This window comes from Nomascus leucogenys, chromosome 11 (assembly GCF_006542625.1).
Source record: "Nomascus leucogenys isolate Asia chromosome 11, Asia_NLE_v1, whole genome shotgun sequence".
Classification (NCBI taxonomy): domain Eukaryota; kingdom Metazoa; phylum Chordata; class Mammalia; order Primates; family Hylobatidae; genus Nomascus; species Nomascus leucogenys.
Window position 1 is genome coordinate 110,279,493 of NC_044391.1, and position 288,358 is coordinate 110,567,850.

Genomic DNA, 288,358 nt, shown 5'->3' on the forward strand with positions numbered 1-288,358 from the left:
ATGCTAAGTGGAATGTGCCAAGCACAGAAAGACAAATACTACCTGATTTCACTTATGTGTAAAATCTAAAAAAATTGAACTCATAGAAGCAGAGTGTAGAATTTGGTTAGCAGGAGTTGGAGGGTGAGGGAAATGCGGAGATGTTATCAGAGAACAAAGTTTTAGTTACACAGGATGAATAAGTTTGGAGATCTCATGTACGGCATGGTGACTATAGCTAATAATACTGTATTGTACACTTGAAATTTGCTAAGAGAGTAGATGGTAAATAGTCTTATCACAAAACGAAAAGTAACTATGAGAAGTGATGGTATGTTAATTAGCTTGACTGTGGTAATCATTTCACAATGCATAACTATATGAAAACATCACATTGTACATCTTAAATATATACAATATTTATTTATCAATTGTAACTCAACAAAGCTGGAAAAGAAAAAAGAGAGAAGGTGATGTGAAGATGGAGGAAACAGAGACAGAAGAGGTGCTGTGCTTGCTTCTGGCTTTGATGACTGAAGAAGGAGCCAGGAGCCAAAGAATGTAGTCAGCTTCTAGAAGCCAAAAAAGTCAAACAAAAGGTTTTTCTCTTAGATCCTCCAGAAGGAATACAGCGCTACAGATGCCTGACCTCCAGAACTATAAGATAAAATTATGTTGTGTGAAGCCCCTGTGTTTGGAGTGATTTGTACAGCAGCAAAAGGAAACAAATACATGGGTTTTGGAGTTAGAGCTGGTGATGTTTACCCATGGATGAGACGCAGAGAGGGTCAGGGATAACGTTACAAGTTTGTGAAGAGCAACTGGAAGGATGGAGTGCCTTTTACTAGGGAAGACTTGTTTGGGGTGAATTTAAGTCCAAGCCCCTGGCGATACCCTTTCTGCTCTGGCTATGCTAAGAGGATAAACCAGGACAAAATTCACGGGAGATGCACCAGCTTGGCTGGTCAGTTGGCTATGTCCACTGTCATCATCCTTCCCCTAATTTTACACCCTCTTTGCAGCCTCTATCTATCAGTATTTCCTCGTTGTTCTTTGATGGTAGCAGGCAGCACAGAGCTCGATGAAATTAGACATATATTTCTTATTTTAAGGCACAGCTGAGAAAATGTCTAGGAAATAAAAGTTGTTTTGATGTAAGCTGTATTATCTGGAGGCTTGTTAATGGTCTGTCACTGGGGTCCTCAGGCTGAGGAATGGATTCCTTAAATTGATAATCACTGAAACAGTCACCAACGACAATAGTACTGTTTTGGTTATCCTCAGCCAGTGACAAAAGTCATACTATTGTAGTCAAAGAAGCTATGCCAGGGAGTTGGAGCACCTGATTTTGACTGGCTTTGACATTCAGCTACTGTCACTCTCTCTTTTTGAGCCTCAGCTTCCCCATCTGTAAATTGAGAGTGCTACAGCCAATGTTTTCAAAGAGCCTTTGTGGGGTTGCTTCGCCTTGCTATTTGTTATGCGTCTTAGAGAGAAGCTTGATCGAGCATTAAGCCATCCAGGTCTCAGCATTGTTCTGTCTCAGGTCCTGAGGAGCAGGCACTGACCTACTTCTCCTGCCTTTTTTCCCTGCTGTCCTATTGGTCTTTATTCTGACCCCAGACCTGTCATTGCTCAGGATGCAGTTAGAGGCCTTACTTCTATTCCAAGTGGCCAATGACTCACATGTCCACGGGACTGAGCAGAGAGGGCAGGCTCCATTCGACAGAGTCCAAGGCAGATGGTCATGCTTCCTTTCCAGACTGAACATCAAATGCCAGGAACTCAGTGAGGGGCACTCTCCTTCTGACTTGGAGCTCTGTGAGGCAGACACACAGGCCAGGTTCCGGCCACCTTCTGTTCTGGTTTGCCTAATGATGCTTTTGGCGAAAGACAAGGAAGAACAGCAAAAGCAAAGAAGGAAGCGATTAATCTGTTAAGGGAGCATAGCAAGCATCCTTGACCCTCCCGAAGGAAGTTTCCATGAAAATAAAACACAAAACAGAACACCACGCTGTTGCCTCCCAGGAGGATGACAAATTTGTGGTGTGAATGCCCTTCCTGTCCTCCTTCCTAGGCCACACTGATGAGTTGGGACCTGCAGGATCCATGTGACAGGAGTTATTATGACTCCCTCCATTTCTTCTCCTTCTGGCTGTGGCAAATATGGCCTGTCTGATAGCACAAGACTGAATGACTGGTGCTAAGTATTATACAATGTATGTTGTAGAGACTAATGAAGACTTAAATAAATAAGCAAGTGCATTTAGCAAGTGCATCCTTTTAGGATGTTATTTACTGTGGGACTTTATATATGTTGCATCATTCTTTTGCTTCTCAGGGGGGGCACATTTATCAAACAAAGATTCTGGCCAAATCTTTTATGGTCAAAAAGATATTGAATGTCAACATCACAGTCATTTACCATTGGAGGGTCCCTTTAACCACTTAAGACAGGAAATAGAAACCATCGTTATTTCCTGGCTTTCAAACTGCTCTTACCCTGTTTCACTTACTTAGCGCACCACACAGTCCTGTGGACTAGGTTTCACTATTATTCTCTTTATGCAGCTGGGGGAACTGAGTGGTTGAAGGATCTAAAGCATTTTAAAAACTTGCAATGGGGCTGGGCGCAGTGGCTCACACTTGTAATACCAGCAATTTGGGAGGCCAAGGCAGGCAGATCACCTGAGGTCAGGAGTTCGAGTCCAGCCTTGCCAACATGGTGAAACCCCATCTGTACTAAAAATACAAAAATTCACCAGGCGTGCTGGCTTGTGGCTGTAATCCTAGCTACCCAGGAGGTTGAGGCAGAAGAATTGCTGGAACCTGGGAGGCTGAGGCTGCAGTGAGCTAAGATTGTGCCACTGCACTCCAGCCTGGGTGACAAAGTAATACTCCATCTCCAAAAACAAAAAACAAAACAAAACAAAAAACAACTTGTAACGGGAAGAGCAAACATCACTATTTTTTTTTTTTTTTTTTTTTGAGAGGGAGTCTCATTCTGTCCCCCAGGCTGGAGTGCAGTGGCGCGATCTCTGCTCACTGCAAGCTCCGCCCCCTGGGTTCACGCCATTCTCCTGCCTCAACCTCCCGAGTATCTGGGACTACAGGCGCCCGCCACCACACCCGGCTAATTTTTTGCATATTTAGCAGAGACGAGGTTTCACCATGTTAGCCAGGATGGTCTAGATCTCCTGACCTTGTGATCCACCTGCCTCGGCCTCCCAAAGTGCTGGGATTACAGGCTTGAGCCACTATGCCCGGCCCAAACATCACTATTCTTGAAATGTGCTTCAGCCTTTCCATGACTGTGGAGTTTCACCATTCCCAGCCCATCTCGTTCAGTTTGTCTCCATCTTGGGTTCTGTCTCCCTCCTTCACTTCATAGCTCTGCCGTTTTCCTTTTGCACTCCCTCATCCGAGGTCTAAAATAAAATTGCTTTCATTTCACCACAGTTGTTTTGCCCACTTGTCTGAAGCTGTCCTCAAAAGTATCTTTTCTATCCAAAAAGCTCATCGTTTTTTTTGTTTTGTTTTGTTTTTTTGTCTTTTTGCCCCAGACAAAGGCAATTTTCCTCTTAAGAGGAATTATTCTGAAAGCTGTTAAAAAAGTGACATTTGCTGTCTCCAGGACTTTCTTTGGAGTAGCAGGCAGTTGTTCCTGTGATCATGAAGATGTGCTCCTCTCATACCACATGTACACCCTGCTGCCCTGGGTTTGTGCCATTTTGTTTTCACAACTTTTTGTTTCAATGTTAAATCATCATAAACTTGTAAAAAGTTTAACATGATAATTCATTTGAGCCATACACATAAAAAAAAGACAGTTATTTTTTTCAGGTTTTAAAATGAAGAGAAATGCAAGAGCAGACCCAACTGTGGGAAATATGACAGGTTTCATAAGGAAGGGGTCTCAGGTGTGTGGCATATCCTATCAAGCGGAGGTGGCATTTCAGGTAGAGGGAATGAGATAGGCAATGGCAAAGATGCATAAACTAGCATGGTATGTCAAGATAATGGAGACAGAGAATTGAGGCGAAGGTGAGAGATGATTCTGGAGGAGTAGGTTGGGAAGAGGGAAGGACAGAGTCATATCCCCTGTCCTTATGATCTCGTACAACTCCTACATAAACTATAGAGTACAGCACTATCTAAGGCAGCAATGTTTGCTCACACTGATATTGTTATTTTTGTGTTCTTGTTATTACTAGCAATCTGAAGTCAGCTATGAGTCCCAAACTGGAACGATCTGATTTCAGTGGCTGGTGTGGTTTAATTCTCTGGCATGTTGTTCTTGGTATTAGAAGTGCAGTGTGGAATGGGAAATGAGAAATTGGGCACCTGTTTCCAATTTCAGGCACTGCAGATTCATACGCACAGTCCTGGGGTAAAGGTTTTTGAGGTAGATGATGCTTTGATGGAGTGTTTGTGTGTGTGTGTGTGTGTGTGTGTGTGTGTGTGTGTGTGGCGGCGGGGGTAAGGGTTCATGAGCTGCAAAGATCCACTGTCGTCAGTTTTCACGAGCATTTCAAAGAAGTATGTGTGTGAGGGGTTGGCTTTCTCAGAGAGTGTCACTCTATGATTAATCTCATAGTAAATCCTAAAATTCAATTTCCAAAGGAAGGCCTGTATGGTGGATGGTGTGTGGGTGGTCGGGGGGGTCAACTGAATGCTAAAGAGGAAGTGGGCAGAGCTGTTAGCCTGAGCTGAGATGGGCTGCAGCCCTCTTCGAAGCTTAAGGATGTCAGCACCTCTGGGAGAATGGGTCATGAGTTGACTGTTCTGAAGGACAAACATGGAATGAATGAAAAGATCCCAGTCAATTGACAGGTTGACTAGAGATTTGATTGGGTGATTTCTTCTTCACAGTGGGAAGATGATCTCACATGGCAGTGAGGAGGGAAGAACCCTGTGCAAGTGATTTAGATGATTTAAGATACTTTTTGGCTGGGGAAAGATGTGATAAAATTTGGTGCTCAGTAAATCCCTCCTCCACTTTAATTAGAAGTCTTGGGATCAGTCATCTATTTTGTGCTGTTGTAATTTTCTTTACTTCCATTTAGGTTTTTCTCCGCATTTAGTAAATTTCATTTTGAATGTATCAGCCTGTCTCAGTTGTGCAAAGGAAAACAAGGACAAAGATTATGTTTACCTTGAGCTGAGAAGGAAAGAGGGATAGTGTTTCTCTCTCATCCTCCCCAACCCAACTCCCCAACCCAGGGAGATGGGGACTAGTCTTGGTGGTGGCAACAGGAATCACAATAAAAGAACTCCAGGGAAAGGCAAAAGCTCAGAGGGAAGTGTTGGAATGCTGGCCTTGCCCCACCCTGTTTACCTTCCAGACCTGTTTCCAAGGATACTCTTCTCTGGAGGATGAAAATTTAGATCATCACACAGAAAATATTTATCGTGTTCTTCATCTTCAAGGTAGTAATGAATTCCTTATTTATTTTTATTTTTTTTTTTGTCGTTGTTGTTGCTGTTGAGAATCTCTTAGTATGCCACTCATGGCTAGAATCTGTGGAGAGGAGGCAATGAGGCAGAATTTAAAAGGTGCCTCATAATGGCCTGGATTGGATTTTTGGCTTTGCCCTGTGGCATGGCCTGGACACAGAACTTCATTGTATTCCTTCCCTGTAATAAGATTGGTGATGGCCGCCTCCTGGGATGATCAGGAGAATTTAGGATAATGTGTTCAAAGTACCTGTTAATTCACTGGTATGTGATAGGCATTTAGGAAGTGTTAGCATATGTTGTTTATTGTCTTTTATTACATACAACTGTAGAGGTAATCGAGTATAGAATTATCATGGGATTACGGCTGGAGGGAACAGGCAAGGCCTCTCTTATTTTTCTTTTGTTATGGAAGCAGTATATCATGGAAAGGAGCTTCAGAACTGGACTATCTCTGTGGCCTTGGGGCAAGTTATTCACTTGTTTCTTCTCAGTTTCTTCTGCCATAAATGGAGAAATATTGTAAAAACCAAAAGATTCAAATATATTACAAGCATATTAGATTGCTTATTGCCTCCTAGCTTAATAGGTAGTAGGTTCTTTTTTTTTATTCTTCTTGTCCACATTGCCTTATGTTTCTCAGCAACTATCTTTTCTGGGTGCAAAAACTGTACAAAATATACCGTCCCTCAGGCCCAAAAGCCTGGCAGTAGGGTCTAAAGAAAATAATTGTGCCTACACCTTTATCCATTTTTTCACTCTTTATCCACTTCATTTTATATCATTCTCTGAAATGTTTATTAAATATCTATTATATGCCAGCAATAATGGTAGTTTCAGTGACTAATGTGACAGCTCTTGCTGTCAAAGAGCTCTCAGATTAATCAGGGAATGACAATAGTCTAGAAATAATTATATTGTAAGGCAGATACTGCATGTGCTGTGAAAAAGGTAAAAGGATATGGAAGGTCAAGGTGAAGGCAGGTAGCTTCTGAATAGTGGAGGTGTGAAGAGAAATGGAGAGAGCTTCATGGAGGAGGTAACTTTAGAACGGAATCTTTGAGGCTGTGAAAACTTTCTCTATGTGGAGGTGATAGGGAAGGACTATAGGAAGAGGGACCATTCTTTTTTTTTTAAAACAGAGTCTCACTCTATCCACCCAGGCTGGAGTGCAGTTGCGTGATCTTGGCTCATTGCAACCTCTGCTGCCTGGGTTCAAGTGATTCTCCTGCCTTAGCCTCTTGAGTAGCTGGGATTACAGGCACCAGCCACCATGCCTGGCTAGTTTTTTTGTAGTTTTTAATAGACCTAGAGGGTTTCGCCATCTTGGCCAGGCTGGTCTTGAACTCCTGACCTTGTGATCCACCCACCTCGGCCTCCCAAAGTGCTGGGATTACAGGCGTGAGCCACCGCGCCCAGCCGAAGAAGGACCATTCTAAGAAAAGCAGGGGGGTAGCAGCTTGTGAGACATATTTGGGAAATGCTGACAGTTTAGTTTGGCTGGAGTATATGATATGCAAAAAGAAACAATGGGGAATAAGGGTGAAGCATTGTTGTTATGAGTCTTTAATGACAGGATAATAATTTTGTACTCAGTTTGATTTGCAATGAGGAAACATTGAAAGCTTTTTTGAGCAGGAGGGTAAGTAATATGACAACGAAGATACAATGAGTTGCTATCAGAATTTGGAAGTCGAGTGGTGGGGTTTACATCTGGCTCTAGCAACAGCCAGATAATAACATTTGGGTCTTTGATGGCCGATACGGTAGAGAGAGAAAGACAGCATTTCATGTTCCAAATCAAAAGGACAGTAAAGCTAAAGACAGAGGTAGAAAACCCTAGGGGGTCATTCAAAAACAGATTAATCCAGGTTGCTCTAGACATAAGATACATGTGGGGAAATTTGGAGAGAGAACCAGATCTCTCTCTCTGCCTAATTTTCCCACCTATAAAATTTCAATAATATATAGTACCTTCATTAGAGAGTTGTTGTAGAAACTAAGTAATTAATATTAGTAAGGTGTTTATGGCAGTTTCTGGCACATGATAAGCACTACATAAGTATTTGTTAAATAATTAGAAATAAATTTAAGATGCAAGTTGATTTAACATGGGGTTCTTAGGCTGGGTGCGGTGACTTATGCCTCTAATCCCAGCACTTTGGGAGGCCCAGACAGGTGGATGACCTGAGGTCAGGAGTTCAAGACAAGCCTGGCCAATATGGTGAAACCCCGTCTCTACTAAAAATACAAAAAATTAGCCCGGCATGGTGGCAGGTACCTGTAATCTCAGCTACTTGGGAGGCTGAGGCAGGAGAATCGCTTGAACCCAGGAGGTGGAAGTTGTAGTGAGCCAAGATGGCACCATTGCACTGCAGCCCGGGCAACAATAGTGAAACTCCATCTCAAAGAGCGAAACAAAACAAAAAAACCTGGGGTTCTTAATTTTTTCTCTGACTATTTCTCTTTGAGGCATTGAATCATCTTGATAACACCTTGCTTTAGTTGGTATTTTGAATAAAATTTTGATATGTGTTAGCTCAAGTTATCTGTGTTATGGTTCAAGACAGAACTGTGATCAACTCTGACATGGGCCAACTAATCTGAAAACATTTAAAAATGTCAAGTTTTTATAGCCAATTGTTTTGGTTATTGTGATGATTTACCAGTTTTAGGCTTAAAACCCTAACATTTGTAGGAGATAAACCTGCTTCTTTAATCAAATGATGGCTTTTATGGGGCAACAATTTCCAGTGAAAAGGAAATACCGGACTGAAGTTAAAATTCAAGATATGACTTTACAGCCGTCACATTTCTCTGTGCCTTAGTTTCCCAGAATGTAAAATTAAGGTATTAGGCTTCTATGTGTACCATTAGGGCTTCTCCACAACTTTACAGGTGCCTCCAATATATTCCTGAATAGCAGTGGAGTTGCCGGGGTTGGGCTGGAGTGGGCACCCTTTGGCTCTACCCTCTTGGCTCTGCTTGTCTAGCAGGGCAGTCCCTGAGGCACGTTGGAATCCCCTCTGAGACTCATTCTGAAAACAATTGGATAAGATGATACTTTTAGCTAATCGTCTTTGGTTCTCAAAAAATATGCATTTTTTTTCAAATAAGGTAAATTTTTGAGTAATAAACAAATAAATAAGACATATATACCTGCATGCATTTACTTGTATTTTACATGAAGTTGGGAACTTTGCTACTTAAATGGAACTCATGGTAAAAGAGAAGATTCTTTTATAATGTGAACAATTGTTTCTTCATGTCTTTTTTTTCTAGATTCTGAGTTTTACTCTTTTTCTTTTTCTTTTTTTTTTTTTGAGACAGAGTCTCACTCTGTCGCCCAGGCTGGAGTGCAGTGGCGCATTCTCCACTCACCGCAACCTCCGCCTTACAGGTTCAAACGATTCTCCTGCCTCAGCCTCCTGAGCAGCTGGGACTACAGGTGCCCACCACCATGCCTGGCTAATTTTTGTATTTTTGTAGAGACGGGGTTTCACCATGTTGGCCAGTGTAGTCTTGAACTCCTGATCTCAGGTGATCCACCCGCCTCGGCCTCCCAAAGTGCTGGGATTACAGGCGTGAGCCACCAAGCCTGGCCCCTACTTTTTTTCTTAAAGTGGGACATTTTTGGCTCAAAACACAATTGTGAAAACCTAGGATACTAGCTTCTTTGTTCATTATCTACTTTTCTAGTCATTGCTTTTGTTATTCTTTTTACCTCTTTTCAAAATTGAAATCAGCTAAAAAAAATAAAAGCTTCCCTTTTTTTGAAAAAAAGGTATCTGAAATTTCACAAAGTATGCTGGCATCGCAGCATTCCATGAATATTTAATCATCATCATCAAGACAGGAGGTTGGAGAAAAAAATCAGGTTGTGATATTTGGGAACAGCAGGTGTGGGAAGGAGGGTGTTGACACCCTCTGAAAACGGATATGGCATGTTGTGTGGCAGGTTCCCTCCACAGCTCCCATGTCCCCTGGGGTCCCAAACGTGCTTTAAGAAAACTCTGAGGAGCTGGAGCTTGTCCTCAGCCTTCATGTGGCAGAGTATCCCTGGAAATGGGGATGGGCTTTGCTGAACTCCTTTCCTTCACAAAAGCCTTCAGGATTCCTCTTTTCTGGGCCTTTGTACAATGTAGCTAGCTCCAGCCCCCATCTCTGTGCATTTTTACCCTTATTACTGTTGTTAAGCATGAACCTCTTTTATGTGTAGTAAGTCAGCAAGAGTACAGATATCCAGCTATGAGGATTTGGGATGGAGGGTATTGAAACTTAGAGTTTACCTAGGAACGTTTATATCATACAGTGAGGAGCAACGTAAAAATGAAAGAATCGTGGGTCATTCATGTACAAATTACTTGCCTTCTAACCTTACCACACCCTCCACTTTGCCTGCCACCCAGTGTTCCAGACACACAGGTTTTACTGCTGTTTCCTTACAGCAAGACTGATTCACCCTACAGGTTCTTACCCCTGAGCTTTTGTACAGTCTATTCTGGGTTGGAGTTTTCTAAATGACTGTCACGGTAGATGGAGAAACTGTAGCACTCTGGTTCTCAAACTTTTATGTGCATAACAGCCATGTAGCAAGGCTTGCTGATGTGGAGATTTCTAGGCCTACCCCCAGAGATTCTAATCCAGTAAATCAAGGGGCCTGGGCATGTGCATTTTTAATATGAGGTTCTCAGGCAGGTGTCCAGGGACCTGCACATCAAATGCTGTCTTTGGGGTGAAAGGCTCTTTCTGGACACTAAAGGCTGCCCTGGCATGAAGATCCAGGCTGATACTGGAGTCATAAGCCCTGGACTCTGGGCCTGTCTTTGATTCAGGCTGGTCACTGCATCTGGGGTGGGACTATTATTTGTGTGACAGTGGAGTAAGTTTTTCCCCTGTGGCCCCCAAAGATGCAGAAAGGGAGAAATAATCCAAAATTACTGCCAAGAGGTGGAAACTGCTCACCGTGTGATTCAGGTGGCCACTGAGTGTTGCCAGTGTGGAAAATCCCTTAGGCTACAGGAACAGAAGCAGGGCTGTAACTGGTCAGGGACTAAGACAGACAAAAGGAAGATTCTCTCCCTCTGCCCAGGTGATCTGGGCTGTCTGGAAACCCAGAGAGCAGTCGCAGTTCAAAAGAAATCATCTAATGTCAAGACAGAATCACTGAGTAGAGTCCCCAACAACATAATAAAGATGAAAATTCAACATAAACTTCTTGGCTAAGCATTCCAGACCCTCAATAATATGGCCTTGGCCTTAGAGGCCACCATTTCCCTTTAAACTTCAGACATTCCAAGAGAGCAGAGCATTCAGTGTCTTCAAATGGGAATTCAAGGGACTGTGTTGATGGGTGAGTGCCATAGGAGCTTCCTCTCTGGTTCAACACCTATGGTCAAAACTCAAGTTTTTGAATTGAACTCTTTGGTTGTTTTCATTACGTTGCCATGCCAACTTAGGTTCTAGAGTGTAATCTTACTTTAAAAATCAGTCCTTAAGCCGGGACACTGACATGAAGGTGATAACAGTTTGATATTTAGTAGCATAGAATGACAACCTAGAAGAGACCTCACTTTGAGCATGTCCAAACTGCTTTAATTTGTTGACAAGGAAGCCAAAGGATACCGAGGGAAACTTGCCTAAGGGTATACTTGCCCAAGCACACCCAGGGAGTCAGTCAGCTAGGGAAGTAACTCTCCATGCCTACACAGAAATGCATAATGCCTTTTATCCTAACTAGTATCCCTGATACTTTCTTTGGTGTCTCAGCATTTCAAAAGCCTATCTTATTTGCATTGTAATTTATCACCAGTTCTTCATTTATGTGTTTAAATTTTGTCAAGGTTCTTCTTCCTTCTTTAATTTCTTCCCTGATGAGACTTGTAAAATGCCTCAAGCTGTTAGGAGAAGAACTTTAGGTAGGAAGAAAAAAAATAATCCAATGGTAATAGTTTCATCTTACTGAGGTTTTAAAATATCAGAGTCATTTTCAATTTAATTCGACCATATATTGGGCATCTGAGTCTGCTGGTGACTGAACTGGGGGTGGGACCCTTATTTGTGTGACAGAGGAGTAACTTCTTCCCCTGTGGACCCCAAAGATGCAGAAAGGGGGAGATAATCCAAAATTAATGCCAAGAAGAGATGGGAGCTGCTCACAGTGTGAGCTGGCATCAGCCCATTCTCCAGTCAGAAGCAGTGTTTTTTCTCTGATGAAGGTGGGCTGTGATGGTTGCCTGAGTCTGCTCTGAGATTCCATCTAGCTCTGTGACATTGAGAGGTGACTGGATGGTTTCCACATCCACTCCAGGGTAACCCACACTTCCTCCTGAGCCCTGTGAACAGGGAGGAGCCCAGGTGCTTAGCAGGAATTGTGAGCCACACCCCAGGCATGAGTCAGACCTCCCATCCAGCAAGATGGGGAAGGGTGATGGGGTGGAGACTGTGGCAAGTGTCACATTCTCCCCCGCCTTGTCTTTTCTTTGATTTATGTTTGTAAGGAAGGGCGTTTCAAAGTGAAGCTCTGACTTATGGGGAGCCCTTCTCCCTGCCATGAATGGCTGGCAAAGTACACCCTTGCTTTCCTTTTCCTGGTTCTTTCTTAGTTCTCTGTTGCTTTGGGGGAGTGCAAGTGTAAGAGTAGGGGCAGGACTGGTTCGTGAGGCCATGTGCAAAGTGAAAATCCAGGCTCCTTGTTCAAGAACTATTAAGAATTTCAACATGACAACAGCAGAACAAAACCAAGCACAAGGCCCTTCTACCTGCAGGCCTGTGTAACTGCATGAGTTGCATGTCCATGAAGCCATTCTCAGTGGGAGTGGATCAGAAAGTCAGGTGAGGATCTGGAGTGGAGGACCCTCACTGGGTCTCAAACCAAAGCCAAAAACGTACAAGAATTCTTCCCCATCTGTAATGAGTGTGAAAAATGGTGCAACATTAGCAGATTGGTGTCCAGAGAGTCTCGAAGTATTGCACTTAGATTCTGTGGCTGTCAAGAGCAGACCTTATTTTGCAAAGGAGAAATAGAGGCCAAGATAGAAGAGGGGATTCTCTGAAGGTCACATTGCTTGTTAGTGGCAGGATGGGAACTAAATCTTAGGCTTTCTAACTTCCATGCCAGTGCCCTTTTTAGCCCTCAGTGAACCCGTGCAACAATGAAATTGTTCTCTTTCATTGCGGATAAAATTGGAACTTGGAAATAAGAGTGAGATGCAGGGAAGGAAATGAGATCAATGATAAATGAGTGGAGAAAACAAAACAGTTTAGGAAGCCAAAGCAGTTTGTCTGAGTCCTATCTGATACACAACATACAGCAAAGCAGACAAATGTCTATGTGGCAAAACAAAACTGGAGGAAGCAGATATTTTCAAATAAAATATGCATATTTCCAACCAGCCTTGAGCTCATCTGATAAGGGACAGATTGTCCGGAGTAAATAGAGAGAGAAAAAAAGATGCTTTGGGCTGAATTTAGTCCCTTGTCAAAAGCAGAAGGGGCTTTTTGTTTCTCCTTCTCTGAAATGTCACCTCTCTAGCTGCGAGGCCTTGTAGGGCTGTGAAGGAAAACAGAGGAGTTTATATATTTGTTCGTTTACTCATCCACCCATCCATCAAAGTAGGTATCTTTTGAGTACCTACTGTTGGTTTTTGTACCGTGCTAGATCCTAAAAAGAATGTCTTGTTTGAGACATAGTCCTTATCTTTAAAGAGGGTAGACAGATGCATATCGGGGAAGAAAACTAACTATAAGAGGGCAGTACTAGTGACGTGTGCTGTGTACTATTGGAACGCAAGAGAAGGGGAAATTCATACTGCTTAGTACCTGTTCACTTCAAAAACTGCTGCCAGTGTCTATTCATTGTCATTGAACTCCTCTTTCCCAAAAGACTCCTGGGACAAGGGTGTATCTGGGGAGTTGGGATATGGGATTCTTGTAGACAGCACCTATTTACTCCCAGTGATGCATGTTTATGTACCAATTTTTATCTGCATGATCCACTATGAGGGAGACCTGGACATGAGGTGATTCTGGTTCATACCTGACCAGGATCCATGCCACCCGTACTTCCTCCTGCCCATCTGCTGCCCCAGGCAGTGTGTAAGAGAACAGCCCTGTGGAGTCCAGGGAGGAGGCTAGCCTGTGTGATCATCAGGATGTCACTCCATCCCCATCTGAAAAATGGCAGAAGAGGGGTTCTAACATACCGGTGTTCCCTAACCTAAATAAGTAACAACATACGTTATTTCTCACAGACACTAGAGCTGAACGAGAAGAGGAAGAACAATAATTTGTAAAAGCTATTATTATTATTATTAATTATTATTTGAGATGGAGTCTCACTCTGTTGCCCAGTCTGGAGTGCAGTGGAGCGATCTTGGCTCACTGCAACCTCTGCCTCCTGGGTTCAAGCGATTCTCCTGCCTCAGCCTCCCATGTAGCTGGGATTACAGGGGCCCACCACTGTGCCCGGCTAATTTTTGTATTTTTGGTAAAGACAGGGTTTCACCATGTTGGCGAGGCTGGTCTTGAACTCCTGACCTCAGATGATCCGCTCGCCTCAGCCTCCCAAAGTGCTGGGATTACAGGCATGAGCCACCAGGCCCGGCCTGTAAAGCCTATTATAGAAGAGAGAGAAGAGACAGGACACAGAGAGAAATGATCTCTGAAGGCCAATCTGGTAAAAATTATTCTGTGCTTCACTGCTCCTTGGCTGTTGAGAGTGTTGTCCACCGGGAGATCTGTACATAGCCTTTGCTAAGCCTGAAAATACAGACATGAAGTGAATCCTTATATATAGCCGTATGTTCTGTAATAGTATTGCTTCACATTCATACCAATACTTTGAATTTTACAAAGCTCTTATCACCTCCAGGAGCTCATTTGCTCCCTCAACTGCCCAGGGAGGTTGGTGGGATCTGCACTGTAATTCTCATTGCACAGAAGAGGCAACCAAGGCTTGGGGAAAACTAAGCTACTTGCCTCTGATCCCAGTGAGCAGCTGAACAGGGACCAGAGCTGAGGTTCTCCATGTGGCATTACTCCTACTGCTTGTGCCCCTCCTGGATGTATTATGTTTCCTGCCCCAGTTACTGCAGGCTGCAGTATGGCGGAGCTCAGCATGAGCTGGGAGGAGTGTTCAGTGGCCACTGGAAACCTAATGATAATTAGATGGATGCCGTGTGAACAACTGATGTCTTTTCACAGAGTGTCTTGCCCTTTAAAATAGCATACTTCAAACAGCAGTGCATTGCTTAGTCCTTCTCTTAAGAGACCAGGCTGGGATCCAGCATGTCTCCGCTCCTCCTGCCTTTTGTGCCCCCACCCTGAGCCATCATAAAGACATTTGGAGCTGAGTGGGAACAGTATTTGCCTTGCAATTATTTCTAATTGCCCTGTAGTTTTGTGGCGTCTAAGTGATGTGACCTAGATACCAGTTCTGTAAAACTCTCTTTTCAGCCTGGGGTCTGTATTAGGGAGGGGGCATAAATCAGTTTGATCAGGTAACTGTGGCTGAGTCCATCTCACCAATAACATTTATACCCAACTCTACCATCTGTGCTTGTTGAAATCCTAGCTCTTCTTAACAGCCTGGATCTAATGCTGCCTCCTCCGCTGCGCAGCCTTCCTGGAGTTGCTCCCTCCTCTGGATTACCACAGTACTTGTTATGATGCTGTCTGTGGTACTCGTCGTCTTCTATACCGCGCAATGCTAATTCACTTACAAATTTTATCTTCTTGAGCTCCTAATGCCAGAGAATGTGTTTGGTTCATTTTCATATCCTTGTCTATGTGGATAACTGAGAAAGCTCAAGGTAGTTGCTCAGTTAACTACTGTTGAGTTAGTATACGTGATGTCCACGACACGGTGGAAGCAGGTAAAAGGACTGTTTATTCATTGTGACCTCTCCTGGGGGGTGAGTTTGTTCATTGTGACCTCTCCTGAGTGGCGAGTTGCCAGTTTGCACTTCATTTCCTATGGAATCTCTTCATGACCTCAGTATTCCTGGAACTTTGAACAACATTTTTTGAAGGGTGAATGTTAGTTATTTTTCTTTTAAAAGAATGGAATTCAACCAGTCTAGTTTGTCAGTGCGCCCCCGTTCCTCCAGCCGTCACACAGATACAATCTGATTTGGCCAGAGTCTGCTGAATGAAGTAGAGAATTTAGGATAGAAGATTGAAATTCAATCATACACATACAGCATTTTGTTTTCTGTGCTCTCCTTTCTTCCAGAAATCCACCTACTTGTGCAGTTCATACTTTATTTTCTACCAACTCTGTATGTAGAACACACTTGCTTAGGTTTCAGAATGTGTTCATTAAGATTCTATTTCATTTTTTTAGCACCGTTGCTATGTCAAATCTTATCCTAGGTTTATTCTCATATGCTTCCTTTCAAATTCTATCTGCGTTTCTGAAGGAGAAATGATGCTCTCAACTTACAGATGACCAAAATTAAAAGACCTCAGAAAGATAAATTATGACTTGCTATAGGCTGCAAAGCCATTAAGTGACAGATCAGGATTCACTAAATAGATATTAATAGATCATCATTAATTCAATGTGTATTTATTTATTACCTACTATCTGCTGGGTGTTTTGAGGAGTATATGAGAGAAAAAGATGTAGCATTGCCCTCAAGGGGCTCCCCATCTAGGGAGGGGGATACACACTTTACATAGAGACAATATCATGTGGTACATTTCCTAATAGGAATACTGACCAGAGATTCTGTGTGTACATGTGTTTGTTTTCAGAGATACACTGCTCTTCATGTCTTCTACATTTTTGACAAGAGTGGTAGTGATGCTTAAAGTCACAAATATCCAATAAATCAAGCCATCATAAAGAACATTAATGATAGGAGTGTAGGCCTCAGGCTTAAGCTTTATTATAGCTACTTGGAGGCATACAGAAGCCATAGAGGAATGGCTGATAGGCTGCTCCTGCTCCCCCAGCTGGATGTGTATTAGAGGGAGTTGGCAGAAAGATGCAGGACTTCTTGAGGGAGAGGACAGGAGGTAAAAGTGTGTCATTGCAGAACAAGAAAGGCCCCACCCACAAACCCAATTCTCTGCCTCTGACAGGTTGAGTTCCACCCTGTAAACTTCCTCAGTCCTTTCATTTGACTATTTGAGGGTGAGAATGTAACTCTCAGCCTACTTGGTGAAGTGAGATTCAGACTGAGTGGGGTCACAGCACAGGGCACTGTCTTGCCTGGCTTTATCTGAACCAATCATACCTCTCCTGGCCACTATCTGTGGTCTAGCCCCCTTTGTGCAGGAAGAGAAAGAAGAGCCTTGAGGACCAGCCTAGCCAGGTAAGATCAAGTGGCTTGTCACCGGTTCTGCAGAGATGGGTTATTTCTCTATGAACCAATTGCTTCTGTCCCATAAGCTGAGTTTCTGGTCACCTCCCCCACTGACTTGCAGTTTGGTTTAGGTTTGTAGTTTTGCATTACCGTATGAAAATCCCTTATTCTTCCTTGCTGTCCAGGGTTGGTGAGGTTTGTAGACTAGCATTTTTTAGCCTATAAAGCCACTTGACATACTTATCTATATATTGACTTTGATCTTAACTGCCCTATAGTGCAGTAGGATGGGTATAATTTTCTCCATTTGGTGGCTTAGTGAACTGAAGCTTGGTCAATTGAAGCGATTTGTTCCAATTGGATCAGCAGGCTAAGGCCACGATTAGATTTGATTCCTTCTTCCCTCTTCCTCTATTGTAGAACCCAGCAGGTTGTACCTTATCCCCAAAAGCCAAAAGAAGTGAAAAGCCTTTTGGAACCGTTAAATGGCAAACAAAAGGCGATTATTTCTTTGCAGGCATGTTGAGAGGGTTATTTTTGAAATCATCTGAGGGAAATTTGGTAATGATATATAGGTCCCATCAAACAGGGCTGCTTTTAGAGAACAAACGAGGGCATGTATGTAAAGGGGAGTTGTAAACTGAAAGGTGATAGGCAAATGAGACAGCGATGACTACTTGGCACCTGAGACATCCTCCAGGTCTCTGTATAAGCAGGTTTTAATTCGGGGCTAAATGACACTCTCCAAATGTCAGAGGCAGCGTAGTGAGGCACAGATCATACAGGCCCTGGGGAAGTATTTTAGCTTTTCAGTCACACTGTGGTATGTAGAAAAGCAAATCTCAATGGGGGGAAAACACCCCCAAATCCTTTCAAATAGACTCATGCAATTTCCTCTCTTGTGACAGCTATCATAGTATCTCATTGTTCTGCAGTTTTAAGGAAATCTCATCTTCAGTTATTATGTAGTTTACTTTTTAAGATGCTAATTTTAGCTATCACTTTTCATGCTCAAAAGGTTATATCATTCTTAGTTGTGGAAGCAAATGTTTCCTCTGTGTGTGTGCATGTGTGTGTATGTGTGTGTGTGTCTGTTTGAGTTTATTATGGCAATACTAATAGTCATCCCTTGGGACCACCACAAATGCAGTGGGTTATAATGCTATATAATCTTTGGCAGACTTCTATATATTCTTTTCCTTTCTTTTTTCTTTTCTTTTTTTTTTTTTTTGAGACAGAGCCTTGCTCTGTCGCCCAGGCTGGAGTGCAGTGGCACAATCTTGGCTCACTGCAGCCTCCGTCTCCTGAGTTCAAGTGATTCTCCTGCCTCAGCCTCCTGAGTAGCTGGGATTACAGGCACACACCACCACACCTGGCTAATTTTTGTATTTTTAGTGGAGACGGGGTTTCACCATGTTGGTCAGACTGGAACTTCTATATATTCTTAGTGTCTTTCTGGCTGTAAGGATCCTGAAGAAATCATTTAATTGATTATTCAAAACAGAGAAACGGAGGCCCAGAAAGATGAAGTGATATGCACAGGTCACACAGCCAGTATCATTGGAGCTGCAAGTCACATATGGGTCTCTTATTCTTTCATTGCCCACAGTATGTAGTGAATGGTGCTAGAAGTCCCAAGCAGAAGCATTAGCCATGTCATTTTGGAGACTGTAACTAGATGTCCTTTAAGATTTCTTCCAATTAAGAGTTTTAGGGCACTTTGACTTTGCTTAACATCTACTGGAGATGGTATCATGCCCTTTAGAGTAGGGAAATCTGTCAGAGAAGCCTCTCTTTTTATTGACTTGGTTCTTCTGGAATATTTGCTTCAGCCAAATGTTGGAGCTGCTCCTTAGGTATAAGATGGGGAGATGGGCAAGAAGTGGTGGCATCTTCATTTTCTTCAGCCTGTCTGGATTTTTATATTTTCTGGGATCTTTCTAAATAAGTGTCACTCAGTTTAATACTTTTAAAACTTGAAGTGATAGTTGATATTTTACTCAACATTGTTTAATCTAATGGCAGCGTCAAGTCCGAGAATTCATTTACTCCAGAGTTTGCAGAGCAGCAGCCACAGGTGAATCCAGCATGCAGATGTGCTTTGTTTGTGCTGCCATGTTAAACAAGATAAAACTAGTTCCAAAGTATTTGCTATCTAGGAAATTTCCCGTAAAAAATCCAGATATCTTGTTTTCAGGAAGATCAAGAGATCTGATCATAATGGACCCACATCCCCTCATGGATCACACCTGTGCTGGGGCCAGGCAGCATCTTCTTCCTGTAGATAGAACATGTTTTCCCCCATCCTCTACAGCTGCCATTGTACCTGATTTAGGCTACCAAGTGTTTGAATTTTCCACTTCTGATCTCTTCCGATCTCTTAGTTATTAGGATTCCTTTCAATCATTCTCTTTCAAGGGATACTTAGTTCTACATAATGACAGACCAGGCTACAGGTTAATGGCACCAGGGAAGAGGTGAAGTTAATTATTTGTCCCTAACCTCTCACTATGTAAGAGGTATAGGATGTATGATGACTTCAGCAGAACATACCATTGGCTCTGATATCTACCCAGGATATTTTCTTCAGCTAACTATCAAAACTCAGTGACTTGAATGCTAAAGTATTAAGCAAGATGATACTGCTGCAGCATAATATTTAGGTGCCTATAAGAGAATAGGAAGGACAGTTGATACTTGCAGGGTAATCCTCTTTACTCAATGGATCAATGGCATAAAAACAAGAAAAGAAATTATGATGTATGATAGCACATAGATAGCAATATAATACCCTGTTTCCAAAGAATCCAAATTGCTGAAATCCTGGAGGCTAGCTTAATGATATATTTTCTCTTATTCACCCACTAATATAATAATCACCTTTTGATCACCTATGGTGTATACAACCCTAAGCTTAGGGATTTAAGGGTAAAGAGTAGAGACCCTTTCTCAAAGGGGCTTACCATCTAGTATTGAAAATGTGTACACAAATAACTATAATGCAAGACAATATGATAAATATTTCAAGACGAAGAAGAAAGCAAATGTTGAGGTCTCACGAAGAAGAGATTTATGGCAGCTAGGTAGGTTGCCATCAGAGATAATCGTAAGGATGAAATGGCACTCGAACTGGGCTTTGGATTGATAGATGTGAGAAGAGTTTTCAACAAGAGAAGAGTTTAAGTAAACTCCCAAGTCAATACTATCTGAAGTGTATTTGAAGGGTAGGAAGCATTTACTACAGCTCAATATAGGGCCAGTGGAACTGAAGTGGAATGAGGCCGGAAGTCTGGGTCTTCACCAGATCCTGGGTGCTGGCAGGCTCAGGGTTTCAGATCAGGCACAACGTGGTGTCTTTGATGGGCATTATGGCTATTGACCAGACATTAGTTCATGATTATTAGCTCATTGTTATCCAAGTTTGTAAGTCAGCAGCGAGAGAATGTCTGTGGAGGCACACCTTAGCTGTAATTTAGGATTTTCAGAAGTAACAGAAAAAAGAGAACAGGATTAAGTTGAGCACTTACATGGATGCAATATCACGTGAAGTGAGTAAGGCAAGGTGGTGCTGTACAGTGGAATTAGAAAGATGGATAAAAATATTTTTAAAATACATTAAGCAACCTATAAGACTCATATAAAAATATGGAAAAGATTTCTGTCTCTCAAGAAAGTCTATTCCTCTGGGTTATCTGAATGTTAGAGAAATGATGATGCACAAGTTGAGTTCTTAACTTGTGTGATGTGGGGAGATTTTTTAGTACGTAACCTTTGTCCTTTGGTCTGGGAAGCAGTCACTCTATAAGGAACAGGCATAGAAGGTTCTTGATGTCCTGACCCTGGATTCCTTCATAATAAACATTACTGAAAAAATCATAAATATATGCATGCTCCACTGTGTTTCACAGCATTCCTGGTGGGTGAAGGGAAAGTTTTTGTTTTGCAAAGGGCTACACTGTCACCAGAGCAATATTTAATATTTACACAACTCCAAACCCCAAGGTATTTTATAAATAACCAAACTTTTCTCATTTTCATGTGTATGATTATGTGTGGGATTGGCTTAGAGTTGTACTTATATCTCAGAGTTCTGTGCCTCAAGAGAGGTATGTAGGTGATGTGACACAGAGTAAAATGAGGTATTTGAACAAGATTCATTCATTTTAAATTATTTATTGAACAATGGTTCAATTCAAACATCTATTCAAGTGTCATTCATTGAAAGCTATTGAATATCTGTTTTAAGTTTTTGGAAAGAAAATTGTGTCTTTTCTACAACCTCATAAGTAGTTCTGGTAATAGCAGCAGTGAACAAAAATAATAATATCTTTATTCAAGGAGCTTATATTTATAGTGATACAGAAAATAAACAAAACCATTCAGTAAAATATATAATATATGAGATATGGAGAACAAATGAACAGAGAAAGAGGATAGAAAGTTATGGAGAGCTGGATTTTGGACAGGGTGCTTAGGGTGGAATGAGGCATTATTTGGGTAAAGAACTTAAGGATATGAAGGAGTCAGCGAGGCACTAATTGGTGAAAGAGTGTTCCAGGCAGCTGGAACAGGAAGTGCAAAGGCCTTGAAGCAAGAGCTTGCCAGCCTGGCATCTTTGAAGAATAAGGCGTGGAACGAACTGAGTGGAAAGATCTTTGGATTTTGGGAGATGAAGTTAGAAGTTAGGTGATTGTGGAGTGAGAACAGGGAAAAGTGATAATGCAGGACCCTGTAAGACACAATAAGGACTTCGGCTTTCACTCTGATTGAAATAGGAGCTATTTGCAGATTTGAGCAGATGAATGACATGGTCTGACTTATGTTTCAAAGGTATCCTTCTGTCTGTGTGTTGAGAACAGATGAGGGTGAAGTGGGGAGAGAGGTGGCAGAAGAAGAGAGATTCTTAGGGAGTTATTGCAATAATCCAGATGAATGACGTGGAAGCTTGGATGAGGATGTAGCTGGTTTTGCAGGAATGAGAATGTTTTGATTCTAGTGGCTGATATATAGAATGAGGGATAATGAGACAGGTAAGTCAAGTATAACACCACAGTTTTGCCTGAGCAACAGGTAGAAAAGAGTGGCCTTTATTTGAGATGGAGAAGATGGTGAGATGAATAAGTTTTGAAGGAGTATTAGGAGCTTACTATGGACAGGTTAAGTTTGAAATGTTAAGTGGGGAGTAAATGTGTAAATCTGGTATTCAGAGAGGATATCAGAGCCGAAGATAAAAAATGGGAATCATATAGGTATGTATGCGTATGCATATATATACGTATACATATATATGTCTGTTTATATATGCATATACTTATATATGTATATACATATATATATGGTATTCACAGCAATGAAATCAAATGAGGTAATCAAAGGAGTTAGTATAGATAGAAAAGAGAAGAGGTTTATGGACTGACTTCTGGGATGCTGAATGTTTGAGTTTAGAGAGGTGTAGTGAACCCAGTCAGTGGTGTACCAAATGGGAAGAGGGGTGGTGAGAGTGGTCCCACACCAGCAGAGAGGGGTATTGTATCACCGAAATCACTTACAATCTCTATCATATGGTAATAATAATTCTTTTCACTTACATTTTCTATAGACAATGTACCCCTTTATTATCAACATGTTAGAACAGAATATTCTTATTACTTCCTCTTTCCTCCACTTCTCTCAGGTTCTATTCGAACCCAGAAAGGAGATGGAGGAGGAGCAGCCAGCATGCTGGGTGGACACTAGGTGAATGTGGTGTGTCCTGGGAGTCAGGCAAAGGAGTCTTCCAAGGAGGAGAAAGTGATCAGATGGTACAGATGCTGCTGAGAGGTGGAGTTGGATGATGCCTGAGAACTGAGCATGCAGCAGTGTGCTGGCACAGGCTCAAGACAATGGGAAGAAAGGAATTGGAGACTGTGAATATAGATGTTCCTTTCAAGGAGCTTATTTATAAAAGAAAACGGAGAAAATGGGCACCAGCTGTGAGGAAAAGGACGGGTTTTTTATTGAGGTGGAGGAAAGATAATAGAAGTATGCTTTCATGGGCTGGACACATTTGCTCATGTCTTGTAATCCCAGCACTTTGGGAGGCCAAGGCGGGCAGATCACTTGAGGCCAGGAGTTCCAGACCAGACTGGCCAACATGACAAAACCCCGTCTCTACTAAAAATACACAAATTAGCTAGGCATGGTGGTGGGCATCTGTAGTCCCAGCTACTCGCAAGCCTGAGAAACTAGAATTACTTGAACCCAGGAGGCAGAAGTTGCAGTGAGCTGAGATCGTGCCACTGCACTCCAGCCTAGGCGACAGAGTGAGACTCCATCTCAAAGAAAAAAAAAAAAAAGAAATATGCTTTGTAGAGTTTGTAATTTGATTGATGTACATAGACAGAACATTTTATTTTATCCTTCTACAGCCCTGTAAAGTAGTTCTGGTAAGAGTTATCATTTTTTCAGGCTCCAGGGGTTGAAGTCAACTGCCCAGAATCAGACAGCAAATTAATAGCAGATGGTATTTAAATCTGGTTTCTAAAAGTTGAGTTCATTGTTCTCTTCACTGCCTTACTCTACTCATAATTTTGGAGATAACTTATAGCTTTAGAACTTTCTATAACAGTTTTACTTAGCCATGGTTTAAGGACATTTTATAAATCTCAGGAAACTCACACTTCTGAGCAATGCCTCCTAAACTGACGGTGATTTTACATCAAATGGAAGATGTTTGGAGCTCTAAAAAGGAATTAGAACTCAGTGTCTGCATCAATGAAAACTTGCAGTATTTGGAAAGATTCTCCCAAGTAGTGTCAACATAAGACTCCAGGTTGAACCATCTGCGTGGCTGGAGGATGGGAATACAGTTTTTTATACCTTTACTCATGGACTGATTATCACGTTAATGTCCTCCTCTAGCAGTGCATTTGTGTCAACTTACCAACATCTATGATATATCCTTATGCTGTCTGATGCTTTCTGTCGACTTGAAGGTCATGCACAGTTAAGATTCTTTCTTTTTACATGGAGCTGCAACCATACATTTCTGGGTCTCCAATTCTACCTGGTGCTCAAATGGGACATTGTTACTCTTTGTAAGCAGGCACAGACATATTATTTTGATTCAGAATGGAAAGCTTTGCACACCATTTGTCACTTCCCCAGTGGTGGCTCTCCTCACCCATCACTGAGATCACCAAAAGGTAACTTCCTAGAGTGACATATAAACCTTGTCTTTCAGCCACAGATTGTACTGAATACTTGGTGTGTCTCTAGTGGTTTGCCTTGTGGAAGAGCTCCTAGATCCATAGGTATCCAGACAGCTCAGTGTGACTTTCTGCAGTTGCACTGAGAGTGCCCCTATTGCACACTATACAGATTATTGCCTAATGCTTTATCTAGACATCTTGTAATTATCTGTTTGTAGATCTGACTCTTTCACAGACAATTACTCCTTAGGAAAGAAATTGTATTTGCCGGTTGCTTTCTACTCTCCACCTCTCTCTTTTCCCCAGCACAGTACTTGGCCCAGAGAAGTTTCCCCCAAAATGTGTTTGAATTAATCAATTAAATGGAGCACTCTTTTATGCCATTTAGAGTTGCACTAGGGAGGTTAATGTATGTCACATAGGAAAAAGGGGAAGTACCCAAGTTCAAGACATTCTTATATGCAGAATTAATTAATTATGCAAATCAAATCTACAACTGTATTAGTCCTTTTTCACACTGCTGGTAAAGTCACACATGAGACTGGGCAATTTATGAAAGAAAGAGGTTTAGTGGACTTACAGTTCCACGTATCTGGGGAAGCCTCACAATCATGAGGAAAGGCAAGGAGGAGCAAGTCACATCTTATGTGGATGGCAGCAGACAAAGAGATAGAGCTTTTGCAGGGGAATTCCTTTTTTTAAAACCATCAGATCTCACGAGACTTATTCACTATCATGAGAACAGCATGGGAAAGACTTGTCCCATGATTCGTTACCTCTCACTGGGTCCCTCCCATAACACACGGGAATTCAAGATGAGATTTGTGTGGGGACAGAGCCAAACCATGTCATTCCACCTCTGGTCCCTCCCAAATCTCATGTTCTCACATTTCAAAACCAATCATGCCTTCCCAACAGTCCCCCAAAGTCTTAACTAATTCCAGTATTAACCCAAAAGTCCACAGTCCAAAGTGTCATCTGAGACAAGGCAAGTCCCTTCCACCTATGAGCCTGTAAAATCAAAAGCAGGTTAGTTACTTCCTAGATACAGTGGGGGTACAGGTATTGGGTAAATACAGCCATTCCAAATGGGAGAAATTGGCCAAAACAAAAGGGCTACAGGCCCTATCCATGTCCAAAATCAAGCAGGGCAGTCAACTCTTAAAGTTCCAAAATGATCTCCTTTGACTTCATGTCTCACATCCAGGTCACACTGATGCAAGAGGTGGGTTCCGACGGTTTATACAGCTCCATCCCTATGGCTTTGCAGGGTACAGCCTCCCTGCCAGCTGCTTTCACAGACTCACATTGAGTATCTATGCCTTTTCCAGGTGCACAGTGCAAATTGTCAGCGCATCTACCATTCTGGGGTCTGGGGGAGTGACCCTCTTCTCACAGCTCCACTAGGTGGTGCTCTAGTAGGGACTCTGTGTGTGGACTCTGGCCCCACATTTCCCTTCCACACTGCCCTAGCAGAGTTTCTCCATGAGAGCCCTACCCCTGCAGCAGACTTCTGCCTGGACATCTAGGCATTTCCATACATCTTCTGAAATCTAGGCAGAGGTTCCCAAACCCCAGTTCTTGACTTCTGTGTACTGGCAGGCTCAACTCCAAGTAGAAGCTGCCAAGGCTTGAGGCTTTCACCCTCTGAAGCCATGGCCTGAGCTGTATGTCGGCCCCTTTCAGCCATGGCTGGAGTGGCTGGGACACAGGGCACGAAGTCCCTAGGCTGCGCAAGGATGGGGACCCTGGGCCTGGCCCACAAAACCACTTTTTCCTCTTAGGCCTCCCAGCCTATGATGGGAGGGGCTGCTATGAAGACCTCTGACATGCCTTGGAGACATTTTCCCCATTTTCTTGGGGATTAAGATTTGGCTTCTCATTACTTATCCAAATTTCTGCAGCCAGCTTGAATTTCTCCTGAGAAAATGGGATTTTCTTTTCTATCGCAGTCAGCCTGCAAATTTCCCAAACTTTCATGCTCTACTTCCCTTATAAAACTGAATACATTTAACAGCAGCCAAGTCACCTCTTGAATGCTTTGCTGCTTAGAAATTTCTTCTGCCAGATACCCTAAATCATCTCTCTCAAGTTCAAAGTTCCACAAATATCTAGGGCGGGGGCAAAATGCAACCAGTCTCTTTGCTAAAACATAACAACAGTCACCTTCGCTCTAGTTCCCAACAAATTCCTCATCTCCATCTGAGACCACCTCAGCCTGGACCTTATTGTTCATATTATTATCAGCATTTTAGTCAAGACCATTCCACAAGTCTCTAGGAAGTCTCAAACTTTCCCATATTTTCCTGTCTTCTTTTGAGCCCTCTAAACTGTTCCAACCTCTGCCTGTTACCCAGTTCGAAAGTTGCTTCCACATTTTTGGGTATCTTTTCAGCAGCACCCCACTCTACTGCTACCAATTTACTGTATTCATCCATTTTCACACTGCTGATAAAGACACACCTGAGACTGGGCAATTTACAAAAGAAAGAGTTTTAATGGACTTAGAGTTCCATGTGGCTGGGGAAGCCTCACAATCATGATGGAAGGAAAGGAGCAAGTCATGTCTTACATGGATGGCAGCAGACAAAAAGAGAACTTTTGCAGGGGAACTCCTCTTTTTAAAACCATCAGATCTCCTGAGACTTATTCATTATCATGAGAAAGATTTACCCCCATGATTCAATTACCTCCCACTGGGTTGCTCCCACAACACATGGGAATTCAAGATGAGATTTGAGTAGAGACACAGCCAAACCATGTCAACAACTTTGGAAGCCAACTAGTATGGTTTATTTTACTCTTTAGTTAGGAATTCATAAGGTTGCATAATTGGTGTGTCCATTTTGAAAATTTTGTGTCATTATTCTTACCTATTAATCCTCAATAGTACCTGCAATGAAGAACTCTTGCTGAGCAGTAAGACAAAGAAGATGAAACTAATAAAAGTGTCTGCTTATACATGCACACCCCAACTTTCCAATCTCATAACTAAAAAAAGTAGTCCACATTAAAACAAATATCTGACTAACATGTTTTAAACAGTTAATTTAGGATTAAATTTTAAAGCCCTCTGCTAATCTGTGGGAAAATGGACCTTCATGTATTCTACGAAACTTAAATTGATATAACATTAGGTTGGGGGAGGAATTTGGCCATGTATACCAAGATTCATAAATCTGCATACTCTTTGATCCAGCACTCCCACTTCTGGAAATTTATACTGAAAAAGAAATTAAGGCTTATAAAAAGTTTTATCTACAAGAACCCTCAGTGCATAGTCATTATAAAAGTAAGTAAAAAAGGAGCGACATGAATAATTAACAATAGAAAGTAGGCCGGGCGCGGTGGCTCACGCTTGTAATCCCAGCACTTTGGGAGTCTGAGGCGGGCGGATCACGAGGTCAGGAGATCGAGACCACGGTGAAACCCCATTACTAAAAAAAAATACAAAAAATTAGCCGGGCGTGGTGGCGGGCGCCTGTAGTCCCAGCTACTTGGAGAGGCTGAGGCAGGAGAATGGCGTGAACCTGGGAGGCGGAGCTTACAGGGAGCCGAGATCGCGCCACTGCACTCCAGCTTGGGTGACAGAGCAAGACTCCATCTCATAAAAAAAAAAAAAAAACAATAGAAAGTAAATAATAGAACCTTATACAGCCACTATTATGTCATTATAGAAATTTATTTATTTATTTCCAGCTTTATTGAGGTATAATTGACAAATAATAATTATATATCTTTATCGTGTACAATGTGATGTTTTGACGTATGTATACATTGCAAAATGATTACCGCAATCCAGCTAATTAACATACCCATCACCTCAGTTATAATTTTTTGTGTGTGGTGAGAACATGTAAGATATATTCTCTTAGTAATTTTCAAGTATAAGAAAATTATTAACTAAGTAGAGTAGCAACTACTGCTACTAGTGGAAAACGGGCTTGGAAACAGAGTGACTTTTGATGAACTTAGAGCTCTATCAGTTACTAACTGTGTGACCCTGGGCAAGCTCCTTAAACCTCTGAGCTTCAGTCTCTTGATCTGTAAAATGAGGATAATTAGAGTACCTGAACCATGAGGCTATGATGAGTTTGAAATGAGCCAATGCAGATAAAACCATGTGCATAGCACGTGTAAGTGCTTCATAAGTATTGCCACCATTGTCAATATTGGTATCCTTTTATGTATCAAGTGTAAAAGGCAGTTTATGAAACAACACTGACAGCATAACTCCATTGTTTAAGTAGAAAAATGATATTATGTACAGATAAATATAGAAAAAGTCTACAAGTATATACAGAAAAATTATTTACTTTCATTTTCCCTGCATAGTGGGCTTAAGGGAAGATTTCTTTTTCCTTCTTTTGCTCTTATGTATGGTCTACAACATAATAAGAAAAATTAAATGAGGCCAAATAATTATTAAGATCAATCTCTCTAAGGGAACATTTAGCAAAGCAGTAGCTCTCTGCCTGTGTTATCACTGTTGTCCTCATTAAAATCTTCCCGTACTGTCATCATCAAGGCCACGTATCCTGCAGTTGGCAATGTTAGACTGATTACCTCTATGTTCTTCTTATTCCTCTGCCCTTGTGCTTCTGCCATCCCCTGCATGGTGTACATCATACACATTTATTAAGTATCTATTTTGTTCAGAACACTCAGTGTTAGCACTGGGGGTGAGATTCGCAACAGCAGAGCAGATGGGATCTTACCTAGTGGAGCTTATAGTTCCCTTGGAGATAAAAGGCACTTACCTTGGTGTGAGTGTATTGTTTCATCTTGTTGAGGAAGTCTGTCTGTCCAGTGGGTTTGGTGGTTAGGGAAAGCTTATTAAGGAGGTAGAAATGAGTTGGCTCAATATCCTTATTTGGTGGACTTTAAAAACTAAGTGCGTTTTCATGTCCTACACATACAGTGATCTCTGACCTGGATGTAGCCCTTCTAAGAACCTTGTGTCACTATTATCTTTGATGGGTTTTTCTTCTATGATTACTTGCTTATCTGTCACCTTTGAAGGTGCCAGCTTGGGTAATCTTTTTTTTTTTTTTTTGATACCTGATCTCACTCAGTTACCCAGGCTGGCTGGCAGGAGTGCAGTAGCAGAATCACGGCTCACTGCAGCCTTAACCTCCCAGGCTCAAGCAGTCCTCCCACGTCAGCCTCCCAAGTAGCTGGGACCATGGGAATATGCTACTCCAGCTGTGTATGTTTTTGAAATATTTGTAGATATGGGGTTTTGCCATGTTTTGTAGATATGGAGTTTTGCCAGGCTGGTCTCAGACTCCTGGGCTCAAGTGATCCCCCAACCCCAGCCTCCCAAAGCGTTGGGATTACTGACGTAAGCCACTGCACCCAGCCTGGCTCAGTTATTTGAAACTATTTCAGACATTTTTTTTTCCTTTCAGTTCTAAGGATTATCTATTCCCAAAGCAAAGAACACTAGAAAATGTAGAAAGTTATAAAAAAGAGAGTAAGAATAATCCAGGAGCCAGTAAGCCAGAGATAATATTCGTAACATTTTGCAGCATGTGTTTCCAATGCAAATGTGCATTGGATGAATTATTCTACCTCTTGTAAACCTTCTCCTTCCAGAGATAAGCCCCCTTTAACATTTTAATATGTTACTTTCTAACATTTTTCTTTGCTTATTTGTATATTTTTCAGGATTTGAAAAACCATATGGTATGTATAGCTTAGGACCCTACTTTTTCACATAGCATTATTCTGTAGATTTTTATTTGTCATTTAATTGTCTTTAAAAATATGATTTCCAAGGATTGTATTTTACTCCATGATAGATGTGCATACCTCATGTGATACAATAAGAACGTTTAATTTTAAATATTTCCAATTTAAATTTGATACTTAAGTCATTAATGCTTCTACTAGGCTCTAAGCTTTAGGTAGCAAGTTATTTTTTAAAAATTTATCTTTGAATTGTAGTCGTATAGTCAATAGACAAAGATAGAATCTTTGTTCTATGTGAGATAAACACTAAATGGAAGTTTTCACTATGTAAAAAAACTCAGAAAGCTACAATTGGGTTATTTCATAAACTGGAGAAAAGTCAATGATGACCCAAAGTGTTGTGATTGGTGAGGGTGAGAGGGGAATTTTTCTTGGATTGACCAGGTCTAGCTGGAAATTTTCCCAGGCTAGGAAGGCTGGTCCTCTCTGAAGTGCTGATCTCATTGCTGGGAGGGAACAGCTAATGAAACCAGACAGAAGGTCCCTACCATTCAATGTTTTTTTCCTTGTTGAATTAAAACAAAACAAAACAAAAAACCTAGTAACGTATTCTTTCTAATTTCCTACCCTTGGTACTCTTAAATATGCAATTTCCTGCAAACATTTAACCATTAACTTAGCACCTTTTGACTTATAGTAGGATAAAGATGATAAAAATAAATATATTCCAGCTCTTTTAGTCCTACTGATTTGGTATTTCACTTGTTTTATAAATGACCTGTAAGAGCTCCATCTTGTATTAGAATGAGGGCTCCACACCAGACCTGAGTAGAGTCCTAGACCAGGATAATTAGAGAGAAAATTGAGGTGGGGGGCAAGTAGTTCAGTATTCTCCTAGTACATATGAAAAAAAAAAAGCTAGAGAAGAAATGGATTAATGGATTATACTTGAACCTGGATTTCCTGATGCCTACTTCTTCAGGAATTCCCCACTATCACTAGATTTCATATATTCTGCTCACAATTGTTCAGATTCCTCTAGCATAGATTGAGTCAATTATTAAACTTCAAACTGTTTTGAAATCCTATCATATTTTCTAGGCCTTTAGATTCATTTGTTCATCTAAAGTTTTTTTTTTTTTTTTTTGAGATGGAGTCTCACTGTCACCCAGCCTGAATCACAGTGGCACCATTTCGGTTCACTGCAACACTTGCCTCTCAGGCCCAAGTGATCCTCCTACCTCAGCCTCCCGAGTAGCTGGGATCACAGATTCGCACCACCACACTTGGCTAATTTTTTGTACTTTTGGTAGAGACGGGTTTTTGCCATGTTGCCCAGGCTAGTCTCAAACCAATGGGCTCTAGTGAGCCTCCTATCTCAGCCTCCCAAAGTGCTGGGATTACAGGCATGAGCCACCCTGGCCAAGTTCATCTAATTTTTTTTTTTTTTTTTTTTTTTTTTTGAGATGGAGTCTTACCCTGTCGCTCAGGCTGGAGTGCAGTGGCACGATATTGGCTCACTGCAACCTCTGCCTCCTGGGTTCAAGCGATTCTCCTGCCTCAGCATCCTGAGTAGCTGGGATTACAGACGCTGCCACCAAGCTCAGCTGATTTTTTTTTTTGTATTTTTAGTAGAGACCAGGTTTCACCATGTTGGTCAGGCTAGTCTCAAACTCCTGACCTCGTGATCCGCCTGCCTCGGCCTCCCAAAGTGCTGGGATTACAGGCGTGAGCCACTGTGCCCAGCCTCATCTAATTCTTATACTGTCCTGTAAGATGTGTGGATCTACTTGACATTTGAGAAAACTGAGGCTGAGGGGTTTAAATTGCCACCCAAACTCAGGTAGCTGGTAAGTTGCAGAGCCCAGATTCAAGCTCGAGTCTTTCTGACTCCAAGGCTTTCTCTAATATGCTGGTCTATCTTCTGATAAAGGTATTGATTGCATGAAATGAATCAATTTTTATCTGAATTGCTCCTTACCCATTATCTTCTGAAAGGGTTGACATAATTAATTCTCTAAACATTTGTGTCTTTGAGTTGTAGTGAATAATCTTGATATATCACCCACAATGTTGTATTTAAATCAAAAGTAAAGACATATTTTAGGCTCCAATGGAGGAAGTTATAATAAGTTGTCTGGTTCAGCAACTGATTGGCTGAACTCCCAAATGGAGTGAAAGCTCAAAAACTGAAAACAAGCAAGAATTGAACTTCTGCAGAAGTCAAACAAATAAAAAGAAAAGATAATTGAAAAAAGAAAACTTGTTCAATGCAATATAAGTAGTGTTACCTCTACTAGAGAACAGATGCATTTCAAGAAACACTGACATCAGAAAATTCATTCGAGAGTTAACAGACGTGAGGACCTTTAGGGATGTGTGCTGGGACATGGATTCCCTTCGGCCAGGCATTTTCTTTTGACCTCTTCTCAGAGAAAGGTGAGTTGTGCTATGACTTCTAGCCCATTTGGCACAATGAAAGAGTAAAGGTGGAAAATATCTTACTCTGTTTTGTTTCAGACCAGCATTTTTGAGCCTGGCTTGTGTTGGGGCCTAAGCTCTAGGTCCAATGGGTGTGGAATCACTCGTCTGGATAGCCTGCCTTTACTATCCTGTCTCCCAGCCCTATGTTTAAAACAGTCACTGCCATCCTTCCCTTTTCCTCCTCCACATCACTTGCTGTAGTCTTTTGCTGTAAGACTAGAACTTCTGCCAAGCCCTGTGCAGTCCATCTATAACTAAGGGCTTTGTTCTCAGAAGATCTGTTCATTGGAAGTGCACTGGGCTTATCTCTAAGCAAACATTCCTCCCTCCCTTTTCCCTCATATAATTTACATAACAGGTTTGTAACTTCTTGGCCTGTATAGCACTTTCATAACTTCTTGTAAGATAAGCCTTGCCCAAGAGACACTGTCTGTCTCCATTCCTCAGAACTTCTTTTGACTTTTTTTCCTGTATGCAGCCTTTGCATATCAGTGGGCAGATAAAAGTCATTGACCAATAACCCAATTATCTGTGTACAGGAAATAGTCTCTATTAGGGCATTAATTTTCATCTTCTTCTGACTTTTACTTTTGGAGATTTTCTGAAGGCCAAACTTTAATACATTTCCTTTACAAAATAGAATAGTTTTTTCCTTGATGGTGAAAGAGAAATCTGTAATGAAAATGTAGGCACTTTTAGATTTTTGTGTATTTTTATTGGAACAAATGCTGTTTTTTTCTCATTTGTTACTTTTTATAACATTTTCATTGTAAAAAATTAGAAAATATAATTTTAAAAAAAACCTATAATCCCATTACCCAGAGAAAACTAATGTGAACATTTTTGTGGATAACCTTGTAAATGTTCTTTTATACATATCTGTATTTTATTTTTGTAAAAACTACAATCATACTATGTCCTTTTTATAGCTTGATTTAAAAAAAAATGCCATAGATATCTTTCTATTGTATTTGTACAACGCTAGTTATAATGGTTATATAATATTCTACCTAAACTACATTTAGATAGTTGTCAATTTTCTGATATTATAAATAAAATAGAATTGTTATTTTAAAAAAATTGGAATAAGGGATATACTTGGATTTACCCCTAGGAGATGATGAGTAAAAAAAAAATCTAGCTGGAAAGGTCACTTATTTCAAATGATTCCTCTCTTTTCACATGTTCGAGTATACCAGAATAGCTTGTGATAATATGCTGGCTTGCCCCATCTATGTCATGGGACATAAATCTACAGTTAGGTAACATTATTAGTTATCCAAAGGAACGTTCTTCAAGATACCTATCCCAGATGGGGTGTTGAACTGGCACATGAGGCCTCTCCTAAATTGAAGATTCTATATTCTGTCACTTCCAAATGGAGAGTTAGTTTTAGCTACTCTCTATAGCACTTTCGAATAAGTATACCCACTGATTATGCTTTAGTGGGAGAATTAAAGAGATTCACAGTCAAACACTAAAGGCATTTGAAGCCTGACATTACCTATTTTAGGTGGGATGCAGGAGAAGAAACAAGGAATAATATTAAGTAGAAATAGATCTGATTATTATAGATTGGCTATAGCCCATTTAAAAGGGAAGATAGAGCTTCTCTCATAGTTAACAGGGAATACATTTTAGAGTCACATCATTTAGGTGATCTCTTTAAGCACTATACGATGTCATCGATGAAGTTCTTAGATACAGAGATACTGCCAAACACTAATGCTCTGAACTAACCCACTTCTGGTGAAAACTATATCAAAAGAAAAGCTCTAAGGAATAGTGAGACATCCATTCACTTGAATTTCTCTATTGACAAATAGGACATATTATATAAGCCACAGATGTTCTTTCACTGCCTTTATGTTCTGCAAAAATTCTCTAGAGGCAAGAATTGACATAGTAAGCGTGTTCACAGGTGATGTGGGCAGCATCAAATTCTGGCCCTGTGAGCTTCAGTTTCTATCTGGTTTCCTTGGCCTTCTGGGAAGAATTGACACATCCCTGGTCTAAACACATTGCCTCTCCTCCCTGTCACCCCCCACATCTTGCCAATAATGTTAACTTCATCAAGATAGATAAAAGCTTTCCCTCAAATCTCTGGGCAGCCTCACTTTCTCTTTGGCATCCTTCAGGAACTGCCAGCAGCCTCTGCACAGATATTATTCTATTTTATTGCCTCCTACTTCTATTATAAGAATGCTAATAGCTCTTCAAAAGATGAAAGATCAAGGCACTTCATCATCTACAGAGTACTTTCACAACTTTTTTCATCTAATCTTCACAAAAACTGTGTAGAGTAAGCAGGCCTGGCATCAATGTGCATATTTTTAGATAAAGAAGTTGAGAGGTATCATTACAACATACATGTACATTTAATATATAAAGATGGCATTACCAACCACTCTTCACAATGAGTGCTTTCATTAATCTTTCCCTGATCCATATTCCTACTCTGCTCTTAGCTGCTTTGTGATTGAGTCATACATTTACAGAAAGCCTGATCAAAACCAAACATCATCCCTTTGCAATGAGCCAGCTTTGAGATAAATATTCACAGAAGCAAGGAAATGCGAATATCACAGGTAGGTCTTTTGCTTTTCTCAGGACATTTTTACTGTCTATTCTGGCTAATTTTGGTCATTGCTTTTTCAGCAGTTGTAGCAGTTCACATGTAAATATACATGTATTCTTACTTTCAAATATTATGACCACATTTATACACATATGGTTGTATATAATTATATTTTCATATGTGCACATATTTTTATTGTTTTGTTATTTTATGGAAATATAGAAAAAGAAAAGGCTATTTGTGACAGATGTTATCGTTCTTCATCAGTCTTTTATCTAACTGCCTTCAGCAAGAAAATATGAAAGTATTTTTTAGTTTTCATTCTTTAGCATTCTGAACTGTCCACTTTTATTAAATCATCTTAGAATTAATCTGAATGTTGTTTTTAAAACTACTTTCCTCTTTCCACACTTGTGCTCTGACCTTTATTACTTTAATGAGAGCTACTCCTATTGTTCTAGCTCTCTTGTCTTTTGTCTCTCCCTGGGTGGAGCTCTCTGGATCTATTTAAATCTTCCTGGCATCTTGCAGAACAGGCTGAATTCTAGGTGGTAACATCCTAACACAGGTGGAGTGGAAATGGGTCAAAGTAGCTTTAGAATGATATTATTTGGATGCCTTCTTGCATCTAATTATTTTCTCAGATTTGGTGTCTTGTTTAGCATTCAGTATTTTAGGAGCTTAATGTATATTTCATCATTAAAACACAAATTATCCTTCAGTTACAGCCCTACAAGATGAGAAGTTAGCCACGTCTATTTTTAAGACCTAGGCTCTCCTTCCTGGTCTTGTTCTGCCCCTTTTGAATGCCTACTCCTGAATATTGCCCATTGGTTTAGGATAAGCCTCTTCTCTAGTTCCTGTATACCTAGATCCTCTTTCAGGGAAGACTCTGATATTCATCACTTACCCCTCAGGGTGGTTTCAGGCAGAAGCAAGTGATTCCTTCTTCTGTCTGTCTCTAGTGATGCAAACATCTTCTGTGAAAGACATTATAACTGAACACACTGGGCTGCACAAAGGCTTACAGATTTTGTGGGGATCCAGGAGGGACAAATCAGGGCACAAGAAGCTCACCAAGCTCACAATTTACTCATGGAGCCCAATCACAGGCAATAACTAAAGAACGGGTTGACAGAAGATCATGATGCCTGAGAGCATAGAAAAATTGCATTTCTAAATTGCCATTCTTGTTACATTTCTGAGAACTGTTAACTTTGAAGCCAGGTTTAGAAGGAAGGATTTCAAATCTTCTCTTGTCAGTTCCAGTTTCATAATACCTGAAGAGAGAGACTCTTAGCTAAATTTCCTTTGCATTTTCTGTCATGGGTGCTCCATGTAGTAAAGATATTTATTACTGATTCATTTGTTCAGCTAATACATAATGAATGCTTTCTATGTGCTCTACTTGGTGCTATGGATACCATAGTAAATAAAACCTGGTCCCTATCATCAAGGAGCTCATATACTAGTGAACAGGATGTGAAAGTTAAGGCAAGCTAACAGATATTTGTAATACAGTGTGATTAATACTCAGTAGGCAAAAATTGAAAAGAGTAAAACTTAAGGGACATGAATTGGAAGGTCTTTATAATGATCCTCAAGAGATAAACAATTTATGGTTATTGATAAATGAGAATTTACTCCTGTCATTCTGTGAATTGCTTTCTGGTTGTTTTGTGTATCCTTTGTTTCTTCCTTTCTCTTTTATTGTCTATCATTGTAGTTTGATGGTTTTCTGTCATTTTAAGGTTTGCTTCTTTTTTTCCTTCTCCTTTGAGTATCTGTTCTACCAGTGAATTTCAAACTTTTGATGTTTTCTTAATAGTGAATATTAACTTTTTGCCTCCAGTTGCAGGATTTCCTTAAACATTTCTCATAATGCCAATCTAGTGGTGCTGAACTCCCCCAGTTTTAGTTTGTCTGGGAAATACTTTATTTTCACTTCATTTCTGAATGATAATTTTGCTGGGTATGGTATTCCTGGTTGTCAATAATTTCCTTTTAGCACTTTGAGCATATCATCTTCTTTTCTACCTGCCTGTAAGGTTTCTGCAGAGAAATCTGCTGTTTAGTCTTACAAGGATTCTCTTATATGTGACTTGATGTTTTTATCTTGCTGTTTTTAGAATTCTCTCTTTGTTTTTGACTTTTAATTTTTTTTTTTTTTTGAGATGAGGTCTTGCTTTGTCACTCAGATTGGAGTGCAGTGGCATAATTCCATTTCACTGCAAATTTGAACTTCTGGGCTCAAGCAATTCTTCCACCTCAGCCTCCTGAGTAGCTGGAACTATAGGTACATGATACCATGCTCAACTAATTTTTAATATTTTGTGGAATTGGAGCCTTGTTGCATTGCCCAGATTCCTTTGACTTTTGACAGTTTGACTATACTGTGCTTCACAAAGAACCTTTTGGGTTTAATCTTTTTGGGTACTTTTTTGCTTCCCAGATTTAAATATGCGTATCTCTCCCCAGACTTGGGAAGCTTTCAGCTATTATTTTATTAGACAGGTTTTCCATACACTTTCCCTTCTCTTTTCTTTCTGGAACTTCCATGATACAAATATTTGTTCACTTAATAGTGTCCATAAATCTTGTAAGCTTTTCTCACTCCTTTTCATTCTTACTTCTTTTTTTTTTTTTTTTCTCTGACTGGGTAATTTCAGATTATCTATCTTCAAATTCAGAGATTCTTCTGCTTGATCAAGTCTGTTGTTGAAGCTGTCTCTTTTATTAATCAACTTATTCAGAATACTGCAGGATTTCTATTTGCTGCTTTATGTATGTCTACTATCTCTGTGCAATTTCTCATTCATACCATGAGTTGGTTTCCTGATTTTGTTGAATCATCTGTTTGTATGTTTTTGGTTGTTTGTTTCTTGTTCCTTAAGAGGATTATTTTGAATTCCTTTTTCTGGCAATTCATTTATTTCTCTATTTATTGAGATCTGCTACTAGATAATTATTATAATTTGTTGGTGGCATCATATTTTCTTGCTTTTTCATGTTTCTTATTCATGTGTTGCTGTCTGTGCATCTGGTCAATCATCTCTTGCAAACTTTCTAGAATAGCTTTCATAAAGAAAGATTTTCACCTGCTGTTGTCTTTTTTTGCCTGCTGGTTGTGAAGGGTGTAGTGACTGTTTTTCTGCATAGGTGCAATGGTATGATATCTGTGCAGCTTCTTTAGCTGTATTCAACATCAGTAGTAAGTGTGGGTACCTCAGTGGCCTAGGCTGTAGAAGCCTGTGGCCATGACAGAATAGGTTGTTAATGTTCTAGGTGTCAAGGGCTTTGGGGTTCTCCTCTCCTTACTTTTCCTACAGTGGAGAGACTTAGCCAAGGAGATCCCTTTTGTTATCAGGTCTGACACAGCCTACAAGTAGCTGCAGTGGTGCTGGGTTCCAGGTACAGGTAATCATAGCAGCTGTGGTGCGAAGGTCCTGGGCTCAGTGATACATGAACCTATTGTGACCCCTAGGTCTTTGTCTGCAAGTTTTCTCTCTTTAGCTAGTTGAATATAGGTTGCCCGCAGAGCCAGGATCTGTGACTCTGAGGCATCTCCTAGCAGCTCGGGCTCAGGGGTCTGTGTCATGGTTGTGATTCTACCCATGGGTGGGAGCTCACAGTACTGGCACATCTGTGGGGAAAAGGGAGTGTTCTAGAGGTTTGGACCTGCAGAGCAGAGTATGGCTGCAATTTGGAAACCTGTGCCAACAGGGCTCAGTATCTACCTCAGTCCCAGGGAATGAGATACTGTGTAGTAGTAGCTATAGACCCTGGGATTTCAGGGCTCAGCGGTATCTCAGCCTCTGTGAGGCCAGGTGCAGTGGCAACAGTACCCCAGAATGGTGGATCATGGCTATTATTTGAGCCCTGGTGCTGGGCAGGGGACAGCACAGTGATGACTTCACTCCCCAGGAAGTGGGGTGTCTCAGCAGCTAAGACATCCAGCTCCAAGGGTACTAGACTTATTTGGCTTATAGGGTGAGGTATCTCAGCTCAGCCACTGCTCTGTTTCCTTGGAGCATGGGGTACTATGTAAGCCCAACCCTGAGATGCAAAGCTGCTCAGCTTAACCAGGGCACTGATTCCCTAGGGTGTGATGTGTTGTATCAGCTCAGGCCTGAGGGTATGGTGACTGTTCTGGGCCACCCAGGCACTGTTTTCCTGGGATGCAGGGTGCTGCTTCAGCTTAGGTACTGGGGTGCATGACCACTCTTGGTGTTCAAGGCTCTGTTTCCTGGGATGAAGGGAACTGCTTCAATTTAGATACTAGGGAGGTGTGACTTCTTTTAGTGGCTAAAGTACTATTTCCCAAGAGGCAGAGTCCTGCTTCAGCTCTAGCTGAAAAGGCAGAGGGAGCGGTAGGTGAAGTGGCTTCACCTCTGCTCGACCCAACAGAGAAAGCTGTAACAGCTGATTGTGGCTTGGCTTGAGGATATTTGGCCACTAGTCTGGGGTGGTTTGGCAGTAGCTTAGCCTCAATGATAAAGGAGAGCCGTGACTACTCACCGCTAGAGCAAGACACACTCTAGCCATAGTTCTAATTCAAGACAGTGTATTGCAGTAGCTGTGTGGGCCACAGGAGGCAGGGCACAGTGTCAGCTTCTCCTCTGGAGGGAGCACAGCTATGTGGACTCCAGTCAGCTCCCACAGCTGGGCTTAGTGCCTGTGAGCACTGCAGGGGATCCCAGGGTTGAAATCTGTTGGTGTCCAAGGTGTTGATGGGGATTCCTAGGATCCTCTTGCTTTCTTCGTTGTTGTAGACAGAAGTTCCTCCTAGTTCCGAAGTGATCCTGATTAAGGGATGGAGTGGTGGAGGCCTGCCATTTCCTTCCCATCTCTACATAACAATCCCAAGTTTCTGTGTTCACCAGGGTTTCTGTTACTCCCCTGATGCACTTTGGTGCCCTTCCTTGGTTATTTTCATTAAAATGTAGTTGTTTATTTATTGTTCTGACTGTCTTTGTGAAGAGTAGAGTGCTAGGGGGCTTCTAGCCGGCCACCTTGCTGACATCACCTCTCTCAGAGAGCAGGTTTCTCTTGCTTCATAGGCCAACAAAGCCTTCTCAGGGATTTGAGGCAGTTTAAGCAGAAAAGAGGAGCCTGAAACCCTACTGCTTCCATTAATTTACTTTGTGACCTGAAGTAAGTCACTTCCTTACTCCCATCTGAGGATCTAATTCTTATTTGTAAAATGAAGATGTTGAGTTAGATAATATCTAAAATGTTTGGCAGCCCTGTTGGATTTTATCATGTGAAACTAACTGAAGAGTCACTTTTAGAAAAATAATCCTGTCACAGTGCTGGTAGTGTGCTATTTCTTGACCTCAGTGATTGTTTGCATGGTGTATTAATATCTGTTATCATGCTACTAATAAAGATATACCAGAGACCGGGTAATTTATAAAGGAGAGAGGTTTAATTGACTCACAGTTCCACATGGCTGGGGAGGCTTCAAAATCATGGCAGAAGGTGAAGGGGAAGCAAGACACATCTTACATGGCAGCAGGCAGGAGGGTGCATGTGCAGGGAAACTCCCCTTTATAAATCCATCAGATCTCGTGATACTTATTCACTATCGTGAGAACAGCATGGAAAAGACCGGCCCCCTGAGTTACCTCCCACTGGGTCCCTCCCATGACACTGTGGGAATTATGGGAGCTACAATTCAAAATGAGATTTGGGTGGGGACACAGCCAAACCATATCACACTGGTATTCTTATTTTATGATAATTCATTGTTCTGCATATTTATGATTTTTTGAGTGCATGTCATAGTTCAATAAAATGTTTATTAATAAAAACCATTAGAATAATAAAGGCTGGAGTTTTTATTTTGAGGGAAAAATACTATTTTCAGAACTTAGATGAATACTTCCCATGAATTTTATAAAATCTAGGTGTAAAAAGTCACAGTTGGTCTAACAAGAAACTGAGGTTTTGGGGTGACTTCCTTAAACAAAACTCCCAGGCAGGAACATCTGGTTGTGGAATGTTTGTTCTCACTGCTGCTTGGCACCAAGATTAATGCTGGGAAGGTAGTAATCTCTGGTAGGCATTAATCTACACACTCCTCTGGGATGTCTCAATAACTGGGACAGAGGCTTGTTTTAATGTGTAGGCATTGACACCACCAAGCTTCTGAATCAGCAGATTCAAAATCAGAGATTCTATTTAGTTTGTAGAGAAAATAACAAAGGCTACTGCAGGTCTCAGCTGTTGGCATTGGTTGATTTTTTTTATCTCTCTTCTTCTTTCTTGTTCATCTGTATATGGAGAAAACATCTGAGTCTTTACAGGCTCTCCGAGTGCATTATCAGGACCAGCATCTTTAGCCTTGCGTGTTGCTCTTTCCTCTCTTTCTGTATTTTTCTCTCTCTTTTGTATGTGCGTTTGGTTGGGGTTGGGGGACTGGTGATTTAGTCTTATTTATTCTACTCCCCAGAATGCGACCACTTTTCTGCCCCCTTTCTGTCCCACAGTCTTCAGGGTCAGGCCAGTTGCAAAGTAGGACACTTTTGCTATTGCCTGAGATAAGTCACTCAATTCAATATTTGGCTTACAGAGTGGTTTTGTTTTACTTTTTCAGATGCTTCTCCTGCCAACTCTCTTCTAATTCACAAATCCTTATATAGATTTATATTAATAGCTAGCTATAGAATTTATTCCTGTAGGGGAATTTCAGTATTGGACAGGGGCTGTGAAGGGGAGAACCCAAGAGATCTGGATATGTAGATTAAGTAGATATGTTTCTAACCAAACACATAAACAAGAAAGAATTTGTTATTCTGAAAAGAGAGAAGTGAGAAATAGATGAATGATATAATATTGGACCATATACAATGTGACACACCTCTCCATGACCTCTCTAAATCTTTGATAAAGTTGTTAACCCCAGGAAATACTTAAGGCAAGTGGAATATTTACACTGCCAAGGCCAGAATGTGTAAGTGGGTTGACTGTGAGAAAATTCTCAGCAGGTGTGGAGGGGATGGCAGAGAGAAGGGAATACAGGGAAAGTGTGAGAAGAATTTCAAATTCTCCTCCCATGGCGAAATGTTAGTTTTCACCAACTGTAACCAGATCTTCAAGGGATTGGGTTTGAGGGTGGGCGTCTGACATCTCAATTGCACACACCATATTACCTGCCACTTTTGGAACACACTCCTCTCACACCTCACACATTTGCCTGGAACGTCCTCCACCTACCCTCTAGTGTACAGTCAGCTCTGAGGTGCCTTACTCCACACCTCTAACTTCCCACACTCGCATTCCCCTCTTCCCACTAACCATCTTCTGTCTCTATGGTGTTTTGTGCACATACTCCTATCATGGCTCTATCACAAAAGGCTGCCATTATCTGCTCGTGTTTCTGTCACCTCCACTAGACTATGAGCTTCTGTAGATTAAAGACTGTGGTATGAGTTCCTATATGTGTCTGTGAGAGAAGATGCTTTTGTTCATGCTTTAGCACACAACTTCATTACTCGGTCCACAAACATTTACTGAGCACTCGCTGTGTATGAGGTAATGTGCACAGATAAAACAAATATAAGTCTTGTCCTTCCAATCTGAAGTAGTGCCAAGAAACAAGGCAGGGTATCCATTCATCCATCCAAGAAATGTAAACTTAATGGCTGCTCTATATCATGCCTATACTAAGTGCTGGATTGTGAAGATTAGTGCAGCACAGTTCCTGCTCTGGAATTGCTCATGGCCCACTAGTGAAGACAGGAAAGTAAATGGTGATTACAGAATAGTAGGATCAATGCCCCGGGAGTCAAGAACTCAAGTGCTATCATAACCCAGACTGGATGAGTGGTAGAAGCATGCACTCAAACGTCTAAGGAAATTCATCTCAAGGGATCTGTAATCTCAAAAAATTCTCTAGTCAGTATCTTTGTCTTTATCACTTTCTTCTTTATGTATTTTTGAGAAAATCTCTCTAAAAATAAATACATGCTGTGAGAAGCTCAACAGAACTTTAAATTATTTCCTTCTTAAGTACAAGAATAGTTACTGAGGCTCGAGCATGTCTTTGGCCCTCACCACTGGACTGGGTGAGATGCCCAGCTCTCCACTCTGCATGTCCCAAGCAGCTCTGGTCTATATGGATTTTTATTTGAGTCAGAGGGAAGTCATAAAACAACACCCTATAATCTCCACAATAGGCACCCAAATTCGTGACCGTTATCACAATCTTATTCCTGTGACCTTACAGCTTTTTAATCACAAGAGAACCAGTTTGCTCAGTTGGAGTCACATGATGAAGATGAGATGGGGAAAACCATTTATGAACAATCTCTATAGGCTTCCATCTAAAGCATTCCGGACACTGAAGAAAAATTAATCAAATCTTGTAGACTCATTGAACTGGAAACTTATGAATAATTTAGTCCAACAGTTTTCAAATTTGAACATTTTCCCCCCAAATAAAAGCTTCAGAAGAAATCCAGTAAGAGATAAATGGATCTTTTTTGACTGAAATAAGTTTGATGACCGGGAAAATCCACCCATGAACCCCTCAGGTAACCTCAAGAGTAGTATCCAGGGCTGGGCGTGATGGCTCACGCCTGTAATCCCAGCACTTTGGGAAGCCGAGGCAGGCGAATCACGAGGTCAGGAGTTCGAGACCAGTCTGGCCAAAATGGTGAAACCCCGTCTCTACTAAAAACACACAAAAAATTAGCTGGGTTTGGTGGAGGTCACCTGTAATCCCAGCTACTCAGGAGGCTGAGGCAGGAGAATCACTTGAACCCTGGAGGCAGAGGTTGCAGTGAGCTGAGATCGCGTCACTGCACTGCAGCCCGGGCAACAGTGCGAGACTCCATCTCAAAACAGAAACAAAAACAAACAAACAAACAAACAAACAAAAAAACAATGAATAGTATCCAGGAGCACAACTTGCAAACAATCAAGTCTCACCTTTATTTTGTGGAGAGGAACCTGCAGTGCAGAGAAGGGAAGCAAGAAAGTGACCTACCCAGGGTTACTCTGAGGGGACAGCAAAAGAGTGAGGACCCACATTTCTTGGCCTAGCCCTGTATTCTTCCCCACAGCCCTCTTTCCATCTGCTGCTGAGTCAAAGCACTCTATAGCGGAGCAGAGGACTCTGCCTGGCGCAGGTGGAGCTGGGAGGGGAGAAAGCCTCCGTCAACTCAACTTTCCCCCAGGACACAGAGCAACCCTGCTGGCATGTTATCACTAATATACAAAATGTGAAATTGTAAGGAATTGTTTGCCAATTTTCTTATCTCAACTGGCACAGAAGCAGGCTTGTTGGAGAGTTATGAGGTGTTAGAGTATTGTTGTTTATCCACTGCACATCCCTCGGCTGTTCTCACAGACAGACTCAGGGAAGGCTGCACACATAAATTCACATAAATTACCTTTACAAAATGTCAAAATTAAAAGTAGATTTTTATTTTGGGTATATGCCTTGAGACTGTTAACCCCTTCATGGGGGTAGAGGTGTCAGCGTGAGAAAACACAGTTGACATCTTTGACTGCACACAGGCCACAGGGACGAATTCCTGATCTTCCTTCCTATTCCCATCGCTATCCCATCTGCAACAGCGTCATCGTTCTTGTTAACAAGCCATAGACTTTTCTAAGTTCCCTGTCTGTGCACAAATATGGCTCTAGATACAAGATTTTTTAATTCTGTGGTTACTGTAATTTCATTCTTTATTTAACTAAGTTGTAATTAACTAAGAGTTCAGAAGAGACACACAACCATTCTGGGCCTCAGTTTCCTTACTTGTAAAAGGTGGATGCTATGGTTTGAAGGTCTGTGTCTTCTTTAAGATTTATGTTGAAACATAATCCCCTAAACAGTGATATTAAGAGGTGAGGCCTGTGGGAGGTGATTAGGCTATAAGGGCTCTGTTCTCACGAATGGGATTAGTGCCTTATAAAAAATCTGGAGGAAACTAGCTAGGCCCTTTTTACCATTTTCATTTCTCCCATCATGTGAGGACACAGCATTTGTCCCCTTCGAGAGGTACAATGTTAAAAGCACCATCTTGAAAGCAGAGACCCGCACCAGACACCGATCTGCTGGTGCCTCGATCTTGGAATAATCAGACTCCAGAATTGTGAGAAATAAATTTCTGTGGTTTATAAATTATTCAGCCCCATGTGTTTGGTTATAGCAGCTGCAATGGACTAAGGCAGTGGAGATTGGAATAGATGAGTGCTAAACAGCCAGCTTTTCTTCCCAAGGGTTCACAGAGCTAGCAATGGGGATCATCAAGTAGCTATTGATATTTCAAAAGTTTTGTGGATATTATAGATACCTGCAATAGGATTTTTAAAAATCCCGTGTGACTTCTGGAGGTATCAGGAGACAGACAGAACAAGTGAAAAAAGCAAGGGAGTGCCTGGTGTTGCAGCTGGTCCAGCAGGCAGAGAGGGCCGGCAGCCCAGAAGGACTTTCTGAAAACTAGATTTAAAAAGGGGGCAGGTAGTGCTGAAGAAATGGAGAATGACATGGCTCTTGTGAAGAGATTCACCATGAAATAGCCCTGAGAGAAGGCAAGCATCTTTAATGCCAATACTGGTTTCTAAATATGAAGTATGATACTTTTCGTTATAGTCAAATTTTTGTTTTTTTATTTTTTTTGAAATGGAGTCTCACTCTGTCACCCAGGCTGGAGTGCAGTAGTGTGATCTCAGCTCACTGCAACCTCCACCTCCCAGGTTCAAGCAATTCTCCTGCCTCTGCCTCCCAAGTAGCTGGGATTTACAGGGGCCTGCCACCACGTCTGGCTAATTTTTCTATTTTTAGTAGAGATGGGGGTTTCACCATGTTGACCAGGCTGGTCTTGAACTCCTGACCTCAGGTGATCCGCCCACGTTGGCCTCCCAAATTGTTGGGATTACAGGCGTAAGCCACTGCTCCCAGCCTCAAATTGGCCTTTATTGAACTGTTGTGAGAGGGAAAAACATTCCCAAACGTGCCTTTTCTTTGCCTCTGACTCAAGTTCTGGCAACTAAGTGTGGCTGGCTATGCCTTTAAAGCTGATTAGGAGTTTTCAGGGTGCCTTTCATACTGATTAAAAAGTTCTCAGGGTAGTTATTCATCCACTTCTCTGAGAAACATATACTGGGGGCCAACTATGGTGGATCTGTCTTTGCTTTTAAAAAAAGCAAAAAGTATCGTCTAAAGATCGTGCGGTTTTTCTGTAGGACAGAAATCTTTCAGTACGTGGTGGAGCAGAATCATCAATGATGAAGAGACTGGAAAGCTCTGGACCCGGGGTAGGCTAGCTCTGACAGTCTAGGATGGAGCAGCAGAATGAAAAATCAAATGGGAAATGGGAGTAGAAAGAATGTGGATTTGAGCCAGGACCACGTTATGATCTCTATGCCCCAAACCTTTTTGTCTTCTCACTGTGACAATATCAATATTAAAACTTCTGTTTCTATAACTTTAAATTGTTCAATATTATGTGTTTTTTCCCTTTTAGGCAAAATGTAATAGGTTTGGGGTGCCTTACAAATTTTAGTTTTTCTTTTTTCTGATGTGAGAACAATTTAAAACTTTCAAATTTGTGACCCTAAAAGCCATTTTTTTCCTTCTCATTTTAAAAGAAAGTAAAATATTTCAAGGGCTTCTAAAAGTTTTGTGAAACCTCAGGCACTGTGCTTCTTGTGCCTAAAGGATTTGTCAACCTGGTTCTGGGGGAAAGAGAAAGGCTTCATTCAGCCTGCAGTGCTCGCTGTGGGGCTGCCGATGCAGGGGAAGCTGGGGAGTGGTCCTGCTTCATGGAAGCTGTATCTCTGAGCCCAGAACTCACTGGCCTCAGACATTTGGCAAAAGTGCCTCCAGTTTGCCAGTGCATAAGTTTGATGGCCGTTTCTTTGCTTTTCTTCTAAATGCAGCAACTTTGAGAGTAGGATAGAACAGTGAACTGGAGTCCAGAAAACTGGAGGTCTGGTTGCATGTGTTGATTCTACGGAGCTGTGTGGCCATGGACAACCTTCATCTCAGGGGGTCTGTTTCAATATTTGCCAGATAAAAAAGTTGAACTAGACAATAACTTTTCAGCTATAATTTATGCCCTACATGCCTCTATAATATTATTAGAAAAAGTCTCAGAGAGATAGATGAATTCCTTATAAATGGAAGCAGTTATACTTACACCAGGATCTGGAAATAAGTTATTTACTATAATACTATATTAAATTTAGTTCTGAATTTTCTGGCAGCTGAGAAATATAGTATTTCTATTGTCTAATCAAAGGCAAGGTAGTACTTCTTTAAGGCTTTATTTGGGGTTTTTTTAATGCTAAAAAATCTGCACTACTGCCATTTAATTTTTTTAAAAGAGCAAAAATTGATGCACAATCCACTACTTCAATAAATATAAATATTTTCTTTCTAGTCTTTACCAATGTGAAATTATTCAGTGGAACATTGCAAGATAAAATATTTTTGGTTTCCTGCTTTATTTCACTTAAGAAGATACAACTGTTAATCTCGTGCTACTGCAATGTTTGTGTGTTATTCTGAATGTCTGTACAATACCAATTGGATATACTTAGCCATTCCTTGAACATTAGGTGTTTAGTTGGTTTTCAATTTTCATTACTACTCAGAATAAGTAATTAATATTGTAGTGTTTTGCTTCTTAAAGGTAGTTTTTATTACATGAATTCCCTGGAATGAGAAGATTCCATTGAAAAGTAAGAACATTGGCTGGGCAAGGTGGCTCATGCCTATAATCCCAGGACTTTGGGAGACCGAGGCGGGCAGATCACGAGGTCCAGATATCAAGACCATCCTGGCCAACACGGTGAAACTCTGTCTCTACTAAAAATACAAAAAATTAGCTGGGCATGGTGGCACACGCCTGTAGTCCCAGCTGCTCTGGAGGCTGAGGCAGAAGAATTGCATGAACCCAGGAGGCGGAGAATGCAGTGAGCCTAGATCGTGCCACTGCACTTCAGCCTGGCGACAGAGCAAGACTCTGTCTCAAAAAAAAAAAAAAAAACAAAAACAAACAAACAAAAAAAAACTGTGAACATCATTTACTTTTTCTAAGTTTTGACCCTTTGTTTTCCTATGAAATTGTGCTGCCTTTACTCTCTGAATGTGTTGCCTTTACTCTCTAAATGAAGATATAAATTTACTGGGAAATATTACAGAACAGTAAATCTTTTCAGTTCTAAAAGGCTCCCAATGAGTTTGTTGCAGGGGATGATTGATCTATGTGAAAGCAATGGAACATTTGATTTTGATCTGTTACTGGTATTAATGTACCTTTAGCATTTCACGGAATACAGCCTATGCAGGGATAGAAGAGCACTTGCTACTGAATTGGGAATGAACTGGGCCAGAGGTCATGAGAAATAGAGTGGAATGTGTAGATGTGCAACACGCTTCTCCTATTGGGGAAGTTGAGGAAGTTCTATTTATTGTTCTTCTAAGATATTCCTGTGACTGGAACAGAGCTGGAATTACTCTGGATTGGGATAGCTGAGCTCAACTTTCCCACTATTTATGGCAGTGAGAATTTAAACGGAGCTGAGAGTTTCCTTCTTTCCTGGATCTCAAACAGCTTGGTCTCAGAGCGCAGAGCTTCCCCAAGTGTTTCCAGAGAAGACAGCCTGAGGGAGAGGAAGTGGTGCTAATTAAATCCTCCCTCTGTTTTCCAGGCACAGGAGCCTTTCGCAGATGTCTGTTGTTAGGCGTGTGTTCACAGAGTGCACAAATACAGAAGCAGGCTTTCCTTCCCCAGTGACACAAACCTTCCTTCACAGGTTATAGAGAACTTTAGAAATGCATTTCCTTCCAACACCCACTGTGATAAAGGTGGCAGACCTGCATAAATAGAGCATGTAGCTGCCAGGGACAGGGAGGTCAGAGTGCCTCTTTCTTTCTCTGTCTCTGTCTCTATGTCTCTCTATGTCTCTCTCTCTCTCTCACACACACACACACACACACGCACACACTCTCTCTCTTTCTCCTGCTTCTTCATTCCTTGTTTTCTCAGAGACCAATTTCTACCTTTTGCACACCTCACTTTAAAAGATCACCTAAAAGCTCACAGACATCTTTTCTGTCATAAGGCAGATGTTGGGTGTGCTATACTGGGGGCATGGTTGGGAGGCCGTTTGCTGCTACGACTATCAAAGTGTGACCCTGGGTGGTTCCCATCTACTCTGTGTTCCTCAGAAAGATGGGGAAAGAGTAAGTAGCTCTTCTAGGATTGCTGGAAAGATCGGATAAGAAAACATACAAAGCTTAAGAAAACATATAAAACAAACTGCACAAGGCTTTCCACTTGTGAGTTACCTTAACTGTGTTTTCTACATTCAAATCCTCAGGGTGAACATGTATATAGATACACATTTGCTTGAGACCATCCAGTTCACTCCTATCATCCTGACATAATTGCCAATAGCACCCTTTTCATGCCAAAATTTCCAAAATTAGCTAATAAATTATATGATCATACTATTTTTACCTTTTGTGAATAGCCTAGTTAATCCCAATTTCAAAAGTGGAAGTTTGCTGGGGATAGGGGCTTTTTCTCACCTTCCTTTGTTTCACAAGAACCAAGGAAATTGATTAAAAACCACTTTTTGTTTAAGAACAAGGAGGTGACTGTGAGAATAATATGACATTCCTACTTTCATGGTGAAAATGGACACGAAACTTTCCAGGCAGCATTGACAACATGCTCACTGTCAGCTTGAAATGATTTGAGTGCACACGCTAACATGTGCGCTCTATTTTATTTTGCTTTGCTTTATATGTACAAAATAGAAACCAATATATTATTATTTTTATTTATTTTAAACCACGTGTGATCATTACTAGCACCCATAGACATGGAAAGAAACAAAAATAAAATCACCTCTAACACTGTCATCTAGAGAAAACTATTGTTAATATTTTATTTTACTTCTTTTCAAGCCCTCTTTTTAGACATTTTAAAATCCGTTATACCATACGTGTATGCCTGTATATACATATGCAGGTACATTTCCTTCCTCCTTCCTTCCTTCCTTCCTTCCTTCCTTCCTTCCTTCCTTCATTTCCTTCCTTCCTTCCTTCCCTTCCTTTCCTTCCTTCTTCCTTCCTTCCTTCCTTCCTTCCTTCCTTCCTTCCCTTCCTTCCCTTCCTTCCTTCCTTTCCTTCCTTCCTTCGTCTTTCTTTTCTTTCTTTCTCTTTCTTTCTTTCTTTCTTTCTTTCTTTCTTTCTTTCTTTCTTTCTTTCTTTTCTCTTTCTTTTTTCCTTCTTTCTTCCTTTCCTTTCCTTCATCTTTCTTCTCTTTCTAATTTTAAAAAATTGGAATAATATTATTTATAATATTTTGTAACTTACTTTTTTCCATTTATAATATATTTTGGATATTTTCTGTGATAAAAATATACACTCACATTTTCAATGATAACATTGTATTTATGGTACAACATATTTTATTTAGTCAACTTCTTATTGATGGATACTTATTTTATTTTATCTTTTGGCGTTAGACACAATATTGCATGAATGTCTAATGTTTTTATATACAGTGTTCTATTGTTCTATGAGATATAAAGTGGTGTGTTTTTCTTTTATATAACGTGGTATATTTTTCTATTAGATGCGATGTTGTGATGAACAAACTTTTTTTTTTTTTTTTTTTTTTGAGACAGGGTCTTACTCTGTTGCCTAGCCTGGAGTGCAGTGGCATGATCTTGGCTCACTGCAGCTTCCACTTCCTGTGCTCAGGTGACCCTCCCACCTCAGCCTACCGAGTAGCTGGGACTACGGGCACATGCCACCATGTCTGGCTAATTTTTGTGTTTTTTGTAGAGACTGGGTTTCGCCATGTTGCCCAGGCTGGTCTCAAACTCCTGAGCACAAGGGATCTACCAGCCTTGGACTCCTAGAATGCTGGGATTACAGGCATGAGCCACCACGCCCAGCTGAACAACCGTGTGTGTGTGTCTGTGTGTGCATGTATGCATGTGCGTGTGTGTGAGTCTTTGGGTATTCATCTAAATTATTTCCTTAGAATAAATTTTTAGAATTCGAATTTTTCAGTTTAAAAACATGTTCAGTTCTAAGTGCTCTTATGCTCTATTATTACTCAAGAAGCACACAAGAAAATGCATTATCATTGCTTTTAACTCTTAAATAAGCTTGCAGTCTGGTGAATTTTCAACCAAAAATGCTATGCAATTTTGAAGAGAAATTGTCTGGTAATTATTTTATACAGTTCTTCTCTTGTTCAGGTTCCCGTCTCCTGGGATTAAACTCCTTTTCTCTGTCCGGAGAGTCTCTCCTTCACTCCTCTGGTAAATGACCTTGCAGGATTATGGATGGTATTTAGAAGTCTGGTTATGAAGCTGTATCCACCAATGCCTCTGTTTAGTTAACATGAAGGGTGTTTTTAAGTTTCAGGAATTCCATTTGCTCATCATATTCTGTTTTGCCATAGCTAGGACACAGGTACAGAGGTAACATTTTTTCAATGAGATTTTTCTGCCCTTGGTTTAGCCTGAAGAAATGTCAACAATTGGGAGTTTTGAAGGATTCCAGGCTGTGTCTCTGAAGCAAGAGGGAGATGACCAACCCTCTGAGACTGACCACCTATCGATGGAGGAAGAGGACCCGATGCCAAGACAGATTTCAAGACAGTCAAGTGTGACCGAATCAACTCTTTGCCCCAATCCTTATCATCATCCTTATATCTCACGGAAGTACTTTGCTACACGGGTAAATTTATTGGTTCTCTTAAATACTATATAAAAATTCACCATAAGACATCTTAAAATCCTTCTGTGCATCACATATTTACTGAGTGTATTCACATTTGTCTCATGTAATCGTCATAATAATCATGAAGTAGGTATCCTTATCCCCATTTAAAGATGAAGGATCTGAACTTTAGAGAATTTAAAGATCTATTTTTGATTCCACAGATAGTATTAAGGAGAAGAATGTCCTCCAGCTTCCTTCTTTGGTTCCTCAGTTTGTGTTTATGGTAAACCTGATCTCAAAGAACTAATATTCTATAAAGAGAGAACCATAGCAACTAGAATACAAAGCTGTTAATCCAGTGAGGGTATTCATTGTTTGTGTGGAAAAGATATGGATAATGGAGTGGAGAGGGTTGCTAAGAATGCACTGACTCTCTAAGGTTTACAATGGGATGCTCATATTATAACGAGGGAGCAGGTAGCTTTAAATCTCAAACCTATAGCTACCATCTGGAGCTGAGCTCTCTTACCTGTGCAATGGAGCTGGGAAAGTAAATGGATGGGTAAGTAAGCAGGAGGGAGCTTGTATATCTGGATGTTAAAAAAGCAATATTTTTAACTTTTAGCATTTTAATCAAGTGGAGAGTGCTTCATAGGTTTCTAGTACCTTTCCCTCTTGAGCTCTTCTTCCTACTTATAGATCCTTTTTCCAATCCTTCAACATTCTTATTAGCACAGTCATGGTTAGCTTAGAGGTTACAATCAACTGGGGGCAAAATCAGGGAGTTTACACTATGGCAGCAGAGAACATCTCATTTTCATGTGTATGTGGGAGATCTTTTTGGAAAAAAAAATGTAATTCAACTCATTCTCATAAAAAATTGGGGCCAGGGTTTTGTGACATTTACAAAGCTTTAATTAATAAATCCTGATTTGATTGCTTTCAAAATATATCTTTGGTTTAGGTAAAGTTTTAACTAAAGCAACTTAACGAGTGTGTGTGTGTGCCTGTGTCAGTCTGTGTTTAAACACTGCATATACTCTTATGTGCAAGATGCTTTAGTAGGTGCTATACTATATGTGTGTTTGTGTGAGTGTTTCTGCATATGTAGAGCATATGGTTTGTTTTCTGAAGTATGTGAACTTTATTGAATATGCAAAGTTAAGCTGTGTGATATAGCTGCAAAGGAAATCAAAGCATCTCTTGGAGTTGTGCTATCTTTGATATTGATGATGTCAGGGTTTGATGATAGAAGAACACACTGCATATAGAATAAAGATTTATTATTGGGAGCTGATGCAATTATGAGAGCTGGCCGAGACTATGCAAAGTTCTTTTCTCTGAATCTGGTGTTGGGCCTGAAGTTAGAATAGGCCAATCAGTTGGCAGTTGTGAAGAGGAAATAGGGAAAAAGGAATAGGAAAAAATTGCATGGACAAACTGGAATTTCTGGTGACAATGTTTAACTTATGAGGAAAAACTGGAACTTATGTCTGTCTCCCACCAAGTCTAACCTTGATGGTGTGAGGTCACTTTTAGAAGCTAGTGCTTTCATTACTGAGCTACTCACTTAACCAGCCCAGGGAGAGGAAAATCTTAGAAAGAAAAACCTGACTGTGATGGAAGGAGACACAGGTACAGGGGCTACCCCTTGCCATTAAGTAAACCAGGATATCAGTCGCCATGAACATGAGTTGTCACAGTGCATGGTGACCTGCACTGATCTTCAACAGGGAAAACGACTTATGTTTCAATTCTGCCTTTTGAATATTACACAGGTGTCTCTTGTTACCAGCCCTAATTTGGAAACACACACAAAAGCAATTCTGGAAAATGTAGTTTCAGCTTAGCTAAATTGACAGAGTCCAAATCCACTACACATGATGATTGTATTGGTGTTGCACCATGTAGCTTATACAGCAAACTCACATCCTTTATCTGTTTGATTCCCCAGAGCAATACTGGGAGGCAGGCAGGAGAGGGCTTAACATCTGTGTTTTAAAGATGAACATATTGAAGTTTGAGAAAAATGAAGTGACCTGTTCAAGTCATATAATGTTAGTGGAAGGGCTGCAGCTAGATTCCGGGTCTTAATTCTGGAACTTCTTTCTCCAAGTCCAATACTTTCCTGACCACGCACAATAGAATTTATGGCTCCTTTATAAGTGTTTTCAATGACTGATTCTAATCAATGCGAAGAATATCTTTTTCATTAGGTGTATTGAAAACAATCTTAAGTTCTCAAAAGCTTGTGAGGGAAAAATCTTCTAATTATTAGTGAATCTAAAGTAAACCTGAAGACTCTAGGAACCAATAGGGAGATTTTCCCAAGATACTCAGCATTTGCCCTCCTTCAGACCAACAGACATAATATGAAGAGCTCTTATTGCCATGTGAGTAAAATAAACGTGCATTCACACACATGAGAACAATGAAAATACAACTGTTGGCTTAACTGAAGTTTATAATGATAAACTTAAAAAAAAAAGATCCAGCTTTGCTAGCTTATGAACCACAAGTCTGCTAATGGGTGGCAGTTGAAAAAAACTGGAGAGAAATGTGTGTGTGGGCGGGGGGAGGGTATTGTGTGTATATGCATATATTTCCTCATCTACAAAGTATAGATGAAACACCAGTTTTGTATAAAAATTTAAATAAGCTAACTTTGTAAAAGTTCTTAGTAGAGTGCATAACACATCTATCAACATTTTATAAATGACATCTCATTGTTGTTATAATGCTTTCTCTTTTTTCTTGACTTTACATCCATTTTTCTGTAATTGGTAATAGGAAACAACATTAAGATGCCCATGACCTCATCATGACCTTCAGGGTAAGATATAAATGTAGACGTGTAGGGTCTATAGCAGTAAAAAGGAAGCTAACTCATTTTCTCAATGGATAATTCAATAAGATCAAGAGTCTCAAAGATTCAAATCTATGAGAGTCATGATAAAATATGACTTCTTAAAGCTGAAATGAGATCTACAGATGATATAGTCAGATGATTCTCAATCTTTACCATGCAAAACATTGTATCCTAGATTTCCACAAAGTCTCTGGGGATACTGATGCTGTCTGTTCTGAGACCACATTCTGAGCACGAGTGAGCTAATCAACACACTTGTTCTCAAAGGAAAATAAGGCCAAGAGAAGGGGGAGTTGCTTGCTCAATGTCACAGTAGATAGTGATCACTGACTTGCCCAAGAGGCTAGCAAGTGGCAAAGCTAGAGCTTGAACTAGTTTCCCAATTTATAATTAGATTCAATTAAAAAGAAATCAACTTATCATGGAGTTAGAATTTAAAGTATATATGTTGTAAATTCAGAAGGGTAGTCATTGAGTGGAGGAATTACTTGGTTAGGTATTTTCTATTATTAAAATGTTTTAAAATTATGGCACAGGAGGTGGTTTATTCATGAAAAATTAGAAAATGTAAATAAGCAAAGTAAAATAAAGATTATCACTGCCCAAATTTAACTAAAATGTATTAAATCTGCTCTTATATATTTAGGTGCATATTTTTTTCTTTTACTTACATATATATATATATATATATATACACAATTCTTGTGTAAAAATGGGATTATATGCCAACTATTATTTCCCATTTCAATAACATACTTCCATAATATAATTTTTAATAGTTTCATAATATCCAACTATGGGAATATACTACAATTTATTTAACTTTTGTTATATATGTAGGTTTCTTCCTGTTTAAATTTTTTTAACTAGAGAGGAAAGTTACTCATTGGCTCCCTGAGGCAGGATAGTGCTCAGTTTCTCCAGTGCCAGGAGTAAACAGCCAATGCCATAATCAGAAAGCAGATCAATTATATGAATTACAAATTAGATTTACAAAGAGGTGACTGACACATAAATTAATTATTGACTAACAAGTCAATTTTGGCATCATAACCTCATATATTAGACCATATCTCTCAATACTGGATCATAAAAAAAAAGTATATCTGGCCCCTTAAACCTCTTGTATTCTTTATGGGTCACTCTGGGATGTTACTTCCTTTCCTCAGGCTTCCAACCTATTATTTATTTTCTGAAACCGTGTGCCTCTGACTTAGCTTAGGGGCTCCCAGCTAGAAGGGTCTTAGGAATATTGAATCCAACCTTTGTTGCACACAGATGAGGTATGACTTGGGGCCAAGGTCAACTAGCAACCTCTGGGCCACACAAGAACTAGAAGACAGGCCTGGAACTCAGGACTCTCGATGCTTTCCACTACACCCCACTGCCTCTGACCTTGGAAAACGAATGAAAGGTCACAGAAACGAAGATGCAAAATCAGTCTGCTTGGATAACCTTTTCCTTTGGTTTCAGTTCATCTGCTATTATTGCTTAGACATATCTAAAAAAAGGCCTAGTGGCGTCTCTGAACAAAAGTACCCCTCAAGGCTAATAACTAGAGGTATATTATGATAATCTTCTTGGTTGTGGAGACTGATATTCAAAAGCAACTTCTTATGAAAGGAACAATACTTAGTCCACATGGGGAAAGATATTTTTAAACTCTCTGTAGGACTCTATATTTGCAGATACCTTATCAGAAAGTTGAAAGCGATTTGGGATGGGGAATTATCTCTAAATTTATACTTGAGAATGTAAATTACATACAAACTCATGGGACTAAAACTATTTGCTCTTTTAATGTTTAATTAATGGTTCCCCATGGCGTTTTTATAGTCTGTGTTCTATTGTGAGCAATGAGACTTTAATAAGCAGGTTCAGGACTTTCCATTGTGTAGCAAGATGTCGTTGCTTCCATGACACTAATTTGGCTTTCATACTCTCTCTCTTTCCCTCTTCTCTTGCTATAGGGTTCCCTGTGTCTTGCTTTCACCTTGGGAACAAATAAATATATTAGTTGTATTGTTATTGCCTGTGTGGGCTTCTTTCGGGTGTAGAAAATAGTTATCTCACTTGGCAAAAGGTTTCTTGACTCCCTCCAACCCTGAAATCCTGTGAAGATTATAAAAAAGATGATTTTTTTTTCTTTATCAGAGCAGAGGACTAACTGCAATGAGATACGATATATTCCCTTCATTTTCAGTTAAAGACAAATTTGCTTGGACTTTAAAAATCACACCTGATTTAGAGCTGATTTTCTTACTTTATGTGTTCATTGTGAAGTGACTCCAGTCTGGACATGACAAGAGAGACCCAAGTGTCTGAGTCTGCAGAGACATTCTTTTCTATACCGCTCCTGTTTAGCTAATGAGCTCAGTACACGGAGAAAAATTAGCACAGACATGAACATTGTTTGTGTGACAACTGGCCCCAGGCTAGTCTAGCTCAAGGAAATGTAAGGAAACAAACACATATGTTTTCAAAAGTCCCCAGTAGGTTTGCTTTGACTGAAACTATTCAGCGCTAGACTGTAAAAGACAATATTGCCTGTTATGCTGTGTCAGATGATGTGTACATATTATTCCACCGTATTTCCCTGTTTGCCTTAGGCTGCATGATGTCTCAGAGCAGATTATTCAATTACAGTAAATATTTGATCCCCAAATTCCGGTATAACTATTTTCCTTCTATTTAATATCAGCCATAATGAGAATGATGATAAAGATTTTTATTAATCAGTATTTACCATTTTATATATAATAATATATATAGTGTTTCATAGCATGACTCAGTTACAGTTATTATCCATCTAATAAATGAGCAAACTGATGTACAGAATGACAAAATGGTGTATAATGGATCCTCATAAGAAAGGCTGAGATTTAAACCCTGATGTCCCCATCACAAGTCAATGTATTTATGCTTTTATATTATATTTGGCACCAAATGACTAAAGTTAACTTATTACAGTAACTATAATAGTAAGATGGGGGAGAGTACAATTCTGTATCTGGGTATATTTTCCGTCTGTGTTCTATAAGGGCTTGACCTACATTTTTACCAAAGATAAGAACAGCACAGTGAGAAGACTGATAGAACTCCAGAGGCTACCAATTCATTCTGTAAAGAACATGCTTTATTTTTTGTGTCTAACTTTTGAAAAGGTATACAGCAAAACATCACCTTCATCTCCCATCTTCATCACATTCTTTACTACCCATAGGGAACCAATGTTAATAGTTTCTATATATCCTTTAAGAGTTACTTTAGGCATATAGAAGCAAACATAAATATTTGTTTTTATTCCCTCTCCTCCTTTTTATGCAGAAAATGGCATATTTTACCCTCTCTTCTGTTCATTGTTTTCTTTCATTTGATTATACATTTAAAAATCTTTCCATATTAACACAATTTTCTTCACACTTTTTATAACTTCATCATATTGCATTGCATGGATGTATCCTATAATATATATCCCTAGTCCTTTATTGAGAGATGTTTGCAGTTTTTTTCCAGAAATTTTTGCTATCCAAAAACAAGGCTGCAAAGAACACTTTATAGATATGTCATTTTCTATATATGCAAAAATTTCTTTAGTATAATTTCACAGAAGTGAAAATCTGGATCAAAGGATAGATCATTTTTCATTTTGATAGGCTTTGCCAATTATTTTCCATAAGCGAGGCAAATAAGGTTTTAAAAATTCTACATGATTATACTCATCTTCACATATCTTTGGCAAAGTGCCTGGCATAAAAGCATTCAATAAAATGCTTATTTTAGGATTATTTCATTATTCTTTACTTAACAATTTTTTCTTCTGAAAAATATTAGTCTCACTACTAAGTTATATTTGTTGAGACCAAAATTATGAGAATACAGGAAGAGAGACCCAAAAAAATACCCATGTTGAGTCATTAAAGAAAGTATTATTTTTGAGAGGACAAGTGGGACTGGAAGAGTCAGACTGCATCACAGGGAGTGAAGGTTGAGTGTAGGGAAAATTGTCATAGAATCCTAGGCAACTCCCCTCCACAGTCATCTATTCCTACCAGTGGGGTCACTGGAGGTGACTGATGTTGGCACAACCTTCTCTGTCGAAGTACATTTGAGCAGTGGTTCTCTTAGTACAGCTTCCATACCACCAGCAGCGCCCAAGAACTTGTTAGAAATGCAAATTCTCAGGTCCCACCCTGGTCCAGCTGAATAAAAAACTCTGGGTATAGTCCCAGAAATCTATGTTTTAACACATACTTTAGGTGATTCTGATGGGCATTGAAATTTGAGAGTCATCGAGCTAAAGAGTCTATGAACTTACTAGAACAGATGACAATCTTTAAGCTAAGGTTGGGCCTATAAGTAGTAACACCTGTTTGGGGAAGGCTGCAGAAAATGAGGTGAGGAGACTGAAAGAGTTTATCTCCGTGAGTCAGCTAAAATGTATTGTCAGAGCACTGGAAGAAGGCTATTTTGTTTTTTATTGACATGGGCTCTAGGAAGAGAAAAAAGGTTTAATTTAAAAACGTACAGATTCCTAAAGGCTTTGAACTTCATAATGCTTGTTTGGGAAAACTGTTCCTCTGAAAGTGGCTGTCTTCATTTATATAATAAAATCTGAGTAAGATTATAGAAGATGGGGCCTAGACCACTTTTTCTCTACCCACGGAGAAAAGCTTACCAGAGTTCAAGACTAAGTTTTCTGGAAGGCAGTTAGGCATACAGGCATACAGGCAACTGCATAAACTATATCCTTTGTGACCAGCTTTCCGGAGGAGCTGCTGGGATATGCTAACTAATCATAAGCGCAAAGTGGGCTAAGTCTGCTCTAAACTAGGTATTTTCTCCTTTCCACCCAGCCGGGGGCCATTGAGACCGCCATGGAAGACTTGAAAGGTCACGTAGCTGAGACTTCTGGAGAGACCGTTCAAGGCTTCTGGCTCTTGACAAAGTGAGTAGTTACAGCTAAGTGAAGGCCCATGGAAATACAGCATTTTCCTTGACATCACTGTAACAGAATAGGAGATGGACCTGTGGTAGAATTTGTCTGGTTGCTACGTAAGATAAATGATTGAATTATCAGGTTAGTCACATTTTCCAGCATTCCGTGGCTGATGATATGACCAGATAGGACTCCTATACCTGTTCTCTGGGCTGGTCCCCTCACTCAACCATCACTACGTCTACCTTAGGCCAGGCCTGTATCTCCACTCTCAAAGACTGTTATATTGGCTTCCTAATTCTCTCGTTCTAATCTCTCTTATTTAGAAGCACTCCCCCTATAAACACATTGAACTACTAATCATCTCATTCTAGGTGTCATGGAAAGAAAGTCTGGGAAAGAATATAGATAAAATCAACATATATACTTTGAATTTCATCTTATATACAATCATATGAAGAGAAAAACAGGGGAAATCACGAAGATAGCTAGGTCAGGTACATTTCCGGAGTTAGGATAAAAACCACGTTGAACATTCAAGCCCTTGTTGCTTCAGTAACTGCCTGCATTCCCCCCAAAGATTCTTATCCATAAGAGCTTTGCTTGCAAATACCACCACAAAGATGGTTACCTTTCTAGCCTTCCCAGAAATTCTGTTGTTTGTGTGACCATCTCTTTACCCGCCAAGTAAATATTAGTAATACCATGGTCTTTATAATAAGTAAAACATCCCCATAGTAAGAGAAAAGGCAATTTTTTTTTTACTACAGAAGCCTTAATATTAAATAGATAATTTGATTAGACTACCCAGTTCAGATACTTGATTAATTCAGTAAGTTCTGTTTTCTGGCCTGGTAACTTGATCACAAAAGGGTTCAGCAGAGAAGCTCAGTGATTCCTATACCTTGAGTAAATAATCATTAATCTTTAACTCCTGGGCAGGATGTCTTGTTAGAGTAAGTTTCAGGAGAGCAACACTTGAATGCTTTACCATCCAGGCCAGCAGAACAAATTTTTCAATCAATGGAAAGTAGAACCATTATCACCTGTGAGTTCATCTGCTTGCTCACCATTTTATACTATTGTTTCAAATAAATAAAAATGAACTCTTAGACACCAACCTATCTGTCAATTTTGGGTTTTTGTTTCTTCATGCATAAAACTGAGATAATAGTATGTATCTGAAGAATTCTTGAGAGGACCAAATGAGATAACATTGGTAAATTAGCAAGATGCCTAGCACATGGACTTTCAATAGCTGATTGTGCCCCTCTTAGTTCACAAGTGATAACTATTAGTAAGAGACTTTTTTTGTAGCGTCTTCCTTCATTTCTATACTATCCATCCCTGTCATTTCTGCGTTACCTCTAACGAAAAGAAAACTATAATTCAGGCTTTTTCCTGATTCACTTTTACCAACATGCATTTCATTTCCCACCCCCCACTTCCCATCCATTGTGATATTTGACTTCTGCAAATGAATAGTCTGCCTTGATTAGAATAGGTGTCAACATAGATTTTGGAGATCCAATCAGTAGCAAACACTTAACTAATCTGTTTCTACACTGCATCTCCCTTACAAGAAAGAATACACAAATGTGGTATTTCTAAATCTAGTCAAGGCTGTTGTTGAGTTCTCAGATAGTAGAACTGGTAATTTCTTTAATCTTGCACATTGTAATTGGTTTTATTTATATAGAAATATGCTTCTTTTGTTTGCTTGATTATTTTTATTCAGTGATTATAAAGATGTGTAGACATAAATTGTCCAAAGCTAAGTCAGACTGTATGAACTGTATTGAAGCTTAGCACTACGATTCTGCCTGCTTGATTTAACATCAACTACAATGATTGGTAACACCAGTAGTTTTCAGAAAAGTATGAACAGCTGTCCCCCAAAGACCCAAACTTTGAACCCAGCTTGAACCTAACAGGAAGCTCAAAAGTTGGTAAAGCCTATCTAGAAACTCATTTTACATTTCTCTTTTGTTTTGTGGTACCTATTTGAATTAAGTACAATAATGAGGGATGAGTCCTGCATACATGCAATTTCTTACTATCATATTTGCTTGTTTGCTTGCAGACTTTCTTCCTTTGCACTTTGGAACCCATCCATCCCCTTTAAATCATAGTTCCTTGGTGTTCTTTTTGGTCTTCTCTCTGCCAAAATCCTTTACCTCCTCTTCCCCATTAAAACCTACGTTCAGGAAACGTTCTGATTTCAGTCATTTCTGCCATGGTGAGAATTTGACAGTTTATTTTCTTTGCTTGTTAAAAACCTCATCGTGGGTTCCGAGATGCGTTATGCAATGGAAAGGGCTGCTAGTTGTAAAGATGATGGTTCAGGCATCTGGTCCAAATAAATGAGGTTACTAGTCCAGCCACTGTTACTTTTCAAGCAGAAAAATAAGAAAAAATAGTTGTCGAAAAGAGGAGCGTTCATGGAGGATTTAAATGGCCTTTCATATTTAAGCCTTTTTGTTTGTTTGAAAATTCTAGCACACCAAGGTAGGGAAAGGCAAAAACAACAACAATGAGATCACATAAACAAAAATACCAACTCCCCCAACAGCAACCACAAACCAAAAAACTAAAGAAAATAAACAAACATGCAGGCCCAGAAAAGTAAGAGCTTGCAATTACTCCTGGCTTCTCGCTTCCCATTTATATAGTTCTTATGAATTATAGGAGCTGTAATATGGACCAACTGCCCTAGCCTCATGAACCACACAAGATTCTCTCTCTTCCTTTTTTTTTTTTTTTTTTTTTTGACAGAGTCTCATTCTGTCACCCAGGCTGCAGTGCGGTGGCGTGATCTCGGCTCACCGCAAGCTCTGCCTCCCGGGTTCACGCCATTCTCCTGCCTCAGCCTCCCTAGTAGCTGGGACTACAGGTGCCCGCCACCATGCCTGGCTAATTTTTTGTATTTCTTTTTTAGTAGAGATGGGGTTTCACCCTGTTGGCCAGGATGGTCTCAATCTCCTGACCTTGTGATCCGCCCGCCTAGGCCTCCCAAAGTGCTAGGATTATAGGCGTGAGCCACCGTGCCCGGCCGAGATTCTCTTTTATGTATGACAAAAATGACTGAGCTTCATGCACATTAACTTTTAGCTCATTCCATGGAGATGGGACACTCCCGGCTGCTTGTCTAGCAACCTGGCTGCCTGTCTAGCATGCCTGGCTTTGGAACAAGGATTCCCATTTCAGAATGATGAGAGTAAAAGCCCTTTTACTGTGTATAGCACATTACAAATGATTTTCACATCTGTGAACTTACATTAGCTTCACAACAACTTTGTTGGTTTTATGATTCTTATTTTATAAATGAGAAATGTGGGCTGGAGAACATGAAGTGCCCAAATGAAGAACATATAAGTGATAGAGCAAGGAAAATAGACTGCACTCCTGCATTGGTCTTGAGGCTGATTGGGTTCTAATTCTTTCCAAAGATGCAGGTGTGAGTTGACTGATGAACTCAGCTCAGTCTTTAGTCATATTTGATCAGACTCCTAGAAATAGTTTGATGTAGGAGGGCAAGGTGGGAATTGTCAAGAGAAGAGACTGGAGAAGAGCCTAAGGGCCTTTGCATCATGTTAAAGAACTTAGATTCTATCCCATATATGATGGGGAGGCACTGAAGGGTTGAGAAAGTGCAATCAATTCCCATTTTATAAAGATCACTATCGGCCCTCAACCTTTCATCTAAAATTGTTGGGACTAGATGTGAATGAGAAATGAGAATTTTTCAGATTTTAGAAGAATAAAACAATGCACATGTTGTTTATTTTACTGACATTAAGTTGGTAAAGCCATTTTCCAAGGAGTAGTACTCAGATTAATTCAGGTAAGCTGCTTTGTGATTCTCTAAATTGATATGGACACATTATTCAGTAAAATCAGAAAAATAAGTTTGCAGGCACTTGGGAAGAGAAATAAACAAAGAGAATAAACAGAGAGTCCAAGAGGGGCACTGGAGAGATGCAGCCCTAAACCTCAGCGAGATTCCAGTTTAGCTGACACCATTAAGAGAATTCTAATGAATCCCCAATTAGGATTCGGGCCTCCAGGCCGGCTCATCCAGGACTGTTACATACATCTATAAAGACAGGATAGTGTTTATTTCCACCTTGCAGTTTCCTATTATTCTTATTGGCCCTTCTGAAAAAAAAAAAAGATTATTTAAAAAAAATTATGTTATGCTTTTAGAAAGGATCCATTAAACCAGCACCAAGGAGAACATCTTGACACTCTATGGAATCTCAAAAAGTATGATATGATGGCAATAAAGTGGCTCTTCAGCAGAATGTACTTGAGGTGTCTTTGTCTACAATGGTTAAAGAGACAGGAGGAGACAGCATCTTCCCTCCACACATGTTAGTGTGAAGTGGTCGTGGGTGATTGTTGTTTTTATTCTTCTTATTCCTCATTGAGAGTAGTTGCCTAAGGTATCTAAAAACTGGTAATTCTTGTTCTTCATCTTTATAAAAGATACTTAAAATATGTTTCATTATTCCCCCAACTCCACCTGGTGTCTATCCCAGGGCTTCAGTGTAATTAATATGTGAAATCGGACTGTCTATGTGGAACATACAGACAGTAGAATCAAAGTGAAGTTCAAGAGTCAGCCTGGTATCATAGAGAAAGCACTGAATTCACAATCAGAAGGTTTGGCTTTGAATCCTGGATCTACTACTTACTATCAGTAAAGCCGGGTGAACTTGGGTAGGGTTTGACTTTTTAGTTTTTTTAATTGGTGAATTTGTCTTAATATGTCTTTTTTTGTGTTGAGGTTTGCTTTAATATGCCCTTGTTTTAATAGTTTTTCCTCTGTTATGCAAAGATTCCCCATTTAATAGGTCCTTTAGTTCATTAGATATTTACTATTCTTGAAAGAAGCACAACCACTTTTAATTTTTGATATATATAATATATAATTCAAGCTTATTTTTATGTATTCTTGCCAAAAATTGTTACATATTAATAATGACATTTACTGAGCACTTAAAATGCACCAAATGTTTTGATGTCCATGCATTTGTCATTATAAGTACAAATGCATACAATTATTTTTAACTTTTAAGGTCAGGGGTACAAGTGCAGGTTTGTTACACAGGTAAACTTGTGTCATGGGGGTTTGTTGTACAGGTTATTCAATCACCCAGGTACTAAGCCCAGTACTCATTAGTCATTTTTCCTGATCCTTTCCCTCTTCCTACCTTCTACCTTCAGGTAGGCCCCAGTGGGTGTTGTTCCTCTGTATGTGTCCATGTGTTCTCATCATTTAGCTCCTACTTATAAGTGAGAACATGGGGTATTTGGTTTTCTGTTCCTGTATTAGTTTGCTAAGGATAATGACCTCCAAATCCAACTCCATCTATGTCCCTGCAAAGGACATGATCTCATTCTTTTTTATGGCTGCATAGTATTCCATGGTGTATATGTACCACATTTTCTTTATCCAGTCTATTATTAATGGACATTTAGGTTGATTCTATCTCTTTGCTATTGTGAAAAGTGCAAATGTATATAACTTTTATGATCTCTAAATGGAACTTCTCTCAGTTGTTTCCTTATATTTCTCCTGATTACCATATAGTTTTTATAAAGTTAATCATTCACCTATTATCAGACAATTACTCTCCAAACTGTCAATGACACACAAATGTAAGGGTTTATTATGATTCTTTCAAAACTGAATCTCCAAGTAAGAAACATCTTTCAGTGGGGCAGAGTAAGACTTTATGATTGGAAAGATAAATGAAACTATATGAAGCATCCCCATTTATTTTTGGCTATTTCTATAATAATAATATTTCTATAGCACTCTATAGTTTAAAGTCTCTTCTTCATTTAGATTAATCTTCACAGTAACAGTCTGAGGTAGGAAATATTACCTTCAGTTTATAAACGGGAGAAGCCAGGCTCAGAAGAGTAGCACTGCTCTAAAGTTGCAGAAATAAGGATGCAACCTGGTGTGTTGTCCTCACTTTTGCCATAATAGCCCTTCCACTGTTGTGCAAAGATTCCACATGTGCCTCAGTATTATATTGTAACCTTCAATGGACAAGGGTTGCCTCTTTCATATTCGGCATTCCCTGAAGAGCATACTGGATCTCCTCTGGCCAAAACTTATTTGAAAAACAGAGAAATGCTGTCTCTTGGATTTGGTGCAGCAAGTGGAAGTGTGAAGGGCATCTATGCTTAATTTAGAAAGATTCTGCAGAAGAAAGGGCTCTATTAGATCTTTAAATAAAAAGAAGGGCAGCCGGCCGGGCATGGTGGCTCACGCTTGTAATCCCAGCACTTTGGGAGGCTGAGGAGGGCGGATCACGAGGTCAGGAGATTGAGACCACGGTGAAACCCCGTCTCTACTAAAAATACAAAAAAAAAAAAAAAAAATTAGCCTGGCGTGGTGGTGGGTGCCTGTAGTCCCAGCTACTCGGAGAGGCTGAGGCAGGAGAATGGTGTGAACCCGGGAGGCAGAGCTTGCAGTGAGCCGAGATTGCGCCACTGCACTCCAGCCTGGAAGACAGAGCGAGACTCCGTCTCAAAAAAAAAAAAAAAAAAGAAGGGCAGCCTGGGAGACAAAGGAACATTGAAGAATAGGTGATCAGGGACTGTCTTCCAGGCACAGGGTTGCCTCTTTTAAGTATCCTGGTCCCCAAAGTGACACTGTATGTGATCGCTTTCACACCTACTACCCTATGCAACTCTCATACAGACCCATGGGAGAAGGCAGGGAGGAACTATTGGCTTTATTTTATGGATGAAGAAACCTAGAGATTAAATGACCTGTCAAAGGGCAACCACTTATTCAGGGTCACAGGAGGGCTTGACTTCATGACGCCTCTCTCCCAGGCTAGTTGTCTTCTCATTACACTGCTCTTGCTGCCTTTTGTGATTTTTTTTCATCTCCTGATACAGTGATCACTGCAGATCAAATTGGTTAAATAATCTTTGTGCCTGTGTCTGTTTTCTTTGTTGATTGTCTTTTGTTTGCAGGGAAGAGGATCAGGGGTTCATTGGGCAGGCTCAGAGACCTTTTCCTCTCCAGATCTTTCTCTGGTTTTTGCTGTTCATTTGACTTTATTTAGTCTTTGACCGGGAACAACAAAAATGTCAAATGCCTGTAAGGGATGGTGGGCAATGCTGATGGACTAAAGCCAATCACACGTTTACCTTGTCACAGTCTCATTGTTATCAGGATTGCTAATCATATAATAAAAACACTACTACCAATAATTAAAAAGCGAAAAGATAAATAAACTGGAAATCAGGGATTTCTAATCCTTATTAAATCATGAGGAACTGAATGATAAAAGTACCATGGAAACCACCATTTCTGAACTGCATCTTCTACTCAACCCCATGGATTTTTGTACATGCTCATCTAGTCTAGACCCCTGCTACTCAAAGTGTGGTCCTGAATTCAGCAGCACCAGCATCACCTGGGAGCTTGTTAGCAATGCTGACCCTTAGTCCTCACCCCAGCCAGGCCTACTGAATACAAACCTGCACTTTCACAGGATCGCCAGTTGATTCCTATGCACATTAAAATTTGAGAATTATACTGGTCCAGATCACTCTCATGTTCGTGCATAAGAATTTCAGTGGGTTCTCACTGCTTCCATATACATCTGTTGCATCCACAAGCCCTTGTATGTCATGACTGAGTTTCTCGCTCCAGCCTGACTTACCATTATGAGCCTTTACAAATTCTATCAGTCAAATTGAACTGCCTGCTGTTTCCCCAAATTTCCGGTGCTATCCCTTGGCCTCATGATTGCACTCACCCCGTTTCCTCTGTTTTGTATGCCTCTCCCTTCTTTCTGCTGACCCGGCCTTCTCCTGTCATTCAGGGATACCAAGTCCATAGAGCCTTTCTATATTGATTCAACTGGAATAATCTTATCTCCCTTCTTTGTGCTTACATTATACGACAAAGTGTAGTTCATTGTGCACTTTGTGAAGAAGGCACTCCTTGCGGCAGGGCCTCATTCTGAGTCACTTATATTCAGCATATCTCAACCTAGTTCCCAGTGATTAGTACAGTGTGTGGCACATGTCTGGGCTCAGAACTTACCACACACTTGGTTCTGATTTAGTTCTGATCAAGCAATCCACTGTATGAAGCCCTTGGCTGATACTAGCAGGGTCCATCCGTTGTGTCCTGCCTCCGTGTCCATGGGCCTCCAAGCAACTCAAAGCCCAGTAAGACTTGCCTCTGTCTTTGGGTGAAAGTATTCAGGCTAGAAAGTGCCTCAAATCTATCAAGATGTTAATGACCTGTGGCAGGACTCTGGCAGCAACAAAAGCATCTCTCTTGCCAGAATCCATTCATACTGGGTGGGTGTTTTTGACAACCACTTAATTAAACACATTGCTTTTCTCTATAAATTCACCATGGCAGCAACCTTATCCTGATAGCTAATGGTCTCTGAGTGACCTGCATTATAAGACAGTGAGGGCACTTAGTTGCTACAGTCACAAATGTACTTGGAAGTGTTTATTTTCTCATGACTGCTACCAGTTAGGGAGGACTCAGAAAAAGTCAAGAGGTGAATGGAGTCTGATGCAGCGAAATGCCTAGCTCCATCAGTTACAAGCTATTTGGCCATGGTTGTACAAATCTCTTATGTCCTCTGGGCCTCAGTTTTATGATCTATAAAATGGGGATGTTAAGAGGGTTATTTCAATGGTTGCATTACTTAATAATGTACAATGCTTACAACAGTTTTTTGCCATATGTTATGTCATGTAAGAGTTGGCTTTTAATTACTATTAGTAGTAGTAGTATTTATTTATATTGATTAATTCATACATTTGTTTATGTATTTACTGAGCTCCCTCTGTAAACCCAACTCTGCCCTAAGTGATAAAAGTACAGTGATAAGTAAGACACAGTTTCTATCCTCAAGGAGCTTTCAGTCTTGTGAGAAAGAAAGACATGTAAACAAAGTCACAACAGAGTATGATACATGCTGATATATGGCCCTACAAATGATTCCACGGGAACATAAAACTCACTGTATATTGTTACATTAGGTAAAGAAGACATCAAAATTTAAAAAGGAGGAGGGATTTCCAAAGAAATGATGGTATAAAACATTCCTGGAAGGCCAGGCACGGTGGCTCACGCCTGTAATCCCAGCACTTCGGGAGGCCAAGGCAGGCAGATCACGAGGTCAAGAGATTGAGACCATCCTGGCCAACATGGTGAAACCCTGCCTGTACTAAAAATACAAAAACTAGCTGGGCGTGGTGACGCGGCCTGTAGTCCCAGCTACTCAGGAGGCTGAGGCAGGAGAATCGCTTGAACCTGAGAGGCGGAGGTTGCAGTGAACCAAGATCGCACCACTGCACTCCAGCCTGGCTATAGAGCGAGGCTCTGTCTCAAACAGCAGCAACAACAACAACAAAAAAACATTCCCGGAAAAGAGAAGAATATGTACAGAGTAACAGAGACAGGCTCAGGGAATCACAAACAGTTCAACGTGGCTGGATTATAGTGAGCAAGAGTGAGAGAAGTAGAAACAAGCCAGAAAAATAGTAATGAATGAGAAGGTAAGGAATTCTGAATGGTAGCCTAAGGAGTTTGGATCATATTCTCTTCTGGAGTCACAAATTGGGGATCCATAGGCCATTTCCGCTATGCTCCGTGTTTTTTTAAATCTGATTTGGAATGCCTTCAGAAAGGCTGTGTGCTCCCAGCTTTGCCAATACATTGCCACCGCACTGCCTTATGCAGCCCCTCTTTATTCTCTAACACAGTGTGCAGTGGTGTGTGGGAACCAGCTCTTACCCCTTCATGAGAGCCACCTATGGGTGTCTCTTCCTTTTTCTTTTTCCTTTCTTTTTTCCTTTTTTCTTTCTTTTTTTTTTTTTTTTTGAGACGGAGTCTCGCTCTGTCGCTCAGGCTGGAGTGCAGCGGCGCAATCTCGGCTCACTGCAAGCTCCGCCTCCCGGGTTCACGCCGTTCTCCTGCCTCAGCCTCTCCGAGTAGCTGGGACTACAGGCGCCCGCCACCGCGCCCGGCTAATTTTTTTGTATTTTTAGTAGAGACGGGGTTTCACCGTGTTAGCCAGGATGGTCTTGATCTCCTGACCTCGTGATCCGCCCGCCTCAGCCTCCCAGAGTGCTGGGATTACAGGCGTGAGCCATCGCGCCGGGCCATCTCTTCCAACTTCATGTTCAGGAACTTCACTTTGGTGTCTTGAAATCAGTTATGACAGTTATTTATACCAAGGTAATAAAGTCAGGACATTATTATTATGATTATTTTACAACTTGTTTAATATTTACAGCACACCATTGCTTTTATGTTGCATTCATGGCCTCTATAGGCATTCTATCTTAAGTTACTGAAGGATATCAAATAGGGTGTTGACATTGTTAGAAATGCATTAGCCTCTGGAAATAATTGCTCAATAATTTAAACATAGTCTTCATTATTTAGGGGCCTGCCAGTGTGTTTCCTTAAAGCAAACAAACAAGACCTCAGTCTTACTATTGAGGCCATCGACACTTTTAGACCATTTTAACAGCAGTTATACAAATGACTTTTATAGCCTGTTAGGAGCAAACAGTGCGTTGTCTTCTCTCTAAGGGGTTTCCTGGGTTGTGCCAAAATGTCCTGTAGGGAAGGTAGGGTGGGTTAAGAAGAGCACGTAGAGCAAGAAGCGTGAAGAGAAGGAAGCCTGTGCTTCCAATGGTCTGTTCAGTAGACAGAACTTTACAGTCCAAGAGTTGCTGTGGTTTCTGAATTGCTTTGCCATGTGAATTAATTAAAAATGTAGAGTGCTAAGTAAAGAAAATTACCAGGGACAGAGAAGGATATTATCTAATGATAAAAGAGACAATCCACCAAGAAGATATAGCAATTCTAAATGTGAATGTACCAAGCAATAGAGTTGAAAAATATGTAAAATAAAAACTGATAGAACAGAAATGAGAAATAGACAAATCCATAATTATAGTTTGAGACTTCAACACTATTCTCTCAGTAATTGGTATCACCGCTAGACAGAAGACCAGGAAAGATTTAGAAGAACTCAACGCCATGAATCAGCTGGATCTAATTAATATTTATGGAGCACTTCATTCAATAACAGCAGAATGCACGTTCTTTTTAAGCATCTACATTACATATGGATGCTGATGCAATATTTTGCTTATGCAAGAGCTACCATATCCTTAGCCACAGAACAAAACTCAACAAATTTGAAAGAATTAAAATCATACAGAGTATGTTCTCTGACAATGAGTCAAACTAGAAATAAATAATAAAAAAAGAGAAAAATGTCCAAACACTCGGAAATTAAACATACTTCTAAATAATTCAGTGATCAAAGAGGGAATCTCAAAGGAAATAAAAAGTACATTAAACTGAATAAAGAAAAAATACAACTTATCAAAATGTGTGGGATGCAGTGAAAACAGTGCTGAAAGTGAAATTTATAACACTAAAGAAAAAGTGTACATATTAATTGAGAGAAAGTCTCAAATCAACAACCTAAGTCCCTGCTTCAAGGAATTAGAAAAAGAAGAGCAAACAAACTTAACGTGAGTAGAAGAAAGTAAATAACTTAGATAAGAATAGCAATCAGTGAAAAAATTAAACAAACCAAAAGAACTATAGAAAAAATTAACAAAAAGTTGGCTCTCTGAAAGGATCAATAAAATGGAAGGCATCTAGCAAGGCTGACCAAAAAAAGAAAAAGAAAAAAGAGGAGACACAAGTTACCAATATCAGGAATGAAACAGGGGATGTCACAGCATATCACTACAGACGCTGCAAATGTTAAAGAGACAATAAGGGATTATAGCTAACAATTCTACACATATAAATTTGACAACTCAGATGAAATTAACCAATTTCTCAAAACACACAAACTATTGCTACTCACTCAACATGAAAGAAAAAAATTGAATAGCCCTATAACAATTAGGAAACTGACTAACTCAGGAGACTGAAGGCAGGGGGAGAGGAGATCACTGGAGCCCAGGAGTTGGATACTAGCCTAGGCAACATAGCGAGACCCTGTCTTCACCAAAAAAAAAAAAAAAAAAAAATTAGCTAGGCATACAGTGGTTCATGGCTGTGGTCCCAGCTACTCAAGAGGCTAAGGCAGGAGGATTGCCTGAGCCCAGGAGTTTGGGACTGTCTCTCTGTAGCCCTGTCCTGTTCTCAGGCTTCAGTTCCACAGAAGGGTAACTGGTGAGCATCTCGCCCGCCTTTCCTACCAGAGTTCCTGGAGGGGGAAGCAGGACTGCTGTACAGGGAGGGCCACGGCAGCTGCTCTTGTGTCCCTGGCACAGGGCTTTCCTCAGTGTGGGCAGTTTTAGTTCCTGAACTGAATTTTTCTTCTCTCAAAAGTCACGCTGGTTGCTTTGGAGCTGTCATTTTTTTCCCTCTTGCCTTGAGATTGACTCAATTGTAGCCCTCACTGTGAAGAAGTAGAGAGAAGCTTCTTTATCTGCTGTTTTGATACAAGTTGTTACTACACGCTTCTTACGCTGTAACTTAAAAAACGCAGTCAGTGTACATTTGTAACACGTCAGCGTTCTTTCAAATGTTGATTTCAGCGAACTTCTTTGTGTGTGTGATTTGTAGAAAAATAAATAATAAATAAAAGACTGTAAAACTATGGTCACGCCACTGGCCTCCAGCCAGGGTGCCAGAGAGACCCCGGCTCTAAAATTAGGAAATTTAATTTATAATTAAAGATTTCCGGCCAGGCACAGTGGCTCATGCTTGTAATCCCAGCACTCTGAAAGGCCGAGGTGGGCAGATTGCCAGAGCTCAGGAATTCGCGACCAGCCTGGACAGCATGGTGAAACTCCTTCTCTACTAAAATACAAAAATCAGCCAGGCGTGGTGGTGGGCACCTGTAGTCCCAGCTACTCGGGAGGCTGAGGCAGGAGAATCGTTTGAACCTGGGAGGCGGAGGTTGCAGTGAGCCGAGATCACCCCACTGCACTCCAGCCTGGGCAACAGAGCGAGACTCCATCTCAACAACAACAGCAACAGTAACTACAATTCCTCTAAAAGAAAATTTTAGGCTCAGAATTCTGTGAAATATTTACGGAAGAATGAACATTAATTTACGTTTCTTTTTCCAGAAAATAAAGCAGAAGGAAATACTCCCAACTTATTCTATGAAGCCAGTATAACCTGATACCAAAACCAGACAGTACAAAAATAAAACTATAGATCAGTACTCCTCAGTACAAAAATAAAACTATAAATCAGTATTCCTCATGACTATAGATATGAAAATTCTTAAAATAATAGCAAATATAACACAATATTTAAAAAAAATTGGTGTAAACAGAATTATACATCATAACCCAAAGTGTGTATATTCTAGGCATGCAAGGCAGGTTCAATTTGGAAAATCAATCAATATAATCAACCAGATTAACAGGTTAAAGCAGGTAAATCATATCACCATATCAACTGATGCAGAGAAAGTATTTGACAAAACTCAGCACCCACTCATGATAAAAACAAAAAAGAGGAAAACTTTCCTCTATTTAATAGAAAAGTTTGCATAAAATCTATAGGTAACATCATGCTGTTGGGAAATGTCTAGTGGTTCCCCCTAAGATTTGGAACAAGGAAAGGGTATTCATTCTCACTACTACAGTATTCAATGTAATACTGGAAGTTCTAGCCAGCAAAATAAGGCAAAAATAAAATAAAATAAAATGCATACAAATCAGAAAGGAAAAATATTAGCTATCTCTATTTGTATATGACATGAAAATCTATTTAGAAAATTATAAGGAGTCTACCAAAACAAGCTTCCAGAACTAATACATTATTTCAGCAAATTTTCAGAATACAAGATCAGCACCTTAAGTCAGTTATATTTTTATATACTAGCAATAAAGAAGTAAAAGCTGAAATTAAAAATGCAATAACATTTGTAATCATGCAAAATAAAGAAGAATTACTTAGGTACAAATCACACAAACATGTGTAGGACTTGACTACTGAAAGTTACACAATGCTGATAAAAGAAATCACAGCAGATCCAAATAAATGAAGAGGCATATACCACGTTTGTAGATTGGAAGAGTCAACATAGTAAAGATGTCCATTTTCTTCAAATTTGAAATACAAATCAAACACAATTCCTATCAAAATCTAAGCAAGATATTTTTGTAGGTATAGACACATTTATTTTAAAATTTGTGTGGCAAGACCAAAAAAAAAAAAAAAAGAATAGATAAAGCAGTTCTTAAAAAGAATAAGCTGCTCTTAACTGGCAGGCAGTTCCTATTTTCTATAGTGGAACTTCAGCCTTTGGTCATAACTGACTGGACAAAGAGAGGTTAAGTCATTAGACAGTCTGTGACCCAAAGGGAGAGCTTAAAGGAATGATCTGGATGAACAAAATTCTCTATCTTGGGAAACTGAACTGAGAGATACAGGGATACTGCAGTTAGTTTTGTGAGCAGATCTGAAAATTCATGTACAGTCAGGACTAAGTAAACAATTAAAGGTCACAGGCAAGAAGGAATTAAGAGGAATGAATATTTATGGTAGCAGAAGGCGCACACCAGTCAAGAGGAAACATGAGGTGTGTAGAGAGACACAGGAAGCATGACAGAGACCACTCTTAAGAGAGTAGCTTTTGCTCCTTGTGTCTTTCCAGGTACCAGGAAGCCCAGCTGTGCTGTGTGTGGTTCATGCTCTTAGATTTCTGTGGGATTCCTTAGAGTATTTTTACAGCACATCGCCTCATCTTGGGTTTGCCTGATCCGGGCTGTGTCCCCTCTAAGATACAAGCTGTAACGAACATGCTACAGCAGGCAGATCTCTCTCCTGCTTAAAAGAATAAAACAATGGAGGTGGCAAGATGTGTACATTTGTTCTATCTTGTCCCTCTGTTCTTCTCTCCTTGCAGCCTCATTAGAATGGGGTCTTGTTCTCCTGCCAGCTTCCTTGGCTTCTGATCAAGTGAATCTTCTCAAGTGAATTCAGAGGAGAAGAAAGTTGGTCAGGGATCGGCCTCTTGTTAGCTCCTGGTGTGCTGTAGAGTACTTGAGCTATTCAGTGGTCTTGTGGGAAAGAGAAGGATGGGGCTGTGCCCAGATTCTTTTCTTTTGTGTGGCATTTAAAATATCCTTGTACTGATGGTAGTGAAGTAGAGAGAGCAAAATTGCCTGGTCCTGTAAGGAAAATAGATGGGAAAAGTGGCTTAATGGAACATATGTAGCCTGGGATGAGAGTCAGCTAGCTGGATTCTGGCCTTGGCTCTGTCACTTCATCCATGTCACTTTATTCAGGCTTGGTTGTTCCATCTGTAAAGTGGGGGATCGTAACCATTTCGTATGAAAAATAGTCATGAATTGCAAAAAAAAAAAATGTGTTGTGTCCCTGCATGTGATCTGGCTTCTGCCCCAATCTCCCTCCACACTCTTTGCTCTCTTGCTTCAGTCATGCTGGCCTCCTTCCTGTCTCATGGACCTCCATGGATCCCATCTCAGGGCCTTCGCAACAGCGTTTCACTTTACCTAGAATACTATTCTCCCGGGTATTCTCCCATTTCCTTTTTCTCCAGGTCTCTGTATTGATGTGTCTGTCTCCTTTTGTCTGTGTCCCCTCCTAGAATGTAAGCGCCAGAGGAATAGGGGCTTGTTTTGTTCACCATTATACCACTAGTGCCTGGAGTGCAATAGTGGCTTAATTAATATTGATTGGATCAGTAGGGGGATTACTTCTGGCCTGATTACTTGGTATTGGTTTTCTAAAGAAATGCCTTCTTTATGCCACATAGTGAGAAGAAGTTCAATCACAAATCAGTAACTTCACTTTTCAGCTATTAATATCATCCTGAGCTGCTGCCCTGTGTCTTCTGATGGGGGCTCGTATTCACCTCCTCCATTGGCTTCTCTGGCTAGGGTATCTAAATGAATGTAGCATAACTCCTTCAACTGATACTCTCATGAGTTTCCATTTGGATCTTTTTTTCCAACTGTTCCAGGTTCTTACTTATAAGGTGTTCCACAGCAGCCGCCTGCAAAGGGAACTTTACATATAATGCATGGTCTGTATTTTAAGTCAGAGAAACTTAAGTATAACTTCCAGTAACTTGTAGTATAATAAAAATACAACTAGTTACGCCAGAAAAACTGACAGACAGAAACCTTTTTCTCTTTCCTTCTCTCTCTCTCATACACACACCTATAAAACATATATATATATATATATATATATGCACACACACATACATATGGAATTAATGACTTCTCTTTTAATTTTTTTAGGAAATTAAAATGAAAATATTTTGTATATCTGAAAACTATTACAGGCTTGAGGACTTCTCTTTAAGTAGATTTACTTCACTCACCCACATTAACTCATTTGTTATTCAATGAATATATGAAGTGTTTAAGGGATTTAGAAGAATCTTCATCATCATCACCATCATATTAATAACCAACAATATTTGAATATTCTTGTGTGCTTGGTATTGCATTAAATTCTCCGTATCTCATATCTCTTTTATCCTAACAATAGTCCTATGAGAAATACACTATTATTATCTTCATGTTGGAGATGTGAAAACCAAATCTTAGAATGGATAAGTAACTTTTACAAGATTGTACAGCTAGTAGGTGGCAGAGCTACATTTCCAACCCTAGACCTGTGTGATAGCCCGTCACTGCTTAGGAATCTTGTGTTCATCTGTGTTTATCAGGATTGTTGGTGAAGATTAAAAGAGATGATATGTGCATAGCTACTAGCACAATACCTGATCCATAGAAGACCCTCAATATATGGAGGCTTCTGTTGTAATCTAAGAAAAATTCATGGTAGAATTATTCCTCAGTACATGTAAATTTCAGAAGCTTCAAACCTGGGGTGTGTGTGTGTGTGTGTGTGTGTGTGTGTTTGGGTGTATGTCTATCTCTTTCAACTAAAACTTAACGTTTGTGATTTTTATTGTATTTTTAGAACTTACAAAGCCCTTTGTTTTATAAAGAAAAAAATGGCCACTTTTTTTTCTGTAATCAACTGGAACAATATGATGGAACTCATGGTAGGACTTTCCTTACTAAAGAGAAAAAGTAGCTTTTAGGGGAACATAAACGGGTGTTTCCAGGTTTTTCCTACCTGTCTTTTATGGGGATACTCTATCTGTCTTATATTAAGTGCACCTTAAAGAAGTGTTAACAAAATGAATAAATAACTCCTGAGTCCTTTCCTTGTGAACATTTCAAAGAATCATTCATACTTTGCAACTTGTGCTTTTCCAACCTTGAGATTTTTACCAAACAGCAGGAAATGAAGGGTTGATAAGAAAGCCTTCTTCAAGGGCATCAAATAGGTACTTGGAGTAGCAAGCCCTATGGGCAAGAGGCTGGGAATCGGGGGACCTGAGTTCAGCTTCTGTGGGCTTGAGTTACCATTGTCAAGCCTCATTACACCACACTACTCTTCCTTACATATTCCCCCTCACATCTCAGAGGATTGTATATTCCTTAACAGTGATATAATATTCTCTCTGTTCCTGGTAATTAGTACAGAGCCTGGTATGTGACTGTCTGCATGGGATAGTGGGGGGAAAAGTGAACTCCAGGGAGTCAAGTCAGGAAACCTGGGAACAGGGAAGGTTGGTGACCATTGGGTTTCTATTAGTATCCTGTGTTTACTTTGAGAGTCCTGTATTTTAAGCAAATTGGAAAGACCCAGGGAAAGAGTAACCAAATGACTGAAAGAAAAATATGCGAATATGTGGATTAGTTAGCTAAAGGATTTCCAAGACTCCACTTAACTCAAAGGGAGAGAAATTGCTTTCCTTTAGTGCCATGCATTTTTCATCTGTTTGTGTTTGAAGAGCAAAACAAAATTGGATCCTCTTCAGGGCCTGAAACCCAGTGGGTGATCAGGGAATATGTGTGGAATGAATGATTCAGTTTTTTTCTCCTGGGTTGCTGATTCCTGGTTAGCCAAGATACTATCTTTTCAAGGGCTGGGCTAAGGGGTTTGAAGGGTGCATGAAGGCTGATTTGTAAATTAGGAATAGTAACTATTTAATATAAAGGAAGATACCTCTACTGAGTGTGTGTGTGTGGTGTGTGTGTGTGTGTGTGTGTGCAAGAGAGAGGGAGAGAGAGAGAGAAAGAGAGAATAATATTAAAAGAAAATCTTTCTTGGAAGGAAATTATTTCCAAACCACAAAATAATTTGACATAGCTTTAAAAGAGCAACTGAAAGTATTGCTGGGTGTGGGGCTGGGGCCACTGGGAGGGTATCTGTGATGATTTGAGTAACTGGGTGTGGGCACTGGAAGCTCTCGGGTTGCGTCCAGCCTGTGATTCCTAGTTCGCTGTTGCCCTCTGCTGGTGAAACTGTTGTCATCCCAGGAAACTGAAGACTCGCGGAGCTCTCAGGTGCCTTTTTATCTGGGGGGAGAACCTAGGCTCCATCTCCTCAATTGGGGAAGTGATAATGGTGCTGAGGAAAAGTGGCAACTAGATGAGATGCACACACTCCTTCGCCAGGGAAGACGGGCTCTCACAACAGAGGGAATGGAGCTCATGGTTCTATATTTTTCATTCTGTGACCTGCTCATTTGTTGAGCCCTTGCTCTCTCTTTGACTCTTTGCTGAGCACAGTGAGGAGACAAGATAAAAATAAAGCACTGATTCTACATTAGAGGGGCATCCACTTAATATGCGCGGAGGGAGGAATGGGTAGGATAGAAAGCACTGTAATATAAAAAAAACTGTGATTAAGGCCACAACGGAAGCACTGATAGAGGCATGTGCACATTGATTGATTGATCAAAGGAGACAGGGTCTCATTTTGTACCCCAGGCTGGAGTGCAGTGGTGCTATAATAGCTCACTGCAACCTCGAACTCCCAGACTGAAGTGATCCTCTCACCTCGGCCTCCCAGGTAGCTGGGACTACAGCCGCGGACCAACACACCCAGCTAACTTTTTTATTTTTTTATTTTTAGTAGAGACAAGGTCTCCCTGTGTTGCCCAGGCTGGTCTCAAACTCCTGGGCTCAAGTGAGCCTCCCACCTCGACCTCTCAAAGTGTTGAGATTACAGGCCCAAGCCACCACGCCTGGCCTTGTGCGTATTTAAGGGGAGGAAAGATATTAGCCACTTGTGGGTAGGGGAGGTGAGGGTAAGGCTCCATGGAATAGATAGCATTTAAGCTGAAAACCTAAGGATGAGTAATTTATTTAAAAAATACCTCTCGCGTCAAAAAGTTTAATGTGTTTATGGTCAGAAAAACTAAACTCTGGCAAATAAAAGCATAAAAAGTAATAAAAGTCACCTGAAATTCCACCACTCACAAATAATCACTGTTAACATTTTGATATGCGGATTATTTTGTTGTTGATACAAAATTGGAAGGATACGGCAGGTAACATTCTGTATCCTGTTCTTTCTCACTATTTTGGCATGAACATTTCCGCAGTGTTACCGATTGTTTATTGACAGAAAATATGTTCTTTTGTGGGGTACTATTTCAATGTATAAACCTGAAAGTCGGGTTCCCCAAACAGCATGAGCCAAGGCATATAGGATGTGCAGTGCAAGGATAGCTGTGTTTTTAGCAATTCATTTCAGAAGTATGTTTTGGATACTACAACCTTGGAGACACAAGGCTAAGAACTGACTTTGTATTTTCAGAGTTTACAGTATAGGAGGGGAGACAGACATTAATTACGTAATCATAGAAATAACTATACAATAGCATCCAAGATAAGTACCATAAGGGGGAAATATATGTGGTCTGAAAGTGTATATCAGAAAGAAGAGGAGTAGCCACAGAGGTTTGAGAAGGCTTGCTGGAGTAAAGGGTAATGGAGCTCAGCTCTATCGGAGTTAACTAGGTGGAGATTCATGAACAACATTGCCAGCAGGGGGAACAGCATGTACGAAGGCCTTTAAGTTGGAGGGGGCATGGTGAATACAAGGATCTGAAAGAAGATAAAGGAAATGGAGTGGAGAGACTTGGCTTGAGAGGGAATTAAAGAAGTACGCAGAGCTTGACCCTGCAGAAACTTTTAGACCAGGGTAAGGTTTTTGTCATTTCTCAGAAAAGCAGGAACTGTTGAAGTGTTTTGAACCAGCGTAGGGCAGTAAAGATGAGATTTGCTTTTTTTTTTTTTTTCCCCAAAGAATCCCCTTGCTGCAGTAGGGTGAAGGGATTGGAAGGGAGCAAGGGTATATGTAAGTAAATCAGGTTTGGATGACTAGTAACCCAAGCCTAGAGCAAGAGTGACTGCAATCATCTTGGCAGCAGATGATGAAAGACTGAATTAGAGTGGTGAAAAGGAAGATGGAGAGAGGTGGGTGGCGCTGACATTCTTTACCTTAGGAGTAAAATCTGTAGGACTAGGCATGGAATGTGAGGAAATACGGTGAGTCCGAATGACTCCCGAGTCTCTAGCTTGAATACCTGGATGGAGGGAGGGTTCTTCCCCAAGCTAGGGAACACTGTAAGGGGACAAGGGTGGAAAAAGACAGTCTTGATTGTTGTTTTGAAGAAGAAGTTGGCTAGAAGGAAAAATTCTAGGAATGATATGTCTCAACAGCTTCTTGCAGAGGTTGGTTTTACCATGTTTACACACCACACTGAAGGGTCCACTTTTTAAAGGTTGGTAGTACTGAGGAGAAAGCAAACACTATGCCTGGATATGGTGTCTCAGTACCTATGTCAAGTTCCTGCACCACTGTTTGTTGGGTGCAAAGCATTGAACAAGTCATTTTCAGGATCTGTAGACCTTAGTTGCTTTGTCTTCAAAGTGAGGGTAATAACATTTAGACCAAAGGGTTCTTGTGAAGATTAAAGGACAATGTTGATATTCAAGGACCTTGTAAACCTTTCTGAGCTGTACAAACACAATATATTTTTATTCCTATATTTGTTGTTATTGCCACTTAAAGCTCAATGCTATTAATATTTGGAATATGCAATTTAATGTTTTTCCATGAGTTCTTAGGGGAAAAAGTGTGAATGATGTCTAAATAAATAAACACACAACCCAGGAACTTGAGATGGCCCCAAACTATTTATAAGCCTGTATGTTTACTTGAATTTAGATATTCCTGACATGTAAATTATGCAGAGTTTGTGTCAGAGCAGAGCACTCTGTATTCCTAAAAAGAATCCTCCTTTTTTTCTCTGAATCCTTTACCTTTTAAAATACATCTCATTATGGAGTGCTGACATTTTCAGTAAAACCATTCAACCAAAAGCTGCAGTTTTTTTAGACTAAAACAAGTCTGGTTTATTAGGCAGCAGCTTATAACTTACTGCTAAGTAGATGCAATCTATTTAGGGAAGTTTATGTAGATATCTGATAAGAAATTTTAGTCTTCATCTCTTTCTGACTAAGACTGAGAATGTCAAGCAGACTCTCAAGAATTTCCTCTTTCTGTCTAAGTGGAGGAGGAGGAGGTGAGTATCCACTGGATGGAAACTGTTGAACCAAGACTTAAACTTTATGCCATTTCCTTTCACAATACCACTAACTGTACTATGGTATTCTGGCTGAGTACTTTTGGCCATAACCTTCTTCAAAGGGTTGTGGTAAGATATGGAACTAATACTTACGAATACAAAATGGCAGGCATATACTAGGACCTCAATTAATGACCTCATTCTTCTTTTCTTCCTTTTTCTGCTTCTCCTTCTTTCTTTCACTTCTGTCTCCCTTTTTCTGTCCTTTGTATCTTCTCCTGTATGTCCTCCTATTGATTCAACTCCTAACTTCATCTTGCCTGTCTGTCTTTAGATTACACTGCGAAGTGGCAAATAATTGGGTTACCCAAGTGACTTAGTGACACATGCCCTTCCAGCAATAGTAACAGCTAATTTATAAAGCCCTAACAGAGAATCATTTCTTTTAATCTTCTCCCCAAATGGATGATGTGAGTACTAGTATTGTCTTCATTTCACGGACATGGAACCTGAGCCATAGAAAGGTTAAAAGTCCAATATTACAGAGTTAGTAAGTGATAAAGCTGCAGATTTCCACCTCCACCCTCACACCACCAAAAGTCTGCCAAAATGATGATAACTGGAACTTATTTATCCACTCAATAGATAGGTATTTACTGCAGGCTATTTGACTGAAGGGGATGGAGTGAATAGCCCAACAGACACAGTCTCTGCCTTCATGGAACACACACATACACACACACACACGCACACACACACACACACACTCACACACACAGGGTTGATACTCAGCCTACTCAGCTTGTACTTATTAGCATTTCCCTACCTTCAGTATTGTGGTGTATATTCTGATTGGTCAGTGCCCACATGATACCCATTGCCAAGCATTTTATACTTCATTTCTTCTTACAAACTGTGATAAATGCTGCAAAGAGGAAAATATGTCTGCTTTGAGAAAATACAATGAGGCCAGGTTTATACAGGAGATTAGGAAATCCTCTTTGAATGAGACATTTGAACAATGACTTGAACAATTAGTGTTTTCAGCCTACTCTGAGATGACCCTGAGTAGGGGCGGGATTATACAGGCGTGTAGTCCATGTTATGAACCTAAAATCAAGGGGATGCTATTTAATAAAGTGAACGAGGAGTGACATCATTCAGTTTGTATGTTAAGAATTGCACTGTGGTTACTGTGTGGAGAATGGTGAGAATGGGGTGCCCATGCCATTTACACATTAGATTGATTCTGTGTGGTGAGGATTTAGACATGAATTGGTCATTAATCAACCTTTTCAGTTTTTTAGGGAAAAACAAAACATGTACCAAAACAATTCTAGTATAAGTCTCGAAGTGCTGTATCCTAAAGGCTATAGTAGGCAGATAACAAAAGCGCCGTCGGTCTGGGGATTATGAACCATGTTCACTCTCTTTTAACAAGAAGCTATTGTTTTTTATTTCTGTTCTCTCTGTTGGAGAAATTCTGAACTCTCAGTCAGAATGTTCCATGTGTGTCCTGGAAGGCTCTCACGTCTGAGGCCAATTAATTCAGTAAACACTTATCTAGTTTATCTACTTATCTATTTTACTCTGGTTCATAAAAATCTCACTTCACTTGTTTCACTACATTTCTAACACAAGGATATGGTAGGATGAGCTGCAAATAGGAATGAGATAACTTGGAAGACAGCGGACCTGTGTTCCAGTCTCCAACTTACTTCCCGTCAGCAATGCAACCTTTGGAAATTAGCGTAGGCTAGTTCGTAGTGAGTAAATTTGTGGTGCGGATTCAGCTAGAACAAAAAGATATTTTTGGTGTCCATGAAGGAAGATGTCCTCTATGAAGTTTCCTAGAGAACTGGGAAGATGTGGGGAAGTATGAGTCAGTTGACTGCTAACACCACACACACTGGGTATTCCCCTAATAGATTCCATCATAGGTAGGCAACCATCTTTGACCTCTGGGATGATAAAATATTTCTCCATCATCTTCCACCTTTCCTCCTTCTTTAGTCATGAGACCAGACTGAGTGGGGTAGTGGTGTGGTATTAGGTATTTCTCAGCCCCTCTCTCTTCTGAGTTGATCAAACTTCACTGTTTTCTGTGCTAGGAGAGATGTGAATGTCATTGCTTTTGACTTAGGCTGTGCCATCAATTTTTATTTGCTATGATGATTCCTATAGGATAGACCACTGGAACAATGAGAAGGAGAGAATTCTGCTGGTCACAGACAAGACTCTCTTGATCTGCAAATATGACTTCATCATGCTCAGTTGTGTGCAGCTGCAGCGGATTCCTCTGAGCGCTGTCTATCGCATCTGCCTGGGCAAGTTTACCTTCCCTGGGATGTCCCTGGACAAGTGAGTATATATCTTATACTTGAAGAACTGGTGCAACAGGGATGGACATGCAGGGAAAACAAGCCAAAAATTCAGTTTGGCACTGTAAGCTGGGAGAACCCAAGGGAGGATAGTGAAATCATGAAAGTTGAAATCATTAAACTAGAGTTCCTACTCTATGTCAGCCTCCAGGGATACAACTTTAAGTAAATACATTAGTTCGTTTTCACGCTGCTGATAAAGACATACCCCAAACTGGGAATTAAAAAAGGTTTAATTGAACTGACAGTTCCACATGGCTGGGGAGGCCTCAGAATTATGGCGGGAGGGGAAAGGCTCTTCTTATACGGCCGCAGCAAGAGAAAATGAAGAAGAAGGAAAAGCGGAAACCCCTGTTAAACTCATCAAATCTCGTGAGGCTTATTCACTATCACGAGACTGGCATAGGAAAGACCGGCTCCCATGATTCAATTACCTCCCCCTGGTTCCCTCCCACAACACATGTGAATTCTGGGAGATACAACTCAAGTTGATATTTTGGTGGGGACACAGCCAAACCATGTCAGTAAATTTGTATTTTAGTATGAGGACATGACAAATAAATAGTTAATGTAAGGAAGAAAGAGTTGTGGGAACATGGGGAAAATGCACTCAACCTAATTTGTGTGTCAGATAATCAGAGAAAACTTTCAGAAGAAACACTTGAGCCAATATTTAATATTGGGGAGGAGTTAGCCAAAGAAGGAGAACCAAAGGGGAAGAACGTTCCAAAGAGATAGCTAAAAAGTGTAATGCCTCTGGGAATTGAAATTATTCTGTAAATCTCAGTGGATAGAACCAAAATGGGTAGTAGCTCTTCTTATAAAATGTCTCTTGGGATCATTCCTGGAAGCTCAGTGACGTGGGGGTGGTGAGGTGTGTCAACTGTTTCACAGATGTTGACAAATACCAAGAGACTTGGTGAGCTCTACAGGGGAGAACGCTGAATTGGGTAAGTTCCTGTCATGGTCTTCGAGGCATCTGCCTTTACTAAACATTTTTTATCTAAGCCAGAGAAACAACAGTCTGCCTCTAAGACTGAATGTGAGGTCTTCCCATTGAATTGTGAATTCCTTGAGGGAAAATGTTGATTTTGTTGTCCTTTAAGCACCTGGCATTAGGACTGGCATATAGTAGGGTTTGAAATCTTTTCAAGATACAGAAAAAAGCACAAGTTCATCAAGTGATTGGTTTTCCTTACACTATGCATAATACATAAAAAACTTATTTTTGCATATTCTTTTTATGGATACAGGAAGTGATTAATTTATTAAGTTCATTAGCTTTTAAAACTGTTGAATTTTTTCAATAATAATATTACACATTGTAAAATGTATATTTAAATATTACAAAAATGTTCATTTTCAGGAACTCTGTCTTCTACACCAGACCCTCGGTTCTTCAGCCTTCTTTCCATGGGTGATAGTCAGCAGTTTCTTGTTTATTTTAAAATAAATAGTCTATAAATATAAAAGAATAAAAAGGTCTGTATTAGTCCATTTTCACATTGCTGATAAAGATATACCTGAGATTGGGCAATTTACAAAAGAAAAAGGTTTATTGGACTTACAGTTCCACATGGCTGGGAAGTCCTCACAATCATGGCAGAAGGTGAAAGGCACATCTCACATGGTGGCAGACAAGAGAAGAACTTGTGCAGGGAAACTCCTGTTTTTAAAACCATCAGACTTAATGAGACTCATTCACTATCACGAGAACAGCACAGGAAAGACCTGCCCCCATAATTCAATCACCTCCCTCTGGGTTCCTCCCATGACACATGGGAATTGTGGGAGTTACAATTCAAGATGAGATTTGGGTGGGGACATAGTAAAACCATATCAAGGTCTCTCTGTGTATATATGCTTATATACTTTTAAAAGTATATATCTACACACGTATTTATTATGTATTATTTTACCTAATGAAAGCACATGTCAGAAACTGTCCTGCCTCATGCTATAATATCTACCAGTGATATAACTTGGAGATTAATATAATCATCTATAGATCAATCTCAGTGTTTTTTAATAGTGCAGAATATTACCTCTTAAGCTTGATCTATTTAGCCAGTCCCTCACTGATATGTATCTATTTTTACTGTTGCTGCTACAAAGTGCTGCTACAAATATCTTTGCTTACAGGACTTTGCACAAACATGTAATTGTTCCTGTAATGCATTAATGGATTTCTGGAAGTGGAATTTTTAGGTCAAAGTCATGTAAATTTTAACTGATGAGTATTGTCAAATTGCTTTCCAAACAGGTGCTACCAATTAATACTTTCACAAAGTATGAGGGTAATCTTTTCCACACACCCACACCAACATCAAGTATTACAAAACATTTTTACATTGCCAGTGAGATGGCAAAGAAAAGTCTCTTATTTGGGGTTTGAATTGCATCACTAGAATTTGAAGAACGGTATGTGTTTTTATCCTTGGATTAGAAAGCTATTTTATTTATGTTTCTGTGAACTGCCTATTTATGACTATAGCCCATATTTTTTTCTATTGGGATGTTTAATTTTTTTCTTATTGATTTGTAAGAGCTATTTGTGTATTAGAGAACTGAATTCCTTTTCTGTCCTATATGTTGCAAATAAATCTTTCCCAGTTTGTCATATCTCTTTTAACATTATTATGCTATTTTTCATGACCTTTAGTTTTGGGGTATTGATATGGTTTGGTTGTGTCCCCACCAAAATATCAACTTGAACTCTATCGCCCAGAATTCCCACATGTTGTGGGAGGGACCCAGGGGGAGGTAATTGAATCATGGGGGCTGGCTTTCCAGTGCTATTCTTGTGGAAGTGAATAAGTCTCATGAGATTTGATGAGTTTATCGGGGGTTCTGCTTTTGCTTCTTGCTCATTTTCTCTTGCTGCCATCATGTAAGAAGTGCCTTTCACTTCCTGCCATGATTCTGAGGCCTCCCCAGCCGTGTGAAACTGTAAGTCCAATTAAACCTCTTTTTGTTCCCAGTTTGTGGTATGTCTTTATCAGCAGTGTGAAACAAACTAATATAGGTATCAAATTTCTCATTCTTTCAAGTCTTCTAAATTTATGTCTTTTTGAGAAAAGCTTTCTCCATACTATAATTATAAACTAAATTTCTAAGTTTTTGTCTAGTGATTTTATTTTGCTTTTAACAACGGACTTATATTTCATCTAAAACTTGCCTTGAATAAAGAAGAAGGTATGCAATAAACTTTAATTTTTATCCAGATGGCAGGCTAGGTTTCTCGATATCATATATTCGATATTTTATTTTTATTATTTTATAATGTAGTACTTTTCTCTGTGTGTTTCTGTACCTGGATTTTCTATTCCATTCCATTTGTGTTTCTTAAAGCTCAAAATGGTTTTAATTATTATAACCTTATATTATGTATCAATATCTGGTTGGGTTACTCCCCACTTATTAATCTTGTTTTGTAGAATTTGCATATTTATTTATGCATATTTATTTTCTAATCAGCTTGCCTAATTTTTGAAAGTCTTATTTTTATTAAGGTTTTCAAATATTAAGTCAGCTTTTCATTCCTAAGATAAACACATTTGGTTGTGACATATTATTCTTTTTATGCATTGCTCGATTTAGTTTGCTAATATTTTATGGATAATTTTTGTGCCTGTGTTCATGAGGGATATTAGTCTGTTATTTTCATTTTTTAAAATGTTTTTGCTAGGTTTTCATATTTTGGCTATGCTGCCATCATAAAACAAGTTGGAAAATGTTCCCTCCTCTTTTATTTTCTAAAAGATTTTTTATATGAGTGGAGTTATCTTTTCATTGACTGTTTGATGGAGTTAATAAGGGAAATCTTCTTGGGCCTGATCATTTCTTGGTGGGAAATTCTTATAGTAAAGTTAATTTGTTTTATAAATATTCTGTTTATCATAATTTTTTCTCCTTGGGAGGCCCTCCCATCACAGGTCCTGAGGCTAGGGGGACTAATTTTTTTATTTCATATTAATTTTGATAAATTATACTTTTAAAGGAATTTGTTGTTTATTTAAGTTGTTGCAGCTGAAGGCATAAAGTTGTTAATAATATTTCCTTATAATCCCTTTAATATCCATCAGATATTTAGTGATATCTTCTTTCTTTCCTGATATTGGTGATTTTGTCTGTTCTCTCATTGCTATAAAGAAATATTTAAGACCAGGTGATTTATAAAGAAAATAAGTTTAATTGGCTTATAGTTCTGCAGGCTATACAGGAAGCAAAATGGCTTCCACTTCGGTGGAGGCCTTAGGAAATTTCCAACCATGGTAGAAAACAAAGTGAGGGGTGAGGCGTCTTGCATAGTGGGAGCAGGAGAAAGAGGGAGAGGGGAAGGTGCTATATACTTTTAAGTGACCAGTTCTCACTATTGTGAGGACAATACAAAGAGGATGGTACCCATTCCTGCTAAATCTGCCCCCATAATCCAATCACCTCCTATTATGCCCCACTTCTAACACTGGGGATTTAGTCCTCCTAGGCCTCAGGACCTGTGATGGGAGGGCCTCCCAAGGAGGTCTCTAAAATGCCTGTGAGTTGTCTTCCCCACTGTCCTGGCTATGAGCACTTGCTCCTTTTTATTTATGCAAACTTCTGCAGCCTACCTGAATTCTTTCCCTGAAAATTGGCTTTTTTTTTTTCCTACCATATGGCCAGGCTTCAAATTTTCCGACTTTTAATGCTGTTTCCTCTTTAAATATGAGTCCAACTTTAATTCATTTCTTTGCTCATATGTATGAGTATAGGTTCTTAGAAGCAGCCAGGCCACATCTTGAATGTGTTGATGCTTAGAAATTTCTTCCACTAGATAATCCTAAATCATCACTCTCAAGTTGAAAGTTCCACAGACACCTAGGGCAGAGGCACAGTGCAGCCAAGTTCTTTGCTAAGGCTTAACAAAAGTGACCTTTGCTCCGGTTCCAAGTAAGTTTCTCATTTACATTTGAGACTTAATTAGCCTGGCTTTCACTGTCCATATCACTATCAGCATTTTGGTGATAACCATTCAGCCAGTCTCTAGAAAGTTCCAAACTTTTTCTCATCCTCCTGTCTTCTTCTGAACCCTCTAAACTCATTCAACCTCTGCCTGTTACCCAGTTTCAAAGTTGCTTCCATATTTTTAGTTATCTTTATAGTAATGCCCTATTCCTGGTACCAATTTTCTGTATTATTCTATTCTCTCATTGCTATAAAGAAATATCTACGACTGGGTAATTTATTAAAAAAAGAGGTTTGCCATGTGCAATGGCTCACGCCTGTAATCCCAGCACTTTGGGAGGCCAAGGTGGGTGGATCACTTGAGGTCAGGAGTTCGAGACCAGCCTAGCCAACATGGTGAAACCCCGTTTCTACTAAAAATACAAAAATTAGCCAGGCATGGTGGTGCATGCCTGTAATCCCAGCTACTCAGGAGGCTGAGACAGGAGAATTGACTGAAACTGGGAGGCGGAGATTGCAGTGAGCTGAGATCGAGCCACTGCACTCCAGCCTGGGTGACAGAGATGAGACTCCATCTCAAAAAAAGAAGAAGAAAAAAAAGAGATTTAATTGGCTCAGAGTTCTGCAGACTATACAGAAACTTCTGTTTTGGAGGGCCTCAGGAAGCTTCCAATCATGGCAGAAGGAAAAAGGGAACAAGGCATCTCACATGGTAGGGGCAGGAGCAAGAGAGAAAGTGGGGAGATGCTACACACTTTTAAATGACCACATCTTACAAGAACTCACTCACTATCATGAGGAGAGTACCAAGAGGATGGCATTAAACCATTCCTGAGAAATATGCCCCCATGATCCAATCGTCTTGCATTAGGCCCCACCTCCAACACTGGGGATTACAATTCAAGATGAGAATTGGTGGGGACACAGATCCAAACCATATCAGTGATATGTGTCTTCCTTCTTTTTTCTTTTCTGTTGATGATCATACCAATTCTGTTGGTTTTTAACAAGATTATGCTTTTCACTTGGTTAATTTTTACTATTGTTTTGCTAATTACTAATTAGTTGATCTCTATATCTCTATCTCTGCTCTCTTTTTTTTTTTTTTTTTTTTTTTTGAGGCAGAATTTCACTCTTGTTGCCCAAGCTGGAGTGCAATGGTATGATCTTGGCTCAGCACAACCTCCACCTCCCGAGTTCAAGCGATTCTCTTGCCTCAGCCTCCCAAGTAGCTGAGATTACAGGCATGTGCCACCATGCCCAGCTTATTTTTTGTATTTTTAGTAGAGACAGGGTTTCTCCATGTTGGTCAGGCTGGTCTTGAAGTCTCAACCTCAGGTGATACGCCTGCCTTGGCCTCTCAAAGTGCTGGGATTATGGGTGTGAGCCACTGCGCCCGGTCCATTTCTACTCTTATCTTTATTATTTCCTTTATTCTACTTTGGGTTTACTTTTTCTTTTTTTAACTGCTTAAAGTGCAACCCAAGATTATTGATTTTAAACTTTCCTAATATGAACATCTACAGTTATTAATTTCCTTTTAAGTACTACTTTTGCTGCATCCCAAAGATTTTGATATGTTGTGCTTCTATTATCATTTAGAGATATTTTTAAATTTTTCTTGTGATTTTCCTCTTGACCCATGGATACATTGTAAGTTGTATTGGCTAATTTCCAAATACTTCAGGTTTTTATAGATATCTTAATTCTACTTAATTCTAATTTAGAGAGCATACTGTCTTTAATTTCATTCCTTACTGATACTTTCAGATTTGTTTTATGAAGTGCATTATGATATATCTTTGTGAATCTGTCATGTACACTTGAATTTTATTTGTAGTTTTTTACAAATATCAATTGGGATACTGTGTTTGATAATGCTATTTAGATTACATATATTTTTAATGATTTTTTGTGTAGCTTTTTAATAGTTACCGAGAGGAGTGCAAAAATCTATCACTGTGGAATTTTCTAGTTTTCTTTTTAATTTTGTTAACTTTTGCCTCACATATTTTGAGTCTATTATTAGGTGCATACACATGTATGATTGGTGTCTTTCTGGTGAATTCAGCCTTTTTTTCATTATGAAGTATTCTTTATTTCTGGCAAAATTCTATGTTATAAAGTTTATTTTAAAATCTTATATTATTATAACCACTGTGTCATTTTTATACTTACCGTTTGCATAGTGATATGATTTGGCCGTGTCCTCACCCAAATCTCATCTTGAACTGTAGCTTCCATAATCCCCATGTGTTGTGGGAGGGACCTGATGGGAGGTAATAGAATCATGGGGGTAGATTTTTCCCATGTTGTTCTCATGATAGTGAATAAATCTCAATATATCTGATGGTTTTATACGGGGCAGTTCCTCTGCACATGCTCTCTTGCTTGCCACCACGTAAGACGTCCCTTTACTCCTTCACCTTCCACTATGATTGTAAGGCCTCCCCAGCCACTTAGAACCGTTGAGTCCATTAAACTTTTTTCTTTATAAATTACCTAGTCTTGGGTATTTCTTCATAGCAGTATAAAAAGGGAGTAATACACATAGTTTTTTTTTATCCATTTACTTTCTACTTATTTATGTCTTTGTATTTAAAGTGTGTTTGTTGTAGAAATCACAGTTGGCTCATGCTTTTAATCCATAACCTGTGAGATAATGTGATAACTTGTGCTTTGATAAATCATAAGTATTTCAAAGAAATTTAGATAAAATAGTCTTTTATATTTACTTAGATGTTAACATGTATGATATTCTTCATTTCTTCCGTAAGATTCGTTTCCCTTTAACGTCGTTTTTCCTATACATGAAAAATTACATTTTAGCATTCCTTGTAGTATAATCTAGTGGTGATACATTCTCTTAGTTTTTCTTTCTGAAAATACTTTTATTTAGTCTTAATTCTTGAGGAATATTTTCTCTAGTTATAGAATTTGGCTTGACATTGTTACTTCTTTCTTCTTTCAGCACTTTCAAGATGTTGTCCCACTATTGCTTGGCTTCCATCTCTGATGAGAGGTCCACAATGATTTGAACTGGTGTTCCTCTTTATATTCTTTGGCTGCTTTCACATTTTATCTTTATCTTTAGTTTTTAGAAATTTGACATTGATGTGCTACATGTGCTTCTTTTTTATTTATCTTGTTTGAGATTATCTAAGCTTCTCACATCTGTAAATTTATCTTTCAACAAGTTTCAGAGGTTTGGGGCTATTACTTTTTATTTCATTTTTTCTTTCTATTTGTTTTCCTGGTACTTAAATTACATGTATGTTAGAATTTCTGACACTCTCCCACAAGTCTCTGAAGCTCTATTTTTTCCCATTCTTTTCTGTGACTTATCTTCAAATTGGATGATTTTCTTTTATCTATCTTCATGTTCACTGAAATTTTTCTTTGTCATTTAATTCTGCTATTAAATCTATCCAGTATTTTTATTTCAAATATTATACCTTTTTGTTTTAAAATATCCATGTAGTTCTTTAGTATAGGTTTTATTTTCTTAAGAAATTTTATATTTTTATTGTTATGAGCATAGTTTCTTTTACCTAAGTTAGCATAATTACAATAATTGCTTTAAAGTTCTTTCTGATAATTTCAACCTCTTGGTCATCTCAGGATTGCTTCTGTTGACTGTCCCTTTTCTTGAGAGTGGTTCATCTTTTCTTGGTTTTTTTTTTTTTTTTGGTATATAAAATACTGTGGGATTTATTCCTCCTTGAAATTGTGGAGACTACTTACTCTCCAAAGTCTTCAGGTAGTTTTTTTGTTTGTTTTTGTTTTTTTTGGCAAAGTGGGGAGTGGAAGAATGGGTTTTATTCACTTATCAATTGTGTCTGCAGAATTTCAAGTTATTATTTTCAGGAAAAGCAGTCTGCTGGGAATCTATGCCTAGTTACTGAATTTTATCAAACGTTTTTGCTGCATCTTTGAAGATGATCATATATTTACTTTTCTCCTTAGGTTTAATAAAAAATGCTCACACATTTCTTATTATTGAAACATTTTGGCAGGTTCAAGGTATGAATACTACCTGGAATTAGTATATAATTATTAATATGCTATTGAATATTAATTGCAAGTATTAATAGGTTTTTGCATTAATATTCAGAAGTTTAATTGACATACAGTTTTTTTTTTAATTGGGCTATCCTTGTAAGTTTGGTTTCAATGTTAGATAATTTTCTTAAAAACTACTTTCTCTTTATTCTCTATTGACTTTATTAGATAAACAAATGGCTTTATTTGTTACTTAGAATGTTTGGTGTGTTTCACCTATGAAAATGCCTGAACCTGGTGCTTTTAAAGGAAGATAAACACTACAACTTTCTCAATTTTCTCTATAGCACTGGCATGTTTAAATTTTTTTTCTTTCTTTTATGATAAGTTTCAGTCATTTATGTCTTATTAGAAGATCACTTAGTTTTGTTCAGGTTTGTAGATACTCACTCAATTGAGAAAGCCTAAAAGAGGTAATTAAAGTAATAATAAAAGTTTATTTTGCAGATAATTACTTTCTTCCTTGTGTGAGGATTCTATTAGCTAATGGTTGGTTGATAGATTTTAAAGTACCACTTCTTTTGCGTTTACTAGTTCATAATAGAATTCTTTTTTTCTCATTCATTATTTTCTATATTTATCTGCATTATGTATTAATTCTATCTTTGTATATATATCTTGCATTTTATAACTTCACTTGAAATTTTAATTCATTTATGGTTATTTTTGTTAGATATATAAGCTTTCTGACTATTAAATTTTCATTAGTGTGGCTTTTTCAGATACCTAATAGTTTTTATTATTATATTTCATATATCCTAATATTATTGTTTGTTCATTTCCTCTTTGACCTCATAATAGATTGAAGTAACTTTATTTAAAGTTGAATTTTTATGCTTTTAAATTTTGTTATTAATTTATAGTTTTATTACATTGTGTTCAGCGAATTTCTTCTCTTACTATTTCTACTCTCTGGGAATTACTAAATATGTTTACCTTTAAATCGCCAATTTTTTTATCAATTTCTTAAATACTTAAATGTGCTCTCTCTGCTTTCTACTTTCTCTCTCCTCGGAATTAGCATATCACTATTATACTGCTTTCTCTCTTTTTGGAATTAGTATATCATACGTACAGAGTTCTACATACAGTGTAAATAAGTGGTAGTGAGATTAGTGTATCATATATATAGAGTTCTACATATAGAGTTTCATAAGTGGTACTGAGATCTATCATTATGTTATTTAGGTATACTCTATCTTTGTCTATTTAGTAATAAATGTTATATATATTGCTACATTTAGTTATATACATGTAATGTTTATATATATGGCTACTTGATTTGTCATAGATTGAGATAGGATAAATTTTTTTATTACTGTGGTGGATTTATTTTACTCTTGTGACTTTACATGAATGTTGATATTGTATTTTTTATTGTAGAAATATTCATAGATGTTGAATCTTTGCTTTAGATGCAATATTTTTCATTATAGAGTTTAATTACTTTAATAACTTTCCTGATGAATATTGCAACCCTTACATTCTTTTTCTTTGAATTTTCTTGGTATATCTTTGTCTATTTTACTTTAAGCATTTTGAGCCTCTGTTTTTGATGTGCACTTGCATACATCATATGATTAAATTTTACTTTGTGATCCAATCTTGGGGTCTTTTTCTTTTAATGGGTAAGATTAACCTATTTACATATATTAATACGACAGTTACGGCCTTAATTATAACATTTTGATTTTTGTATTATTATTTTTTAAAAATATATTACCATGTTGTCTGTATTTTCTTTGCTTTTCATTGAGTGCATTTTCTTCTAACAGAGTAATCATAGGTTTCTGTTTCTACTAGTGATTGTAAGTGTAACTTAATAGTCTTAGTCTTATCTTTTTTGAATATTATCCATTGACTCCCTGATATAAACAGGGAGTCTCCCTGATGTAAACGTCCCATTTACAAGAACATCCCAATTCCTTCCTCTTATTTTTCTACTTCTACATCATTCTTTCAAGTTGCTTATAATGATCATTATTAGTTACTTTAATGGTTATTTATTTAGAAAATATGCTTCCGGTTTATGTGCCATCTTAGTGTTCATTAAACCTCCACTCTAAAGGATGAAAAATTTTCATATTTGTATCATTCTCATAAAATCTCACCCTTATTCTCCCTTCTTTCATTAGTTTTACCAAAGAAACTCTAATTTTTCATGGAATATTATATTTCCCATGGGACACCCAATTGTGACCACTGGGGGCTGATGTAATTCCAGCCTTCCTAATTAACCTGGGCAGCTTATCCAGATTTGCATCCTGTGGTTAGAGTGGGGAAGTCTGTGCCAACAGCTGGCATCTGTTAAGTGTTAAAGGGCTTTCTCTGGGCACCCTGGGCTAGGAACATACCGTGATGAAGTGATGGTTGTTTATGTACTGCTCAGGGTTTTTTAGCAAATATCCATATTAGAGCACTGGCAGAGGAATCCTGGGTTCTAGTCCCAACTGTTACTTTATTTGTTCATCTATTAAGAGGTGACATTAATCATCATTCTGCTTCATTAACTGTCTTATTGTTAGGTTCTAATGACATAACTTGAAAGCACTTTGTAATATGCCTCATAGATTTCAGGCGTTAACAAGTTCTGATTTTTTTTTTCCCCACCCCCTCCCCCAGATTAAAGCTTTTGTTAACATGGAACTAAGTAGACTAATTTGATTGTTATCTTTACTTCTAACTTACTTGGCCCTTCTCAGGCATTAAGTCACCATTATAAGGTCAAAGGTAAGGCAGCAGCAGGCAGAGAAAAGAGTAGGAGGCAAGGAAAAATCAGCTGCTAAATAATGGCAAGCTGACTCCAAAGGAGAGCCTGGACAGAGTCTGAGCAAATTCCCTCGTTAAAAAAAAAAAAAAAAAAAAAAATGCGATGATTTCATCTTAGTACCCACTCGCTGTAGGTGGTAATGTCGATGCTGTTTTCAAGTGTCTTTACCTCCCTTGTGCTATTTGACCTTCAACACCCAGGAAAAGGCAGAGCTGATTGAATACATCTTACAGGTGAGAAACGCGAGACTTAAAGGTGTTCAGGGATTCATGCATCATCAGCTATTGATCATGGGCCTTAAAATCTGTTCTTCTGACTCTCTGTCCAGTGTTTTTTTCTTTGGATATATAATATTTTATCCTCCTCTCTCTCCTTTACTTGCCTCTCTTCCCCTCTTCGCTTCCCTCCCTCTTCCTCTCTCTCTCTCTTTCCTTACCTACAGTTGTTCTGGTTTTTTGTCCTTTCTCTTCTCCCTTCCTCTCCATGTGCTCCTCTCTGTTACTGTAACTTCTGCTTAAGAGGCCAAGAAGAGCACTATCAGAACTTAGCAGACCAGTGCCAGCATATCCATATACTAGTACTTAATAAAACAGACTTTTGTTTTATGCAGTTTGCCTTTGGCTTAATATGAAGGAAAGGGGTGATGGCAAGAGACAACTAAAGGCTGTGGATGATTTGTGTGAAATGAAGGCAGATTCTCTTTGGATTAGAGCATTCATCAGAGACAGAACCAGGAAATAGTAAAAGGCCTGCTTCATCCTCCAGGGTAACTAGTCGCTAGTACATATCTTTTGTTATTGTTGCTTTTCTGAAATGGGAGCCCTAAATCTTACCTCTATCATAACTGGATTTACTCCAAGATTTTAATTAAAAACCAATTTCCATAATCCTATTGTGTTTATAACCTCCCAGAAAAGTAGAAGAAGTGGGGAAGACTATGGTTCCATGACAATTCACCACAGGTTTAAAGCTATGACTAATCTTAACCACACCATTTTCCTGCTATTTGAATTTGGACAATTTACTTTAATTTGGGGGGGGTGGGTCTCAATTTTCAATCTGTAAAATGTCAATAATATAAATCCTTGCGAGGCCTAACTCATAGGGTCATTTTAGATTTAAATGATGGATTTGACAGTGCTTTCTCATTTTTAAAGTGCTAAAATAAAGTTTTCATTTAAAGAGTTTTAAAAATCTATATTTACTTGTCAGCTCTCCCATTTTTTTATTTTCTAAACAAATTTATTCTCAAAGCAAAATGTGTGGATATTTCATGTTTTAATTAAAAACTGGAGACTATTTTTAGTTTTATTTACGTATTGGAAAACAATACATTGTGATTTGACAGGTACATCTCAGTAAATCCCAGTTTTTGATATTATTTATCATTTCTACTTGTATTTTCTTTTCTTTTTTTTTATTATACTTTAAGTTCTGGGATACATGTGCAGAACGTGCAGGTTTGTTACATAGGTATACATGTACCATGGTGGTTTGCTGCACCCATCAACCCATCATCTACATTAGGTATTTCTCTTAATGCTATCCCTCCTCAGGCCCCTTACCCCCCAACAGGCCCCAGTGTGTGATGTTCCCCTCCCTGTGCCCATATGTTTTCATTATTCAACTCCCACTTATGAGTGAGAACATGTGGTGTTTGGTTTTCTATTCCTGTGTTAGTTTGCTGAGAATGATGGTTTCCAGCTTCATCCATGTCCCTGCAAAGGACATAAACTCTTTCTTTTTCATGGCTGCATGGTATTCCATGGTGTATGTGTGCCACATTTTCTTTAACCAGTCTATCATTGATGGGCATTTGGGTTGGTTCTAAGTCTTTGCTATTGTAAATGGTGCTGCAATAAACATACCTGTGCATGTATCTTTATAGTCGAATGATTGATAATCCTTTGGATATATACCCAGTAATGGGATTTCTGGGTCAAATGCTATTTCTAGTTCTAGATCCTTGAGGAATTGCCACACTGTCTTCCACAATGGTTGAACTAATTTACACTCTCACCGGCAGTGTAAAAGCGTTCCTATTTCTCCACATCCTTTCCGGCCTCTGTTGTTTCCTGACTTTTTAATGATCACAATTCTAACTGGCATGAGATGGTATCTCATTGTAGTTTTGATCTGCATTTCTCTAATGACCAATGATAATGAGCTTTTTTTCATATGTTTGCTGGCTGCATAAATGTCTTCTTTTGAAAAGTGTCTGTTTATATCCTTCACCCACTTTTTGATGGGTTTGTCTTTTTCTTGTAAATTTGTTTAAAGTCTTTGTAGATTCTGGATATTAGCCCTTTGTCAGATGGATACATTGCAAACATTTTCTCCCATTGTGTAGGTTTAGTGTTCACTCTGTTGATAGCTTCTTTTGCTGTGCAGAAGCTCTTTAGTTTAATTAGATCCCATTTGTCAATTTTGGCTTTGTTGCCATTGCTTTTGGTGTTTTAGTTATGAAGTCTTTGCCCATGCCTATATCCTGAATGGTATTGCCTAGGTTTTCTTTTAGGGTTTTTATGGTTTTAGGTCTTATGTTTCATTCTTTAATCCATCTTGAGTTAATTTTTGTATAAAGTGTAAGGAAGGGGTCCAGTTTCAGTCTTCTGCATATGGCTAGCCATTTTTCCCAACACCACTTATTAAATAGGGAATCCTTTCCCCATTGCTTGTTTTTGTTAGGTTTGTCAAAGATTAGATGGCTGTAGATGTGTGGTGTTATTTTTGAGGCCTCTGTGTTATTCCATTGGTCTATATCTTTGTTTTGATACCAGTACCATGCTGTTTTGGTTAATGTAGCCTTGTAGTATAGTTTGAAGTCAGGTAGCATGATGCCTCCAGCTTTGTTCTTTTTGCTTAGGATTGTCTTGGCTATATGGGCTCATTTTTGGTTCCATATGAAACTTAATGTATTTTTTTCTAATTTTCTGAAGAAAGTCAATGGTAGCTTGATGAGGATAGCATTGAATCCATAAATTACTTTGGGCAATACAGCCATTTTCATGATATTGATTCTTCCTATCCATAAGCGTGGAATGTTTTTCCATTTGTTTGTGTCCTCTCTTATTTCCTTGAGCAGTGGTTTGTAGTTCTCCTTGAAGAAGTCCTTCACATCCTTTGTAAGTTGTATTCCTAGGTATTTTATTCTCTTTTGTAGCAATTGTGAATCAGAGTTTGCTCATGATTTGGCTCTCTGTATGTCTGTTATTGGTGTATAGGAATGCTTGTAATTTTTGTACATTGATTTTGTATCCTGAGACTTTGCTGAAGTTGCTTATCAGCTTAAGGAGTTTTTGGGCTGAGACGATGGGGTTTTCTAAATATATAATCATGTAATTTGCAAACAGAGATAATTTGACTTCCTCTCTTCCTATTTGAATACACTTTATTTATTTCTCTTGCCTGATTGCCGTGGCCAGAACTTCTAATACTATGTTGAATAGGAGTGGTGAGAGAGGGCATCCTTGTCTTGTGCTGGGTTTCAAGGAGAACGCTTCCAGCTTTTGCCCATTCAGTGTGATATTGGCTGTGGGTTTCTCATAAATAGCTCTTATTATTTTGAGATATGTTCCATCAATACCTAGTTTATTGAGTGTTTTTAGCATGAAGTGGTGTTGAATTTTATTGAAGGCCTTTTCTGCATCTATTGAGATAATCATGTGGTTTTTGCAACTGGTTGTGTTTATATAATAGATTACGTTTATTGATTTGCATGTGTTGAACCAGACTTGCATGCCAGGGATGAAGCCTACTTGATCATGGTGGATAATTTTTTTGATGTGCTGCTTGATTTGGTTTGCCAGTATTTTACTAAGGATTTTCACATCGATGTTCATCAGGGGTATTGGCCTGAAATTTTCTTTTTTTGTTGTGTCTCTGCCAGGTTTTGGTATCAGGATGATGCTGGTCTCATAAAATGAGTTAGAGAGAAGTCTCTATTATTCTATTGTTTGGAATAGTTTCAGAAGGAATGGTACCAGCTCCTCTTTGTACCTCTGGTAGAATTTGGCTGTGAAGCCATCTGGTCCTGGGCTTTTTTTGGTCGGTAGGTTATTAATTACTGCCTCAATTTCAGAACTTGTTATTGGTCTATTCAGGAATGTAATTTCTTCCTGGTTTAGTCTTGGGAGGGTGTATGTGTCCAATAATTTATCCATTTCTTCTAGATTTTCTAGTTTATTTGCTCAGACGTGTTTATAGTATTCTCTGATGGTAGTTTGTATTTCTGTGGGATCAGTGGTGATCTCCCTTTTATCATTTTTCATTTATTTATATATCATTCTTCATTAGTCTGGCTAGTGGTCTATCTATTATGTTAATCTTTTCAAAAAAACCAGCTCCTGGATTCATTGATGTTTAAAGGGTTTTTCGTGTCTCTATCTCCTTCAGTTCTGCTCTGATCTTAGTTATTTCTTGTCTTCTGCTAGCTTTTGAATTTGTTTGCTCTTGCTTCTCTAGGTCTTTTAATTGTGATGTTAGCGTGTCGATTTTAGATCTTTCTTGCTTTCTGCTGTGGGCATTTAGTGCTATAAATTTCCTTCTACATACTGCTTTAGCTGTGTCCCAGAGATTTTGGTATGTTGTGGCTTTGTTGTCATTGGTTTTAAAGAACTCATTTATTTCTGCCTTAATTTCGTTATTTACCCAGTAGTCATTCAGGAGCAGATTGTTCAGTTTCCATGTAGTTGTGCAGTTTTGAGTGAGTTTATTAATCCCGAGTTCTGATTTGATTGCACTGTGGTCTGAGAGACTGTTATGATTTCCACTCTTTTGCATTTGCTGAGGAGTGTTGTATTTCCAACTATGTGGTCGATTTTAGAATAAATGCTAAGTGGTGCTGAGAAGAATGTATATTCTGTTGATTTGGGGTGGAGAGTTCTGTAGACGTCTATTAGGTCTGCTTGGTCCAGAGCTGAGTTCAAGTCCTGAATATCCTCGTTAATTTTCTGTCTCATTGATCTGTCTAATATTGACAGTGGGGCATTAAAGTCTCCCACTATTATTGTGTGGGAGTCTAAGTCTCTTTGTAGGTCTCTAAGAACTTGCTTTATGAATCTGGGTGCTCCTGTATTGGGTGCATGTATATTTAGGATAGTTAGCTCTTCTTGTTGCGTTGATCCCTTTACCATTATGTAATGTCCTTCTTTGTCTTTTTTGATCTTTGTTGGTTTAAAGTCTGTTTTATCAGAGACTAGGATTGCAACCCTGCTTCCTTTGCTTTCCATTTGCTTGGTAAATATTCCTCCATCCCTTTATTTTGAGCCTATGTGTGTCTTTGCAAGTGAGATGGGTCTCCTGAATACAGCATATTGATGGGTCTTGATTCTTTATCTAATTTGCCAGTCTGTGACTTTTAATTGGGGCATTTAGACTGTTTACATTTAAGGTTAATATTGTTATGTGTGAATTTGATCCTGTCATTATAGTGCTAGCTGGTTATTTTTCCCATTAGTTGATGCGGTTTCTTCATAGTGTCAATGGTCTTTACATTTTGGTTTGTTTTTGCCGTGGCTGTTACCAGTTTTTCCTTTCCATATTTAGTGTTTCCTTCAGGAGCTCTTGTAAGGCAGTTCTGGTGGTGACAAAATCTCTCAGCATTTACTTGCCTGTAAAGGATTTTATTTTTCCTTTACTTATGAAGCTTAGTTTGGCTGGATATGAAATTCTGGGTTGAAAATTCTTTTCTTTAAGAATGTTGAATGTTGGTCCCCATTCTCTTCTGGCTTGTAGGGTCTCTGCAGAGAGATCCGCTGTTAGTCTGACAGGCTTCCCTTTGTGGGTAACATGACCTTTCTCTCTGGCTGCCCTTAACATTTTTTCCTTCATTTCAACCTTGGTGAATCTGACAATTACGTGTCTTGAGGTTGCTCTTCTCAAGGAGTATCTTTGTGCTGTTCTCTGTATTTCCTGAATTTGACTGTTGGCCCGTCTTGCTAGGTTGGGGAAGTTCTCTAGGATGATATCCTGAAGTATGTTTTCCAACTTAGTTTCAATATTCCTGTCACTTTCAGGTACACCAATCAAATGTAGACTTGGTCTTTTCACATAGTCCCATATTTCTTGGAGGCTTTGTTCATTTATTTTAATCCTTTTTTCTCTAATCTTGTCTTCACACTTTATTTCATTAACTTGATCTTCAATATCTATTATCCTGTCTTCTGCGCGATCGATTCGGCTATTGATACTTGTATATGCTTCACAAGGTTCTCGTGCTGTGTTTCTCAGCCCCATCAGGTTATATTCTATAAACTGATTATTCTAGTTAGCAGTTCCCATAGCCTTTTATCGAGGTTCTTAGCTTCTTTGCATTGGGTTAGAACATGCTCCTTTAGCTCGGAGGAGTTTGTTATTTCCCACCTTCTGAAGCCTACTTCTGTCAATTAGTCAAACTCATTCTCAGTCCAGTTTTGTTCTCTCGCTGGTGAGGAGTTGTGATCCTTTGGAGAAGAGGCATTCTGGATTTTGGAATTTTAAGCCTTTTTGCGCTGGTTTTTCCTCGTCTTCATGGATTTATTTACCTTTGGTCTTTGCTGTTGGTGACGTTCAGATGGAGTTTTTGCGTGGTCATCCATTATTTTTTTTTCGATACTGATGTTATTCTTTTCTGTTTGTTAGTTTTCCTTCTAAGTCAGGCCTCTCTTCTGCAGGTCTCCTGGAGTTTGCTGGGGGTCCACTCCAGACCCTGTTTGCCTGGGTATCACCAGCAGAGGGTGCAGAACAGCTAAGATTGATGCCTCCTCCTTCCTCTGGAAGCTTCGTCCCAGAGGGGCACCCACCAGATGCTAGCCAGAGCTCTTGTGTTTGAGGTGTCTGTTGTCCCCTGCTGGGAGGTGTCTTCCCATCAGGAGGCATGGGGGTAAGGGACCCACTTGAGCAGGCAGTCTGTCCCTTGGCAGAGCTCAAGTGCTGTGCTGGGAGATATGCTGCTCTCTTCAGAGCTGGCAGTCAGGAGCGTTTAAGTCTGCTGAAACTGTGCCCATAGCCGCCCCTTCCCCCAGGTGCTCTGTCCCAGGGAGATGGGAGATTTATCTATAAGCCCCTGCCTGGGGCTGCTGCCTTTCTTTCAGAGATGCCCTGCCCAGAGAGGAGGAATCTAGAGAGGCAGTCTGGCTACAGCAGTTTTGTGGCACTGCAGTGGGCTCCATCCAGTCCGAACTTCCCAGTGGCTTTGTTTACACTGTGAAGGGAAAACTGCCTACTCAAGCCTTAGTAATGGTGGACGCCCCTCCCCCCACCAAGCTCAGTATCCCACGTCGACTTCAGACTGCTGTGCTGGCAGCGAGAATTTCAAGCCAGTGGATCATAGCTTGCTGGGCTCCATGCAGGTGGGATCCACTGAGCAAGACCACTTGGCTCCCTGGCTTCAGCCCTCTTTCTAGAGTGAACAATTCTGTCTTGCTGTGTTCCAGGGACCACTGGGGTATGAAAAAAACTCCTGCAGCTAGCTTTGTGTCTGCCCAGATGGCTGCCCAGTTTTGTGCTTGAAACCCAGGGCTCTGGTGGTGTAGGCACCTGAGGGAATCTCCTAGTCTTTCCCGCAAAGATTGTGGGAAAAGCGTAGTGTCTAGGCCGGAATGCACCATCCCTCATGGCACAGTCCTTCATGGCTTCCCTTGGCTAGGGGAGGGAGTTCTTGACCCCTTAGGCTTCCCAGGTGAGGTGACACCCCACCCTGCTTCTGCTTGCCCTCTGTGGGCTGCACCCACTGTCTAATCAGTCCCAATGAGATGAACTGGGTACTTCAGTTGGAAATGCAGAAATCATCTACCTTCTGTGTTGATCTCGCTGGGAGCTGCAGACTAGAGCTCTTCCTATTCGGCCATCTTGCCTGGGAATCTTTTTTTTTTTTTTTTTTTTTTTTTAACGAAGCCTTGCTCTGCTGCCCAGGCTGGAGTGCAGTAGTGTGATCTCGGCTCACTGCAACCCCCACCTCCTGGGTTCAAGTGACTCTCCTGCCTCAGCCTCCCAAGTAGCTGGGATTACAGGTGTCTGCCACCACACCCTGATAATTTTTTGTGTTTTTAGTAGAGATGGGGTTTCACCACATTGACCAGGCTGGTCTCAAACTCCTGATCTCAGGGGATCCACCCACCTGGGCCTCCCAGACTACTGGGATTACAGGTGCGAACCACCATGTCCAGCCTATTTGTTTTTTATGCCCATAAGAAACAACAGTGAAGGAACTGCAATTCTGAGTGGTTGAGTGACTTGTATGTAATTGTGGAAACAGATGACAGTAGCATCTGAAACATGAAATTCTCTGATTTCACCTCCTCCTCTGCCTTGGTCATGTGACTAATTCTTACTTGTTCTCAAATGCATTGTAATTTTTGATGGTCACTAAGCCCCATTTCTTTCCCCATATTCTCATCTGAACTCTAATGAGGAGGTAGAATATAGACAGTTTAAGGCTTAAAGACCTTGTTCTGAAGTCGGGCTGACAGGGAGTCAATCCAGATTTCCCTCTGGGTGACCTGGAGCAAGTTACTTAACAATCCATGCCTCAGTCTTCCCATTTGTAAACTGGAGGGAGGAGGAGAGGGTTGGATAATAGTATCTCTCTTATTGGTCTGTGTTGAGGGTTCAATGAGATAATATGGGTAAAATGCTTAGAAGAATATTTGGTATATAGTAAGCATTTGAATTATGCAAGCATATATAATAGTTTTGGTAGAAAGACCTTGGTTTAGGATTCGGGGACCTGGGTCCTGGTACATTTTCCTGATATAAGTCCCCTCCCCTTGCTGAATCTCCTCTTGCTAAATTTCTAAAATCTCTAATTTTTCTTTGTATTGAATCCTTTACCTTTGTGGTACTCTATTAGTGTAGCAATTTTCCAAAAGCCATTCATCTTAGAGGGCTAAATGATTTTACCTAATCAATTCCTCCTGTGAAAAAATATCTCTAAAGAGGTTTTCTGCTGGAAAATATTGTTGCTGTCACATTGATATGCCAACAAAAGCTGAGCAGGGAGGTCAGGCCAAGAAATATCTCCCTGCAAGAGAAGGCATCGCACATATATCTCTCCATGCTATTTAAATTTGCATTCTGCAAAATAGAAGGGATAGGCCATGCTGCAGAAGCCAGGTCCAGGAAACTGCTTTCTTTGGCCTTTACACATCCTTTTGGAGAGATGCTGGTGAAAGCAGCAACTACCATCTGCCTCCTGTTGACTTAGTGTCAGCAGGTGGAGGGAGGAAGGAGGGCATCGCAGACATCATTCTATTATCTCAGCCTTGCTTTCTTGGATCCAAAGGCCAAGAAGTTGCTGCTCCATGCCCTCAGAGCTCTAATTTGGCACCTTTTCCTGAAATGAGAGCTTGAAAGGGCTTCTGCTCTGGGTGAAACCGGCTCGCGGCCTGGGCCAAATTCTGCTGGCTTCGCGTCTGTCAGTGCGTCCTAATCACTGTTATAAGTGTGGTTCTGCAGAACATCGTGTAAAATATTTTCCTATTGCTCCAGCAACATCTCCTGTCTAGACAATCTAATTATGAACACAGAGCAAACAGCTGAAGTGTATGCCTCCCCTAAGGGTTGCATAACTCCAGGAACGGGGCTAGGAAGACAGGGGAGGAGGTGTGAGTGTTGTTCATTACTTTTTTGTTGACCTGACCAGAAAATTGAGTGCTCCAAAAGAATCTGGCTAACTTTTAATTAAGAAGAAATGATCTGGTGGAAGCTGGCATTTTGTTGTTTTTCCAAAGTCAGTGGAGGATTAAAGGTACTGATGTGTTTCCCTCTAATCACGTCTTTTTCTTGGCTTCAGAGGTGGTTTGTGGTCTTTGCTTAAAAAAAAAAAAAAAAAAGAAAAAAAGAAAAAAGCCACTGACTTAATAATCTGCCCTCCCAGCAGCATTTTGCAAACAGAAGGCAGCTCTTTTAAATGTATGTTCTTTCTAAGCAGTAATTTGATTACATTCAGAAAGTCCTTCCTAGGCTTGGCCATGTGGCAGCCATTGTGTATGACAGAGTGGCAAGACACAGCCTCTGCCACCAAGATGTTCACAGTCTCGCAGGGATGCAAACATATGCACACACATGCTTTAGCCCAAAGCAGGCTTTGGTTAGGGCTCCAGCAGAAAACCAACAGTGTCATGGGCACAGGACAGGGAGAAAGAATTGCTACTGGGAGATATGGGAAGGTCTTAGAAAGAAGGTAGAATCCGAGCAGTTTATTGTGGAATGAGCCAAACATGGGCAGAGAAATAGGGAAAGCAGGACAGGGCAAGCATAAGCTAATGCCCAACTAGTGTGCTCATGTGAAGTCTCCTAGGTGTCTGGGCCTCAACTGTTGGGAAAATATGGTGAAAGTTTCTAAATGTTTTTGAATGATGGTATGAGGAGTTTGGGTTTTAGTCATATTAGGATACGAGATTATTGAAGGTTTTTGGGGAGGAGCCTGAAATAATTGACATTTTGCCTCAAAAAGATAAGAATGGTAACAATATAAGAGAGTTTGGAGAAAACAGAAGCTGGACAAAAGGGCCACCTAAGGGAGAAATTCTGTCATAGTAGAGTTGGGAAATTCTAAGGATTTGAACTGGGCCAGTGGTTGGGAAAAAGTGGGCATGGGTCTGAGAAGACTTGGTAGAAGTATAAGAAGTATAAGTATAAGACTTGGTAGAAGTATATGAAGTATACGTCTTTGAAATGACTGGATTGGGTTTTTCTGGTGTGGGAGAGGAAGAGAAGAGGGACGGATAGTAAGTCTACCAGTGGAGGATGCACTTCATATTCATTATTGCGGGTGCCTGAGAGGCTATGGGAAGAGAGGTCGGTCGAGACAAAACTATTCACTCAAGTGTCATCTATTGAGCACTTGCTTATGTGCCAGGTGCTGGGCTGGGCAGTATGATCCCATTGTGCTCAGAGAGTCAGATTTTCTGTTCTCATGGAGCTGACCGCCATGGGGCAAGCAGACAGTCATAAAATAATCGTGTCTGATAACTGTAAAATTACAAGAGTGGAAAGCGCTTTGAGGGAGAGTTATATGGGGTGTGTGAATTATCAATTGCTATGTTTCAACTTACTTGAACACTTAGTAGTGTAAAATAAACATTTATTACTCTTCAGTTTAGGGGTCAGGAATATGGATATGGCCTAGCTGGGTCCTGCCACAGAGCTTCAGTCAAAGTGTTGGGGGTGGGTGCTGTGGCATCTCAGGGCTTATCTGGGGGGAAGATCACTTTCAAACTCACGCACACAGCTGTTGGCAGGCCCAGGGCCTCGCTGGCAGCTGGCCAGAGGTATCAGTTCCTTGCCATGTGGGCCTTTCCATGAGGCTACTGACAGCATGGCTGTGGACTTCCCTCAGAGGTGGCAAGAGAGAGAGCAAGAGAGAGAATGAGACGTTGAGCAAAATAGAAGCCACAGATTTTGGTAACCTAATCCCAGGAATGACATCTCTGCACTTCTGCCACATTCTGTGTCATAGATGCAAGTCACTAAATCCAGCCCACACTCTTGGGGAGGCTCTTCCAGAAGGGCATGAAGACCGGGAAGTAGGCATTATCAGAGGCTGCCTTAGGGCAAGCCTGCCACTTTCAGGATGTCAGCTTTTATGACAGAATTTTGACCAGAATTGCAGGGGGAAAGTTCCTGAAGGACTTTTCTAAGGAAGAAATTTTGGTATTCTGATCAGAATGATGAGTAGGAGTTAAGGAGATGAAGGGGGTTATGGGGTGAGTGTTTCAGGGAGAGAGAAGAACAGAGAGAGCTTAGTGCCTCCAAGGAACTGTAAATAGGCCAGCACAACTTGGACCTGCTAGATCCCCAGAAACTGAAGGACATCAAAGTGGAGATTAGTTTTGTATTTAGGTGTTGATGAGCTATGGCCATTTTGGAGGGGGTAGAATAATTCTGCTTTTATCTGTTGCTTGCGCTGGCATTCACTACAGTGTAAAGGGATTCACAGTTAAAACTAGTTTGAAAGCACTTACTATAAACTGTGGGGACATCTCTGGAATTGCTGAGAAATGGGTTTGATTCAGTGTATAAAGTAAATAAAATTGCCCACTTATCTCTCAGGATAATTACTTACTATGTAATGAGATAATATCCATGAATCACCCGGGGTTTCTTGGGGAATGGTATTATATAAACACAGGGCTTTATCAGTGATGCTGGAAAGATTTAAAGGATTAAAATCAGAAGTGCATCTTGATGCTATGGCATTTCACTCCAAACTAAGAGATGCGTAAATGTTGCATGACTTCTTGAGAAGTATTTCAGTTTAAGAAATCGAGGCAACAGGGTTATTGGGAGGTAGTTTGCTCAGGTATAGGCGTGGAGAGGCAGGGTAGGGGCTGGGAAGTTCTCTCTTTTTAGCTCATTAGCTCTGATCAAGAATAGCTTCTACCCTTTTAATTCTAGTTAAGTGAGGGCAACTATTTAGAAATGCCATACGAAGTCTCCACCTCAACTGGAAATAAGAAAATTTGAATTCTTATCCCAATTCTCCCTCCAATTTGCTATGTCTTCTTGAGAAAGTTGTTTCCTTTCTCAGAGCCTCAGTTTACTCCTCTGTAACATGAAATGGGTTAAATTTGATGCCCTTTAAGTCTCTGCCCTTTCTTGGGTCAATGGTTAACCAAGATTTTATAATCTTCTTTCTAACTTTGCTCCATGAAACAAAAAAAATAAGAAGCCCTTGTCAGCAAGCAAGAAGTACAATGAGTTTTTGCTTTGGGAAAGTTTACTATTTGTACATGTATTTTATAGACCCAAGGAAAGGATGAAATGGGATATGGGAAGATAGACCAAAGTTGGTGTTTGATCTATTTTTCCAGGTTCAATGGACATATTATTTTTCTTTCTCCTTTTTGTTCTCCTCCTACTCTTTTCCTTAGTTCAAATTTCCTGGATCCACCTATACAGTTCATATTTCCTTTTTTTCCATATCATTCCTCTTTTCACACTTTATTAAAAAGATTCAGCATGGTAGGAAGTAGGTTAAATTATTCTTCATTTAGGTGTGTCTGACTACTAGAGTTTTTTTTCCAATGAAGTGTTTATTTCACCAAAAAGATTTTTTTAAAAAACACAAAGCACAGCAATTTTTATTAGATAGAAGGTAAGGTGAGAAGTTATTGAACAAGGGCCTAGGTTGTGGTCTTCCTAAACGGTAACTCCCTGATTTCTTATCCCTTCCTTCCCCAAATATTCTGTCAGTAAATAATATAAAATGCCACAGTATTTTTCTTCTTCAAATGAATCATTATTTTTAGAAACATTTCTGCAATTCATAACATTCATCATAAGAATCCCTGGGTGCAACTGAAATCCAAGAAAAATTGTAAACAGTGCTAGATCACCCAGCATGAAGATAAGCACAGGGGTAAGACAACAGCAAAACATGGCCAGCAAATAGTGAGAAAAGTTGAATCTTAAAGTACTTCTTCAAAAATTTGAAATGTATGAATCTAGAAAGAAGCTATTTGAATTTTAATATTCATGAAAATATTCTGCTTTGTGGTTTGGTGTGGTTGGTATTTTGATTTGTATACGAATAAGGAGGAAGGCTATAATCTTTCTAGTGTTCGGAGTCACAGGATCTTAGTATGGTTGTCAATGTGAGTTGTGGAACTGGTAGTAAAGGGAGTCCCCTCTTCTGAAGAGTGGCACTGAGCTAGAGTCATCACATGATGGGCCTGTCTTCTCCTTCTACTTAGGGAAGAATCATCAACCCGGACCTTCTCTGTAGAGTGTTTACAGGCATGAATTTTAAAAAACCCAATTTTCTTTTTCTACCTTTCCCCTTCTACATGAGAATCCTGTAAATTCTGTCTCTGCAACTTGAATTTTGTCCTCAAACTAGGAGAAGTGTCTGCTAAATTCTAATGGCATGGTATTGGCTCCCAGTAACATTCTCCCATCTCTCCTTCTCATGGGATCCCTTAGTTATTGGGGGAAGCCACACACCTATCTGAAACACTAAATAGCTCAGGCTGCCTTGAATCTAAGTCTGTCCATTTGACTAAGTTCTGGCAAGTTAAAGGCTAGCAGAATAAATGGGACTCCTTAAAAGACTCCTTAAAAGGCAAGGAAGCACTTTCCTCCATTCCTTCCTACTCCCCCTCCTTCTGTCTGTCATGTGGATGTAATACTCCAGTCACCATTCTGAACTGTGGATCTGAGGACCAAAACTAGGGATGGCAGAGTGGGGAGCGGGAAGGAGTGTGGCTTTCTAGTGACTTTGTGGAGCTCCTTCCACTCCTGTACTGTTCACATTTGGTCTTCTTCTACCAAGAGAAGAGATGCGCAGTTCATCATTAGATGGGACTTTTATTTTATTTGCAGCCAAACCTAGTCCTAACTAGTACATCCATTGAATAGGAGGAGGGTTCCTGCCAACTCCCAAAGACTGAGAATGATAAGGGTTGCAGTTTCATTTGGTGTAATGTTCATGTTGTTTAGAAGTCCACGGGCCATGGTTCCAATCCCAGACTTGTCACTTAATGGCTTTGCTACATAATTATTTTGAGGCTTATATACTAATTTGTAAAATAGAATTAATATCTACCCCACGGAGTTGTGGGATTAAATGAGAACACATGAGAAGTGCCGAACTGGTGACTGCCATAGGTGTTCCAAATGTATTAGCTTCCTTTTACTTTCCAATTTGCTTTGCTTTGCTTTTATTAGGAAGATGTCAGTTACTCTATGTGTATTATTTAAGGTATTACAAAATGTTAATAGGTAGCTATATCCTGAGAAGCTAGTGAGTCAGAGTGGGGCAGTCAGAACTACAGTCTGTGCTGTAAGTTCAACAGAAAAGGAGTGTTCATCATCCACTCAACTCAAGGCCTGTTACTCAGTGACAAACTAACGGAGAGCTGGAGCCAGTTTTCTGATGGGAATAGGGACATGATGAGTTGGTGTAAGAGAGCCAAAGCCTTCATAATGGGAGATAGGGGATCTGTTTTTGTGATCAAGAAAGCACATGTGAAAATGCTCATAGGAACAAGGTGGTATCTCGCAATTCAGGCCAAGCTGAAGGCGTGTATAAGATGGGATGACTCTGCAAGTATACAAAACAGTGAACTTAAACCCAATAAATGGCTCCCTAAGACACCTATGGTTATATTTTGTATTATTATTGACCAGCAGAAGCTGGTTTTAGAACAAAGCATAACTTATAACTAAGAATATTAGGTAATTGATATTCCTTGATCTTTCTAGTTACAAAGTTGTTTCAGCTATATCATGTAGTTACCATCATTATGCATTTTCCTCATGTTTTCTTTTTCCCCTTTATGGTAACTCGGACATTGCTGCACCCAGATCTTGGAAAGGTTAAGTTGAGATAGTTTTAATTTGGTGATTAAACAAATGGAGGACAATGGTCTAGTTGTCTCTATAGGGAAAGAGATAAAATACAGTTATGTGTCACACAAAGTTTTAGTCACAGACCACATATATGATGGTGGTCCCATAAAATTATAATATATTTTACTGTACCCTATGTTTAGATGTATTTAGATATACAAATACTTACCACTGTGTTATAATTGACTTCAATATTCAGTACAGTAACATGCTGTACATGTTTATAGCATAAGAGCAATATACTCTATACTATATAGCCTAGGTTTGTAGTAGGCTATACCATCTAGCCTTGTGTAAGGCATCCAAAAGTAGCCTTGATAAAATAGCCTAATGACATATTTCTAAGATGTATTTCTTTTGTTAAGTGATGCATGACTTTATACATTGGCCTTGCCCTCAAATAGCTTGAGATCTAATTGGGAACTAAGAGAGTAAATATATAGAAAACTAATTTTCATATAAAGCATAATCTGACAAAGCCCAAACTAAAGATGTAAGCAACATATTGTGAGAGCATAGACAAGGCAATCATTTTTAGTGGTGGGAATTGTTGCTAAAGAGACAACAGAATGAAGAATTTTGGTAGAGAGTTATAAAGTGGCTCATAAACTGGAGGAAGAGTATGACAAAAAGAATGATACAAAAGTGTGAAAAGTTGTTTAAGTAATCATGACTAGTCTCCTGGGTGACTGGAAAATAGAGACAGTAGTGGAAGAGAGGAGAACATGTTGATGGACAGTGTTGTATGGTAAGATAGGAGGTTTTATTTATTTTGACTGACCAACTGACATCATAAAGATTTTAGAGCATGAAGGCTTATCTTTGTGTCCTTACAGCCTATAGCACAACATTAGTATGTGGCAGGCACATTGCTGTATGCTTAATGAATGGTGAGTAAATGATTAGAACAGGGAGTGGTATGTGGGATGAATTGGAGCACTGAGAAAAGTGTGATCAGGTCTTGGAGTCAGTCCTGGTAAAAGGTGTTTGATGCCTGATCTTTGTGTGGAAATGAGAGGTTACATATAAGATTTTGAATATCACCCTCTTGTGGACAATACTGATTAATGGTCTTGGAATTCAATGGAGGGAAGTCACTTGGATGGAGATAAATTCTGAAAAGAGAATTGCCTTGGAGCTTATGGACTTACCATCCTCAGCAAGGATCAAGTTACATCACATGCTGTGATGAACAGGGCAGCAGGCAAGGATTTTGTCATGTACACTCTTGACTTCGCTTTTGGGGATCTGTGCCAAGAATGCCCGGGGTTTGATTTTTGGGTGTGGTGCTGTCCACTCACTCTAATGCCCAGGGAGGCATGTTGACAAGGATGGGTGGCTGGTGGGGGATTGCTGAGCTATTTCTTGGCAAATCTCTGTGGGGAGGCGTTCCCCAAATACCACAATCCTGTTATTTTTGAGTAATGGACTGAACCCAGGTGCCTGATTGGGCAAGGCCACTCCCCATTTCTTCCAGATAAATATTTGGTTGCCAGGAGGTTATATTTAAATGAGAAATACCTCCTTAGGAAGTTGTTGCCTAAGAATTCCTGCAGAGGGCAGGATCCCATCCCTGCTGGGGAATGCCTGAGAAGGGCGCCAAAATTTATCCTGTACTCACTATAATACACTTAGTGTGATGGCACCCACTTTGAGGTTCTGTAATAGTTTGTATCTCTGAATGACGAGAAAGCTCATCAATGTTAGAGACGTTGCATTTCTTCTGGGGAAGGGCTCCTGGTCTTTAGTGTCCTAACAGCAAGACCCTGAAACACAGATGGAATGTATGTCAGAGATTTGGCTTTTAGGAAAGGAAGGAATCAGTTCTCCAAAAAAGAGCTGAATCTTTTCTGGAATCTGAAGCACAGAGTACAGAATCTAGGAAGCTAGAGACTTTGGATCTTTCAGGCGTTAGAGTGCTCTTTGTTCTCGCTACTTGTGAACATTGAATGTTGGCTTTTCAAGCCTTGTCAATTTAGAGTGTGTATTTTCTCTATGAGGAGAACGCTGTTATATATTTTCCTCCAGTAAGTGGGATATTAAGACTCAACAATTAAATTTGTAACTGTTTGGGGATCATCTGTCTTTAGAAATATAAGAGTTAACATCCTGAGGTTTTCTTTTTTTTCTTTTTTTCTTTTTAAAAAAGAAAGAACAAAACAAGAGTTAAAGCACACAGAAAAAAAAAAGGCACAGGGCAAAACATAAGCAAAAAAGACTATCACTAACTTTCTTGGTGAAAGTTCAATGTTTTGGATACTCCTGCAAAAATCCATCCTGAACATGCATTTTCCATAACAATGTGTGGTCTCAAGGTCATAAACTGTGACTCTCTGTCTCCATGATTTTCTAAATCTTCTTTTAATCACCAGCCATATATTATTTTGTTTTTGTTTCTCACTTTTTGAATCCTTTTGCATTAGGGGTTGTGATAATATTTGCTGATGTGGATCACTTCATAGAGGGGAGACCTCACTCAGGTGCGCCAGTTTAAATACAAGTGAGAAGAGGCATGTTCAAGAAATTGTATTGAGTCCTGGAGCTGTGCAGGGTGTATTTCCTGAGAACTCATCTGGAGGAATGGCATCTGTGCTGGGGATACTTGGCAGAGGATTTATTTCTTCTGATTTATTGCAGAAAAAAAAAAGCCCTGTTAATTATGATGTGTTTAGAGCCTTCCAAGGTGCTATAAATATAATTCAAGACATAAAAGTAGGTGAGAAGAAATATAAGCTTTTGGAGCTACAAGGGATTTTTGAGCATTTGCTTTAATCTCCCTCATTTTACAGTGGTCTTAGGGGACTGTGGTCAAGAACTCCAATGGCAAAGCTGAGAGTAAGACTTAAAGATGGGTAAACAGCTAAGGAGTTTGTTCATTGACCTAAATTTACAAGTTCTAGCATTTTTTGGTTTTGTTCTTTTTATGTCACCAGGAAAAAGGGAACATGCTCTGTGGAAACATGGAGGAAATGGAGCATTGGTTGAGTAGATATAGAGTTTTGACTTTTCATAAACAGGCTCCCTGACATTGGCTATCTTTTCTCTTCTCTGGATCCTCCTCCTCCTCTTCTTCTTCTTCTTCTTCTTCTTCTTCTTCTTCTTCTTCTTCTTCTTCTTCTTCTTCTTTCTTCTTTCTTCTTTCTTCTTTCTTTTTTGTCTGTAGAGTAATGAGAGCACAGACTAGCTATATTGTTCAAGGTCCGATCTTCATAAATAAAATTTGATAATTTAAAATTGCTTTCTGGCTACTTTTAAGAAAAATAATAATAACATGCTGAAGAGAAAACAAAAAAGTCCAGGTGGTTTTACAGAAATTATACCATAGTGGAGGGAACATGCCTGGATATCCGTGTCAGGAATTTTGAATTAGATCTCATCCGGGCATTGAACTCCTCGTGCCTTTGTAAATTGTTGTGGATGAGGAAAAGGCTTTCAAAAATGGTTTCCTTTCATTGCTTCTTAGATTTTCAAATAAATTCTACTTGTCTGAAATCCATGCAGTTCCCCTGGGCAGTTGCTGGGTGGCAGCAGAAGTGCTCCAGTGGTAGACTGTGGAACATCAGAATGGCAGCGCTGGAGGCTGCAGTGTTCCCAGGCTCAGTCAGCACTGAATGTGGAGCCCAGGTCCCCACGCAAGTGAGACATGCAGCCGGAATGGCTGGTAGGGCTAGGGTTGGCAGGCAGGGGAGATCCTTCCTTTCCCACTGTTTGTCACTGGCCATGTGAAAAAAGTGGCTAATACAGTACCCACTACAATGTATTAAATAGCCACTGTGGATGAGACACTGTATTAGGCTCTTTAAATATGTCATTGTGACTTCAAATATCACCACTATCGGGTGCCATTATGTCTATTTACAGCTGAGGAAACTGAAGCAGAGAAAGATTAACCAACATCCCGAAGGCCACAAAGCTAGCCAGTGCTTTACCTGAGATGAAACACAGATCCGTATGACATCAAAACATTTTTTTTTGCTACCATGAGACTCCTCAAAATAATGATAATAATAATAATAAAGCCAGCAGCAAAAATCTCAATCTCATTTCTATTTTTATGCTCACAATACGTTAGCATCCTGGAATCTGCAAGGCCTTTGCTTGCTCATTATTTGATTGGGTACACACACAAACACACACACACTTTCATAGTGAAGGCAGGAGAGTGGTTGACTTTTAATTTTGAAAAGGAAGAAACTGAGGCCCACTAGAATGTGAAGTCACTTTACTAAAGTCCTTGAGAAATGTTGGTAGAGCTGGGTTTCTTGATTCCTAGATGAGGTAGGGCGTTTTCTACTGTACCACAGTGCCTTGAAGGGATGGGTTGCTTTAGATGAATACATGGGCAATCTTCTAAAATCAGTTGGCTCAAAGGTAGAGAAACAGCCCACCTTAGTGCAGAGTTGAAATGGCCTCTATTCACATGATGGCCTTTGTCTATCAGCACTAGTTGACTCCTGCCTGTGTTTATGATGATGCCTGTCTCATCTGCAGCTGTTTGCAGAGTCTTGCATATAGTATATGTCTAACTTAAGCTTGCCCACATGCACATAAAGGAACTGTGAATATGCTGCTTCTTTACTGAAGGCCCTCAGTGGGTGCCAACATTCAGACAAATCTTGATAAATGTGCCATAGCAGAAAATAGAAAAGAAAGTAATCTGGATATTTTGGGTATTGTGCATGCGTAAGTTTTACATTGTTTATTTCTGGATAGAATTTACACAAGAACTTCTTCTCAAGTCTTGAATATTTGCATCAGAGGAACTTCTAGAACTAGAAAAGACCTTAGAGAGTTTCTAAGACCCAAAGAGAGAAAGTGACTTATGTAAAGTTAAACACATTTACAGAGACATGGATGACTGAGGTATCCTGATCTTTTGGGGAAAAGCATGTGCTTGGGAACCAAACAAATGTGGATTTGAATCCTGATTCTCATTTACTTGTGTACTTGTGGTATGATGACATGTTAACTTCTCCATAGCTCTAAGTCAGATCTCATCTGTAAAAATAGAGATAAAAAGCAACTACTTTGCTTGGTATCTGGTCAGTCTAAAAGAGTGAGTATATCAAAAAGCCTAATGTGCGCACTTTGCCTTTCCTATATGCGCTGATGCCCCAATCCATTCGTTTAGGATTCTAATGAAATCATGAGTTTTATAGTTTACAGCACAGATGTCCCACATGATATAGGAGTACAACTCAGTTCTTGATGGGAAAAACACAGTGCAATCAATCCCTTTATAATTTATTCACGTCATAGTTTAACCATGTTATAGCATGCTTTTCCCATATGTAATGCAAGCATCTATTATTATATTTGGGATCTGCTTTGACTTGTATTCCTGAACCTGTATAATTAAGTGTTATATTATAGTGGGCTTCACAGCATTGGGTAATGAAAAGAATTCTGGCCTTGTAATCAGCAGAATTTTGTGCCAACTCTGCCAGGACTGGCTGTGTGATTCTAGATGAGTTTCCTTTTGAGGCCTCAGTATGATAGTTCAGGTGAGCTATAAGGTTCTGATCAGCTTTCAGATTTAAATTGTGTGTATTTTTTTTTCCTACTAATATACATCGAGACTCTTGTTTATTGTGTCTGTAAAGTGCTTCTCAGGAAATCTGGGCAAGTCTCGTTCTTCAAATCAGCTCAGTAGTAGAAGATTAAGCTGACTTCCCAACCACAGAACTCTTCTGCCAAGTGTCGTCTCGTCTCTTCTCTTCTCTTCTCTTCTCTTCTCTTCTCTTCTCTTCTCTTCTCTTCTCCTCTTTCTTTCTTTCTCTTTCTCTCTTTCTTTCTCTTTCTTTCTTTCTTTCTTTCTTCCTTTCTTCCTTTCTTTTTTTCTCTTTCTTTTCTACAAAGGCTCAATACTACGTAGGATCAGTAGGTCCACTAGGCAGCTCAGACAAAGATAGACATTTACAAAATACTCCAAGCTACAGAAAGGTGGTGCTAGAGACTCTTCCATTTCTGATTGGGTCTGGGGTCTGTAATGGAATAGCCATAGATTACTAAAGAGTAGACCACCCAAAGCAGGCATTTTCTCCTCAGTGATCCTGACAAGTGGTTATCCAGCCTCTGAAGGCTTCTGGTAAAAGAGAATACACTGCTTCCTGCTCGGCCTCTCTGACTCTGGTAGAATCTAGTTAGAATGATCTTTCCTGTGTTGAGGGAAAATCAGCTCCTCTAATCAGCTCCTTTTGAAGCTGTCACTTGTTAGTCCTAGTATTTTATTCTGTAGCTATACAGAATCAAGAATCTATTTATTAATTCAACTACTATTTACTTCCTATTACATGTCAAACACTCCAGAGCTAACATTTTTCTTTTTAAGGGCTTACTGTATGGCTGGAGAGGTCGAAAAGTAAAATCTCAATTCCAGTATGATGTGACAAGTGCTGCTGGAGTTAAACATGGAAAACTGTGGAGATGCAGAGAAACGCACCTGACTCAGATGAGGAGGCAGGGAAAACACTGCACAGAGTCTGAAAATCAAAAGTCTTTATGTCCTTCATTCCCATCCTCACTAGGCTAACTGCGCTTAGAGTATGTAACAGGTAGCGTGACAGGAAGTTGTAGACTCAGGAAACTTGAGTTCTAATCCCAGTTTTGCTGATATTGTCCCTACGTAACATTGGACAAGTTCAATTTATTACCCATAGTAGAGAATGCAAATAGCATCCTGTCATGTTATTTAGTCTCTGGAATTTCCAAACAAGCAGGGAATGCACTCATTTGATAGCTCTGGCCCAGTATTTCCTCCTTTATTTCTACTCATCCCTGGTTGGCCTGGAGTTGAAAATCAGGACTTTATTCTCCTTGTGTCTGGGCTTTATCATGTCTCACTCTACCCCTCTTCCAAGCCACGCACCTATATTGGTCTGTCCCTTAGCTTGTGCCTGAAATGTTCTCAACAATCATTAAATGAAAAGCATGCTTGCAGAAACCCACAGAAATTGTGAATGTACACAGGCACATTGGAAGTTGCCCCAAGGTATGTTTCCATTGACCAGGACAACAAAGATGACTAAGGCAGTGTCTGCCCACTCCTATGTGGAAATAATGTTGTATTTGTCTGGAAGCCAGTGAAAAAAAAAGGATGTTGAAATGGCCTCATGACAGGCTATTTTGTACCCCAACTGCCTTAATACCTCAAATTCTTTATTTTTTAACTTCTCAGACCCCAGATTTTTTTTTTTCACTAATCCATGGAGTGATTTTTAGGAAAAGGCTAATGACCCTGACGTCAGAGTCTGATGAGCCTGTGAGAAACGGGATAGGCATTACTCCCACCTACTTCAGCCAAGCTCTGATAATTTTCTTAGAGCTAAAATGAAATGAAAATTTTGGCTGAGTGGAGTATCTCACCATCGTTGGAGGGAAATCTCTTAATGATGGAATATGCAATCTAGTCTCTAGGTCCAGTTACATAAAATATTATTTTTCCTGGATTGGGAAAAATGTAATTGCCATTTTTTCAGCCCGTTTGGATAAAATTTTACAGTCAAAGCCACTCTTTCTTGGGAGTTTTTATATTGTACAGAACTTAAATAAGAACTTAGACTAAAAGGGATGGTGACTTCCCTGATGTTTGGGATTTGAATGAGTCTTGTGTGTAGTAGGGTGAGTAATAATGGAGGATAGGGCCCAGGTAGTAGCACTGAGACTTCTCTATGACTCCGGTATTATAGAGTTTCTAATATACTTTCAGTAAACTTTGACCACTGATTCAGATTTTTGCAAAAGAATCTCCAGGATTTGCTACCTTCTCTCTTTTCCCTAGATCTACTGAAAAATGTGAGGCTTGTCCCTCAACTTGGAAATAGGTATTTCTTACCAATTTAAAAACATTTGAAGATAATCAATTAATTTTGATAACATTTAAAAACATATGAACAGTTAGTTCCTACCTTAAATTGAATTTTGACCTGTGCTTTTTTTTTCTTACAAAAATAAATCAATAAACGAGAATCACTAAGTTTTCCCAAGGGCATTTCTTGAGAATGTAATGAGTGTGTGTGTGTGTGTGTATGTATGAAGTCATTATTGACTAACAATTGTAATCCACAAAACCATTCATTCATCAAATATTTATTGAGGTTAAGGCACTGCATGTATTTATGTCTTCTGATTGCTCTAAGTAGAAGGGAACAGAATCACCTGCAGTGAAGTCTGAGGCCTTTTTCTTTTTAGCTGAACTTCAAATCAATCTTCTACTTGACAACTTGACTTAAACAACAAACAGCATACGTAAAGTGTTATTTCAATACGGATCCAAACAATCTTAATAGAATAAGCATGCATTGAGCATGCATATGTGTACATCCCTGTTTTAGATGTTTTAGTCATATAGAGCCAAGCAACACAGTTCCTGCTATAAATATTACATGCTCCAGTAGCAAGGATAAGTCAAGTATATAGACAGCTATATTGTAAGGTGCAATAAGGATATGCCAGTGGAGAAGAGTTGACAATAAAGAGAATTCATACAGTTGTGACTGCATTTGGGCAACACAAAGGAAATAGTATAAGACAAGACCTTTGGAAGATAGTACCAGGTGGGAAGTTGGGATGTGAAGAAAGGATTAGAGGGAAAGCTATTCCAGGGAGAAGGTATAGCAAGAATAAAGCCATATGGTCAGGAAAGAAATTCAGAGAACAGTCAGCAGATGTGGTTTTGCTTGAATATAATGAATGTATCGTGGATGTGATAAAGTTAGAGATGGGGGCAAATAAGAGAGGCTTTGAATGCCAGTGTAAAATGTTTGTATTTTCTTGGTGGCAATAAAGCTACCATTGTATTTTAAATAGGGAAGTGCATCCATTTTAAACGAGGAAGGGCATCCAATTGTTATTTCACACACACACACACACACACACACACACACACACACACACACACACATTTTGCCATGCCCTCTATAGATCCATCACTATGTAAACTGTTGAGGATTCAAAGAAAGTAAACAATCTCATACCTCAAAGTCTTCAGTGGGGAAGACAGGCAAATACAATAATTTTCATAAGTATTGTAGGGATATCTTGTTCAGACACCTACGGGAATCATAGAAAGCTTCTTAAAGGAAGTGAACCTTAAGCATTGGTTGGTTAAGGGCTTTCTAGATGGAAAAAAAATGAGAAGTGCTACTCCAATAAGACTCTTGAAACAGTATATATGATGATAACACAAGGAACACTGAAAGGGGAAGGCAAGGTAAGGAGGGTGTGAAGGGAGGCCAGTGAGGAGGCTGCCACGATAGAATTGGTAAGAGGAAATGAAAGGCTGAGCGATGGAAATGGCTGTGAGGATGAAGATGTGGTGGCCCCCATGGATGTGGCACAACAGCAGATCTTGATTTGGTGCTGGAAGTAGGGGGTTGTGGTTGGAATGGCAGAAGTGGAAGAGCATTTTAAAAAAGTTAAAATGGATAAGATTGGAATTCTGAAGGGGGAAGAAGGATGCCATTAGTAGGCATGTGGCAGTCAGGAGAAGCTAGTTTCAAAGGAATTGTGTGAAATTTAGTGTTGAGTGACTACTAGAAAGCAGAATAGGCAAATTCCCATAAAATTGAGTTGTGAACAAAAATTCTTGGGCTCTGATATCATAGTTTTCCTCCTTTTTTTCTCCTGGAAAATTCCAAGTCATAAGACAAGTGCCCAAATATTGCCTCAAGCAATACTTTAAAGTACTGATGTCTAAGGGATTTCATTTTAGGAAAAGCTTAATAGATCATGTGTATTAATCATAAAGTGTAAAAACAAGACATTGTTAACAATCCCTAGTCTCTTCCTTGACTTGGCTCATGGCTGTTCTAAATAATACCTTGGGATTATTTATGATGACAGGTTTGGCATTCTGCTTGGAACATATACGTGCCCCCTTAAGCAAGCTTCTTCCTTGGGAAGAGACCAAGAGAGGCAGGGTTTTTCAAAACACCTAATTTTCATTTCTTCCTCCTTTCTTTTTTTTTAGTTAGTGGGTCAAACGAGTGATTACTGGACAACGTATATATATTTTAATGACTCCAAATGCTTTCGGGATGAATCATAGTAGCCTCCTCTCTTTGCCTCCTTGTTACTTCATTTCTAACTCCATTTCTGTCTCCACTATAATTGCAGCACTGGGTGAGACGCTGCTCGAGGAAGAATTAGCTGAACTGTGGTGGTTTGGCAACAGAAAGATAGAGAGGAAGTAACATGGAACAGGAGGTCTGTGTGAAATGTGCAGCCATGTGGCTTTCTGCCCAACCAAGGCAGCTTTCCCTACAATTCCCAGCCCTCCAAGGGCTTTTAAAGCATTGAGTGTGTGATGGGGGTAAGTCCGTATGCTGCACTTACTCCAAACATAATTATCAAGCTATAAAGGAGACACCTTAAACACACACATACGCACACAACACCTCATACCATAAGATCTCAGGGGAATTTCAAAACCACATACCTATTTCAAAAAACAGTAAATTCAAAATAAAGAGAGGAATTGATTTGGGTGGTCTGATAGTTTGGTGGAAAAAAATGCAGTCAATAGGATTAAGTTAAGAATCAGAATAAATACAGCTCTATGCTATTAGAAAAAAGCTTCATTTTTTAAAATGTGTTTTTTTATTTTTGATCCAAGTCTCACCAAATCAAAATGTGTCACTCATCAGATGTTTGCAGTGAACACATGTTTGGACAGTATATAGAATAGAGAAGACAATCAAAGTTTAATGTCTTAAAGTGCTGAAAGCCAATTAATTAATTAGAAAGATAATTGCTGGAATTATGTATAGGCAACTTAAATTCAAAACAGAAAACTAATATATTAAGGAGCATGAGAAGCATCAATCCATGAATTCAAATGTACTTTACAGCTTTACGAGTCCAATCCCGTATTGTTAGAATCACTATTATGTTAGCTGGCAAGATGGAAACTGGTGTCTGCTTCAACATACTCAAAAATGGGGAACTCACTACCTCCTCAGCCAGCCTATTCTGTTTTTAAATAAGATATAACTGTTACAAACTTCTGTTTTCACAAATCTGATTCATCAGTGCTTCTTGTGCCTCTGAAGCCACATCGAAGCCTATTTCTTTGTATCCATAAGCCCCTTTCAGATTTGTGAGCATTACATCATTTCCTTTCTCAGGCTTTGTGTCTGCAGGCTGATGAACCCTCTTTCCAGAGGACTTCCACTCCTATTCAGGATGTTAAAGACTCTGCCACCATGCTCCTTCCACATGCCCTTTGTTGCTTGATTAGGTTTGGTGGCTTTTCTTTCCACAATATTCTGCCTTTGTAGAGTTAAAATGATGCTTTGACCCCAAGTCTCAGGAGCAGTGAAGGGCCTGGGTAACCTATTGCCTGGATCATCAGGTGAATCTTCTCAAGGTGAGCATTTGGGCAGTGGTTGCTCGAGTCCCCTGGGTGGAGAGAGAGCAGCAGGGGTCTGCAGGTCAGGAGTCTGGATTCTCACAGGCCTGTGTCTTCTAGCCCAGTTCCAAGTGCTGGAAGCTGGTGCTGGAAAGCAGATTGCTTTACCTACTGTGAGCAGATTGTGTAACCAGACCCATAATGTCCCTTGTCAGTAATGGGCTAAATGATGCTATGAACAATGCCAATTTCTATCCATCTCTGTAGTCCATGTGCTTATTAAATAAGGTTAAATGTGGCATCATGGAGGGAAAAAGGTACTTAGGACTTAGGAAACCTAAACCTAAATTCTTGTTCTGGCAAGTGTCAAGATCTAACACAGCCTCAGTTTCTTCCATGTGAAAACATCTCCTATACTTCTGTGTGTCAAGTATTGTGCCAGAGCTCTATAAACTTGGTCTCTCACATTCAAAGCACTGTAATCTAGGTGTCTTCATCACCACTTGATAGCCATGTCCTGGAATTTGAAACCAGGTCTGCCTATCTTTCAAATCTGTGATCTTCTTTTCTCTTCCATCACCCCCTTCCTAAAATGAGGCAGAGGGACTAGAACTCGTATATACCCATGTATAATATGCCATTTCCAGTCCCAAGTACTTATGCTCATATTCCCAAGAAGTGTATGTATTGCATACAAGAGCAAAACTCCATAAATGAAACCTGTTAAAATGTATTTGACATCAGAGATGTTCTAGTGGTGGAGGTAGGCTAACTTTTTCTCTAAAGGACTAGATAGTAAATATAGTAGATTTTATGAACTATACAGTATCTGTTTCAACTACTAACTCTGATGTTGTAGAGTGAAAGCAACCACAGGCGATATATAAATGAATGAATACACCTGTGTTCCAATAAATCTTTATTTACAATAACAGGCAATGGGCTTGATTTGGCCAGCAGACCCTAGTTTGCCCACCTTTTCCTCAGAAAGTGGAGAGTTAGAATAGTGGAGAACAACTTTTGGTGGGCCCTGTTCTATCCTGTTCAACTTTCTATGCATGATTCAGTTGAAGGCAGAGATCACAACTGGTAAATCTGCAAATCCCAGGAAATCAAGAATGTTCTCTAATATATGTTATCACATAATTGGGGTGCAGAAAGAGGCAACAGGAGTAGTCAGGTGGACCTTCATTCAGATTGTAGCTCTATAATTATCTATTTGGAGAAACTAATTTGTGTAAATTATTCAATATCTCTAAACGTTATTTTTTCTCATCTGTAAATGGACATAATTTTACCTTTCTCAAGGATTGTTGTGAGGATTAAAGTAGATGACGTATATAAAGTATTTAGTACAACGCTGAACATAGTGAGCCCTCAGCGAAAGGTAGTATAAAAAACCTCACTGAATTAAGAACAGAAACAAAGGAAAACACCCAGTTTGGAGGAGAAATGGCATACACTAATTTATCAGGAAGAGGCAGAATACCCTGACTACTAATTCAGGTTGTTTCTAGACACTCGTTATCAATGTATAGATTGTGACTTTGGATGAAACAGTACAGGGAGGTAATTCCTTCTCTAATAAAATGTTTATGAAAAGTTATAGGGGTATATGAATGAACGGGAAAACTGAATGTAGTCCTTCAGATAGGCAGAAGAATTAGAGGAAAAGTTAGAATATTTGGTAGATCACGGGTCTTTATCTGGAAAACCTCTGAGCGGGATTGGTAGCCACTTCCCATCATGGTATGGTTGGATAGAATTCCTGCTGTGGAAAATAAGAGGGATTAGTGATATTAGACTACCTCTTTGGTAGCTCAGGGACTTTTCTGTTAACATATATCTCATATCAGCACCTGTTGTTTAGCCCTGTCGTAAACAACAGGACTAGCACCATAGTGGTTAGTGAAGAGCGTAGAGTGAAAGCAGCCACAGGCAATATATAAGTGAACGAATGCACCTGTGGATATATATATAAAGGAATGGAATAATATATATAAATGAATGGATATATATAAATGAATGGAAGACATTTTAGATGATGAACTAGGACTTACTGAACATTGACTTCTTTCCATATAGGATAAAATGTTTTTTGTAAGTATGAGTGTCATGAATGAGAGGAGGCTCAGTTCATATAACGTGTATTAATAATAGGAACTGAAAAACTTAGAGCTTTTTGATGCCCCTCTTTCCTACTTTATCTTGTATCTTTCCACTCCTCTAAGCTGCAGCATTAAGACCCATATCTAAAACCTCTCTACATGCACCTAAACAGGACCAACAGAAACCTATGCACATGGAGGCCAACAAGAAGCTTGGGTCTTCCGCTAAAGGGAAGCTGATTGCCATAACAGAAAGAACACAGGACTCAAAGACAGATGGCCTGGGTTAAAGCTGTAACCCTACCATTGCTATTTCTATTACCTGAGGCAAATTAATTCACCTCTCTGAGTCTTGGATTTGCTCTGTAATATATGAATGATACTATCTGCATCATAGGGTTGTATTAAAGATTAAGGGGTATAATACATGTAGCAGACAGTTTTGATTGCCTACCCAACAATCACTTATGCCCTTCCCCCATCCTAAGCAGGACCAGTTTTAACTACGTATCTATTCTGCTTTGGGAGACCCGTGAGATTCAGGAAAGGTGGTCTGCAGCCCCAGGAGAAGAATGATGGCAGGATCTCCTAAGTGTCAGTTAGTGTCTTAGCCATGACTGTATGACCCAATTCAGGCCCAATAACTGACATGTTATAGGACTTGCTGTGAACCAAATGCTGTTAAAATGTCTTTACATACATTAACTCATTAAACACACTATAAGGTAGATACTATTATTCATTTCATAAATGAGGAAACTAACGAATAGAGAGGTTAAGGAACTGCTTCAAGGAAACACAGCTAATAAATGGTAAAGCAAGGTCCACACCTAGGAGTCTGATCCCACACTCTGTGCCCCTAACCATTGAGCAGTATCACTTCCCACAAATGTGAAAATCTCCTAGTAAACTTAAGGAAAACATGTTCTTTATTGATTAAAAAAATGGGAAGAAGTCCCACACCGTTGGTTGGGTCTGTATGTGAAACCTGGTACACCTTTAGCCATGTTACTACTCTGAGAGGAACTACAGTGAAATGTAGAGCACAGCAAAACAGAAAGATGAAAATATTTTTTGTTTAAAAATGTCATTTATATCCTGAGCCAGTCACCCATTGAACTATGTTATTGTGGATGCATATGTGTGTGTGTGCACGTGAGTATATATAAGAGATATGGAGACATTTTTTATCCTAATTATATGACATAATTTTATAAATATAAAATCATAATATAAGAAGTATTTTTTCATCTTTCTTAATTCATAAATCCAAGCTAAAGCTATGGTAAGCTTGTTTTCACAAAGACTGAGCACTAGTTGAGTAAGTAAATTTGTCCTCAATGACTTTACCTTTCTGGTTTGACACATTTTCCATCTCAAGGCACCTACTGACTTCATCATTTCTTCTTTTACTCCAAGGTCTAAACCAGCTCCCAGAAAAGACCTTGAAAGACACCCACAAGAGGATTTTATTTTTATTTTTTATTTTTTTGGAGACAGAGGAGTCTCTCTCTGCCTCCCAGGCTAGAGTGCAGTGGCATGATCTCAGCTCACTGCAACCTCTGCCTCCCAGGCTCAAGCAATTCTCATGCCTCAGCTTCCTGAGTAGCTGGGACTACAGACGCCCACCACCACGCCTGGCTAATTTTTTGTATTTTGGTAGAGACAAGGTTTCACCATGTTGCCCAAGGTGGTCTCGAACTCACGAGCTCAGGCAATCCGCCCGCCTTGGCTGAGGTTTTTAAATAGTTGCAAATAGACCGAAAAAGTTTCTTAACCCAGGGCAATGTCAGTAGGCATAATAGTCCTTTCCAAAAAAAAAAAAAGGCAGCAGCGTAAGTAGTGGAATCTTAGGCATCACTGGATAACATGGTGTTATTTTGGGCAGTGGGTCAGCCAGGTGCTCCATAAGTCATATCTTGTAGGCGTTTGTTCTTTCAGCAAGCCAGGCCAGCTCTGGTTGCTACTTCTACATAGTCTTCTAACACCTGTATTTGCCTGAACATGCAGTTCAAAAGACAGAGAGAGTGGGGGAGAGGGTATTAAACGTGTATTTTATGCCTCATATTTTGTCCCATTTCCTCTTCCATCTCTCTCCTTTTTGTTAATTCTTTCTTCCTCTCTCCCCCTTTTCTCTCTTCTCTGTCTTCTTCTCTCCCCTTCCTCTATTCCTGTCTGCCTTTCTTTCATTACTGCTTTAATAAAATGATATTTTCTGTGTTTTCTACACAATGCCTTGGGCATTTCAAGAAATGCCTTTCCCATCTCTCTGTTTTGATTACTCTGAACAAGGATACACAGCTGACCCCTTTTCTTTTCGCATAAAACCACAATCCACTAAGCAAATCACTGCTTTTCACTTTGCTGGCTGGAGGGAGAAAGGATCAGATAGGCGAGATGAGGATGGGGAAGGGGGGATGGGAAGATAATGACAGATTTGACGATAATTAATATTTTCTGTGTCTGAATAGTGAAAGTCTCATCCAAGTCCCCAGCCAAGCTCAAGTTAAACTCTTAGTGTGTGGGTTTAAGCGCTCTGCAACCTTGCATGCTGGGGCTGGTTTAGACGAAGTGATGCTGTATATGTGGAATTTTGCGGTTCTTTTTTTATTATCATTACCGAGTAAACCATTCATATCTAAAAAGGAAATTTTAAATCAACCCACTCTCAAGGTGAAATGATGTATTGGGTCTGAGTTACGTAGCCCATAATTTAAATTACCAGAGAGTTTATGTATTAATTATTAAAGGCTTTGGAGTTCCTTGACCACTCATTTTCATGTTTACATAAAACCTCAATTATTTGTGCTTCATATTTGTGCCAGTTTTTTAAAGCAATGGTACATCTCAGATTTGATAGACTGGTAATGGTTTTCAGGTCCATTGACATGACATTCAGCTTCTACCAGAGTTGAGGACTGGAAATGCCTCCTATGTGACTCTCATGTTTTATTCCAGTGTTTCTTTCAAAAAGGCAATGTGTCATTTCTTTTATATCAGTAATAGAAATTAAGAAACAAATCAGATTTTCTCCAATATGATTTGTTGGAAATTTTTGATTCTGTGATATCAGAGTGCTTTAATTTTAATAAATGTGTTTTAATAGAGAGTAACTGAATGCATTTAGGATTTATTTACTATGAAATTAACATTTATAGAGGTTCCCTTAACAATAATATTGGGTGGCTCATGAAAGCCCAGAGAGAAGGCTTTCTTTTGGGGAATAATCAGCAGTGACTGGTCAGTTATTGATTTCATAAACATTTGTTAAAGCTACATGAGCCAAGGGATTATCACCATATCATTTTATTTAATCTTTACGATAATCCTGAAGGTAAAAAATTATTTTCTTCCTTTAAAATCAGAAAAACGTGAGGCACGAGGAGATTGAGAAGTTAGTTACTTGTCTTGCTAGCTAGTAACTAGCAGAGCTAGAGTCCAAACCTGAATCTTGTGTTAAATACATCCAAGATCTGGATACAGACGTTAGCACTTTAAACTTACTTTGTCATTTTTATGTTATTGAACAGATAAGATGACTGGAGACTTCCCTTGGCCTATGACCAGATTGTATGAAAATCAGGGACAGGGCAATGATATTTAACAAAAATGAATGCACCGATGCACCAATATTACAAGGACAGGTATCCTCTGTAGTCTCACCCACATTTCCCAGGTTGGGATAAATGTTTCTCCATTAACATTGGGAAGGACATTTTCTGCTTGCATCCCTCCCTGCATTTTGCTTTTCCCTTTTGAATTCCTCACTTTTCTTAAAAATGAACTTCATTATTCTTCTACAATACTAGTTAACACATTGTTGGCAAAGAAAGGTGTTATAAGAAGTTTGGGAAAGTGCTTGATGTCCTTTCACTTGTGAATCTTTCCTGCCAGGCCTAGGCGAGGGAAGGTGGGCGTAGGCTGCTGTGGAGCTCCCCTCAGTGACAACACTGCACCTGTTCTGTGTGTTTTAGAGCTGGAAGGGCCCTTTGAGGACATCTTTTCTGACTTGTTCCATGGAATCACACACATAAAACAAGGTGTTCAGTGCTCCAAGTAAATGAAGGAATACCAGACTGCATAAAGCTAAGTTGATTTCTTACTGATACCTTTCCAGATTATTAGACTAATGTCCATTGTGAATGTCTGAAAGAGCAAAGTGTTTCCTAACTTTTTTGATCACAGAGCACTTTCTTCATAGAGCCTTTTCCACATCAGTATTACAGACATTGTACATAATTTCTTTCTTTCTCAGAGTAATTCTTTAAGGTGGGTACTAACTCTGTTTTATCTGAGAATCAAAAAGGCTGATTCACTTGCTCAAGGTCCTACAACTCGAATTGTCCAGTTATATTCAAACTCAAGTCATCCTGACTCCAAAGCCCGTGATCTTCCCCTTAGACAATTCTGCCTTGTACTCTCTCCATAGAGACTTCTCTCACTTTCCACACATGCTAATTTGTTTTTTTTCCTGAGTACAACATTTCACTTATATCAGTTTGTAGTAGACACTTTTGAGGGATGTTGTCCCCTGCATGTTAGTCTTGCCTGAGTGGGGTCCCTGCTCTCAAAGATGGAGCTTCAGAAGTCTTGCTCTGACCCTTCTCTTGACTTAATTTGTACAATTTACCTTCAAGCTCACTCTGCTACAAACATGCTGGCTTCCTTGGTGCTTCTTTTAAAATGCCAAAAAAATGCTTCTGGTTTCAGCCTTTACATTTGCTGTCCTCTCTGCTTAGAATGCTATTCCCCAGATACCACATGATCACTCCCTCTTTTTTTTTAGATCTCAGATCAAATGTCACCTTACCAGAACACTGGCCACCCTGTGAAAAACAGTAACTTTCCCATTGCATTGCGCTTGTTGCTTTACTGTTTTATTTTTCTTTGTATCATATCCTTCTGCCACATAGTATATATTCGTTCACTTCCTTCCTGTCTCCATGCCAGAAGGTGAGCTGTATGAGAGCTGAGATTTGGTTTTGTTCCCTGATGCATCCTCTGTGTCTACAACAATGCCGATCCAGAGTAGGAGCTCAACAAATAGTTGTTGAAGGCAATTAAGTGAATGCATGTTTATTTCATATTACCTCCCACTTCCAGGACATAGGGGCAGATATCTCTCTCAAGCAGGATCAATCAGATTCTCCTGCCTAAGTATTTGGAATTGGGACTGAGAGATACTAGTCAGGATTTGAAAATTGAGACTGGGAGAAGGACGGGAAAACACATAACCTCAGATTTGCAGGCCAGCCACATGCATGTGGAAACAGAGGAATGTCTCTGATCTCTTGTCAAAGAGAGAATAAGGTACAGTTAGTTGCACACAGAAAAGTTCAGATATAGGAAACCATATGACCTGAGACAGAGAGAGATGAAATGGCAGCAGGCTTCCTGGGTAGCTTTCTACTTTCTTTTCTTTATCTGTTATGAGGCCAGGCTCCATTTCTCTGTCAGGTGTTGGGAGGCACTCCTGTATCCTTCTAACGAACTCCTCTTTTTCACTTGGGTCAGCTTGGGTGATTTAATTGTAAGGATTATATAGAGCTGTTGAGAGTAACAGAGGCTTATACAGTTGATGATGATGAATTTCAGGACTGATGGCTCACGGAGGGCAGCAGGGCCTCACCCTCCTTTTGTCTTTCCATTTTGCTGTCTTTTGCCTGAAGACCCTGACATTCATCATGCTTGTCACCGCATGGTTGCAAGATAGCACTGCCCCGTGTAGCCTCATTCTGCATTTCAGACAGGAAGAAAGGGAAAAGAGAGGAGGCAAAGAGCTTTCTCCCAGTGAGGCTTTGCCTTTTACAATTGGAGAAAAGGTCTTCCTTGGGGAATTCTCCCCGTCTCATTGTCCAGATGATGTTGCAGGGTAATCTCTTGGCAGAGGAATCAAGTATTTTGGCGTTATAGATTTCTATATGTGGATGGCAAAAGAAAAAAAGGTTGCACACACAGTACCTGTTTCTTTTTTTTTTTTTTTTTGAGACAGAGTCTCGCTCTGTTGCCCAGGCTGGAGTGCAGTGGTGCGATCTCGGCTCACTGCAACTTCTGCCTCTCAGGCTCCTGGGTTCACGCCATTCTCCTGCCTCAGCCTCCCGAGTAGCTGGGACTACAGGCACCCACCACCAGATCCGGCTAATTTTTTGTATTTTTAGTAGAGACGGGGTTTCACCGTGTTAGCCAATATGGTTTCAATCTCCTGACCTCATGATCTGCCAGCCTCAGCCTCCCAAAGTGCTGGGATTACAGGCGTGAGCCACCACGCCCAGCCTGTTTCTTTAAAGATGCCGAGTTAATATTGTCTAGAAGAATCACTGGATTTTTCTAATGATGCTTAAATATCAGCATTTTCAATAAAAAGGCCATTCTTTCAGTAAAACTCAAATGTGTTTATTTTTTGCCTATTTTCCCCCAATTTTAAGGTGTGATTTTTAATGAAAGAACACATTAGGTGGGAATTTGGGAAAAGATTGAGAATTGAGTTCATAATGATGAAATGACTTTATCACCCAACTTTAAAATTGTGAAAATTTTAATTTTTCAATTTAAAAAAAATTTTAAGTTAATAAAATTTAAATTTAAAAAATTTAAATTTTTAACACAAAGTTTATGTCTGAGACAATGAGAGAGAAAAGAGAGAGACAGAGGAAAAAGAGAGAGAGGAGAGAAAATATATGTGTGTATATGGTTGTGTGTGTGTGGTTGTGTGTGTGTACACAACCAAAATTTAGCTAAATAAGAAAACTAGTTTTCAAAGTGTTTAGATTCAGATCAATAATGTTGCTTCACTTTTTAAAAAATGAGTAACATTGTATGTAAAAAGAAGATGCTGCTATTTGTGATAAACTAATATAGCAAAGTCTATATAAATTGTTTAGGATTTTTTTTCTGCAACGTGTAGTGAGATTGTTGTGAGAAGTAAAAACAAAACTTCAAAGGCCAATGTACATTGCAGGAGAAGAGGAATGAATATTATAGCACATAGGATGACTAAGAAAAGCTATATATTAATACTATTCACTGTCTAATTTGGGGATGATATGCTTATTTTTTAAAGGTGCAAACCCAATCAATATCCTGCTCATAAACCAGTAACTGAAGCATATTCAGCTTTGTAAAGGACCTTGGGGCCTTTGCATTCTATCTCTTCTTAACTCCAGCTAAGCTTTGATTCCTCTTTCCAATGTCCCCTTTTGCTTTTATTTTCTCTTCCCACCTCAGCAGGGTCAAAGGTCCTCTAAGCCTAACTCTGGGCAAACAGTATAATTCTGAGCTAAGTTGCAGTTTCAAAACTTTAAATAGACTTCATTATCATGCAGAAGCAAATTAACCTTTGTAAGGGCAGCTAGCTGCAAGGAAGAAAGAAATTACTCAGCTGTTACTGCATCTATCCCAAGCCACTGATTTGTGCCTAATAATGTGAGTTTTGAAAATAATCAGCCTAAGATGGTTTTGCAAGATTCCAGCTTGTTATGAGGTAACTGAGTTTATGGGTGCCTGTATCTGTATATGGGGAGCCTTTCCTCCCCGAAAGCGTTTATGGAAAATTTTATCATATGTCACTCACCGATGTACTGTGTATTAGAGGGTAAGTCTAAGAGAGTAAAAACCTGGGCTGAAAAAAGCTGATTGGACCTTTAGCTTGTCTGGTTGCTGAGTGATGGGAAACACACCGCACCTGCACTTCTTCCCCATGGCTGTCTCCACCTGTATACCCCACAGGCATCTTAGACTCATCATCTTTCCCCTATATCTTGCTTCCTCAAAAACCTGCTTCTCTTCTGTAGGTCTGTATTTATGAGGATGGCCTCATTATCTCCCAATTATGCAGGCTTAAAAAATCAGTCATTTTTGACTTCTTTCTCCCTCCAACCCCAAATCTAATCAGGTTGTCAAATTCAATCAAGTCAACCTTTGCCACATTTCTCAGACCTAACTCTTTCTGTTCCTACTATCATGATCTTATTTTGCGTTTTTTTTTTTTCTCTCTTACTTCAATGATTTTGATGTTTTCCTGACTGTGGTTCTATGTAGTGGTTAAGAGCTGAGATTCTGGAGACCTCCTGCCCCTGCTTAAGTTCAGGTTGAATCACTTGTCAACTACATAGTCTTTGAAATGTCATTTAAATTATCTTTCTTTTGGCTTCTTCACCTGTAAAATGGGGATGATGATAGTTTTTACTTCAGAAAATCGTGAGAATTAATTGAGACTACTTCTTTAACGTGCCTAATACAGCAGCACTAGATAAATATTAAGTACTATGAGAGTATTGTATCACCCTACTTTCAGTCTTACCAGTCTTTCAATCTATTCAACTTAAATCCATCAGATTACCTTATTAAAATACCATGCTGATCAACCTATATCTTTGCTCAGATTTTTGCCCATGATGCCCTATTATCTACTTATGCTTTATAAATGGGATTACAGAAAATCTCAGGTAACAGAGTTGTGATAGCTACTACAAGAAGCCACAGGATAAACATGCCATATCTACCTGAAGCCTAAATTTAATCAATTAAATGGTGTACATTTTCAGATATTGCTTTTATGTTAAAATCAAGCAATGTAAATGAAATGCAATAGGAAACATAATTATATAGTTTTAATGATAAAGCAATTGCAAATAAATTTTGCGTTTATGGTAAGTGGTCATGGTTCTATGGCAGTAGGAGTGTTCTACTGGCAAAATATGAGAAGCAATAATGTGCAGCTTCATAGCCTGACTTATAAGACCTTTGCATTATGGTCCTAATCTACTTTCCTATTCTATCTATTTCTAGATTTCACTTATATAAATCATGACCTTGCCAAATCAGACACGTTGATTTTTCCCATATATGTCCCATCCTTCTCTGCCAGTTAATTAACTTACATGGTTCCCTCCTTTTACCTGTTCTAAACCACTTAACACCTCCTCCCAACACTCACACACTCATGTCTACATTCATCCATGTCTTAAAGCTCACATTTCAGTGATGAATCGATAGAGTGTGGTAAAGTAAAGAGAAATATGGAAGATGACTTGATGATATGTTTCATTGAGCACATTAACATAGAAAGCTTTGTCTTAACCCCTGTTAGGAATAAATAGAACAAACAGATACATTTTCCATCAATGAAATCGGCAATTAAGTGGCAGCTTTTATTAAGGGGCTACTGATTTTCTTTGAAAGGAATAACATTTTATGAAGGAAAAAGTCTCTGAATGTTTCCAGGGCAGAGAAGTTTGGCCTTGTTTTACTGTGGACTATTGCAGGTGTAGAAGAAGACGTTTAGGAGGAGGCCATTTTGAAAAAGCTTTGCAGATGTCTTTTGAATGATGCAGGCTGAGACCCTCTCAAAATAGTGAGTACAGGTGCTGATGCTGATGTTGGGGAGTTATTTGAAAAGTTAACAGGATGGGAAAGTTTTCTAAGATTGTGTGACTCAATCCTGAGACAGTTGTAGTTTAGTTGAAAAATCTCTAGGTAGACCCATTTCTTTTTGTTGTTGTTGTTGAGACGGAGTCTCGCTCTGTCGCCCAGGCTGGAATGCAGTGGCGCAATCTCCGCACACTGCAAGCTCCGCCTTCCAGGTTCAAGCCATTCTCCTGCCTCAGCCTCCCGAGTAGCTGGGACTACAGGGGCCCACCACCACACCCAGCTAATTTTTTGTATTTTTAGTAGAGACGGGGTTTCACCATGTTAGCCAGGATGGTCTCGATCTCCTGACCTCGTGATCCGCTCGCCTCAGCCTCCCAAAATGCTGGGATTACAGGCGTGAGCCACCGCACCCGGCCGGTAGACCCATTTCTAAACCTAGGTCTGGCTTCAACAAATTATGGGACCTTAAGGAAATTGTCTTTCTGAATCATAGTTTCACCCATCCAACCAAACAGAAATAATAATGGGGATATGAGGACCAAATGAGGTGATCTGTTTGTATGTAAAAATACTTTGTATATTTTAATGGAGTTTCTTTTATCTCTGAAATGGAGATAATAATATAGCTCTTCATAGGGTGATTCTGAGGATTAAATGAGAAAGCCATGCAGTGCCTTTACAAGGTGTTTGAAACCATAGTGCCAAAGGGAATAAGTATTAGCCATCATTATTATCATCGTTACTATTTATGTGTCACATCAATAAATGGATATGATATTATTATGTTAGCATTTTGGTTTTAGTTTTGACACTAATTTATGATTTAGGGGACTAAAGAGGTAGTATTGTTATGCTTTTAACCCCATGACAATTCTTAATCTGAGAAGCCAAGTCCTTGTTTTAGTGATCTTGCCAATTATGTTTTATTTGCATAGTGCTTTGTTTATTGCAAAGAGCTTTGACAAATATTTATCTATTAGCTCCTGAAAACAACCCTGATCATTAAGCAGGGCAACACTGACACACCAGTTAGGAGATGAACAAACTGAAGCTGGGAGCATTGTGTTTTGGCCAGAGTCACATAGAAAGTTGATGATGGTTACAGTGGGCTCCACTGGCTGCTGCTGCAGAGACATCCCAGAGCTCTGGGTAGGGTTCTACTTATCAATGGCTGACATTTCAGGTGAGCTCCAGGAGGACAGGTACTAAAACACAAATGTCTTCTAATTCTCCAGATGCCAAGCAGCATTCAAGCACATAGTAGGATTTGATAACTACTTTTTGAATTCACTTTTTAAACAATTTGAAAACATCTTCTGTGTTATTTCTTGATGATTCTAAATATAGCAATAAGATGTAATCTGTTTGAAAACTTTTTTGCAGCATCAGTGTAGGAACTCTATAAAAGGCAGTTAAAACTTCTGCAGTTGCAGAATTTACACAGAATAGTAACAGTGATTATCTCTGGGTGGTGGGATTAAATGTAATTTTCTGAAGTTTTTGCTCTTTTTTTTTTTTTGCTTATCTGTACTTTCTACCTGTTTTTTCCCTCCCATCAAATGTTATGTAAAAATAGTAATTACATTAGGTTATCAACAGTACCACCCTTTGGAGCTAGTGAATGTATTTTCCACATACTATTTTGGTGACCTTGAACAACTGCTTCGCCTCTCTGTTTTCAGTTTCCCTGTCTATGAAATGGAATAATAATAACACACAGCTAATAGGGCTGTGGGGAGATTAACAGAAATAATAGAAGGATCCTGGCATGTGAGAGGTGCTCAATTAATATATGGCTACCACCACTCTTACCTCTTCTTCTCTACCCTTCAAACTTACAGTAATTTGGGGCTAGAAAACAATTTCAGGGGTGGCTTTAACTTCTTTATGGAGTAAGCCATACACACTTGCAGAAAACAACTGAGCAAAAGCTTTAAGGTGACAGGTTATCATAAATCTCAATTCTTTCCCACACATCCCTTAGTGACTGGCTCTTACAAGATTGTGTTATTAAAAACTACCTGGCAACGAGCAGAGATGGCTGGCCAGATTATCCTACAAGGAAGGCCAGGAAGCATTGTTTAAAAAGGTGTCCTTGGAGGTGAGGGGATGGATGAGAGGGGCCTCTGCAGGGTGGATTGGGCTGCTTTCTGAGACAGGCCAAAATTCAGGCATTCTGGGGTCCCACGTGTGCTTGTTTTGGCCCTTGTTCGGATCACTCTGCTTAATAGGAACCGGCAACCTCCGTTTCAGAGCTTGGGCTCAGTTTAGACAGCTCTCTAATTGGTTTATGTCATTCATTAGGCATTTCTTTTCTTTAAAGTTGGCAACTTGATGCCAGATTGTGGGGAGAGATTCCGTACCACCCATGTGTGTTTTGTTGTTCCCCAGGTTATAGATGAGATGATGTGGAGGCTCCTCTGGCAGTGTCCTTAGCTTGGCTCCCAATGTCAACATTGTTAGAGTCCTGCTCTGTTTGGACTGGAGGCTCTCCCCTCCCACTTCCACTGTCACACACCAGGAACTATGCTGGTGCAATGTGCCTGCAGGGCTAGCCACTTTCTTCTTTCCTCCTGCACCAAAAACTGAGGGCTTCCTGATCTGGGACCTGGATAACTAAAGGCTCTCTCACCCCTGAAGAGGGATTGCCAGGGGGAAGATTGGGAAAGGTGTGGCAGGAAAGGGAGCAAAAAAGTGCCAAGGATAGGCTTCCTACCCCACAGATTCCTCAAGCTCAACAGGCTCAGGGATAGACTCATTTCCCCTCCCACCAAACTTGCACTGACTGTTCTGGTTAAGGGCACCAGTGTCTTCTCACTCATCAAGGATGAAAACCTCAGGACCACACAATAGAAAGATACATGGTGCAATTTTTCAAAGATATTCACACCTAAAGATTATGATTCTATTATCTTTGACTCACAAGTCTATCTCCTCCTTTTTATTCTCTTTGTCACTTCCCTGTTTCAGGTCCTCACAGTTCCTCCACACAGAGGCTCCTAACTGTTCTCCCTTACTTTTACTCTCCAAAATCCATCTTGTCTGTCAAGTTCCGACCATTTAATCATCACAAGTCAAAGCCATGGCCCAGTTCGTATCTCTTCCCTTATTAAAAGCTTGCCTCAGTCTACAATTGTTTGCAAGATAAACCCCTGAGCCTAGTTTCCAGTATCTTCTACTACCTGTCTGCAATCTATCTGTCCAACCTTTTGGCCTGTTTCCCTATGAACACTAAATTTGAGCCACACTGGAACATTCAACACGTACCTTTTCTTCTGTATATTCTATATGAAGGGCTAGGAAAAAAGCATAGTTGGATATATAAAAAGTGTGAATGTCTCATTAGTTTACTTTTCTCATCAGATGGTTATGCCCAAAGGAAACTGCCCGGTGATTTTGAAAATCGAAGTTTCAATTTCTGGAGAATGATAAAAGGGAAGAGATTAAGAATCAAGTACTTAGATACCATGTTACCTCTGCAGTGATATGGAAGATCCTATGGGGAAGTGGGGGAGGAAAAGCCAGCTTTTACTTGGAGCCAATTCCAAATTATATAATAACCAGATTTATGGCATAATATTGCCATATAAATCATATATAATGGTATAATTTGTGCTTGGGGCCCACTTTGCTTCTTGAGCGAAAGAAAATGAGCAAAGGTCGAACTGGAATGATCAATTAACTTTACTGAAACACTCATTAGTCTACAAGATTTCTGTGGGAGGCTTACCTGTAAAAAAATGCTACCAGCTCCCCAGCTCCACTGTGTCCCCTTTAGAAAGGTGGTAAGTGGGGTGTGTATCGCACGGGGAAATACACAGGTCTTGATTCAAATAGACCAAAGACAATACTTCAGCAATTTGAAATAGGTTCTTTGAACATTAATTTCCTCACAAATATAGCAAACACTATCTATAAGAGTTCTATAATATTCGAAGACAATGAATATGAAGTGTGTAGACCATGTTCCCTTTTCTGTATCACCTTTAATTTCACAACCCTTACAGTTACACACACACACACACACAGCGAGGAAGCAGGAAGAAACTGGTTCAAATTTTTTTTTTATTACACTTTAAGTTTTAGGGTACATGTGCACAATGTGCAGGTTTGTTACATATGTATACATGTGCCATGTTGGTGTGCTGCACCCATTAACTCCTCATTTACATAAGCTTTAGGACAATACTAATTATTTACCTCACCTAGGGTGAGAAGTAGAAAAACACCAACACCTTCCCACATTCACGCCTTTGTTTTATGTGCTTCTATGTGGAATAATCTTTCCCCAATCTTTGAATGACCATTTCTTATTATACTTTTTCATGCCCTGGTTAAATCGCCACTTCTTTCAAAATTGACTCATCCTCAAATCAGATGTAGAATCTGCCCTCTGTAATGAGAGCGTCTCCCCTCAGTTTTCTCCTATCTTTCTTAGAACCCATATCTTTCCTAGTAGACTGTGAGCAACCTGAATGCAGAGGCATTTCCTTGTTCGTCTTTGATCAACAATGCCAAGGCTGCGTTTTGAACACAGTTCAGCTCAGTACACATTTGTGGAATGAATAATATTGTTGCTAAGTTAGAGTTCAGTACTTTACATCTTTTAAACTACACCATCTCTGTGGCTTTAAATTAGATTCATTTTGTTTAGTATTCATTAGTTAACATAAACTCTATTGGGTACTACTCAGATTGCAAAAAAATAAAAAAAATAAAAAAGGCCTTGGGTCTCTTTGACCCTTAAATTATTATGAAGGAGTCGCTTTAATATTCAGAGACTCATTTCTTCGCTGCTCACTGTAGAAATGTGCGGGGATGTGGTAGTTGAAAGCTTCATTTGTATCCCAAGCATCTTTAGGGGATTGTATGTACGTGCACATTTTAATTTAAATGATTGGAAGTTCCCAAGGGTGCGTGATATTTTACTAGACATAATGCAGGATTAATTAAAGACCGTGCTCAAACTTTGTCTTTCTGGCTCTTACAGTATTTTGAATAATGCTTACAATGCAAATAGAATTAATTAGCTACATAGTGAAATGTTTTGCCACGTCCTAATTATGTTGTGGGGAAAGATGATTTACTTAGTTTCATTTTAAAATGATGCTTCAAAAAAAAACCAAAAACATTTAGACTATTTCTTAAGCTTTGACCAGGATAGGAGTTCGTGTTTTTGTTTCTTGATTTGTTTACCTGTTTGGGGCTTTATCTCCCTTAATTCAAGAACTATTTCTAAAACGGAGGTACACTTCATGATGAGTTGGTAAGTCAATTCTGGTCTTACCAGGATAGAACAAACTCAATTTATTTTGCTTTTGCCTTGAGCATTTAGCCTAAATAAGTCATCAGGAGAGTTTGTTCTCTGCCTTACAGTTTCTGATCAAAATCTTCTTTGTGAAAGATCAGGTGCCAAAGATGGAATTTAACTGCGAGCTGTATTTTCCATGCCTAATTTCTTCAAAAGTTAATTTGAAAAACGAACTCTTCACAATGTAGTTTAGCAGAAGCAGGTAAGAAAAAGCTTAGAAATTAGAAATTATATTTGATGGTGAATTTCAGGTGAGTCAGCAATGTGGTAAATCACCAACACAGCTAATGTTGCTGTTGGCTGCATTGCAGATATACAGACAATTACAATTATATAAAGATATATACAATTATACACAGACATATACAATTATATATAGATCTGTGTATCTGTATATGGATGAACAGAAGGATGGGGTTTCATGGCATATTCCATAGTGATTGGATCACTGTTGTAGTATTGTTTCCCTTTTATGGCCACATACTTTAATAAGGATATTGGAAAACTAGAAATAAGGACATTGGAAAACTAGAACACGTTCAGAGGAAGGTGAAGCAATTGGCTGGTGAAGCAATTTTGACCTTGTCAAAAGAGGAGTGGTTGAAGAACTAGGTGTCTGTTGTAGTTGCTGTTGCTTTTTAAAATAAATAAATAGAGAGTGACAGGGAGATTATATGATAAAAATGTTGTATCACTGTAAACATTTGGATAATCTTCAAACAAACCTTATACTAGTCTGTTTCCTTAATAAAAATATTTTTTGAAGTTAAGTTTTATAACTCCACTAAATGATAGAAACAGTGTCTGAATTGCAGCCTTTGGGTGCCTTTCATCACAATTCACTGATAAACCCTCTTCTTTTTTTCTGAGGCAGGCTTTCACTCCCATAACCCAGGCAGAAGTGCAGTGGTGTCATCTCAGCTCACTGCAACCTCTGCCTCTTGGGTTCAAGTGATTCTCCCACCTCAGCCTCACAAGTAGCTGGGACTACAGGCGTGTGCCACCATGCCCAGCTAATTTTTGTATTTTTAGTAGAGACAGGGTTTCACTATGTCAGCCAGGCTGGTCTCGAACTCCTGACCTCAAGTGATCTGCCTGCCTCAGCATCCCAAAGTGCTGGGATTACAGGCATGAGCCACCATGCTTGGCCACTGATAAACCCTCTTCTGCTTAGATTCCTGTCTTGCAATCAGGTAAAAATGACCATGCCTTTCACTTCTTATTCAATACCCATGCCCTAGGTGCATAGTTTAGATGACCCTTCTTTTGATCCCTTTCTAGCTGTGCCCATCCCCACAGCCTGAGGAGCTGTCAGGGTCAAGGATATTTGCCAGTCCAAATCCCATACTGCTCCTCCCACTCCCTCTGACTACTTGTTCTTAGGTGGGGTTAGGACCACCTGGGAGCTCATCAGATGTACAGAGTCCAGAATTTCAGGCCCACTCCAGACCAGCTGGATCAGATTCTGGATGTTAAGAAAACCCCAGGTGATTCAGATGCTCATTAGAGTTTCTCAAGCATTGCTCTAAACCATGCTTTGAGTGTCTGAAAACCTAAAACGTTTTACCTGATGGTCCTACATCTGCTTGCAGGGCTTGTGCGAGTTTTTCAAATGGGGCTGTCCTTCAAAGAGCATATCGTGCTGCCAGTGGACATAGACATAGGGCTGAGGGGTGACCAAGAACTGACCATTTGGGAAGAGGACTCGTGTATGGAACTTGGGAACACGGGCTGGTTGTTCTCACTCATGTATGCAAAGCCTTCCACACTAAGGGACAGAACACTAGGACTGGGAGAAGTGGAGGGAGGATCCCAGTCTCCGTCTGAACTATTGCTCTGGGCCTGGGTGGAAATGCAAAGCTCTGTGGTAGAAGTAAATCTTAAATAAAAACAAAATCATAAAACCCCAAACTCATATGTATGCAAAGCAATATTATTGCAACACGAAGATAAATCAAAAACTTCAAGTAAAACTTAACTCACCCCAAAGCAAATATACACTGTGGAATGTAGGTGAATCAGCTCTATTTCAGGAAACATTGGAATTTCTTGACTTTGTACATAGCTTAGTATTTTACACCATTTTCCTTCTTTGCCCGCCTAAATTTCTGATTTGACAGGTTGTGATGGGAGCCAAAAAGGCTAGCAGGAATGTAAAATAACTCAGAAAATTATTTTCTTGTGATTTACTTTGCAGGGTTCTGTTAAAGAAGTGCTTTAAACCAGTGATGAGACAGACCCTTTAGGTAACAGTCTTGCACTAGCTCGGCTAAGTATGTCTCCTGTCTCTATTTTTCAGAGGAGGAAATGTACTGAGTGTTAAAGTGACTTCTCCAAGGTCACCTAGTAATGCTGGTGCTGAGATCTGAACTCAGATCTGCATCCTCTGACCTCTAAGACTTCTTTTATTACATCAAAGTACTTCATCAGTAGCATGGGATTTTTGTTGTCTGAGTTTCACCCGTGGTCGGTAGAATAGACTCACTTTGGCAGGGAAGGGGCCACAGAATACCCAACCCTTGCTCAACAGTTTGAATGATTCATGAGGGCCATAAGCTAGAGAGTGTGTGTGTGGAAAACCTAGAGGGTATGTGTGTGGAAGTTTGCTTTGTCACATAACTTATTGTATGAAATATCATAAACTTCTTCAGGAAATATCATGAGCTGAAAGAGAAAACAAATGAGTGTATCACGTATCTTCTCTTGAAATTTGTTCCATTTCAAATTCCTCCAAAAGTGGGGAAAGCAGAGCTTTCTGTACCCACCACCTTCTTGGGCAGACCCGTGGTTTCCTCAAGGGCCATGAGAGCTGGGCCAGAAGTTTGTGTTAACTGGTCTAACTGCCCATTTATGTATTCCAGACCATCTACTCCCAACCTCTCTTGAGAGGAAATGGAAACAGGAGATTTAGAAAAATGTTTTTTTTTTTTCTGAGAATTTTTTTTTTTTTTTTTACTTAGTTACTCTGTGCATGTTGAAACTTGTTTTTTTAGGGTGCTCAAAAGTACTTCCTTTTAAGAGGGGAGACAAAAATCTACACAAACCTGAGGCCAGTGATTTGCCAAATATACCAATTTATAATGAAGGGAGTTGCCTCAAAATGTTTCCTTTATTGTGTAGCATTTTTCTTGGTAGCTTTGTAAGAGAAGCTCTTTCCTCTGTCTACCTGGCAACCTCTTGGCACAGAAAGCCTTCAATATAGATGTGACATGCCAGCATCTGCAGCAAAACACTTTCAAAGCAAGCCATATACTATATGAATGCAAACGTACAACCCTTTCTATCCTGGGCATTTCTCAAAATATCTGTTACATACCCCTCGAAACTGATGAAGGATTTCTCTCATCTCCCTCAAACAAACAGGAAACACTTTAAAATCTCATTTTTAAACAGTACAACTCAGAAATATAGACTAATGAAAAACAAAAGCAGCTGGAGCCAGATCACTCTGCTCTGAGGAATGGGCATTTTTGTTTTATTTTGAGTTGTGTATTTTGTTTTTTTACAGTACAGATCAGGGGTCTACTCATGTCCAACCTATTTGACCATAAACTGCAAAATGGATATCATGGGGGCCATGAACATGATTTAGACATCAACCCTATTCTTGATCAGCTCATAGTTCATTTGATGATGTAACATTAGTATATAGAATAATTTCATATTGATGAAGTTATCACAAATGTTTTAAGACAGGCTCAGCAAGTTGAATGGTTTGGTTGGAGCTGTAAGGGGTTGTGGTTTTGGATATTGGAAACGTATGCTAGAATTCTACTCAAAAGGCCTTGCGTATCTGACTGAGAAAGTGTTTCTGAATTTGGTAGGCAACTAGAAGCCACTTTAGTTTTCTGAGCTGGTTGGAGTGGCACTAGGGAGCAAGGTAGAGAGTAGATTAGTTTAGGTGAAGAGAGACCACACATAAAAAAGTGAACTCTATAATGATTATCTTCGCGTATGCTTACTGCGAAAACAAACAATCGGTTGGTATAAATGCTTCTTTACTTCATTGTCCTGTACGGCCATAGGATACCATGGGATTATCAGGGGATGTGGAATCAAGAGACCTAAAATCTAGTGCCTGATCTAGCACCTACTACTTAATGTCTTTAGACCTCACTTTCCTCATCTGTAAAATAGAGGTTATAAAACTATCTTGTGTGCTCACGGTAAGAACTAGACATAATGTATGTAGACGTCTTAGTGCATTGCCTGGAACATTTAGGCCTCGCTTTTAAGACAGATGATACATCTTAAAGATGCAGGTTATCATTTCTGTGTAAAAATAATACATGCTCATTATGGAAAGTAAGAATTTTTAAAAGAAGAAAAAGAGTTGTGTCAATAGTGTTAAAGTTCTATTGTGTCTTTTTCAATCCTGTTATATGCTTCCCACTCAGGTTTAGTGCCAGGGTAATGAACTGGAAAGAAAGCAGGCTTAATGTTATCCTTCTTAAGATTTTACTCTTCCTCTTGCCAGATTTGCTTTGCTGTTTGTAGGAAGAAGAACCAGAGCTGGACCAGATAAGCTCCAGATCCCTACATCTGGCTTTTCACTTCCATCACTGAAGACATATTCCTGGTCCAGACCTAGAATCTGAGCACTGCTGGGAGTGGGCAACTTCTGCCAGCAATGCCAATAAATGTCCCCTTTGTTAACCAGCCCTCAGCTATCCTCAACATTCCTACTTTACCAGTAGAGCTCATGGCTCTTGACCGGAAATCCAGGTCAGAGTTCTATCTTTGGGTCAGAAATATCTGGTTGTAAATCCTGGCTTTCACAAGCTCTGTGCCTTTAGAATTTTCATAATTCCTTTCTAATTTTCAGGTATCAACAATTTATGAAGAACAATGAGATAATGGATGATAAAATGTTTGCATGCTGGGTGTGGTGGCTCATGCCTGTAATCCCAGCACTTGGGGAGGCTGAGGCGAGTGGATCACGAGGTCAGGAGATTGACACTATCCTGGCTAACACAATGAAACCCTGTCTCTACTAAAAATACAAAAAAAGTAGCCGGACGTGATATCACATGTCTGTAGTCCCAGCTACTCAAGAGGCTGAGGCAGGAGAATCACTTGAACCTGGGAGGGAGAGGTTGCAGTGAGCCAAGATCATGCCACTGCACTCCAGCCTGGGGGACAGAGTGAGACTCCATCTCAAAAAAAAAAAAAAAAAAAAAAAAAAAAAAGTCTGTGTGCTGTAAGACACTTTCCAGCTAGCAAATATTGAATGCCTCATAGGCACTGTTAGAGGCTTCACATTTTAAATTATATTTAACACTTTATAGTATGTTTTTGAGAAAAATACAACTAATTCCACTTAACAGAAAATTAAGGTACAGCAAGATTGGTAAACCTGCTACTCAGTGAAGTGGCAACCATCATTGAATCTGTTGAAGATAAAGGTTATATTTCATATAATGTTTTCTTCCTTTTTTTTTCTTCAGCTATTATCACCATTACCATCCAATCTTTGATTTTATCCCCTTTTGTGTTTGCCTCTAGTCTTCTTAATGACACCCAGCAGGAGGCTGACAGATAGCAATGCCTAGCCCCACTCTTGGCCTGGAGACCAAGGAGGGCATCCAGCTTAGCCACGGGTTCCATTCACCTCTGAACACACGATGCCTCTTCGTTCTCTAGTTTTGCATCTGGCAGTTAGAGACAAATTTTTTCAGTTAATTGAACCACACCCTAACTTACTCCTCAGTGACTCCTCACTAGCTTCCATGTTAGGATCAGACTGCTCCGGACCATGCACTTTGCTGTTTAATCACAGCACCCTCCCCTGCAACCTCTACCAATTTCTGTAGATTTCTTCTGGACTTTATGACTCCACCCTGCTTGCTCACATGTAGCTCAACTGGACATAAATACAATCACCACAAACATAAAAATTGTGGCACATAGCACATATAAAATTTTTCTTACGTGCATCTTTGTTCTTATGATTTCCTGTCTTCAGTGTACTTAATGCTATTTTATTGTCAAAAGCCTTATATCCATCAAACCCCAGCTAAAAGCCCCCTAGTTTATAAAATCATTAGGCTGCTCTGAGTTTCTGGAAGGCTTGTTTTATATCTTTCGAGGTCCTTGCATGCACTAGGTACAAAGTTGAAGATCAGTAAAGATGTATTGAATGAATGAAGCCTTTTTTGTTACCTTTAACTATGAGAGATTGTTCCTTCTTCTGAACCTTCATCACAATTGTATCCAGAGAAATTTCCCTGGACTTTATGGAGGATTTCTATCAGGGATTTACTTAAAATGTTCCCACTTAAAGTAACTGTTCAATATTGAGGGAGTTATACCCTAAAAGGTTTGAAGGATGGATCAGGGTATGAGGCTCCGTGTACAGAATATGACAATGCCAGTGTCTGCCAAAGTATGACTCTAGCAATGACAACATTTCATGTCATCCTCATCAGTGGAAAGAAAGTTATCACTTTTAATCCTAGGATGACATTTGTTTCTTTCTGACAGACATGGAGTCCAAATAGGCCATTTAGATGCTCACAACTTAATGTAGCATCTGGTTTCTTCTCCTTTATTCAAGTTATTTATTGTCAACTTCATTGGATTAGCTTTCCGTTTAAATGGCATCTGAGAAAACACAGCTTTTTCTAATAACTTATTGCATTTTCCTTAGAATAAATGGCCTGAGAAAGAGAATATTTTTATCATTCGCCCATGACCCCAATAATAGCATGTTCCTAGTTTCCCTGTCAATAGAAGTTTCGAAAAAACAAATTAGAAAAAGAGCAGCTAAAGTCAGGAATGTTGATAGCAGCAAGAAATGGCAGCCTGACGGTGATGGAGGAGACAGCTGACATAAGAACCAATAAACTTAGCAGTCAAGAATCTTTTAGAGCTTTAGGCAAATAGTCTGACTCTTCATATACAACAGCTGGCTCTCATAAAGGGAAGCAGTATAGGAAAGTATTATAAGGGTTTTGAGTATTAATTTGGGTAACATTTAGATTTCAGTCTATATTTGGTGAATATGAGGAGTCAAGGACACAGGACATAAATGATGAATAATAAATCCCTTCTAGGTCTTAAAATCTGGGTGTTTTTTTGATAACATTTATTAAGTAATTAAAAATAGCTATTTTTAGTATAATCTGTTTAAGAAAATAAGTATGTAAGTTTGACTTTCATCCAAATTAATTCACTGAGGAAAAATACTTCTCTGTGTTATTTAAGTGAAACCCAAAGGTTGGTAATCCTCTGCTCTGATGGGTCAAACATGTTAGTTTTGTGTAGAGTTGGAGTGTCCTCTAGACACTATCTAATCCAGTGCCTTCTTTATTTTATAAGGAGGGAATTGGCACATCCAGAAAAGTGCCCAGTCTAAACCACAAAGAAAGTGACTATAAATGCAAAGATTTGAACCACATTTTTTTTGACTACCAGTCCAGGGAGCTTACTACCATAACATGTAACATCCTAAAAATGGAATAATATGACATTCAAATTGACAGGCATCCTAACTTGGTCTGTAAACTCATTCATTCACCTGCATTAAACAAAAATTCATTAAGTGGTTTCTATGTACCTGGCACTGTAAGCAGCCATGTTTATTTTAGCATAAATATTTACTGCACAAACACACATATATTCCAGCATTGTGAGTCATGAAATCTTAGGTTGGACCTTTGGTTTGGAAACTTTGTCTTCCTCTCTTCAGCCATGAGCATGACCACCTCTAGGACAAGCACATTTAAAGTTTCCCAAGCAGATAAACATCTCTTTTAAGGACTTTCAGCTTGGGAGATTCCGTGACCATTTTTGGTAACCCATTTTATAATTATTCACTCTCACTTGATCTAAATTCTGCTCTTGATTTAACCTCAAGTCTTTTCTTCTGCAGGTTAAGATCACATTTTTTCACCTTTTAGGAGAGGAACGTTCAGGTCTTAGTATCCTTCTGAGAATTTCTCATATTCATTAAGTTATCCCTTGGGTTAGCTCTTGTTTTTTTTGTCTAACCAGCATAACACAAATTATTCTGGTCTTTAAGCATAGATCTTAATTTATTGGGGGTAGAAAAGGATCTTATAAATGATCTAGTTTTAACTACCTGATATTACAGATGGATCCCCGGAGCCCGGAGAAGTAAAAGGTTCAAATTACCCAGCCGAATAGTGGCAGATCCATCTTTTGAACCCAGGCCTTCTAATTCTCACTCAAGGTTTTTACAGTGGTGCCACAATGCCTCTGAATCTTTTCTTTATGAACATTGCCGATCTGCTTTATTTACTACTTACCTCTGCCTCAAGTAACATAACCCATACAATTTCTTGGTTACCCTTGCCAGTAAGTGGTTAATCTCACTGAGCTAAGGGCCCTGGAAACTTCTGGGAGGGAGCCAGGTGAGCAAAGAGAGCAGATAAAGGCAGCACCTGCCGATGGGTTTGGAACAGCCTGGGGACATGGAGAGAATGTAAACACATTCTGCAAATCTTATTGTCTGACTCTGTGCCAGCGTCTTTTGGGTTCTTGTCATGGAAAATATTTCCTCTGAGGTCATTCAATGAGCAAAGGAGCATTGAATACCCTCCAGGGTGCCAACTCTGTCCCTGCTTTTGTCCAGATTAAATAAGCAAGAGACTAACATTTCATGGGCCTAGAAGGCTGCCTTTCAACAATACATGCTCTAAGGTAGGGGGAAAGGAGACATTAAGAAAATAGATCATGTTGTTCTGAATTGCTCTCTCCCCCTCGCCTGCCCGCCTCCTCCCGCTCACAGCCTCCCTCTGTTTGCTCACCCATACTTAACGAGCACACGCCCTGCGTTTAGAGCAAGAGTTAATGTCTGTGCTTCCTCATAAATCTCAGTTTGGTGCCTCGAGCTATGTTTTTAATTCTGTGGTGGAGCTTTGAGATTTGAGATGAGTAGAAAGGAGGGGCAGCTGATGGAGGTAATAATGAAAGCTGTCATCTCTCCTTCTAGGGAGCTAGGTGTCCTCATTCAGTTTTGCTAACAGGTAGGTTAGTGCCTTAACAGAAACTCTTTGGAGGCCAGGGTAGAAGGAGAGTGAGAAGTCCAGGGAGAGGAAGCCAGCTATGTTGCCCTATGCAAGAGGACATGTGGCTTCTCTCTGAAGAAAGAAGAATGCACGGAATGAGTATATTAACTCAGACTGAGGACTGACTGGCATATTTTCTAGCTCAGCTAAAAATGACTTAGAGGAGTCCTTCCTGTCAAAAATAATTTATTCTCTTACAAAGTTGGTTATCAAAGAATGTTTTTCCTTCTTCCAACCTGCAGCCACTTTTTGTGTTGTTAAGCCAGATTTGTTTTTCATGACTGTGTGCTTTGCCGCTAGTACGAGCAGTTTCTACTGTATAAAACTCACCCCTTCAGCATGTCTTTGCTTTTTTTGTGTGTAGAAAGCAAAACTTCTATTGGTCTGCTATGATGATTTAAAGCAGTAATTGCTCTGGTTTTCTACCCTGCCAACAATGGTGTTTGAGTAGAATTCTGAATCTGAGTCACTGAGTGAAACATGTAATTAACATGACTAAAGTAAGAACTGTGATCTTTGAAAACTCTAGTCTCAGTTACATATCTATAAAACCAAAGAATTGGAAACTGACCTCTCCAAAAGGCCTTCCAACTCAGATAGTTTAGAATCCTAAATATCCATGACTATTACAAACCTTCTTCCACCAAGTCCTTATGGGACCCCTCCCCTGCCTCTGCCTCTTTCTGGGAGGCTTTGGAACTTACTAGAAGTAAAGAGTACATTGTCCTTCTTACTTCCACTACTGTGGGAATGGAGGCCAGATCCAGCTGCTTTCCTTGAGGATAGAAAGTGGGGATAATTGTAATAAGTGATCCTCTATTTCTGAAATGAGACTTGCAAGTTTCTATTTGTGCTTTTTGAGGTCTGGGAACAAATTGATAGTAAAATCGGCTCATAGATTGTCAGGTCATGGGCTTACAGACTTCAGGCACTGAGTCTTATTCATCTCTCTATAGCCTGCATAGAGAATGTGCTAAGAAAATGGTGGAATTGAAAATAGAGAACTTTGGAATGTTTTAGAAGATCAGCTCTGAGGTGATTTAAAAGATTATTTTTAACCCATCAGAAAGTATAATTAAGAAGTTAGGCTTATTCAGACTGAAGAAAAGAGAATTGAAGAGCTTGTTTAAGCTATCTGAATCGAAGTTTTTCCGATGGATTTGGATTCAAGTAGAAATCTTACACACGAAAACATTTATGGAAAGCAGAAGCTGACACATAAGAAGCATCCTTGGACCCAGACACAGGTGGAAGAAGAGGTATCAATAGGTGAAGACAAGCATAAAACATCCCAATACTTCCTCTGTGCTAGGGATTTGCTTCTCTGGTTTTGTTTATGTCCAGTGATTCTGGTGTTTTTCCTCTCCCTGCCCCTTTTTAAAAATTATATTTCACTAGTGGTTCTTGACTTGATGATCTGATTAAATCTGGTCATATTCTTTAACTTATTTCCTGTAGCTACATCTATGTCTTCAAAAGTAGCTCAAAATTACTATATGAGTTAAATAAAATAAAAAATATAAGATCTCTAACAGTACAGAGTAGGTAGTATGGTATATAGTAGACATTCAATATATGCTAGTGGGACAGTGCCTTATAGAAACAAAACTTTTTATCATCCATTATCCTCTTGTTTTTTACAAAAGTATTGTGACCTAAAGATCAGAAAGGTGGTGTGAAATGCCCAAAGACACAGAGCTAGTGAAAGTCATGATTTATACCGAGTATAATTTCAGAAAGAAAACTTCCAAATATTTATTTGCTTGATAATTTGGTGTTGGCAACCTTTACTTAGGACTTTAATTAACCCATCATAGCAGCTCAGTGAGAAAGGCCCGGTCTTCTTCTTCTTCTTTTTTTTTTTTGAGACAGAGTCTTGCTCTGTTGCCCAAGCTGAAGTGCAGTGGCACGATCTTGGCTCACTGCAACTGCTGCCTCCTGGGTTCAAGCGATTCTCCTGCCTTGGCCTCCCAAGTAGCTAGGATTACAGGTTCCCACCACCACACCCGGCTAATTTTTGTATTTTTAGTAGAGACGGGAGTTTCACCAAGTTGGCCAGGCTGGTCTCGGCCTCCTGACCTCAGATGATCCACCCACCTCAGCCTCCCAAAGTGCTGGGATTACAGGCATGAGTCACCGCCCCTGGCCAAAGACCCAGTCTTCTTACCCTGACAACTTAACTTTTTTGTAATTGTTTCCTTCACATCCAGTGCTTCCTTATTTTCCTATAGTCTCAAAATTGCTCATATTGAGTATATTTAAGAATGCATAGTTTGTTTTGAGACAGAGATTTTCTTCTGATAACTGACTGGGATCCCTAGGCAGGCTTTTTTCACCCATGAGTGATGACAGCCACCTCAGAGCAATTCTTTTAACTTTGTGTCTATTGGAAATAAGGCTATCTTATGCAATAGCAGGGCTTTAGTTTTGAATATATTTTGTAGCCTTAGCCCAGAATGGTGAAACGACCCCTGAATGAGGTCTCAGGAAACCAGGACTCTTGCTAGTTCATCCCTGTCTTATAGTGATGCTTTGGGAACATTCTGGTACTTTCTGAGTCTCAGTTTTCTCCATCTACAGAAAAGAAGCACTGGGCTATAGCTGCCAAGAGCCCTTCTAGCTCTGACATTCTACAGTTTATAAACCTTATCTGCATTTCCACCGAGAAATAGCTGATTTGTACTTTTACATGTCTGTAAAATGTTGTGGTAGGTCCTGAAAGTCTCTCGGAATGATAGGATAGTACTTGGTGTGACCTTTGCAGTAGAGGGCTTGTTCTGCTCAGTGGGGCTAATTAGATGCTTCTAAACTAGAGAATTCCTACCCCATGACTGCTTATGGATGTTGTATGTCCCCAACCAGATGATTGTTACTGGCATCATGACGATAGCTGCCTACACTACTCACACAGTGTGACTGAGGTCATGGAATGTCTCGATATGGAGACACTCTAAAGAACAGAAGAGGAAGTCATTTTTTTTCTAAATATGGGAAGACATATTCAGAAGATTCAGAAAGAGAAATGAATCAGATTCAGATTCAGAAAGAAATTCAGAAAGAGAAATAAGCTTGCCCGTAGTCACGCAATGTTAAGTGTCAAAACCAAGACGGTATCCCAGGACTCCCGGACATCCAGCTCACTGCACTTTTACTCCACTCTGTCACCTCCCAGGATTTCTTTCTTGTGAGTATAAGTTACTATTAAATAAAGTATTTCTGGTCATAAAGGCATCTGCAGTCTCCACGATTGTTCTAATGGTGTTTGACAAAAGAGAAGATGATCGTCTTTCAGAGCACTGTGATACTAACAGCTCTGCTGGATGGCCTGAGAAGCCCCACCCTTGGAGAGATAACTTAGCTTCAGATTAATCTTCCTAGTTTTCACCTCTGGAGCTCAGGAAAGAAGGTTGGCTGAACTTGTCTATTTGGAAGTGTACTATATCTCTGAGAAAGATCCTTGTTATACTCAAATTGACTAGTTATTTGGAAATAGGGTCCTTCTTGAATTTCATGCTCGAACTTCATTTGAGGTTTCCCTAAGGTAAAAGAATATAATGTGTACTTATTAAGCAAGCTCTCTTGGCGGATTTTCATCCCCTTTGGATAAAAGCAAAATTGCACCCAGCACATAAATTGACATATGAAGCAGTAAATAATTCCATTGTGCAAGTTGTTTTAATGGACTCAATCCAGAATGCTCCATTAACCAGCACTCATAGAATATTCATTGAGTTTAGAGTTTATTGTCAGGCCAGAAAAAAAAGTGCTGGGGGATAATAAGTGCCAGTATACCAGCTGAGAAGGAGAGGGAGAAAGAAAATTTTAGAGGTATATTTTCCTTCTATTTTTCTATTCTTCTCAATATTTTTCTTTCCTCTGTCTTTTTTTTTCCCTATCTATATTCTTTTTTTTTTTTTTTTTTTTTCATTTTTCTTCTTGGGCAAAGGATTAAGTACAAAAAAAAGTTGGGTGTCAGTTTTCAAATATAATCATCAAAAATCTGAGAACTGGCCAGCAGAATGTTTCAGGGACTTTTCTTACTTTCCTTTTGTGGGAAAAGTTGAGGTATTAACCAGTTGGGGAGTGGAGTGTTATATGCATTTGTGTGAAATTGTGCTTATACAATCTCCACATGGATAAACATTCAGAAACCATAACAGCATTCCCGAAGGAATCCTTCCTTAATACAGGAAGTGACAGTTTTGTGAAGGCACCACAATTAAGCTCTGGTTTTTCATTCCAGAAATCCCAGGATTTAATTTTTAGACAAAATGAGACATCCATGATGTTCCATAGGGCTGTTTAGAATTACAGGTAACTTAGTTTCCAAGCTTGTTGAATGCAAGGCACCTGAGTTTGGCTTAACCTCTGGGCATCTCTTTGCATTCAGAGATATCTAAAATCACAAATCATAAATACTGATGGACACATGCAAAAGAGGCCTCAGAAACATGGTTTTGTTATTCAACGTGGCCACACTCCTCTGCCATGAGTGTTCTCCCTGTTCTCTCAAGCTTACTTTCTCTTGCTCTGCACTTAGGTTTACTAAATGACCAGGCCTGGGCTATGCCAGAGTGGCTTCCTCCCACATCTTGTGGATTAAGACTGTGAACTTAACAGGAAGGGGCAGGCACAGTCTTTCTACAAGCTTTGACATGTTTGTTGCTGCAATTTCACTGAATGGAATGTGTGCAGGGAATAGAGGACAATGAGATTCAGAATCTGAAGTCGCACAGCATTTTGAATTGGTCAGCATCCCCCTCAAAAATCGTGTATGTTCCACCATTTGAGAAGTCCCATGTCTTTTCTCAGTCAGTTATTGCTTCTGTGGAAACTGCTATTGTCATGGCATCCCCTTTCTTTTTGAAACTGTCTCCCACCTGAACTGTTTGTTACTGTTCACCTCTTTGATACCTCTTCTCTTTCTCTTTCAATTCTTACCATCAGAATTTTGGTGTGACATCAATATCCATATTTCCAGCTCTGGCCACTGTTCTGAGTGTCAGACTCACATTTCCAAGTAGGTGTTTCCCATATAGAATTCCTCCAAACACCTTGAATTTCCTATTTTTAAAACCAAATTCACCTTTTTCTTCTCACCCCCTAAAAACCTTTGAACAGTTTAACTAGTTGGTAGTTAATATGAAGGCTGACTGATATATTACATTCTATATTTTGGTTTTGTGCTTTGGAAATGGAAATGACTAATCTAATGGAAAACCCCTTTCTTGTAGGAGACAAGGAGAAGGCCTTAGGATCTACTGGGGGAGTCCGGAGGAGCAGTCCCTTCTGTCCCGCTGGAACCCATGGTCCACTGAAGTTCCTTATGCTACTTTCACCGAGCACCCTATGAAATACACCAGTGAGAAATTCCTTGAAATTTGCAAGGTAGGAGGCATCTTGGGTATTACTCTTAGATTAGCTTTGTTGCTGGAGCTATGTGCTTCTAGGGACAAGTACTCCTAAACAAAACAAAATAAAATAAAATAAAACCAGCAATTTATATAGACAAAAACGGTAATAGGTTTATAGATTTTTTTTAGTAAAGAGTCAAGCTGTTTTTATATGTAAATATACATTGTATTTATATATAACATGCTGCTTTCCCCTTGCTAATTGCATGCATTGCCGACAGGGTGTATATACTTTCCGAAATATAATCACATTCTAATTATTTTATTCAGGGAAGTGTGGAATAGTATAAAGCATAGTTCGATGCGGCTCTATGGTCATGCTTGATTAAGTCACTTCTCTTTCTGAGCCTTGGTAGTCTCACCTCTAAAATGAAGATAATGAACACTCCCTTTCTTCCCAACCTCACTGGACCATTATAAGGTTAAATAGAATGATGTGTGTATAAATACTCCATGAAGCGTAAAGCTATTCACAATTTCTTTGTCTTTAAATTTCATCTCATCAAGCAGATTGTAGACTCATTTCTAAAGGGAACAGTTTTGTATTATTCTCTCACCTGCCCCAGGTATCTTAAGCAGTACGGGGACATTCTAGGTAGTCAAGAAGGAAAACAGTTAGAGCTGAAAATGTAGTGAAAGATCAAACTTTATATTTTCAATAAAACCAAATATACACACGAGTGTGCTTATAGACCTAGAATTTCTTACCTTCTCTGTCCTTTTTATGTTTACTTTTATATTCTGTCACTCATTTCAGAATATTACAATTCTTTATTGGCTGTGAATTCAAAACTTGGCAATCTGCATCTAAAGACTTTCTGTGGTTGATGGCATATATTACGTTTCTTGCATTAAACATACCTATTCATGCAAGTGTAAATATATATGTATGTGTGTGAAAATATTTTAAATTGATAGGTCCTGGGGATTTTAAAAAGAATTTGAGGCAACATATATTTGATTACAGGCTAGATGGAGTCTTCATTCCCCCATAATACATAGATGAAATGACCTTGAATCACATTATTCTCCCATGAAAAGTCAATGTTCCTCTCAATAATTATACAAATGTCCTCAGGGATTTATAGTGTCATGGTTTCCCTCAGGCCCCAAACTATTATTGACACTAAACTAGCTTGGTATGTGGATCATGTTGCCACTCTTCATGGGACACTCCTATTTCACAATTTCTCAACCCACGCGTCAACATCAGCCCCTAGCCTGACTCTTTACCACTGAAAGTCAACAAAACAACCAATAAGAAAAACCTAACACCTATTTGAAGGCAAGAATATGAGAATAGATTCACCGAGGGCTACAAGGGGACGGAGTGGGAGTTTGCATCATGCTCTTGCCCTGAACTTCAAATGCAATATCAGACTTCTCTGTTCCTAGAAGTTCTTATTAATAATAACACATTAATGCATTGTTCCATAATCTTCAAACTCTGTTTCAAAAATTATTATTAACAATGCAGAACACTTTATGTTTCTTTCTTTCTTTTTTTTTTTTGAGACAGAGTCTCACTCTATTGCCCATGCTGGAGTGCAGTGGTGCAATCTTGGCTCACAGCAAGCTCCACCTCCCGGGTTCACATCATTCTCCTGCCTCAGCCTCCCGAGTAGCTGGGACTACAGGCGCCCGAAAACATCTGTTAATCCAAGTTAAAGAGCTTAATAACCTATTTTCCCAAAGACATTTTCCTGCTTTAAAGGACATCTGGTTCCAACCATTAAAATAATATGTATTTTTGAATTAATAGTAATTATACTTTATTGTAAATCAAAATAAATACTAACTGCCTTAGTTGGTACATCCCTCATTTCCTGGGCCAAGTCTTCTCTTATTCCTCATACCTTGTGCATTAGATGGTTATTCCCTGAATGCCCTTTGCAGGAAGAAGTTCAGCGTGAGGAATTAAAGAACAAGTTTTATAAACTGCAGAGAAATAACACTGTCACATTCTAACATCTGATTGTGCTTTATCTTATTCTGTTATATATAAATACAATCAAATAATGCAAAAATAAAGACGAAAAGTAAAATATCAAGGAGGGTATGGAATATTATTTTCCAAATACCCACAAATGGAATTAGTAGACTAGAGCACTGGATTTTGCCCTAACCTTCCCAGTAGCAAAGGCTGAATAGAAAATTGATGTTCATGTAGCTCTTGCTGGATGGAAGTAAGAATAGCAGGTGGGAGGCACGTGCACACACACATGAACATGATAGATGGTTAGTTGATTGGTTGACTTTTAGCCAATCAGACTACTTCGTGGATCTGTTAAATGGATTTCCTTTAAGGCTTTTCTCCTTAAATTATTATTCCAAAGCTTTTTCTCTTTTTTATTCCTTTAGCAATAGTCTGGCACTTTCATTTGCCAAGCCATTTCTTATTCAAAGGCCACCCAAAGTCCCAGCTCTCTAGGAAAACAAATGATCTCCATCTGGAATGTGAGAGGATGAGTACTTTGATCCAGGTTTTTGTGTCTTATTTTCTCTTTTGTTTTTGGTTTTTATGTCACAATATTATTTATGTTTAGGACATTTTCCAAGATTGGCTTTGATTAAGACCCAGCTATATTAATGTAAAAGAATAAATAAGAAAGATAATTTGGGGGATCTAGAATTTTTTTATGTTAACATTTTGGCAAAAACATGAGACTTTAAAAGGGTTTAATAAACTGGTTTTTCCATCTCTCTGATGAATGAAATAGGAAAAAAGTAGAATATGGGGAAAATGCATAACTAAATCAAATACCTGAAACAATTTAATTCAGTTTAAGAAAACTATTGTCTCACGGGGAGGGAATAACGTAGAGCTGAGTTATACAGTCAAAACTTTCATATTATTTACAATCTAATGGAACAAATTATTATTTTAAAATACATGAAAATATTCAAACTTATTCTTACCCAGAGTCATGTCTTCTACTGTATCTAGAATCTCTTTATTCAAGAGATTTTCTAACACCAACAAAATGCAGGTATTATGATTGTTGCTGAGGATACCAACAGAAATGAGACAAGGTTCTTGCCTTTGTGGAAGGCAGTGCTTAACAGACGAGGCAGATAAAAATGCAAATATTTTTAAGAGTTCTAATTAACTGAAACTGAAGTTTGGATCAAGCAAAAAGGAGTACAGGTACATAAGAGTATACAGAAGGTCCTTAGATAAAGAGTAATTTGGTTTAACTGGAGTTTAATGTTACATAGTCCCCACTATCATTATAATGGCTTAGATAATAGATATAAGAGCCTAAGCTAAGTTAGAAGCAGTAGGAAGGGAGAGAAGATGAGGAGATTTTGCGTTATTCAGGAGAGAGAATTAATGAAAGCAAGTAACTGACAGGATATTGAAGATGATGAAGAAGTCAAAGATGACAAGGTTTCAGGATTGGGTAGATGGTGATTTCATTAATTTGATTGAAGAAAACTGGAGAAAGTAGGTTTGGGGACTCAGCTTACGACATGTTGAGTTTGAAACGTGTTTCGTTTCTATAGAACCTGGGGTAGGGCTGGTTGTCAGGCAATTAGACATTTAGATCTGAAGCTCAGTAGAGAAAGCTGAACTGTTGATATAGGTTTGAGATTACACAACTTGGGCCAAAGCTGAGTAGTCATGGGGCTGGTGGGTCAGGAAGGTACCCAAAGAAACAGCATTAATGGATACAATTACGTTCAAATTCAAGTTTACACTATGTCTAAGTCTGTTAACATTTATTGATAAAATTGCTGTAAAGTTTATACAATGCTATGTTAAAATATACTATTCCCATTTCACTAACTCTATACCACTTCCACATCTGGCAGATATGGTGGTCAAGTGGCCTTTTCCCAGACAGTCTTGCTTATCTCCCTGCTTCACCAAACTTTTCCAATCTGTTCATATACATACTTTGTGTTACTCATATAAAACAATTGTGAAAATATAAAATAAAATAGTAGCTTTTTGGCACTGCTTTTAATATTATGAGACATAAACAGTATCTAGTATACTATTATATAATTGTACTTTATATCTATTGATTACAATTTGAATAATATTTTCATGTAATTCAACTAATAAAACTCCTGTAAGATAAGGATAGGTGTCTTTGTTTTAAAAATGAGAACACTTGAGCCACGTGTTGTGGTGGCCTATGCCTGTAATCCCAGTGACTCAGGAGGCTAAGGTGGGAGGATTGCTTGAGGCCAGAAGTTCAAGACCAGCCTAGGCAACAGAGTAAGACCATGTCTTTAAAAAAACTTAATAAAATAAATTAACGAGACATGGTGGCATGTACCTGTATTCCCATTCCAGTTACCTATAATCCCAGTTCCTTGGAAGGCTGAGGCAGGAGGATTGCTTAAGCCCAGCAGTTTGAGTCTGCAGTGCAAGTCTGCAGTGAGCTATGATTATACCACTGCACTCCAACCTGGATGACAAAGCAAGATTTTGTCTCTTTAAAAAAAAAATGAGGACACATATTCAGAGGGATTAAGTGACTGAAATCATATAATAATAGTTCTATGTTATACCCAGTTTCCTAATATTCAGGGAAATGGGTATAAGCCTGAAAGAATTGTGTGTGTGTGTGTGTGTGTGTGTGTGTAAGTGGGGGGGGGGGTGAGAAAGAGACTGTGTGTACATTTGTATTAATTGATGTGATATGGTATAATATTGTATCTCAAAACCTGGCTCAATTATCCTCAATTATTTCATCCACTTTGTATTTGCCACTTGTAGCCTTACCTTTTCTTTTTTAACCATCGCTTTGCTGGGTTCCTAGAGTATACAGAGAGTACTGCTGGGAAGGATGAGTACTGAATCCAGAACTGATGAATAGCAGTGAACGCATTATGAGTGCTCTACAACCATCATGATCTACAGACCAACCATTTGTATTCTTTTCTTGTATTTCTATCCATCTTTTCAAGGGGATCATGCAAATGAACCAATGTTTTAGCAATTCAATTTAACTTTATATTCTTAGCCCTTTGTTTGCCTTTTACAGCAATTCAACAAATATTCATTGAGTACTTACCTGGCAGTGACCATTACATGATGAGCAATATTCTGGATTACCAAGAAGAATAAAACTGATTTTGCCCTACAGATACTTATGGCATAGGGGTAGGAGGCAGGAAAGACTTTCACAAATTATAATTTAAAGTGCTAAGATTGTAAATAGGGGCATTCACAGGGTGTTATAGGAGCCCAAAAACGGGAACAGATGAGTCCAAAAGTTAACAAGTCTGATGACATTTGATATGAAACTCAAGGTATTGGTGATCTAAGCATCAAAGAAGGTGGGAAAAGACATTTTAACTAGAGGAAACATGCTTAAAAGCTGCAAATTACAAAGGTATACAAAATGTTCTCTGATAAAGACTAATTCAGTTTAGGTAAATTTAAAGTGCACTTGTGTGTGTGTGCATACGTGCATGTGTTCAGAGAGGAGGGTTGGGGGATGGGACAGGATGAAGATGGAAATTACGATGGGTAGAAACCTCTCTTGTGCAAGAAAAAAGAAGCTACTGCCTCTTCTTATTTCTCTCTACACACTCGAATTTATAGTCACAGGGTCTCTATAAGGATAATTCCAGGAAAAATGTGCAAGGATGATATATACAGTCTGTCCAGCAGTGTGACTTCTCAAGTGATTTCAAGTACTGGGTATTTGGACGGGTGTGCCCTCTATGACAGGAGACTTCCTTCCATACACAGGGAGGCTGAAACCTGTAGCCTGCAGGCTCGGAAAACCAGCTCAACTGAGGAATGTGGGCCTACAGGCATGAAACCTGGTCTCTTTACCCAGTGTAAACAGGAAGCAAGTGATGGTTGTAATAAGGAAAACTGAGACTCCAGGCAATGAGCTGTTGGCAGACAGCACCTAAAGCAAACCTGTGGACCAGGCACTCAGCTGGTAAATAATTGGTGGAAAGTCAAGAATAATACCTTGTCGCCCCTGCCCCCACCACGCACACTGCTATACTTTATCCTAACCAACACACAGCCCCTGTGTAACTGGAGTTGTTAAAACCTGACCCTCTGTATTTGGGACTGAAATAAAAGAGAGAGCCAGAGGTGGGTGCATAAAAGCTTTTAGGGAAAAGTATGTGGCTGGTGGCATTCATATCAGATGACACAGTGTTCCTGTGACATAGATTTAGTTCAGGTGCTTGAAATGCTCAAGAACCAGCTCGGGGACCAGGCCTTTTGTCTGCCTCTCCATCAGTGCACTGCTTGTCACCCTGTTTGTTTCTCTGTAACCATGCCCTCCTCTGGCTCGAAGGGGCTCCTAGAAATGACTGGAAATGAAGTCCTTCTGACTCCAATAAAACGCCAAATTCATTGAGTATGAAATAGTGCCAACTTTTACTTTCTAGCACTTTGATTTTGGGTCTACAGAGGATTCTCAAGAAATGAAGTTTATGATGAAGCCTGGGGAAGCATTCAATAATCCAACTGGACAAGATTTACTGATCTATGAAAAGGCATCCTGATAATCCAGACTGTTGCAATAGAATTGTTGAGATGAATTATACTTTGATTTTTAAGAGATCATGGTTTGGTAATGATGATGAGGATGACGTCAGTGATGATTAAGCAGTTATTATTTATTGATTCCTGGCAACAAGCTTCCTTTATGGCCTTTGCAATATAACTCCAAATTTCAGGCTCATCTCATTCTGCTTCCCTGATCCTTTATATAATATGTGAGCACACAAGTGCACATATGTGCACACCTCCATTCACAGCGTGTATACAAACACTTTATTTCACTTAATCTTTACAACTACCTGATAAGTTTGATGCTATTAATATTCTTATTTTATGGCAAAGGAACTATAAAATTCAGAGAGGTTGGATAACTTCCCCAAAGTCACACAGCTATGTGAGTATCATAGTTCCAACTTAAGACCAGCTCTGCCTGATCCTATACTTCCTTTAGTTCAGTGGTTCTCAAGAGAGGGTGATTTTGCCCATGGGGGACATATGACAATGTCCCAGTGTCCCAGTGAGAGAGATATTATTGGTTGTCATATCTGGGGTGGAAGCCTGTCTGGTATCTGGTGGGTGGAGCATAGGGAGGCTGCTTAACATCCTAACAGGCAGAAGACATTCTCTCCCAAAGCAAAAGATTGTCTGGCCTGAAATAGCAGTAGTCCCAAGGTGAAGAAACTTTGGTTTAGCTGTACAGACAGCCACATTTGTGACTCTACTTCATAGAAAACCAGATGAAATATTTGAGTGGAGGTGTAGGTACAGGAGAAACATAAGAGAAAAAAAGGTAAACTTTTCCCTTGAGTTTGTGGGAAGGCATTGTGGAAGATACAGGATTGAAGCTTAGTTTTGAGAGATGTGTTGGAGAGTCGGCACTATAGCTCTTTTTGGATTAAATCATTGATTGCCAGAGCTGAAGTTTCCTAGGCAAGTGATTTTCATTTAAAAAGAAGTAAAATCTTACTTGGAACTCAAATATATAAAACTGATGATAAAAATAGAGCAGCTCTGATGTGATTGAAGAGACTAAAATAAGTCACCTGCTTGGCTTTTGGCTTTTTTGTTGACATCCTCTCCTCAAAGCCTCGGGTACCTGTTGTCCCAACATTATTCACAATAGCACTTCCTTTCTTTTCAAAAGAATTTAGATTTGGATGATAAATTATATGTACCCACCCAATCTGTGAAGAGATCTAGTGTTCTAAAGAACATGGTTTAAAAATTAATGAATGTAATATTTTCTCCCTTTTGCAAATGAGGAACATGAATGCTTCCCTAAATATCAGAATTTTAAAACTAAATTTTCTAAAAATTAGAATTTTATAATCCTGCTCATAACAGCAATGTTATAACGAGAGGACTTCAGGAGTTAAGTCAGGAGACCTGAGTCCAAGCCCTTGTTCAATTGTTTACTAGTTATTTGCTATTGGGTAGATCACTGTAACATTTAGATCCTCAGTTTACCTACCAGATTCCCTCTACATTGCCCACAATGCCTAGTATTTTATCCAACAAGAGTTTCCTGAATTTAATTCCTACTCTCTGTCCCATATCCTATCATGTTTAGGCTATTAACTTCGCTTTTTGGATATCATTCTTGACTTCTGGGTCTGTGATTATTATTATGAAAAATTTATAGACATGGACTTTTTATCTGTATATTTCTTCATGGTCCCAGATTCTATATCCAGTTGCCTATTGAAAATCTCTAAGAGGATTTCTGGTGAGATAACTGAAACCACATGTCTGCAACAAAATCCTCCATCCCTGCATCTCACCATTTCCAATCCGTACCTCTCCTAGGCTTTCTCAACTCAATAATAATATCACTATCTACCCAGTTGCTCAGGCCAAAAATCTGGGTGTCATTTTTTATCCTTCTCTTTTCTTCATCCCTAAATTCAATCACACCAACAAATTCTTTGGCTCGACCCCCCTGCCCCCCAAATCCCTAATTTAACCAGTTCTGATGGTCTCCACTGCTACACTGTCCAAGCCACCATCCTATCTTGCCTGGACTCTTGAAGTGAATTCCAAACTCATCTTGTCTTCCTGCTTCCATTCTTAGCCCTAACAGCATTCTATTTTTGACTCCACAGTCGCTAGGATTATTATTATTTTTAAAATAACAGTATACAACATTGAACTCCTTAAAATCACATCAATCCAAAGCCCTTAATATGGCCCTGAAGACTCTTCATGCCTAATGCTTCAACCTCTTTCCTTTGATCCCTAGACTTCTGTCTAACAGGCGTTTTCTGTGTCCCTTGAAGAAGCTAAATTCATGCCTGCCTTACAGCTTTTGCAGGTGCTGTGTGTTCTGCTTGGAATTTCTTCTTCACATAGCTAGCTCTTTTTCATTGCGTGGGTCTCAGTTGAAGTTTTACCTCCTCAGGAAGACTTGCCCTGAATACAGTATGTGAAGTAACTCTAACTTTCATTACGTTTTATCCCTTTACCACATTCTATTTTCCTTCTAGAATTTATCACCCTCAAAATTTTTATTAATATTTTTTGTCTGCAATCACGAGAATGTGAGCTCCATGACAGCAGGTTTTTTTGCCTGTCTGTTCAACTTCATCAATATTTCTTAAGTAATTTCAGATGCCCTTTCATCTATTAGTGACAGAGAGTTAGTTTACAGTACTAATATCGAATGCAAATTATTTGTATACTAACAAATATTAAAGCAGCTAAAACTAAAATGGTACTTGGTAGACTTATGTGGATGATAAACAAACTGAAAAATCACATATTATTTCTGACATTAAGAAGCAAAATTGGGCCTGAGGAAAGTTAGTCTTAATAGAGTTAAGCACAGTTATTAACTGAATTAACTTAATAGAGATAAATTTAACCATTTATGTTTAAGAAGTAAGAATAACTGCAGCCCCAGGAGAGTAGTCACTTCTGTGAAGACTGGCTGGGGAAATGAGTATCTCTCAACTTAATCTATAGTAACTAACTTTGTGCCTTCTTTTTTTCTTCTTCAGTTGTCTGGGTTCATGTCTAAACTTGTTCCAGCTATCCAGAATGCCCACAAGAATTCAACTGGATCTGGAAGAGGAAAGAAACTGATGGTGTTAACTGAACCCATTTTGATTGAGACCTACACAGGGCTGATGTCATTCATTGGAAACCGCAACAAACTTGGCTATTCCCTTGCCCGTGGGAGTATTGGTTTTTGAGAGTCTTTTTGGTACCATAAGTGTATCATCCATAGATATGTCACTTTGAAAATTCCATTATGACCCACCCTATTTTTGGACTGAAACAATTAATTATTTTTAAATAATGCTTCATGATTTTGAAATTTAGTATTTCTGAAAATTTAAAAGCTTGATTGGACTGATAGATACACACTTTAGGCCTCATACAAGAATAACCAAATTTTCTTAAAACTAGAAAACAAATGCTGCTGAGCCTATCAAATACTGTTATTAAATGAGTGCCTGATCATCAACTCAGGAAAGAAGACTCTTTAAGTCCTGTTGCTTCAGCTCTCTAAATGTAGGCTTTTTTTTTTTTTTTTAGGTCTTGGTCTTCAGCCCTCTTATCCTGATTTATTCTCTCATTGGGGTCTCACTGTCTCTAGTATTTTAGCTACCACTTGATAAGGATGACTTCCAAATTTATATTCCCATTCCCAAGATTTATTCCAAGATTCAGTTTTGCATTTCTGACTGCTAATCATCTATATATCAGTGTCCCAGTGGCCTCTTAATTGAGAATTATCAAAATCCTGGATTTCTCTGTGGCATTTATATGGTCCCAGTTATCCATCCCTGAAGTCTGTCAATTTTGATTTCTCTGAATTCCTTGCCATGACATCCTATATACAATCACATCTCTATATGGCTTAGCATTGTATTCCAATGCCCAGATGTCAAACTTGAAGCTCATTCTCTCATCAAAATTGTTCATATATTCCTCCTTTCCATTCTTATAGCTGTATTATTAGATCAGGTTTTAATTCTGCTCAACCAATTATTACCACAGCCTGTTAAATGGAATCCCTATTCCAAGGCTGACTGTTTGAATCTATCCTACACTTGGTTTCTAGCTCACTTACTTGTGCCATCTTTTGTTCAAATATGTATTTTTTAATAACAGACCTTTTTCTTCTAATGAAATCTTTTGTAGAAGCAGAATATACGAAGCAGATAAAAGTAGGATCACTGTGGTTGGAGTGAAGATGAGAATGCCACAGGCATCTTTCTTTCTAGGCCTCAGAGGTGCTGCATATGGAATGTCCATGAATCGCAGAGAGTTTTGAATGTTTTCGAAAACACTGTCTTAACACTCTATTCTCATTGCTCTTTTCCCTCTTATTTCCTCTTTGTCTCTTCCCGACTTAGATCTAATTTTCAACAACCCAGGAAATTATCTCATATGTTTGCATCTCTCAAGTTTCTTTTCTTTTTTCTTTCAGAATCTTATTTTATCTAAATTTATTTAGAAAAAAAAGCTTTGAATGTTGACTACAGAGACATTACTACAATAAGCTTTTTGCCTTTCCCAAGACTCAAAATTGATACATCTTGGTTGATGTTTAAGTTGAAATTCCAGCCAACTTTTTTTTTTACTTTAATGTGAAGTTTAAAGTCTTTTCTTTGAAAAGCTTGCTTCCTCAATTTCGAAGATTTGTCCTCTGGTATATTTATAAACATCAATTTAATGTGGGCATTCAAACCCCAAACCTTGAATAACTCTCATTTTATTTTGTCTTTGCTTACTTCCATTAATTTTTTTTCTTTCCCTCTCTTCCGCCTTTACAGCACCCACTTTTTCTTCCCCCCATGATGGCAAATATTGTTATAGTCCCCAAGGCAGGGAACTTCTATTCAGACTGTAAAAGGAAATGTTGAAATCCATAGCTGTCCTGTCAACAGTAGTGGAATGAAAAGTCGTTGGATTGTTTTGGCACTGGTTCTGAAGCAGGCATAATTGGCAAATTATTATAATACTGCTGCCCGAAAATCCCCATTTGCCTCAAGATAGTGGCATTTATTGGCAGAAGCCTCTGAAATGTCCAGCACATTCTTTTGAGTTACCATTTAAGGATCAGCCTGACAATCGACTTCTCTCTGCACATTTGTCCCCTTTGTAACTTAAGCCAGACTGTTCCCAAATGACCTTCTAAAGGACACAGTGCACCATCATCAATGGAAACAGTTCAGAAAGGATGACAGGAGGGAGATATTTCTTAGTTCTGAGAGCCAGTCTGTAACAATGGGATAAGCATTTAACGGAATCAAAGTTGTTTTGCGTAAAGAGTGAACTCAGAGATGACATGAGGGTCTTTCTGAATTCCCTTCACATTTTGTAAAAACTGTCATATATAGGATATCCCCTTAATTGATAAATGGGATCTAGAAAGCAGTATTATGACCAGAGGGTGAGAAGATTTAGGAATTTTGATAGCAGTTCAAGATAAGAAAGAACTTCTTATAGTTATAAATTTTCAATGATGGAATGGGTTGCTTCTTTAAACAGTGAGCCCACCATCACTTGATATGTTCAAGGAAAGACTAGAGAAAGCAGATATTGTGAGAGGAATTGCTGTATGGTACCATTTGGAGAAATGATTGACATAATCTTTTAAGGCCAGTGACCCTATCATTTTCCAAATAATTGTTGCTAGTACTTAGTTAATTACACCCAGTTTTTCTTAGGAAAGAGTCGGATCAATCATGGGAGACCCTGAAAAATTTCCTTAACTTTCCTAAGGTTTAATTTCTTCTTCTGCAAAACGGAGACAATTATATTACTTTTGCTTATTTCATAAAGATCTTGTGAGTATTCAATGAAATGAGGTTAAATTCTTTTATTAAACAGAAAGTTTTTGAGTATTTGCCTAGAGAGTGATGTGACTTTTGCAGCAGAAAGTGGGAAAACATCCAAGGGAACTAAATTTCCTCCAGAAATTGTTTCTTCGTTACCATGGACCTACTGATTATGGTTTTCTCATTTTACACTTGGTGTTCTTACTTGGGATCTTTGTCCTTAAACTCAATAGGGAGCCACAACCCAGGGGACCTATATGTACACTTGGAGTTTTTTATCAGACTATCATTTGAACTTACCACTACAGTTTAGCAAATGGCATGATGAGTTTGATTGATAATAGGAGTAGACACAAGATACATTAAGTACAGTACAAAGCATTTCATAACCAAAATGTCATGGTTGGAGGTCTTCATTATATGATCTTTATCTCATTCAGGAATTTCCACTTGAAAAATCTCTGATAAGCTTTATTTCAGAAACTGCTTGAACAGCTCCACTGACAAATGCCTCACTATCTTCTGATGTATCGTAGGCAGTTCTGAGGGTGAGAAAGTTCAAAGCAGATAGATGTTTTAACACAACAGGAGGAGTTTTAAACAATCACCAGGACTCACTCCTCGGTGGTCAATTGGGCCTGTTTGGAGGTCTGACCTTTGGTCATCTTAAGGTCATCTAAGGCAGAAAAGAGAAGCTCACTTATAAGTTGGCACTTTTGAGTCATTTGCCTTGAGGTCCATTTTTTATTGAGCCTTTGTTGAAACCTTCTTAGGAAGCCAATTTATAGAGTTCTGGTGATAAGAAGGCAGAAAAACCATGTAAATTCAGTGCTTTTATTTCACAGAAAATGAAGCAAAGGCCTAGAAACTAGAAAGACATTTCTCAAAAAGAAGATGGTGAATTTTTGGAAATACTGAGATTAGACTACATTTTCCAATTTCTATCCCTAGCCCACGGCTCTTTCCAATATAATATCTGTATTCCATGGGAAAGACATGCCATCTGAATTGATGCATCATAGTTGTTGAGATAATTTTGAAGTGAGAAAACAAAAGGGCACAGTCGTTTGGGAAGAATTTCCAGAAATTGCCATCATTTTCTTAAAGGCTAAGGACACTCATAGAGCTCTCCGATTTCCTATCTGATAAAAAAAGCCCAAACAAAGCTGCGGAAGCTGGCAGACCCAGCAGATATTTTGTAAGGCAGCTTCACCTCTGCTGGCATTTTGTGGGGCAGGAGAGGGGGAGGGCAAAAGTATTAAATTTAGGCTTAAAAGCTCCTCAGAAATTCTTTACACACAAGAGACCAAGTTGGAGAAAAGAAGATGACTTGTGCCAAGGGGAAGAAAGAGAGAGACTAATGCCTGTGGTTTTCAAAGGTTAACAACAACATAAAAAAGCCAAGGTATTTGCACAGGGATGAATGCTCATTGGCTCTTGGCCAACAATTATACAAGGGCTTGTGCCCACATCCTGTAGCTGTGGTTTAGGGACGCTGCTCATGAGTGACTTCTTATGCTTAGTGGCAGGAAACTTTAGTCACTGATGTGTAAACTCACCTTTGGTCTGCACCTCCCACAACGTGCTCCGAAAGCAGTTAGGGGACTAGGCCTCTTGATTTCCTTGTAGATACCAGTTCCCCAGAAGCTAAGGAAAAACTCTGTTTGAGGCCTTGGAGTTACTGAGAGTTGACCAATACTTGTCTTATTCTACCTGATTTTGGCAACTGCTTAGGATAATTCTGTATCCACAAAAAGGAATTATGATATCCTCTGCTAAACCCTCTCTTTAGCCTCGAAGCCCAAGACCAAAAACAATGAGCCATATTTCATTGCCGGCCTGCAGCCAATGTGAAATATGAGGAATAAAGTCATGAGACTGCTTCTCAACCTAGATCTCGTATCTTGTGTGCTATTTTACATTCGATTTTAAAAAGTTCTTAGTAAACATCTCAGTCTCCTTTTCAGTGAAGCCAAATGGAAATTTGCAAGCCCAGTTTAATTAACTCCTATGTTTTTAAGGTAGATATGACAGATCATGATGTATTATGGATGCATTGAGATCAAGTGTTCTGAACCACCAACTTGTCTGTCGTGTCCTGCCCATAATGCTTACCCCATGTATCTCAGAAATTCCTTTTCCTTTCTTTAATATTCTAGGAGCACTCTTCATGGAATCTGAGATTAGAAAGGATCTTAAAGGTCATGTAGTTTAGCCTCCTTTGGTTGAGGTTGCAGGAATGCCCTCAACCAGAACATGCACAGCAGATGGAAAATCAGCTTCTGTGTGAATATTCCAAGAGCCCAGAACTCATTGCTTTCTAAAGCAGTTAATTCCACTACTGAGCAACAGCAACAAGTAGAAGGTTTTTCTGGACATTGCACCCAAACCTCTCTCCTTGGAAATTTATAGATTTGATGCTAGATCTTCCTTTGAAGGTATCCCAAATAAATTAATTTTCTAGTTCACATATTCATACTTTCTATAAAGGCAGGTGCTCTCCTAAAAGGTAGTGATAGTAGTTTTATTTTTGTATTTGGAGACAAAACTCCAGTGACCACAATCATTTTTAAATATGATGCATTATCCAGAGTCCTTATCGAGCTTGTCTCTTGCTTGTAGACTATTCCGTTTGGTTAACACTTCTTTTAAAATATTATATTCAACACTTGTCTTGGCAGTTCATATATAGATTAATCAGTGCAAATTAGAATGGAGTTGTTCTTTATTTGCCACTATACTATTATTAATAAAATCCAGGTTTCTTCTATCACACTGTTTGTTCACATGAAATGTATGAATAACTTCATACTATAATATAATATATAACTCTTTTATATATGATTGGGTAAATTCATTGAAGGCACAAATGAGACCACTTTGGCATAGATTACTTTTACTAAAATTGTGTTAGTTCTGAGTAATTACAGTTTTCTTTTCTAACTTTTAAATTTATTTTCTAAATTATTTGTTTAACACTTTACCGTACAATTTTGCCTAAGTCACTGTTAAATTTACTCTTCTCTAGCATCTGGCATCCACCATTGCTTTCAAATGAGTTTTTTTCTGTCTTCAGTCTAGAGGACAAGGTGGGCATGATTATTGTGATGGACAGCAGAGCCAAAGCAGTAAACAGATGGTTTGATCCACAGAGTTCTTTGGAATTAGTTGATCATGGCGTCCCTAGAACAAAAATAGATGGACAGCCTACTTAAGTCTTATTTAACCTGTGGAAACAGAAGTGATTTGAAGTCTGACTTGAATCAGCACCTGCCACTCCAGGATACCCCCATCCTGACTGAATTTAGGGATCTCAATTTAATGGCAGCAGTTTCCACAGTCATGCTTGCCCACAGAGAATGGCCACCATGGAACTATTCAAGAGTAGCAGGATTTCCTTCAGAAATGTGTTTCTGGCCTTGGGGTTGAAAGCATCTTTGGAACTTCTTAGGGGACATAGAGGCTTAAGTGAAAAGATTGTACATAATAAAACCGCTTTTGCATCCGGAGGTCCCCAAACCTTTAGATGCCTTCCTCTGGCATTTTAAGTTCATTGATGTATACTTTCTTTAGGTTGATAGTTTAGTTAACAAAGCAAACTATTAGAGCCACTCTTAGTGTCCCAAATACATTGGATCAAGAATCCTGGCCTGGTCCACTATAATTAATAAATTCTTCATGTTCCATCATTATGCTTCTGATCTGATAACCTTGGAATCAGTGCCCATACACGTTCATCCTCTATAGATGTAAGTTGGCAAAACCTTACAATTACTTTGGAATTTATTTTACTGTCTCATGAATCACACTTGTTCACTTACTTTTTTAGGAGTCAAATCTGTTTATAAGTTTAGAAACAATGCAGAATGAGGATAAATTATCATACATTTAATCAGATGCTGACTCCAACTACAGCTATTGATCTAGATGTAGTTTTGTTGCTTGAGCCAAACAATACATTCCTTGTCACCTGGTATGCAGTTGTTGATCTTCAATTTCTTTTTCTTTTTCTTTTCTTTTCTAATCTATTATTAAGATTATGAAAAGCAGTTTGCTTTCAGCTGGTAGAGCAAGCAATATACTCAGGGTTACTATATCAACCTTCTAACCTTATGTCATATTCTAGTCAACAAGGATATTGATCACCTGTCTGTTCTATAAGACATCATGCTGGTCCATTTCATTGATGATATCATGTTGATTAAACCAGGAAAGCAGGAAGTAGTAACTGTTCTAACACTTGTATAAAGCATATGCAAGGAAATGTATTGCCTCGAAATTCTTTTCTTTGTCACCAAAAAGTCACATCAGTAACTTTTGTAAAGGATCAGTGGTCTGGGGCATGTCAATATACACATCCTAAGGTAAATGGTAAATTGCTGCCCTACATGACTTTCTTAGTTAACCCCTCAATACTTAATGGGGTTCTTTAGATGTGAAGGTAACATATACTTCATTTGGGTCTGCAACTTGAATATATTGACCAAGTAATCCAAAAGTCTGCCAATTTTGAGTGGGGCACAGAATAGGAAAAGAATCTGAAACAGGTTCAGGCTACCACACAATCTGCCTTACCACTTGGGCTGTATACCCCACCAGATCCAAAGGGGCTCAAAGTATCTGTGGCAGATGTAGACAATGCATGGATCCTTTGTTCAGTCCCTCTAAGTGAATCACTGGGTAGACCTCAGAATTTTCAGCACAGATATGCCATCCTCCCAGATATATATATATATATATATATATATATATATATATATATATATATATTTTTTTTTTTTTTTTTTTTTTTTTTGAGAAACAGCTGTTGGCTTGTCACTGGGCTCCATTAGAAACTTAAGACTCTTTGGGAGGCCAAGGCAGGTGGATCACCTGAGGTCAGGAGTTTGAGACCAGCCTGGCCAACATGGCCAAACCCTGTCTCTACTAAAAATACAAAAATTAGCTGGGCATGGTGGCGGGCATCTGTAATCCCAGCTATTAGGAAGGCTGAGACAAAAGAATTGCTTGAATCTGGGAGGCAGAGGTTGTGGTGAACCTAGATCGCACCACTGTACTCCAATCTGGACGACAGAGCAAGACTGTATCAAAAAAAAAAAAAAAAGAAAAGAAAGAAAGAAACTTAACACTTGGCCACTTGGCCATAGGCTGTCAAATTGCCATGCAGCCTAAGAATATACTAGATGTTGTCTGACCCATCAAACTATAAAGTTGGGTATGCACAATGGCATTATATTATATTAGGGATGATATATACAAGATAAGGCTTAAGCAGGTCCTGAAGGCACAAATAAGTTGCATGAGCAAGTGTCCTAGAAGACCATAACACCTGTTCCTACTACATTTTCTTCTCACTCTTTTTTTTTATTTCTTTTTTTTCCTTTATTTCTTCTAAAAAAACAAATGGGATACATGTGCAGAATGTGCAGCTTTGTTAAATAGGTACACGTGTGCCATGATGGTTTGCTGCACCTATTGACCCGTCCTGTAAGTTCCCTCCCTTCACCCCTCACCCCCTAACAGGCCATGGTGTGTGTTGTTCCCCTCCCTGTGTCCATGTGTTCTCAATGTTCAACTCCCACTATGAGTGAGAACATGTGGTGTTTGGTTTTCTGTTCCTGTGTTAGTTTGCTGAGGATGATGGCTTCCAGCTTCATCCATGTTCCTGCAAAGGACATGATCTCATTCCTTTTTATGGCTGCATAGTATTCCATGGTGTATCTGTACCACATTTGGTTTATCCAGTCTATCTTTGATGGGCATTTGGGTTTGTTCCATGTCTTTGCTATTGTAAATAGTGCTGCAATAAACATATATGTGAGTGTTATGAGTTATTGTTAAGCTGATTCTTCTCCCTCCTAACCCACATCTATGGCTTTTCTGGGAAGCTCCTTGTGACCAGTAGACTGAGGAAAAAAATTGGAACCAGATTTATAGATACTTCTGCTGTATCACCTGGAAATGACCTACAGTATTGTACTCCATGGTGATCCTGGAAGACAGCAGTGAGAGAAATTTCTCTTAGTGAGCCAAACAAATTAGCTACCATTTCCATGTTCTGCCTCAGGACTGCCTTCCATTTTATAAGTGAAGAAACAGGGTTCTGAAATAATAATATGACCCAGTTACTGCCATACATACCCAAGAAAGCCACCATAGCTTGCTAGTGGCAGAGACATGACGCTTCTTCTTCCATTTTGCCTATTTCAAATTGGATTCAGTTTCACGTAACATAAACAATTTCACTATTTTAAACATAAAATCTTTTAAAATATGGAATAAAGTACTTACAATATCATTAGAAAAGCTGGAGTCACAAGCTCTAGGGCTGGGATTCCAGAAGTGACTCCAGAACAACACAGCAAATTTGAATTACCAAGGTATTGGTTTTCTCTGCCATATGCAGAAAGCTACGCAACCAGGAACCTGCTATTCTTATTGATTGATTGATTCATTGATTCATTTATTTATTTATTTGAGATGGAGTCTTGCTCTGTTGTCCAGGCTGGAGTGCAGTGGTGCAGTCTCAGCTCACTGCAACCTCCACCTCCCGGGTTCAAGAGATTTTCCTGTCTCAGCCTCCCTAGTAGCTGGGGTTATAGGTGCATGCCACCACTCCCGACTAAGTTTTGTATTTTTTGTACAGATGGAGTTTCACCAGGCTGGTCTTGAACTCCTGATCTCAGGTGATCCTCCTGCCGTGGCCTCCCAAAGTGCCGGGATTATAGGCATGAGCCACCTCACACTTTCAGCTGCTAAAGAAAGTGTGGAATGACATTTTACTATGGGGGGAAAAAACAGTAGACAACGAGCTGAGTGATGTACAGAGTGCCTGGCACAAACTTGTCAGTTTCAGAACAGAGCTCAGTTAGCAGAATCATAGGCCACACATAAAGTAAGCAGAATATGATGACCTGATAGATACTGTGGCCAGAATAGTAGGAAGATCAGGAAGAAGGTCCCAGCCAGAATCTGTTATTCTAAGAGCAGGATCTCATCACCTTAGCTACAACCTAATGAACTGCTGGCTTCTGAACCACAGTGTGTCTGCTAGATTTGCCCCAGCAAAATGGATGTGACACATTCTGACCCCTTCCTTCTTATTTATCCTAAAGCAGAACATGGGGAGGGCATTTCATTTCTACCTTTTAATAATAATTGCAAAAATATTGAGTGTTTAATGTGCCCCAGACAACGTGCTAAAATCTTTACATTAATTACATCAATGAATCTTCAAATAACTTTCTCAAGAATATAATATTAATATCACCACTTCAATTCTGAGATGAGGAAACTGAAGTAGGAAGAGGCTAAGGAACTTGGCAAAGGTTGTGTACTCCTTGGGAGAAGGTCTGGGTTAAATTAGAACTTACTCCTATCCAGAAACTAGCTGTAAAGGAATCTGAAAGTTTTAATATTTAGCTTCTGACCTCTGTAGTACAGAAGACATGCTAGAACAAGGTTGGAACAGATTGAGCTTGTCATTCCACTAGATTCACAAGCTGACTTATATTAAAGATAATTATTAAACTCTTTCTCCCCCAATTGACTGTGAGTCCCTTGAAGATATCTCAGTTTGTTCTCTAGCACAGCACTGTACTTATATTAGGCAATCAATAAGTGGGTCTTATGATGTGGATGCCGTGGATGTTTTGGTTTCAACCCATTGAGGTAGCACATGCTTAAACTTCTGTGAAACCACTGCCTTTTTGTGGTCTGATTTTACAGAGCAGCAGCCCAGGTTAGGACTTCTCCCTAACTTTAGAAAGAAATAGTATTTTGTTTTCACCAAACGCCTTTTTATTCCTCAAATACTTTATTGTGGTTACATCAACAGCACCTAGCAACAGTCAGAATGTGCATAGCTAAAGAAAGTGTGGAATGACATTTTACTATGGGGGAAAAAACATGTAGACAACGAGTTGAGTGATATACAGAGTGCCTGGCACAAGCTTGTCAGTTTCAGAACAGAGCTCGGTTAGCAGAATCATAGGCCACACCTAAAGTAAGCAGAATATGATGATCTGATAGATACTCCAGCCAGAAGAGTAGGAAGATCAGGAAGAAGTAATAAGCCGAGGCTCTCCTGGCCTGCTAACAGCTTTGAGAAGAGTGAGCTGCAAGCAGTAGAGACCAGGCATCTGATTCTAGGGACTTTTAAGATGATGCATCAACAATAGAAGTGGGGAATGTAAAAAAGAAAATAATGACTTTCATGGGAAATATAATGTGTTCAGATTTGGATAAGTTGAGTTTGAAAGGGTAGGGGAGATCAAGTGAGAACAATTAGCAGGTCCATGGAAAGCATGTTGCTCAGGAGATAGGGTCTTTGCTTGGATAGAAAGGTCAGGGATTCATCCAAGAATGAGTGGTAGTTAAAACTGTAAGAGTGGATGAGCTTGCTCAGTGTGAAGGTATAACTATCCAGAAACTTTCTGCAATAATGGAAAATTCTATAATTCGTTATAGAATCATAATTCATTCTATACTATCCGGCACAGTAGCCACTAGCCATGAAATAAGAGAGGTGAATATTAGGAACTGAAATTAATTAATTAAATTTGTATAGCTACGTGTGTCTAGAGGCTATCCTATTGGAAAGCACAGGTGTAGAATGAAGAAAAGAGATGACTGAGAATAAAATCCTTAATAATAGCAATATTGCATATCTGATGTTATTTTGATGCTACCAAAGATAGGAAATAACACATGCCTTATAAGTGGTTTATTTCCTTTTATGTTTTATCAAATGGTAAATAAATTAAAATGATATAGAAGAGCTTATGTTCAAAACCAGCAGCTTCCCAACCCACCTCTTCCTACTTCCAACTTAGTGATAATTCATTTTAAGAATCTTTCTTTCTGGTTCTGCTGCTATAAATCCAAAACTCTAAAAAAAGTTCATATTTCTATGTATTAATAAACATCAGATATTATTTATTAATTTCCATCTATGAAAGACCAAAACTTGAAACCATGCCCCAAAGAGTTAAAGATACCAATGACTAACTGAAATTCTTGAGTTTGCAGGATGGCAGATAAGAAATGAAACAACTTCATTTTTTTGAGACGGAGTCTCCCTCTGTCACCCAGGCTGGAGTGCAATGGTGCGATCTTAGCTCACTGCAACCTCTGCCTCTGCAAGCGATTCTCCTTGCCTCAGCCTCCCGAGTAGCTGGGATTACAGGCACCCGCCACCACGCCTGGCAAATTTTTGTATTTTTAGCAGAGACAGGGTTTTCCTATGTTGGCCAGGCTGGTCTTGAACCCCTGACCTCAGGTGATTCGCCCGTCTCAGCCTCCCGAAGTGCTGGGATTACAGACCTGAGCCACCGTGTCAGCAAAAACAACTTCTTAAGTGCTGAAACTCTCTGCCCTTGTAAGATAACTAAACTGGCTGAAATCAGCTGGAGCCAATATGGCTGGCTGGAGTTTGTGCAGAAGCCTGCTGATGTTACAGCTTGAATTTCCACCCAATGTTTCATACCAATTCCCCAACAATTTGGACATGCAATCAATGAAGTGTCGTGAAAAGATAACTGCATATGCCCTAGGAACTTCCAGACCTCCCCTTTCTTTCCACCCATCACCACCTACTCATCTCAGAATCCACCCCTAAAACTTTTCTAATAAAATTACTGCCTAAAAGCCAGCTCAGGGAGACAGATCTGAGCTGGACTCCGGTCTCCTTGTTCGTTGACTAGCAATAAAAAGCTTTTCTTGGCCGGGCGCAGTGGCTCATGCTTGTAATCCCAGCACTTTGGGAGGCCGAGGTGGGTGGATCACGAGGTCAGGAGTTCAAGACCAGCCTAGACAACACAGTGAAACCCTGTCTCTACTAAAAATACAAAAATTAGCTGTGCATGATGGCAGGTGCCTGTAATCCCAGCTACTCGGGAGACTGAGGCAGGAGAACCACTTGAACCCGGGAGGCAGAGGTTTCAGTGAGCCGAGATCATGCCACAGCACTCCAGCTTGGGAAACAGAGCTAGACTCCATCTCAAAAAAAAAAAAAAAAAAAGCTTTTCTTTTCCTCCAAAACCCCATGTCATAGAATTGGCTTCTAGCAAATAGGGCAGTGAGTCCCTTATGCTTGATGACAGACTTAGTTTATGTACACTATATTCCACATCCTCTTCCCCTTTTTCCTTAAACACTTATTATTTTCACCATTGAGTATACTTGTTACTTAAATAATATGCTTTACTTCTGTTTCTTTCTCTACCACCTTTTAGTTTCTATCTCACCTTTTTTCTGTGAAAATAAAAATATTAGTGAGATAACCGAAGCTTTTTTTCCAGCAAAGTTTATTTTTTGCCTTCTTTCAAATATGCATTTACTTCTGCATGGTTCAGGGTGTAAGCTTTTACATTCTGTTCTGTGACCATATTAAGTGATTCATGCTTGTCTATATCTAGTGGTTCTGAGGGAGTTGGTGGTGGGCTGGTGGAAGGAGGCAGATGAAGTATCAATTATCTACCAGGTAGCTTTAGTTCCCCATCTTATTTTACTGGTGCAAAAACATAACTCATGGCCTATGTGTCTTCAGTTTCAAAGATCTATCATACTTTTTTGAGATTCTCTTTCAAGCCTACACATTGTTAAAATCTTTGGTTTTTTCCAATGACTTATTCAAATCATTCTGTTTCTCTCTGCTTCCAATCAAAACATAGAGAAATAGAATGACTTGACTAAGGCCATATTACTCGGGAGGTGGAAAGTTGAGATCAGTTCTGATGACACATGACTTCACAAATCTGTTCTCACTAACATTTCCTAACGAATAAAGTTTGCAAAAAAATTATGGGTTGGGATTTTTGATTTAGATTTACAATCCACAGTGCAGGCTAGAGCGAAGACATTTGAAGATTGTGTGCTGTGACCACATTTTCTTCCAAGGAACTCCAGAAATGTCTCCAGGCATCTGGGTGCTTCATGAGCCCAAGTCGACAAACGCTTACCTATGGGTAAAGAATCATCTAACATTAAATTAACATTTACCGAGCACTTAGGTGTTGGCATCTAAGCTGGGATATTTCATATACATTATCTTATTTAATTCCTGCAGCAACCTCTGTAAGTAAATAGAGGTGGAATTGAAGAGTTTGAATTTCAACAATTTAGCACTGTGTATTTAGTCCTCTCCATCTCTAAAATGGGGTAGAATAATCTGTGCCTCAGATTTTCAAAGGACAAATTGAATTTGGTAAAATTAAATGAGACTAAGTGGTTTGGTTGCTTGGGAGACAGGCAGTATACAAACATAACACTGATGAGTAATAGTGAAGTATTATAAGGCTTTGTTCTTGTTACCCGTAATGCAATTGACCCAAAGGGATTGGCATTAGGGAACTGTTTCTGGGTACAAAACAAAAGACTCCAAACACTCTTGTAAATTGCTAAATTCCAGTGAAGACAGTGCTGGAGCGACTATACAAAGAGGATGGTTCCTGGTCACCAAGCCCACCCAGGAGGCTTCCTGTCATTCTCAGTAATCCTGTGATTCATATAAAACCACTAAAGAGGTATTCCAGGCAAAGGACAGGTTACAATTTCATGGAAACTGAAGCTTTTATGAATTTGAAGGGGGCTTTGTGTGTGTGTGTGTGTGTGTGTGTGTGTGTGTGTGTTGAGATGCAATTCTAAAATTCCTTGAAAGAAAAGACTCTCAACTCTTGCTCTGTTGCCCTGTCTGGAGTGTAGTGGCACAATCATCGCTCACTACAGCCCAGAACTCCTGGGTTCAAGTGATCCTTCCACCTCAGCCTCCTGAGCAGCTAGGACTACAGGTGCACACCACCATGCCCAGCTAATGTTTATTTACTTTTTGTTGCGGCAAGGTCTCGCTATGTTGCTCAGGCTGGTCTTGAACTCCTGGGCTCAAGCAATCCTCCTGCCTCGGTGTCTCAAAGGGTTGGGATTACAGGCATGAGCCATGGGCCTGGCCAAGAGTAGACTCTTTTTTTTTTTTTTTTTTTTTTTTTTAAGCAAAAAGAGTACAATATTATAAATACAAAATCAAAATCAGACACAAAAATGCATATTTTGAATGAAAAATAAATCTCAACATATTACAAATGTTACAAACCTGACAGATATTTTAAAAAATCAAACATCTGAAAAACCTGATAACTTTATTAATTAACAAATCTCTGTAATTCTTTATTCATACTCATTATTGACTACATATTGCTGGGACACCTCTTCATATAAAAATACAGTTTTAAAATTTTCATTTTCTGTAAAGGGAATAGAAAGATAATTTCATGTTATTTCAGTTGATTGAAATGTATTTTTATAAAATTATTGATAGTTTAGAAAAGTTTTATTCAGCTTCATAATTGATAATGATTTTATATATTTTAAACATGCTTTTCAAATTTAGGAACACATTATGAAGTCTCTTTCACAAATGAGATTTTAGATTTGGAAAAATTTTCACAGACTACCTCCTGGTTTGTATATTTTTAATCTCATTTTATTTTGTTACCCTCGTGCTTCCTGTGCTGTCTACCTTAGGGCGCATTCATTTTTCCATGGGAACTAAACTGTGGCCCTGCCCTTCCTTTGAATCATGGTATTAGCTGGTTGTAGTATTCTTGGAGGCCAGTCCTACATAGTGTAAGCAATAACTTAACTCCTCATGAAAGTGACTGTAAACCACAGAAGTACAACCTACTAAACCCAAGCTGAACGTAAACCTACCTTAGCTGCGTCTAAGTCCGATCTCACAAATGCTGATGGCCATTTTAATGCCCAACAGGAGAGAAAGAGTCATGGAAGGGAAAACAGAATGGAAAGAAACAGGATTCTTAACCGATTGCAGTTAAAATATTTACTTTTTAAAAATTGAAAAAAAATACAGAAAGAAAAATGGCCAAGGAAACACATTGCTAAGGCTTTTCCCAGGGCCTTAGAAGGTACTGTCAAACAGAGATATTCTGAAAACTTTTAAAATTTTTAAAATTGACACAAAACAATTACACATATCTGCAGGGTTCATCGTGATATGGTCATGTATATAATGAAAGTGATCAGATTGGGGTAATTAGCGTATCTATCATCTCAAATATTTGTCATTCGTGTTGGGAACATTCAATATCCTCCTTCTAGCTATTTGAAGCTATGTAATACATTATTGTTAATTATAGTCATCCTTCAGTGCTATAGAACACTAGAACTTATTCTTCCTATCTAACTGTAATTCTATTTCCTTTAACCAATCTCTCCCCAGCCCTTCCTTCCCCCTGCCCTTCTCAGACTGTAGTATCCTCTGTTGTACATTTTACTTTTATGAGATCACCTTTTTTTTTAGCTCCCACATATGGGTGAGCACATACAGTGTTTAACTTTCTGTTCCTGGCTTATTTCACTTAACATAATGTCCTCCAGTTTCATCCATATTGCCAAGGATGACAGGATTTCATTCTTTATGGTCAAATGGTATTCTATTGTGTGTATATACTGCATCTTCTTTATCTATTTGTCTGTTGTTGGACACCTGGGTTGGTTCCGTATCTTGGATATTGTGAATAATGCTGCAATAAACATAGGGGGTGCAGATGTCTTTTCTTTACACTGACTTTCTTTCCTTTGGATAAATGCCCAGTAATGGTATTGCTGGATCATATGGTCCTTCTAATGTTATGTGTTTTTTGTTGTTGTTGTTGTTTGTTTTTTTTTCCAGAAATCTCCATACTGGTTTCCATAATGGCTATACTAGTTTACATTCTCAGCAACACTGTGTTCCCTTTCCTTTATATCTTCACTAGCATTTGATATATTCTTTTTGATAATAGCCATCCTAACTGGGGTGAAGATGATACCTCTTTGTCCTTTTGATTTGCATTTTTCTGATCATTAGTGATGTTGAGCATTTTGGAGTATATTTGTTGGCCATTTGTATGTCTTCTTTCAAAAAACATCTGTTCAGATCACTTGCCTATTTTCTAATTGATCGTTTATTTTATTTTTTATTTTTTGCTGTTGAGATGTTTGAGTTCCATGTATATTCTGGATATTAATCCTTTATTGTATGAATCATTAGTTAATTTTCATTCGCTTCAGAATAAAATCCACTCAGACTCCAGGATTGTGGAAGTAGCAACAAAGTTGTAGTGTAGGACATTGAATCTAGTTTTGGCTCCTCCACTGACTACCCTGGTGGACCTTGGGCAAGTTATTCACAACCTAGCCCTCACTTATTCCTTTAAAAAATGAGAGTTTTGAATAGATAACACCCACACCCCACCCCTCGGAAAAAAAATCTCTTCTATCTCTGACATTGTCATAGCAGACAGAACTGGCTGCAATAGCAAAATACGCACAGATGGGGGCCTCCCCACCTTCATAGGCTCAGGACAGATCTTCTAGGCCTAAATTGAGGAGACAGAGGCAACCCTAGCCATTTCCATTGCGTTTTGGAAGCAGCTGCCTTGTCTTTCAAGAATGCAGTCAGACAGCTTTTTTTTTTAAAGAAAAAGGTGTAGTCTTTCCAGGGACTTTAGTCCCCTTTGCTTCCCAGTGATCTTGTGAGTCACTAAATGATTGATGGGGGGCTTGTTTCCATGGTGACCACTTCTGTCCCACCTAGCAGCTGGAGAGCTTAACCCAACCCTGACAAGCTTCCTCAGTTGGGCTGGGCATCCACTTAACCAAAGCATTCAAGGGCAGGACTTGACAGCTCTGAACTCTGGGCCATGTATAGGATTCCAGAAGAAAGAAGGGTGGGAGCATGGTGAAACCACTCATCTATGCTCTCATTTTTTTCCACGGGTTAAAGTCTCAAGAGTTATGTCCCAGCTAGAAAGGAACCTTGATAGCAAAGGAGTCTTGAAGAGCTCTTGGATACTGAATGAACCATTTCTTAGTGGATGGGGCTGTCCAGTGAGACTTCCCAATGCCATTTGCTTCTGATCTTTATGGAGTAATCTTTTGTCTTCCCTGGCCAATTGGGCTAAGTTTGCTGTACCTCAATCTCAATAACTGCCACTTCTCTGCCGCCAATCAGTTCTCTGTCTGTTTCTGGGTCTGTTCTCCTCATGTTGCCTTTTCTGCAGGCTTGTCAATATAAAAACAAGAGCCATTTGCTTGAATGGAGGGCTGTGCCTAAAAGTTAACAGACAGTCACAGCTGTGTTAGAGGATTCAGGCATGGAGTACATTCTAAAATAGAACTCAGCCGCAGAGGGCATGGAAACATGCCGTGCTCAAGGCTGCCAGGGAATGCAGCCCTGAAGCTTGGGTTTTTCACGCCTCAAACTCATTAAACCCCAGCCTGCATGTCACACATCACATCCTTCCAGAATTTCTGGCTTCCTTCATTCAAATAGAATACTCTTTTCTTCCTCAGGTGGTTTAATTGGTTCTTTACCAATTTGTTATTGATATTACTATTTATCCAAAATTTTCTGAATGCCATGGCTATACCAGTGGGGAGCAGAATGTTCCTATGGAGGGAAGAATTGCTCTGATTATTAGAATTACTGAGTTATTGGCATGTTATTCTGATTATTAGAATTACTGAATTATTGAGCTGGATAAGTTACTAAAAATCATGTTATTTCATCACCATTATCCTACAGTTTGGGCAAAAAGAGGACAAAAGGTTATATGGTGAGCTGGCTCATAGCCAAAAAAATAGAAACTGACTTTCTCCCCTGTTTTTATTTCTACTAAGTTATTTAAAAATTATTATTCTTAACATCAAATAGCTTTGTGAATGTACTGATGTTTTGTAGAAATAGGTATCTAATACAGTCATCTAGCTAATTGACCTTATCTTTTGCTTTCATTTTAGAGTACTGCCTGGCCTAGAAGTGCCAAAGAAATTATTCCCTAATATACATAAACATCCTATATATTTGTTTCTATAATCCAAATATCCATGTACAAACATCGAAGTCCATATCTAAATACATCGACACATACATACTTGTGCAGGTGCAATCTCTGGCATAGTGGGGTACCAAGAAAAGAAATATGACAAATACTCTGCCCAGGTGGGGTTCCCATCATACTGAGAGGGTCAAGCAAGCCCCCTCCCTTTCTATGCATGCTATAACTCTAAGATAAGGCAGATTAGAATACCTGTTTTAAAAAGATTTAAGATTGTAGAGGGAAGGAAGAAGAGAGAATGGTTAATTTAAACTGGGATGTCCAGGGAAGTCTTTAAGGGGAGATAGTATTTGAACTAGTCTTAAAGAATGGGAAGGAATTTTACATGTACACAAGGGCAGGAGAGTAATAACTCAGAGAGATCAGTGTGAACATAGCATGAAGGTGAGGGGGGCATTGAAGGTGTGGGCTCCAAATTGTGAGCAGCTGTATGCCATAGCTGGGTGAAAAGAAGGAAGCACAAAACTCTACTCAGAAAGAGGACATTCTCAATGAGTTACACCTGCATTTCCAGATATGAATTTCCGTAATAGAGGGAAACACACCAAACAGGTAAGGTTTTCAAATTCAGAGACTTCCTCATTTTAGCCATATCCCTATCAAGAAACCTCAAGATCTTTCTGCTTATTGAGTTTTAAATCCTGGCCTTGCCACTTGATAACTCTGGGATGTTAGACAACTGACCTGATCCTCTCCAAGCTTCCCTTTTCTTGTCTATATAGCTTATCTAAGGTGAATGTGAAAATTAAAATGACGTAAAGCATGAAAATTTATCAGTTACAGTACTTGGCACACATAAATATTTAAGTCCTTCCCCACAGCTACTGTCTTCCAAAGGCATGAAAAAAGGCACATTGACTGGACTAGCTGAATCACTTCTTGAGACTTGGGTTTAATTGTTGGCAAATAAAAGAGTCAGCATGGCCATGTGAGGGTAATCAACTGTCCTGGTATTTCTAGGACTGAAGGGTTTCCTGGGACATGAGACTTTCATTACGAAAACTGGGGCAGTCCCAGGGACTCAGGATGATTGGTCCACCTACTTATGTGGTTCAGAGTGGAGCCTCTACAGCCAGACCATCCAGGTTCAAATCTTAGTTTCGCCATTACCACGTGTATAACCTTGAGCAAGTTGCCTAACACCCCGTGCCTCAGTTCCTTCTTCCGAAAAATAAAGATGTTAATAATAGTGCCAACCTTGTACAGTTATATGAGGATTACATAAATTAATACATGTAATGTTAGCTGTCAGTATAGTAGAAGATTCCAGGCTTTGTCTTCACTCACCTACCATTACTTCCTTAGCCAATTATTTAAAAAATAACTTGTTAGAAGGAATTAAATTAATTTCTACTTGTGTGCTTACACATTCTCCTATCTTTACAAGGGACTTCTGGTGGGATGAAACTCTTCTTCGAGTGCCCCTGGAGCCCTTGGCTTTCCCTGTCCTCAAATTCTGTGTGCTGCTTGATGTTTGCACCATTCGGTGCTGTGGAAAGCTGTGTGAGAATGTGGAGGGAAATGTGGCTTCTTACTCAAGTCCTTTCCACCCCTCCTGCAGGGAGCAGTGTAGGAAGAGCCTGGACTGAGAGGACAGACTCTGTCTCATTGACCTTGGCCATGGCCTCTCTGTCTCTGGATCTCAGTTGTCTAATCCTTCAAAATGAGGGGGTTGAGCAACATGATACCCCAAGGCCCTTTGATTCTGGGTGGAAACATCGCACCAGACACATTTTCTTCTTTCTCTCTAGCTCAAGAAATGCAGAAGAGAGAAGCAGAAGCAGTCTCCTTGCAACTCCCCAAATGTTTTACAATCCTAAGGAGAATTCTGAAGTATCACACAAAGGGTTGTTTAGGCTCTGCTCCCTCTAATTACGGCCCATTAAGGCCTCAGATCCCTCCTGTCTGTAGAATGTGCTATTTAGCATTCTCCCTGGCAGGGCCTTCACCAAGGACGCAAGCCATTGCACTCACTTCTGTTGATGTTTATGTTGAGAAAGTAGATAATCCTCACTGCAGTGACAAGTTGATTGAAGCAAGTAAAAACCGAATAGGGTTTAGAATTGTAATTGCTGACAGATTCATAATGGTGTGTGAGGCTTGGTGTCTGCCTGGCTGGCCCTGCTGTTCAGAACAAAGTGTGAAGTTAAAGAGTATATTGTTTCTGATATGAAATTTCTCAACCCCAGAATTGTTTCTTTTCTGAATGAAGGTGTGGGGGAGGGAAAAAGAAAGGTTTCCTAAAAATGAAGTAGAAAAACATCCACAGCACTTAAAATAGGAGGAACAAGATAATCAGGTGGGATTTTCTAGTGAAAAAGTAATGTGCAGATAGATTTTGGGGCAAGATATCTGAGTTATCACCAGGTGGTGACACCATGCCACTCGGGGAAGTCACTTAACTTCTCTGATCCATCTATTAAATGAGTGTGTTAGATTGAAATTGTTTACAATTGTGTTGTCTTACATTGGTTTCGTACTGCATCTTTCTAGGAAGAATAATATATAATCACACAAAATCAGAATACTATTGGTTGAAGGGTCCCTAACGACTGGAACTAGTAGAGAACATTTATTGTCCATTGATATTTATGTGTGTATGTGAAATTATGCAAAATGGACTGCAAGGATTCAGAAAATATGTAGTAGTGGCTGTCCCTGGGTTGATAAGGAAGTGAGACTAGAGATTGAAAGAAGTTCAATTGTATCTGCATAATTTAATTTCGTATATAAAAATGTTGGAAGTAAATATGACAAAATGCGAATAGTTTTTCAGTTATAGGTGGTGGGAAATATGTGTGATAACAGTTAAGTACTTTTTGTACTTCTGTTTCTCTTAATTTAGAATAAAGTTGACTAAATGTTCATTGCCCCTTCAAATTCTGATATTTTGTGATTTTGTAAGATACCGTTTTTGAACCTCAGCTTTCTCATTCATAAGAAGGTAGATATAGGTGACATCTACATTTCTTTGAATTCCCAAGTTCTATTTCTGGTAAGAAAATAAAAACAGGAATGGTTAATTGACAGGGAAGGCAGAACCTATTATTGTAAGCCAGCATGCTGGAAGACTGCGTTGGGACCCTCTTCAAAAGAAATGTGTTGGTTTTGTCTTTCTCCCAATTTCTAGTAATCCCACATAGATACATAGTTCCCAAATGCTAATTTTGAAATTTAATATTTAAGAATCACCTACAGCATTTCTTTGTCTTAGCAGAAACCACCACATTGATTAAGAGGAAAGTGGGAATAGATAACTTCAGGTTTATAATAAATGACCCTTTCACTCACTCACCAACTGTTATTATAGGCTGGAATTAAGTCTTATGTTACACTAAAAGCAAAACATGAAATGCCTATTTTTATAAATAAACTTTAATTCTGAATTATGATTATCTTCTTTGTCTCTTCATATTCCCATCCCACACCAATTTAACTCTTCCAGCCTCATACTCTAAATTTATACTAGCTTTTCTCTGGTAATATGGTGAGAAGATTTAGGCACATTATGGACTAATAAATTGACAGTTTCTAGATTAAAGCAAATGTAGAGACAATGATTAAAGAGCTTCTATACTAGTAAAGTGAATAATAAGCACTCAGAGATTGTCCTTGGATAAAGAAACCCTGTGGGCATATTTCAAAGTCCTTTTAGTGGTCAGGGTTTGGGGAGATTTTTTGAGAAGAACATACCATAAATCAGATGGTCTTCATATTTTTTTATTCTAAGGAGACACAGACTGAAGCCATGACTCAGGCTTGCCAAGTCTTTAAACCTGTGGTTCCAGGAAGTCTAACAATTCTGAAGCTGAGACCACTGAATTATGTTTCCAGTATCAAAAGCCAATCTGAATGTTGATATTCCCCTGGCAACCTGAAGGGAGTAAAATGTGATGGCTCTCTATCCCTGTTTAGCTGTTTTGTATGATGACTTTCATTCTTTCTTATGGACAGCGGTGTCAAATACACGAAAAGGTACCTGTTGGCTACTTCAAATCTAGCAAATGCAATTTAGCCACTTTCCACATTGAATCTTTTTGTTAGCTTTAAGCAGCTACCTTTTTAGATTTGTTTGTTTTTCTTTAATAAAACATCTCAGCCTGATCAGCTTAAAGTGTAATTGATGGGGAGAAAACAGAGCCTGAATTATTGTCACTGTAGATGGACCATAAAGAAGACAAAACCTGATGACAGCAATATGTGGGAGAGAGGTTGCGGTGATAGTGTATGTATTTTCTGATCCATTGACAGTCAACACATGTTTATGGAAATCATCTTCTGTTGCTGGATTTCCATCTCAAGCCTTGGAAAAGAAGATTGAGATGGTAAGGAGAGAAGAGGAGAGATTTGGAATGGTCTCTGAAAGAGATCACATCTTCTATAATGGTTGACTTCACGTAACTCTATCTCTTGCCTTTCAAATATTATGAGTTAAATGACTAAAATGAACCATATTTCTGTCGACATCTTTGAGAACTAAAATATGTCAATATTACACTTGATGAAGGGAATTATGTAGCCCATCGGAAGCATTTAAATACAAGGAAAACTTGAGCCCGTGAAAGCCCATGATCACCCATTCATTGAGAATCAGAGTTGGAAGCTGAATTTGATTTTTCCACTAAGCTCATGCTCAGTTTGACCTCTAGATTCAATCTAGAGTGGATTTAAATTCTAGCTCTTCTTTTTAAGTCTTGTGCATTCTTGGGCGTGCTACTTAACCTCTGTACCTCAGTTTCCGCATCTGTCAGAGATGCTAATATCTACTTAATAGGATAGTGATTAAAGATTCAGTGATATAGGCATAATGCTTAACATAGTGGCAGTAACATGTTAACACAATACTACTGGCTATTATTATCGTTGTTATTATTGTTACACCTGGAAATTATAGCATTGTGGGTCAAAATGTATAGTTTCTAGAGAGGGGGGTATTGTTTTACGGTAACAAGAAAGAAGTACATTCAATCCTATCACACACTGTCATGATTAAGAACCTTTTGAGGTTGTGCATTGCACTCAGGTTAAGACTACATTCCTTATCTTCAGGATATGGCTTAAAAGATGCTCCTTGATTGGTGCTAACAGACATTTCTAGCCTCCTTCTTTGTCGTTTTCCCTCCTGACTTACCTGCCTGCTGCTCCCCTCTCCAAGGTTTGATTAGCCTCATCTTAGTTTTCTGGACAACCTATGTTCTTCCTCATCTCTAAGGCTTCATATGCATCCCCTCTGCCTGACAAGTGCCTTCTCTAACCTCTTCTTCTGGTTAATTCCACTTGTTCTTTAAGTCACTTAGCTCTGCCTATGCAGTCCCCTGAAAATCTGTACTTATTTTTTCACATCCCATAAGACACAAATTTGAGTATCTTATTTTCTTGTCTATCTCCTGGCTTGAGTAGACATACGCCTTTAAAGTCAGGGCCTGTATTCTGTTCACTGCTGTATTTCCAGTTTTGGAATAATGATTGCCGGGTGGTAGCTGCTAAATAAATATTTGATAAATTGAGTGAATGATCCATGGAGTAACTTTCTCCCTACAGAAGGAATCTTGCAGCCTGAGAAAGTAAAAGTTTTTTTTGTTTGTTTTTTTGTTTTGTTTTGTTCTACTCCTAATTGCTGGTAAATGGGAGCCTCTACACCCAGAGCTGCATCTACAGGTCAGTGTCAAAATCACTGAGGCAGCAGTTTCCCAAGAGGGACACATCCAAACGTCTGACTTCACATGATCAGGGTTTAGGACAATACATTGCATTGCCCTGAAAGAGGCTTGGAAAATCAACAATTAGGCCATGGGAAAGAGAGGAGAATGGTGATTAGGTCTCTATACTCAGCAAGGGACCCGAAGAAGTATGATTTCCGTTGTCTCACTGGATAATCCTCCCTTACATTTTCTCATGATTGCCTGCAATAAGATTTCTTAATTGTTCAGGGGGTTTAGAGTATGATCCCTTGAATGTATAATTATCTCCATTATTCAAAACAAAGGAGACACATGCCAGTGGAAAAAAAATAAAAATAAAAATGTAGCCTCTAGCAGAAAACGGAGCTAAACTCCCTCCCCCACCCTCAGATTCCCCTTTTCTGTTTTTTTCTTTAATTTTTATTTTATTTTTTTCCCTAATGTCCTTGATCACATAAAATGTTCCACATTCCTGTTTCTGTGGGCTTTCAAATTGCAGTGGCAAAATAAGAGTAAGTGCAAACGGCAGATGAGCACTCCGATCAAAAGGTGTGCAGTGCTCAGTTCAGACCAGCAGGTTACAGCATCCCATCACACAGTAGGGCATGTGCTGAGATGAAATGAATTTGCCACTCACAACTTCATAATTAGTTTCAGTGTTGTTTTTTTTTTTTTTAACTTATCTCTCCTTAGGAAATAAAATGCATTATTTATTTATGTTCCTGAAGCCCTTTCAACAGTGGCTCTGGTTCTCACAGCCAGAGCCAGTGCTTAGTAACTGCCTCCCACCCTGCCGACAATCCCTGGGAACCTCAGGTGATGTGGTACAATGAGAAAAGACCCGAAATAGGATCACGATGACTAGGTTCTAGAGCTGTCTCTGATGCATACTATCTGTGAGATCTTGAGCTGTTACTTCTCCTTGGGTATTAATTTGCTCATCTTTAAAGAGGGCATTGATTTTCACCAGATATTGATGAGTTTTTTTTTTTCTGTAAAGAGTCAAATAGTAAATATTTCAGGCTTTGCAGGCAAAATGATACTTGATACACCTACTTTTTTTTCTGCTGCTATAGCACGAAAGCAGCCACAGACAGTACGGGTAAGCATGGCTGTGTTTTAATGAAACTTTATTTTATGGACACAAATTTAAAATTTCGTGTAGATTTTACATGTCATGTCTTCTTTGGATTTTTTTCCAACTATTTAAAGACATAAAAACCATTCTTAGCTTCCGAGCCATCAAAACATAGGTGGCATGCCCCATTTTGCTGATCCCTGATCTACACTGTGGTTCTCAAAGGAAGGTCTACAGAAGTTCAAGGGAGACATATCAATACACAGCAACACACTTTGCTCCATTGATCTGCTTTTCCATCTTGTCACAATATTTAATTCACTTTGAATTTCAAATGCAATTTAATGTGGGCGTGTGATTTTTTGTTTATCAAAAGGAGTTTTAAAAGATTTAGGAAGTTTTTTTTTATTATCATCTCCAAGGTTGTCACATTTATACTTTACGAGCCCCTGGAATCCCCTCTAGCTGACCTTCAGCTTCTAGGGTGAGTCTGGGCCACCATGGACCAAACAACATTTGTTAAATTTCATTTATTCATGGCCATGGCAGAGAGTTGAGGCATGAATAATACAAAAGAGTGGATAAAAAAATCATTTATCCTGCATTCAGCTTCAAAATACAGCATGGATAATTTTTTTTCCTCTGAAGATTTACCTTCCTAATCCCTTTTGCTGGTATGAAAATGAGTTTGCATTACCTGAGCTTACAGTGGATTATGGTAGAATTGGGATGCAGAGATGTGCTGGAAATGCAATAAGAGAAACACCTCAGGTTAAAGTTTTCTCCTTTATGCCTCTTGACTCTCCCAGACACTGAGAATTTTCCTTGTCACCAGTTCCATCATTGTACACTCTCACATGCACATCATATTGTCTTTCCCGTTCTGACCTGAATCTGTAGCTCCTGAGACCTCCCTAATGTTCCCCAAGTGGCAACTAGCCACTGTGTGACATCCTAGGGGCAAAGAGCAGTTCTTATGACTTACACATGGTTGTCTCAGGTGATAAGTCATACTGGAATAATGAGTCCTGTGATTTTGCCTGCACAGGAGATTAATAATATAGAATGCTATTTATTAAGATATAAAATTAACACTATAGAGATAGTTCTGTGCATCTGTCTGGCATAGATTGAATTTGGCTTAGAAGTGATAGACATAGAATGATTTTCATATTGACCATGGCTACGTAAAAATATGGAGTTGGGAAACAAGGGTGGATAACCTTGTGAGAAGCTGCTGAAGACTTCTGAGAAACTGACTCTTCCCACTCAGTGACTGATTGACAGGAGTCATGGGGTGAGTGGTTAAGGATAGCATTAAGGATTTGATGATATAATATAGGCATAGTGCTTAACATAGTGCCAGTAACGTGTTAACACAATACTACTGGCTATTATTATCATCGTTATGATTGTTACACCTTCAAATGATGACATTGTGGGTCAAAATGTATAGTTTCGAGAGAGGGAGGTGTTGTTTTACAGTAATGAGAAAGAAGTAAATCCAATCCTAATTACATGTCCCTAACATAGGTGGTCTGAGAGTATCGCTGAGCTGGCCCCTACTTCTTGAGTGGATTCCGGCAGGGTCCTCAGGTAACCCATGCCACGGGGGAGCAGCACTGAACAAGAAATGCTGCTGCATCATGTCTGGGTCAAGAAGACCAAACACTTGTCTCAGAAGCGACTATAGCCCCAGAGTAGCATAGAAGGTGTCCAGAAATTGTCCATGAATCTCTTTAGAAGGCTCAGAGATGGCAGTTTGTGAGCCAGGGAAAGTCTCGCAGTCAGGAAAAGGCAGTGTCAAGGCAGAAAGTGATGTGGAACATATGACAAAACACTCGTGGGATTTCAATGACCAAAAAATACTGAGTGCTGACTACGTGCCAGATACATGACACTAGTCAGTCACAATTCTAGTCACATGAGATACGGTAATGGGAAGAAACAGAGATTTAAAAATCTCTGCCTTTACGAAGCATTTTGCTGATGGAGAGTGGAGAGACAGGAATGAAAACTATACACAATCAAGGAATACTCAAGAAGCTGGTAAGTGGCATGGAAAAAACAGAGGTTGGGAGGAGACTGCTGGAGGAAGGTGGTCAATTTTAAATATGGTAATCAGGGAAGGTCTCACTGAGCAAAGGCTGAAGAGAGTGAAAGAAAGAACCACGGTAATCCCTGGGAACAATCAGTGCAAAGACCCTGAGGCAGGTGTGTGCTTAAAGTGTTGGATAAACTAAGGAAGCTGGTATAGCTGCGATGTGGTGAATTAGGAGTGAGTAGAGGCAGTTGAAGTCAGACAGTTCATATGCATCTAGACCATGCAGAGACATGCCGGTCATTGCAGGCTTTGGCCCTTGTTACGATGAGATGGGAAGCCTTTAACTATTTTGCACAGAAGAGTAACACAGTCTGACTTATTTTTTAGCAGGGCCATTTTAAATGCCCTGAGTAAAATAGCATGTAGGAGTCAAGAGAGAAGCAGAGACAGTAGTCAAGAGGCTAATGCAATAATCCAAATGAGATACAATGGTGGTCTGGATCAGTGAGCTACAGTGTAGATTAATATACATGCTTGGACTCTGAATGATTTTGGAAGCCAAAATGAACATCACTTTATGAGAGAATAAATGGAGGTTATGACAAAAAAGAGAAAAATCAAAGAAAACTTGACAATCTAGACCTGAGCAACTAGAAGAATAGAGTTGCTGTATACAAAGTTTGGAAGACTAAGAAAGGTTCAGGTTTGGGGTTATGGGATATCAGGAATTGATCTGGGACATGCTGAGAGTTGGATGTCTATTTCATTTTCAAGAGGAGGTGGGATCTTATGTATAAGTGAAGGCATTGGAGAGGAAAGAAGGCAGTGGAGCACATGGGCATTGATTTTGGTAAGTAGAAAGGCAAACATCTTGGCAAATATCAGCTTGTATTGATGCAGCCAGGGCCCAGATGTTTTCCCTGCGAGGTAACGTCAGCCTCTCAGAGCTTAAATGTGCTCTTGCAAACAAGAGAGAAGGGAAATCATAAATTGGCAGACTTAAATTTTAAAATGACTAAGGTTACCAAGAAATGCAAAAATTAAGTTATTTTTCTGCCTCCAGATAGAATGAGGCTTAAATAAATATTACATGCAAACGTATTACAATTTTCTTTTTGTATCTGTGTCATGTACTGGAAATATCATATGTGGTATACTTTTTAATAGTACGAGTAATGGAAAGACAGTAAAATGAGTGTATGAGTTTAATGAAAGAATATACTGAAAGATAAATTTGAAAGCAGAATGGAAAATGTGAGATAAAAGAAAGAGATATGGAGCTCATTTCAACTGAGGGGAAGGTATATAATGATCCTGCCCTTATTTGCTGCATCAGAATGCATCTGGATAGCAGCTCTTGGATCCAGAGACCAGAATTTTGAGTGATATTGACAAAGAAATCTGCAGAGGGCCATGGCCCAAGCCACTTTCTCCAAGGGAGTAACTTGGAGCATACTCAACGGTATTATCTTTATCATCTGTATATAACTGAAGAACTGGCATGGAGGAGAGGGTCTACTTCTGTTCTGTGGTCCTAAAGGATAGATTCAGACCAATGTTGCAGAAATTCTAGGAAAAATGATTTCACAAGGTAAAATAGCCAGTATTGTTCAAAGACGGGATGAGCTGCCCCTAGGAGTTAGTGAGCTCTCTGTCAAGGGAGTGTTCAAACAGAAATCCAATAGCCATTTGGCAGGGAACTACATAAAAAGGGTTCAGCGTCAGGCTCCTGCCCAAACCTGTGATTCTATTAGGCAAAAATGGCAGAGTGAAAACACGGATTGAGACAAATGCCATATATAAAGGTTCAGCAGGAAATGGGGAAGACCCAAAATGAAGACAAAACTATGAAGTCATTTTCTGCATTTGGCAAAGAAGAAGAATGACTGCTCACATAACTTAGTCTAGACTTTCATTGGCTGACTCGATAGAAAGATTTTCGGGTTTTTTCTAGATGCAGGGACTTGAATATTGCCTAAATAAATAATGGATAATTTGGCAGCTAGGGGTAGTTTCAGAAGAGAGTTCTTATTCTTACTTTTTTATAAACATACTCAAGGAAAGAAAATAAATGTTCTTAAAGGAGGTTTTAAAGGATCAGAAGCTGGGATTGAAGAAGAGGCCACAAAGCTTCATTTTACTGTGGGGTGTCATTTTTCAAATGGCTCCTAATCACATTGCTGAGTCTGTCTGGAAGGACCAAAATATTAGTGTTCTTACCAGCAAGGCAGTGCAGTGATTACTGTCTCATGCAAATGTATTGGGATTTCAGCTGAGATCCACACAGCAAAATTGCAGTCTCCATGCCTTTAAGTTGGCCTCAGACACTTCTGGACAAACGAGAAAACTATAGTCATGCCATGAAGGTCTATACAGGACTTAGAAACAGGATCCTACCTCAGTTGCATATCACCTTCTTTTGAGTTTGCAACTCAGAGTTTACAATTTGCGCAGTTATTTTTTTCTCCCAGAAATTTAATATTTCATACCCTTTCACGCAGCAAATGCTCTTTTTTTTTTTTTTTTTTTGATATGGAGTCTCGCTCTGTCACCCAGGCTGGAGTGCAGTGGCGTGATCTCGGAGTGGCAAGCTCCATCTCCCAGGTTCACGCCATTCTCCTGCCTCAGCCTCCCGAGTAGCTGGGACTACAGGCACCCACCACCACGCCCGGCTGATTTTTTTGTATTTTTTAGTGGAGATGGGGTTTCACCGTGTTAGACAGGATGGTCTCGGTCTCCTGACCTCGTGATCCTCCCGCCTTGCCCTCCCAAAGTGCTGAGATTACAGGCGTGAGCCACCACGCCCGGCCAGCAAATACTTTTTTACTATTTACTATATATCAGGTGCTATATTAGTCACCATGGGATAATAAGTTAATGAGGACAGTGTCCTGCTTTCAAGGAGCTCCTAGTGGGAGGGAAAATCCAAGACTCCAACAATAAGGATGTTGTGTGTTATATGCTAGAATAGATGTGTGATGGGATATGCTGGTAGTGGTAGATTTCAGGGAGTTGACATAGGCCAAATTTCAGAGGCAATTAGGTATTAGACAAAGAAGTCAAGCTGGAAGACTGTTTCTGGCAGAAAGAGACCATGTATTAAGGTCTAGAACACGAAATAGTAGGAAGAGTTAGTATTTCAGGCTGGCTGGGGGAGAAATTTGTTGGATCTAGGGGGTCAGGGGTTATAGATGGGGCTAGGTAGGTAGGATGGAGCCAGAGCACAAGAAATCTTGGCTAACCCAAGAGATAGAATTCTATCCTGAAAGTTGGGAGGGATATTCAAAGATTTTAAAGCATGGAAGTGACCATTCAGGCTTCAGCTTTTAGAAAAGTGAGAAATAAAAATAATCTAGAAGAAATTGCTGCAAAGTGGGGAAAAAAAACCCACTAGAATCCAGGGTCAGCTGTAATCCAAACCACATTTGAATCCTGGTGATCATGCCCCTGCCCCTCTCATTTTATTCCCCTTTGTTTCAGCTGACTTTATGGACATATAATTGGAGTTTTGAAAAAATACATTTGCTCATGTAACCACCTCCCCAGTCAAGACATAGAACATTTTTATCCCTGTAAATGTTTCCTCATGCTCCTTTGTAGACAGTCTATACTCATTTCCAGCCCAAGATTTCTGTCACCATGAATAGTTTTGTCTCTTCCAGAATTTCCTATGAATGGAATCATACAGTATATACATATTTTTTGTCTGGATTCTTTCACTCTGCATATTTTTTTGAGGTGTATCCATATTGTTGTGTGTATCAGCAATTTTTTTCTGTTATATTGAGGAGTGATAGTCCATCACCAGTTATACCAAAATTTATTGATCCATAACCTGCTGATGAAGGTAGATTATTTCCAATTTGTGTCTTATTCTTTTTTTTAACTATTTTAAGGGAATTTTTTAAAATCTAGTAGACTCCATTGAGTTGGGTGTCAGGTGCCTTATACACAAAGTAGTAAGTGTAACTTGCTGCAGTTCCGAAGGACAATTTGACAACACCTATTAAAGCTTTAAAATGTTTATTCTTTTTTTTTTTTTTTTTTTTTTTTTTGAGATGGAGTGTCGCTCTGTTGCCCAGGCTGGAGTGCAGTGGCGTGATCTTGGCTCACTGCAACCTCTGCCTCCCGGGGTTCAAGCGATTCTCCTGCCTCAGCCTCCTGAGTAGCTGGGACTACAGGTGCCCGCCACCATGCCTGGCTAATTTTTGTATTTTTAGTAGAGACAGGGTTTCACCATGTGGGCCAGGGTGGTTTCGATCTCTTGACTTCGTGATCCTCCCCCTTCGGCCTCCCAAAGTGCTGGGATTACAGGCGTGAGCCACTGTGCCCAGCCTATTCTCTCTTTACTTTGTTATTCTACCCTTTAGGATCTATCATACGAAATACCCCAACAAGTATATAAGAACATTGGTACAAATGTATTTGCTTCAACATGTTTTTATAATTCTCTATATTTTTTCCTCTGAAAAGTTTCGTTTATTCTATACAGGGTTGATCTTCTGTGTCCTTATCTTTTATTATTTTCTGGTGATAAACTTTGTTGGCTGTCCTGTATGAAAATTTAGGAAAGAGTGCATGTTTTCAATATAATAAATTGAATAATCCCCAGTTTATTACCCAAAAAAACTAGTTATCTATATATGTATTCGAATTTACATTGTAATTATCTGAAAGTTTTGATTATTTCAGAGTTGCTAACTTTGGCCTTTCTTTTCCATTTATCATTCCGAATTTGAACAGAATGTAACAAATCACTTGATGGCTCATTTAAAATGTCATTGTTTCTTACAATTCTCTTTGGCATCCTGGGACACCTCATTGTCAAGCGGGGCTTTAGCCAAATGCCTTCTCAGAAAGGGTTTTGGAGACATCTAATGAGTTCACTATTAATGACAATTAAGTGGTCGTTGAAGTTATTTTTGTTTTATATTTGATGGAATTTAGTTATAAATCAAGCAAATGTCCTCCACAGAGAAAGGCTAAGCAATAGCAGAGCACTGAGTCCAAGGATGCTCTGTCCATGTATTGGTGTTTACACTCTCCAGCTGTCCACTGGACCTCACATGGCCAGAACTACAATGTTGGCTGAATCTATAAAATACAAAAGCTTTAAGGCAGATGCCCAGCTCAATGAGATGAATCAAAGTCAAACCGTACTATTAGGAAAGTCTGGATCTGAAATTTGGTATTCTACTTATTCATTCCTTCATACATTCACGTGTTTATAAATTCTACTTTTATGCAAAAGCACTTTTAGATTCTGGGCCATGAGAGTAAAATAGGAATGGATCATTCTTTGACCTTTAGGAATCACCTGTCTAATAAGAGAAACAAAACAGGTGAGTGACAGCAACAGTAATATTGAATCCTTTTATGTATTGGGAATCATGCCAAGTATTTCATACTATTTTTATGATTTAATCCGCACAGCAGGTAATATGATTCTCACTGTTTTATAGAAGAGAAACCCGACGTCTAGAGAAGTCAGTCAACTTACTCAAAGTAACACAACCAGTAAGAGGCAGAGCTAGGACCTAAACCCAGACAAATGGACCCAAGGACCCATGTTTTTAACCTCCCCACTCTGCTGCTCCTGAAAAGAATGTTGGAATTTCGTAGGTGTGCTGGGCAGTTGGAAAGTAGAAGTCTTTCTAGAGGCTTTGGTAAGAGTGTGGCCAGCAATCCAGGATGGTCTCAAATAATTACTTATTGTTTTCCACGTGTATCACAAGTTCTTTCACACTTTTCTGCTTTTGCTGCGTCAACTTTAGCTGAAATGAGTTCACATTGGTAGTCTCCTTATCAAATTCTACTTGTCCATTAAAGTGGAGGTCAACTGATGTTTATTTCATGAAATTCTTCTTGAAACCTGCAGTCAGAATTGTTTGTTTTTTTCTCTGCGTTCTATCACTATCATCAGTTCCTTGTAGCCACAGTTTATTTTGCCAGATATTAGAGTTGACTTTTGACATATTTATTCTTTTTGTGCCTTTCTGAGTGCAAACTGAGTATTGTCCATCTCTTATGAATACAGGGCGTGGTAGTTGCTTGCTGAGTAAGTGAATAAGCTCATTTGTCAGTTTGTGGAGAAGTAGGTGTACTATGACCTGCTAGAATGCTCACTAAGGGTTAAATATTTCCAAGACAGAGTCTGGAATGAAGTAGTTACGTTTTTCTTGAAGAATCATTATCTGTCTTCAGGTAAAGTGCTTCCTCATCCTGACATGTCCTGAAAAAAGAAATGTTTTATTGGATCCAGCTTTCTTCCTTCTCCCTTCTTTATAGGAGAGAAGAGCCAGCTTAAGGCCAGTTGTACAAAAGCAGTTGAGGTGACAAGAACTGATCATAAATGTTACAGACCAATGTTTACCTATTTCTTTTTTTCGAGACAGGGTCTCACTCTGTGACCCATGCTGGAGTGCAGTGGCAGAATCATAGCTCACTGCAGCTTCAACCTCCTGGACTGAAGTGATCCTTCCACCTCAGCCTCCTGAGTAGGTGGGACTATGGGTGTGTGGTGCCACACTTGGCTAATTTTTTATTTGTTGTAGAGATGAGGTCTCCTTGTATTGTCCAGGCTGGTCTTAAGCAATCCTCCCACTTCTGCCTTCCAAAGTGCTGGGATTATAGGCATGAGCCCTGCCTGTTTCCCTATTATAACCTCTCAAAAGCCCAGAAACATCCCCACAGTCTGGTATATAAATACTTCTTTCTCAACAACAATTTTATTCCACCACATTAAGGAATACAACCATTGAGATTTTTCCCAGTGTTCTCTGCCAAGGAGATTGAGAGGATCCCCAGAGCTCATAGAACTGCCTCATTTTATGGGCCCAAATATAGGCTATTGTCATTTCTCTGACTGTTTGCACAGAGTCTTGGGGAGATAAATTGATTGTGCAAGATCATAGGGCTATTTATTAGGACTTTGTTGAATTAACTCCCTCAAATCACATGGAGCTAAATTAAAGTTACTAGGCATTGCTTATTATTTTAGAATTTAAATCATAATCAGTTCCTTCTTTCATACAAGAGCTCAGAGAGAAAATTTTGGAACTAAAAACACAGATGAGTAAGAATGGGTAATTTTTATGAAGCAAGGGGTTAAGACAACAAAAGAAGGCCATCGTTTCTGGCCTCCCTATCACCTAAAGTCCCGTTGCATCAGGCGGTCTCCCATCTCAGCTAGAGTATTAAGTTAACTGCAAGCTACTCAGAAAGCTACATCTATTTCAAGCTTGTAGCCCTGGCTGTGCCTTTTATTTTTTTAAATCTGAAGTGTTGGGAGGAGAGGGGGTTCAGCAGGGTGGGGAGATAGAAGTTAGAGGGGAAGGGGGGTTATTTCAGGCTTTGCTTCTCTAAGCCTTCAACGTCTGAGCTCCAGGACAGACCTTCCTGTTGTGAAATACTGGACCAGTTGTTGCCCTCTGAAGATAAACAACATTCCAGCAGTTCCCCTAGAGCTACCCGAGGCCTTGCGCTTTTTAACATTTCCCTGGCCCTACAGTGATCCAGGAGCTGAGGATTACTGCAGTACCTGCTGCAGCACACACAGCATTAGCTTTGCGGTCTCTGTGCTCTTAAGCTGGGTTTTGGTAATGAATCCAGGGTGAAATCTGGGTGCCTCTGTCTGCTTGTTAAACTGATGAAACACTAACATCTTTTGTGTAGCTTTGGAAGCCCAAGCTGTGCTGATTGGAGGTGGTAAGAACAAGGGCTCTTTGCCCTAATGTGTAAGGTTTCTGTCTTCATTAAAGTTTGAGGCTGAATTAAGACTCACTGGGGTCATGTAAGGGCAATTTTTCAAACCCAAGGCAAGCTGTTAACAAAATCAACCTGGGCTAGTCATCAAAGGGTTGGACCTAAGGTTGCTATACTCAATAGAACAAGCATTTTAAATAAATTTCTCGTAAGTTGTTGGTTTCTTTATGTGGTGGGTGTGGCTTTAAAGAGCACAAAACCACAACAAATCAAAGAGTAGCTCAGGCTTGTCTTTTGCTTTATGGCTGAGGGTTTGAATGATGATTCATGGACTTGTGAATGCCATCCCCAGTCCCTGGCGTAGGTCTACCTGCAAACACCACCAGGGCCAACAAATTCATGCAATAAATTCTCTCATTTTTTACAGTTTATCAGTTGCGCTCATAGTTATTGTCATAATCATTCCCCACAGCAACCTGTAAGGCATATAAAGGAGCTATTTTAATAAGATAAATGATATTTTATATATGTTAATAAGATAAATCTTATCATTTTAAGAAGAAACTGAGGCTCAGAGAGATGAAATGACTTCCCCAGTTGCTACCACTGCATAAGTAAACAATCTTAATTTTTTTTGGCATTGAGTATTATTTCACCTTTTGTATGTGTATATGTCTGATTGCTAATTTAGTGGGTTAAGATGAGTGTCAGGCTGACATCTAAGATAGCCCCTAGTGGTTCCTGCTTCCTTTACTCTCTCTCTCTTCCTCTCCACATATATATATATGGAGAGAGGAATATATATATATATCTCTCTCTATATATATATGTACATATATCTGTGTTATGTTTACTGTCAGGTGCTGGAAGCTGCAGCATGGGATAGCTGGAACAAAAATTCAGATTAAAATATTGAATATAATATTTTCAGTGAAAAACAAAAATTCACAACATAATAGAAAGATGAATAAAAAGAAAAATTGACTTTTTAAATCATTAATAAATTAATACACAATTATAACCGAATCTTCTTAATAAGATTATGGCTCGGCATGCTTAATTGTTGAAACAATGACACAAGAGTAACAAATAACAAGAAACTGAGAAAATAAATAATAATAACAAAAAGATTTTTGTATTCATCGAAGTTAAATAGCCATAGATTTCTTGGTCATAAAAACAGTTAAAGAGAGCGACATCTCTAATACGATGGTAGACTCACATTACATGAAGCAGGAAAATATCAAAAAAAGAAATAACTATAAACATAATAAAAATGCCTGATGTAAAATGCTATACAGTTTTCAAAGCTATTCAATATAAATGATGCCTTTTCATCTTTACAAAAATTATGTGATGTAGTGAAGGAAGCAGGGTTGAGATTATTGTATCCATTGTATTGGCATGGAAACCAAGGACCAGATGTATTAAAAATTAAAAGTTAAAAGCCCAAGGTTATATAAATAGAAAAGGGAAGTTGATAATCAGCTCCTGCATTTTTAGTTTTTGATTAGTGCTTGTGCATTTATATCTTGGCATTTTATGATAGCATGCATGTCCAAGGGTGTGTGTGTGTACATGTGTATAAACACATAAAATATAGAGTTTTGATGGCCAATAAATATGGACATATGAAAAAAAGTAAAAGAATGGATCTTTGACATTTTAAGGCACCAGTGGAATAATTGCAAAATAATTTTGCTTTCTATTGAAAATCGATGCAAACTTTTCAGTTCAACTAGCATTTGAATAATTCAAGAATTGTGTTACTATAAATACTTCCTTTCTCTTTTGGCTATTTAAAAATGTTTTGTTTGTTTTATTATTAAGAATACGAAGTCCCAGCATTTGTAAAATTTGCTTATAAAAAGAGGACTTCTGTCATTACAGAAAAAATCAATGTCCATTAAGGGTTAAATTTAACATAGTTGTTTATATTGTATTTTTGAAATGTATTTTAAAGTGTGACGTGGATGTAATCCCAGCATTTTGGGAGGCTGAGGCAGGTGGATCACTTGAGCCCAAGAGTTCAAGACCAGCTTACGCAACATGGTTAAACCCTGTGTCCACGAAAAATACAAAAAAATTAGCCTGCCATGGTGGCATGCGCCTGTAGTCCCAGCTACCTGGGAGACTGCGGAGGAAGAATCACCTGACCCAGAGAAGTTGAGGTTACACTGAGCAGTGATCATGCCACTGCACTCCAGCCTGGGCAACAGAGTAAGACCCTGTCTCAAAAAAGAAAAAAAAAAACGATGTGGACTCATTAGACCATGAGAAAAAAGTGGTGTGTACTTATGAGACAATGAGTTATACTTTGACAGAAGAATGTGATGAGGACTCATTTCGCATAGACAACTAGGAGGATGGAATGGCGCTTGGTGGTGGGGAATGAGTAGGGAAGGCAGTGATGGCCCCTGTCATTGAGGAGGCTGTAATAAAGGGGAAGTTGAGAGCCCTGACTCCTTTAAAACTGACTGCCCAGGGCCAGTGGAATGAGCAGAAGTCAGTGCTTAGCGATTCCCTGGTCCATTTACAAACAGGAAAAAAAGGAGCCAAAGAAGAAAAAATAATTGCAGATACCAGGATAAACTGCTATCTTCCGTGTTTTGTTCTCCCCTCCTCCCTTATTTGGAAGAATGACTAGGGCCCCACTACCTGTTCCAATCCACCTAGGACTCAAGGGTAAGAGGAGACCACATGAGTGTTATACTACTGCTATGACCCGAGGAACTGTCTCCACCCCTTTTCATCTTTCCCAGAGCAAGCTGAAAATTCTCCTATAGCCTTCTGTCCTATGACATGGACTGAGGCTTTATGACACATCTCTGTGATCCCCGACCTAATATCTACGGTCTGTCATTGTGCTGTAACCCAAAATGCAATGTACTAGAACTCAGAGTTTTGTTTCTGCACTTTCCACCTGTAAGATCCAGACCAGCTCCCTAGTCTCACATAGCCTGAGTTTTTTCATCCCTTACATGGGATGTAACAGTTCTTACCATGACACCTTCTCACATTTTTGTGAGGATTAAATAAGATAGAGGGCACTAAGATTTACAAACTCTGAAGGACAGTATAGGTATTAATTATCACCTTCTGTTCCCAGAGGGAGTAAAGAATGAAGATTAGAAATTCAAGATCCACAATTAAACTAAGCTTACCCTGATTAGGCTGCATTTTCCACTTATAAGCTATTTGAATTCAGGTGTGTTGTATAATATTGCTATGTCTCAGTTTCTTTATTTTTCGATGGCAATAATAATAGTTCCTACCTCCTCACAGTGGATTATTTTGGGGGTTAAATTAAGCAATGTCACAGTGGCTGAGATGCAGTAAGCAACTGACACATTTTACTAATACTATTACTCGGTGTTTACAAACTGGCTGCTGTGATTCTGAAAGTCTGAAAGAGCATGGCCTTTCTGGAAGTTCAAGCAGGAATTCCTTACAGTGGAGTAATTGCTTTGGTAATTTTCTGAGCTACATCTTAATTATCTTGGGGAATTTCATTATTCCCAAGGTTTAAAATGCAGTTATTTTTATAGTGGGCAGTAGAAATAAAAAAATCCAAAGAAGTTTTTTCTTTCAAATGTTTTCCTATTTGTGTATTGTCTTTAAACTTTTCAGGGAGTATAATGAGGCTTTAAGAGAATACATATATATCAGGAAAAGGAGAAAAGCAGATTGGAAAGATCACTAGACTGGGTGTCTGGTCCTACATTTGCTCCTAACTCATGGTGTAATCTGTCACGTTAGGTCTCTTTCTTAAGAATTCTGGTTTTCATTGATGAAATGAGAAGAGCATGACTAGATTTCCCCAATGTAAAAAACTGAAATAAAATGATAGTCATAGTAAAGCATCTAACATAGATTCTGGTACAGAGTTATTGCTAAATACACAATTATTCTCTTTCTCCTATATGACGTTCTGTAATTTAAGAGTTGCGTCCCTTGGCAAAGTAAGACTTGATTTAGATGTGTTGAGATGTTTAACATAAGGGCAGAATGTAGTGGGAAAAGTCCCAGGAAATCAAAAGATGGTTTACTGAACTTAGAAACTCTTTTCTAGTCTACCTCTAAAACAACTTCCTTAATAATAATGTTGTGACTTTTTTTGCAGTTGGAGCCATAACACTATTGGGTACAAAGCAGTAAGGACTGAGTAGTTTTTCCCCAAGTTGGTGATTGATATGTTGGTTCCATGTCATACAGAATGAGCCACCGGAGTCCTTCGGAAACCAGCATGCATGTTTGTAAAAGGAGACTACTGAACCAAGCTCTGCAGACCACGCAGAGAATTGAATTTAGCACTCTCATGCAATTCATTGCTCAAACTGGCTCTACTAACAAGCCAGCTCCCCTACAAAGATATTATCTGTTAGAGCTAAGAAAAAAAAAGACCTTAAGTATCCTCTCTAATCAAGGTCTTCATTTTATGAAGATATGAGAGAGTAAAAGTAACTATCCAGGAGTCAGGGATCAGTAGAAGAGGTGTGATTGGAAGCTGGGTCTCTGGATGCCTAGCTCCTGTATGACCAATGCCTAAAAATAATGTCAAAGGATAGAGAATAAGTGTTTCTTCACGTTAAACTGAATTTCCTTCAAGCCAAAATTTCCACATCTTCTCTAGACACTGATGTGCTCGAGTTCAATAGCTTAACGGTTTGGAAAATGTTTTGCATTCCTTAAATCACAGGCACTGCAGAAGGCGATTTTAAATGGCCTTGAGACTGAGGCCACTGCCCTTACGTGGGGTCAAACTTTGGTCAGCGTTATGTATCGGGCTCATGGGCTTTTGTACTGTAGGTTCAGCTGCTCTGTTGCCCCAGCTATTGGAGACACTGCACAGTCTCTCTTGCCTCTGTTGCCCCTGTTTGGAGACTGGTGCTTGGTAATATCAGGGCATGGATACTGCAGAACCCTGGCAGACCAAGGTATAAAGTTGAACGCAGGCCAGTTGGACTGGGGGTTACAGGTTCATGGAGAATCCTGAGGAACCTAAGCAGTATCATGCACAGAAAGCTGAGGGCCTCCATCGTAAACATGCATCAGAGGCTCCCGAAAGGTTTGTTAAAACAGAATTCAGGCTGGGCACGGTGGCTCACACCTGTAATCCCAGTACTTTGGGAGGCCGAGGCAGGCGGATCACCTGAGGTCAGGAGTTCGAGATCAGACTGGCCAACATGGTGAAACCCTTTCTCTATTAAAAGTACAAAAATTAGCTGGGCCTGGTGGCGGGCGCCTGTAGTCCCAGCTACTCAGGAGGCTGAGGCAGGAGAATCGCTTAAAGCCAGGACGTGGAGGTTGCAGTGAGCCGAGATTGCACCATTGCACTCCAGCCTGGGGAACAAGAGCTAGACTGTGTCTCAAAAAAAAGAAAAAAAAGAAAAAAAAAACCCAACAGATTTCAGGTTCCACCCTCAGGTTTTCTGGTTCATCACACCTGAATGGGGCATGAAAATTTGCATTTCTGTCAAAATTTCCTTGGTGATGCTTATGCTACTGGTCAGGAGATTGCACTTTAAGAGCCACTGGAATACAGCATGGTGTGTTGATGCACACAGCTGATAGCTGGCAACACACAGCTGATATCCAGTAATTTGAATGGAATATAAAGAATTCTGGAAGCTCTCTCTGTAATGGGCTTTCTGGGCAAGGAATTCAGCTTTTTCCTTTGGGTCAACTTGGGTCTTGAATGATCTGGCCAGCATTTAGGAAGGCATTTGATATTCTGGTTTTAATGTAAACACTTCCCACCTGTCCCAAGTATGTGTATCCATTTCCAAGAGCTTCAACATTTCTGACATTGGTGGAACCCTGATCTTTTCTCCCCTCCCCTTCTCACTCTTTCCCTCTCTCCTGGCTGGCATCTGTTCTTTTCACAGCTGTGGCTGTTTCATTCTGTCTGCCTCTCTCTCTTCTCATCCCCAACCTCTCACCCCAGTGCCCCCCCCCACCCCACCATTAGGATCAAAATACTCTGTTTTTATTTATTTACTCCACAGCTGTCAGTGTTGTGTCTGGGTTACTGCAGTGCAGCTTGCAGGGAAATGCGATCCATGGTGAGTCCTTAAAACTGCAGATACTTGTAGTAACCAATGTACAAATAGTCAATAACACAGACACCTTCCTTGGTCCCTGGGTTTGTCTGAAAATGGGAGGCTTGGGGCTGTGTGTCAGGGTGACCCCAGGAGGAATGAAGAAGCCTAATGGTCCTCGGAATTTGCACCAAGCCATTTAAAGGTATTGAACAATTCTGAGTATTTAAAACGTTAGCACTAGCAAAGGAGACAGAATAGTTCAGTGGAAAGAACTCTAAATTCGGAGTCGAGAAACTGAAGTTCTAATTTCAGCTTTGCCACTAATAAGCTGAGTGACCTTGAAGAACATCTTTTCTCTCAATACCTCTCCTTGTCTTTTCCCTTCTCTCTCTCTTCTCACTCACTCTTTCTCCTTTCTCACTTAACTTTAAGTTGAAAATAGTAGACTTGATGATTCCCAATGTCCTATTTTCGGTGGATCTAAGTTATAGATATGTGAAGATTCCATTGAACGTTTGATTCCTATATGGTGGTTTCATATATACATAGTGATCTCAGGCTGGGTTCTAGGGAGTTTTCACTGAAGTAACTGTAAAAACAGAAAGTGTAGGATTTTGTGTCAGAAACTAGGATAATGAAAGCAATATACATTAATAAATCAACCAGTGAGGATGTATTAGGCAAGTAACATGTCTAAAGGAGATTTGAGGGAGGCAGTCTGAAAAAGGATTAGTTTCACCAGTGGTGGAAAAGACACTCAACTGGGAACTGGTACAGGAAAGAGAATCAATATGAAAGAAGAATTAATGTGAAACAGAATGAAAACAGCTAGACCCTATGCTGTCTTCCTTCCTTCATATCCATGTTCTGAGCAAAATCAACCTTCAAGATAAATAGCAGAGAGTCATGCAGATAGCAGTGGGGAAATGACATAATGTGTGAAATTAATGAACTGCTTGGTGAAATTTTCAATTCAATCATACTGATTTCTCACGTTACTAGATAATCTTTCTGGGAAGTGGTTAGTGTCATATTTTGTTGAAGAAAAATTCCTTCTTAATGCCTGAAGTGCACTCCTGTAAGCCTAATTGATTTTTTCTTCGTAGAGCCCTAATATTTTCTGTTACCAAGTTGTAACTACCAAAAAAAAAAAAGATAAAAAATTGCATTAGATAACAATTCACTTTTTAGAGCCAATTACGGTTTATAATACATAATCATACCCTTTATTTCATTTGTCTGCCTCTCTCTCTTCTTGTCCCCAACCTCTCACCCCACTGCCCACCCCCCACCCCGCCATTAGGATCAAAATACTCTGTTTTTATTTATTTACTCCACAACCGTAAGCCTAATTTATTTCATTTCATTTGTTTAAAACAATAACTCTATGAGGTGGCCAATTAATCATTGTTATTTCCATTCTGCATATGAAAATATGAAGTTTGCTAAGCTCACACAGATACTGTGGTAATGTCACCAAAACACAGATTTTCATTTTCATTAATTACAGTTGGTCATTGAACAACACAGGCTTGAACTGCACAGGGCCACTTATATGTGGGCGTTTTTCAATAAAACTTACACAAAGTGTGCTTTCCTCTTCTGCTTCCTCTTCCAGCTCCTCTACCTGTTCCATCTCTGCCAACCCGGGACAGCAAGATGGAGCCCTTCTTTTCCTCCTCCTCCTCATCCTAGTCTACATGACAAACTTTATGATAATCCACTTACACTTAATGAATACTAGATCTATTTTCTTAATAACATTTTCTTTTCTCTAGCTTATTTGAGTATAAGAATACAGTAAATAATACATATAACAGACAAAATATGTGTTAATTGTTTATGTTATCAATAAGGCTTCATTATTAGTTACGTTTTAGGGGAGTCAAAGCCTTGGTCATGGAGTGCCCAGATATTTAGTCAAACATTACTGTGGGTGTTTCTATGAGGGTGTTTTTGGATGAGATTAACATTTAAATTGGTAGAGTGAATAAAGCAAACTGACTTCTCTAATGTGGGTGGGCCTCATCCAATCCATTGAAGGCCTGCATAGAACATGAAGACTGACCCCCCCTACCCCTCCCAAGTAAGGCAGAATTCTTTCTGCCTGGGGGTTCTTGAACTGGGATATGGGCTTTTAGCTTTTTTCTGTCTTCAGACTAAAGAAACTAAACTGAAACATTGGCTCTTACTGGGTTTGAGTCTGCCAGGTTTTGAATTGAAACTACCCCACTGGCTCTCCTGGTCTCCAGCTTGCTGACTCACCCTGCAGATCTTGGGACTTGCCAGCCTCCATAATTGTGTGGGCCAATTTCTTATAATAAATTTCTTTATTATTTATACACACATACACACACACACATATACATCCTCTTGGTTCTGTTTCACATGAGAACCATGGCAAATGCAGAGAGTTTACTTACTTGTTATATTCTTTTTCAAGTCTTCAACTCGTTTAAAACTGAATATGTGCATTTATTATTCTAGAGCATGAGGACATAACCTCACAAAAGTTATATAGAAAATAGTCATTTGTAAAATAAATCAATATGCCTGGTTAACATTTCCTCATTAATTTCTTCCAATGAAAGATGTTCTCTAAATTTAATATGAAAAAATTTTTCAGTGAACATATGTGCAAAATTCCTTCAGTAAATGCTTATTGAGCAACAATAGCTATGCTGAGTAAACTAGTGGAGCTCTCAGAGGGAACTTAGAAATGATTTAATTAAATTTCTTTATTTGAGAGAAGTCCAGTAATGACCATCATTCACCCAACAATTCAGTCAGAGAATTGCACTGAAACATTACAGTGTTGGTTTCTATCTTCAGACGCTGTTTCCCTGTAACTCACTTAAGGTCAATAGTATTTTCAAGCACATAATTTTCTTTTCTTTTTTTTTTTTTTTGAGACGGAGTCTCGCTCTATCACCCAGGCTGGAGTGCAGTGGTGCGATCTTGGCTCACTGCAAGCTCCGCCTCCCGGGTTCACTCATTCTCCTGCCTCAGCCTCCCGAGTAGCTGGGACTACAGGCGTCCGCCACCACGCCCGGAGAATTTTTTGTATTTTTAGTAGAGACGGGGTTTCACCGTGTTAGCCAGGATGGTCTCGATTTCCTGACCTCGTGATCCGTCCACCTCGGCCTCCCAAAGTGCTGGGGGATTACAGGCATGAGCCACTGCACCCAGCCACAAGCCCATAATTTTCTTAATCTCAACTATTTCCCCACAAACAATTCAATCATAGGTTCTTTGGAGACTTATAAATCACCAGATATTGCACCAAATCCTACTGAAACAATTTGGTAACAATGATGCTTGGAAATTTTAATCAGATACTTGTACAGTTCCTAAGCAATTAATTGACAATAGTATCCTAAAGTGCAGAGAGCTTTGGTTTAGGAGTCAGTGAGGAATAAATTTTTACCAATAATTTTCTGGCATTCCTTGAGCAAGCCCCTTAATTTCTCTGGATCTTTATTTTATCATTAGTAAAATTATGAGACCTTTTTAGAGATTTCATTTTTTTTCTGACTTTCAGACAGCATGACTCAAATTTGACTATTTTATAGATATTCAGAATGATAATAACAAGATGAAATCCATTATCTTAAAGGGTGAGTAATCTGTGTCACAGAAATTTTGATTTGTCTCATCATTTATTATGTGCTTCATATCAAATTTTTGTTTTGTTTTAATTTTGAATGTTTATATAGTTTTATCATTATATGGTGGTTTTGGACCTTGTTTACCAAAAGGTTTTTGTCCTGTAAAAGAAAATAACTGCAGAAAGGTAGTTTAATTCATGGAAAGTAATTCATTTAGATCTAACTGTGAATAGACTGTTAAATATCTACTTGGTTTTGTTGGTGAAATTGACAGAATTTTAGCTTTGGGTGAAATCAGCACACAATGAGAGGAATGTAGTGGCCCAAACCACCACTGGAGAGCAGACTAAAAATTCTCAAGTGGCCTTTAGTTGGAATGAATTGCTTTGTAAATTCTTTCCATCTCCAGTTCTCATGATTCTGCAATAACTCTACTTCCTGAATGTAAAAATAGGCTGTAAGTAGAGCAGAGAAATGGTGGCTCTCTTCCACCTTAGGAAAAAAGGTTTTTTCTGTAAGGTAGATGGGTCCAATTCCCAACCAGGCTCACCTTTTTTCAACACAAGGGAAACACCATCTAACTTTCTTTTCTTTTCTTTTCTTTTCTTTTTAAGCCACCTAACTTTTGAGGGCCTTATATGACTAAGAATACTGGGATATAGCAGACACATTCTTGGATGTGAAAAGGTACTCTAAAAATATAGATATCATTGACCTGGCACCAATAGGCTCTTATCCCATCCTTCCCCTCCTCCTACCCCCACCCCTGCAGTGTATCTTCAGTAAAAGTAGCATCCAAATATAAAATAGATGGGTCGTGTCCCATTCCATGGGATCTTGAAATGTCTGCCCTTAAAACAGGATAAAGATAAAGCTGTGTTTGAAGTGACGCAAACTAGGGCACCAAGAGCAGCTGCTCTTACTTCCAGCTGGATCCCTCAGCCTGGCAACGAAGGTGAGAGTTACCTTGACAGATTCTCATTTCCAGGCATCTGGAGATCAACTGTACATATTGCTTAAGGCAAAAGGCTGACAAGTTCAAAGCAGAACAAAACAGAAAACAAGAATCAGAACAATAATAAAAAATATTTCCACCTAATTTTTTTAAAGGAAATAATCCATTTAAAAGTGTGAATAATGCACACAGTGTATTCTGTACTATTTTAAGTGACATATATTTTATATCTTTCTATAGTTTCCTTAACTCAACTGCTTCTGAATGTATTAGTTTTCCAATATTCAGGATGAGGAGACAGGTATCCAAAACTTCGTAGATAGATTTTGACAACTACATTAAGAAAATGAGCTGATTCTATGTAGAGGCTTGGTATGTAACACCAGGCTTAAAGTAATGGCAAATGACTTACCAGTTAGAGAATTCACGTTTGCTTGCTATTATTACCTAACATTTATTGAGACTCTACATTTTATAAGGCATTGTGATATTATTTCATTTAATCCTTACTGCAACATTTTGAAGTAAGACATTATTAGTGTCATAGAAAGGTAGGATGCAAGGTTCAGAGAAATTGTATTAACCTAGTTTATACAACTAGATAGTGGTAGATTAATGATCCAAACTCAATCCACCTAAACTACAGGCCTGTTTTATAAACTACCGCATTCCATGGCAGAAAAAAATAATTGAAATTGTAATTGACATTTTTCTTTTTTAAACCTAGTACTTTCTGTAACACTACTACATTGCCCTGACACATTAGGTAAATCTAGATTTATTAATTAAGAAAGCAGATAATAGAGCAGGATGGTTTTTTAATTTCTATTTTTTATCTTTAGCTTTTGAGTTTCAAAAATGTAGGCCTTGGAGAGGGTCAGAGACTGGCCGATTTTACACTAACCCCATTTCTTCTTCCTCTTGGCACACAGCTAAATGTTACTTCCCAGCTTCTTTTGCAGTTGAGTGTGGCCCAGGAATATGTGTAGAAGTGATATGCTCCCTCCCTATTCAGATCCATATCCAGATCTGGTGTATTAAAAAAAAAATAAACACCTCTCACATGGGATAATTATGATTTATCGTCTCTCTTCCCCTGCTGGCTGACTGGAATGAGAGGACCTGTTTGGTAATCACTAAAAGGCATATATTAGACACAGGGGAGTCAACAAAGGTAAGGATCCTGGGTCCCTGGATCATTGTATGGAAGGGAGTCACAGTTCAGACGATCTGTAACACCGGTTTTAAACTTTCCTGTGAAGAAATATGTTTCTATTGTGTTAAGACAGTCCGAGTTGAGGTTTTGTGTCACACACTATTATAGATGACAATGAAAAGGAATTGGAAAAACTCGGAAGGATATCTGACATGTATGTGTATGTAAGAGTCCACAGTTCAGATGAGGGTTTCCTGAAAATCTACAAGACAAATGACCTGGTGTCTTCAAGAAAAGATCTTAGGGGGTGAGGGTGGAGCACAGAGATTGATAAGAACCTTACCTATTGAAAATAGACTTCAAAGACATATCAATTAATAGCAATAAATCATTCTTATTCAGATCCTAATTCAAGCAAACACATTGTTTTAAAAGCAAAATATTTATTAGACACTCAAAGAAGTGTGAAATATGTGAATACTAAGTAGACATTTGATGATATTAAGGAATTAATGTTTTTTTCTTATAACAGTACTGTGTAATTTTTTTAAAAACCCTATCATTTATAGATTGTTTGATGCTTTCAAATTGAAATAAATAATGTCTGAGATTTGTTTCAAAAGTACATTGACAGGGAATGGGTGGGAGTGTAAATCAAACAAGATTAGCGTTGAGCAGATGATTGCTGAAGCTGGGAGATGGGTACATGGAGTTTATTATATTATACTTTCCCTATATATATTTCCCTATATATTTTCTATAATTAAAATTGAAAAAAAATTCCTAGGTTGAGAAGAGAACTGAGTTCTAAAGCAATGAATATGTAGGATCTTGAAACTGAAAATTTCAAGATCCTGAAAACGTTTCTCTGATGCTTTCTCCACTGTAGACCAAAATTTTGGGGGAGACAATCAAATCCTCAGATAAGTTTAAAAAGTAGGGAGCTGAGAGGCCTGTGCCTTGCTTTCCGGGAAAACCTGAGCAGGAAGCAAAACCCAGTTCAGAAATAACTGCGTGGTTTAACGCAAATCAGGACTTAGCTCAGAGTCTCCTATGGCCCAGTGTGGACCAGGAGATGCAGAAGGAAACAAAGGAGACACAGAGAAAGGGCTCACTGACCATGAGAATGAGGGATGACTGAGCAGTGATTTGCATGGACCTACGATCATCAATCAAATTCGTGGTGATGTTTCGGTGCATAGCAGTAGAGACTCAGATGCTTACTGGTGTCTTGGCGTGAAATAAAGCCTTTGGAGCTTGCATAAAAACCTAGGAAAAGGAGAAGAACCCTAAAGTGATCAAGATGAAATTTCCACCACTTAGTGAAATGGGATTCCAACGTATACATTAGGTTGAATCATATATAAATACAAAAATTTAAAATGTTTTCCCATCTGTGTGTTTGAACTGCAATTCTTACACAATTACAATGCCTCTCAAAAAACCCAGTGATTACTTTCACTACATTTAAGTATCCTAGCTAAAGCTCTAAACACGGTCTTTCTCCCTTTATTTTTCCTCTTCATTACCTTTATCTCAGCATTTTAACTCAGTTAAATATTTAAATTCTGAGTTCATTTAGAAAAGCTCTTCCTGGGAGATGAAAACTCTGGGTTAGTGCCTGGATTCTGCTAGTCGCTATTTGCATGACTTGAGAAAATAATGGACCTCTTTGGACCTCAGTTTCTTTGTCAGTGAAATAAAGGTTTTATTCCCAATCTACACTCAAATTCTTTTGTAGAATGAGTTTTTGTGTGCATGTGTGATTCCAGGAGTATCAGAAAATGTCGGGCTATATTGTGTAGATGTACTAGTTGACCCGGTATATAAGGCTTCATTGATCATCATCTAAAATAGAATTTTCTCAAGCTGGATTTGGAGTTGAGGATTGAAGTAATCTTTACTTCCTGTACATGATATTCGTGGGGAAATCCTAAAATGACAAATCCTAAATTCATAAGGAATCTTACTGATTACCTAGTTCATTCTTCTGTGACCCAGAGACAATATTATTTGTCTGACATTAAGCAATGTTAGTGGTAGAGCCACACTCTGAACTTGAGTTTTTTCTGACTTAGGGTTCTGTTATCTTTTCCTTATTCCTTCCAGCCTCAAACATAAAGCAGTAGATTTCAATATATCTATTATTGTTATTCAATACTGAATACCATTACAAAGCATCTGCTGTATACAGAGCACAGAGAAAGTTTCTGTACAAGCAATGTGAGTCACCACAGAGGGTGGGTAACAGTTGAGAGGGAAGAAGCACTTATGCTAATTAATTGTACCAGGTGATGTAATTCCAGCTGGGCTTCGATGAGGGCTTTCTTGAGGTTTTTTTAAAAAAATGCTTTGAATATCAAATTGAGAAAGAGCACCCTTCTAGGAGAAGTATGTTATTTGAGCTGGGCCCTGCAATTTGTTTACAATTTTGTCAAACTTGTGGTGGGAGAAATGAGGAACAGTATTACAGATAAAAAGAACAGCATTAATAAAACCCGAAAGAAAGATAATGTACAGTGTTTGAGGGAAACCTCCGTTAGACTGATGTGCCTAAATTCATGGTAAGGCTAGAAATTTAGGCCTCAGGTTTGGACTTTCTCAGGCAAGGAGTAGTCGAGGAATCATGAAAGTAGCTAAAAGACACACGCAACAATGAAAGTGTTATGAATACAGACTCTTCTCAATTTCAGAGTTTTGAAGAGGCTTTAGGTTGGCGAGGTTAACTACATCCCTGTTTGGAAAGACACATGTGCATGTCTCAGTACAGCACACCTAGCTGTGAAGAAAAAAAAAAAAAATTAGAGAAATGCTTTCTTTAAGTCCCTAAAGAGGCAGATGAAATTGGGATTAGCTTAATTGAGAACATTAAAGTTTGTGTTCGACCTGGGACTAAATTAGGACCGGGAAGACACTGGCTTCAGGCCAGAGCTGAGAAATACATGGTAATTGAACTTAAAGTGGTTTAAATAGTTTTAAATCAAACTGTTTGCCCTTGAGAGCTTTATGGTTGTGTAAAAGCCTGAAATATTCACAATTTTGCATTTTCACAGTGACAGGAGCAGCTGACATTGTCAACTATGTTTCCCCCAACACCCAACAGAGGGCTTAGTTTAACATTGTCTTACTTTCACAGCATGTGAGTTACAGCTTTTCATAATGAAAACCAATAATCAATTCTAAAAGAAAAAAATGACAACAGGTTCATCAAGTTTCAGGGCTTTTGTCAGTTTTCATCTGTGTTGCCTCTGCCTTTGTGTTGGGATGGTACTTACAAATAACTATTTTCCTGGGGGAATCATTTATGCCAAGGAAATAGAAAAACAAATTAAATGTGTATGCCTTTCCATGATAACAACTGATCTTATAAAACTTTATTCAAGTATGTAGTTACTTGAAATATTGTGTAAGTTTTTAAGAGCTTTGGCTCTGCAATCCAATACCTAAATTTTAATTCCAATTCTACTACTTTCTCTTTCTGAGACTTTGGCAAACTTTTAACTTCTCTGTACTGTAGTTTCTTTGTCTGTAACATGGAGGTAATACTACTAGTTATCTCACAGAGATGTTTTAAGGCTTAAATGAGTTATCATATATAAAGAACATAGAATGGGCTGGGTGCGATGGCTCACACCTGTAATCCTAGCACTTTGGGAGGCCGAAGCAGGTGGATCACCTGAGGTCAGGAGTTCGAGATCAGCCTGGCCAACGTGGCAAAACCCTGTCTCTACTAAAAATACAAAAAATTAGCTGGGTATGGTGGCTTGTGCCTGTAATCCCAGCTACTTGGGAGGCCAAGGCAGAAAAAGTGCTTGAACCTGGGAGGTGGAGGTTGCAGTGAGCCAAGATCAGGCCATTGCATTCTAGCTTGGGTGACAGAGCAAGCAAGCAAGCAAGAAAGGAAGGAAGGAAGGAAAGAGAGAGAGAGAGAGAGAACGAACAGAATGGTACTTGGCAGATCATAAGCATGATAAGAGTGTTGGCTATAATTATTATCACAATAATAATTATTATTGTTCATTAATTATTTGCACCAGCCACTGTTTTTGCCCTGTCACTATTCCAGCTACACTGGACTACCTGTTCTTCCCAATTAAGCAAGGTGCATTCCCACTTCTGCTCACATAGTTCATTCTGATGAAATGAGCTTCCCTTACTAAACCTCTTATTAAAATTGTCTTAGGTTTTAAGTTCGGATCTTGTGATATTTCATTTGTATAGCATTCTCACACCAAGCCCTCTTCTAGAAACCTTTGACAGAGTGAACTAAATTCTCTTCTGTGCTCCCATAACATTTTCAATATTGCATCATCATTATTTGTTTGGCTTCACCACTAAAATGTGAGCTTCCTGAGTGCACAAAATGTTGCCCCTTGGTCTCTCTCTTTCCAGAGATTTAGATAGGATCTTGTTCCAAATAAACAGCATATTTATATTTGTGGAATTAATTAATTATATGGTCACTGTATATATTGATGCCAGAAAAAGAAAAACTATGAAAAATTATGAGAATTCCAATAAAGATAGCACTGAAGTTTGCCCAGCTGTATAAAAACAAGAATTTCAGTAAATTAATAAGCATGCAGAATTGCAATGGAAAGATTTAGCTTTGATAAGAAGGGATATTTCAAGAATAAATGTTACTTTTATGGGTGTTAGTGCCAATACATTTTTGCCGAGTATGAAAATAATTATTTCATGGTTTCCTCCACAACTGTCTCAACTAAGTTTTTCTAAAACTGAATATTTATAGCATGATATTCTCACCATACTTCAAAAGCTTTTAGCCTAACAAGTATTGTTTATCTAGTCTCAAACCCTTTACACTGTCTATATTTACACTCACACACGTTTACACATATACCATCAGCACCACTACTGCTTTCCCACTAATGCAGTGCAATATCTCATTAATTTCCTGAGTTAACTATTTTCATGGATTCGAGATTGCTGAGCAACATAAAACATTTTCTTAACACCCTTGGGAATATGTAAAATAAGAGTACTGCTCTACAAATGAATATACAACCTAAAATATGTTAGATAATTTTGTAGATATATACTATATAAAAATGCAAATTAGTAATTATTTTAGTTCAATGGAATTAAGAAAAACACAAGAATAACATAATAATAAAAATGATACTAGCAAGGACAGATTACAATCATAAACTTGTGGTTACTAAATAATATTGCCTGAAAATATACAATTCTCTAGGCGAATTGAACAAATTCATAATCATGGTGGGAGATTTTTAGCACATGTATTATCTATCAGACAAAATTTAGCTATAAATAGAAAAGATTTGAAAACAAAATTAACTAGTTTAATCTACTTTTTGCAACTAAAAAGGCAATTGGTCACAAAAGAGTTGCACTAAGTTTCAAAAAATGAATATCACATAGAACATGTTTTTGGTAATTCCAAGTTTTGGAAATAATGAATAACACAAAATTGTGAACCAAAGTAGGATTAATTTAAAAATCATCTACATAAGAAAATGCACACCCCTCACTCAACAATAATATATATTTGCAAATGAAAAAATGCATTTTGAGATAAGCCATGAGTTAACAAGCAAACCACATTCAACTCAAGAAATTATAAAAACTACGTAAAACTATAGAAATCTGGAGGAAGTCAATACAAATACAAGAGCCAATAATAATTTAAAACAAGAAGCTAAACAGTAAAATCAAAAGCTGACTCTTTAAAAAAAATGCAAAGAACTAGTATAAAAGACACACTACCTAATCAAGAAAAAAAATGGCATGAAAAATGTTCTAAATATTCAATAATAAATATTGAATATTACTATTAATAAATATTAGGAATTAAAAGAGATTACTATTTTCCAGAAAGAATTATAAATTTTAATAAAAACCTTGAATTAAATGAATAACAATGACAAAAATTTAGTTAATAATTCAAAGTACTCTCTGGGATATACAGAACCCAGGTGTTTCTATTTTGATTTTTATGAAAATTTTGAGGAATATATCATAAATATATTAACTAGTATATTTAGAGAAAACCACTTAACTCATTTTATGAGGTAGCTATTACCTCCGTCTCAATAACAGTTAATTTTGTATGGCACTCTGTTGTGTGTCACATATTATTTTAAGAGTAAGTTGCAAAATGAGAATTCTTTTACACTGCTGATAGAAAAATAATATTATATAACCATTTTAGATATATCTAATAAAGCTGAAGATAAAAATTCCTTGAACCATCAATTCCTCAACAAGAGATGCTTTTGTATTTGTGCCCTAAGTGACAAGTACTGGAATGTTCATTGCAAAACCATATCAATGTAAAGTTGGAAACAAACTAATAGCTACCAAAAGAATGTACAGTTAATACTTATAAACAAAAGCTGCATATATCAATATGGACACATCTCAAGAATAGAGTGTCGAATTTGTGCATTAAAAGTAAGGCAGCTGGTAGAAAATTGATGAATAAAAAGTCAATACAGAGGTTCTGTGGAGGAAGGGGGTGGATTAGAATTTGGAAGAAAACCATAAGTAGCTTGAATCATATCTGTGATGTTTTATCACCTGAAAAAATAAAGACAGAAAAAAATCTGAAGAAAAATAATATAGAAATTGTCCCAGCATCCAAGTAGAGAAAGCAAATCTACAAGGGCCAATATCAGCCACTGCTCCAGTAACATTCAGTTCTGAATTATATGGACCAGTATTGATATAGCTTGGATCTGTGTCCCCACCCAAATCTCATGTTTTATTGTAATCCCCAGTATTGGAGGTAGGACGTGGTGGGAGGTAATTGAATCACGGGGGTAAATCCTTCATGAATTGTATAGTACTATCCCCTTGGTGCTGTTCTAGTTATAGAGTTCTCATGAGATCTGGTCATTTGAAAGTGTGTAGCACCTCCCGCTGCCCTCTCATCCTCCTGTCCCAGCCATGTGAAGTGTTGCTCCCACTTTGCCTTCCACCATGATTGTATATTCTCTGAGGCTTCCCTAGAAGCTGATGCTACCATGCTTCTTGTACAGCCTGCAGAACCATAAACCAATTAAACCTCTTTTCTTTATAAATTATCCAGTCTCAGGTATTTCTTTATAGTGATGTGAAACTGGACTAATACAAGTGTCTTCTAGGTTTCTAAGGAAAGAAGCTGTGACTCAAGAATATCCTGCAAGCCAAGATACCATTCACGTATAAAGACAGCATCAGGCAGACATTCTCACACGTGAAAAAGTCAGGGAATATGTCACACATTGACCCTTTTGCAATGCATTTTCTGTCAAGAAAACCTAACCAATTAAAGGATGAATCAAAATTAAGGAATTAAGGAATACGATTAAAATAGAGCATAGAAAAAGAAGGCTGATAACCAGTAACTTCACTAAGGACAGAACAAATATTAGACAATTTTGTTAATTATGATAACAGAACAAAATGTACATTTTATAAGTGTAATCAACATAAAATGAATAAAAACTAAAAGCTAGGAGTAGGGGCGATGTGTAATTTCTAGAGTAGCCATATATTCATCTTTTTTCATCATTCATCATCTTTTTGGCCAAATGAGTCACAATTTTATCTACATTCAAAAAATGTAGTTAAAACATAATTATTTCACCTCATTTTTTATTATCAACTTTATTTTTTAGAGCAGTTTTGAGTTTACAGCAAAATTAGGCAGAAAGTACTGAATTTCCATATACCCACTACCTCCATGCATAATCTCCCACTATCAACATATCTCACCAGAGTAGCACATTTTTACAGTTAATGAACTTCTTACATTGATACATTTTCACCAAAAGTCCATAGTTTACATTAGGGTTCACTTTTGGTGTAAAATCTTTGGGTTTTGACAAATGTATAATGACATGTATTTACCATTGCAGTGTCATACAGAACAGTTTCACTCTCCTAAAAACCCTCTTTGCTCCATCTATTCATCCCTTTCTCTCTTCTAACTCTTAGCAACCACTGATATGTTTACCATCTCCAGAGTTTTGCCTTTTCCAAAATGTTATAGCATTGAAATCATAAGTATGTAGCCTTTAAGATCAGTTCTTTCCACTTAGTAATATGATTTAAGATTCCTCTATGTCTTTTCATGTGTAGGGGAGGCAAAATTCTACCTTCACCTTCTTAGGGTCCCGGCTGTGTCTGAGAATTAAGTTGGCATAACCTAGATTAATGGGAGAAAAGCATACAGATTTATTTAACATAGGTTTTACATAGCATGAGAAAATGAAGACCCAAAGAAGCAGTTAGAGTCAGATATGTATTTATTTAATTAGACAAAGATAGTAAAGTGTGGAAATATGATAAGGCAAAGGAGCTTAGGCTAGGGTAGTTAATTGAGTAGAGATGTAGCTAGGAAGATAAAGTTAGTTTAACACGGCTTGTTTGTACAGAATTCCTATGGCTTCCTCCGCAGTTTCCTCATCCTTGATGATAAGAATGTTTCTTTTCCTCTAGTGTAGGGAGGACAGCTTCCACATAAAAATTTCATCTTCCGCTTTAAAGAAAGCACCAAAGTCAGAGTGATCTTTTTGCACCTGCTGTTTGTCAAGTGGCTTTAACTTAAATCATCAATATGACAGAGTGGTATATTTTCAAGTTCTTTACTTGCCTTGATCGCTCATTTCTTTCTATCACTGAAATTATTCCTGTGTTTGTATTTACCACTGTTTATTTAGGCACTCACTTACTGAAGGACATCTTAGTTGCTTCCAAGTTTTGGCAATTAGGAATAAACCTTCTATAAACATCCATGTACATAATTGTGTGTGTGGGGCCATAAGTTTTCAATTCCTTTAGGTGAGTACCAAGGAATGTGATTGCAGGATTATATAATAGCAATATGTTTAGTTTTATAAAAAACTGCCACACTGTCTTCCAAAGTGGCTGTACCATTCTGCACTCCTACCAGCAATGAATGAGTTCCTGTTGCTCCACATCCTACCAAACATTTGGTATCATCCATGTTTTGGATTGTGAGCGTTCTAAATAGTGTGTAGTGGTATCCCATTGTGTTAATTTGAAATTCCCTAGTGACATATGATGTTGAACATCTTTTTATATGCTTACTTGCCATCTCTTTATCTTCTTTGGTAAGGTGTCTGTTCAGATTTTTTGTTTTTCTTATTGCTTAGCTTTAAGAGTTATTTGTGTGCTTTGGATAAAAGTTATTTATCTGATGTGTCTTTTGCAAATATTTCTTCTGTCCATGACTTGTCTTCTCATTCTCTTGACATTGTCTTTCTCCGAGCAGAGGTTTTTAATTTTAATGAAGTACATCTTATTGATTATGTCATTCTCAGATCATGCTTTTGATGTTGTTTTCAAAAAGTCATTGATACACTCAAGGTCAGCTAAGCTTTCCCTTATGTTATGTTCTATACATTTTATATTTTTGTGTTTTACATTTAGTTTCCTGATCCATTTTGAGTTAATTTTTGTGAAGGGTATAAGATCTGTATATAAATTCTTTTTTTTTTTTGCATGTGGATGTACAATTTTTCCAGCCCCATTTGTTGAAAAGACTACTAGTTTGCCAAAGATCAGTTTGACTACATTTATATGGGTCTATTTCTGGGCTCTATATTCTGTTCCAGTGATCTATTTGTTTGTTCTTTCACCAATACCATAGTATCTTGATTATTGTAGTTTTATAGTAATACTTGAAGTTAGGTAGTGTCAGCTATCCTATATTGTTCTTTCCCTTTAATACTGAGTTCGTTCTTCTGAGTTTCTGCCTCTCCATATAAACTTTAGAATCAGTTTTAGAATCAGCTTTTTATATCCACAAAATAACTTGCTAGGATTTTGATTAAGTTTGTGTTGAATCCATAGATTAAGTTGGGAAAAACTGATGTCTTGACAATATTGAGTTTTCCTACACATAAACATGGACTATTTCTTTGTTTAGTTCTTCTTTAATTTCTTATATCAGAGTTTTGTAATTTTCCTTATATAGATATTGTACAAATCTTGTTAGGTTTATACCTAAGTTTTTCATTTTAAGTGCTAATGTAAATGGTAATATGTTTTTAATTTCAAATTCCACTTTTTATTGCTTGTATATAAGAAAGTGATTGACTTTTGTATTTTAGCCTTGTATCCTGTAGCCTTGATATAATTGCTTATTTGTGCAAGCAATTTTTTTGGTCAGTTCTTTCAGATTTTCTATATAGCTGATTATGTCATCTGTGAATAAAGAAAATTTGATATCTTCTTTTCCAATTTATATACTCTTTATTTCTTTTTCTTGTCTTATTGCATTATGCACTTCTAGTAAGATGTTGAAAAATAGTGAGAAGGGCTGGGCTTGGTGGCTCATGCCTGTAATCCCAGCACTTTGGGAGACCAAAACGGGTGGATCACTTGAGGTCAGGAGTTTGAGACCAGCTTGGCCAACATAGTGAAACTGCATCACTACTAAAAATACAAAAGTTAGCATGGCATGGTGGTGCGTGCCTGTAATCCCAGATACTTGGGAGGCTGAGGCAGAAGAATTACTGGAACCTGGGAGGTGGAGGTTGCAGGTTGCAGTGAGCTGAGATCACACCACTGCACTCCAGCCTGGGTGACGAAGTGAGACTCTGTCTTAAAGAAAAAAAAAAAAGAAAGAAAAGCAGTAGTGAGGCAGTGAGAGGGAACACCCTTGCTTCATTCCTGATGTTAACAGAAACTTTCTCACCATTAAATACAAAGTTAGCTATAGGATTTTGTAGATTTTTAACAATCAAATTGAGGAAGTTCTACTCTACTCCTAGTTTGAAAATAATTTTTATCATAAATTGGTGTTTGATTTTGCCAAATAATTTATCTGCATCTATTGATATAACATGATTTTTCTTCTTTAGCTTGTTGATGAGATTGATTACATTTATTGATTTTCAAATAATAAACTTGCCTTGCATACCTGGGATAAATCCCACTGGGTCGTGGTATAGAATCCTTTTTATACATTGTCTAATTTGATTTGCTAATATTTTTGAGGGTTTTTGCATTTATGTTCCTGAGAGATATTCGTTTGTAGTTTCATTTTCTTGCAGTATATTTTGTCTGGTTTTGGTACTAGAGTAATACTGGCCTCATGGAATGAGTTAGCAAGTGTTCCTCTGATTCTGTCTTCTGAAAGAGATTGTAGATAACCTATATAATTTATTCTTTAAATGTTTGGTAGAATTCAACAGTGAACTCACCTATTATTGGTGGTTTCTGTGATTGAAGATTATTAATTTTTGATTCAGTTTCTTTAATAGATATGAGCCGGTTCAGATGGTCTATTTTGTCTTGTGTGAGTTTTGGCAGATTGTGTCTTTCAAGAAATTTGGTCCATCTCATTTAGATTATCAAATTTCTGGTCATATAATTATTCATAGTATTTATTTTCTTCTCACTCGGTCGCCCAGGCTGGAGTACAGTGGCACGATCTTGGCTCATTGCAACCTCCGCCTCCCGGGTTCACGCTATTCTCCTGCTTCAGCCTCCCGAGTAGCTGGGACTACAGGTGCCCGCCACCATGCCCAGCTAATTTTTTGTATTTTTTTTAGTAGACACGGGGTTTCACCATGTTAACCAGGATGGTCTCGATCTCCTGACCTCGTGATCCGCCTGCCTCAGCCTCCCAAAGTGCTGGGATTATAGGCGTGAGCCACCATGCCTGGCCTTTATTTTCATTTTAATGTCCATGGAATCTGTATTGATGTCCCTACTTTCATTTCTGATATTAGTATTTTGTGTCTTCTCTCTCTCTTTTTATTTATTATTATTTTGTTGGCTTTGCTAGAAATGTATTCACCTTACTGATCTCTTCAAAGAACTGGCTTTTGGTTTTGTTGATGTCCTCTATTGATTCCCTGTTTGTAACTGTATTGATTTCTACACTAATTTTTAGTATTCATTTTATTCTGCCTGCATTGGATTTAACTTGTACTTATTTTTCTAGTTTCCTAGTGTAGAAGCTTGAATTACTGATTTTGTATATTTCTTTCTTTCTAATATATGCATTCAATGCTATAAATTTTCTCCACAGCACTGCTCTTACTATGTCACACAAATTTTGATAAATTATTTTTAAATTTTATGTGGTTCTAAATGTTTTCTAAATGTTCTTTAAATTTTGTTTTCCACCCATGTGTTACTTAGAAGTGTGTTGTTTAATCCTCAAGTATTTTAGAATTTTCCAGCTATTTTTTGTTATTAATCTCTGGTTTAATTCCATGGTAGTCAGAGCAGACACTGAATAATATGTGTTATTTTAAATTTGTTATGTTGTATTTGGTGGCCCAAAATGTGGTCTATCTTTATGAATGTTTTATGTAAGCTTGAGAAGAATGTGTATTCTGCTGGTGTTAGATGAACTGGGCTATAGCTGTCAATAATATTTAGTTGATCAGTAATACTGTTGAGTAAGGCCATGTCCTTACTGATTTTGAAAGAACAGATTCAACAGGCACAAAATCAATTTGCACCTCACATATTTTCATGTTCTCTTGTTGGGTGTGTATACATTAAGGAATATGTCTTTTTGGAGTATTGAACCCTTTATCATTATGTACGAGTATTTTGTATCCCAAATAATGTTCCCTGATCTAATGTCTTCTTTTGTGCTTTTTAATAGATTAGTGTTAGAATGTATAACACTTTCTCCACCCATTTATTCTTTTAAAATAAATAATAAACTATATTTTAAGAGCAGTTTTAGGTTCACAGTAAAACATCTCTTCACTTTTAATCTATACACGTTTTTAAATTTAAAGTGGGTTTCTTGTGGTCAACATCTTGTTTTATAATCCACTCTATCAAAATCTCTTTTAATTTGTGTATTTAGATCAACAATTAAAGGTAATTATTGACATAGTTGGATTAATATCCACCATATTTCTTACTGGTTTTTATTTCTTGCCCTTGTTCTATGTTTTTTTTTTGGCACATACTTTGTCTGCATGTTATTGTTTTAATTGAACAGTTTATATGATTCTATTTTTCTTTTTTACAATATCAATTGTAATTTTTTTACTGTGTTCAGTGGTTTCCTTGGATTTTGCAATATACATTAACAACTAATCCAAGTACACTTTCAACAACACTATACCACTGTAAGTGGTTGTACAAGAATCTTATAGTAAAAAACTATCTTTACTTCTTCCTTACTGTTCTTTTTATCGTTGGTGTCATTATTTCATGCTTATGTAATACGTATGTATATATGTGTGTGTATATATATATATATATATATATATATATATATATGAGATATGATTTGGCTGTGTCCCAACCCGAATCTCACCTTGAATTGTAGTTCCCATAATCCCCACATGTCATGGGAGGAACCCAGTGGGAGGTAATTGAATCATGGGGGTAGTTACCTCCATGCTGTTCTTGTGATCGTGAGCGAATTCTCACGATCTGATGGTTTCGTAACCCTGTATTGCTCGACACTTCTCCGTCCTGCCGACCCGTGAAGAGGGATGCGTTTGCTTCCCCTTCCACCATGATTGTAAATTTCCTGAGGCCTCCCCAGCTATGCTGAACCATGAGTCAATTAAACCTCTTTCCTTTATAAATTACCCAGTCTTGGGTATGTCTTCATTACCAGTGTGAGAACAGACTAATACAATATATATATGCATATACATATACAAATATGTATATATAATTGAATACATTGTTGATATTATTTTGAACACTATTATCAAATCAATTAAGAATTTAAAAAATGAAAGTTGTAATTTTACCTTCACTTAGTTATGCTTAAGCGCTCTTCCTTTCTTTCTGTAGATTTGAGTTTTGAACCTTTCTTCTTCTTCTCCTCCTTAATGTTAAAAAATGTCTTTTAACATTTCTTGCAAGGCAGATACACTGGTAAAAAATCCCATCAATTTTCGGCTAAGAAAATGTATATATTTCTCCTTCACTTTTGAAGAATAATTTAACAGACAGAATTCTGGTTGGCTGGTTGGCGTTTTTGTTTTTCAAACATATCAACTGTTTAAATATTTAACTCAACTTTATGTTTTCATAGTTTCTGAGAAGAAGTTTAATGTAATTCTTGCCCTCATTTCTCTATAGATAAGGTGATTTTTCTCTGGCTTCTTTAAAGATTTTTTTCTTCATCTCTGATTTTCTAAAATTTGAATACGACATGCCTAGGTATAGTTTTGCCTTCTTTGGGCATTTATGCTACTTGGAATTTTCTGAGCTCCTGCACCTGTGGTTTGGTGTTTGACATTAATTCATGAAAATTATCAGTCATTATTGCTGCAAATACGTATTGCTCCTGTTTCTTTCTCCCTTTTCTCTCCTGGTATTCTTGTTCGTGTATGTCACATCTTTTGTGTTTTTCCCACAGTTCTTGAATGTTCTGTTGTGTTTTGGTTTTGTTTTTTCATTTTTCTTTCTTCTTTTCAGGTTTAGATGTTTCTATTGTCATATCCTCAAGCTCAGAGATTGTTTCCCCAGCTATGTTAATTCCACTAATGAGCCCAGCAATGGGATTCCTCATTTGTTTTAGATTATTTTTTATCTTAAGCATCTTTTTATTCTTTCTAAGAATTTACATCTTTCTGCTTACATTATTCATCTGTTATTTCATACTGTTAGCAGCAGCGAATCTGTATGGGTCTGCAATGACCTCAATTCTTGCCCCCTAAGACGAAAGAATTCGGCTGAGGGGCACAAGGCAGAGGCAGAGACTGAGGCAAATTTTAGAGCAGGAGTGAAAGTTTATTAAAAAGTTTTAGAGCAGGAACAAAAGGAAGTAAAGTTGTTATTTTACCTTTACTTAGAAGAGGGCTAAGGGGGTAACTTGAGACATCCAAGGGCACAGTTTGACTTTTGACTTGGGGTTTTGTTAGCATGCTTCTGGGTTTTGCATCTCTTCTCCCCTGATTCTTCCCTTGGGGTGGGCCGTCTGCATGCACAGTGGCCTGTCAGCACTTGGAAGGGGCAGTGTATTTACTGAAGTTGCACACATGCTCATTTGAATCATTTTTCCCTTACCCGTCAAGTGTTTCTAGAGGAAGGTCATATACCAGTTAAACTTTGCCATTTTGCCTCTTAGGGTACATGCTGGAGCCCAGTTGCCCAACTCCTGAGATATTATCAGGAAGTTGCTGATCACCAGCTTCAGGTGTTTCCTATCTATTGGGAGACGGCCCTTCCCTGGTGCTGGCTGCAACCAATTACTATTTTAGCGAGACAGTTTAACAACCACCTGACCATCATTGCCTGATATTTCTGGTTGGGGAGGGGCCTCACCTGTCCTGCTCATGTCTGCGTAACTATCTACTCTAACAATATTGTCTCCTTTTTTTTTTCCAATACATCCATTAGCATATTAATTACAGTTAATTTTTAAATTTCTTATCTGATAATTCCAACACTCCTGCCATATTTGACTCTGGTTCTGATGCTTGTTCAGTCTCTTCAAACTGTGTTTTTTGTGTTTTGGTGCATCTTGTAATTTTTTGCGGGGAGGCAGATGATGGACTGGGTAAAAGTAACCATGGTAAATAGGCCTTTAGTAATGTAGTGGTCAGGTGTTGGAAGAGGGGAAGCATTCTGTAGTTCTATGATCAAGCCTCAGTCTTTCGGTGAGCCTGTGATCCTGGACTGTGAACGTCACAAGTAAGTCTGTTTTGTTTTGTTTTGGTTTGGTTTCTTCCCCAGCAGATGGGACCGAATGCCTGGAAGGCACTGAAATTATGCATTTCCCTTTGCCCAGGTGAGTCTAGAGAGAGCTGGAGTTGGATATTTCCCTTCCCCCAGGTAGGTTACACCTGTATATAACCTAGCAGGTTAGGCTCTGGTAAAATAATTTCTCCTGAGGACAAGCCTTGTAAGAACAAAATGCTCTAGAGTATTACAAAATAATTCTGTTTGCCCTCTTCCTGCTGGAAGCATGAGAAAAATTTTCTCCATTATTCACTGTGAGGACTCAGTAGAATTTCTCGTGGTAAAACTCACAAAGTTCCCCCTATACATGCCCCCCGCTACAGCTGGGTCTTCCTGGAGCTTTTTTCTCTCAGGCTTTTCCATAATCAGCCTTCGGTGATTCATCAATTACAATTTAGGTTTTCCTACACTGTTACTGGTTTCTACAAAAGTTTCTGTTTCTGAATTTCTGTTTGGGTAAAGTTGTGATTCTCTGCCATTCTCTCTCTCCAATTTTGGGGGCAGTGACGTATTGAGTGACTTCATTTTTCTCATAATCTAAGAAGAGTTATTAATTTTTCAGTTTGTTTAACTTTTTACTTGCTGGGATGGAGTAAAGACTTCTAAGCTCCTTACATGTTGGACAAGAAACTGGAAGTGCACCGCTTTTTTTCATAACTGATGTATACACCCAGAGAAACTTTTATAAAAATAATATTTTTTTGTACCAAAGAAACATTTTCTAAAAATATCAGCAACTTTGGGTTTATTTTACTTTGTGTTGCTGCTGCTAGATTTAAGTACAGTTTGTTACTTAAAATAGTTTATATATATATCAATAGATACAGATGTATAAAATACTTTTTTTCTTAAAAATGCTCTTCTATTTCTCTGTGTTATATACCTCTGGCTCTCTATTTTAGTCAATATATATGATGTCTGAAGTTTTTTTTTTTTTTTTTTGAGACAGAGTCTTTTTTTTTTTTTTTTTTTTTTGAGACAGAGTCTTGCTCTTGTTGCCCAGGCTGGGGTGCAATGTTGTGATTTCAGCTCACTGCAAACTCTGCCTCCCAGGTTCAAGCAATTCTCCTGCCTCAGCCTCCCAAGTAGCTGGGATTACAGGTGCTCCACACCACGCCTGCTAATTTTTTTTTTTTTTTTTTTTGTAGAGGCGGGGTTTCACCATGTTGGCTAGACTGGTCTCCAACTCCTGACCTCATGATCCTCCCACCAGGGCCTCCCAAAGTGCTGGGATTACAGGCTAGAGCCACTGCACCCGGCCTCTGAAGTGATTTTCCTCGATCATTATGTGATGTCATAGGATCTAAGGTAATTATTTTATTATTATTCCACTTTACTGAGTAATAATTAAAATAAAACACCATTAATATTATAGAAATATCATTATTTTTATTAAGAAATGAACTTAATCAGTATCTCTGTTGTCCCCTTGAACTAGTCAAGAACTTTAATTTCATACCACTTTTTCTTCCCCCTACTTCCTAACACATCTCTTATTGAAAAGATCTCAGGCTTTACTTTTAAATATATATTTCTTTTCTATAATACATAATTATTTAGATTCTAAATTGATTGCTGTCTGTGCTCAATATTACTTGTTCCTGCGTCTTTGCTTGTTTCTTCTCTCTGAAGGATTTTAAGATTGTTTCTCTTACTCTGGCTTTTGATGCATTTGGATTGGAGACTACATTCTCCATCTTGCTTGATAATCAGTTTACTTTTTTTTCTTTTTCTTTTTCTTTTTTGTTTTTTTTTTTTTGAGATAACAGTCTCGCTGCAGTGCAGTAGCACAAACAGGGCTGGCTCACTGCAGCCTCGACCTCGCAGGCTCAAGCGACTCTCCTACCTCAGGTTTCTGCGTACCTGGGACTATAGGCATGTGCCACCATGCTAATTTTTTTCGTATTTTTGTAGAGAGGGAGTTTCACCATGTTCTCCAGTTTCACCATGTTCCCCAGGATGGTACTGAATTTCTAAGCTCAAGCAATTCGCCTGCTTTGGCCTTCGAAAGTGCTGAGATTACAGGTGTGAGCCATTGTGCCTGGCCAATAATTGGTAGACTTTTCTTTTTTTTTCTTTTTTTCTTTTCATATTTTTTACTATACTTTAAGGTCTAGGGTACATGTGCACAACGTGCAGGTTTGTTACATATGTATCCATGTGCCATGTTGGTGTGCTGCACCCATTAACTCGTCATTTACATTAGGTATATCTCCTAATGCTATCCCTCCCCCCTTCCCCCACCCCACACCAGGCCCCGGTGTGTGATGTTCCCCTTCCTGTGTCCAGGCGTTCTCATTGGTAGACTTTTCAATGTAAAGAATGATGTCATCAGTTCTGTGTATTTATGTCGTTGGTTGTAGTAGCAATAATAGTATTGTTATTGGGTTATTACCTCTATTACATTATTTTTCTTCCTTTGAAATGAGTATTAAAATTTGGATCAATGTTGTCTTTTAATTTTTCTTATGTACTTTATTTTGTACCTTTCCCCTGCATTTTGGAAAAATTGATGAGATTCATCTTCAGCTGCAGCTATTCTATCTCATTCATTTACTGTGATTTTACTTTTGGCAATCATTTTCAAGATCTCTAGTTGGTAATATTTTTTACAACCGAGTTATTGATTCATGAATATGTTGAACTCTCTTATTATTCTGAAGATACTAATACATTTCAAAGTATCTTTTTGCACTAGGAACTCTAGTTCCTGGGATGATAGCTCGTATGTTTATTGAAGTTGGTGATCTCTCTCTCTCTCTCCCCTGTTACTTGTTTTCTTCAAGTGTTTGGTGAATCCAGCTTGTCTCTTTATCTTTGTATTTAAGAATGATTACCCTTTCTGAGAGTATCATTTTTGTCTTCCTCAGGCTATCTTTAAATTTGTAAAAGAGAAAGAAATGTGATATATGTCAGATTATCCTAATAGCATGGTAAATATGAGGGTTTCTTAATCCTTTTAAAAGTAACCAATTAGCCAAAGCCCACCCTGTGTCTTCAGGCCTAAGCAGTCAGTTTCTGCTTTTTTGTTGGAAAAGAAGCCCATTTTGCCTGACGGTTCATTGTGTGACAACAAAGTAAGACACGTGGAGAGAAGATCTCTCCATAAATTACCCTAAAGGTTGCCCTAGGACACTTCCCTGCTTCAGGCTCTATTACTTTTGAACTTGGCCAACACACCTACAGAGTCATTTCTACCTTTTACAACTGTGCTTCCTTTTATAATTATAATCGGTATAAAATATATTATACTTTTTGAACTTGGCAAACAGGTACAGAGTCATTTCTACCTTTTACATCTGTGCTTCCTTTTATAATTATAGAGCTATGATCACAATAATCAAATTCTGTTTTGTAATATATGTATATATTATAATCATGATCTATTATAACTTCTACTCAACAGAAGTGAAGTTTCCCTGTTTTTCAGCAGTGTAATTCATTCATATTGATTAAAACTTTATATATGTAATAAAGATAAGTACCTTATATATCATATGTTTCTAATTTTACATATATGTGTACATACATGCGTACATATATAGCACGATTTCTTTTTTTTTTTTAATTTTAATTTTTGAGACAGAATCTCACTGTGTCACCCAGGCTGGAGTGCAGTGGCACAATCTCGGCTCCCTGCAACCTCCACCTCCTGGGTTCAAAAGATTCTCCTGCCTCAGATTCTCCTGAGTAGCTAGGACTACAGGTGTGTGCCACCCCTCCCGGCTAATTTTTTTGTATTTCTATTAGGGATGGGGTTTCACCATGTTGGCCAGGCTGGTCTCGAACTCTTGACCTCAAGCAATCTGCCCGCCTCTGCCTCCCAAAGTGCTAGGATTACAGGCGTGAGCCACCACGTCAGCCTATAGTGATTTATAAATGTGTCAAAGGTGAGAAGGAGGTAGATATACACCCTCAGTTCACCATTTGATTTATTCTTACACTCTATCTCTTTTAATTGTGCACCATTCTGAAAAGCATAATAAAATCTTGCTCCATCTTGCTCAGCATATGAATCATTCCTTTGTCCAGTGTATCCACGCTTTATACACTAGCTGCCCATCAGTCACTTAGTAGTTGTCTGGGTTATCAGATAAAAAAAAAAAAAATCCATAGTATATGTGAGCTTTGGTACTATCCATGGTTTCAAGCATCCACTGGCGGTCTTAAAACATATCTCCCATGAATAAGGGGCGACTACTGTATTTGGCAGCTGAGTCTTTCTGAATGCATTTTGACAACGTTTTCAGTGGCAGTGTTTATAGCAAAACCAATCATTATACAACACATAATGATCCAACAGCCTGAAAGCTATAGGGCCACTGTCTACCTAGAAGCAAGTAGGTAATTAAATATACAAGTATTATGTGGGAATGTGGTTGTGAAATGTTTTTATCTATGAGATTGAAACAGATACAACAAAAATAGTTTGAAATGTGCCAGAATCAATGTTTAACCTATTAGATTTAGACTCGGAAAACATAGGTTTCTGCTATTGTTTATTAACTTTGAGGTTTTGGACTTCAGTTTCTTATGTGAAAAAAGGAGATCATCATCATAATAATAACAATAACAAATTTAATTCAAGGAATGATAACATCAAATGAGTTAATGTACATGAGTGTTTTTTAATTAAAAAATTAATAAAAATATTCTCATGTACATTAACTCATTTCTGTGTTTAAAAAAATAGAAATCCACATTAATTAATTTTTAGTGGTATGATCCAAAATTAATAACAAATGAAAAAGTAAACATTATGAAACCAGTTTCACATATAAAACAGAGGGAATAATTCTCCATCCTTAACTCACAGGCCATGTGTGTTAGTAAAGGAAGCGCAAATTTGAAAGTGTTCTGAATTGCTATGTGATGGACCATGTAAAATATCACCTATTTAAAGAAATGAAAACAAGATGATTCATTTAACATTCATTCTGTGAAGAGTACTATTTAAAGCTTTGAGTTTTCGGGGGGATTTTGTTTTTGCTCTCTGGGATTACCCAAAAGAGAAATTGTCTCCCGTGATCATTTGTTTTTAAGTTCTCAACTTATTCCATAGGTCAAACATTTTTGGAGGAAACTCCACACGGCCATCTTTACAGTCTTATGGGCATTGGATTTGGAATCTAAGAAATCTGGGGTCTGTTTACAGCTGTCTCAGTAACTGTGTGGCTTCAGGCAAATCATTTTAACCCATCTGATTTGTGCCAAACCCAGAGTTTTTTGAATAATAAATTTGAAAATGCTCTGTTGACTGTCAGTTTCAATAGCAGTGCAGAGCAGCAGAGTGTCTCTCTGGGGTCAGGCAAATGAGAGGTTCTGGTTCTGCATGTGCCTCTCGCTCCCTTTGTGAACCCGAAAAAAATTCAGATCTCTCTGTGTGCCTCAGTTACCTTATGTGTAAAATCAAAAGGTTTCACTAATCACCTCTGAGATTCCTTCCAGTATTCACACTGAAGTAATCCATGATTCACATTTAATGAACTGTATTTTAAAATGTTTAAGTGGCTAAACATTTTGCGGGAAATGCTAAAGCACAAGATATATATTTGTTGTTATTGTAAGAGCAGGAAGGTAAAGTTGGTGAAAGGACAGTAATAGCAGGGACTGCCATGTGTTTTTTAATTATGTTTTTCTCTCTACTATCCCCTTTTCTACTCCTGAGTACCCAGGATTGTGGTTACAAGAGGCCTCAGGGACTCAGACACAGAAAAGCACCTGCACGCCAACTTTCCCTCACTCTGTTTTTCGTTTTCTGCCTCCTGGGTTCAAGCAGTTCTCCTGCCTCAGATTGAGGAGAGTAACTGGGACTACAGGCACCACCACCATGCCCAGCTAATTTTTGTATTTTTAGTAGAGATGGGGTTTCACCATGTTGACCAGGCTGGTCTCAAACTCCTGACCTTAGGTGATCCGCCTCCCAAAGTGTTGGGATTACAGGCGTGAGCCACCACACCTGGCCAGATATCTTTTTATTCCTTAACTTTTCATAGTTTCTAGTCTTTAATGGAACTTCCAAATTTTTTGGTGCCCGTGTCAGGCAGGCAGGAAGGACCTATGGGACATCAGAGAGGAGAAAAACATAGTCACACATCTTGGGTGGCATCATGGAAGGGTTTTCTGAAGAAAAGAAATGATAAGAAGACAAAAGACTGCAGGCTGCAAGGTATCCCTGGGGAATTTGTCCTAGAAAATATGTTCGGCCCCACACTTTTCAGGTCCCCAGGATCCCATGGTCATGTTCTTCATGCACATTCATCCTCCCTGGTTTCCTGGGCCCTGTCAATCAGGATCTGCAAGTGTCTATCTCCCACTTCGGGAGGGTGAGATTTTTCAAGCTTTCCAAATTGAAACACATTTTCTTATACAAACTTGGTTATATTTGACAGCCAGTTACTGTAATTATTTTTGTAAAGTATTATAGGTACATTATGGACTGAGTTGCTTTGTGCAGGACAAACTTGGATCCTGAACCAACATATATGCCATGGTTTCCATAAGAAAATGGGACTTCAGTTCCAAACTACTCCTTCTTCTCTAAGTTGAGGAAGGCTTGGAGATAATTTTCTTTAAGTATTTTCTTCGGAATTTATAGTATAAAAGTCATTTGAAAAATGAAGATCTGAGCTAATCCTGGTTTGGTGCTTGATATCTTTGGTACTCTTGGGAGAATAGCTGAATCCCCCTTCTGTTTGCTCAGTGGCAAGGTGAAGTGAACTATTTTTACCGGTTAAAAGTGACATGCCAAGCATCTTGTAATAATCCTTACTTTTGATTCCATTCTCTGGCCATATTGAATTACCCATTTTCCAGAACAACCATGCTTTCTCACACCTCTGACATTATTACCGCTTCTGCATCTTTAAAGATTCAGCTCAGACATCACTTCCAGGAAAGCCTTCCTGAACACCACACGCACGCACAATACAAACACACCCAATACAGCCTTCTTCGGGGTTTCTACAGTGCCTCGTGTTCACCACTGTTACAGCACATATCTCACTGCATAAAATCTGGCTTATTTATATATTTATTTTTTATTATTTTTTGAGACGGAGTCTCCCTCTGTCACCCAGGCTGGAGTGCAATGGCGCAATCTCGGTTCACTGCAACCTCTGTCTCCTGAATTCAAGCAATTCTCCTGCCTCAGCCTCCCGTAAAGCTGGGATTACAGGGGCCCACCGCCACGCCTGGCTAATTTTTGTATTTTGGGTAGAGACGGGGTTTCACCATGTTGGCCAGGCTGGTCTCAAACTCCTGACCTCAGGTGATCTGCTCGCCTCAGCCTTCCAAAGTGCTAGGATTACAGGTGTGAGCCACCACGCCCGGCCAAAACCTGGCTCTTTGGTTGCCATCTCTTACGTGTCACCGTAAAATTTTTGAGAATATGGGTCATATTACTTGGTTGTGTAGACTGGAATATTTGTGTAATAAATACCTCTCGCAAAAGTGAATAAATGCATGAATAATAATAAAGCTTTTTCACTCTTTCTGCGCTGTCTCCCTGCTAGTTCACTGCTCTGTTTACCTGTGTTAAACATATCCCAACTTGGCTAAGTAATCAAAGTTGCTCTACGTCCCAGAATCTATTAGCTGGAGCCCTGCAGGATGAGACCATGCTCCTTCCCCCTTACTCAGCCAGTCGTGCTGACACAACTTAGGAGCTATGGGGAAGCGCCCAGAGCCCACACCCTTCTTTAAGGCTGTACCTTGCCCCTTAGGCACAAAGTGTTCCAAAGTCTGAGTCAGCCATCCCTGTCCATTCACATGCCTGGCTGCAGTCCAATACTCAGATAAGAAACCACCCAGGTGCTTGGCCTCAGAAAGCTGGCAATGAGGTGGTCTTGGCCAGTGGAGACCAAATTAAACTAGTGAAGAATAAGGGAGCAAGCAAGCCCTAGATGGGAGTCAGGAAATCTTGCCTGGTTTCTGCCTTGATAAAAGCTGTTTAACCTTTGGCAAGTCACTTTTCCTCTGGGCCTATTTTCATCATCTGGACAGTTAATGGGTTGAGCCAAATGACCTCTAGAGTTTTGTTCAGTTCTCAGGTTCTAGGATCTAAAATCAAAGGCAGGCTAAGCATTTCTCATACCTGAAATGGTAATGATATTTACTTGCCTGTAGCAACCCCATCTTCAGGGGAAGGGGCAGAAGTAACAGCTTAAGTTCACTGACAGTGATGGCTTAAAATGCACACAGGATACTGTCTTAGCCCTCATTTCATTGAGGCTCAGAGCCTAAGAAAGATTAGCCTCTCTGTCTCATAAAGCTTTATGTATTAGCAGTGGGTAATGCTGTACTAGTACAAAGCCAAGGCCATGACCTGGGCTGCACTTATTATTTAAATGAGCAACGTACTACTATACATACATTGTGCAATTGCATCATCTCCTTTGTGCAATCTGTTCTGCAGAGTCTTCCATGACCAGGGCATTTGTATCCTGTAGATAGGCTAGGATCAAACACCAATTGCTTTGCAATGGATCAACAAGAATAATATTGATAATACCTATACTTCTACTGAGAGTACCACCTTTGATTTAACATTTAATACATCCAAGACGTGTGCAACACTCATTTTGTTCTGATAACCACTCTGGTAATGCAATACTTTTATCCTCATAATACAAATGAAGACACCGAAGTTAACTTTAATATAATTAAGACAAAGTATATAAACTGGCTAAGAAAGATTGGATGACAATTTTAATCTCTCACATTTGTATAGCATTTTAAGCTTACAAAGTACATCTTAAAATATAATTCTATTTAGTTTTTACTATGATGTAGCAGCTGAGTAATGACTGTTTCCAATTTAAGAAATAAAAATTTGAGATGAGGTGAGATGGAACAATGGTAGTTCAGATCCCTTGATCTTCAGTCCTGGGCCTTCCCAGTAACCCAGCAATCTGTGCTGAGACTCCTCACAGGTAAAGTGTGGCCCAGGTATAAGAAGCTTTCTGAAAAACAGTGCCTTGAAGTCAAACAAAGGCTATGCAGCTGAATTCTGGAGCTTGGTTGAAATTGTGGATGAAGCAGAAGATAGGTTGGGGTATGAACAAATGTAGAGAAAGAAGGAAGAGCAAAGATCACATTTTAATAAGGTTCTGTACTGTATGTGAATAATGCCAACAGTACACTGTCACATCTGCTTTTAGCTCATTTTCAGCAACAGAGCAAGATCCCAGAGTGTAGCAAGAAGAGAGACCGTTTTGGGTGGAGATATTTCTGTTTCCGCAGGGGCTTTTATGCTCATTCAACTTGAAACTTCTAAAATAACTCATTATGTGTGGAATAGCAGGTGTTCACATTAAACATATTTGCTTGACCTCACTTCATCTATTACATGGTAAATGCTCCTCTTCTCTTTTACACAATCTTGGGTCATTAGTTAGATAGAATGAATTATTCACAGTGTCTAGAAAGAAATTACATATCTGAGTCTTCATGGCAAGGAAAATTGACATATCAGGCCTGAGTCAAACTAGGATTGTCAGAGTTGACAGTGGTCATTCTGTTATTTGGGGAAAGTCAACATTTGGAAAATTCAGAGTTGCTCTTATTTTGTCAAAGCGTAATTCACAAAGGAAGTGTAGATAAAACTTTCATTATGAAACTTCAGTTCCACTTCTCTTATGCTTTGGTATCCCTTAATTTAATTGTATCATTCTGCAATTTCAAGGATGATCAAATCAAAGTTATCCTTTAGCAAGACTTTTCTTCATCAAGCTGCCTCTGCCAAAAGTTTCTCATTGAGCCTCACCTCTCTTCTTCATCAGCCTCTGCACATCCAAATGTTTGCTAATTTCTATTGATTCTGCCTCTTCAATATCCTTAAATTGTCTTTTTAATCTCAATTTTATGCCCTTAGATTTGGCCCACATCATTTTTTTTTTCTGTGAAAGGTTGCAATAGCCTTTTAATTATCATCCTGACCCTAACATGGGCTGGATTAGTGATGCAGTACCAATCAATTACCCCAGTGTATAAAGCCTTCCATGGTTCTGTAACCTCAGGATAAAATTCCAAATCCTGGACATTTTGTCTCCTGAGCCTCATTCCATGTCTGTCTACCATATGCTTCTTTAGCTGTACTAAATTACCTGCCATTCCCCGAACACCCTATGCTCTTCTAAGTCAGTATGTTTCTGCTTATAGTGATCCCTTATTCGGAATGCATTTTCTCTCCTTGCCCTGCTGTTGATTTATCACCTTTTCTTCATAACTTTCTTCTCCTTTCACCCATCTCTGACTGCTGTCTTCCCCAGGCTTCCACGATCCATTTACCCTTTGGCAATTTGTACAATCTTTTCACAGTTCTGGTTTCGCTGTAATTTCAGTTACTGGCATATTTATTTGTTTGTTCATTAAACTGTGAACACAATGATCAAATACTATAATTGTGCTTTTATATTTTTCTATTCCTATAGACTCAACAAATACTATTATAATGAATATTGATATTAAATTGGAACAAATGTAGAGAAGGAAGGAAGACAAGTGTGGTAATAGTATCCTGTATGGTATGCAAATCATGCTAACAGTACCCTGTCATATCTGTGTTTAGCTCATTTTCAGCAGCACAGAGCAAGATCCCAGAGTGTAGCAAGAAGAGAGACTGGGGTGGAGACAGGCAGGACTTTTTTAGATCATTCAGCAAAAAAGAAAAAAAATAAGTACCTTTTCTACTTGCACTAGGCAAAAACAAAAAATATATATTGTTAAATATCCATTCTAATAGTATTCTAATTTAATAGGAATATCTCATGTTACCTTCCCAATTTAATATCAATATCTCTATCAATATCATGTTACCTTTTCAATTTAATATCTAACAATATATCAATATCAATTAAGAGATGATGTTTCATTATAAAGCGACATCTTGCTCTTCAAAATATAGTTAAAAATATCTCCTCCCCAAATCTTTGAAAATGATTGAATGGCCAATAGTTTGATGTGAAGATTAAATGACAATTTAAATCTGGAAATAATATTGAGAGATTCTAGGGCCAGACTGAATCCCAAGTGATTATTCTCAGCAGTTATGCAGTAAAGAGGATAAACATGGACATTCTGAGACTCTTTTTCATTTCATCAGTATGGGGCCCTGAAATAAAGAAATTTGAGAAAAATTTATTATTATACAAAGATTATCTTAAATAATAAAAAAATCAATAGGTGAGACTTTTTCAGATAATTCAGCAAAAAGGAAAAAAATAATGTTTCTAGTTGCACCAGGAAAAAATTTAGAATATATTGTTAAATATTCATTCCCCTAACAGGAATCAGGGATCCTTGAATAAATGTCTACCTCCAGGACTTGGGCAGGGAAAGCACAAGATGATCCCGGAACATTCTGTAATGTCAGAAAGTAAGGAGGTGCTCAAAGAAAGACAGGGACATGTCAAAGGGACAGAGAGGTCAGCTTGGAGGAGCCCCCCACTGGCCAAATCTGTGGCGATTTAAGCATTCACATAAATAATGATAAGACTGGATTTTATTGCGGTAGAATAATAAAACAATCCATGAATACATACAGATATAAATAAATGACCAACTGGAAAATTTAATGAGTCACATAAAGTGTACATTTTAAAACAAAGCAAAATATGCTAAGGCACATAACGAAAGTCCAAATCAAATGCTCTGAAAGATGAGTGTGCACTAGGAAACAGGCAGCAACTTTACGGCAGTGCAGGGAAAGACTGGGAAGCACAGATAGGAGCCCATAGAAATTATTCCAGGAGGCCGGGCGCAGTGGCTCACGGCTGTAATCCCAGCACTTTGGGAGGCTGAGGCGGGTGGATCACGGGGTCAGGAGATCGAGACTGTCCTGGCTAACACGGTGAAACCCCGTCTCTACTAAAAATACAAAAAATTAGCCGGGCGAGGTGGTGGGCGCCTGTAGTCGCAGCTTCTCCGGAGGCTGAGGCAGGAGAATGGCGTGAACCCGGGAGGCGGAGCTTGCAGTGAGCTGAGATTGCGCCACTGCACTCCAGCCTGGGCGACAGAGCGAGACTCCGTCTCAAAACAAAAACAAACAAACAAAAAGAAATTATTCCAGGAGGAGAGGACTGCCATCTACCAGAACTTGTTGGATTTTCTTAGTGACTATTTCCTATGCTCTTGTTTCTCAGTTACTTTAGCTGTTTTGTGGTGCCTGCTCTTTAACTCGAGGTTATCATACTGTGTTTTGGCACCTTCTTATTTCACAGAATCTCCCAGTGACCTCTTCTCAGTAATTGGTTTTTATTTTTACCCCCATTATTGATTTTTCTGTCTTGAAACACATGCTAAATGAGCAGACATCATTTATCATAGTTTTCTTCTTTTGACCCTGTCAATTTCATATTATAATGGGAATACCAGAAGAGAGGAAAAGTCATTATGACTATAATGGCCTGTAAAGGCCTCATAGAAAAGACAGCATTTAAATAAGTCGCCCCCAAATTAGTAGGCGTATTTTCTCTCCACATAGAAATACATATTTTTTTTTAGTTTTTACCGTTTATAATTTCATTAAAATGTTATATATTCATTATGACTCAAGCACTACAGAAAAGTTCAAAGAATAAAGTTTAAAAAGAATCCTTACCACTCAGAAATAACTATTGCTTATACATTATTTACATGTCATTTCAGGTCTCACTAGATAGATAATTAAAATATATATGTAGATGGACATAATAATAATAAAATTACATCACAATTTTTATAGAATACTACTTGAATATAATGAAAGATAAATTTAAGATATTTAAAATGTAAATATTAAATATCAACATAGTATTTGAAATTCAAGGATTTGCTGATATGGGTTTGCTGACATAAATTTCTTTACCACAAACTTTATTAGTGTGTATATTCACAAGATACAATTTTTAAAAATTATTTCTTTGTAGACCTCTATGTGTTTTTCCAGTCTACTTGATTTAAGCTTGCCATTTTAGATAGTATCTATGCTGGATATTCTTTGTGCTTCTCCAAATCCATTCTCCATCATTCTCCACCCTGTACTGTGACCTAGGAGGCTGACCTCTGAATTTCACTGTCCATGCTCCTATGCTCTCTGTGTTCCAAATGGATTTGCCAAAGGGCAGCATCATCAGGAGATCAGAGGGAGAAAATTTGTCCCCCTCAATGCTTTTTTTGGGGCCATGGGTGGACAATGAGTCCCTCTATGGCTACAACTTGTTTCAGCCCCAACTCCTGAGAATGGCATTTCTCCATAGATGTATCATGCCAAGTGCTGGTAATTGCCTCTTTCTTCTGCCCCTTGGTAGAATCTGGGTCCTTCATCATCCTTCATTATTTTACCTAAACATTGTCCACAGCTTTGTAAATTGTTTTTCGTTAAACTGTCTTCAACAACAGTGTGCCATCTGTTTTCTGCTCAGATTCCAGCTGACATAATGTCTAATGATTCCCTTCTACGAAAGTTATACTTCCTCTCAACATCTACTCACAGATTTATAGATCTTAATTTTTTAATTGCCCTGCTAGATACCTTTATAATTCTGCATAATAGACTGTAATTCCTATTTTTTTCATTTATACATTTCAGGTATTCATTGACTTCCCAATAGGAAAGATGAATAATTTAGCAACCCTACTGTGCCTAAGGGAAGAAATTTATCAGCCAAAGAGAAAGAGCTGTGCATGTTTACAATTATTAATAGAAAAACATCTTGTTGGAACTGTGTTTGACCTTCAATCAGTGTATCCTGCATTCCAGCCAGAATTTTATCACTATTATGTGTAAAAATCTATGCCATTTAAAAAATAGTATTTTCAGTATGACTTCTAACACACATCAAAATTTTCCTCTTCAAACATGAAATGCATTCAATAAGAAAATAATCAGGAAATGGAAGTATCACATGAAACTGAGTCTATCATTTAGATGATTGTTACTGCCTTTCTGCAGGTAATCTTAGTTGGAGGTAAAGAACTAGAAATAGGTTCTTTTGATATTGACATATCTTAAACAGCCACACATAGAAATACGTTGCCATGGAGCCCAGTAAATGGCAATTCAGATTTGCTAGGCCTTGGCTAAAAACCGGATTCATAGAGCTCTGACTCCTTCAAATTCCTGGATTTTCACAGTTCAATGTGCTCAGTGAGCTGGGGCACTGTCTGTTGGAAGAATATGTATCTTAGACCTTTTCCCTCCATCGGCTTTCCCAAGTCTATCCTTCCAGTCCCTCAGGCCAAATACCTTGAAGTTATTCCTAATGCCTCTCTTTCTCTTATCTCTATGTCCTATCCTTTAAGAAATTATATTTTCTCTTTATTAAAAATTTATATTAGATGACAGGTGAGTAGATATTACTGTTTCATTTTTATTTTTGAGACTGGAGAGACTCAAGCAGGTTAAGTGATTAAGATCAAATACGCACAGCTAAGGAATGTATTCTAAAAAAGTTAGGAGATGTAAACAGGAAAATAATCAGCCACACAGATTCCTCCTTACCCTACAAATTATTTTTTGTAGTGTCATACCAAAAACATTTGTTATAAAGCATTTGTGCTTCATGCAATGAATTCTTTCTTATTTATTAAAAAATATCCCTTTTTCCTCATTATAAGACAGAACTTATGATCTCAATGAACTGGGTTTACTATGTTTGAACCTGTTTGTGAGTTTCACTGTTGCTATTTTCACTTATTCTTTTACTGTGCCTTTGCTAAGATACTGATACTGAGAGTTTTGTGTTTTTTCTTTAAGTCTGTTTACATGGATTATAAGTGGGTGAGGTTTCATAAAAGAAAAATCTTTTTAAAAATACTCTTTAACATCAGCTTATATTAGCTATTGTTAAGTTGAACATGACTGGACTGAGAAAATATTTCAGTTGTGTCTGTGTTAAAGGCAGTTCTCACTGTCCTTCACATTGTCCTTTATGTTTAACTAGTATTTTTCTGTCTTTGTGATAGGAATTGTTTAGGCAAGATTTCTTTGTTATTCCTGAATCACGCTTGCGTTTATTTATTTTTTCAAGTGTTTAAAGGAAGTCGTGAGAAAATGTATTTCTCTTTTAGTTTAGAAAGAAGTTGACACTCTGGTAAAGCAGCCATTTAAAAAAATCTTAAATGATGATCTGAGCAAATAAAAATGAGCAAATGTCAAGAATGTAGAATCATGAGAATTCAACAAAGCATAACAATGGCCTTAATAATATTTTAAAATAGCACATTTTAGAAAACGTTGGAGATAAGAGAAAGTAACTTATGGAAAAAAAAAGATCTATCAACAAAAAGTTTAAGGCAACTAGATCTGTCTCTTACAATCTATGTTTTGTTGCTGTGAAGTGAGTCTAAAGAGTTCTGTAAGGTAATTTATAATACATCTGACGGATGTTATAAGGTGTAGTATGAAGGCAGAAAAAGAGTCTGGATTACTTTGAAGTTTGATGTGTATGTCTCCCCACTCTTATGTTACAAATAGGGCAGGGATAGTGACATGACCTAGTCTGGATACCTGGGTGTTGGAATCCTAAGCCTAGTTCTACAAGGAACTAATTCTGCCACCTTGGAAAAGTAATTTTCCTCTGTAGAGGTCAGGTTTCTTGTGTGAAAAAGTATATTGGCTATTGAATCTGTCTTATTCTGTCCTTTTTCAACTGACAAGTATTCTTATTGGATGAACTGTCCCAACTAAAAATGTCAGTACATTCTAATTGTAAACGTTTTGGTGTTAGAAACTTAAAATTTTGGAAGAAGTGAATAAATTGAAATTAAAAGCCTTGCCTCTTAAGAGATATACTAGTATCTAGCTAGTAGCTTTTAAATTTTGAAAGCCTTTACTTCATGGGCTAAATAAGATTCATGTGCTCAAAGTCACAATATTTATTTATTATAGCATCTAACTAGTATCTTTCATATACAAATTCATGTGACAATCTGTAATTACATTTATGATATAGAGTTACAGTATAGCAACATACCATAAATCATGGCAATGAATTAGGGAGCATCTACTTTGTGCCAACTATTTAGATACTTAGATACTTCACATAAGGTTTCATTATAACAAGTCTACAAGTATAATATTACTTTACACTTATATACTAAACACAGATAGCCCTTAGAATGTTCAGTAGTTGTCTGTGGTCACACATTCTAGCAAATGGCAGAATCTATACATTTCAAATTCTAATTAAAAATATTTTCAGATAGGAATTTAAATATGGATTTCATTAACATTAAAGTCTATACTCTTCCTTAAACCAAGTTGAGAAGACATCTATTGTGGGCTCAGAATTCCATTCTTTTCCCCAAACTCATACTTTCTTCTTCTGGATCCTGGTTTTCCTCACTGTAATGGAAGAATTAAACCAGGTGATCTCTACTTATTTCTATAGTCTTAAGATAAACTATGAATACACTTATTTGAGCTCATATCTCCTTTTTCTCTCTGTAGTGCATGTACAAGATCTGTCAGATAATATTTTTGAAGCATTAAGGATGTAAATTTTACTTCTGTTGTTTTCTCTTTAACTCCTCCTCCATTTAGGCAGGCAGACATTCTTTATGTTGCCTCAAAAAAGAAAAAACAGATGACATAGCAAAAATAAAAAAGAAGGGGAGAGGCAGTCTGGCTTTTAAATTTTGAAAGCCTTTATTTACTTCATGGGGCTAAATAGGATTCATGTGCTTAAAGTCACAGATTTGAGAGTATATAGGACGGGAGGGGAAAGGGGGTTATTTTCAATTCTGAAAGCTTCAAAAGATCCTTCAGATTATGTAGGAAAAATCCTGTGCTGATGTGATGAACGCAGAACTCACCAGATCCCGGGAAGAGATGAACTGATCTTGAATGATACAGACAGAAGCAGTGTTAGCAGCTGACAACCCTTCTCCCCTAACTTTCTCTCACTTGTGCTCACTCTCAAGTTGGGCTATTGCTGGCTAGGGCTTAAGAGTCACGAGAGGAGCATCAGACTCATAGCCACTCACTCAGTTTCCACTGGAATGAGAAAGATAAATAACCTGGAGTGAAGGGTTTGGTTGCCTTTCGTGCTGGCATCTAGCCAACAAGACAGGAGCCAGCAAGTGGCCCCACTGGCTGTCCAATGGAAGTGTTATTTATCCTGCGCAGTCCCCCTCTGACTTGCCTCATGTAAGGACTCATTTTAATATCCCACAATATTGTTAAGCCCTCTAGATGGAGAGTTACATCAGGGTAACTAGAGGGATAGAAGTGTGTGGAAAACAAATTTCCTACCTTTTCCCATTGAACATCCATGTTTGTATATGGGCAGGACTGAATGCAACCAGCTCTTAATTTCCTACACAAACAAGTTCAGCGATAAAACACACCTTACAAAAAATAAGTCCTGCTTGTTCAATTAGAACATAGGAAGAATTTCAAATACAGAAGATTCTCCTTAAGGAGTAAAACATCATGTTTTGGGCATATCTTCCCATGGAAAAAAATCATTTTAGATTAGAAAACTTTCAAGGCACTGTTGACTATTCCTTGTAGTTACCCCCAAGATTGAAGTTATTTTTTATACTTTTTATTAAGCTTCATGGGATTTCAAAACCCTGAAGTTTATCTACCTCACCTCCAACTCTGCCGTGAACAACGTGTGACAAAAGGTAGAGTTTATTAATTCCTTTTCCCGAAGGAATACAGGATCCGGCAGGAATGTGGGCCTGAGTCTCATTATTGTACCAATGTTTTAAAAAGGGATACCTCCTGGGTAGCTAGGTCTCACTGGTTTTGCCCAAGTACATTTATTAAACAGTGATATGGTTTGGCTGTGTCCCCAGCCAAATCTCATCTTGCACTGTAGCTCCTGTAATTCCTATGTGCTGTGGGAGCGACCCAGTGGAAGATAATTGAATCATGGGGGCGGTTTTCCCCATACTGTTCTCATGGTAGTAAGTATCACGAGATCTAATGTTTTTTGTTTTTTTTTTTTGAGACGGAGTCTCTCTCTGTCACCCAGGCTGGAGTGCAGTGGCGCGATCTCGGCTCACTGCAAGCTCCGCCTCCCGGGTTCACGCCATTCTCCTGCCTCAGCCTCTCCGAGTAGCTGGGACTACAGGCGCCCGCCACCACGCCCGGCTAATTTTTTGTGTTTTTAGTAGAGACGGGGTTTCACCGTGGTCTCGATCTCCTGACCTCGTGATCCGCCCACCTCAGCCTCCCAAAGTGCTGGGATTACAAGCGTGAGCCACCGCGCCCGGCCGATCTAATGGTTTTATAAGGGATTTCCTCTTTCTCTTGGCTCTCATTCTCTCTTTGTCAGCCACCATGTAAGACGTCCCTTTGCTCTTCCTTCATTTTCCACCGTGATTGTGAGGCCTCCCCAGCCATGTGGAACTGTGAGTCAATTAAACCTCTTTTTTAAAAAATAAATTATACAATCTTGGGTATGTCTTTATCAGCAGCATGAAAACGGACTAATACAAACAGCCTTTAATGACTTAAGTGTGTTGTGTGTGTGTGTTTGTGTGTTTTAGAACATTTCCTAGGGTACGCTATTCCTAGATAGCATTTGTTAATAGCCTGACATTCCAGGAAAGTGCAGATATATGCAATTTCAAATGCCATGCATAACCAGCACCAACAAGTATCAGAGAACTTACTATAGTCATAAATGCTTCTTAATTAATGTTTAATTCCTGCTGGTGAGGGGTTAGTGACATTAAATATATATCACATCCTGAAAAGAGCCTGATAGAGATCTTTGCAAAATAGAAAACTCTCTCTTTAAGAACACTATACAATTAGGATATTGGCAGCTAAATTTATCTGGACATCAGCTCTCAGTCCATACAATGTATTTTCTTTTTAGATCACAGTTCAAAGTGGCTAGTTGAGGATTATAACTTTGGCAATAGCCTATGTTAATTTTTATTTGCGAACTTAAGAAATATTATCATTGCATTCTTGTTTCAGCAACCTGTAAACAAGTGGTCTGTACCTTCACCCAAATTGCTACCTACTGCTCCATTATTCATCAAACATTCATTAAATATGTATGAGAGTTTTCTTTCTGTGCAAGAATTGGGAGTGGTGCTATGGGACTCTAAGGTGAATAAGACACAGTCACTGAGCTCAAATTACTCTGAGTGTGTGGGAGAGAGACAAGTACTCTAAGAATCATATGAAACATGACCCAACCCAGCCACTGATTTTATGAGCTTGAACTTTTTTGTGATATTGACCATCTTCAATAATTAAATCTTCCATAAATAGTAAACATATATATATACATTTATTCAAAAAATGTTTTTAATGGTGTGTTTTATATCAAGTATTATGCTAAGTACTGGAGATACAGGCAAAATTAAATATAGACTCAGCCTTAATGAGCTAACAGCTGGACAGCAAAGGCAATCACTAATAATGTGCCATAAAGTATGTATACTGTACCACAGACTAGCGTTAATGCCCCAAAAGAACCCCAAATATGTTTTGAGCAATAGTAGTATTATTAAAATAGTTGTAAACTTCTAAGAGGATTATTTTGAATGGATAAAAATGAATCTGCATTTATTTGGATGCATTTTCTCTGGTCTGGTCTTTCAATATACCCACACATGCACGGTACAGCATGGTGCAAAAGACATTGTACTTGGAATTTTGAGATCTGGCTTCTAGTTCTATACTTTCTATGTTGATCTTGGGTACTCTCTTACTTGCTCTGCTCCTTAATTTTCTGTACTGTAAAATTAACATTGACAAATTAGTCTATAACATCTGGGGCAATCCAATATTGTACAACTGTACGGAAATTGCAGACTTGACTTCTTCAATTGCAAGGTCAATGGTGAAAAAAACTGACTCTGCTGGTTTGAAATGACAGGGCCAACTGTATTAATACCTTCATGAAATGAAATAGAAATGGAACTTAGAAACCACAGGGACTTCCCAGTGAGCTGGTGAAAATCCCTTCTTCTCCAAAGTCTAGTTACTAGCTTCCATTTCAGGTATAAAAGTTTTAATGAAAACAAACCTGCTTAAAATGAAGTTATTTGTGACTGCAAATACTTTCTTTAAGGTCCAGGGCACACTAATACCTTGACCTGAAGTTGTGCTTAATACAGAGGATTAGGGTATTTGATGTGAGAGGTGAGACATCCTGAGGTTAGAGTCTGAAGATGATGATATCACTCACTTGGTTCCTTAGTTATGAGATGTCAAGCAAGATCTATGCCAATGCAAGGGGAATTTTCTCAATTTGTTTGTCATAGGTCCTGAACAAATAACCATTTGTTTGCCTAATATTGTCCCTTGAAACACACTGGGCTATTGCCGAAGAAGGAATAGTGAAAGTACCAAAAAAAAAAAAAAAAAAAAAATGGATGGTGCCATTTCTACCACATTTTTTAGGGAAAGTTATAGTCCTAAAAAGGGAATGTCTTCTCTCTGGCCTATCTTACTTTCCAAGTATACTAAGTCTTCACTTAATGTCATTTATAGGTTCTAACTGTGACATTAAGCAAAAGGACATATAATGCAACCAGTTTTCTTCCTCGTCAATATTATAACAAAACAATGTTGAACAAAATGGCATTATTCAAGGAAATGCCATATACTGCTTCACTTAAAGTTGCAATATCCAACAACCTGTCATAGACATTAAGTGGGGATTTACTGTTAAGTTGATCTTGGCTAACAATTATTATTAATTTCTTTATGAACACAGATTATTGGGCTGAAAGTTTTAATTCCCGATATTTTTCTTTACTTGGCATAAAAAAATCCCAAGACTGTTTCAACCAGAACCAGTTTTGTGGACAATTATACCTAGAATGAATAGATGAGGAATTATTTTGTTGTATATGTGCACTGGAGATTATTCTATGATATGTTGATAGGAGACTTTGACAGATGGTTGGTCTGGTGCATTATAGTAATGGGATGGACTCCTGATTATATGGTTCTTGGACACATTAAAAGTGCGTTTTGAGCTTTAGTTCTCTCAATGCAAAATGGAACACATGATATACTTCTCATCTCCCAAAGATCAGTGGTGACAGAGTGTTCCTTGAATAATCAAAGGTCTAATAAGTTATCTTTTAAATTTATTTTTCAAAACAAATATTCTTGCTCATGTGCCACGGGAGACTTTGCACTACAAGAAGGCTTTAGTCATTAGGGAAAGATGTAATCACAAACTCCCTTTATCAAGTCATAGTCCATGGGACAGATGGAAAGACAAACTAGCCAGCAAATGACATGGCCTCATATCCTGCCAGAAACTGCAGTAGTAAGAGAGATCCAATTGATATCTTATATTAAGTTCTCTCTCTGGTATTCTAATGGCTACTTACCAGAAAACAGCTCATCCATCCAAACCTGCAGGGACATCTCTACTGAAAAACTGGCAGCCTTAAGGGACCATAAGTTCCATTTGTATTTAAGCAAACACCTGTTAGTATTAGATGTCATAGGTTGTTGGAAGACTGAGCTACTTAATAGGATCATGAAATATAAATAGTTTAAAGAATATTTATGGGTTCTATTAAATACCTTTTAAAGAATCAGAGTCTGGAATGTCAGAGGAGGTAGAAAACTTATAGATCATCTAGTCTCCTCCCCTCTACTAGCAGATGAAAAGCCTGAGTCTTAAGAGAAATTTAGGCCAGACATAGTGGCTCATACTTGTAATACCAGCACTTTGGGAGCCTGAAGAGGGAGGACTGCTTGAGGCCAGGAGTTCAAGTTCAGCCTTGGCAACATAGTGAGATCGCTGTCTCAAAAAGAAAATAAAATAAAAATTAAAAAAATTAGCCAGGTATGATGGCATATACCTGTAGTCTTAGCTACTCAGGGGATGAAGCTAGAGGATCCCTTGAGCCCAAGAGTTCAAGGCTGCAGTGAACTATGATCGTGCCACTGTGGCAGAGTGAAACCTGTCTCTTAAAAAAAAAGGAGGAAAGAGGGAGAGAAAGAGAGAGAGAACTTGCCCAAAGACACACACCTAACTACTTGCAGATGTAGAATTTAGGTCTAGGTCTCCTCACTCCTAGTTAAATGTCCATTTCACCATCTTCCATTTCACATTTCCTGAACACCTGTTATTTGGTACTTCCAATTAGTCATAGAAAGATTACTAAGATTTATCTCTGATTTAAAGGAGCTCATAGTTTAATGGAGGAGAGACAGATGTGAATTACAAATATTAGGAAGACTATGTAAGTTTCCACAGTGGAGGAACATATAAAGAGTATGTGGAAACAAAGGAGCTAATAGGTGCTCTTTGTTTGGATTGTATGCATCCCAAATATATAAAGTAAAAGAGAATTTTCATGAAAGTTCCCTCTCCAAACGTTACATGTCTGGGTTCACCAGCCTCATCCATTCCTTCTGTGAATTATTATGGGTTTTTTAAAATATTAAGTGCTACTCAATGAAAAAAGTATGTAAAAATGTAGATTATCATCTCACTTCTATAATCATAAGACGTAGGTATAAAAGCAAATAAAATAAAAATTTTCTGAGGGCTAAAACTATGAATATTTTTGGTCCATTTAAAATGATATTGATTGCTAATCATAAAAGTAATATAAAATATATATTTGTATTATAAAATTAAAATGCAAAACTCAAAACTTTAAAAATTTCAGGAAAAAACATAGGATTATATATTAGTGGAATTAGGAATTAGGAAGGATTCATAAACAAGTTTCCAATATCATAAACCAAAAAATAATATTATTGAAAATTTTGACTTCATTAAAATTTAAAGCTTATTTATAAAAGGACACTGCGAATCTAAAATTAAGTTAAAGAGAGGAAGAAGATTCTTCCTACACAAATTAATAATGAATAATAAAAGTTATGTCTAAAATTTATAATGAACTTCTAAAAATAATGAGAAATTATCAAATAATCTAATATAAACACGTTATATAGAGAAATTTCAAAGAATGAGAAATCTGAGAGACTACATATGAAAATATATGAAATCCCGATAGCAACCAGATACATGTTTATTAAAATCACAAAGAAATACCATTCACATTCATTATATATGCAAATTTAAAACTTGGCAAATATCAAGGGCTGTTGAGGATAGAGTCAAAAGGCTCATATACTGCTAGGGGAAGGGTGAATTAGAAAAGTCACTTGGGAGCTCAATTTGACAATATCAAGTAAATTTGAAAATGCCATATCTTATGATTCAGAAATTTCATTTCCAGGAATATTCCTTGTGGAAACTCTCACATATCTACATGAATAAATGTCTATAAGAATGATCATTATGACAGCTTATAAGATTAAAGTTGGGATAATTTAAATGTCCTTCAAAGGAAAAAGAATATATAAACACAGTGAAATTCTAGGAAGCAACTAAAATAAATAAACTCAATCTTCATGTATCAAGATAGATAAATATCAGATCAGATCCCATAATGTTGAATGTAAAAATACAATAAAATTGGATGCATAAAGTTCAGTGTCATTTAAAATTTGTCAAAATTAGTAAAAAATATTATAAATATCAAGTATATAATATAATGGGAAAGATGCATATTAACATTAGGGCACATATGATCTTTGAGGAGGGTAATAGAATTTCAGGGGTGTGCAGGATATCATTAACCTTTTATTTCTCAGTATTATGTCTTTAAAACTGTATTTAATTTTTAAAAGTATGTACTTTTTATTCTAAAAGAATGTTTTTTTTAATTCTGAAGCCAATATGGAATATAGAAATATTATATAAATCTGAGTGGTATTTATGCATATGTCTATTAACTATTTTTATATATTTGTATATTTGAAATATTTAATGATAAATATTAACACATTAAAAATCAGGACATATTGGATATTTATTTAAACTAACAAATTGTGAATAAATGCATTTACGAATCTATTGGGATACTGAAGAGTAGATATTTGATTATCTGAAATAATTGTTTTTTAAGGTGGTATTTATCTTATACCAAAATATTTACAGATAAAATTATGTCTGAAATTTTCTTTAATATTATCTATAAAGGATGGAAAAGGGTAGGAGTATAGATAAAATAAGACTGGCTTTGAATTAATTTTTGGGTCTGGGAGATACATATATTAATTCATCATACAGATTCAGCATACTTGTCTCTACTTTGCCACAATAAAAAGTGGAAAATATATATTGTGTTTTTAGAAAAGCAAGTCATGGAAAAAAAATTACAGTGCAGTTTGTGTTCTCCTTTACCATTTCCATCAACATCATTGGCATTTCCAGACCCGTTCTCTGAAGTTCTGTATGCATTAATACCTGTAGAAATGGAAGTGTATGGTTTTGTATATGCCTGTTATCACATTGGACGTATTCTGTAGCTTCCCTTCCTCATTGCCATAAACAACATTTGTCAGACATCCACTTATGTCAGCACATTTTTCCTACATAATTATTTTTAAGGCTGCATTAAACTTCACACAACAATGTCCCGTATTCTCTTATTGATTGATGGATGGATGTGTTTTTTAATACAATTTGAAACTTTGTGAAATATACTGCATCTAAAATCTTTGTGTAAATGTTGTGGGTATATTTTTCATTATTTTTAACTATTAAAGATTAAATTTTCTACAATTAACATATATGTATTTTTATAATTGTAAAATATATGCATATAATAAGTAACATATGAAAAGGATTCCAATGAAAATCAGCAGTTCTCTGGATTATCATTTTCTACTGTCCAGGACATTTAACTATTTATGAATCTAGTTCATCTGCTAGTTATTCTAAAACGCTAAATCTGCACTTACATCTCTATTTTCTTCAAATTAGTAGATGTTATATGACACCTATTGGCCCTCCATTTAGCATTATTACACAATTTCCCATTTCTTCCCCAAATTTAAATAGTTTTATTATTATTTTTAGTTCTTTCATTGGTTATATTTATAACTTTAAATATAAGTTATGCTACTGAAGATCATAAAAATATAAGTCCTATACCTCTATTTCTTGTTTCAGCAGCTTCAGACATAGCTCCTTACTATGTAAAATGAGAAAATTGTATTTCTATCCTTATGTTCACACCACTTCCCCCTTCCAACACCCAACTCCTGTCAGCCATACTTTTATACATGAATTAAAGTTAACATTTGCATTATCTTCTGAAACTAAATACTTTTTTTACTTTTTATATAAGTTGACCTTAAAAGTTGAATACCAAAAAATATATAATATTACTATGATTTTATAAATCTTGCTTGTTTCAGTCAGTGCTAAGCATGCTAACATTTTCTAAGATTAATTTCCTTTTCTAAAGACAGAATGCTATGATTCCTTTGTGTTATTTGGGGGATACTTTTCCTAGAATCTGTGTTAACCGCATTCACTTTTCTTATATTTCATCAGCTGCTCAAAATTTTGTTCCATTCTTGTTTCCTTTACATTTATACCATGATTTTTCTATGTATAATAATTTTAAAAATTAACATCTTGTCTAACATCTTGTCATTCTTGAAAACTATGTAACATGACTTCCCCCATTCCCACATTGTTCAGGCTTTTGGTCAGTCAATTGCATGGAATTCCTTCCTTCCTTCCTTCCTTCCTTCCTTCCTTCCTTCCTTCCTTCCCTCCCTCCCTCCCTCCCTCCCTCCTTCCCTCCCTCTTTTTTCTTCTCCTCTCCTCTTCCCTTCTCTCCCCCCTCCCCTCCTCTCCTCTTCTCTTTTCTTTCTTTCTTTCTTTTTCTTTTCTTTTCCTGTCTTGTCTTTTCTTGTCTTTCTTTTCTTTCTTGAAACCCTCTCTCCCATGTCCTATGATAGTTGAAACTACTTATCTTTTATGTCTACTTGCAAGGGTATCATACTGAAGCTTCATTGTGCTCCTAAGTCGGAACCTCTTTTCCTGGATTCCATATTTTCCTTTTTTTGCTTGTTTTTCTGGAGTGTGTTTTCAATTGACTTGCTCACATAAAGTATATGGGAGACACAATTTGGGGGTTGTTTCTTATCTGAAAATCACTTTATTTTATAGCAACATTGGTCTAACAATTTGGCAGGATATAAAACTCTGTTATATATAATCTTTCCTCACAACTTTGAAGGTGTTTTTCCACTGCCTTCTAACTTATGAAGCTAATATTGAGAAGCCTGCTGTCAGTCTCATGCTCATTCTTCTGTGGATATATTTTTATTTCTTATCTTTCTGTCTGATTTTGGGATTTTAAGATTTTCCCTTTATTCTTCATTTTCCCAAGTAAGGAAGGCATAGGTAGTCAGTATATTAATTTGTTCATTTTTGCTGTCTATACACTTTATGAACCTTCTAAATATGAAGACTGGTGTCCACTTTTATCTCTATAAGATATTCTATTGTTGCTTCTCAGCCTTTTGGCTAAGAACCTGTGTAAAAGATTCTTTTATTGCTTTGATAATTTTTCCACAATTTTCTCTTTCTGAAACTTCTTGGTGGATACCACAGTTCCTGACTATTTTGTTATGTCTCTTTCATTTTTTTCTCATATTTTATATTTCTTTTTATTTACCTCTACATTCTGGGATTTTTTTTCAAACTTTTCTTCAAAAAGTTTTATTTGAATTTCATTCCTAAGAATGTATTTTTAATCCCCAATATATCTTTTGAATTCATTGATTGATGATTTATTTTTACCTTTTTTTCAAATTTCATAAACAAACTATCTTCTCTACACCCTCTGACAGTATAATTAAAAATTATTCCTATTTCTTATGTCAAGTATGTGTTGCAGGATCCATTATTCTTTCCTCATATTTTATTTTGATGGTATTTTTCATTATCTCATGCTGCTGTATTTCTATTCATACAGAAAAATTAGAGGTTCATCTGGCAATTTGACTGCATGGATGTGTATCTCTCCCACTTTTGTACATGTGACATGTGGGCTCTTTTCCTGCTAGACTTCTTTCTGAATGGAAGGCTGACAGGATACTCAATGCACTTAGCAAAACTTATCAATTGCCAGTCTTAACATTTGAGTGGCAGGCCAGAAATGAACCTTTAACCTACGAATTTCCAAATGCAAAATAAAAAGGAATTGTAATTTGGGTTTACTAGCACCCACTTTGAGATCTAGTACCCATCTTGGACATCTTAGCCATCCCAAGGATCCCTTTTATTCAGAAAATTGCTCCCAAATTTTGGCTAAAATTCCGACTCTAAGTAGTTAGTAAGAGAGTTCTAATTTCTGAATTTTCTGACCTTGAAACTTCTAGCTTCTTCCAGGAAAACTGTCTCCCACAAGTATTATGGGCAGAGATTTTGTCTGCTACATTCCAAATAGCTATAAGATTTAACATTATAGAAATTTGTTAAAATCTCCCATACTTCCCTATTCTTTTTGCTATTAGTAGCTTGTCATTAAATAAAATTCTATACTGTTATTTCAACAGAATCTCCTTGCAGAGAAAGAGAAAAAAATACCAGTGTTCTAGTTACTATTGAACAGAAAGCTAACTTAAACTACAAGAGATTTTCAAGTTCCTTTGTAATGGTCCTATTTGTAGTGTGGGAGGTGTATAAAAACTGATATCCTTTGTATTGTTTTATATTTTAAAAAAGACTGACTATTGAAAAGGAATTTTTAAATTTACTATTAATATTACCTTTTGCTGACAAATCATACTTATGTACCTTTATGGGGTACAATGTGATATTTTGATGTATGTATATACATTGTGGAATGATTTAATCAAGCTACTTAATATATCCAGTACCTGGCTTACCTATCAATTTTTATCAGCAGCCATTTGAAATTCAGTTATTTTGAAATCAACAATACACTATTATTGACTGTAGTCATCTCGCTGTGCAGTAGATCTCAAAACCTGTTGTTCCTGTCGACCTGAAGCTTTGTATGCTTTGGTCAATAGCCTCCCATTTCCTCTCTCCCTAACTTCCAGCCTACTCTACTTCTGCGTTCAACTTTATTATATGCCACATGTAAGCGAGATTAGGTGTTATTTGTTTTACTGTGCCTTGCTTATTTCACTTAATATAATCTTCTCAAGATTCATCCATGTTGTCGCAAATGACAGGATTTAATTTAAAGCTAAATAGTATTCCATTGTGCATATACACCACATTTTCACTGTTCATTCATAGATTAATGGATATTTAGGTTGATTTCATATTTTGGCATTGTGAATAATGCTGCAATGAACAGATATCCCTTGATATACTGATTTCAGTTCCTTTGAATATGTAATCAGAAGTGGAATTGCTAAATCATATGGTAATTCTATTTTGAGTTTTCTGAGGACCCTTCATACCAATTTCCATAATGGCTATGCTAATTTACATTCCTAGCAACAACATTTGTTGTCTTTCTTATTTTTGATAAAAGCTATTTTAACAGGTGTTAAGTGACATTTCATTGTGGTTTTAATTTGCATTGCCCTGATGGTTAGCAATGTTGAGCATTTTCTCATTTTTCATGTACCCTTTGACCACTTGTATCCCTTCTTTTGAAAAATGTCTGTTCTCATCTCTTTTGAGTCATATTCAAAATATTGTTGGCGAAGATCAATGTCATGGCACTTTTCCCCTATGTTTTCTTCCAGTAGTTTTACATTTTTAGGTCTATATAAGTCTGTAATCCATTTTGAGTTAATTTTTGTGTATGGTCTAAGATAAGGGTCTAATTTCATTCTTTTCCATGTAGATATTCAGTTTCTTCAACTCCATTTATTGAAGAGACTCTTTTCCTGATTGTGTTTTCTAGAGACTTTGTCAAAACTTAATTGATAAAAGGAACTGCTTGTTATTTAAATAACTACAGTTTACTTTTTTTGTTGTTACATGTAGATTTACTGAGATAGAGCATGCAAAGGTGGTTCAGAACATACCATGCAAGGACTTTGTTTTTCAAGCTTTGCCAGACACAGCTGAGACCAGTTCATTGTCTTCCTTCTTTATCTTCACAAAGCTCCTTTTTGTGTGTATCTACTACTGCTATTTTGGGTTCATAAACATTCTTCAGTGATCAACAGACCTAACATAATGCAAATCTCTCCCTGACATTATAAAATTATTTCTGTAAGCAAGAAATTCCTAAATCCAATGTACCTTGGGTTAGATTCTGTAGCAGAACAAAGATATTATTGGAAAAAGTAATAAAATCTAAATAATGTCTGACGTTTAGTTGATAGTAATGAATTAATATTTTTTTTTAGCTTTGACAAATATGTAAGATATTAATGTTAGGGAAAATTGGATGAGAGGTACATGGGAACTCTTCATAGCATTTTTGCAACTTTTAAAAATCTAAAATTACTTCAAAATAAAAAATTTGCTAAACACACACACACACACACACACACGCACACACACACACAGTTCTGTTCCTTTTCTTACTTACTGGCCTTGGTTATTATAACAGGATTTAACACTCCAACTTCTTTGGCAAATCTTTATAAAGCACCTGCTATGGATTGGATATGATGGTAGGTACTTTGAGGATGTAAAGATGAATAAGATTTCAGTTTGCATTTAGAGAATTATTTTTTTAAAGGACATGAATGGCATTTATAATTTTTAGTTTACATCTGCTAATTTAGTTGTGCTATGTCTGTGAAGGTAGGGGCATTCTGTGATTCTTCCTTACAACCTAGCACAAGTAAGTCCTTGAAGATGCTGGGTGAAAAAAATGAGTTCATGTATTAAGTAATTATATACTGTATGCCCACTATATACTAGGCATAGTTTCCACATTCAAAGAGAATGCCTGTGTCTTCATAAGAAGAGGTAATCTATCCAAGGTAAATGCTGAAGGTAAATGGGTGGCAAGTGTGATAGTATGGATCTAGAGTCCATAAACTCAGGTTGATATTTGCTCTGTCACTTACTGTCTACACCTCTCATCTGTATTGTGTAGAGTGGCATTTATAATGCTCACTTCACAGATGTTTAAATAAAACGATATTTCCTAAAGTACTTTAGAGATAATACTAATTAAGTTGGCATTTTAAAGTACGTACATCCAAAATAAAGTAAAACCAATTTTGCTGCAAATATTCTCTTTAAACAGTTTTTTGAGAAAAACATTAATAAATACCTTTAGAACATATTTTAAGATTTTTAAAAATAAAAATGGAAATAAATTTCCAAGGTTTTCTAACACTGTCTAGGATAGTGAGTCTAAAATAACTAATATTATATCTTCAGGAAAGAGTTGACAAATAATGACTTCATTTCAAAGCAAAAGCAGGTTCTATTTATTTTAATTTCTATTAACTCTGTCATGCATCATTCATTGGCTTCATAATTATTCTCTTCTATGTCTGAGAACATACTTTACATAGCCTCATGGCCTCGAAATGTGGTGGCCATTCACAGCTCTGTCTCACAAGAGGTTGGGAAGCTAACGGCTCAACAAGACTCTTGTAGCTCCAAAGGTTCAAGGTTGAAAAAGTCCCACCCACCTTTTTCAGTGAAGTCGATATCCTTGGATGAGTCCTTCCAGTGTGTTTCAGAGTCTTCCTCCCATGGAACATGTAATTTCACCCTTTTCAAGTCATTGTCTTGGTCCTGTGTATTGATTAGGGTCCTTAAATGTAACAAGCGAAGACTGTGTCAAAATCAGTCAATGAATATTTCTTGAGAACCTACTGTGTACAGGGGCTCAGGTATACATTTATATAATACTTCGTAACGCAATTTAAAACATTATGTCAATAAATACTCAGAAAAAATGTTAGACGTTATTAGCCTTTCATAGAAGTAAAGATTTATGTTCAAGGTCTCAGGAGTTTTAACTCATAAAATAAGGATTTTAGGCTGGGCACAGTGGCTCACGCCTGTAATACCAGCAGTTTGGGAGGCTGAGGCCGGTGGATCACGAGTTCAGGAGTTTGAGACCAGCCTGGCCAACATGGTGAAACCCTGTCTCTACTAAAAATACAAAAATTAGCCAGGTGTGCTGGCGGGCGCCTGTAATCCCAGCTACTTGGGAGGCTGAGGCAGGAGAATTGCTTGAACCCGGGAGGCAGAGCTTGCAGTGAGCCAAGATTGTGCCACTGCACTCTAGCCTGGATGACAGAGCAAGACGCTATCTCAAAATTTTTTTTTTTTAAAATAAGGATTTGAACGCAAAACCCTTGAGGGTAAGCCCCAATATTCACGGACTACATCACAACTGGTTCCCAAGATAGTTGCTGTGGGTGAAGCAGAGGTAATGAGTCACAGATTCTACACTTAAGATGTGTGTAGTCTCCAGGAGATAAAATCTTTACCAGAACTATACTCACATAAAGTAGAAATGGAAGGTTATCATAAGACAAGTAAAACAAACAAACAAACAAAATAGGAAAAGCAATTAAAAGAGAGAAGGGAAATATCAGTGAGGTAAGGGGAGACTCTACATTGCAGAAAATATTTGATTTGGGCTTTGAAAAAAAGATGGATTGGGGGGTATGGATTTGTTTCATTTTTGTGCCTATTATTTTATTTCTTTTGCTTGAAATATTATTATACATATAAATACTATATATATTGCTTTTATATTAAGAATAACAGTACAATTATTCTTCCTATACCCATCACATTCCCATCACCTTTGAAGCTCTTCAAGTGCCCTTCATCTTTTCAATTATCTCACTTCCTCACTCCCAAACTAATCACTACGTGGAACGTTAATTATTCTTCATTCTCTTGCAGTTTACCACAGATATGGGTGTCCCTAATCAATATATTGTTTAGTTTTGACTGTTTTGACCTTTATTTAAATGAAACTTTAATAGATGTTATCTTTTGTGACTTGTTTTGTATTCAGCATTATGTTTTTAAAATTCATTAATATTGATCCATGTAGCTGTGGTTCATTCATATGTATGTTTGGAATGTTTCTGGTTAATTCATTTCTGTTACAAATAGTGCTACTCTAAGCATGTTTATATGTTACTGCTTGTCGCACACACTGAATATTTGCATATTTGCAAGAGCTCGATCTAGTATGGCAATGCTGTGTCACAGACTATGTAATCACACCTTGCAGAGTAACAACTAATCAAACTGCTTTTTTCAAAGTGGGTTTGCCAATTTATTCTCACACCAGAAGTATGTGAAAACTTCAATTACTTCAGTCCCTGAAAGCAGAGACCATCTTATTTATTTATGTGTCCACACACCACTTGGCACATGGGGAGTATTCTATGATATTTTTTGGTCAGATGAAGGAATAAGATGTGATGCTTAAACAAAGTGAGAGAAAGAAGATGCAGGTTCTTTTAGGGATTATTATAAAACAAACATTTTTTTCTTCCAGTGGGAGGAGATAGATGACTTTATTGATAAAGAAGGCACTATTAGAAAAAAATGACATTTTTTTTTTTTTTTTGCACCTAATGGGATAAGTGCTGAGTCAATTTCCATCTTGGGATCTGAATCTTGGTACCATCATTTCTTCCTTTTTTCCTGCCTTGGACAACACTCTATCTCTTTTATTATTTTTATCATGTAGGGAATACATGTTCATGAGAGATGAATAAGAAGAAGCTATAGTGATGGGTAACTTTTAAAAAATTATCATCTGAAATTGTATCATTAAAAAATAACCACTATTTGCTGGGCACGGTGGCTCATGCCTGTAATCCTAGCACTTTGGGAGGCCAAGGTGGGCAGATCACAGGGTCAGGAGTTTGAGACCAGCCTGGCCAACATGGTGAAACCCTGTCTCTACTAAAAATACAAAAATTAGCCGGGTGTGGTAGCATGTGCCCATAATCCTAGCTACTCAGGAGGCTGAGGCAGAAGAATCACTTAAACCTGGGGGGCAGAGGTTGCAGTGAGCTGAGATTACACCACTGAACTCCAGACTGGGTGACAGAGCAAGACTCCATCTCAGGAAAAAAAGATAAGAGAAGAAATAACCACCATTAGCATCATATGGATGCACCATAATCCATTTGTCACTGAGGTTATTTTGATGTTAGTGACTTCAAGGAAGAAAAAGTTGGCTTCTGGGAATGTGCACATTGACACAGAATGTATATAGAATGAAGTGCCTCTTGATTTTAAATGTAATCAGACATTCAAGAGAGCAGAACATATGGACTCTCAGAACATCAGAGCAAGGAAGGAATTTACATGTGTCTATATAAGCCCTTTATTTTGGAAATAGCCAGAAATATTGATCCCAACTCTGATAATTGTACTCCCTTGGTGTGAAACTTCAGATCATTCCTAGAGATTTGAAAGGGCAGAGTCCTCAGGTGGGCATCCAAGGGCGTCTCAGTATCAATCTCTGTCCAGTGTACCAGATTCAAAAATCAATAAAAAATTTTACCTCCCACTATGTGCCAAACTCTGTCACAGATGTTTTTTTTTAATTTAAGCCAAATGACAACAGTGTTGTGTTTATTGCTACCACAGTTACCACCTTACTTTACAAATGAGAAAACTGAGGTAGAATATTCAGTTATTTAGACTTTTTGCTAAAGTTTCAGAATAACTTGTTAGAGTCCCCAGATAAGCCAAGCGCCCTGATCCCCAAGACACTACATTAAGAAGATTCTATTCTATGGGGTATCAATCACATAACACATTCTACTTTCATTGGTCCAAAAGCAAGCGACACGTAGATTTTCCACCTGGCATTATTCTTACCATTAGTCCTATCTCTTCTCTTCCGTCGCTTACGGGCAGCTTTGATTTCTTACCTTCAGCTTATGTCCCGCCTGGCATGTGGCTGCCACATACAGGGCAGGGAAGGGTAGGGGCAGGGGTGAATAGGCAGTGTGGAATGGGGCTGGAGGAAAGAAGAGTAGATGGCTGGGTGTTGTTTTTGCTCTGATATTATTGTCTAGTCAATATCCAAAATGCTGTCCCTCTCTCGTTGCTGTGTACTCTTTGCTCTTTAACTTAGAAGTGTTTATTATGATAAGCTGTGAGCAGATGGACTGAAGTGAGGAGAGAAATTTGACCCAAGAAGATGTCACTTAAACAGCTAAGGCTAGTATTTCACCAGATGTCCAAGCGGTTAACCCATTGAGAGCTTTATGAAGATCACTAGCAATTTTTTCATTTGCTGAAATCTTAATTACTAATTTTTCTAATCAGTTAATGGTAGCAAGTATTTGCAAATTGTAAAGCGTATTTTATATTTTAAAACATTTACATTTAGTATCCTCTTTGATGCATTCATCAATCCAGAGAGATAATCTGCATTGGATGATAACTAATAATAACATATATTATTAGTCCTAGTTTACTGATGAGTAAACTTAGGTGCAACTTGTGAAAGTCAGTCACATGCACACATGGAGGAAGAGCTCAGATCGCTAAAAGAGAAGAGAAGTTGGGACAGACTTCAGCAATCACCTAGTCAAATATGTATACTCAAAAATTGAGAAAACCGAGGTGGGTTCTGCTGGGGCGATTTGTTGAAGCTCCCCCAGTGAGTTGTGAGTTCATATGGGACTTGAACCCAGGTCCCCTTCTTGCAGCCCCAGGGTTTCCTCTACCAGATTTTTTGATTCCTGCCTATTCAGTGTTGCAACATGTCTGCCTCACTAGCTGGCAAAGGAGCAATCCAGTGTGCTGGCTGAAGATGAAGGGGGAAAAGGGACTGCCATGTTCTACCCAGTCATCCTGTACAATTGTGTCAAGCTTCAAAAGCCCTCATGACTCTTAATAAGTAAATAGGTTACTTGAAAGATTGAAATCAAACATTCCTAATAATTTTGAGAATTGCTTAACATTCTGGTTTAAGGAAAAAAAAAGATCATCTCTTTGATTTAATCATGCCGCCAATGTTGGAGAGGATGAAGAAAAAAATTCTTATTTTAAGTTCTCCTTAAAGAAAAATAGAGAATTGAGAAAGCTAGTGTAGAGTGAAGGAAAAAAATAGTGGATCAGTAGTCAAACAACCAGAGCCTGAATTTAAACTATGTGAATGTTACCTGAATTCTCTGAGTCTCAATTTCTTACGTAAAATGAGAGTAAATACCCTCTTATTTGCCTCCTGTGACTATGGGGAGAATCTATTTTTAATCACTGTGACTGCTGTATGTAAAATTAAAATTATGCTACACTAATATGAGGCAGAATTTAAAATAACACTAATGGGCATCTCTTCCTTGGTCTGGTAAGAGAGGCAGCAAAGCTTAGCAGCTTGGAGAACAGACCAGGGAGTCCTATTGTGTGGATTTGAATTCTGGTTTTATCATGTACTACTTGTGTGATCTTGAGCAAGCGACCTAAGCTCACCACTAAAATGTGGATACTAGAATATCTCTCACTGTTTTGTTATGAAGATTAAGCGAGTTAATGTTTGCAGAATTCTTAGAACAATAACTTTTGCATAGTAAATTCTATATAAGGGGTGGTTAAATAAATAATTTTAAAAAAAATTGATTACTTCAAGGCAAATATACATCCAGGACAACAGAAATGTTCATTTAAGATTCTGTCTTTGCTGTTTTCCTATTTCGATTTCTAGCCACAGGCCTTTACTTACAGTAAGTTTGAAACATGCTCCATGATTACATCTTGACATGATTATACATTTTTAATGATTTAAGTTTATAAATAAAGAATGCACAGTATTAGATGCAAATCTAGCTTATATTTATCCAAATGACAAACATTATTTACTACTTTATGCATTAATAAAAACACTCCATACTTGCGTATGGAGTCTATCATTGATGGGCATTTGGGTTGCTTCCAGTCTTTGCTATTGTGAACAGTGCTGCAGTGAACATACATGTGCATGTGTCTTTACAGTAGAATGATTTATAATCCTTTGGATATATACCCAGTAATGGGATTGCGGGGTCAAATGGTATTTCTGGTTCTAGATCCTTGAGGAATTGCCACACTGTCTTCCACAATGGTTGAACTAATTTACATTCCCACCAAGAGTGTAAAAGTGTTCCTATTTCTCCACATCCTCTCCAGCATCTGTTGTTTCCTGACTTTTTTTTTTTTTTTTTTTTTTTATTTTTTTGAGACACAGTCTTGCTCTGTCGCCCAGGCTGGAGTGCAGTGGCACCATCTCGGCTCACTGCAACCTCCACCTCCCAGGTTCAAGCAATTCTCCTGCCTCAGCCTCCTGAGTAGCTGGGATCACAGGCGCCCGCCACCAGGCCTAGCTAATTTTTTTGTATTTTTTGTAGAGACGGGGTTTCACCATGTTGGTCAGGCTTGTCTCGAACCCCTGACCTGGTGATCCACCTGCCTTGGCCTCCCAAAGTGCTGGGATTATAGGCGTGAGCCACGATGCCTGGCCTGTTTCCTGACTTTCTTTTTTTTTTTTTTAATTATTATTATACTTTAAGTTTTAGGGTACATGTGCACAATGTGCAGGTTTGTTACATATGTATACATGTGCCATGTTGGTGTGCTGCACCCATTAACTCGTCATTTAGTATTAGGTGTATCTCCTAATGCTATCCCACCCCTCTCCCCGCACCCTACAACACCCTGGAGTGTGATGTTCCCCTTCCTGTGTCCATGTGTTCTCATCATTCAATTCCAACCTATGAGTGAGAACATACAGTGTTTGGTTTTTTTGTCCTTGCAATAGTTTGCTGAGAATGATGGTTTCCAGTTTCATTCATGTCCCTATAAGGGACATGAACTCATCATTTTTTATGGCTGCATAGTATTCCATGGTGTATATGTGCCACATTTTCTTAATCCAGTCTATCGTTGTTGGACATTTAGGTTGGTTCCAAGTCTTTGCTATTGTGAATAGTGCCGCAATAAACATACGTGTGCATGTGTCTTTATAGCAGCATGATTTATAATCCTTTGGGTATATACCCCGTAATGGGATAGCTGGGTCAAATGGTATTTCTAGTTCTAGATGCCTGAGGAATCGCCACACTGACTTCCACAATGGTTGAACTAGTTTACAGTCCCACCAACAGTGTAAAAGTGTTCCTATTTCTCCACATCCTTTCCAGCACCTGTTGTTTCCTGACTTTTTAATGATTGCCATTCTAACTGGTGTGAGATGGTATCTCATTGTGGTTTTGATTTGCATTTCTCTGATGGCCAGTGATGATGAGCATTTTTTCATGTGTTTTTTGGCTGCATAAATGTCTTCTTTTGAGAAGTATCTGTTCATATCCTTCACCCACTTTTTGATGGGGTTGTTTGTTGTTTTCTTGTAAATTTGTCTGAGTTCATTGTAGATTCTGGATATTAGTCCTTTGTCAGATGAGTAGGTTGCAAAAATTTTCTCCCATTTTGTAGGTTGTCTATTCACTCTGATGGTAGTTTCTTTTGCTGTGCAGAAGCTCTTTAGTTTAATTAGATCCCATTTGTCAATTTTGGCTTTTGTTGCCATTGCTTTTGGTGTTTTAGACCTGAAGTCCTTGCCCATGCCTATGTCCTGGATGGTATTGCCTAGGTTTTCTTCTAGGATTTTAATGGTTTTAGGTCTAGCATGTAAGTCTTTAATCCATCTTGAATTAATTTTTTATAAGGTGTAAGGAAGGGATCCAGTTTCAGCTTTCTCCATAGGGCTAGCCAGTTTTCCCAACACCATTTATTAAATAGGGAATCCTTTCCCCATTGCTTGTTTTTGTCAGGTTTGCCAAAGATCAGATGGTTGTAGATATGCGGCATTATTTCTGAGGGCTCTGTTCTGTTCCATTGATCTGTATCTCTGTTTTGGTACCGGTACCATGCTGTTTTGGTTACTATAGCCTTGTAGTATAGTTTGAAGTCAGGTAGCGTGATGCCTCCAGCTTTGTTCTTTTGGCTTAGGATTGACTTGGCGATGCGGGCTCTTTTTTGGTTCCATATGAACTTTAAAGTAGTTTTTTCCAACTCTGTGAAGAAAGTCATTGGTAGCTTGATAGGGATGGCATTGAATCTATAAATTACCTTAGGCAGTATGGCCATTTTCACGATATTGATTCTTCCAACCCATGAGCATGGAATGTTCTTCCAATTGTTTGTATCCTCTTTTATTTCATTGAGCAGTGGTTTGTAGTTCTCCTTGAAGAGGTCCTTCACATCCCTTGTAAGTTGGATTCCTAGGTATTTTATTCTCTTTGAAGCAATTGTGAATGGGAGTTCACTCATGATTTGGCTCTCTGTCTGTTATTGGTGTACAAGAATGCTTGTGATTTTTGTACATTGATTTTGTATCCTGAGACTTTGCTGAAGTTGCTTTTCAGCTTAAGGAGATTTTGGGCTGAGACAATGGTGTTTTCTAGATATACAATCATATCATCTGCAAACAGGGACAATTTGACTTCCTCTTTTCCTAATTGAATACCCTTTATTTCCTTCTCCTGCCTAAATGCCCTGGCCAGAACTTCCAACACTATGTTGAATAGGAGTGGTGAGAGAGGGCATCCCTGTCTTGTGCCAGTTTTCAAAGGGAATGCTTCCAGTTTTTGCCCATTCAGTATGATATTGGCTGTGGGTTTGTCATAGATAGCTCTTATTATTTTGAGATACATCCCATCAATACCTAATTTATTGAGAGTTTTTAGCTGAAGGGTTGTTGAATTTTGTCAAAGGCCTTTTCTGCATCTATTGAGATAATCATGTGGTTTTTGTCTTTGGTTCTGTTTATATGCTGGATTACATTTATTGATTTGCGTATGTTGAACCAGCCTTGCATCCCAGGGATGAAGCCCACTTGATCATGGTAGATAAGCTTTTTGATGTGCTGCTGGATTCCGTTTGCCAGTATTTTACTGAGGATTTTTGCATCAATGTTCATCAAGGATATTGGTCTAAAATTCTCTTTTTTGGTTGTGTCTCTGCTAGACTTTGGTATCAGGATGATGCTGGCCTCATAAAATGAGTTAGGGAGGATTCTCTCTTTTTCTATTGATTGGAATAGTTTCAGAAGGAATGGTACCACCTCCTCCTTGTACCTCTGGTAGAGTTCGGCTGTGAATCCATCTGGTCGTGGACTTTTTTGGTTGGTAAGCTACTGATTATTGCCACAATTTCAGAACCTGTTATTGGTCTATTCAGAGATTCAACTTCTTCCTGGTTTAATCTTGGGAGGGTGTATGTGTCGAGGAATTTATCCATTTCTTCTAGATTTTCTAGTTTATTTGTGTAGAGGTGTTTGTAGTATTCTCTGATGCTAGTTTGTATTTCTGTGGGATTGGTGGTGATATCCCCTTTATCATTTTTTATTGCATCTATTTGATTCTTCTCTCTTTTCTTCTTTATTAGTCTTGCTAGCAGTCTATCAATTTTGTTGATCTTTTCAAAAAACCAGCTCCTGGATCCATTAATTTTTTGAAAGGTTTTTTGTGTCTCTATTTCCTTCAGTTCTGCTCTGATTTTAGTTATTTCTTGCCTTCTGCTAGCTTTTGCATGTGTTTGCTCTTGCTTTTCTAGTTCTTTTAATTGTGATGTCAGAGTGTCAATTTTGGATCTTCCTGCTTTCTCTTGTGGGCATTTAGTGCTATAAATTTCCCTCTACACACTGCTTTGAATGTGTCCCAGAGATTCTGGTATGTTGTGTCTTTGTTCTCGTTGGTTTCAAAGAACATCTTTATTTCTGCCTTCATTTCGTTATGTATCCAGTAGTCACTCAGGAGCAGGTTGTTCAGTTTCCATGTAATTGAGTGAGTTTCTTTTTTTTTTTTTTTTTTTGGAGACGGAGTCTCGCTCTGTCACCCAGGCTGGAGTGCAGTGTTGCGATCTCCGCTCACTGCAAGCTCTGCCTCCCGGGCTCACGCCATTCTCCTGCCTCAGCCTCCAGGGTAGCTGGGACTACAGGCACCCGCCACCACACCAGGAGAATTTTTTGTATTTTTAGTAGAGACGGGGTTTCACCATGTTAGCCAGGATGGTCTCGATCTCCTGACCTCGTGATCCACCCGCCTCGGCCTTCCAAAGTGCTGGGATTACAGGTGTGAGCCACCGCACCCGGCCTTGAGTGAGTTTCTTAATCCTGAGTTCTAGTTCGATTGCACTGTGGTCTGAGAGACAGATTGTTATAATTTCTGTTCTTCTACATTTGCTGAGGAGTGCTTTACTTCCAACTATGTGGTCAATTTTGGAATAGATGTGGTGTGGTGCTGAAAAAAATGTACATTCTGTTGATTTGGGGTGGAGAGTTCTGTAGATGTCTATTAGGTCCATTTGGTGCAGAGCTGAGTTCAATTCCTGGGTATCCTTGTTAACTTTCTGTCTCGTTGATCTGTCTGTTGACAGTCGGGTGTTAAAATCTCCCATTATTATTGCGTGGGAATCTAAGCCTCTTTGTAGACCAAATCTACGTCTGATTGGTGTACCTGAAAGTGACGGGGAGAATGGAACCAAGTTGGAAAACACTCTGCAGGATATTATCCAGGAGAACTTCCCCAATCTAGCAAGGCAGGCCAACATTCAAATTCAGGAAATACAGAGAATGCCACAAAGATACTCCTCGAGAAGAGCAACTCCAAGACATATAATGTCAGATTCACCAAAGTTGAAATGAAGGAAAAAATGTTAAGGGCAGCCAGAGAGAAAGGTCGGGTTACCCACAAAGGGAAGCCCATCAGACTAACAGTGGATCTCTCGGCAGAAACTCTACAAGCCAGAAGACAGCAGGGGCCAATATTCAACATTCTTAAAGAAAAGAATTTTCAACCCAGAATTTCATATCCAGCCAAACTAAGCTTCATAAGTGAAGGAGAAATAAAATACAGACAATCAAATGCTGAGAGATCTTGTCACCACCAGGCCTGCCCTAAAAGAGCTTCTGAAGGAAGCACTAAACATGGAAAGAAACAACCAGTACCAGCCACTGCAAAAACATGCCAAAATGTAAAGACCGTCAAGGCTAAGAAGAAACCGCATCAACTAACAAGCGAAATAACCAGCTAACGTCATAATGACAGGATCAAATTCACACGTAACAATATTAACTTTAAATGTAAATGGGCTAAATGCTCCAATTAAAAGACACAGACTGGCAAATTGGATAAAGAGTCAAGACCCATCAGTGTGCTGTATTCAGGAAACCCATCTCACGTGCAGAGACACACATAGGCTCAAAATAAAGGGATGGAGGAAGACCTACCAAGCAAATGGAAAACAAAAAAAGGCAGAGGTTGCAATCCTAGTCTCTGATAAAACAGACTTTAAACCAACAAAGATCAAAAGAGACAAAGAAGACCATTACATAATGGTAAAGGGACCAATTCAACAAGAAGAGCTAACTATCCTAAATATATATGCACCCAATACAGGAGCACCCAGATTCATAAAACAAGTCCTTAGTGTTTCCTGACTTTCTAAGGATCACCATTTTAACTGGAATGAGATGTTATCTCATTGTGGTTTTGATTTGCATTTCTCTAATGACCAGTATGAGCTTTTTTTCATATGTTTGCTGGCCGCATAAATGTCTTCTTTTGAGGAGTGTCTGTTCATATTCTCCACCCACTTTTTGATGGGGTTGTTTGATTTTTTTCTTGTAAATTTGTTTGAGTTCTTTGTAGATTCTGGATATTAGCCCTTTGTCAGATGAGTAGATTGCAAAAATTTTCTCCCATTCTGTAGGTTGCCTGTTCACTCTGATGGTAGTTTCTTTTGCTGTGCAGAAGCTCTTTAGTTTAATTGGATCCCATTTGTCAATTTTGGCTTTTGTTGCCGTTGCTTTTGGTGTTCTAGACATGAAGTCCTTGCCCATGCCTAGGTCCTGAATGGTATTGCCTAGGTTTTCTCCTAAGGTTTTTATGGTTTTAGGTCTAACATGTAAGTCTTTAATCCATATTGAATTAACTTTTGTATAAGGTGTAAGGAAGGGATCCAGTTTCAGCTTTCTACATATGGCTAGCCAGTTTTCCCAGCACCATTTATTAAATAGGGAATCCTTTCCCCATTTCTTGTTTTTGTCAGGTTTGTCAAAGATCAGATGTCTGAGGGCTCTGTTCTGTTCCCTTGGTCTATATCTCTGTTTTGGTACCAGTACCATGCTGTTTTGGTTACTGTAGCCTTGTATAGTTTGAAGTCAGGTAACATGATGTCTCCAGCTTTGTTCTTTTGGCTCAGGAATGTCTTGGCGATGTGGGCTCTTTTTTGGCTCCATATGAACTTTAAAGTAGTTTTTTCCAATTCTGTGAAGAAAGTCACTGGTAGCTTGATGGGGATGGCATTGAATCTATAAATTACCTTGGGCAGTATGGCCATTTTCATGATATTGATTCTTCCTATCCATGAGCATGGAATGTTCTTCCATTTGTTTGTGTCCTTTTTTATTTCATTGAGCAGTGGTTTATAGTTCTCCATCCTGATACCAAAGCCTGGCAGAGACACACACAAAAAAAGAGAATTTTAGACCAATATCCCTGATGAACATCGATGCAAAAATCCTCAATAAAATACTGGCAAACCAAATCCAGCAGCACATCGAAAAGCTTATCTACCATGATCAAGTGGGCTTCATTCCTGGGATGCAAGGCTGGTTCCACAAACGCAAATCAATAAATGTAATCCAGCATATAAACAGAACCAAAGACAAAAACCACATGATTATCTCAATAGATGCAGAAAAGGCCTTTGACAAAATTCAATAAACTTTCATGCTAAAAACTCTCAATAAATTAGGTATTGATGGGATGTATCTCAAAATAATAAGAGCTATTTATGACAAACCCACAGCCAATATCATACTGAATGGGCAAAAACTGGAAGCATTCCCTTTGAAAACTGGCACAAGACAGGGATGCCCACTCTCACCACTTCTATTCAACATAGTGTTAGAATTTCTGGCCAGGGCATTTAGGCAGGAGAAAGAAATAAAGGGTATTCAGTTAGGAAAAGAGGAAGTCAAATTGTCCCTGTTTCCAGATGACATGATTGTATATCTAGAAAACCTCATCGTCTCAGCCCAAAATCTCCTTAAGCTGATAAGCAACTTCAGCAAAGTCTCAGGATACAAAATCAATGTGCAAAAATCACAAGCATTCTTATACACCAATAACACACAAACAGAGAGCCAAATTATGAGTGAACTCCCATTCACAATTGCTTCAAAGAGAATAAAATACCTAGGAATCCAACTTACAAGGGATGTGAATAGTTTTTTAAGTAGCAGAGGAAACAATGGCAATGGAAGACTGTAACACAACATTCTAAGTCTATAATAGGGAAAGATGCCAAAGTTAATCACACTATTTAATCAATTAGGTGCCAAATAATTGACTATTAGGCATACTTCTGACTTTGAATATAAGAAAGGAAATGTTTACTGAAGTCTTCAAGGACAATTTATAATAATAATAAAAAAATAAAACTTATAAGAGAATCTATTATATTAAACAAATACAAAGTTAGAGCATGCAGAAGTTTTTAAAAATCTCACCTAATTAAATATTGGATAAAGGTGGCAGAAGCAATTTACAGAAAAAAGAAACCTAAATAACAATATTTGTGATGTATCCAGAGATACAGATACACTATCTTTGTGTGTGTGTGCATGTGTGTGCGCACATGTGCACATATGTAAGTTTTTTCTTCTAAGTTCTCAGAACAAGGCTTCATTTTCTCTTTTGCTTCAGAATACTTTCATACCACCCACATTAATTTTATTTGCTAGTACTTAAAGTAAAAAATTTTCATTGTTCCTATGTAAGCAAATGATTAGTTCTAAGTTCAGTATTTACAGATATTCATAATTGGTTGATTTATGAATTAAATATAAATATGAATAAAGAATGAAGAAAATATGTGAATTAAAGAGAATAAGAAATGATACACACCTTTTCAGAAAGGTTTTTGAAAACATTTTTAGAAATTTAAAGCATGTACATATACAATTAATTGAAAATACTTTGATGTAGTGCCAAGGCCTTTTCTAGGTTCAGTATATTTAAAGAGCAAAAAAAAAAAAAAAAAAAAAAAAATAGAAAACACCCTGAAGCATCGTGCATGCAGAAGTTAAGGAGTTTTATAGTGCTCTCTCCCACCCCCCATCTCATAGTCTCCCACTCTTCTCACCTGACAGCAAACTCACTCGACAGCATTTTTTTTCTAAAGCAGCACTTCTTATGGGAAACTTCCAAAATATTCTACTTAACTTTCAGAGAAATCCAAAGCAAGCCCTCTTATTTATATTTGTAATTTATTGGTTACATAATATTTAATTAACCTACATATTTAAGAAGAAAATCATAACAAATTTGGGAATCAAACATATATGATTCTTGATAACCCATTGAAGAGAGATCCATTGTGCAAGTGCCCTTGAAAGAAGGGTATCAGAGGTTTGGTCCCTAGCCTGGCAACATCAGCACCACCTGAGGGCTCATCAGTAGCTCAAACTACAGAGCCCCTCCACAGATCTACTGAATCAGAAATTCTGGGGTAAGACCAGAAGGCTATATTTAATTAGGTGAGCATTTTTACATTTTTATGTCCATATATTTTATATTTGTTTCATATGATCTATGTGATTTATGCTTTCTAAAATGTATTGAGCTCATCTTTGTGGCTCAATACATTGTAAATGGTCAATTGAAAGCCTCACAGCCATTTTTGATGAATGCTAAAGGTTGAAAACCACTTGGCCTGGAGTGTCTAGTAGCTGAGAGATCTCAAGTGTGTGGCAGCAGAAATAAGTCTGTTTTATAGTCCTTGGGAGGGGTCTTGCTCTACCTTCACTAACTTTCAATCCCCTTGAAAGCTGGCAGACTCCTCCTTGGGACTGGAGGGCTGGATGCTATCTATGCATATGCTTAGTAGAGTTCTCAACTCCTAGCAAACACAAAATGTCAGTTCACATTCTTAATATGAGATACTTTTCCAGGCCTCTAGACAAGACAGGAAGCCTCCTGCTAGGGGTCATTTTTTTGCAGAGGAAGTGGATGAGGTTTTAAAGCTAGCAGTTCTGGGTTTCTACGTGCTTTTTACAGGATGCCACCCCTACATATGGAATTACAGGGATCAAGTTCCTTCTTTACTCTGTTTCAGTAAAGTGTTCTTTTCCTTCTCAGGTTAATAAAGTGTTGCTAGTCTGAAGCGGGGTTTCCCTTCTTCCCCCTGTAGCTGGGTCACTTCAATGACACCAATAAAGATGAGGAAGAGCCTGTTCTTTCTGCTGAGATACCTCTAACCTTCCTCCGTGATCTGTTAACTAGGTCAGTGTGGAGAGCCAAGCAGTGTGACCTGATGTCCATTTTATTCTACGCTTGTTCTGTGGTCTGGGCTGGGATAATTTGGTTTAAGGCAGTGGTTGTCCACTATGGCTGTACATGAGAATCAATTGAGGAGCTTTTAAAAAATACTAATGTCTTGGTCCATTAAATCAGAGTCTGAGGATGACACCTTGGCAAAGGTCCTTTTTTTCTTTTTTTAAAGCTTCTATAGTAAAGAGAGATAGTTTGACTCCTTTTCCTATTCGAATGCCTTTTATTTAGTTCTTTTGCCTGATTTCTCTGGCTAGGGCTTCCAGTAGTATACAGAATAGGAGTGATAAAAGTGGACATCCTAATCTTGTTCCAGTTATCAAGGGAAATGGTTCAAGCTTTTGCCCTTTCAGCATGATATGGGCTGTGGGTTTGTCATAGATGGCTTTTATTATTTTGAAGTTTGTTCCTTCAATGCCTAGTCTGTTGAGAGAGCTTTTATTAATGAAGGGATGTTGGATATTATTAAAATTTATTTCTGCATCTATTGAGATTATCATATGGTTCTTCTTTCCTTTAATTCTGTTTTTGTGATAAATTATATTTATTGGTTTGTGTGTACTGAACCAGACTTGTATCTTAGGAATAAAGCTTATTTGAGCATGCTGTATTAACTTTTTGATATGCTGCTAGACTCGGTTTACTACTATTTTCTTTTCTTTTTTTTTTTTTTTTTAAGATGGTGTCTTGCTCTGTCACTCAGACTGGGGTACAGTGACGCAATCTCAGCTCACTGCAACCTCTGCCTTCTGAGTTCCAGCGATTCTCCTGCCTCAGCCTCCCAAGTAGCTGGGATTACAGGCTTGTGCCATTGTGCCAACATGTCCGGCTAATTTTTTTTTTTTGTATTTTTTTAGTAGAGATGGGGTTTCACCATGTTGGCCAGGCTGGTCTCGAACTCTTGACTTCAGGTGATCCACCTGTCTCGGCCTCCCAAAGTGCTGGGATTACAGGCGTGAGCCGCTGTTCCTGGCTGGTTTACTACTATTTTCTTGAGGATTTTTTCATCTATGTTCATCAGGGATGTTGGCCTGAAGTTTTCTTTTTCCATTATTTCTATGCAAGGTTTTGGTATCAGGCTGGTGCTAGCTTTATAGAATGAGTTAGGGAGGAGCCCCTCCCTCTCACTTTTTAGGAATAGTTTCAGTAGGATATCTGGTATAATCTGGCTGTGAATCCATTTGGTCCAGGGCTTTCCTTGTTTGGTATGATGTCTATTACTAACTCAATTTCAGAACTTGTCATTGGTCTGTTCAAGTTTTCACTTTCTTCCTGATTCCATCTTGGGGATTTTTAGGTTTTCAGGAATTTATCTATTTCCTGTAGTTTTCTTAATTTGTGTACATAGAAAAGCCGAAAGCCTCTGTCAAAAGACTGCTAGCACTGATAAATTACTTTAGTAAGGTTTTAGGATACAAAGTCAATGTACAAAAATCAGTAGCATTTCTATACACCAATAGCGTTCAAGCTAAGAGTCATTTTATGAATACAATCCCATTTATAATAGCCACAAAAAAAGAGAAATATCTGGGAATACAGATAACCAAGGAGGTGAAAGATCTCTGTATGGAGAACTACAAGATGCTGCTGAAAAAATCAGAGACAACACAAATAAAAGGTAAAACTTTCCATGCTTACAGATTGGAAAAATCAATATCACTAAAATGACTACATGGCCCAAAGCGATTTACAGATTCAAGGGTAATCCTATCAAACTATCACTGTAATTTTCCACAGAATTAGAAAAAACTAATTCTATTTCTAAAATTCATATGGAACCAAAAAAGAGCCCCAAAAGCCAAAGCAATCCTAGGCAAAAAGAACAAAGCCAAAGGCATCGTATTACCTGACTTGAAACTATGCTATAATGCTACAATAACCAAAACAGCATAGTATAAGTACAAAAACAGATGTATAGACCAATGGAACAGAATAGAGAACCCAGAAATAAAGCTTCATTAGCATATACAACAATTACCTCAAGATGGATAAAAAAATATAAATGTAAGGCCACAAACTGTAAAAACACTAGAAGAAAACCCAGCGAGAACCATCCTTGACATCGACCTTGGCCAAGAATTTTTGGCTAAGTCCCCAAAAGCAATTGCAATAAAAATTAAAATTGACAAGTGAGACCTAATTAAACTAAAAATCTTCTGTACAGCAAAAGAAACTATCAACAGAGTAAACAAACAACCTATAGAATGAAAGAACATATTCACAAATTATGCATCTGACAAAGACCTAATACCCAGAATCCACAAGGAACATAAACATATCAACAAGCAAAAAGCAATAACCTTATTAAAAAGTGGGCAAAGGACACGAACAGACACTTCTCAAAAGAAGACATACAAATAACCAATGACTATATGAACAAAATGTGCAACATCACTAATTGTCACAGAAATACAAATCAAAACCGCAGTGAGATATCATCTCACACCATTCAGAATGACCGCTATTAAAATGTCAAGTAATAACAGATGTTGGCAAACCTGTGGAGAAAAGGGAATGCTTATATGCCATTGGTGGAAAGTTAAATTAATTCAGCTGCTGTGGAAAGCAGTTTGGAGATTTTTCAAAGAACCTAAGACAGAGCTACCATTTAACCAGGAAGCCCAATTACTGGGTATATACCCAAAAGGAAACGAATCATTCTACCAGAAGGTACATGCACTCATATGTTTATTGCATCATTATTCACAATAGCAAAAACATAAAATCAACCTAGATGCCCATCAACAGTAGATTGGATAAAGAAAATGTGGTTCATATACACCATGGAATATTACACAGCCCTTTAAAAGAACAAAATCAGGTCCTTTGAAGCAACATAGATGCAGCTGGAGGCCATCATCCTAAGTGAACTAACTCAGCTACATAAAATCCAATACTGCATGTTCTCACCTATAAGTGGGAGCTAAACATTCAGTACACATGAACATAATGATGAGAATAGACAGTATGTACTCCCCAAGCAGGAAAGTACTGGGGGATGTGGGTTAAAAACCTACCTATTGGATACCATGCTCACTACCTGGGTGATGAGACCCATACCCCAAACCTCAGCATCATACAATGTGCCCATGTTAACAAACCTGCACACGTTCCCCCGAATCTAAAATACAAGTTAAAAGCATTTATATAAAAAAACCAAAAGCTTCTCAAGGTGATTCTAATGTCTTGCTTGGGCTGTGAACCATTTGTTAAAGGAACACAGTAAGATAATTTCATTTGAGGCCTGTGTCTCTACATCATGGATGAGCACATTGCAACACAGTGAGGTTCCATTGCCCCAGGAACCAGCAAGTGGCAGGACTGGAACTCAAAGTCTCTCTGACTAAAATATCATGTTTCCTGCAATCCACAGAAAGTCTCACCAACTAGGAAAGTCACAGTCCTGTGAATTAAGATAGATACAATAATCAGCTGTGAAAAAGTGATAGCTGAGCATAGAAAATGGGTTAATTAGTGATACTCATAAAATGTTTAAAGGGAAGCTGGAGTATGTAGAGAAGACTGTATGTTCTCAATGAAACAAGGTCTCTAATGCATCCTCGGCTTAAAATCTAAAATCCCAAAGACAATGAGAAAGGGATGTTCATGGGCTAATGTTCTTTTATGGGCCCCCAAAATAAAGCCCCTTTTAACTGAGAGCAAGTGCATATTTGTGATTCTATGTATTTATTCATTTATTTCCTGAGAGGACGCCCTTAGCAAAGAATTACTCTTGCTTTAACTAATTTGCAATTCTTTGCAGAACTGAATCTCAATATCCTAGCTCAAGAGTATTTTCTTGTAGTTTCTCTTGTCCTCTTTTACTAATGGAAATTCTGGTTTTTAAGACAACTTATTATTGAAGTAATTATGTCCTCTGCCTCTGTAAGCAGCCTGATTTTCCATAAATCTAAAGTTATCTTCACACCCTCCCAAAAAAAGGGAAAAATACACACTCTCAAAACTGAAGTGTCTGAGTGTGTATATGTGTGTGTGTGTGTGTGTGTGTTTAAATCTTCCTCTCTCCTAAGAACAGTTAGTTCTGAACTTTATGTATTATACTGGATTTTTTCCAGAAGCCTGTAAATCTTTTGAAGAAATGGGTTTGTTGCCAAAAAGATTTTTTTTTTCTGAACTGGGGAGGACAAGACATGCAAGAATGGGCATTTCAGTTCAGTTTGCTTAGTGCTCATGGAATCACCTCATTCTCCTGATTAAAACCTGTGATGACTTCCTATTGCCCCCAGGCATCTTAGGCATGAAAAACTTCTGCTTTGTCTTCTGTAAACCTCTGAAGCCTAACCTTCCCACACGTTCCTTTCCCTCTCAAACTCCATGCCACTTAAATGAAATCTGTGCATCTCCTTGTCTTTACACAAGTTTCTCTGCCTTTTGCCTGAATGACTTTCACCTCCACATCTACGTAGTTAACTTCTTTCTTTTCTACAACATCCAGTCATCTCTCCTTGGATGTCTTACCAGCCTTTTCTAATGCATTTCCTCCTTTCGTTCCTGCCAACCCAAACAAACAAACAAACAAACAAAACACATCTATTTGTTTTAGGAGCCACTTCTCTGTGCTTTCAAAATATCTTGTACTGTTTTTGTTTTTGTTTCCAAGATGGCAGATTGAAGGCATTATTAGCATGTCTCTCCCACTTGGAAAGACAAAATAGTGTGTAGAGACTCAAGCTGTGAACTTTTTTCCAAGAAGCAGCACAGGATCTTAACAGGATAACTGAAAGAAGCCACAGACCCTTTGAAAGAAGTGGTGGGCTACAACCTACAGCGTGAACCAGATGGAAAACTGTGAGTTCCCAGAGTTTGAGGGGGAGAGATTGCCTCCAGGATATACTCCCCTATTGATGAACCTGGCAATCCAGGCCACGGGGGACGGCCTTAACTCTCCCCAGCATTGGAGCGGATTTAGTGAGCAGTGGGGAGTATATGAGAAGGAGAGGCATTGGGACATGCCTTGTGTGCACTCTTAGACTCCAGCAGTGTTTGGGGGAAGTCATTCCTGATCCTACCTCATAGGGGATCTCGCAGAATTCTGCCGGATAACTCGAGTGTTGGTCACAGGTTGAGAGAAGCTCCCAACTGAGATTTGCAATATACTGTTGGGTCAGGATGAACCCCCTGGCCAGAACCAAGGGGAGAGGGGGAAGAGTGTAATAGCCATGGTCACAAAAACTGGACACCTCTATTTCACAGGCAGACTGGAAAGCGTGTGGCCTGAAAGCCATAGTTTCTGTCTTGGTGGGAAGGCTCATTGCCTGGGGCAGTTTTGAGTTCTGAGTGCAGATTGCCTGAATCAAGCTAGCTTTTGCTAGTGGAACACTGTGGGTTTGAGACCTGCCTTGCCAAGTGTTTAGGAGCTGAGTGGAGCTTACTGCTGCCTCCCATTCCCCAATCCCTGTGTGGATTTTTCTGTGCTACAAAGGTAGCTGTGCTGTTACCTGGAATGTTACCCCAATGCTAGAGAGCTGCCCTGTAATTGCCACTGGGGCTGCTGCTTGCTCCTGCACATGAGGAGCAAGAGTACAGAGTTGCCTGACCCAGTCCACACCTGGCTTTGCCCCACCACCCTCCCTGGTAGCTTAACGCAAAGGACAGAAACTTTTGGGAGCCCCATGGCCCCATGCATTGCCTGAGACACCAGAGCCCCTCCCCTGTGTAACATAAAGCAAGCACAAATCCCACTGCTACCACCAAAGCTGGTGCTCCTTTGCAAGCATCACCTCCTGGCTGGAGACTAACTGACACAGTTCATTATAGCATCTGCAGGCAGAATAACACAGTGCCCAGGAAGGAGAAAGGTTTTGTATGACATCAGCCGTCACCATTGCTTACATCACCCCGGCTAACCAGAAGGCCTTGAGTATGTCCACATGACCAGTTTATTACTACTGCAACTGGCATTTGAGAAAACTAACACGCTAAGGCTATTTCTAACTAAGGAAATCTCACAGAGTCCATGTCTCTCCCCTGCCATCTCCATCAGAGCTGTTGTTGGTACCTGCTGCTGGGAGACTTGAGGACAGGTCACATCACTGGATTCCTTACCGACATTCCCCAGTACCAGCCTGGAGTGTGGCTGCCCTACTGGGTAGCTAGACCTGGAGGAGCAGCAGGATTCGCATTAGTCTGTCCCTCAGGGCCTCCTACTCCTAGGGGAAGAGGGAGTGCAGCGCATCACAAGAGCACTCCATGGGACAAAAGAATTCAGATGGTGGCCTTGAGTCCCAGAACTTACTGTTGTGGGTAGTTTTTTTCAGCAGAGGCACAGTTGCAGTGCTGGGCTCAGTGGGGAAATTCTGCAGCTCTACCTCAACAGTCAGACAGCCTTAGAGCTCGTGAAGGGCCTTGGAGAAGGAGACTTTTTCTTCCCCACATTTACCACTGAAGACAGAGTTGGGCCCTTTCCCATGGAAGCTCAGCATGGGTGCACCTGTCTACAGCCTTTCTGGAACACTTTATGGTGGCTGCATCCCCACAGGAGGAGTGCCTTTCAAGTCCAGGCTTGCACAAGGGGTACATTCCCAACCCCTCCATATATGGAACATCAGCATTCCTGCAGATGAAAAGAGGTGCCTTTCCGATATGAATAGCTGAAACACGGATCAGGAGCGTGACTGGGAGGAATATCACTCTCACGGCCTGGTAGCGGAGCTGAAGTGGCTTCCTCCCTTATCCCTGAACATGCCTCAAAGCATTTCACTGAGAGCTCTCCCAGTAGACCTCTCCCAGTGGGACCTCTGCCTGCCATTGAACATTGTACTTACCTACCTGCTTTGGCCACAACTGATTTTTACCCGTGGAAACCTACTACTGGCCTAAGCCTGAGCTATTTAACTCAGTTAATAAAATATTGGGGAAAATAAATAAATAAATGTGCACACCACTGGGGAATGAAATAAGCTTCCTGCAACTTTGCAATTCTAACCCCTCAGGAGACAGTGAGCCTGCTCACACATGAAGCACATTGCTACTACAACTAGCATCTGAGAAAACCATCATACACGTTCTATAAAAAAGGAACCCATACGGAGTCTTCACCATTGAAAGCACCTAGAGCTAAATTAGGTTACAATAAACTGTAAACATTAAAGTTACATCCTCAGGGGGTTGGGGGAGGCATAAAATAAAACTTGAATAAAAATTAAATTCAAACATAATTAGAAGAAATAGCCTATGCAAATGAGAAGAAACCAGAAAAATTATTCCAGCAATATGAAAAGACAGGGTTATGTAATACCCCTATAACATCATACTAGCTCTCCAGCAATGGATCCAAACCAAGACAAAATCTTTGAAATACCAGATAAATAATTCAAAACCTTGATTATTAAATTACTCAAGAAGATACAAGAAAAAGGTGAAAACCAACATAAAGAAATTTACAAAAACAAGTGAGACTATGAATAAAAATTTTTCTAAAGAAATACCTGTTTTAGAGAAAAAAAATCAGAATACTGGAAATGAAAGTCACATTTAGGGAATTACAAAGTGAAGTGGAAAGTTTTAACAATAGACTAGGCCAAGTAGAAAAAATAATTTCAGAGCTTGAAGACAAGCCTTTTGAATTAACTCAGTCAGGCAAAAATAAAGAAAAAAGAATTTAAAAAAAATCAACAAAGTCTCAAAGAAATATGAGATTATGGAAAATGGCCAAACCTAGGAATCACTGGTATTCCTGAGGGAGAAGGAAAAGCAAAAAAAGCTTGGAAAACTTATTTGAAGGAATAATTGAGGAAAACTTTCCTGGCCTTGCTAGAGATTTAGACATCCAAATACAAGAAGCTCAACTCCTGGGAGATTCACTGAAAAAAAGGACATCACCAAGGCATATAGTCATCAGGCTATAAAGTCAACATGAAGGAAAGAATTCTAAGAGCAGTGAGACAAAAGCCATCAGGTAACCTATAAAGCAAAACCTATCAGACTTAACAGCAGACTTCTCAGCAGAAACCTTACAATCCAGTAGGGATTGGGGTCCTATCTTTAGCTTCCTTAAACAGCACAACTGTCAGCCAAGAATTTTGTATCTAGCAAGACTAAGTTTTATAAATGAAGGAGAAATAAAGTTTTGTTTTCAGTCAATCAAATGTTGAGGGAGTTTGTCACTACCAGACCTGTCCTAAAAATATGTTGAAAGAAGTTCTAAATCTTGAAACAAAAGGTTGATGTGTACCACAATAGAATCTCTCGAAAGCATAAAATTCACAGGGCCTATAAAAAATAACAAAATGGAGAAAACAAAGTAACTAAGTAACAATCAACACAGTGACTGGAACAGTACCTTATGTCTCAATATCAATGCTGAATATAAATGGTCTAAATGCTCCACTTAAAACATACAGATTATCAGATGAATTAAAAAATCACAAACAAAATATCTGCTCTCTTTAAGAGACTCACCTAAAACGTAAAGATCCTTATAGACTCATGGTAAAGTGGTGGAAAAAGATATTCCACACAAATGAAAGCCAAAATCCAGCAGGAGTATTTACAGTTATATCAAGTAAAACAGACTTTAAAGCAACAACAATAAAAAAGACAAAGGTCATTATATGATAATAAAAAGATGAATCCAATAAGTAGATATAACAATCCTAAATATATATGCACCAAATCTGGAGCTCCTAGACTCACGTAACAATTACAAATAGACCTAAGAAGAGAGATAGACAGTAACACAATAATAGTGGGGGACTTCAGCCTTCCACTGACAGCACTAGAGATATCATTGAAACAGAAAGTCAAGAAGGAAACACTGGACTTAAACTGCACTCTAGAACAAATGGACCTAACAGATATTTATAGAACATTCTATTCAAGAACTGCAGAATATGCACTCTTCTCATCAGTACATGAAATATAATTAAAGATAGACCATATGACAGTCCACAAAACAAGTCTCAATAACTGTCAAAAAATTGAAATTATATCAAATATCTTCTCAGAACACAGCAGAATAAAATGAGAAATCAATTCCAAAAGGGACCTCAAAACTATACAAATACATGGAAATTAAACATACTGCTCCTGAATGATTTTTGGGTAAACAATAAATCAAGATGGAAATGTAAAAATTCTTTGAAATGAGTGATAACAGTGACAAAAGTTATCAAAACCTCTGGGATACAGCAAAAGCAGTGCTAAGACAAAAGTTTATAATAGTAAGTACCTACATCAAAAGTCTGAAAGATCACAAAGTGACCACTTAACATCACGCATCAAGGAATTAGAAAAACAAGAACACAACAAACCCAAAGCTAGCAGAAGAAAAGAAATAACAAAGGTCAGAGTGGAATTTAATGAAATTGAAACAAAAAAATACGAAAGATCAATGAAATAAAAAGTTGGTTCTTTGAAAAGATAAGCAAAATCAATAGACCATTAGCTAGATTAACCAAGAAAATAAAAAATTTAAATAAGCTCAATTAGAAATGAAAATGGAGATGTTACAACCGACACCACAGATATACCAAAGATTATTTGAGACTACCATGAACACCTCTACACAAAAACAAGAACACTTAGTTCAAATTGATAAATTCCTGGAAATGTACAACTCTCCTAGCTTTAATCAGGAAGAAATAGAAATCAATAACAAGCAGTAAGGTTGAATCAGTAATAAAACACTTACCAACAACAAAGAAGCCCAGGGTTAGATAGATTCACAGCTAAATTCTACCTGATAAGAATTGGTAAGACAATGGTAGTCCACTAAAACTATTCCAAAAGATTAAGAAAGAGGGAATCCTCCCTAACTCGTTCTATGAAGCCAGTATCACCCAGATACCAAAGACAAGAAAGGATGTAACAAACAAAGAAAATGGTAGACCAATATCCCTGATGAAAATAGGTGCAAAATGCCTCAACAAAATACTAGTAAATGGAATCCAACAGCACATCAAAAAGATAACTCAACATAATAAAATGGATTTCATCCCAGTAATGGAGGAATGGTTTAACATATGCAAGTCAGTAAATGTGACTGCAGAATTAAAAACAAAAACTATATGATCATCTCAATAGACACAGAAAAAGCATTTGGTAAATCCAGCATCCCTTTATGATAAAAACCTCAACAACCTAGGCATAGAAGGAACATACCTCAAAATGATAAAACCTGTATATTAAAAACCCACAGCCTATACTGTGAATGGGGAAAAGTTGAAAGTATTATTCCTACAAACTGAAAAAAGACAAGGACATCTACTTTTACCACTTCTACTTAACATAGTACTAGAAGTTCTAGCTAGAGCAATCAGGTAAGAGAAAGAAATAAAGGTCATCCAAATTCGAAAAGAGGAAGTATAACTATGTCTGTTTGCCAATGATATGATTTTATACCTAGCAAACTCTAAAGAGTCTTCCAAAAGACTCCTAGATTTGGTAAATGAATTCAATAAAGTCTCAGATTACAAAATCAGTGCACACAAATCAGTAGCACTGCTGTGTACCAACAACCAAGCTGAGAATCAAATCAAGAATTCAATCTCTTTTACAATAGCTGCAAAAGAAATAAAATTCCTAGGAATATACTTAACAAAGGAAGTAAAAGATCTTTCTACAAGAACTACAAAACACTGCTGACAAAAATCATAGACAACACAATTGGAAATACATCCCATTCTCATGGATTGGAATAATCAATATTGTGAAAATTACTATATTGCCCAAAGCAATCTACAGATTCAGCACAATTCCTATCAAAATGCCAACATTATTTTTCAAAAAATTAGAAAATAACAATCCTAAAATTCATATGGAACCAAAAATGCATCTGATTAGCCAAACCAATCCTATGCAAAAAGAGCAAATCTGGAGGCATCACATTACCCAACTTCAAATTATACTATAAGCCTACAATAACAAAAACAGCATGGTACTTGTATAAAAGTAGACACATAGACCAATGTAATAGACTACAGAACCCAAAAATAAAGCCAAATACTTACAACCAGTTGATTTTTGACAAAGTATACAAAAACTTAAATTGGGAAAAAGACACCCTATTCAATAAATGGTGTTGGGAAAATTGGATAGCCACGTGTAGAAGCATTTAACTGGATCTTTTTCTCTCACAATACACAAAAATCAACTCAAGATGAATTAAAGATTTAAATTTAAGACCTGGAACCATAACAATTCTCAGAAAAAACTTAGGAAAAACTCTTCTGGACATTGGTCTAGGCAAAAAATTTATAACTAAGACCTCAAAAGCAAATGCAACAAAACAAAAAATAATTAAACTAAATTAAAATAAAAAGCTAATTAAACTAAAAAAGCTTCTGCCGAGGGAAAATAAATAATCATCAGAAGAAATTGACAACTCACAAAGTGGGAGAAAATATTTGCAAACTTTACATCCAACAAAGAATTAACATCCAAAATCTACAAGGAACTCAAACAAATCAGCAAGAAAAAATCAAATAATCTAATTAGATACATGCATACACATTTCTCAAAAGAAGATACGCAGATGGCCAACAAGTATATGAAAAAATTGCTCCCCATTACTAGTCATCAGAGAACTGCAAATTAAAACCACAATGAGATCTACCTTACCCCAGGTATAATGACCATTATTAAAAAGTTTGAGAAACAAAAGATGTTGGCACGGATGTAGTGAAAAGGGAATGCTTATACACTGCTTATGGGAATGTAAAGTAGTGTAACTGCTATGGAAAACTGTATGAACTATGGAAAACTTCTATGGAAAACTGTATGAACTATGGAAAACTTCTATGGAAAACTGTATGAACTGTATCTAAAGATATGGACCCAAGCTAAGTTCCATGAATTGGTGAGTGGATAAAGAATAAAATAATATCCTTTGCAGGCACTTGGATAGAACTGGAGGTCATCATTCTAAGTGAAGTAACTCAGGAATGAAAAACTATATACTGCATGTTCTCACTTATAAGTGGGAGCTAAGTTATGGGTACACAAAGGCATACAGAGTGGTATAATGGACATTGGAGACTCAGAAAGGTGGAGAGTGGGAGTGGATGAAGGGTAAAAAAAACCCTATATATTGGATATGATGTATACTACTCTGATGATGGGTGCACTAAAATTTCAGACTTCATCACTATATAATTCATCTATGTAACCCAGAACCACTTGTAACCCAAAAAGCTATTGAAATTTTTAAATATTAAATTTAAAAAACACAAAATACTTTGTACCGTATTTTTTAATTTGTTATCTCTCTCAATCACTCAATAACTGTAAACTCTGAGAGATGATATCTCCTTTGTTTACATTTCTCTCATAAAGCAGCTTGTCTCACTATAAATAGGATTTTTAGACATACAGAAGACTAACATTGCAGAGACGAAGCACAAATTCTCCAAGTGTGTCACTGGCAATGATGGTGAGGACACTCTTACACGCTGCAGTTCCTAAATTGTGTGTGTGTGTATGTGTGTGTGTGTAATCCTCGTGCCATGGTCTGTGGCAAATGGTTTGTCTGCTTTGTTAGAGCCCAGGAAGGAGAAAGATTGTGAGATCAAGACAAGGAAGTCTGGGGCAAAGCTTGTGGAAGGGCATAAGGGAACAAGTAAGAAGTGTAAACATCTTTTTATTGCATGTTATGCTTACCAGAGAGCACCTACCAGAGCAGCAGAGTCAGTAAACAACCAAGTGGATCAAATCACCTGGCTGGTGTCAGCCAGCATCTTTTGCTGACCCTTCTCGGTGCTGTCTAGTGTCACAATGGGTTTTTGGGAGGGAAAAGCTGTGGATGTATGCTTAGAGGCAATGAATGGACCAAATAGCATGGGCTCTCACCTACCAAGACTGATGTAACTGCTACAACTGTCTGATGCCAACACTGTCTAATCTCCCTCCAGAAAAGGAGACTAAAGCTGAACCCCAAATATAACTTCACACCTCAAGTAGACTAAGTCATTACTTGGTAATTTCAGACCAAGTCATCGCTTGTTGGAAATTAATTCTATTGTACCCTTCCTATCTTGGAAAAGGCAGAAATTCTTATAGACTGGAATTGGCACATATTCCAGGCACATGTTTTTCTTTCCTGCCTGTAGAAACCTTGCCAACATTACTAACCGAGGGCACATCAGTATGCTTGGCCACATAGCATCAGGCCAAGAATCCATCTTTGACAAATGAGGTGTAGTAATAAGCATATGACCAATGCTCTTATGACACTACATGACCCAAACACTTCTGGCAGATGGAGGAATAGAATGTTGGGGTTTTTTTTGTTTTGTTTTCTTTTTCTTTCTTTTTTCTTTTGTTTTTGAGATGGAGTCCCATTCTGTCGCCCAAGCTCGAGTGCAGTGGCATGATCTCTCAGCTCACTGCAACCTCCACCTCCTGGGTTCAAGCGATTGTTCTGCCTCAACTTCCTGAGTAGCTGGGATTACAACCATGCCTGGCTAATTTTTTTGTATTTTTAGTGGAGACGGGATTTCACCATGTTTGCCAGGCTGGTCTTGAAATCCTGAACCTCAGGTGATTTGCCTGCTTGGGCCTCCCAAAGTGCTGGGATTACAGGCATGAGCCACCGTGCCCACCCAGAATAGTGTTTTGAAGGCACAGTTGATGCACCAACTTATTGATGATACTCTGTGAGGTTGGGATGGCATCAGGCAGGAAGTGGTGTACATCTAATTGAATGACCATTACATGGTATCATCATCCCCAGTAGGTAGAATACCTGCTGGCTCCATGTATGAGTGAAGCTTTAGCACAGCTGCTTTTCATTTTCGGCTTGCATCCACACATGGAGCCAACATATCCATTAACTAAGCTCAGGCTTTTCCCTTGTTTATTAGATGATGACAAGAGGATCCTGTACAACCAGTGAGTAGATGCCCATGCATTTTGGGTCTGTTGGTGCAGCATTGGTGGATGACACGAGCTTCTGAGCCGTCTGCTTGTGGCAGCTTACTTGTGTTTGTTGTTTCTACTTGTGTCTAATCATAGGTGTAAGATCTCGATGTTACAATGAATTGCTATTGAATCTACCTGTCCACGTGGTTTGATCAGTCTGATGAAACCTAGCTCGCATGGTCGCATGATATCCTATGATTAGTCATTCCATCTTTACCAGGGACCAGAAGCATTATAAAAAAGCAAGGTCTGGAGAAAGTGAAGTACCACAAAGTAAAAAAAAAAAAAAAAATTACAAATCACTAAAACAACAACATATAAGCCAAGAGTGCAGCAAAGGAATGTTTTAAGGTTCTGTATTGTCCAGGAAGAGTAAAGGTATTATTAATTAAGTGTATACTTTGATATGTCAATCATGTAAATTTTAACACCCACTAAATAAAAAAGAAAATGAATGCATTACTTCCAAGAGAATAAATAGCAAAAGATAATAATATAAAAATTATTCCAAATGAAATTTAAAAAGGAGAAAGCATACAGAACAATAGGACAAAGAGAAAGGATAAAAGAAGAGATTATAATGAACTAGTAAAATCATTAAAATGTAAATAGATTAAATTATCCAAGTAAAAACAAGTTTGGCATAGTAAATTAGAAAAAGATCTAATTAGTACTATTTAAAGAGTATATATGTATATATATATATATATATCTAAAACTTTTTGAATGACACAAAGAAAAATCTCAACAAATGAAAAAAACACACCATACCCTTGGATTAGAAGATGTAATTTTATTATGTAAATTGATCTCAAGTTTTAATGGCCTACAAACATAATCATGTTTGTGTCTGTATGAACTGAAAAGTAGTTTCTAAAATTTACACAGAAGTGAAATGAATACAAATACCTAAGACACTCAAAGAAAAAAGAAAAAAGTGGAACAACTTGTATCAGATACTAAGATTCATAATGAAGTCACAGTGATTAACCCAGTATGATATTAGTGCTTAGTTAGACAAATGACCAATGGAATTGACATTTTAAAAAGTTCCCGGCCGGGCACCGTGGCTCACGCCTGTAATCCCAGCACTTTGGGAGGCCATCGGGGCGGATCACCTGAGGTCGGGATTTCGAGACCAGCCTGACCAACCTGCAGAAACCCCGTCTCTACTAAAAATACAAAATTAGCCGGGCGTGGTGGCGCATGCCTGTAATCCCAGCTATACAAAGGCTGCCTCAGCAGGAGAATCGCTTGAACCCAGGAGGCGGAGGTTGCGGTGAGCCGAGATTCCAGCTTGGGCAACAAGAGCGAAACTCCGTTTCAAAAAAAAAAAAAAAAAAAAAAAGAAGTATCCACAAATTTAGGAAAAGATAGATTTTTGTTTGGTTATGATAACAAGTAGTCATCTGAACAAATTTTAAACCTGTTCAAATAATCAACAACTTGCCTTACAGAACACACTTTTTTTCTTTTCTTTCTTTCTTTCTTTTTTTTTTTTTAAATGTTTCTTTCCTCTTTAATGGAATTCAGGTAACATGTTTGGCCCATTTTTCCATTGGATCCTTCCTTCCTTCCTTCCTTCCTTCCTTCCTTCCTTCCTTCCAACTTTATTTATTCTAAAAACAAAAACAGGGTACATGTGCATAACGTGCAGGTTAGTTACTTAGGTATACGTCTGCCATGGTGGTTTGCTGCAACTATTGACCTGTCCTGTAAGTTCCATCCCTTCACCCACCACCCCCAACAGGCTATGGTGTGTGTTGTTCCCCTCTCTGTGTCCATGAGGGAACACGCTTTTCTAAGCCAACCAATTGGTGTCTTCCATTTCTTCTGAAAATAAGCCAATCAGTGATGAACTCACTCCAGTAAACCCACCTGTGACTGCCAACCTATCAGTACTAGTAGTATTTGAATCAACTATGGATCTCCAGGTTACCTGAATTCATTTACATCTCCGAAAGTACATCAATCCCCTGAACTCCATGCTTCCTAAAGACCCTAAATAAGATCAGCTCTCTGTTGTCAGAAATTTCTCTATAAGCAGACTTCTCCCTTACTCTAGTAAGCAATAAGTACAGTCATTTATTTTTATTTTATATCGAGTGGTGACCTCATTATCCATTTGAATGAACAGCATGAGGAATTTAGAAACACGTTCAGCCAGGTGCACACCCAGCTCCTAGGGAGGTTGAGACAGAAGGCAGGGAGATTGCTTGAGAGTTCGTGGCTGTAGTGTGCTATGATCACACTTGTGACTAGCCAATGTATCCCAGCCTGGGCAACATAGGGAGATCCCGATTCTAAAAAAAAAAAAAAAAAGACTTCTACATAAGTAGACACTTGAATTATAACAAAGGAGGCACTGCTGATCGGTGAGGAATGAATGGGGCTAAGACAATTAGCTGACCTTTATCGCGTAATGTGTACAGAATGAATTCCATGTGGATTGAAATTTTTGACATAAAAGTAAAAGCTTTAAAACTTTTCTAAGATAATATTCTAAAGATAGATAATGTTATATCATGACCTCATTGTAAGAAAAGATTTCTTAAACCGATCGCAAAACGTATTTACTGTAAAGAGAAAATTGATGATTGCACTGCATTAAAATTTTGAACTTTTATCCTATAAATCACCATAAAGAAAAGAAAGCCACAGATGATGGAAGAAGATATTTGCATCACAGTGTCTGTAACCAATACCCAGAACAAATAAGGAACTTCTAAAAATAAACTTTAAAAAGACAGACAATACAAATAAATGGGTAAAATACTTGTACATGCAAGTCAGAATAGAACATAACGTAATGGCCTGTAAACATACAAAATGATCCTCAACTTCTTTATGACAGAGTTATATTAGTACTCAGAAAAATGCAAGCTTAAAATATAATGGGACTATCTCCTTAATTGTTTAGCAAAAATTTAAAAATCTGACAATACTATGGGTTGCAGAGAATGTGGTAAATGGATAATCTCATGTATTTTTAGTGGGAGTTTAAATTGATATGGCACTTTGCAAAAATGTTTGATATTATCTGGCAAAATTGAAAGTATGCATATCATATGAAACAGGAATTTCACTTCTAGGTATATAACCTAGAAAATATTGTGGAGATAGGTAGCAAGGTATCTTTACAAAAATGTGAATGTCAGGATTTTTATTCTTCATCCCAAATAAGACACAATCCAAATTTCTAACAAATATACCATGTATAAATAAATGGTGCCATAGTCATACAATGGAATATTATACAACAATGTAATTGAAAAATATGGAAGGTTTGCACAACAACATAGATCAATGTCACATAGAAATTGACAAAGAAGCGAGACAAAAAATAATACATAGAGTATTACTCCATTTATAGAAAGTTGAAAAGCAGGCAAAGCTAAACTATATTGATTAGGGAATGCATGGTTGTGGGTGAAGCTATAAAGGAAAGTGTTAATGACAAAATTCTGAACAGTGGTTATATCTAGGGGGATAGGGAGAAACTGGGTCCATGATGGTCACACAGGGGGCCTTCAATGATGCTGCCAAAATTTCATTACGTAAAGTGGTTAGTGATTTGGGTCTTGCTTTATTGTTAAATTTTAAATTGTATTTATAAGTTTTATGCTTTTTCCCATTTGTACATGAAAACCAAAATTAAAATTAAATAAGTAATTGTTAATCTAGCCAGTGTAGTGATGGGAGGAGAAGCTCATTGTAGTGAGTCAAAGAGGGAATGTATGCTGAGTCAGTAGAGACATTGCTCATAGGCAACTATATCAACAGCATGCATAAGCATAAAAACAAACAAACAAACAGAAAAGCCCAAAGCATAAATAAGGAAATATATTCTCCAACATAGTAGCAGTTAAGTGGCTGAAAGTTCTTAAGTCAGGGCTGTTCTCTGAAGTTCTCTTAATTCTCTAGATGTAATTTTTGTCATCCCAGGGTTGTAGCAAGAAGGCTGAAATGTTTCCAGGTATCACATTGAGATATCATGACATCACTCAACCAAGAAGAAAAACAGCCTTTATCTTTGATTTATAAAGCTCTAGAATGGACTTCTCCCACACTTTCTCTCACAATGTTTTGGCCAGTTTTGCATAACACGCATATTTTTAAGCCAATCTTTATCAAACAGGAATGGGGGGGGTATATTAATTTTCTATAATGGAAAGGACGTTAGTGAACAAGACACATAACTACCATCAAGGACTGGCTTCTGAGGTTTTACTTGTAAGCTAACAAATTAAACGGCAACAGTTTTATGCATGCTGGTAGAAGACACAAGATTATTGGGTCAGAGATGAAGAATAGCTTCTTAAAACCAGAGAAGCTTCCAGGGGATCAGCATTTTCATAATATTCTCCTGAGGCCCAATTCTGATGGGGCGGCAAAAACAGGGCCAAGGAACAAACATCTGCACACACAGTGGGTTCATTACAGGAGAGGAATCCTGGGCTTAGGGAATCTTAATATTGTATAATAGCTTGTAAGCTTTCTGCCAATTGCTGAAAGAGAGACACTATCATTATCTACCAAAGCTGTTAACCACAT

The 288,358-nt window shown here is 38.5% G+C and overlaps 1 protein-coding gene across 1 annotated transcript; it reads left to right on the forward strand.

Moving 5' to 3' along the window:
- Positions 1–16,596: 16,596 nt before the first annotated feature.
- Positions 16,597–166,902, forward strand: TPRG1 (tumor protein p63 regulated 1). The gene is made up of 6 exons (XM_003256642.4): positions 16,597–16,757; positions 51,202–51,420; positions 59,131–59,222; positions 82,841–83,017; positions 152,551–152,704; positions 162,217–166,902. The coding sequence occupies exons 2-6, from the start codon at positions 51,211–51,213 to the stop codon at positions 162,409–162,411; spliced, it is 828 nt and encodes a 275-aa protein (XP_003256690.1). The 5' UTR covers positions 16,597–16,757; positions 51,202–51,210; the 3' UTR covers positions 162,412–166,902.
- The last annotated feature ends 121,456 nt before the right edge of the window (positions 166,903–288,358 follow it).

Bases quoted from the DNA above. Each gene is read 5' to 3' on its own strand.
- TPRG1 (XM_003256642.4), top strand. From the start codon at position 51,211: ATGTCAACAATTGGGAGTTTTGAAGGATTCCAGGCTGTGTCTCTGAAG. The intron at 51,421-59,130 runs GTAAATTTATTG...CTTTCCACCCAG, and splicing joins GGAAGTACTTTGCTACACGG to CCGGGGGCCATTGAGACCGC. The intron at 83,018-152,550 runs GTGAGTATATAT...CCTTTCTTGTAG, and splicing joins CCTGGGATGTCCCTGGACAA to GAGACAAGGAGAAGGCCTTA.